This window comes from Doryrhamphus excisus, linkage group LG5 (genome assembly GCF_037039965.1).
Source record: "Doryrhamphus excisus strain RoL-2023G ecotype Guam linkage group LG5, RoL_Dexc_Guam_v1.1, whole genome shotgun sequence".
Lineage (NCBI taxonomy): Eukaryota > Metazoa > Chordata > Actinopteri > Syngnathiformes > Syngnathidae > Doryrhamphus > Doryrhamphus excisus.
This window is the reverse complement of record NC_136361.1, coordinates 12,747,591-13,011,705: the sequence shown is the minus strand read 5'-3', so window position 1 is coordinate 13,011,705 and position 264,115 is coordinate 12,747,591. Positions and strand designations below refer to the sequence as shown.

The window sequence follows — 264,115 nt, the reverse complement described above, 5'->3', positions numbered from 1 at the left end:
CCCCGCCTCTCGTCCGAAGACAGCTGGGATAGGCTCCAGCACCCCCCACAACCCTCGTGAGGGAAAAGCGGTAGAAAATAAATGAATGAATCCAATTAAATAATACTGGTAATGATGCATTTTGGAAAGTTGCACATTTGTATGTTGCACAAACATCTATATAAAATCAAAGTAAAATGCAAAGTATGAAACTCTGGACTAGTACAGTTAGTGATATTATTAACTGGCCTCATTCAGCACACTCGCCTGCAGGATTTGGACATGGCTCTTCCTCAGGTCCTGGTCACGTGACCCACGTCTCTCTTTGAGTCATTTTGAGTCAGCGTGTCAGACACACGGACATGTGGAAAGTCCGTCCTCCTCTGGACGTGAGGAGGGACTTTCCATCTCTCGCACATCCAAAAAGAGGACATGAGGACAGTGAAGCGTGCTCAGCATTTTGTGTCCGAGAATTCCAGAATTAGGATGCAGATCAGGAGTGACAGTCTTTGACTTGATGGAAAGTGTCTGCAGACATCTTCATGTCTCCCCGAGATGAGCTGGAAAACATGTTTGATGTCAAGCGGCGTAAAACGTCTTCCTCACATTAGAACAACACAGACACTCTTTGTCTCGCACGATGCCGCCCGTCAGTCTTCATTGCTCGGGATGAAGACGAGTCAGGGCGACTAAAACGTCCAAAGTCTCATGATGGAAGGAGGGATCACGCACTGTGAGTGGAAACAGGCCTGCCGCAAACAAACCGCCATTGTTCCCAAAATAAAAGACAACAACACTGAGGTTTTGTTTCCTCCCGGGACAAAAGTCCCAGCGTGGACGCCGCTATCCAAGCTAATTTCTTTCGGATGTTTCTTTGTCTCGCCGTTTTCTCTTTGATCATCCGTTCATTCAAGTCTTCTGCAACATGTCCACCATGTGCTCCAGCCAAACTGGCGCGTTCTTTCAAGGGGGTGTGGCCATGTGCATCACTGTCTTGGTTATAATAAAGCTCACTTTTGATTGACATTGTCGGAGCTTCCAATACTGTAAATATAATGAGGGATGTTTCTAATATTTGGCAGTGAATGAAAGGAAGCAGAATATTAGAAACAGCTCTCTGTGTGATGCAGCATACTCATGGCAGTCATGGCATCTGTCTGGGTGGTCCCGCAGTCTCCTCTTGTCCCTCCATTGGTGTGAGGTGGCTACTGAAGGCGGGGAGTGAGTGTGTATTGGGGGTTCCCTCTGTTCCCAACCCTCTAACTTCCTGCTGGGTTGTTCCGGGCCTGTGAAGATCATAACGTGCCCACACATCAGTGCCCAGAAGACTCACACACACACACACACACACACACATGCAGGCGCAGAGTGGCGAGCTCGCCATCAAGACGCGTCCCACCACTTCCTGTCCCCCATCACATCTACTTCTGCTGTCTGGCAGCCATTGACATCAATGGTGGCGTTCAAAGTAACAGAGGGTGTGTGTGTTTGGTGGGAGAAAGTGGAAGCAGTGGCGGCACCTTGGCGTCTAGCGTTGCAATGATGTCTACTTCCTTTCCGATGCTGTCTACTTCCTCGACTTCTAAAACGTTTCAAAACATGACAGAGGTGGTGAGACGCTAATTTGCTACAAATACACTACATTCCTTCTGTATTGTTTACAACAACGTATGCAAAATGCGGCATGAGGGCTGCAGATTTCATTAGCCAACGTCTCGTTAACAAACTTAAAAATAACAGCAAAATGGGAAAATCAGCTGTAATCAAAATATTAAGAAAAAAAATTCCTTATCAGGAAAATAAAAGTTGTAATTTTACAAGAATAATGTTGTAACATTATGATGAAAATTAAGGTCATTTTAGTAGCACACAATTGAAAGTTGGGAAAATATGGTGGGGGACAAGTTATATAAATTTATAATTGAGGATGTTGGATAATTATTGGATAATTTATTGATTCATTCAGCATGAAGAGAAGATTTAAAAAAGACAAAGTAAGAATACAGTACATGACGTCCCTTTGCCTCATGAAGAAACTAGACAACCTTTATGAGAGCCAAGCTAACTAAGGCTAAACGACTTCCGCCACTTGTCGTGTCGTGTTCCAACCTGACTCTCCTCCATTCCACATGCATCTTGGGAAAGTTCCTAGACAAATGGTCTCGTCTGCATCAATACGACTTGATTTAAGTCTGAAAATGACTCAAATGATTCATGCTAACCAAGCATACGTTGTTAATCTGCGGTGATTATTTCATAACACCACCCCCCACACACACACACCGTTGTTTTCCCACAGATTAGCCAATGTTAACGTGGTAAAGTGAGTCATCAGAAGGGATTAAGACATTAGCGATTGAGTCATAAAGTGAGGATTAATAAAGCAACATGATTGTAGCATGTACTGTGTACTGTAGCTCTTTTACAAACAACAAAACGCTGTGTGTCAACAGGTCTGCTTGCGTTTTGTCTTTTCATCATCTACAGTCATAACATCATTAACAGTCATAACAAATTCAAGAAGGGAAGAAGGGAATAAAAAAACTGGCAACTCCATTGAGGAACTACAATTGCCCTTTAAAAAGTTCTATTGTGATCATTTGCCGTATGTTTACACGGATAATGATGAATTTGGGACAACATTACACTGTCAAAAAGCACTAATACACAAAATATAGTGTGGTTAGCATGTAGGCCACACAGTCAGGAGGTCGAGAAAACCTGAGTTCGATTCTTCAATTGGGCATCTCTGTGTGGGGTTTGCATGTTCTCCCTGTGCATGCATTTTTTATTTTATTTTATTTTATTGATAAATTATTTTCATTCATTCATTCAGTTTCTACCGCTTTTTCCTCACGAGGGTCGCGGGGGGTGCTGGAGCCTATCCCAGCTGTCTTCAGGCGAGAGGCGGGGTACACCCTGGACTGGTCGCCAGCCAATCACAGGGCACATATAGACAAACAACCATTCACACTCACATTCATACCTATGGACAATTTGGAGTCACCAATTAACCTAGCATGTTTTTGGAATGTGGGAGGAAACCGGAGTACCCGGAGAAAACCCACGCATGCACGGGGAGAACATGCAAACTCCACACAGAGACGGCCGAGGGCGAGAACCGAACCCCGGTCTCCTAGCTGTGAGGTCTGCGCGCTAACCACTAGACCGCCGTGCCGCCATAAATCATTTTTATTTTTATTTTTATTTTTATTTTTATTTTTATTTTTATTTTTATTTTTATTTTTATTTTCATTTTCATTTTCATTTTTATTTTCATTTTCATTTTCATTTTCATTTTCATTTTCATTTTCATTTTCATTTTCATTTTCATTTTCATTTTCATTTTCATTTTCATTTTCATTTTTGCCATTACTGCACTGTTTTTACTTTTTGACATTTTATTAGGCATGTGTGTTTTGTGTTTTATTGGCTGCTGTGCAGCACTGTGGACAGTTGACTGTTGGAGATGTGCTATATAAAGAAGTTTGACCTTGACCTTGATAGATCTCAATTCATCTCAGTTACGGGCCTTTCCACGCAGAGCCATGTTAGTTAGATTATTTTTTCTCCATAAATAATGAAATGTTCCATTTAAAAACTGCATCTTGTGTTCAGTTGTGTCACTGACTAATATATTTTTTGATGATCTCAAACATTTAAGTGTGCTAAACATGCAAAAAAAAAAAAAAGAAATCAGGAAGGTGCCTGCTCACAACCAATTTAATCACTGGAACGCCAACGGTATGCAAAGTGGCTGCAAGTGTAAACAAGGCTATATAAAATTGTGGAGATGTTTGACAAGCATTAAGACAATGTTTGCTAAATTAATCCTATATGGAAGAGTAATTATTATTACTTTCTTACACAATATCACCTTGGAGTACTTGTTTCAAGTAGCTGAGTCTGCATCTTTTGAGGTGAAGTACAAACATTTTGAGTTTTGGTCTGGAAATTTTTAGCTAGATGCTCACTGTCGTCAAAATCGAACGGAAGTGTAACAGTTACAGCTGACTGCGATAACTAGACCTCAAATTCCCTCATTTCACTGCCACTACATGTTCTTATACTGCTAGTACTGTTTACATGGATCAAATCTACCCTCCCGTAGTGTACACAGTATACTTATTTACATAGTATTTGTTTGACATATTAACTAGTGTTGATAGCGTTGCCTCATGAGTGTTTTGTTTAAAATGGAGGCCTGTGTTTGGTTTTAAAAACAACAACAACAACGTTGGAGACTGGCGTGACTCACCAGCGTCTTCAACAACACACTTCTGCTTTTGGCCTGTGAGAGAAATTGTCCAAAATACGACTCAGGTTATTTGAGTTTGTCTTTGTGACGATAACGTCACTCCAAGAACTTCCTTCTTTTTCGCACGCAAAAGACGGCTACTGACCCACTTCCTGCGAATGCTGACGGGTTTTTCGTAAGTTTGGGTCTGTGTCAATGGTGTGAAAAGAAAAAAAAACGACACACACACACACACACACACACACATATCTTTGCTGTGTCTTCACTGGGTTGCGACACAATGTTGGCAAAACAACGTTTCACTCTTCACGGTTTGTCAATCACTTCCCGTCATTAAAGCTTCAAATTCTTCACTTTTCACAGGAATTGTCTCGCATAATCAATGACTCATTTCTCTTTTTTTCACACGCTTTTGCAGTCCTGCTAATCAGCCTGCTTTTTGTTTCTTCTTCTGCAAATAACTTTGTAGTGGTGGTGGGCCACACTAATAATAATAATAATAATTTAATAATATACATTTTATTTGTATAGCGCTTTTCAAAATACTCAAAGACACTCTACAGAAGAGTGAAGTTGAATAAAGCAAGTAAACAGAATATAAGACACACCAAAATACAATATTCATTGGTTAATACACAGTTAAAACATGAGTAAAAGCGGGGCTACAATAAATATGACAAAAAAATTATGAAATTATTCATCTCATCACACTAATATCAATCCATCATGGATATTATCAATAACATAGTCCGATCCATCCACGTCTACTGCCTACACTGCCTTCCAACCAAAGATGTTCTTTTAGATTTGGAGGACATATGCTGTACATATATTTACATGCAGTGATGTGAAACAGTGAATTTCTATTGTTTTTGCATGTCTGACACACAAAATGAAAAACAAAACAAAATGAAGAATTTGGAGTGGCCTAGTCAAAGTCCTGACCAGAATCCTATTGAGACGCTGTGGCATGATTTTAAGAAGGCGGTTCTTGCTGGACAACCCTCCAATGTGGATGAATGACAACAATTCTGCAAAGATGAGTGGGCCAAAATGAAATCAAAGCGCCGTAAGAGACTCATTGCAAGTCATCGCATTGCAGTTGTTGCTGCTAAACCACTTATTAGGTTTAGGGGGCACTCACTTTTTTACTTTTTGTCTCCCTTAATAATAATAAGTTTCATTTAAAATTGCATTTTGTGTTCAGTTGTGTTGTCACTGTTCTAGTAAAGTTTTAGTTAAAGGGGACCTATTATGCCTTTCCCCCTTTTTTGACTTGTAAATGTGGTTAAAATGTTGTATTCTCGTGTTAAAATGTCAAGGTTTCAGATAATGAGGGCTGCACATTTGGAAGTGAGCCCTGAAAGAAGCTTGGGATGGCTCAAAACACTCGGTTTTACAGTTTTTTTTTCTACTAATGTCAATGCAATCCAGACGTCCTTATATGGGCTGCAGTTTGCCTGCATCAAGTAAATGCGGACCTTTGTATCCGGAAGTCCTTGGGAGCGCTGAAGAGTGTGACCAATCACAACAAGTGTGTGTACCTACAGCAGGACGTCTATGAAAACACTGCAGAAAGAGGTGAGGAATCTGGAAGATCTAGAAAGCTTTATGTGTGGGTTATTGTGTGTGGCTGCTCTATAGGAGTCCACAAATCAATACATTCATTCATTCATTCATTCATTTTCTACCGCTTATCCTCACGAGGGTCGTGGGGGTGCTGGAGCCTATCCCAGCTGTCTTTGGCCGAGAGGCAGGGTACACCCTGGACCGGTGGCCAGCCAATCACAGGGCACATATAGACAAACAACCATTCACACTCACATTCATACCTATGGACAATTTGGAGTCACCAATTAACCTAGCATGTTTTTGGAATGTGGGAGGAAACCAGAGTCCCCAGAGAAAACTCAGGCGGGCACAGGGAGAACATACAAACTCCACACAGAGATGGCCGAGGGTGGAATTGAACTCGGGTCTCCAAGCTGTGAGGTCTGCGCGCTAACCACTCGAACGCCATGCAGCCCCAACTCAATACAAGGGGAGGAAAAATGAGCTTAATGGGTCCCCTTTAAGAGTCATGTTGTAGCTTATTTTGTTTTTGAATTGATTCATGTAGACAAGGTTTGATGTCCAAATTGGCCCAAAGGTAATAAAAAAAGCAATTTAGCGCCCAATGAACTTTGTCTCCCTTTCCTCTCATGTTGTTCACCCAGCAGAAGTGAAAGTGTGTTGAAAGTGAATGTTTTCGCTAATTCAGTCAGACACACGGGAAGTCCACAGAGACAGCGGCCTGGTCGGAGGAAGTCCTGCACGCTTGTGTGTGTGTGTGTGTGTGCGTGTGTGTGGTCCGGGTAGTGTTCTAGTGACTTTATGGGCTACTGGTGCTGATTAGCAGCAGCCCACTTTGAACCGAGACCCCATAGCACGCCGCGACTTCATGACGGGAGCTGGAATATAATTGACACTTGTTATGTTTGACATTATGAAAAATGAACAATTTGTACTTCCCTTGTAACGCATCAACACGAGCAAAGTACTACAGTGGGAAAGACAATCAAGTACATTTAATAGGTTGTTTTGAAGACTGTTTTTCATGGCATATGTTGGTATAAGCCAAGTGTGTTAGCGTTGTATCAACATTAAAGATGCTAAATTACTGTTTAGGTTGTACATTGTTCATATTTGATGTCATCTATTTATTCTCCACATTTATTATTTATTATTTATTATTTATTATTATACGGGAGCCAGGCAACAACATTTCGTTGGCAATTTCACTGCTGTGTTATTGTGCAATGACAATAAAGAAAGTCTATCTATCTATCTATCTATCTATCTATCCATCCATCCATCCATCCATCCATCCATCCATCCATCCATCCATCCATCCATCCAGTCATCCATCCATCCATCCATCCATCCATCCATCTATCTATCTATCTATCTATCTATCTATCTATCTATCTATCTATCTATCTATCTATCTATCTATCTATCTATCTATCTATCTATCTATCTATCTATCTATCTATCTATCTATCTATCTATCTATCTATCTATCTATCTATCTATCCACCTATCTATCCATCTATCTATCCATCCATCTATCCATCCATCCATCCATCCATCCATCCATCCATCCATCTATCTATCTATCTATCTATCTATCTATCTATCCATCCATCCATCCATCCATCCATCCATCCATCCATCCATCCATCCAGTCATCCATCCATCCATCCATCCATCCATCCATCCATCCATCTATCTATCTATCTATCTATCTATCTATCTATCCACCTATCTATCCATCTATCTATCCATCCATCTATCCATCCATCCATCCATCCATCCATCCATCCATCTATCTATCCATCTATCTATCTATCTATCTATCTATCTATCTATCTATCTATCTATCTATCTATCCATCCATCCATCCATCCATCCATCCATCCATCCATCCATCCATCCATCCATCCATCCATCCATCTATCCATCTATCCATCTATCCATCTATCCACCTATCCACCTATCCACCTATCCACCTATCCACCTATCCATCTATCCATCCATCCATCCATCCATCCATCAAGACATGTAGGTCAAACTTTGTATTATAGCTGACAAAACAAATTAGTAATATGCAGACGGCCATTACAAAATCATTGGACACCCCAAATGTAAGTCCTGTTGGACAACACAAACACAAACATACACTGTGAGGTCTAATAGTGATAAGTTGGTCATCAATGTTGTGTAATATTTCACACAGGGAGCAACAAGTTGAGCACAATGGAAGCTATTATTAAAGTGATGTCCATCCATCCATTTTCTATACCACTTATCCTCATTAGGATCGTGGGGGTGCTGGAGCCTATCCCAGCCGACTTTGGGTGAGAGGCGAGGTACACCCTGGACTGGTTGCCAGCCAATCATAGAGCACATATAGACAAACAACCGATTTGGAGTCGGCAATTGAACTAACATGTATATTTTTTGGATGTGCAAACATGCAAACTGATGTAAACAAGGTAACTTATGTAACTTATGTAACTTATGTAAATGTAAAGTGGCAAATGATGTACTGTAAATGTTGTAAATGATGCCTGCTGATGGAATACATTTGTCTTCAGCGCACTTTCTATGAGGGAAACATGCAAAGCTTCAAAGTATTTTTTTTTAAAGCTGCAGCTATTCATAACTTTTTTACGGCCTTGACCGTCACATGTGTGCTGGACTTTTTTGCTCCAATTATCCCACTTCCTCCTCCTCCTCCTCTTCCTCCTCCTGCTCCTGTTGCCGCCAGTCTGACGTTGAGTGGCTGTGAGATGATGCATTTATTGCTACCCCAAATGTCACACTTTGTTTTGCTGGACACACACACACACATACGCACACATTTGTTTAGCACTGTGCTTGTTGTTTCCATTGACAACATGACTTACCCTCTGTGTGTATGCATGTGAGTGTGTGTTTACATGTGTGTGTGTGAGTGCGCGTGCGCATGGGTGGGCGTGGGTGTGTGTGTGTGAGAAAGACATTTGGGGTCCCATGTGATGTGGTCAGCATATCCGGTAAAATGTGGAGGCGGAGGAATGGGAGGGCGTGTAGCCGGAAGTCAGAGGTCCTTTTCTCTTTCATTTACACACACACACACACACACAGTCTTTAGAACATTTTTGTAAGGGTCATATATATATCTGGTAGAACTTTCTCGTCCGTGAAAGTCTATGTTGGTGAAAATATGAGTTGTCATCATGACACAATATAATAAATAATAATGTAAATAATATAAATAATAATAATCAAATAATAATAATAATCTATGCCACTTTGCGGTACGGCGGTTTAGTGGTTAGCGCGCAGACCTCACAGCTAGGAGACCTGGGTTCAATTCCAGCCTCGGCCATCTCTGTGTGGAGTTTGCATGTTCTCCCCGTGCATGCGTGGGTTTTCTCCGGGTACTCCGGTTTCCTCCCACATTCCAAAAACATGCTAGGTTAATTGGCGACTCCAAATTGTCCATAGGTATGAATGTGAGTGTGAATGGTTGTTTGTCTATATGTGCCCTGTGATTGGCTGGCGACCAGTCCAGGGTGTACCCCGCCTCTCGCCCGAAGACAGCTGGGATAGGCTCCTGCACCCCCGCGACCCTCGTGAGGAAAAGCGGTAGAAAATGAATGAATGAATGAATGAATCTATGCCACTTATCCCCACTAGTGTCATGGGGATATGCTGACTTCCCAAGAGAGGCGAAGTCACCACTCAATGGTAGGGCACATATGGGCAAGCAACCATTCACACTCACATTCATACCTATGGACAATTTGAAGTTGCCAGTTAACCTAACATGCATGATGCTCAAGCAGTGATTCAAACCCAGGCCAACCACTCCCCACCGTGAGAGAATAGTAATGATAAACATTACTAAGTCAGATCTCTCACCATTTGTGGTCATCAAACAGCCGCTCTGATTATATCTAAAATGATTTTTTTCCCACTCCTTAGTTACCATGGCGACGTGTTTTGCAGCATCTGTCACTTTATCTCACCAGGAAACACACAACTTCTCCTTTTGGGATGGTTCAGACTGACTGACCTATTCGGTGGGAAAGCACCCAGCACCCCCATGTACCACTGACGTACCTTCTTCATTATGATGCAGTCAGCACACACACACAAACACACACACACACACACTCCTTTGCAGTCACACATGTGCAGTGGTCTTTGTTTACATGACTTATATGCATCATATCAAGAAATAAAATGCAAATATGTCCTCTGTTTTAATTCAACTTTATTTAAATGACGTTTGTACAAAACTTCATTTGAATCTAGTAAGCTATGAAAGGCATAAGTCCCACTGGGACGTGTTGGTGTTGGGTGCGCATGATGAAGCTCACCTATATATGTATGTGTGTGTGACATCAAAGTGTAACATGCCTCAGTCTTCACTCAGCTGAAAGTTGATTTCACATGAGATACAAGTCAGTGTCATGACAACGAAACCTTTTAATGGGAGTGTGTGTGTGTGTGTCTTTAGTTCCTTAGGTTACCTGCACCCTTTCATCTGTGACCCAGAGAGGCATCAGTATCATGACCGTCGTCATGGTAACAGACATAGAAGATGACAGAGGAGTGTCTATGAAGATCTTGATGTAGGTCAGGGGCGTCCGATATGCGACCAATGGCTTTTATTATTGGCCCAGAGCACTTGCTAAAAATATGTATTTAAAAAGACAACTAAACAATATTAAGCAGCACCAGCAGGGTTTTATGTTGCCGATGCCGATCCCGATCATCCATGAGTGAAATCGGCCAATACCAATAACAATACCGATCACATATCCATCCATCCATTAGTTTTCTATGCTAGTTTCTATTCTTATCCTCGCTAGGGTTGCGGGGGTATGCTGGAGCCCATCCCAGCTTGGGCGAGACGCGGGGTCCACCCTGGAGTCGCCAATTAAAATAACATGCATGTTTTTAGAGGAAACCGGAGTACCTGGCGAAAACACATGCATGCACATGAAGAACATGCAAACTCAGAAAGCGGAGAATCGAACCCTGGCTCTTCCCAATCTCATGACTGTGTAGCCAACATGCCAAGGTTTTTTCTTGTAGGAGCTACTTTTACTAAATGAAAATTGTCAGGAGATACTTTATTTATTTTCCAAGCCAAACAGCCAATGCCAAACATAGCTGATACGGTATGCTTGTTTTACCAGATCATTAGCAAAATGCTGGCATCCACAACTCATGTTTTGTATTTCATAATCCATCCATCCATTTTCTATACCGCTTATCCTCACTAGGGTGGCGGGGGGTATGTATGGAGCCTATCCCAGCTGTCTTTGGGCGACACCCTGGACTGGTCTTCAGTCCATTTATTTATTTATCCACACAATCACCCGTCATGGTCCAAACGATCTGTACGAGCTCATTGGACAGTCAAACTGGTGCCGAGACTGTGACACAGCCCCTCACACAACGAAAATTTGTCCTTCACTAAAAGTGCTATTTAATGTCTGCATCCTCCCAAATCCGTACCAAGGCGGTACTCATGTCAAGATTTTGCCCACGCTTGCAAGTATAGCGGGATGAGACCAGGGCTTTATAACCACTGCCTGACGAGTGATCACATCATGAGCCTCGAAAATTCAACACATTCTTTACCATCAATATGAAACCATATCAATGATGACAAGAAGTCTGTCTGTGTTGTGACTGTCCCAGGATGCCTCGTGTGTGTGGTGACCTGCTTGTCGTGCTGCTGGTGAAGGTGTCGCTTCACTGAGTTGAGCCGACAAGTCTGTGACGGTGAGCCGGAACAAGAGCAAACCCCACCATCAAATATTCACATTTGACACCTGCAACTGGGAAACTCAACGCCTTCGCCCTCCTTTGCTCATCTTCCCCCCCACACATTTGCACCACAAGACACAAACTTTTTTACTTTGCCTTTCTGAAACCTTTCACATACAAAGCGTAATGGCTAGTTACACAGGTGGTGTAGAGAAACCTCGGTATTTTTAGCACTTAAAGGGGACCTATAGCATTTCAGTATGTGGAATCAAACTATGGAATGGATTGAATAAGACCCTCAAACAATGCACAACGATGAGCCAATTCAAGAAACAATACAAGCAGTTGATGATGTTGAATACAAGGATGATGTGCTATACATATCACTATATTGACCATAGTTACGATGGTACCCATTATGTCATTGTATTGTTATATCACCTCATACTTTGGTACATGACAAAAAATAAAAATAAATAAATAAATTAATTAATTAATTAAAAAAACCAAAAAAAACGTAAACTATATTATGAAAGCAGGAAGTGAAAAAATGTAACAGTTACTGATTGTAAAAGTACCAGATGGAGGGGTAGGATTTAATAAGCTTTGCTTCTTCCTACTCCTTTTGGACATGTGGAACTGTGAACTGATTATGGGATGCACTCAATTGTAATCTGATGCATGTTCAAATGAAATGAAAACATTACCTTTACCATATTATGCACATTTTTTGACCATTTGTATTAAGTTGTGGACTTCTATAGAGCAGATACACAATAACCCGTACAGAAAATGTTCTAGACCTTTCAGAATCTGCACCTATTCAGCTGTATTTCCTTGGATTTGTGCTTCCCGCCAAAAAGGTCTGTTTTAATTTATTCCACCCACAGTCCGTCTCCAAGCATGCTCAGTCCGCTGTGGTTGGTCACACACCCGAATGACTTCACATCTGTGAGTACTGTGATTTCCCCACCTCCGTGGATGCACATTAATGCATCTTTCCTAGCGAGAGCGCACTGCTTATGGCTTCAGCAACATTCATTCATTCATTCATTTTCTACCGCTTTTTCCTTACGAGGGTTGCGGGGGTGCTGGAGCCTACCCCAGCTGTCTTTGGGCGAGAGGCGGGGTACACCCTGGACTGGTCGCCAGCCAATCACAGGGCACATATAGACAAACAACCATTCACACTCACATTCAAACCTATGGACAATTTGGAGTCGCCAATTAACCTAGCATGTTTTTGGAATGTGGGAGGAAACTGGAGTACCCGGAGAAAACCCACGCATGCACGGGGAGAACATGCAAACTCCACACAGAGATGGCCGAGGGTGGAATTGAACCCTAGTCTCCTGCTTCAGCAACAGTTTAGCGGATATTTCACATTCATGTTCACAAAAACAGTCCCATGAGAAATGTGTGAGACAGATACAAATATATTTCTTTTGCTGGAAATCACTGACTCTAATAACGTCTGCCCTCGTAAACAGAGAAGTATTTGGGAAGGGCGGGGGATAGCAGAGCATGGGGTTGGGCAAAGAGCGTATCTTGCCTACAGCCACGCCCATAAGGAAGGGTGCTCCTCTGTGACATCATAAAAGAACAGTTTTGCAACGCCCTCTGAAACAGAGCATTTTGAGCCATCCAAACTTCTTTCAGGGCTCACTTCCAAATTTGCAAACCTCATTATCTGAAACTTTGGCATCGTTTAACACGGGAAAACAACATTTAATTACATTTATAGGTCAGAAAAGTGGAAAAAGCATTATAGGTCTCCATTAATGTAATGCTGAAGTGTTGGACTTTAATTTGGGGTTTTTTTTTACAAGAATTTTAATGGGGTCAGGGCAGAACATCTTAACACTTACCCAGCATCCAATTGGATGCCTGATAATAGTGCTCACAGACATAGATTTGCATGGTATGTGTGCAATGGCATGATATGCTGTGATGTAGTGTACATTTCATTCTTTGATGACATCATCTGTCTCTTTAAATGACTCGTTTGTTTGATTTAATATTCTATAAATGTTTCCGCTGTCTTCACCTTCGGTCCATTTCCTAAATTGGTGAGAAACCAGCGAGCGTATCTCGTTACAGTGCTTCCTCTATTGTCCGTCTTGTCTTCTTCTTCTTTGCAGCAGCAGCTGCTGGCATCTCGTCAGCGCCGCAGGACAATGCGGCCGGCTTCATGTTGCTGTGTGTGTGTGTGTGTCTGTGTGTTACTGTATTTGACCTGCTGACACTGTGAATGTTGGCCACGCTGCTCTGTGCTTATTCAGCCTGCTGCTTCAGGCTGTGTGTGGGATTACAAAGCGTGTGTGTGTGTATGTGTGTGTGTTGTCTAGGCCTCAGACACACACCTTATGATAACACAACAGAGGTTATTTTAACACAAGGGTGTGTGTTTCAGCTCCCTGAGCAGATGAGTCCAGGTGGAACAGCAAGACGAGGAGACGGCCGAGTGTGTGTGTGTTTAGACAGCAGCGTATACCTTTAACATCTCCACAATGTCAGGAATGCCGAGCTGGCCGTGTGATCCCAGCACAGTTGTCTGCCATAAGGAGAAGAGAGCGCCCGTCTGAAGATTTACACTCCGGCCCTTTAAGGCCCTTGCCACGCTGCGCCACTTTCAGGGCCCGTTGTCGCTGCCACATTTGGCTTTTGACGCTGCACTTTTACAGGAGGTACAGCAACATGCTCTAAATCAGGGGTCTCAAACTCAATTTACCTGGGGGCCACTGGAGGTAGGTCTGGGCAAGGCTGGGCCGCATAAGGTTTTTCAAAAAAACCCAAAAAACGCATTTATTAAAAACAGAAAAATATACAAACTTTTTCAGTGCTTTGGTTCCGATTTTCTACAATAAAAGCTCTGATAAAACATTCCACTGCTCTCACATATCTTACTTTTTATTTTTCTGCACAAAATAAGATGAAAAATAAATAAACAAATCAAGAATAAAGAAAATCAATCAATCAGTAATAAATAAATATAATAATTATAATAAAACGGCAAATAATAAAAACTTAAGAAACCACATATAGTTGGTGGGTAGACAAATTATTTTATTAACAAAGCATTATTAGAGCTCTGTAGACATGACAAAACACGACTATAGTCACATTTATATATTTTTTATTTACAACATATTGCGCAACTGCAGGGTCTTGAGACACATGCTCACTTGCAAACTAGAGAGCTAGCGACCTAAACGGTAGCCTTCAAGTTATTTCCTTTAAACTTAAATAGCCAAAAACTTACCACTTCCACACGGATAGGGAGGATAACTATTAACAGTTATTTAACCTTTAACATGAACATTAATCAAACGTAATAATTTTTTCTGGGTACATGATACCATACAGCATCCATATCAAACTTGCGCGGGCCGCACTAACATTAAACTTTCATATCAAGGCGGGGGCCTCAAACTAGTGTCCTGCGGGCCACATTTGGCCCGTGGGCCGCGTGTTTGAAACCCCTGCTCTAAATGTTTATCATTCATACTAAGATTAATTTTCCAGCATACCCCCGCGACCCTAGTGAAGATAAGCCGTATAGAAAATGGATGGATGGATGGATATTTTGTAGTTAAATCCTTGAAAACCTGTCTATGACCTTCTAGATATGTTTTTTTAAACATTATCAGAGCCCTCAAAACATTAAATAACACCTGTACAGAAATATATACACCTGTACAAGATAGTAGACAAAACTAAAGTAAATAAACCATTTAAGACATAAATAAATCAAATGCTCATGTACTGTATGTTATTATGAATGTGTTCTCGAGGGAACCTGAAAAATAGGCGGACAGGAAATCATTGGGGATCCAGAATTGAGTTTCAGCTTTGCGTGGGTAAATGTTACCTGTGTTTTTTTAGGGATGCTGTGCCTGCTGTGAGATCATTCAAACCTGCAAAAAACCTGCTTCTCTGTCAATCAGGTCTGATCCTGACCAGTGTAGAATACTACATTTCATCAACTTGACCACTGTTATGGTTGAAAATACTTAATTGGGTCAAAAATACTTAGCATTTGCTTAAATATGCACATTTTTACTAATCATCGGCCATTCCTGCACACATTCGGGCCAATAAAGCAGACTGTGTCAGGATAAGAGCGTCATGTGACCCTCAGTGTTGCTGTCGGCCCACCCTGACGGTGACAGCAGGACCCTTTTGTGGCCAAGTGTCGCTTTGGTGCTGTCTCATTACTGCGTGTGTAAGAGTGTTTTTCCTGCAGCAACTGTCGCTACAAAAGGGTGGCGTGTCACATGATCACACGGCGACCTTCAAACATTTCAGCTGAATGCATAGATTGAAAAATAAGTCTTGCATGACGATGGGGAATGAAAGCGGCGAGCACAGAGGAAGAGCCAATCCGTGCAAGCTGTCAATCAGTGTGTTTGGACAGACGCTTCATGCAGGCCCACCCAGCCAGTTAAGACGCACATAAAAAGTTTGGCTAGAGTGGCTGTTTAGAAGTTCTTTCAAAGTGCATGTATGAGAAAGTGAAAGACACTCACCGCTGCTTTTTGGGAAATTACGCTATGCAAATATTTATAATGTCATGAGAATATAATCTAAATATTAAGAAAAAAATGTAGTATTCTCACGTGTAACACAAAAAATGAAACTTTTATTATAACTTTTATATAAATATTATATTTATTATATTTTATTATATTATAAAGAAAAATAATGTCATTTTAGTAGTATAAATTTGAAATATGAAAAAGTCATTATATAATCAGAAGCAAAACTAAACCACTAATATTTTTTTGAAAAAGTTATAATGTTATGAGAATGAAGTCAAAATATTATGGAAATAAAGTCATCATTATGAGAAGAAAATTGACAAGTGGAAATATTTGGAAAATACAATAATAACAATGGGTGTATATGTTTGTATATGTGCCCTGTGATTGGCTGGCGACCAGTCCAGGGTGTACCCCACTTCTAGCCCGAAGACAGCTGGGATAGGCTCCAGCACCCCCTGTGACCCTCGTGAGTAAAAAGCGGTAGAAAATGAATGAATGAATGAATGAGAATATAATCTAAATATTAAGAAATGCAATGCCAGTACCATGGTGCTATTTAGTGTGCGGCCTGTAGGGGGAGAAGTGAACGTGTTAATGATGACGATGATGCTCCTGCTGTGTACAGTCCAACATGGCATGCTAATGGTCTACAATAGTAACATGCATTGAATAAACACAATACACACAATAGTAATATTGTGTAGTAATATGGATAATGATAAGAATAGTGCTTTCTCCAACAGAAGCCTCCATGCTTGTGTGTGTGTGTCAGTGCAGATTTACTGCAGGTTCAACCTTGAGAAGGCTGACGTTTGAGAGCAGGTGTGTGTGTGTGTGTGTGTGTGTGTCAGGTTAAGAGTTCAGTGTGTGTTTACCTCGGAGGGGAAAGTTAGCTTGTCACGCTGTCATCAAGCGAGAAAGTGTCAGAGGACAAAAGTCAAAAAATGTTGCCTTCTCGACCATGTTTAGCATCCAGATTAGGTTCCAGTTGCTACCAGGAGAATGCGTTAGCAGCTAGCAGCTAATCTAAGTGTTATAAGTGTTATGCTAGTTCCATACAAGCTTGTATTATATCTTAGTACATTTTACATAAGGCCATGGCTTGACCACACGGTTGTCGTGGCCGAGTGGTTAAGGCGATGGACTAGAAATCCATTGGGGTTTCCCCGCGCAGGTTCGAATCCTGCCGACAACGAGCTTATTCTATTTGTTGGTAAAAAAAAGTATTCCTTTAGTACACACTTCCTGTTTGCTTGGCGTACACACTTATCACTGCACCAAAGAGGCCGTGTTTGTGTATGTACGTATGTTTGTGTCTGTGTGTACTAACAGCTTCCACTACTTGTAATCTGATTACTTTAATCTGATTACATGAGTCAATGGGTTCCACCCAAGTTGGCAGACAGGCAGGGTGACCTCCATGAAATGAATGGCGACACACACGCGAATGGGTACGCAACCACGCGTCTTTATTTTCATTATTTGCTGATTTACTTTTCACTGTTGGTGACTCCAAATTGTCCATAGGGATGAATGTGAGTGTGAATGGTTGTTTGTCTATGTGTGCCCTGTGATTGGCTGGCGACCAGTTCAGGGTGTACCCCGCCTCTCGCCCGAAAACAGGGAATGTCTTTTCTGACCGTGAAGCTGGATAATAATTGTGCACACGTTGCCCCCCCCCCATTACACAAATAGGGGATACAATGGTGGAAATACGTATTTGATTCCCCAAGTCTTATGAGTGCATAAGTGTGTTCACACTGAGAAGTATGTCAGTTCCCAGTACACTTAAAATGAGTGTGCCGTAATGAACACTTGCCACTCTCAACAGTCACCATCTTGGCTACGTAGCTAAAAAGGTAGAAGATGGTGGGATAATGCAATCCTTTCTGTACACTAGTGTACTTGAAGTACACATGGGCGTGTACTGATGCAAGTATTCATTTGGAGACACAGCATCAGTGTGTTTATGAGTGTGTGTCTAAACTCCGTTTACATGTTAACAGCTCTTTAATAAGAGGCTGAATGGGGGAGGGGCATGGGGCGGGAGGGGGGTGTCATCTTAAAATGTCCTGTCCCACCCAAGGGGAGGGGTTGGGGGTGTATTATTTATGGTAGTGTACAGGTTGAGCACTTAAAAGAGGTCTGAGTCAGACTGGAGGCTCCAGAGGAGGAAGTAATCTATTACATGTCATCATCTACTGAGTCATTACTCTTTAGTACTCTTAAAATACTTTTATCCTTACATTTAAGATCACCTAACATGACTTTTAATGTCATGTTTGGCTCAAATGAGAGTGAAGACTATTTCGTTGTAACTCAGTGTTAGTACACAAGCGATCTAACTCAGTTTGCAAATGTGTCAGATCAACTTTATTCCACCCTGGACGCAGCATCCCTGTAACCATGCCAACGTATGCCCCAATAATCTCCCCAGAATATCACAACAAACATCACCTGCAAACATCTGCTCTCTCTCTCTCTCTCTCACACACACACACACACACACACACACACACGTGCAGGTCCATAGGGCCACCAGGTAACACACACACATACACACTCAGTCGGTCCTGCTGGGCGGTGTAGACACAACCCCGCTGTGTCACTGGGGTGTAACAATGGTGGTCAGCAGGGAGCACACGGCGCTAATCCATGTTAGCATAACAATGCTGCAGTGACACACCTCAGCCTTGAGCACACACACACACACACACACACACACACACATACTTTAACGCTATAATTGGTCATAGAAACAATGAACTTCCGCACGGTAATGTCCCCCCCCCCTCCTCATTCACTGTCATGTTTAGACAAACCTAACCCCCCCATCAATCCATGTCCAAACACAAGGTGTGTGTGTGTGTGTGTGTTAATAAGAAGGATGGAAGTATTCAGGAGGGACAGGTGTGACCTCACTTGGCCTCTTTTAAGGTCTAATGGAGTCTTCTCTTGGACCGCGTCAAAGGTGTAGGGGTTGTTAGGGGGTTACCTATTTCATGTTACTTTCTAGGGGGCGGAATCTTCTGGACCGTTCTTTACCTGGGTCTTTGCTCAGGTTTTTTGGTTCTGTTCCTGGTCTTTTCTTGGATCTGGTCTTTGTGTGTTTCTTGTTTATGTTCCTGGTATGGTTCTTGATTTTGTTCCTGGTATGGTTCTTGATATTGTTCTTTTTCTTTTTTTTATTCTGGTCCTGTTATATTTCTTTCTTGTGTTCCTGGTCTTTTCTTGGTTCTGGTCCCGGTATGTTTCTTGATTCAGTTCCTGATCGTTTCTTGGTGCTGGTGGTGGTATGTTTCTTGGTTCTGTTTGCGGTATGTTCCTTGGTTCTGGTCCTGGTATGTTTCTTGATTCTGTTTCTGATCATTTTTTGGTTCTGGTTCTGGTTTTTACTTAGTTTTTTACTCGGTGCTTGAATTATTTTCTCAGTTTGAGGACGTGTTTCTGGTCTTGGTGTGTTTCTAGGGTTTGGTTGTATGTCTCTTGGTTCTGTTCCTTGTATTTTCTTGGTTCTTGTCCTGGTATGCTTCTTAGTTCTGTTCCTGGTATGTTTCTTGGTTCTGGTTTTTGTATGTTACCTGAGTCTGTTCCTGATCTTTCCTTGATTTCGGTCCTGGTATGTTTCTTGGTTCTGTTTGCGGTATGTTCCTTGGTTCTGGTCCTGGTATGTTTCTTTATTCTCTTCCTGATCATTTTTTGATTCTGGTGCTGGTATGTTACCTGGTTCTGTTCTGTTTTTTGGTTGTGGTCTTTGTATGTTTCTTGATTTGACACCTCCCCTTCATTCAGTGGGTCCATTATTGCAGCAAATACAGTAAACAAGATGAAAGAGCACGACACCACCTGCCGCTATGGATTTATACCTGTGTTGCAAGTCCAAAGATCTCAGCCCAACACAACCATCCTTCACCCAACATCAGTGTGTGTTTTCTTGATCTGCCTCCTGTTTATGAGCACATACAGCAGCAATCAAAAGTTTAGGGACACTTCTCATGCTATTGAATGGGAAGAATTGTGCAAGCGTTTGACTGCTATGTGTTGATGACTTGGTCTTATTGGGGCGTCTCTGTAGGAAATAAAGTTAAAAGAAACTTTGACAAAGGTGCAGATAAGATCTCTATTGCTGCCAGGGACACACACACACACACACACTTAAGAGGCCTTTCCATCCGTGCCAGATTAATTAACAGAGAACAATGACGAGGCTAACACCTGAGGCCAAATATACTACAAACCTTAACTCTCTCTCTCACACACACACCTTCACACACACACACACACTTACAAACACACACACACACAGAAGGGTGTGAGTTCAAAGTGCCGCCCCAGGCCGCTGATGGAGGGAAGAGGGGGGAGTTAGCAAAAGAGTGAATGAATGAATGAATGAATGAAAGGAAGGTAACATACCTGCGGGGTTCAGAACAGGTGACCTTTAATGGAGCCTTTCCCTTTCACACACACATACACACACATGCACACACACACACTCATAAACAGCATCCAAAGGAATGTTTTCTTCTTTTTTTTCCTGCTGAAAGGTTTGAAAGTTTCGCTTGAGCAAGTGCGTTAGTCAGCGCACATGACTTTTGACCTCTCCTCTGCTTGGTTCTTGTTCTTCAGAAACATAAGACAGACGAGGACGGTTTTGGATCGCTGCTGAAAAGTGAAACTTTTCAAAGAATCTGACTGTTGTCATCATATCTTCACTCTTCACTCCACGAGGACATTGTCTGTGTCTCCAATGGATTACTTGCATCAGTACAGTTCAATGCCTATGCTGTGTACACTGCATACTTAGTTGTTGAGTGTAGTGCTTCCCCTAATCCAACACTGCCAATGTACACTTACTGGAAATGATGTTTACGTTATTCCCTTCCTTTACTCTTTTACTTAAATCATTTAAGTTAGTCCCTCCCCTTTTGTTAAATAGCCAAGATGGAGACTATTGAGGGTGGAAAGTGTTCATCACTGCACACTCACCAGTTTGAGTGTTTTAAGCGTGACCACACTTATGCACTCAAGAGACTAAGTGTGAGAAAACAAGTGCACCAATTAAGGCACAACCTGTGTACTTAGTTCCTGAGTGTGTGAATTTCTACAGTGTAGTGCTGTCCCAAATCCATTACTGTCATTGTGCACTTACCAAAAATGGGTAAGCGGACACAGTGCACTAATTAAGACACATCAACCATGGACCCCCAAGATGTGAAAATGCGTATTCTATGATTTTCACAAGGTTTGCATCATCAATAAATGCTGCGTGGGACAAGAGACAACGTCTCTCCTCACCTTCCACTCTGATGGACTCTGTGATCTCCTCCAGGGGTTGGAGGAGGGATGCAGGTGACTCGGGGGAGTCTCAGCTCTTCCCTGGGGCGCTGACAGCTGTGAACCTCCCCAGGTCATCACTAAGCTAAGCTAGCCTCAGAGGTTATGCTCCTTTTGAACAAAAGTCTATGAAATCTTATTTTTTCATCTTGTAGGCTAACCGTGTATTTGGAGCATATTGGAGTATATTGGAACAATGATTGGTCTCACATTATCTTGGAAAGGAGAAAGAATTGAATTTTATTATAATATATATCAATACAACATAATACATTATAACAAAGTGTAAATATTATACATGTACATATGTATAGTTTGTCTATTTATTTGCAGAAGGACCAAACTATGTCACATTTACCTCTATTTCTGTGATCGTGCCATTTGGGACAGTTAAGGGGGGCAGGTGGTAGTGCTGGGGGGCACGCACACACACGCACCCACACACACACACACAAACCTATCCATTGTGCAACAACAACAAAGCAAAGAAGGAGTAAAAAGACTTCTATTTACCTGGACCACGTCTCCGTAAAGAATGAGGGATCAGCACCATATTTCTTTTTTTTTTTGACCCCCTTTTTACAGCCCCCACACTCCTTCTCACTCACCCTCACCCCTGATGGTCACATTGTCGGGGAGGACAAAGGCCAGGAGGGAGCGGGGAAGGTAAAGAAGTCATGCTGGTGAAGACTCACCTGATAAGAACATGAATGATCCCATTGATGGAGGATGACTTCCTCCATGTTTAAACCACTCTTCTTCTTACCAATTCTTACTTTTAGACGTTTTATTTACATCCACTTCATCAGGTGCACCATCTAATAAGGTATTATCATTGCTGACAGCTTTTGGGGGGGTCTCAGGACATAAGTTGATCAATAAATGACAATGATGAGATGGTATATAAGCATTCATGTATTGACATCAGTATTTACTCACCAATATGTGCCCTGAAATCTTTCAAATATTGTAAGCTATAACCCATCCATTCAGTTCCTATGCTGCTTATCCTCATTAGGGCATGCTGGAGCCTATTCCAGCTGACTTCAGGGGAGAGCATTGCTGGATGGCATCCTGGATTGCTCACCAGCCAATCACAGGGCACATATAGACAAACAACCATTCACACTCACATTCATACCTATGGACAATTTGGAGTCATCAATTAACCTAGCATGTTTTTGGAATGTGGGCGGAAACCCGGAGTACCCGGAGAAAAGCCAGGGGGAGAACCATGCGACCATGCGGCCATAAGTTAGAACACTTGTCATAAATAGCAGCATGTCTGTCTTTGCTCTTTATGACGCAACGCTTCACCTGACACGCTGAACCTTGTCACTTGCGTCACCTGAGCAGCAAAAAGTAATGAATGAATGAATGAATGAGAGGTTGGACTCCTTAGTTGTCCCTCAGACTTGTTGGACTATATGCGTCCAACTTTGTGTTCCCGCTGAACAAAATGGACACACATAAGAAGCAGACTAAGTGAAAGTTCGTCTAGCTTGCAAATGCTTCCTGTCACTGTCCCGATACTTTTGATTCCACCCCCTCCCGTACAGTGATTGTGTGAGTGGTGGTAGTAAAGATGTGACAGCAGCCAATGAATGCAACAAAAAGGGAAAAAAGGGCAGGACACAGGTTAGGAATGTATACGGCTAGCAGTAGGTTCTGGTGAATTATCCTCAATTAACACTTTGTTTACTTTAGCTGGGAGGCTGCCCAGTGAAGCGACTCAATCCAGGCCGTCAGGTTACCCGGGTCTTTGTCATGGAGAAGGGGGGGAGGCCGCAAACGCCGACCCAAATGACTGTCAGGAATGTCACCTGGAACAATGGCGTGATTCTACGCCACAGCGGCATCCATCATCATTAGAAGTCGGCCGCCAGAGTGGGATGCTCAACGATTTTCTGGGGGAGGTGGGGGGGCATCTGACTGATATTAGTCGATAAACGATTACGGCATCTCACGTTTGTTAAACTTGATTTCTTCCTGTGAAAATGCAAGTTGATTGGACACTCCATACATGTTTTCATCAGAAAAGTTAAGTAAGATTAGACAGAAATATGAATATTCTGTCATTTCAAGGCATCTTTAACACCATAATGTATGCTTTGTTTATTCTACAGGTGGGCCTCCATGACGTTTGTCATAAATAAATAAAAAAGGTACTTTGATCTGTAAACACGAGAGCCACTTGTTCTCCCGTGTATGCGTGGGTTTTCTCCGGGTACTCCGGTTTCCTCCCACATTCCAAAAACATGCTAGGTTAATTGGTGACTCCAAATTGTCCATAGGTATGAATGTGAGTGTGAATGGTTGTTTGTCTATATGTACCCTGTGATTGGCTGGCGACCAGTCCAAGGTGTACCCTGCCTCTCCCCCAAAGACAGCTGGGATAGGCTCCAGCATACCCCCACAACCCTAATGAGGATAAGCGGCATAGAAAACAAATTGGATGGAATAAAACTCAATTTACGTCATAGTTTTGGAAATGACCAGTTTGTTATCCAGTAAGTCCTCATTTATTGTAATTAACCCAACCAGTTTTAAAAGTTCAACCCCTTTGTTTTTCAAGGCACGCTAAATAATGTTTTGGTGGCCAAGGCGGACTGTGGGCACTCTAGGTCACTCAAACTGTGTGTGTGAACGTGTGTGTGTCCGTGTGCATGCATAAATATTTCTGTGCAATGCGTAACCTTCTGCATGTTACACTCCTCCATGCTGCCATGAGTGTGTTTTTACATGAAAATGGCTTAAAACTGCTCTAACAGTGACATCCCTAAGCGTGCACTGTCCTCTCACACAAAAAACATACAAGAATGAATTCATATAGGATAAATATGGACATATATATATATATATATATAGACATGAAATAGCACCTCCATAGTTTTGTTTACACTCATATTACACAATATAGTAGACATACTCTAATAAGAGAAAAATAAGCCCTTTAAGACATACTGTAAAATAAGACTTGTACTTGTATATGCTGCTATAAAGATAAATGGATTACTGTGCCTTCTGTGAGGTAACTCATCAAGTCATTACTGGCACCTAGTGACCAGTGTGGAGTACTTCATATCATCATATCCTGAATGCGTCTTCTTAATGTCTGATACTGTATTTGTATTCCAGTATATTTAGCCATGCTATGCTTGAAAGTGCTTAATTTAGGCAGAAATACATATAACATGCTTCAATATACTTATATTTGACTAATAATAGAACATATTCAACAATGAAACACCATGATTTAGCAATTAATATAGCGTGAAATGCAAAGCATGAAGTGGTTAGGGAATCCTGTATTACATTTTTATTCTACATACACCTTTTTATACAGCATTAAAGCAGGTGTAAGACCTACAAGTGTGTGTAGATGTATGGCAGGTGTCACGGTTGAAAATTCCACTCCAGTAATGAGACAAAACAGATTGATTTGCATGTCAAACCCGTTGGAATTCAGGTCAAAGTCACCCAGGAAAAAAGTACATTTTCTGTCTCGGTACTTTTACGGATCTTTAGTGAGCTGTACGCAAACTCTGTCCTTTCCATGCAAATCCTCAGCTTTGAAAAACTCGGGCATTTGCATCATTTGGGAAAATCCAGAGCAGTTATTCTGATGCGTACTTTTAAGAAGCGGTGCCAGCACATTAAAGTGAGGAAAGCGTCGCCATCGTCATTTTCATAACAGCTCCTTTAGCATGATTTGAATTCTGGATTTGAAAACATGCAAAAAACAATCAGCAACGAGGAACTTCATTAAATTGTGACAAAGCAACATAATTTTTCCACATAATGGAAACGCAGGCAACTGTATTTCAACTGTTTGCTAACATAGCCGCTGTCCGTAAATAGCTAACATTAGCATTAATGAGCTAGAGAACAATGGGAGTTGATGGGCCACTGTTAGCATATGCTAAGGAGACATCATTAGCGCTTCATTGACGGCTCGTTTGCCTTCAAAGATATTTGATGTGTCACTTAAAGATGTTTTTGATAAACCTGCCAGTCTAATCAAGTCAGCCTCATGTCAGCTCAAATGAGCTCAAAAGTTGAAAGGACGTGTCAATGTTTGGTTAGTGAAAAAAGCTAACATTGGTGGAATGCTAATGAATTAGCCTATGCACATAGTTAGTACTTTGCCACATGGATGTAGTGTAGCAGTGGCAGGGCAACTAGAGGCGGAGCTAGACACAATGCAATGTTCTGATTGGCAGACAGAGCACAGTCACTTCCTGAATGAAAACAAGAAGAAATACATTCTCGCATTGTTAGCATGTGACATTGTGTCCATCACTGTGCTATTTCTGTAGCGCGGTGACCTGGCCGTAGCCTTTTTAGCCTCTAAACTAGACCTTTTAAAGATGAAAATGTCCAATATTATTGTTTACGTCATTCAACCATTTACCCCAGAGAGCTGAATGGCGGGGATAAGTATTTAGTGTACACACAGACGGACAGAGTGCGTCTCCAGACTTTGAGGAGATTATACTTTGGGGGACTTTTGTGTGTGTGGGGGAGACGTTGATCAAGCTAATTCCTGTCCATTAATCCAAGGGAGCGTCTGACTGGAGCAGGATTACCAAGAACCAGGACACTCCTCCTTGATTGGGCCCCAACCTGCTCAAACATTTTGATTCAAAGTCAACCGACAGAGGAGTCGGACCGCAGCCCAAAATCTGCCCGGTGCAGCCCATTAGTGTCAACACACCAAGGATGTTGAACGTACGTAAGACGGCGGGATACGCCCACAATCCTTTGGAGCAAATCTCTTGCAGCGACAACATGCTGCATGGGAGATTCCACCTTGTTTACTTTGTTCGGTTTATTTATCTGACTTGAGCCGTTCTTGCTGCTTTTATCCTCCAATTCTTACTACAATTTACACACAAAACTATGTCACAACATCAGGAGTGGGTAAATCTTGGGCTAAAACAATTAAATAACGATAAATATAATAATAATTACGATAAATTGGGAAGTTTTACCTCAATAACAATAAATACACAATAAATCCCTGACTGCTTTCAATTAAACATAATCCACGTAATGGGACGCACCTATTTCCGCCTATAAAGCCTATAAAAAATTAAAATTAAAATTAAAATTAAAATTAAAATTAAAATTAAAATTAAAATTAAAATTAAAATTAAAATTAAAATTAAAATTAAAATTAAAATTAAAATTAAAATTAAAATTAAAATTAAAATTAAAATTAAAATTAAAATTAAAATAAATCTCCCTGCCATCAGCACTACCAGTATTTCGGTTGTGTGGCAACATTTGCATAATAAATTTAAACAGCACGACAACTGCTACTTCACACAGCTTCAGTTACAGTGTCTCATCGAGCTGTAAAATGTTTTTGCCGCGTTTTATAACATGATTGAGTCCCAAACTGGTCACTTCATGCACAAAAATTGATCGATTGATTGTTCCATCTGTTTCAACACACTTTAGCGAGTGTGAAGTCATTGATTGACGGGTCAATGATTCACCTGATTAACACGCTGGCGTGCACTCTAAAGTGCTAAACACTGCTAATGCACGGTGAGAGTTACACACGGCCATTTTTACTTTCCTAAACGTGTAAAATGCCTCATTTTCCTGGCAAATACATAATTATCGTTTGTATTCAAAGTAAAGTGAGTATTTTACTAACAATTTGACTTCTGAATAGTTGTTTCAGCTTATAAAAATGTTTTATTTGTGATACTTGCTGCTGTAATTAACAGGCTGTTGGTTTCTGGGTGGCTGTTTCTGCACACAAAATATCTTTTTGTGGAGAATGTGACCAAGTGTTTCTTAATGACCATTAAGGAATGTATACACACATACAACTCATGTAAACACACACACACACAAACACACACAGAGTGGCGTGCTCAGTGGCACCCCACCTTACCCCCTGCGAGGTGGCTGCAGGCCAGATTTGAAAGGGATTTGTTTGACCTGAGGAGGTGTTGGCAGGAGGCCCGTGTGTGTGTGTGTGTGTGTGCGTGTGTGAGACAGTAAAACATATGTCGCTCTGAGGGAGGGTCTCGGTGGCTAATTTAGCTGTATAGCAGCATTGCACAGTGGCGCTCACTGGTCGGGACGGTCCCCACCCTGCGAGTCCTCCAACCTGCTGCTTTACAGCTGGCCAGAGGCACGGCGCCAATATGGAGAGGAGGAGGACCCCCGAGGAGGCACGTAAATTCTCCCTGCTAGGCGGAAAGGACGGCAGGAGGCGTCACTCCTCAGCCTGTCTGTCTGCCTGCGTGGCTGGCATTCCTGCTGCCTTCTTCTTCTGCTTCTTTCACAGAAAATGTTACGCTTCTCACATACTGACAGGAAGGAGGTGGCGGGGCAATGGGGGGGGGGTGTCATGGCCTCCACTTTAAAGCAATATTAGCATGATGTAATTAAAACACATGAAGCAGCTTGACATCTAATGTCATCTTCTATTCTATCTTGTTCATGGTGACTGACAGGTGAGTTGGGGCATACCTCAGCTGTACACCGTGGACTGGACACACATATACACACACACACACAAACACACACACACATGGTCCTAGAATTGCTGACCTAAGTTTCCATCTTCAAAGTCAAAGTGTATTATGGCTATGGTTATGGTTTCATATATTTCAAACATGCATACAGTTGACATTGAATGCTTCACGCCACAATACACATTTCCACATGTCTGAAAAGGAGTAGGAAGAAGCAGAACCTATTTAATCCTACCCCCTCTTTGTATAACATCAATTGCTAACACATAACGTTCACTTCCTGTATTCATCATGCACAAATTCACTATTTACATTATTCTTCCATACAATCACAACAGTTATTATAGTCATTATTTTATTTACGTTTTTTTAACATACACAAAAATAAAACTTTGTTTTTCCCCTGTTATTGTCCGGATCCAATTCCAGGTCTTCCCACCCTGCAGTCTTTCTTGTTGTGCTGTGAGTGACATTGAATGTATTTATTCCAGTACTTTTGTTGAGAAGGCTGTTGCAATGACGATAATGTGGTGTCCTCCATTTTCCTTGTTGTCATGGTAATATGATGTATAGTATATATTGGGGAGGTTTTCTCCGGGTACTCTGGCTTTCTCCAACATTCCAAGAACATGTATGTTAATTGGTTAAGTGGCAGGTTAATTGGTGACTCCAAATTGTCCATAGGTATGAATGTGAGTGTGAATGGTTGTTTGTCTATATGTGCCCTGTGATTGGCTGGCAACCAGTCCAAGGTGTACCCCGCCTCTCACCCAAAGATAGCTGGGATAGGCTAGGAAGATGCATTGTCAGAATGTCCTAGAGCTTTATTTGTATTGACTTCATGAGAACCATAGGTCCCCAAAAGGAACGCCTGATCATAGCTTTAGAAAAACCTGTGAAAAATACTCATTATAGGACATGTAGTATCTGAGCATAGAAAGGCTACCCGAGCATTGGACGTCTACCCAAATATAGGATGTATACCCAAGTGTAGGATGTCTACCTGGGTGCCCATCATCTAACTGAGGATAGGACATCTACCAGAGTATAGGAAGTCTACCTGACCATAAGATGTCTACCTGAGCATAGGAAATCTACCCACACATCTACACACGTCTACCTGAGCACACATTGTCTCCCCGAGTATAAGACGTCTACCTGAGCATTGGATGTCCAAAAAAACATAAGACATTTACCTGGGAATAGGAATTGGACATCTACCCGAGCACACGCATGTACCTGCACATAGGATGTCTAATGAGCTCTGACTCACGTTGTCAAACGACAGATGTGGGGGGGGGGGTATACAGGGGCTTTCCCGTCAGTTTAACAGATCAAAGAGCGGGGCACAAAGTGGGCGTGGCCATGTGGCTCCACCAAGTTGCCGCGAGAGACAGTCCCTGAGGAGATGTCGCCGGCGGGAAAGACTGCCATCGACTCATTAATGACGGCCTTGCTGGCCAGGTAATGATCACCTGGACCCCCTCCGCCAACGCCATTCCTCATCTTCCTCGTCATTTTTTTCTTTGTGTCTCCTTCCTGTTCATGCATTCTTTGTTTTCACTGGAAAGTCACGACCGCTTCCTTCCATGATGACCATCACATTGTGCTGTTTATCTTCTGGAACATTCCCTACAACACTACATTTCAATCATTCTATTGTATGTGTGTGTGTGTGTGTGTGATTTGTAATAGAGTTGCCACCTATACAAGGTCACACACACACGTAAAACAACCTGACAACCTGTTAGCATGTACAAGGATGACTGATTGTGTGAGTGTGTGTGTGTGTGTGTTGAGTCTTGATTAGGCTTGTGATCATTCCACAAAGTCAGCTGAGCCCAGCCATAAATCTCTCACACACACACACACACACACACACACACACACTGATTAGTCTCATCCGACGTTTACTAATCAAGACTAAATAAAGAGCTGTGTGTGTGTGTGTGTGTGTGTCCATCATCACTCCTCTGGGAAATCTGAGCAAACCTCCTCTCTCTCTCTCTACTGTCTTCATTCCTTGCTCACTTTCAGCTCTGGACTTTCTCTCCGTCACTCCTCATCCTTTTTACCTCTCTCTCTTCCTCCTCTCATTTCCTCACTTCCTGTTTCACTTTTTTCATCTCTGTTGGTTTTTGTCTTATTCTTTGCTGCTACCGCTTCTTATTCCGAAGGCGGATGGAAATAATCTGTTCCAGGGTCAAACTGTTGCCACCATGAAAGCTTTATGAAGTGCACAGGCAATGTTTTAAGTCACATTTTAAATGTTGTGCAAGTGTAAAAAGAAGCGAAGCAGCGAATAGCATAAAATGCTAAAAAAGTGAATAATAAAATACGAGTCCCCGTTTTTGAACGTAACTTCTTGCCAATATTCTTCTTCTTCTTTAGGCTGATGGTTCAATGCCTCTTCTGGTAAAAGTCAAAGTGTCCTTGAGCAGCACGCCATCAAAGTGTGTATCGTGTTGGATAAAAGTGCTGTGTAATTTAGCAAGAAGGAAAAATTATGTGTGTGTGTGTGTGTGTGTGTGTGGGTATGTGTAGCTGGTTAGCCTTGGCAGGTTTCATTAGCGGTCCAAGGCCAGCAGGCCCAGGATGAATTAGGAGGCTGGGGGCCACAAATTTATCCTGGACAAGGCCTTCTCTGATTAAACCTGCCGGACACACACACACACACACACACAAGCGCACACACACACCCATTGGTAGTGCAGTCTTTGTGAGGACAGTAAGAAGACAGGAAGTGACTTCATCACAGAGAAAAGATAACAACATGTGACTGAAAGTGATCCCAAATCTTCTTGCAAGACCAACTTGCAGCCTTAAGCAGACTTTTCTTAAAGGAAAAGTCAGCTTTTTTATTTTGCCCATCATTCACAATCCTTATGTGACATGAACACATATGTCCTTCTCTTGTCGGTGCGTTTTAAAGATATAAAAACAGATAAAAAGAGCCAGCTCCTTACTGCACGTTTGTCCTATAAAGTCATCTGAAGAGGTGACGTTTGATCGAACTACCTTACTGTTGTACAGCATATTGGTATGGATTGGTATATAGCCAAAACACACCAGCTAGCTACCAGCCAGCGAGCGACCAGCTTCACCACACAGTCACCACAACGCCTCAGACACTAAAGCGAAGGTTATATATTCAGGTTTAAGCATTGATTATCGATAATAAGATAAGATAAGATATGCCTTTATTCGTCCCTCAGTGAGGAAATTTGTATTGCACAGCAGCAAGACTACAGAATCAGTTAAGCAGTACAAAATACACAATATAAAAAATAAACAATATAAACAACCCAAGTATTAACAAATCAACAATTTTACCCAGAATTAGTATATGTAATACAGTTTGCAAGATAATATGAAATGAGATGAAATATATGGGCTGCACGGCGGTCGAGTGGTTAGCGCGCAGACCTCACAGCTAGGAGACCAGGGTTCGATCCCACTCTCGGCCATCTCTGTGTGGAGTTTGCATGTTCTCCCCGTGCATGCGTGGATTTTCTCCGGGTACTCCGGTTTCCTCCCACATTCCAAAAACATGCTAGGTTAATTGGTGACTCCAAATTGTCCATAGGTATGAATGTGAGTGTGAATGGTTGTTTGTCTATATGTGCCCTGTGATTGGCTGGCCACCAGTCCAGGGTGTACCCCCCCTCTCGCCCGAAGACAGCTGGGATAGGCTCCAGCACCCCCCACGACCCTTGTGAGGATAAGCGGTAGAAAATGAATGAATGAAATATATGATCAGTCTATACACTATGAGATCTTGCTAGTGAGTTAATATGAGGCATTATAGAAATACTTCACTTAGAACTTCATATATTGCACTTAGAGCCTTAATATTGCACGTAATGATTAAATGACCGTGATTGGCTGGCGAGCAGTCCAGTGTGTACCCGCCTCTCGCCCAAAGACAGCTGGGATAGGCTCCAGGATGCCCGCGACCCTAGTTAGGCTGAGCGGTATACAAAATGGATGGATGGATGAATAAATGAAAAAAGCACATATGTCACTTCAAAAAATATTTAGAAATTGTTTGCTCCCTTCTGATTTCTTATTTTCTTGTGCATGTTTGCCACACTTAAATGTTTCAGATCATCTACTCATTTACATATTATTCAGTGACAACACAACTCAACACAAAATGCAACACAAAAACATTTTATTTTTAAGGAGAAAAAAAATCAAAAGTGATCTCCCCCTTGTTAAACTTAACTTATCACACTTGGGTTCAATATCTTTAGCCACAACCCAGGCCTGATTACTTCCACACCTGTTTTCAATCAAGAAATGACTTAAATAGGACCTAAAGATCATCCAAAGCTAGACATCATTCTGAGAACTAAATACATTTTGTAACAAATAAGATACTAGATAGCAAGAGAAATCGATGAGGTGTTGGGACTCCAACAAACCGCCATCGAGAGCCATTACTTACAAATGTCAAAAACATGGAACAGGTAATCAGGAAGAAGATGAACACTATTCCTGGTGTATACAGGAAGAAAGTTTACTCTGTGCATTGGTTTCCAAATCTTGGTGAGTTTGTTCCATCAAAACAACGGCATGAACGGAGTGAACCCAGTCTCTTTGTCATACAGTCTCTTTGTCTCAGTGGGTGGAGCAGCATACATGCACAGTGCGAAAAAGTGTAATATAGAGGAAATTAGATTAGTAGAGTGATTTATTAGCATATTTTTTATTTTTTATTTTTCATTGCACTTTTCTTAAAAGTAATGCAAAAGTAATGTCCTGTATATCGTCTCGTGAAGTGCGTCTGTGTCCAGTGACACAAGGTAATATGTGTGTAAAGCTGACTATAGGGGTGTTAGTTTGGGGTGTTTGTATTTTAAAATGTTAAAAACCGTATTTAGTTGGTTGTAAACAGGTTTTCTATGCTGTATTTACAAAAATATTCCACTTATACTAGTTTTACTAAGGCCTTTTCTTAGCCTTTTTTTAAAATATATATGTATACGTTTTGTTGTGTTTTATTGCTTCATTGTAGGTTTTATGCTTTCTTTGTAGCACTTTGAGATTTCTGTAATGTAAAGTGCAATATAAATAAAATTTATTATTATTATTATTATTATTATTATTATTATTATTATTATTATTATTATTATTATTATTATTATTATTATTATTATTATTATTATTATTATTATTATAAGGAATCCTACTGAGTGGAAATTAAGTCTGGAACCAATAACCCATGATAAATGAGGGATGACTGTAGTATCAAATTGTAAATTGAATGAAATAAGCTTTATAAAAAGCTGTTGTGCTTACTGTAGTTACTTGCTAAAAACATTTGAGTTCTATAATCTATTGTAATATTGTCAAAGTATATGATCGGCCAAAAATGGGTCATCACTGAAATGACTGAATAAAGACTAAAATAAAACATGTCGCAACTTGTTTTACTGCATTTGAACGACACTTGACGGTCAAGAGGGTTCATGAAGTTCGTCTTCTGATCCCCTCTGAGCCTTTGATCCCCCCCCCCCCCCTATCCGCTAAGACGCCTTGTCACACAAAGCATCTTCAGAGTAACCTCTGACCTGTTCACAGATTATTACTAATATTCTTTTCCTTTGGGAAGTTCGTTCTTTCCCTTTCCCCCCTTCATCCATGTTACATGAAGCATCCCACCTTGTCTCAGGAGGTCTTCTAGGAGCCCCCTCCCATGCTCTTCCTCCCCCATCTCTAAAATGTTGTCACTGATCATAAGTTTGTGGACAGCAACCCCACTCTGCAACAACTCCATGGTGTTGTGTTCTGTTTCCATAGGTGTGCCGGTTATAAACGAGGTCAAAGGTCATCATCTAGGATCCGCCCACCCAGTGTAATCTAGCATGGGGGTGGGGGGGTGGTTTGCAGGGTGGCTGAGGTCACTTTGATATTAACCTCCTAAGAACTGCCAACCTAAAGCTTGCAAGGTCATCTTTATGCACACACACACACAAACACACACGCAGACTCAACGGTGTCATCACACCTAAGCACTGCTTTCCATGCGAGCCCCCTGGTTAAGAAGCTAATGGGGGTCTGGCAGGTGACAGCGAACTCCCTGGCCTCCCCCACCAGTAGGTCCTCCTCCTCACACATTGTTATGTAAGAGCTGGACCTCAAGAAGTTTCTGCAAGGAACTCTTGTGGCTTTTAGCTCAAGGGGAGATGCACAATGATGAAGCTCAGCCAATCAGTGAAGACCGCTCATCTTTGTTGCCGTGCCTCAGTACACTTCAATAAGTACACTGTGTACTTTTTGACAGTGTAGTGCAATCTCACATCATCGCACACTTAGTGGAAATGATCTTCTTTTTCATACTTTCCAATGCTGCTCCTCAGCGGCCATTATTTTCTAGTTACTTCCTCCCCTTCCACGATGTAGCCAGGATGGTGACTATTGAGGCTAGTAAGCGTCCATCACGGCACATTTAACCTCTTGAGTATAGAGCATTTTTCCATACTTCCATCATAAGAGTAAAAGCCCAATTATGCTCATTTATTGTAATAATTATGGGGCTTATTCATTCATTCATTTTCTACCGCTTTTTCCTCACCGCTTTTTCGCGGTGGTGCTGGAGCCTATCCCAGCTGTCTTCGGGTGAGAGGCGGGGTACACCCTGGACTGGTCGCCAGCCAATCACAGGGCACATATAGACAAACAACCATTCACACTCACATTCATAACTATGGACAATTTGGAGTCGCCAATTAACCTAGCATGTTTTTGGAATGTGGGAGGAAACCGGAGTACCCGGAGAAAACCCACGCATGCACGGGGAGAACATGCAAACTCCACACAGAGATGGCCGAGGGTGGAATCGAACCCTGGTCCTCCTAGCTGTGAGGTCTACGTGCTAACCACTCGTCCTCCGTGCCGCCCCTTATGGAGCTTATATGAGGAATAATAACATCAAATAGATAAATCTGATAACTTCCATGTCACAAAAAAGCTTTCTCCTTTTATTAACTACTTTATGTTTTGTCTTGATAGTTTCCTTACTAAAGAACACAAGAAGGTTTTGCGCATCCATCTTCTGCACTTTCACAGTGTGTGTGTGGGGGTGGGGGTTGGGGGTGTCCTCTTTTTTCAGTTTGAAGCCACTTCAAGTCAGGTGGAGTGACTCGTACACTGGGTGATTTATCCTGCTGTGTTTCCTCCAATGGCTCATTGTCATAAATCACATGTCAGTGTGTTTGTAGCCGGGAGGACGTTAACAAGAGGCCTCAGTCCAAACACACGGCCCATATAAACCTTGAAAACGCTCCATCCATCAGACGCTCGCATATTTTTGCCGTAGAGACGCCGAGGAAATGTTTTGTCATCTGCAGAGCGTCGTTGAAAGCAAGCGTGCGTTTGAAGTGCGTTTATGTCTTCCACTTTCTCAAGTCGGACCACATGCGGCGCCGGGGAAAGGATGGCGGGCGAGGTGGGGGTATTGAAGGCGGCGCACAAGTCCTGAGGGGTAAAAGTTCACATGTGGCGGGGTGAGGGCGCGGGCGTCACTTCCATGGAAGCGGCCACTTAGACCATCCTTCCTGTGTTGTCGTCCTCAAGGCGACTGACTAACGGATGTTTTTCCCACGATGCTGCGCTTCCAGATAGCATCTACTGTCTGCCCCGCCCCCACCCGTGTTTACCAACCACTTCCTCTTTGGCCTCGGGGAGTCAGGGGTCGCACTGTTAACTGGAATTGAAGCCAAACTGGCCTTGAGTTTGAACGACTGTTTCAACTAAAAACGGAATTAAGTAGGAATAGCTCCCACTGGCAGGACCAGAACATGATATACACAAGTACAGAGGAACCTTGGTTAGCATATGTCCCAGTTAGAGTATTTTTTGGCTCCGTTTGCATTCATGTTCCTGTTAGTGTACAATATGGCGCTTGTCTTGTTGTGTTATTATTATTCTGCATTCTCGTATATTTTTATTACAAAGTATCCTATTAGCTTGCTAATACATGGAAACAGGAATTGGAAGTCAGGTATGTCGCCCATCTCATGTCCTCAGTAACTCTAGTTCTTTCCCAATGACGCCACAACCTCATACCTTTTTATAGTTTTACAGTTATGGTTTTACATGGGGAAAACAATTCAACATGCATATAACAGACGAATGAAAGGGATAAATGAATATTTAAGGCAACTTTTAACTTCATGGAAGACACAATGTGGCATGTGATCAACACAAACACCACCTTGAGGTTTTGCTTGAGTAACAAACTGTTGTATGGGACATTATAGTAATGGTAATGGTTTTATTTCATTTGAACATGCATCAGATTACAACTGAGTGCATCCCATAATCAGTTCCCAGTTCCACATGTCCAAAAGGAGTAGGAAGAAGCAAAGCTTATTAAATCCTACCCCTCCATCTGGTACTTTTACAATCAGTAACTGTTACATTTGTTCACTTCCTGCTTTCCATAATACAGTTTAAGGTTTTTTTTGTTTGTTTTTTTAATAATATACCTTGTACCCAAGTACGAGGTGATATGAGCATCCAATGACATAATGGGTACCATAGTAAGTGTCAATATAGTGATATGTATAGCACATCATGACTGGTCCAAGACTCTTCATCATTGTATTGTATTGTGGCTCATCGTTGTGCATTGTTTGAGTTCTTTACTCAATCCATTCCATTATTTATGTCACATAGATAAATGTATTCAGTTTTTGTATCATTTAGTTTTCATTTAGAACGTATTTATATGTTTTTTTCAACCTGACCACTCGCTCCCAAACACTTTTATACGTCTTCTACGTTTTTTGCGCAAGAGGCACAAAGAGGTGATGATGCAACTCCACGATAAAAAAAGATCATATCGATGCAGTTTTAAGCTGAAAAAATGGCCACAAGGTGTAAGAAGTGCATTTTATAAAAGATCGGCATGCATCTTTCCCATAGAAATACTGTACATGCTCCACACCAACCAGGAAGTAGGAAAAGGCATCTCGCCGTGTAGCTCGAAGGAGGTTACTTCGTGAATGCACGCATGCACACACACAATTCAGTTGCAAATATGAAAATTGTACATGGATATAGTGTTATATTTGTAAAAACAATGGCCATTTTCATCTAACGCAACCGACCGCAACGTGGACAAGTGGTTAGCATGTTGGCCAACAGTCAGGAGATCAAAAAACACCTGGGTTCAAATCACTTGGGGATCTCTGTGTGGAGTTTGCATGTTCTCCTCGTGGTTGCGTGGGTGTTCTCCAGGTACTCCGGTTTCCTCCCACATTCCAAAAACATGTTAAGTTAATTGGCGACTCCAAATTATCCATAGGTATGAATGTGGATATAAATGGCTGTTTGTCTATATGTGCATATCGCCTGAACTTAGCTGGGATAGGCTCTAGCATCCCCTGCAAACCCTTGTGAGGATAAACAGCAAAGAAAATATATGGATGGATGTCTTTATGCTGTAGCATTGTTGTCTAGACCTTTGGACTGAATATATGTAACGGGGTCATAATGTCATTGTAAATACTGTATATATGTTAATTTTATAATTACACAGATTTCTATGTTTAACTAACACCTGATGTGTTTATATGTCATATTAATGTGGAACGCTAAAAACGCCACTGTGTACCCCCCTACTGCTCTAATAAGTACACCTCCTGTATATAAGTTTAGGCCACTCCTTTCTACTTCCCTTTTGTTCGCGATCTCGATGTGAGAGGTAGGCGTGTGCATGGCTTCACAAATGTGTTCAGTTTAAAACTTTATTTCTCATTCTTGTCTTGTGTTGTGATCTGTGTAGGGCCACGTAATTCGGCCACATTTTGACTGGAACATATTTGTTGTACTTCCATCAGATGTGAGTAAAGTGCAGCAACTGCAGCAACCCTGTGTCTGTTGTCACTCATCAGTCACAACATAGAGAGTCAAACACCACCAGTTACATATAAATGGCTAAATTTATGTCCGAGTAATAGTTGTGCTTGAAATCCCTTTTCCAAAAAGCCTTTTTTCTCACTTTTTTTTGTTAAGAATTGATATTTTGCTGAATCTTACCGATGTTCAGGGCACGTCCAACCGGTAGAAGGCCTCGGTGAAGACCCAGGACACATTGAATGGACTATGTCTCCCAACTGACCTGGGAACGCCTCGGGATCCGCCGGTATGAGCTAGACATAGCGGCCGGGGTGAGGGACGTCTGGGCCTCCCTACTTGGGCTGCTGCCCCCGTGACCTGACCTCGTATAAGCAGTAGAAGATGGATGGATGAATACTGATGTTCTACTGCTGATTACTAAAGAACGGAAAAGGACAGATTGGTTGGGATTGAATGAACTGGTGAATTGCCACGATGGAGTATTAACGCTAATGTTTGGTTTGCCTCATTAAATGTCTACCAGCTCATTTGCAGTAACTTCTCTGTGTACCCCCTTCTTCAAATACTGCACTTCTTCTTTGGTAGCCCTTCCCCTACTGAGTCTGATGGCAGTGAACTAATGTGCGGTGTCATTAGTGTTGTGTTCATGTGTGTGTCAGTGAAATGGAGTGTTAATGAGGCTGTAATGTGCTACTAACACACACACACACACACACGGAGGTTATTGCTTACACATCATGTGTGTCATTTGGTCAGTTGTCTTGTCGGTCAGCTCAGATCTCAGACGAGCCTTCAAATAGAGAAGAATGCTACGTGCACACTCACACGCACATGCTTTCATTTCTCTAACATGATCATCTCACACACACACACACACACACACACACCTGTCTGAGCAGCAGCTGTCCTGGGAATTGATCCGGAGTGTGGCGAGGATGAGTGCCTTACACGTGTGTGCACGTGTGTGTGCACATTAGTGCGTTGATCATTTTTGCCTTTTATCGTTTGTCCACAAAGAACCAGAACGTGTGAACCAGAATAGAATAGCATACACACCAGTCACAATGCCACACACTACTTTGTGGTAATAATCACACACGTGCACACACAGTACCCCCCCCCCCCCCCCCCCCACCTTGACTTGTGTATTCAGTTGCGGTCTTTTAGTGCTTATAAAGGCAGCAAGAGGAACGCTCTCACCTTTGACCCCTGCCACAGGACAGGAATAGAGGCAGTCAGGGGTCGCACACACCCCGTCTTTTGTCTTTGTGCATGTGCGTGTGTGTGTGTGTGTGTCAGTGTGGGCCAATCAGTGTCAAAGCTAATGAATAATTAAATCATTAAGAAGAAGACTTTAGAAACCAGGGCAAATTTGTCATCGGCCCACAGCTCCTTCTGAAAAAAATAATAGCATGGGGGGGAAAAAAGAGCAAAACGCTATAATGTAAGGAGAAATAGTTGAGTTTTTTTTAGATTTTTCGGTCTAAAAACACATCTAATTCATCATAAATTGGTAATTATTCATAAATAGCTGATAATACATGTAAAATGTACCACTATTGAAAATTGTTAACCTATTGTTAGGTTTTAAGTGTTGAGATTTTGCACTTTATTCAACAGCACATGAATGCACCACGGTTCTGATTCTATCAATTTACAGTATTGGTGAGTATCTATATATATATATATTTTTTTTTTTTATACTTTTAATATGTTAAATAAGCATGTGAGGCATATTCAGGGCTTCAATGGGGATAGTGTCTCGAGTGAACAATAGCAATGGAAGAGAGAAGGGGAATAGTAATAAAACAGTCATATTTATTTCAAATGAGTGAGAATGTCGGCATCGAATTTGGAGGGGGGCGAGCAAGCCTTGTGTGGAAAAATCAACATTTTCATGGGTGTACTCACGTTTTTATGCCATTCGCTCGGCGTCCCAGGACATAGGCTGTTAGGATGATGCTGCCCGAGATGTTAGTCCGGACAAGACACTGTACTAGCAACAGGTGATCAACTTTTGTGATTGGCATATACCAATCACATGATTTTTCACGGAAATTGGCCGTAGTACTCATTCATTCATTCATTCATTTTCTACCGCTTTTTCCACACGAGGGTCGCGGGGGTGCTGGAGCCTATCCCAACTGTCTTCGGGCGAGAGGCGGGGTACACCCTGGACTGGTCGCCAGCCAATCACAGGGCAGGCCGTAGTACTGACACAAATATTCCATGAGAAGGAGAGCGAGTGTTTTGCTGTTTCCAACATATTTGTAGACTGCTTACTTCTTTTTACACTTATATGATTCATTCCATGGCATTTGAATAGACATTTTGTTTTGCTGGTTTTGATGAGAAGATGAATAATTACTAGATGGATACTCTGATGTTGCAATTTGGTGAGAGAGGTCATCGCTGTGTGTGTGTGAAAACTGATATTCACTGTGGCTGATCAAGAGAAAGGACGGATGGACAGCAGCAGCTTTCACTGCTACGTAACAGTGTGTGTGTGCGTGTGCATGTGTGTGTGTGTGTGTGTGTGGTAAAAGAGCAGCTATAAAAAGACTAGAGTTACTGAACACAAGGTAGGCTGAAAAAGAGGAGAAAGAACAACAATAGATGACACAAACATAGACACGCACACTCTGGGATGCACTTTGACCCTTTCAGCTGCCACCCTGCTTGCTTTGGGCTTCATGCCGCGCAACAGGTGAACTCGCTGTTGACCGGCCTCTTGGGATTGTTCAAAGGCCTTGAATTTCACAAACGTGCACACACACACACACACACACACACACACACACAGAGCGTCAATGAGGGTTAAAAGCATTCATACATGGAACATAAAGACACAAGGTCAGGGCCGGGTCGTTGCCCAAACTAATCACACACACACACGCATGCACACGCATGCACGCACACACCACTTCTGGCATTCCTACATGTGTGAGAGGTGTCATTAAAAAGCTCACACCTCTTTGTCACTCTCGCTGGGGCTCAACTCCATCAGCTGACACTCTTTAGAAGAAACATCTTTTTTTTATATGATTCACTGGGATGGTCACTTGACCAGCAGCTTTTCCATCTATCCATCCATCCATCCATCCATCCCTCCATCTATTGATGCATCCATCCATCCGTCTATTGATACAGCTATCAGCCATCCATCTATCCATCCATCCCTCCATCCATACATACATACCTTCATCCATACCTCCATCTATTGATGCATCCAGCCATCCGTCTATTGATACAGCTATCAGCCATCCGTCTATTGATACAGCTATCAGCCATCCGTCTATCCATCCATCCAATCATACATACCTTCATCCATACCTCCATCTATCGATACATCCATCCATTCATCTATTGATACAGCTGTCAGCCATCCGTCTATCCATCCATCCATCCATCCATCCCTCCATCCAGACATACCTTCATCCATACCTCCATCTATCGATGCATCCATCCATCTGTCTATAGATATGTACATCTATCCATCTATCATCCATCCATCCCTCCATCCATCCATCAATACATCCATCCATTTATCCATCCACCAATCTATCCATCGATACATCCATGTAGCCATCCATCCATCGTCTATCCAGTCATCCATCTATTAATAAATCTATCCATCCATCCATCCATCCATCCATACCTTCATCTATGGATACATTTATCCATTTACAGTACATTGATACATCCATCCATCCATCCATCCATATTTCCTTTTTTTCATTCATCCGTCCCTCCACCCATACCTATTGATATGCCCATCCATTGATACATCATCCATTTTTTGATACATCCATCCATCCATCCATCTATATTTCCTGTTTTTTCACTCATCCATCCTTCCACCCATACCTATTGATATGCCCATCCATTGATACATCATCCATCCATCCATTTTTTGGATACATCCATCATCCAGCTATCATACATCAATACATCCATCCATTCCATGCATCACAAAAATGTTGACTGGGAATCTTGCCAAAGCAAGCAAACTCAGACGACGCCTCGGACATGAAATTGTTATTTGAGCAAAGATGGCCGCCCTCAGAGTGGTTCTTGGCCTCTGCTCTTTAAAGTGAAGCAACACTTGGGCTTGCAAATACAACCAAGCAAAATGTGCTTGAAACATAATTACAATCAACACAGTTGTTAGGGCATCCATGTTGTTCCTGATGTAAACACATGACATCACAGCATATGTCGTCGCAGGTAGTGACGCTAGGAAACGGACATGAAGTGCTGAACAATATCGGTATATCAGATATCGGTAAGAAAGCCACTAATCTGTCTTGTGTTCATGCTTTCTTTCCTGAACATCATCTTATTAGTTTCAGTTGTGAGTTGCTGGTGTCATCCAATCAGCTTCTTGGTTTGGGTTATTGTTGTATACAGTATGGATCATACTGTATGACACTTGTTGCTGTTGTGTGGATGCTGACAATTGGCATTGTCTTTCCTGAGTTCTTCATTTGAAGAAGGAAGCTGGTTTTAGAATCTCCCCTCCTGCACCTGTGCTGTTTTTGTTTTTTGTTTTGTTTTTTTGCATTAGGGTCCATCAAAGTCCAAACGCAACATAAATACAAAACAGGAAAAAGTCTGTACGCAAACAGTCCAAAAGGGAAACGGCAACATATTTGATGCGTTTCTGAATATTTATTTGGTAAATGACTTTTTAACCACCCACAAATATGTCAGCATTGTATTAATTCCTGTGCTTTTTGTCCAAGTTGAGCGTGAGGGTGTGTGTGGCGCTTTAGTCCATAAATACAAGGAGAGTCATAAAGCTGAGTGGAACACAAAGGCAAACACACACTGGACTTTAAATATGCAGCCAGACTTTGTGTCTCCATACATGCATGCTTGTGTGTGTGCGTGTGTGAGAGGCTGTTCATTACCTGCACTAGTGGAGAAATAAGAGGGGGGGGGGTTCAGGGTGTGTCTGTGTGTGTTCCCAGTCAATCTGTGTGTTTGTGTGTTCTGTGTGTCAATTAGAATCAATTTGTCTGCTCAGCTGTTTGGAGCCCCCCTGTACCCCCCCCACACACACACCACACACACACACATAACAGACATTATTTATGTCCCAGTGTGCGCCTGGTACCTTGTTGGTTTGTTCTTACACTGCTGGTGGCTTCCTTTGTGTATGTCATTCAAAATCAATAGTAGTATTGAAATTGCATATGGGTGCTACCATTGTGTGTGTGTGTGTTTGTGTGTGACCTGCTGACTATTCAATGAAGGTGACGTGGTTCTTGACTTCATACTTTCTGTTTCACTGACTGTGTGTGTGTGTGTGTGTGTGTGTGTGTATAAACAAAACTCACATTGACCATAAACGTGTGTGTGTGTTGTCAGTGATTGACTGCTTGGGTCTCACCTGAGCTCTTAACATTGTCCCCTCAATTTGTGTGTGTGTGTTACCTGTGTGTTCCCATTGTGTGACTATTTGCACTTATCTCTGTCACATGGACTTTGGTGAGACACATCCTGTGACCGTAATGTGCGTGTGTGTGTGTGTGCATATATGTGTGTGTGTGATCCTCTGTAATTTGTCTGGACCGTGCACTGAGCCTGTAATTAACCTCCTGGTATGAACACACACACACACACACCCTCTCTCTCACTCGCCACCTTTTAACCTCCAGTGTTGCTTCACACTCTGTGTGATAAGAAGACAACAACACACAGTCATGATATGAAAATATGTCCATACTAAGTATGGACACATTATGAATTCTAATTATGCAGTGTATAATTATTTAACAAAGTTTCACAGTGTGTTGACACACCCAAACACAATTTATTGCCACATTTCTATCATGTTGCATGTCATATCCGTCCCACGCACATGCTAGATGCTAGCAAGCTAAGTGAAGTAGCAACAAGCAGAGTTTTCTTAATAAAGTTATGAATGTAGAAAAATGTTTAATAGAACAACATCACATGTTATTTATTTAAAAAATATATTTTTCAGCAGTCTTTGTTGCCTACGTTGTGTGGGATGGAATTTAAAGAGGCGTGGTGTCGGCGTGTAGCATGCTAGCACAAAAAAAAATTTTGCTGTTGTTGTAAAAATGGAGACAAAACAACTTATTTTGATTTACTTTCTGTTTTTCCCTCAGCCAACCAATGAATCCGGGTGACAAGTTAATATGATTCCCTGCAGGGACAAATGCTAATACTAATACTAATGCTAATGCTAACCAGTCAACACCTGAGGCGTGGGCGCTCCTAGGAGGTGATTTGTTCTCCTTAAGGTAAGTGTGAAGCTTTGCCACTATCTGCAGCCCATCACAGGTCAGAGGTCAGATAAGGGTTGTCGAAGTGGGGGAGGGGGGGTGATTTGATGACAAGACAGGAGGAAGAGGAAGGAAGGGAGGGAAGTAGTTTGTGTGTGCACGCTACTGGTGTTGACGGCTATCCTCAGGAAGCATTTGATAAGCCGGGCGGACGTTAGCCATTGACTGGTCGGGGGTTCGATTCTCTCCCATTGTGTGTATAACCGGGGTGGGGAGTAATGGGGAGTCATTTGAGGGCTTCCAATGCTAAAGTGCTAACTTGAAGCCATTGTGTACTTTGTCTTTATTTGACTCCCTCGCTGATTGTTTGTTCATAACACCATTAAACTTTGCTTACATGGCTTCGGGGCATGTTGAACCCCGCCCCATTTCACCCCTTCACCCTTTCACCTTGTCTCAGCTCTGCCTTGATTGATTATCTCATGAAGAAGTCTTCACTTTAGCACACTCAACAACCCCAAAGTCCAAATAATCGTGTAGATTATTTTTTGTAATGTGTAAAAAGAAGCCAAGCATTGGAAAGGGTGTCACGTGTGAAGTCAGGTGATGCTGGAGTCTTTTTGAATGGTACTCCTCTAACTGTGAAAGCACAAAGCTGGAAGAAAGTGTTGTTTGTGTCCCAAAGCACACAAATTTAATGTCTTTCAGGTCTTCAAGAACGGAACGTTCTGAAAGATCTGAACGTTCTGAAAGATCTGTCCAAAAAGAACTTCCACATGAAAAGCCTCCACAAACCACAAACTTGTTGGTGCGGACATGTGATGTCAAGTTTGCTGTCACAAGTTTCTGACGACACCACCGAGAGCGTACAAACAACTACGAGTTAGTAGGGGCATTCTCTCCGCCTCTCAGAGGACCTAAACTCTACTCTCTTCTTCCACCTCTTTGCTCTCTGTTCTGCAGCTCGCCTCTAATTAGCGGTGTGTTACACCCGTCCAACACCGGTCTGAAATGCTGTGACAAGCTTGTAAAAATGACATCAGACTCCTTGGAGACGCCACCGAATAGGCCAGCCCGCCCACCAGGACGGGCCGGGACGATGGACGGGAGGGGGGGGGGGGCGGAGCTGACGTCTTTGAAGCTAAACAAACTGAAAGTAAATGAGCCTCACATACTCTCTTGTTGTTGTAATTGTCGCGGTAGTATTCCAAAAGTTCAGGCAAATGAAAGAGAAACTCACAAGTGAGATTCCTCAAACCTGAGATGATGACATCAAAGAAAGAAATGAATAAAGACAATAATGGTGGTTAATTCTTCACAGCATATCATAGCAAACCCCAGATGTGGTGTAAACATGGAGGAGCAATGATGGCATTACATCACCGTAGCTGTTTTGACAATATCAGTATGTATGAAAGTGTGTTCATACGCAGTAAGCATCATATTACTCCTTTTGTCTCCACGCTTGTCGGAATGAACATCAATGGCTGACATATCTGTCAATAATAAACAATAGCAGTGTTAAGTCAAGAAAAGAGGAGAAGGCAAAAAGAGTTCGAGAGGAAGGCTGAAGATGGAGAGAAGTTGAGGAAAGAGGAGGAGGAGGGGTAACCTGAGGTCAGCGCTGATGTAGGAGGTTGATGTGAGGATAGCGTGATGAAGCAGCAATGGAAGTCTGTGTATATATGTGTGTGTGTGTGTGTGTGTGTGTGGCGGCCATGACTAGTCTTATGGTGGTCTGACGGGCAGCAAGGCAGACAGCTAACGAGCAAGCCGTTTTCATGTGTGAGTGTCTCCAGTTTATGTCTGATTGAGTTAAATTGTCTGTTTAATGGTATGCACTCCATCCAAGTATGCACTCCAGTATACGTTCCATTCTAGTATGCACTCCATTCCTATGTATGCTTATCCCATCCCAGCATACACACAATTCCAGTATGAACTCTGTTCCAGTATGCACTTCATCCAAGTATGCACTCCCAGTATACATTCCCATTCCTGTGTATGCTCATCCATTTCCAGTATGAACTCTGCACCCCAGTATACACTCCATACTAGTATACACTTCATCCCCATCCTAGTGTACACTCATCCAATTATTCGCTGGTAGTATTCCATTATAGTATGAACTGTCAATTCTAGTATGCACTCCATTCCAGTATACACTCCATTCCAGTATACACTCCATTCTAGTATGAACTCATCCCAGAATGCGCTCCATCCCAGTATAGCCTCCATTATCTTCCCAGTATGCACTTCACACCAGAATGCATTCTAGCCTCATCTCAGTATTCACTCCATTCTAGTATGCACTCCAACCCAGTTTACACTCAATCTTAGTATGTACTCATCCCAGTATGCACTCCACTATCAGTATACCCCCCATCACCCAGTGTGCACTCCATTCTAGTATGCAGCCCAACCCAGTTTACACTAAATCTTAGTATATACTCATCCCAGTATGCACTCCACTATCAGTATACCCTCCATCCCCCAGTGTGCACTCCATTCTGGTATGCACTCTATCCCAGCATGTACTCATCTCCAGCCCAGTATACACTCCTTTCCAGTATGCACTCCATTCTCATCCAAGTATCCACTACATCCCAGTATGAACTACATCCCAGTATGCACTCCCTCCCAGGTCCCACGCAACATTAATGTTACAGAAATAAACTACATGTTTTATTCCAATGCAACATGGAGCACGCCCAGTTGGAACGTGCACATCAACAATAGTGTGTATGAGCACGTGTGTGTGTATGTGTGTGTGTTAGTCAAGAGGAGAGGTGACCCCTGATTGGCCGGAGCATCTCAGGGGTGAGGTGAAAGGTTATCCAGAGGGTCACCACATCAACACCTTGTCCACTGGGTGTGCATTCGTGCATGTGTGTGTGTGTGCGTGATTGATCCTGCCAACTTGGTGGCCGCAGCGCAAACTCAAAAGACCGGAGTTGTGCGTGTGCGTGTTGGGGCCAGGGCCCGGGGCCTCGGGATGACATGTGATCCGTCTCCCATGACGACAAGCCGCACCATGGACCCGTCTACTTCCAGTAAATATTTATAGTGCCAGCCAGTCCTAAGTGAACAGACAGCGCTGTGTCATGCCCCCACGCATGTGTGCATGTGTGTGTGTTGCCTTGCGTGTCACTGAGAGTTTGTGCGTGTGTGTGTGTGTAGTGAAAGTGCTCTGTCTGTTTGAATGAAGTCTAAATGAATAAAATGTGTAGAGGAAGTGGCCTCCAGACTGCCTCAGCATGTTGTAAGCAGCTGTTTGCGCGTGTGTGTGTATGTGTGTGCGTGTGTGTGTGATTGTGCACATGTGTGCGTGTACATGTGTGTGTGTGTATGATTCAGCTTTCTGCTGGGCTGCATGTGTTCATGCTGTCTGTGTTTTCATCAAACTGTACATCTTTGTGTGTGTGTGTGTGTGTGTGTGTGTGTGTGTGTGTGTGTGTGTGTGTGTGTGTGTGTGTGTGTGTGTGCGTGCACTGCTATGGGGGGCATGTTGACCACTTGAGAGAAAACCACAGGCCAGACGGAGCAATGTGTCATCAGGCTGGTTGCCGTGGAGACGAGCCTCCCGCTTCAAACAGAAGACAAAAGCATCATCATGTCACATCGTATCAATGTTCTTTCATTGCTCGTAACATGGACAAAAGTATTAGGACGCCTCCAAAAAGTGAAAGGTGGAGGGAGTCTTTGAAGCTCAACCTGCTTCCACTCCTCAGGGAAGCCTTTCTACGAGATGTTGGAGGGTGTCAATTACCGGGGGGTCACTGTGGTGGTTCCTCCACAAACTCCTCCAAGCATGCCTTTATGAAAAGGGTCTTCTCCAAAGTGTTCCCACAAAGTTGGAAGCATAAACCTTCACCCTCATCCTTTCTTTTCTTCACGCTGTGTGGCTTCCACTTCCGTCGTGCCCGTGAGCCCAGTCGTCTGATCTTTACGCTAAACAGATCACACACACGCACACACACAGTGGCCCGACACGGACACACACTCCCTCACCTCATCAAAGTGCTGGAAGTGTGTGTGGGACGATGGATCGGATGGAAAGAGTTTTTGGGGGTGCGGGGGTATCGGAAGTCTTTTAGTGTGCATATGTAGGGGAGGCTGTGTGTGTATGAGACCACATGGACGTGCGCGCACATAAACACGTATATAGAATACACAGCTGGGATTTATCAGTGTTTACTCTCTCCTGTCTGATTGTACTTCAACTTTACTTCCCCACTCTCTCTGGACGCACACACCACCCAGACTGATTGAGGGACGCTTTTAACTGAAAATGTACTGTATGCCCCTGTTGGGTGTGGATGTTGGTGACTCTGTGCTCTGATTGGTTGGCATCTCAGGGCGGCCGTCCAATCAAAACAGGGCCAATGGAGGATTTAAGAGTCTTGCTATGTGATAAAAAACCAGAGTTGCCACAGTTTGATGACATCACGATTGTCTGTTTGTTGGGGCCCCATAATTTGTCTTTTGTCAGTTGGTGGAATCAAAACCAGGTTTGAACCCAGTCAGCTGGTCAAGTTCCAAAGAAATTTTGGTGAATCTATAAAAATCGACGCTTGTAAAGCTATGAGAACTTAACAAACAAATCTTGACTTTAGCATGCATGTTCAGAATCAGAATCAGAATCAGAAATGCTTTATTGCCAGGTATGATCAAACACATACTAGGAATTTGCTAGTAGCATGTGGACGTCCTCTTCGAGTGCACTCTGTAACATGCTTTGGCCCACTTGGCACCAAAACACCCCCTGTCCTATAATTACTACTGATAACAAATGCACCGCTCCTCCCACCAGTTATTAATCACCACATAAATAAACCACAAATTGATGAAAGTACACTACAAGTAAATGGGCCAAGGTTGGAATGCTGTAGAACGGTGTGAGGGCAGGCCAGCGGGGTAGTGGTGGTGGTGGGGAGGGACCGGGACCGAGGAGAGTCCTACACCTCAGGTTTCCATAGAATTCAGTGTTTGACTAAAATTATTGCCAAAAATTATTTTATTTTTACGTTTATTATTTAATGCATGGCGGCCGAGTGGTTAGCGCGCAGACCTCACAGCTAGGAGACAAGGGTTCAATTCCACCCTCGACCATCTCTGTGTGGAGTTTACATGTTCTCCCCGTGCATGTGTGGGTTTTCTTCGGGTACTCCGGTTTCCTCCCACATTCCAAAAACATGCTAGGTTAATTGGCGACTCCAAATTGTCCATAGTTATGAATGTGAGTGTGAATGGTTGTTTGTCTATATGTGCCCTGTGATTGGCTGGCGACCAGTCCAGGGTGTACCCCACCTCTCGCCCGAAGACAGCTGGGATAGGCTCCAGCACCCCCGTGACCCTCGTGAGGAAAAAGCGGTAGAAAATGAATGAATGAATGAATGGTTCAAATATTTGATTTGTTTTAACTGAAAATCTTGCGTGTTTACCATTTTGTGTGTCTGTGAGACAGAATGTTTGTTTTCTCAGTGGAAACGCAAGTCGACTGGTGGAGAGTGTCTTTGTGCTCACCGGTGTCTCACTTTATTTCTCACAAACACGCACAACACACACAAGGTGCTCCTTTGTTGCAAGATACCTGTAACCTCCTTTCCTGTCTTTTCTTGTCATTGAGCAGGTGAGTGCAGATAAAGAGGGTGTGTCAAGCCTTCAAATAATGTGTGTGTGTGTGTTTTGCCCTTTTGGGACTACAAATAAACTACAAATAAGCATCGGCCTTGGAGAGCACCTACTAGCTGCTAACCTTGTTGTATAATTTACTACACACTCACACGCACACACATACACATACACACTGGGCGTCATAAAGGAAGGAAGAATGAAGCAATCTGAAGGGAAAAAGGTGAAAGAGTAGTAAATCCATTTCACTTTTCAAGGCCAGCAGGTCACTGGGTTAGTGTTACCAAACCTTTTTGTGTGTTTGTGTGTGTGTTTCTTCCTGTGACACACACGCATTATTACACACACAGAATGTCAATGTTCTTGTTGTGAAGCTGGACTTTCACCTCCGTTGGTTGTTCCTGTTCCTGGGTAGCCCCCCTACCCCACACATCCTTCCACGCCACCCCTCCCCCCTGCTGTGTCGTGTCCCAATTATATGACAGAGTGAGCACATGTTTTAATTTGGCATTATTGTTAATAACGCTGTTATTAATCTGACTTGTGGCTGACAGCTTGGAATTAGGGGGGGCCAGCGCTGATTGTTTTTCTATTGATTTTTCTTTTAGGTGAGGCCCTGCTGCGTGTTTTGTCTGGACCAGCTTGATGCCAACGATACGTTTGAGAGGAAACGCACACATCTTCATTGTCATCAGGGCCGGTAAGAAGCTTCAGCTGTTAACGGCTTTTAAACAAGTAGCGAGGATGTGAGTGTTGCTACCAGGAATTCTTCTCTTCAGTAAGGTATTATTTGGTATTTGGGTATTATTTTTCTGCTGTGGTGACATCTTGAAGTCCAAAAGTTGACACTTGATGGGGTGCAGGTCCTGGAGGTGACTGTTGTGCTCAGCATTTTGCCGTTAAGTGGCGCCAAGGGGCATTTTACCCTCCAGGTCATTGGGGTCACTCTGATGACGAACCTGCAGGGTTGAGACCAGGGTTAGGACCCATGTTTGAACTACAGAAGAAGGTGCTCTGCCAGGAACCGGAAAAGGAACTGATTCCTTGTCATGGCACCGAGTTGTGAGGTTCTCTGAGTTTATCTACAGTTGTCTTGTCTCGTATGTTGAACAGAGAACAGAGTTATGTTGGGTCTTCTTGTTCCTTTGTCCAGGTCTCCTATTGGTCAGGATTGGTCCTTCATCCAGAATCTTGATTTCTGTCCACACACAAATGTTCCTTGTTTTCAAAGACACATCTTGACCCTCAAATGTTTTCCCAGCTACTGTAGCTTTGAAGATGTACTCTTTACCTCCATACCCTGATGGAATGATGTCCATGAAGTCCAGCTTTGTTGAGGATTGTGGTGTTTGTGTTAAAGAGCTAGAATGAGTAAGTTCTGAAGAGAACCTGGACTTTGTTGTGGGTCATTTTTAGGACATGATGACTCGTGTGTTGTGTCCACGCCATAAAATCCATTTCCCTTGTTTTGGACTGTGAAGGAGTTTAGGTCAGTCATGTGACCTTCATAGTAAAAAAAAAAAAAAAAAGCAATAACAGCAACATTTAACCCAATTTGGGTCACTTAGAAGGGTCATAACACGGGCCGGGCTGAGGACAGTGTGGTTAATCCTGGCGCCAAGTGTGGGGGTCAGCTGGCCGGGGAGGTAGGGGGGGTGTTAAGAGCACTGGTCAGTTCCTGGGTGGAGGAGCATCCAGGGCCCCCGGGGGCGTGCGCTCTGTCCGGGGGCTTTGGCGGCGGCCGGGTCAGCGCTGATGGATGAGGCCTGGGCCCATTGTGGCAGGTGCCCACCAGCCCCGACCCGTCCGGCCTAATCAGCATGGCGCTTGAACAACGGGCCCCATTTAACCTCTTAATGAGCACTCACTCAATCTGGGCACACACACACACACACACACATGCACATTCACACAGGAAGAGCTCTTAATGTGGCGGAACACAAGAAAGGTAAATAAAAGACTCATCATCATAAGTCAAATATTGTCATTGTGTTAAACCATTTCAACCACCTTTATTGATCATGCAATTCAAATCACTGCAGCTCTTACAGATTTATATATATATATATATGTATATAGTATAGTATGATGTTTATAGGGTTTACAGAAAGCAGGCAGATGCCTAAATTTGGGCACCCTTGTTGTTTTATTGATTTGAATACCTTTAACAATAATTATTAGAACACAAAATTAGTTTGCTAAGCTCATTGACCCTTGACCTACATACACAAGTGAAGCCAATCATGAGAAAGAGTATTTAAGGTGGCCAATTGCAAGTTGCATCTTCTCTGAAGAGTAGCACCATGGTAGCCTCACAACAACTGTCAAATGACCTGAAAGAAAAGGTTGTTCAACATCATGGTCGAGGAGAAGGATACAAAAAGCTCGGTCAGAGATTTCAACTGTCAGGTTCCGCAGTGAGGAACATAGCACAGTTCTAGTTGAGGCCCAGAGTGGGAGGCCAAGACAAAAATCAGATAAGCAGAGGTGAAGAACAGTCAAATTGCTTGTTTGTCAATCACTTGATGTCTTAAGATATTTCTTGTTTACTTCTTGACAGATAAAGAAGTGCAACCTCAATATTTTTGAAATCTAAATATTATTTTTAAGCAAAAATGCCTAAATCTATCTAATGTATAAACAGATGCAATTCATTAAATATTGCCAATATATGAGCTTTATGAGATTGAGATTTATGAGATCTGATCTGATATGAGATTTAGCCACTTTGCCATTGTTACTTTGGTTTTGGCAGACTTTTTGGTACTTTTGCTGGAGGGAAAAAAAATTATGTACTAAAATTTTCATTCATTCATTCAGTTATTTTCTACCGCTTTTCCTCACGAGGGTCGCGGGGGGTGCTGTAACCTATCCCATCTGTCTTTGGGCGAGAGGCGGGGTACACCCTGGACTGGTCGCCAGCCAATCACAGGGCACATATAGACAAACAACCATTCACACTCACATTCATACCTATGAACAATTTGGAGTCACCAATTAACCTAGCATGTTTTTGGAATGTGGGAGGAAACCGGAGTACCCACGCATGCACGGGGAGAACATTCAAACTCCACACAGAGATGGCCGACAGTGGAATTGAACCCTGGTCTCCTAGCTGTGAGGTCTGCGCGCTAACCACTCGTACTAAAAAAATGCTGACCAATCACAGCTGTGAAATCTGCTTCAACGTTGACATGAGATTGGAATTTTTTTTGGAGGTGCACATCAAGTTTTGTTCTGTTGTTCTATATATAGTGTGTGCATGCATGCATACTAGGTGTGTGTGTGTGTGTGTTTACTGGCAAAGTAAAGAAGCAGGTCGTCAATGATTCGTGTGCTTTGCCTTGTTTGTAAGTACTTGTGAGTATGTCCCTGTGTGCATGTGTGTGTAGGAGTGAGTAGGCACACTGTGAATTTCACTTTAATATGAAGGTGTGAACTCATTAAAGGTCTTTTGTGTACTTTAATGACCACACACTTGACCATTAGACTGTTAATATGCACGACTTGCCGAGTCAAGGAGGTAAAGCAAGGAAGGAAGGTGAGAGAGGCCGAAGTATCAAAAAGAAATGCAGTAATTAGGAGCTAAGTGAAGTACTGTAATGTTGATGATTTACAAAATAAAAGCATGCAGGTCAGCCAAATCTGCTGATAGCAACTGATGGGATCGGGTGAGCTTTCAGAGGGGAGGGGCCTCTGATGCAGGACCCTTGGGGGTGTCATCATCATCATTATCATCAGCTATGTAAGTATTAATGTAACCACACAGCCACATTTAAATACCTGGACTGATTGTAATGGAAACTTCCAGAATGGTGTGTGTGTGCGTGTGTGCGTGTGTGGTGACTCATTGCAGGTTATTTACTGGAACATGTTTACGTGCTGGGGAGGGAGTGCGGGAAGCCTCCTCTACTGTTTTGTCTGCTTTGAAGTGTTCAGAGCATCGTTGATGTGTTCTTTTTTGGATCCGAGGACATGCACGTACGCTGCGACAGTGACGTATATGCCCGTGACATGCACACAGGACTGCTGCGGGATGGTTGAGTTGCGTGCCAACGGGTATAAAGTGAACAAGTGGTGATGGACTTGGGTTCGGATAATGCCTTTACATGTTGTCAATGGACAAACATGGCGTGAATGAAGAAACATGGTGTGATGGAGAAATTTAGCGTGATAGCATTATTGGACGAACATGGCGTGAATGTATAAGCATAGTGTGATGCAACAATATGGTGTCATAGCGCGAGTGGACAACCATAGTGGGAATAGACAAACATGATTCGAATACAGAAACATGGTGTGATGAATAAATATGGTCTGATGGCATGAATGGATTAACTCAGAGTGATGGAGAAATATGATGTGATGGTATGAATGGTCCAGGTTGTACCCTGCCTCTCGCCCTTAGTCGGCTTGGATAGGCTCCAGCATACCCTTGCAACTCTTGTGAGGACAAGCGGCATAGAAAACGGATGGATGCCATGAATGGAGAAAAATGGTGTGAATGGAGAAGCATGCAATGCATGGAGAAACATTGTGTGACTGGAGAACTATGGTGTGAATGGATAAACATTGCGTGAATGGACCCACATGTTGGTGTGAATGGACAAACATTGCATTGATGGACCCACATGTTGGTGTGAATGGACAAACATGATGTGAATGGACAAACCAATGTTTTCTCAATGGAGAAAAAATTGTGTGAATGGAAAAACAAAGAAACAAAACCTTCTGTTTTCTGGGTTTTTAAAAAAATGTAAACATGATTTTAATAAAGAGAGTGTGTGTTAGCGTGCTGACAATGCTGATTAGCTTTAGACCTAATTGGGGGGGTGGGGCGGGGGGGTTCTGTCTGGTTTGGGTCTTGCTGGAGTTGACTAGGCCTTTCTGCCATCTGTTGACCCAACCAATGTGTGTGTGTTGTGTGTGTGCGTGTGTGCTCCCAGCAGGGGGGGGGATTGGCAAGATTAGTTGACTACCTTGCGCACCTCCATCACTTTTGGGAAGACTTCAACCCGGATGGTCGCCACGTGCTCGCCACCAGCGAGAGAGAGAGAGAGAAAGAGAGCGAGAGAGAGAGGGAGGGGAGATCATGGCCGCTCTAACCTGCTTAATTCTTTCTAATGGGTTCTCCATTCAGCGATTAACTTTCTTAATCCACACACTCTCACACACACACACACGCACACTCAGAGGGTCCAGCGTGCTGTGGCCTTCTGTAACACATACACACTCACGGACACACACAAAGGAAGTGGACAATAGGTGATCCTCTGCAGTGATTTGGCGAGGCATCAAATGGCCTGTGGGCTGCAATTAACATGGTTGGGACTCAGAGGATCACCCGAGGGGGGAGCTTGGGGAAGAGAGGGGGTGCAGTGGTTGGAAAAGAAAGGAGAAAGGAGACTTGAAGACGACTTTATCAGGATGAACTCGCCTGCCGCACGTTTCCTTTTTTACGAGGCTTTCTCGCTGAGCTTTATTGCTGCGATCAGACTCGACCATCAGTTTCATGTCGGAAGCTGAAACAATCAACAAAATGTTGGATCTTCCGTCTGATGTTCTCCTTGATAACAAACAGCCATGTTTTATGGCGGCCGGGGTCCACCTGTGAGGCCTGAGAAGCACGAGCTGCTAGCATAACCTTTTCATCATTACTGACATTTCAAAGAGTTCTAACCAAATCCATCACTAACCAACTAACCGTTGAAGTCGATGCTTCAAATCTGTCAAAATAAATAATATTAATATAAGTAATATGAACTAAACCACAAACAAGAGGAGGAAATAAAGCCACGTAAAGCCATGATGTCAGAAATACATCCATTTCCATACATTTTCTACCGCTTATCCTCATGAGGGTCGTGGGGGTGCTGGAGCCTATCCCAGCTGTCCTCAGGTGAGAGGCGGGGTACACCCTGGACTGGTCGCCAGCCAATCACAGGGCACATATAGACAAACAACCATTCACACTCACATTCATACCTATGGACAATTTGGAGTCACCAATTAACCTAGCATGTTTTTGGAATGTGGGAGGAAACCGGAGTACCCGGGGGAGAACATGCAAACTCAGAGATGGCCTGCGTACTAACCACTCATCCACTGTGCAGCCTTGTTTCATTTCAGTGATTTCCTAAAAGATGTTGAAATATAAAGTTAAAATATGTCAAATTATGTCCAATGATATGTTGAAATATGAACTTCATATAGCGTATGTAATGGTAATGGTTTAATTATATTTGAACATGCATCATGGTTACAATTGGGTGCATCACATAATCAATTCACAGTTCCACATGTCCAAAAGGAGTAGTATGTTGAATTATGTCAGCAAAGATGTTTCAATATGACATTAAAATATGTTAAATTATGTCAGAATACAGGCGGCACGGCGGACGAGTGGTTAGCGTGCAGACCTCACAGCTAGGAGACCAGGGTTCAATTCCACCCTCGGCCATCTCTGTGTGGAGTTTTCATGTTCTCCCCGTGCATGCATGGGTTTTCTCCGGGTACTCCGGTTTCCTGCCACATTCCAAAAACATGCTAGGTTAATTGGCGACTCCAAATTGTCCATAGGTATGAATGTGAGTGTGAATGGTTGTTTGTCTATATGTGCCCTGTGATTGGCTGGCAACCAGTCCAGCGTGTACCCCGCCTCTCGCCCAAAGACAGCTGGGATAGGCTCCAGCACCCCCATGACCCTTGTGAGGAAAAAAAGCGGTAGAAAATGAATGAATGAATGTCAGAATACATTTTGAAATATAAAAACATGTTAAAATGTGAAAAAAATCTAATATTTGTATCTTTCCTGTCATGCAGATGAATGATAATGTCCTCATGTTTTCATGTATAATCTATATCTACTGTACATTGCAGATGGATAATAATATTCTTCCTGCAAATCATCACGACAGGCTCATGTAAGGTCATTCATATCAACATAAGAAAGGTTTAATAATTTACTTATTAGTGTTGTGGTCCATGATGGTGTATTGTGTGTATCATACGGTCATTCAACAGGTCGATAAAGTCATGTGACCTTTTCCTCCACCCATCCCCTGCACTTTTATTTTAGCAGTCAACCTATTAGAATAGAAAGTTAATGCAGGAGGTGTGTGTGTGCTGGCAGGTAAATGTGTGTGTGTTTGATAGAGGGTCAGCGTTAAACTAACATAGGTCCAGGAGGTCGGTGGTCTTTTATTGTGTGTGTGTCCTGCAGGCATGCATGTCAAACAAAAAGGCACATTTCAATGTGATTGTTTGTATGGCCCCCAGCTACCTGCAGCCCCCCCACCACCACCAAGCAAACACACTACCTGACAACTAAGAACAGGGGTCTCAAACTCAATTTACTTGGGGGCCACTGGAGCTAGGGTCTGGGTGAGACTGGGCCGCATCAGGTTTTCCAAAAAAAAAAACAAAAAAACGCATTTATTAAAAACAGAAAAATGAATAAACTTTGCTTTGGTTTCGATTTTCTACAAGAAAAGCTCTGATAAAACATTCCACTGTTCTCAAATATCTTCATTTTTATTTTTCTGGCCAAAATTAGATGAAAAATAACAATCAATAATAAAGAAAATCAATCAATCAGTAATAAATAAATATAATAATAATAATAAAATGGCAAATAATAAAAACTTAAGAAACCACATATATTGGTGGGTAGACAAATCATTTTTTTCAGATTAAAATGAACAAAGCATTATTAGAGCCCTGTAGACATGACAAAACACAACTATAGTCACATTTATACTTTTTTTATTTACAACATATTGCGCAACTGCAGGGTCTTGAAACATGTTAACTCGCAAACTAGAGAGCTAGCAACCTAAACGGTAGCCTTCAAGTTATTTCCTTTAAACTTAAATAGCCAAAAACTTACCACTTCCTATTAACAGTTATTTAACCTTTAACATGAACATTAATCAAACGTAATAATTTTTTCTGGGTACATGATACCATACAGCATCCATATCAAACTTGCGCGGGCCGCACTAACATTAAACTTTCATATCAAGGCAGGGGCCTCGAACTAGTGTCTGCGTGTTTGAGACCCCTGACTAAGAGGCTATCCACACAGAAACGTTTTTAGGTCAAAACGGCAAATAATTTTCCTATTTGAGCCTCTCATCCACACGGAAACTGGATGCCCTCAAATATTAATTTTTGAAAATGGCTTCCAGAGTGGGAATAACTGAAAACAGCGGTGACGTCAGCCGCCCGTATCTGTCATGTGACCAGAACTTAGCTTTGACAACAAGCCAACATAATATCTGAACATTTCGAGCGTCATGACTCGCCGTTCTTCCGTTATTTTTTTGTCTTTTACTCCCAAAATGACTCACATGTAATTCCACTTTGTCGTAAGTCTCAACGAGCCTTGAAAAGCAGAAGCTGATCAACTTATGTGCATACATCCTTTTCTTAGTCTATTGTACGGTGGTAAAGTGTGTCATGTGGTTCCATCTGCATTGTCTGTTCACAATGCCACACATGTGTGACTTCATACTGCAATAAGTACAGTATGTGTGGTGTCTGCTCCCAAACTGCAGGGGGCAATGTATCGAAAACATGTCTCTACCACGATACCAAACTAGAGCAGAAGAGGTTTTCCATTGTTTACTTGACTTGACACTCGTGTGTCTAGGACAGCGTTTTTCAACCTTTTTTGAGCCACGGCACATCTTTTTACATTGGAAAAATCTTGTGGCACACCACTAACCAAAACTGTTCCAAAATGTCACCACGACCTCACACGTGCATCAATAAGTCTATGCAGGAACAAGGTAGGTGTTGCCACATGGATCAATGTTACATTGCTCTGCCAGTCTTTACACCACAGACACTCCACAGTAGCCACGTTTTTACATCACCACTTTTTCTCTTTCCGAATGACCTTTCCGGAAACAGTGGTATCCATAGAAAGGAATATTCCAATCTCTTGTCATGCGCCGTGAAAATCAAACAGAATAGTCAATAGGGCATGCCCAGTAAAACATAAACATCAACATCACATGATACCGGCTTCCCCGAGTTTTTCTTTCACTTGTTGGAATAACTCCGTATTGCCAGTTTTTCGTCTGTCCAGTCTTGAAATTTAGTTTGAATCAAAAACAAACTTTGCTTAGTCCAGTGCCGATTGCTGGCCTCCATTTTTAAAAGTGAAGAACGTCTGGATCTGCGTGTTACGTCATATCTGAGCATGCGCTGAAAGAACGCACCCGGGATAAATTTAAACAGGAAAAGATCAAATTCAATCTACTAATATTTTGTAATTAAACTCAGGACATGTTTTATATAGATATATATTTTTATGTATAGAAGGGTTTAGATTCTGTTTCACAGATGGCCGTAATGCACACGAAAGCTGCTTGCCAACCGTCAATAAACAACAGAAGAAGAAAAACACCACGAAGAAGAAAACAGTCTGACAACTTTCCGATTGAGCGGGTACAAGATACCTCAATCGGATTGGGGAAAGGAATATTCCATCCCTGTTCAATTCTTTCTGTTTGAGCAAATAAACCAAAGTGAATTGGAATATTTGGGTCCATGTATACTATTGACATAATGGCTATTGACATAATATTTGCAAATGATGATTAATAAATGTTAATTATAAAAAGTGATAATGGATAATTCCTCACGGCACACCTGACGGTTTCTCAAGGTACACTAGTGTGCCGCGGCACAGTGGTTGAAAATCACTGGTCTAGAAGAAGAGCAATTGTGTTGTATTTATTTTCTGTAGGGAGTGCTGCAATCCACTACTGGGACTTAAACCCTGGTAGGAGAATGTGCTTACAAAAGGCATTCTATTCTGAACATGACAAAAGCAAATAAACAACAAACGACTTGACTTAGAAGACTAGTGGTTCTTTATGCTTTGACTACTGTGCCTCAGGGTAGGCTGCCTCATGTAACCGCCAGTATTTCTGTACTTCAGCTGCAAGAATATCCTGCTCGTCTACCATTTTCTTCCGTTTGTCTCCATCCGGAGGTATAAGGCTTTTAGTCTTCTTGCTTTAAACTAGTGGTTGTCAGTTATTTTCTGTCATGCTCCTCCACCTCTCAGGGGACAAAAATGTTTTCATATATAGTCAATAGTCATATTGCATCTTCATTCATTTTCTACTGCTTATCCTCACAAGGGTCTTAGCATGTTAGCGGCAAATGGCTATGAGCTAGCATGTTATGTTTACTAGAAAGGACAAGGTCAGAGTGCTGTAAGCTACCTTTATCTCTTTTTTAGCATGTTAGCGGCAAGTGACTATGAGCTAGCATGCTATGATTATTAGCAAGGACAAGGCCAGAGTGTTGTAAGCTGTAAGCTAACTTTATGTCTTTATTAGTGTGTTAGCACCAATTGGCTAAGAGCTAGCATGCTATGTTTATTAGCAAGGACAAGGTCAGAGTGCTGTAAGCTAACTTTATGTCATTATTAGCATGTTAGCGGCAAGTGGCTAAGAGCTAGCATGCTATGTTTATTAGCAAGGACAAGGTCAGAGTGCTGTAAGCTGTAAGCTAACTTTATGTCATTATTAGCATGTTAGCGGCAAGTGGCTATGAGCTAGCATGCTATGTTTATTGGCAAGGACAAGGCCAGAGTGCTGTAAACTGTAAGCTAACTTTATGTCTTCATTAGTGTGTTAGCACCAATTGGCTATGAGCTAGCATGCTATGTTTATTAGCAAGGACAAGGCCAGAGTGGATGAAGTGGATAAATTGTGTACGTGTGAAACAAATGTGCATATGTACATGTGCGCGTGTAGCTAACTCGCTAGCATGTTGAGTTCTTTCAGGCTCTTTTCTCTGGGGTGAAGAACAGTTTGATTGTAAAGCATCAACATGTCCAACAGCTGTGGGACACATCTGTGGCGATGTGCACGTGTGGTGATATGTGTGTGTGTGTTGGGGTAGTGTCAGGCAGGAAGCAGTAGGCAGCGATTGATGTGGTCAGACCTCGTGTCACCATCCTGCCAGGAGGAGGAGGAGGTCGCCCTCCTCTTCTTCGTTTTTTTTTTTTTTTTTTTTTACTCATTGTTGTTTTCATCAAAAGTCAAAAGGATGCAAGGGCCATTTTAATATTTGTAAATCAAATCCAACATATGCTAAGAAGTTATTTCAAAGTGACAAAACTATGGGGGCCCACACAGAAATGATCCTAAACCAAAAACACACAAACCCCACAAAACACTTGATGCAAATTAATAATGTGGCAACATAAACACAAATAAATGCTGCAGGATCAAAATCCCTTCGAATGCCACAAGCACACACAAACCCAAAAAACAACTGTATGAGAGAAACGCTTCAACTTCTCAGAACAAAATGGAAGTTAGCGAGACTCGCAGGGGCGCCAGACGTGGTGGATAGCCGTCCATAAAGACTTCTTTTTTTTGCTTTTTTTGCTTTGCCCATCATTCACAATCCTTATGTCAAACATAAACACATATTTCTTTCCTTTTTCTGTGTATTCTAACATGATAAATTTTGTTAATATGAGCTAGCTCACAATGGACGTCATGGGAAAGGCCTTACAAAAACCCTCCAGAAACGTATGTATGTTTTTAGCGTATTACATTAGTGAACTAACCAGTCCAGGGTGTACCCCGCCTCTCGCCCAAAGACAGCTGGGATAGGCTCAAGCACCCTCGTGAGGAAAAGCGGTAAAAAATGAATGAATGAACATTAGTGAACTGTAGGCCACTAGGTGTCACTAGTAACACACACCAGACTGGATTGCCAAAGGATTTTATTATTTTACAATTATTTACTTCACGACAGGCACAATAGTAACATCCATCCATTTTCTACAATAGTAATCATCATCATAATAGTTTTATATGTGTCTTAAATGTCTTATTTTCTGCGATTATATCTGCTATATTTGGTAATATGAGTGTAAAGGATACTGTGGGGTACTACTTCATGTCTAGGGGCCTCTAATGATGGTAAAACTTTATTCATATTGAATTCAACTTCACAGAAAATTTGCTTATCGCGTCTGGAACCAATTATTATCCGTGAGGGATTACTGGATTGTCCAAATTGTGTTTTTCAGATTTTGAAGCTAATGAAACATCATCTCTATATAGTATTTTATATTTTATTTATATTTCATCACTTCTCTTTTCCATTTCCATGCCAATGTTCCGTGTAGCATGTTTATGTGTCATCTGCGCTGAGTGATGGGGGGGGGGGGTGCAGTACTTATTTTGGTCTGTTGAAAAGTGATGGAAAAAGCAAGGACTTTTATGAGAAAACTGCGAGAAGAATGATGAATTCATGTCTCCTTCCCTTTTCCATGAGTCTTTATGGCAAAGAACAACAACAGAGGAGATAATGATGATGTTGCAAAAAATGCAGAATGAATGAATGTGAAGTAAAAAGGTTGATGGTACTTTCATGTCCTGGCTTCATTTTCAAAAATTTGCATTATAAATAACTTATTTTACTCGTTAGCCAATCAGGTCATTGATACCGCCCACCACCTTCCTGGCACCCATGTTGCATTATCACTGTGCTGCTGCAGCATGAAATACGTAGATACTGTTGCTTTAGTACTCTAAAATGTACTAACTTTATGAACTTTTATGAAGTATTCTTACTCCAAGGGGATGCCAAGTTTCAGATAATGAGGTTTTTGCATTTGGAAGTGTGTCCTGAAATAAGTTTGGAATGGATCTGAATGTTTTTTTTCTAACATCCCATATAAGGAACCCCGGCTAGCTGTGACATCACAGTGAGCCGGGCTTCCTGGTATGGGTAAAACCAGTAGGATTTGTATGGGGTAGACTGGACTGGACTGGACTGGACTGGACTTACCTGCATGCATGCAAATTAAACGCCTTTTCCCACCACAGTCAGTGGTCTACCAGTTTTTTAAACACCTGTAGTCCTGCAAAAAAATGTGTAATGACCACATTTCTACTACCAATGTTGTATAAATCCTACATTACCACTCTTTGGGCTATATTTTCATAGCCAGCGTACTATGCAATTTTCATGAATGGTGCAGTCCGGCACAGCGGCTGTTTGTGGTTGGCTGAATTGGCAAAATAATTGTGTATTGATAGCAAACCATCCACCCATCCATTTTCCCTACCACTTACGCTCGTTTGGGTTGCGGGGGGTATGCTGGAGCCTATCCCAGCTGACTTTGGGCCAGAGTCGGAGCTGATAGCAAACTTCCTGTTTTATTTGAACATCATATGTGTCATTTAGCCCGGCGGTCGAGTGGTTAGCGTGCAGACCTCACAGCTAGGAGACCAGGGTTCAGTTCCACCCTCGGCCATCTCTGTGTGGAGTTTGCATGTTCTCCCCGTGCATGTGTGGGTTTTCTCCGGGTACTCCGGTTTCCTCCCACATTCCAAAAACATGCTAGGTTAATTGGTGACTCCAAATTGTCCATAGGTATGAATGTGAGTGTGAATGGTTGTTTGTCTATATGTGCCCTGTGATTGGCTGGTGACCAGTCCAGGGTGTACCCCGCCTCTCGCCCGAAGACAGCAGGGATAGGCTCCAGCACCCCCGCGACCCTGGTGAGAAAAAGCGGCAGAAAATGAATGAATGAATGTGTTATTTATTTCCCCACAGGACATATCTGTCTTTTCTTCTTCATATATTGTATGACATACACATACATAGATACAACGTAATGCATTTTATGTACTATATATGACATACACACATAGGCTATGGAACTCACATAATGTATTTTATTATTTTTACAAAAGCACGTGAGGATGTATTTAAAAGGGAGAAAGTGTGACATAGTGAGAGTAGACAGCACACACGCAAACACAGTACACTCAGTAACAAAGTGGAAATTAGTCAATACCACAAAAGGAGCAGACCTGCCCCCTACAGGCGGTCAGTGTGTGCGTGATTGTGTGTGTGTGTGTGTCGTGGGGCATCCTGGGACACACACACACACAAACACACACACTTTTTCAACTTCCAACTTAAGTTGTTCTTCAGTGAGGATGACTGTGTCCGTGTGTGTGTGTGTGCTGCCTCAGGTGAAAGCTGCAGCGGGTTCCGGGGGCGTGGTATGATGACAGAGGGCGTGGTTAAGTGAGGGGCGTAGCCAGTCGGCTCCACCTCCTCCGCCTTCTCTTAGTGAAGACGCGCTGATTGTGTCAGACACTTGAACACAACACAGCGACGACATCACACACACACACGCACACACGCACACACACGCCGAGTGCCGTGTGGAGTACCAGCAGGAGCGGGACAACGAGGGGGAATTGCACCTGTCCTCCCCTTAAACACACACACACAGACGGAGAGGTCCTGAGCAAGACGTCCTTATGTGTGGATGGGAGCAAAGTTACACCGTGAGTACTAAATATCACTCTTTTAATAACTTTTATGCAACTTGGGACAAAAATAAGGACTTCTGTAAAACAAAGAATTAGAAAGCTTAATAAAAAAAAGCAAACTTTAGCCATTTTAAGGTTTAAATTTGACTGTGTCATTTCTGCTTTTTCTGTTTTTTATAAAGTGCTGCAGTGGCTTTATACATTTGTAGAGACAGTTTTCATCATTTTAAAACCACATTGTCATTTTTTTAAGTGCCGGAGTGTCGTAATACATTTATTACGGGTAATTTTACACGTTTTAAAAATCATTTTTAGTCATTTTAAAAAGTTCTGCATTGGCTTTATACATTTATTCCTGAGTGTTTTACATGTTTTTTAAGCCTCATTGTCATTTCTAAAATGCTGCAGCTGCTTTATTCATTTATTAGTGATTGTTGTACATGATTTTAAAATAATTTAAAAACATTTTGTACATTTTTTGTGGTAGTTTTACATGTTTTTAAAGCCATTTTAAAGTCCTATAATACATGATACATTTGGTAGTTTTAAAGGAGCCATTTTTTAAAAACGTTCCGTTTTGTTTGATGACTACATTGGGCTTTGCTGATAAAGTGATTGAAGAATGTCTTGGCACTAAAGACAATGAATTGTGCTTAATTGCATTTTCTATCATGTTAGATTTATTATTTTTCTAGTTATTTATAATTTTAACATTTTAATATTAGAGCTATATTTTTAAAGTATATGTAGAATTGCTTTACCTTTTCTGTTAGACATTTATATTTGTTTAAATGTACCACTACGAATAATACAGTTCCTGTATTTATGTTTGTCTATTTATGACATTTTAAAATGTGTTTACAATTGTCTTGAAAGATCGGAGCAGATTTGAAATGAATTTTGACATTAAAGTGAAATTCCTAGTGGCTACATGAAACTTGTTGGCGTTGCAGCTCAGTTTCACTTTGAGTCGCCAGGCTCAAACACAACTGATTTTAATAGCAAGTAAAGCAGAGAATAAACAATAACTCACACATTTTGGTGTCTTAGCATTCAAATCGCTTGCATGTCTAACTTGCACATGGATGCAATACATTGCAATATTTCTACATTGAAATAGAAATAGATTTTGATAGATTCGAACCCACTTTATTACTGGAATGAGGAAGAGTAGAGTATTTTAAGGCGATGGAACAATAATGACAAGCTTGTAAGAGGAGGGTTGATTATTTGTCATTTAGCGTGAGGTCATCTCCTTGTGTCAGAAAGTGTTGTTTTTCAGGGGGGGGGTTATTGGTGTGTATGTGTGGGGCTGTTTTGGGTGGGATAGCGTTTGAAGTGTTGTTTGTGCTCCTGAGACCCCCCAAATGGAAAAGTTTTGGCCCTCCCTTTGTAGACCCCCCCCCCCCCATCTTCCTCCTGGTCACCAGGATGGTTTGATAGTTTGGTTCCGCTACTCTTTTATTTGCTTCTAAATGTGGCGACAAATATCATGTAAAATATATCACTTAAGGCCTTAGAATATTAAATAATAAATTTTCTTTGTCTTACATAATAATTATTACACTTCTAGAGGAACTCCAGTTAAAAGCTACTTAATAATAATTATGTACCAAGTCATTAGTTGGATGCTATCATGTCCCCCCCGTAATTGTTTCCCCGAGAGCTTCCTGCTTGTGTGTGTGTCATAATCACGCTCTTCCTCTCCATTAGTGTTGATTTTATCATCTCTTCTTCTTTGTTTCCTCTTTTCACGTCTTATCAGGCTCCGCCCACATCTCTTCTTATCTTATCTTTGGTCTCCTCTCGTGTGGCCGCGTCCATTGCTTTTCTTCTCCTTCCTAACTTTCCTTACGTCCTAAAGCCTAGGTTCTGTTTGTCATCTGTTAGTGGTCTTTGAAAAAAAAAATTTCCTCTCCTCTGTGTCTGTCAGGCGACCTCTCAAAGCTCGGCCATGTTGACCAGTGAGGGGGCGCACACCATGGAGCAGGACGACGTCCACCCCGCCGCCAAGATGGCCTCCGTCGGCAGTACCGGCTCAGACGGCGCAGAGACGGCCACGGACTCCGACGTGGACATGGACACAGACGAGGCGGACATGACTCGCTGGACAGAGGCGGAGTTTGAGGAGAAGTGCACGTACATCGTCAAGGACACCACGTGGGAAGCAGGGCCTGATGCTGATGCCGCCGCCGCCTCCGCCTCGGTCACAAGGGCCGAGGCCTCCCTGCCCAGGAATCTGATATTCAAACACACAGCCGACAACAAGGAGGTCAGACATGTGCACACACACACACACACACGGCAACATCTGTAACACACACACACACAAACGTGAGTCAGATGTGGGTCACGTCAGGAAGAGCGGATTCTCGTCTCGTCGTAAAACACACATCACAGAGTGGAATCTCTAAGTGTGTGTGTGTGTGTGAGTGTGTGTGCCCAAAGCGGGATACACACACACATAGATTTAAAAAGATGCACTACCCCATCCTGCTGACAGAGGGAGCCGTGCGGCGTATGACCTCCTGACCTTGTAGGCCATATGGTGATCACATGAACTGATCCATCCAATCCATGACTTGTTACATAAGACACTTCCTGTATTTACTCTGGAAAAGCTTTATCGTGATTTTTTCCAATAACAGACGTGGAAGAGTCCGAAAGATTCATCATCCCCTCCTCGCCAGCCTTGTGATGGGGGGGGGGGGGGGGTCAATGTGTGATCACATTGATTTGTTCATCAGGTGTTATCAAGAGGAAGTGGAGAGGCACTGACTGATAGCGGAGAGGAAGAAGTGAAAGTCTGAGTCAGATTAGTGTGAAGGTTTATTAAGCCCCCCCCCCCCCCCCCCCCACACACACACACACACACCAACTACCAGTGCTGGGTTACATGTTTGTATCAATATCCACTGAACAGCAACTAAATGTGTAACCAACAATTTTAGGCAAATTCCAACCACAAGCGCTTTAATGGCCAAATGTGGATAGTCGGTGATAGCAGGGCAGGCCCCCTTTGGGGTACATGTTGAGGTGACCGCGTGAGGCAGCAGAGGTCTATACTCAAAAATAATTCATCAAGGTTGGCATGATACTGGTGCCAGCAACTCATTCTGCCCCCACTGTCACCTCAGTACTTGAATTTAATGCTGTTTGTGTGTGTGTGTGTGTGTGTGTGTAGGTGGTGGGCGTGTGCAGCAGGGAGTACATCCCCAAAGGGACGCGCTTTGGTCCCCTGGTGGGTGAGATCTACACGGCCGACAGCGTTCCCAAAGACGCCAACCGCAAGTACTTCTGGCGGGTGAGTGTTCTTGCTTCCTTGCGAGCCTCAAAGACCTCTTCCTGTGACATCATCACCGCTGCTAAGGAAGGAAGCGGGGATCGCTGTGTCCGTGTTTGTGAAACACGCGCAGAGTGGGGGTGGAGGTGGTGTTGGTGTTGTGGCGGTGATGTCACATGACAGTTCCTGTAAGTCCACAACAGTGATGGACTGACCCACTTTGTCACTGCCAGGAAGTGTAGGTGTGTGTGTGTAAAGTGTGTAACTTTCCTTTTTCAGATCTATGCCGATGGCGACTTCCACCACTTTGTGGACGGCCTGGACGAGACGCGCTCCAATTGGATGCGCTATGTTAACCCCGCCCACTCGGCGGCAGAGCAGAACCTGGCAGCGTGTCAGAACGGCATGGAGGTCTACTTCTACACCGTCAGGCCTGTCCCCGCTGGTGCCGAGCTGCTGGTGTGGTACTGCCATGACTTCGCCCGGCGCCTGCACTACCCCCCCTCTGGGGAACTCATGATGCAGAGACTCAGTAAGTCATCCTGATTGGTTACTTCGCCTCATGTGGGCGGAGTCATTACTATGTGTCTTTTAAGTCACTAAGAGTCAATTGAGACATGGTGGCCTACAAAGCAAGGAGAGTGAATTGTGGTGGTGATGGGGGGGGGTACGTTTGAGCTCTGAAACACACATCTGTGTGTGTGTGTGTGATGAACACACACTTTCTCCATCTGTAGCATCTTTGTAGTGTTAGCACTTGAACACACCATGTGTGTGTGTGAGATTTGTCAGTTAAAAAGAACAGAAGAAGTGAAGGAGTGAGCCCCCCCGCCCCCCCATTGACTACTTGAACTTCCTGGCTAAAGGGGCGGTGCTGACAGATTGATATCTCCAAGATGGCGGTGGTGTTTGTTTAGTGGACGAGAAAAGACGAGAGGAGGAAGAGGAGGAGGAAGGCTCGCTGATAAGCTCAGTGTTTACTCACTGCCGCCTTACTCCTCACTCAAGGCCCTCTGATGCGACCCCCACCACCACTCCACACACACACACACACTCTCTCCTGGTTCAAAGTGGGCGGGGCTGTAAAAGGCTTACGGATAATAGATGGCGGCCATTTAACAACCTAAGCGAGCTGACATGTCCAAGCTTTTAGAGTTTGTGATGTTAATCCTCTCTTTCATCACACCCCTGGAGTGTGTGTATGCATGTGTGTGAGGAGGAAACACTCCACTTTGACCTCTAATCTGAAAACAATAGCTTGACAGTCTGAGCAGAAACAAAGTAAAAAAAAAAAAAACAAAAACTTTTTTTGTCGCTGGACACCTTTTTGTGTTTACGCAACATCTTCACATCACATTAAAAAATGCCAGGATCTGTGTGTGTGTGTGTGTGTGTGTGCCTCGGTCCAGTCGACCTCTCACATCTCTCGTCCATCAAAGTGTCACCTTAGTTGTGCGTCGGACTCACTAATGCACTTTTATCTCCAAACTTAAACAGCAGTCAAGACCGACATTGCTTTTAGTTTTCAATGCAAGTCAACTCCCGCTGACCTTTCACCTTCTTGTCGTTGCAGAGCAGTCGCTCCTGGAGGTCAAGCAGCAGCAGGTGAGCGCTGACGAGTGCGCGGCAGAGGTGTCGGGTCCTTCGCTGCCCACCGCCACCCCCAAGCCCCCTAAAAGGGAACACAGCGTCCTGTCCATCCTGCGCGGCAGCAACAGTGCCTCCAAGAGCGAACCTAGTCGTCCGCTGCCCACCCGCCCGCGCTGCACCTACAGCCCTGATCACCCCCTATACCCCTGCGCCCTGTACCCTCCCCTCAGGGGCCACATCAACGAGGACTTTCTCAAAGCAGGCCACCTGCCGTACCCCCGTTCCCCTGGAAACCAGTCATCAACCACACCCAGCCCGTCGGCAAGGAGCAGCCCCGAAAGCAGCCCTCAAGGGAGTCCGTCTGCTCCAGTGCCAGCTTCGTTTTACCCCACTGGACTGGGTCCCTACCCCAGCTACTCGCCGCCGTCCGCGCCCCTCTCACCTTTCTACCCCCCAACAGCACCCTATTCACGCTACCTCCTGCCCCACCACTACCCTCTGCCCGGCAGCGGCGTCCCCGCCGTAGGAAGCATCTATCCCAGGATGTACCCTCTCTACAGTAACCTCCTGCCACCCCACATGCCCCTCCTCTCATCAGATGCAGCTGGTAGGCGATTCCTGTCTGACCCTGCCCACCCGTCCTCCATCTCCGCCCACAGGGACATCCTCCTGCCGGGGCCCACCAGTGCCTTCTCGGCTGCCACCTCTCTCAAGGACAAGGCGGGCCCGCACCACCCTTATGCCGGGCACCCACACCCTTCCGGCCACACTCCCACGAATGGATCCCCCACAGCGGGCATAGCGCCGCCCAGTGAGCGGGCACCCACCAAGCCTACCTCTGCCCTACTGGGTGAAACCATTTCTGACGAGGAGGCGATGAATCTAAGCAAGGTGAAGCGGGCCGTGGGCTCGGCGGGCTACAAGGCTCTCCCGTACCCTCTGAAGAAGCACAACGGCAAGATCAAGTACGAGTGCAACATCTGCAGCAAAACATTTGGGCAGCTGTCAAACCTAAAGGTGAGGCTTTGCAAAGTTAATACTTCCGTGTTCCGCTGGTTCTGGTCCAAAGGAGTGTCACTTTGTTGACATTCTCACTTCCTGTCGTGCAGGTTCACCTCCGAGTCCACAGCGGTGAGCGACCCTTCAAATGTCAGACATGCAACAAGGGCTTCACACAACTGGCACACCTGCAGAAGCACTACCTGGTCCACACAGGCGAGAAGCCGCACGAGTGCCAGGTGAGGCTTTGGAGATGCCGGCAGGGCCGTCTTTTATGCAGCGGTCTCCAGGCAAGGAGCTGACGCCGTGTATGTTTTCCTCCCCGTCAGGTGTGTCACAAGCGCTTCAGCAGCACCAGCAACCTCAAGACTCACCTGCGCCTCCACTCGGGTGAGAAGCCCTACCACTGCAAGCTCTGCCCTGCCAAGTTCACACAGTTTGTGCACCTCAAGCTCCACAAGCGCCTGCACTCTCGCGAGCGGCCACACAAATGCCCGCAGTGCCACCGCCACTACATCCACCTGTGCAGCCTGCGCCTCCACCTCAAGGGCTACTGTTTGGCCTCGGCCAACCCCCGCCACGCGCCTCTAGATGAGGTTCAGCGAGCCAACGAGGAGATCGAGCGCTTCGACATGAGCGAGCACGCTGAGCAGCTGGAGCAACTGCAGGGTGGCGTGGAGCTGGAGGCCATGTTGGAGAAGCAGGTCCTGGGGTTGCTGTGGCGAGACGGTGAGCGTCTCAAGGCGGCACACTTCCCCGCACGCCACAAGGGCGGCGAGCTCCCCTATGAGGAGGCATCGGTCATCAAGATGCGGCCGCTCATCGTGAAACAGGAGAGCGAGGATCAGGCGTGAGGAGCTTGGACTGTGTTGCCAGGAGCAACAGCTGTAAATAACCACTTCCTGGCGTGCTGGCAGCCATCAGGATGCTTTCAGGGACTCGTTACTCAGGGTTGAACTTTGACAATCACCTGGTGTCTTCTTTTCTTTTCCAAATGTAACCTCTTAATTTATTAGCGTGACCACGTCTTCATGAGGAACACGTGGAAGCAACACCCGTGTTTATCATCTGACCCACGAAAGAGCGAGAAGAACTCCGCTTCCATGCCAGCGTTCCCAGAGTGTGACTGTGTCCTTTTCCCATGCCCACTTAATTTAAATGAGGAACAAAGGGCAGTGTATGTGTGTGTGTGTGTGTGTGTGTGTGTATCACAAAAGTTACCTCAGAGTGCATGAGTGTGTGTAAAGGGAAGGCTAAAGGCAGATCTTTCTATTTATTTGCTCTTTTGCTACTTGAAGAAGAAGAAGAAGAAGAAGAAGACCATAGCAGAGTGGAGTGCATCTGGTCAACATGTAGCACACATATTTGTTTTTTTTTTTTATTTTGATTGTACTTTTTTATTTGAAAGACACTGTCAGTGACGTGGATGAGATTCCCACTCGACACTAGAAACCAAAGTTCACTGGACTCCAAACAGCAGGAAGCAGCAGGAAGAATGTGAAGAAGGCATGAAGGAGATAGATGCTGAAGAAGGAAAGACTTTTAGTTGTTTGTCCGTAGCCCCGCCCACACAAGCACCTCTCTATGCACTGGCCCCGCCCACTTCTCCTCCACTGTGTGCAGCGTTTTTTCTCTTTTTCGGCATCTTCGACTCTTCCTTGACCAAAGTGTCTCTCTGAGCTTTAACGACCCCACCCAAATGACTGTCTCTGTTTACATTCTGGTTTACAAAGTTATTTATGTGCAAAAATGTCCAAATGTGTAAATTATGATAATTATAAATGTTCACTGCCTTTAATCTAAACCCTGTCACTGTGATGTCTTTATTACCTTTAATCCATAAGAAACCCATTAAACACGTTAAGAGTCGAATACAGCAGGATTATATATTAGGAACCATTTTGGAGTGGTTGTCATGTGACTATCCCTGGGTATGACTGCCCCAAAATGGTAGCATGTCAGGTAATCTTATTTCCATAAGCTTATCTTTTTGGTATTACAGCTCATTTTAGAGTGATTTAACGCTTGCCTTATTTGTATGTCAAATATTACAATTCAACAGTTCTTAAGTCATTGAAAACAAGCCACGGAAGCTAGCTAGCATTTAGCCTTAAAGAGGACCTATTATGCTAATTTTTCAGCCCTTTGTATCGAGTTGTGGACTCCTATAGAGCAGCTACACACAAGAACCAGCACAGAAACCTTTCTAGATCTTTCAGAATGTGCACCTGTTCCAGCTGTATTTCTTTGGATTACGTGGTTCCTGCGAAAACTGTGGGGTTTTTTTCCACACATGGCCCGCCTCCAAGGCGCACCCACTCCGCTGTGGTTGGTCACACTCCCAAGTACTCAGGAGGACTTCCATATAGCTGCCAAACCGAACTTTATAGGAGTTGTAATAATCATAAACAGCAATTTATCTTTTTAAAATGTCCGCTTTTCTCAGGAAAACAGGTTACTTCAAGGCGTCTCTCAATGGTAAGTAGCTTTAGTATTTTAGTGTTAGGCTGTCTTCAATGTCGGTAATTTCTAATGTGGTCATGGTCATGTTGTCATGTGACTATCCCTGGATATGACTTCCCCAAAATGGTAGCATGTCAGGTTATCTTATTTCCATAAGCTTATCTTCTTGGTATTACAGCTCATTTTAGAGTCATTTAACGCTTGTGGTGCCTTATTTGTGTGTTAAATATTACAATTCAACAGTTCTTACTTCATTGAAAACAAGCCACGGCAGCTAGCTAGCTAATTATGCAAATTTTTCAGCCCTTTGTATCGGGTTGTGGACTCCTGTAGAGCAGCTACACGCAATAACCAGCACAGAAAGCTTTCTAGATTTTCCAGAATGCTGATTTATCTTTTAAATTTTTTTTCAAATAACTCCATTATTAACAATAACTCCATTGCGGCCGCCAGAAGCATTCCGTAAGATTGAACATGGCTATTTTTTACAAGAACTTCCTGTATACAAGGCTAGTCTCACAAGCGCAGTTTCCGCAGCCAGCACGGACTCTGACAATAGTGCCTACTGGAGTCAGAGTGAGTGGCACTTTGCAGCAAGACGGACCGCAACAGATCCAGTGTGAGCCCGAGGTAATTGAAGATATCATACTGCATTCATTTGCTGAGGAACTTGCATGAAGTCCATCACATTTGGGTGCAAAGTGAAGTTTGGATTACACTAATCTAAAACTAAAGTAGTAGTATCCTGGTATTTACAGCCAACTGAATTTTTGGCTAAAAGGTTACGGAACGGTTTCAGATTGTATCATTGTAAATGAACCAATATTGAATTGTTCTTGAATTGTATTGGCAACCATGAATTGTGATACAAATCAAATTACCCATAAAGGTGACGCACGGGTCTCCACAAAGGCAGTTTTTCAAATCTTATTTTCTGTTATTAAAGCAGATTTTTTAGCGATGGAACCAATTCTATGCTGCTATAACAGGGTGTCAAATTTTATAATTCAACTGTTATGATGATTTTAATGAAATTATAGACAAACAATGCTTCTGGCCTTAAAATGGCAATGAAAAACCTGACATGACATATTTGTTAATATAGCAAAACTTCTACTAATACACTTTGAATGATTTTCAATTCATGTTTTGTTAATACTTTAACTTAAACTACATTTGTACGACACATCTAAATCAAACTGAAACAACTGTTGTGTCTCTGCAATGAAGTCTTATAACCATCCTCTTTCCAATCAGCAGCAAATTACATTTCATTTGAACTCAATAGAGACACACAACTCTTTCTATTTCTACATTTTCTTGTTATGATTCATTTGCACATTTTTGTGCACCATTAAAAAAGGCTCACGTCAGTTATGCTGTTTTACATAATGCAAAACACACATTTGGTCCTATTTTAGTAGTGAGCTGGGATGCAAGACAATACATTAGAATATTGAACAACGCATGCACAATAACCTTCATGTGGTTAGTAACATGTTTTGCTTGCTGACTCAACAAATTTGAAACAAACCGGCTCATCTTCTTCTTCGTCGTCTTTTTTTTTTTTTTTTTTTTTAATCACGCAGCCTGCAGGAGTCGTCAATCTTTATGTCCTTTTCCGTCCAGCTTCAAGGGAGCGGGAGGAAATGCCCGCTGGAAGCCAACTCTTTCATCCCGCACCAAAACAGGCACTCACGCTTATGATGGCGTCCTGTTAAACGACAATATTGTCTCTCCTCATGTCCACAATATCAACTTGAACATCTTCCAGACTCTTTTGGGAAGGGGGGGTTAGTCGCTAAAGGGCCTATCCTGCTCATTTCAGAGGCTTTTAAAATGGTATTGGATCTCAGTGGGGCACTATTGTAACTGTCTTTTCAGAAAATACTCCATAAATCTCATGTTCTGTACAGGCTAAAACTGCATTCTTCTCCTACACAACAATACACACTGAGTACTCTTAGGTACCCCATTTAAACAAATCCAATAGAAAACACATTAACCCCTTGTGCTGATCATGACCAGGCTGGGGTTTTAAACATGCCTGCGTCTTTGTACGTCATTGGAAAGCTTAGTTTCATTTGAATGATATATACTATTCCGGCCGAGTGGTTAGCGCACAGGCTACACAGCTACGAGACCGGAGTTCAATTCCACCCTCAACCATCTCTGTGTGGAATTTGCATGTTCTCCCCGTGCATGCGTGGGTTTTTACTCCGGTTTCCTCCCACATTCCAAAAACATGCTAGGTTAATTGGTGACTCCAAATTGTCCATAGGTATGAATGTGAGTGTGAATGGTTGTTTGTCTATATGTGCCATGATTGGCTGGCCACCAGTCCAGGGTGTACCACGCCTCTCGCCCGAAGACAGCTGGGATAGGCTCCAGCACCCCCGCGACCCTCGTGAGGAAAAACAGTAGAAAATGAATGAATGAATGAATGAATGAATGAATATACCATTCCAGGACACAAGCATAACTGTATAAACACTAAAGTCAGTAGTTCTGTCCTTGACTAAGGCTGTAATTGTATCTGATTAGTTTGATGTTGTCCATGCTTGACAGTCAGTCTTAATGATGATGCATTGACTAGCCAATGCAATTATGCAATTATTATACACCAATATGCTGGTTCACGGGTGGGTTTTTGTCATGAAAGCAAGGAATTCCTTGCAGTGTAACATTGCAGTGGGAAACCTGGACTATGCATCAACGTTATTCCTGTGTATAGTTTTGTATCTTTGGTTTTCCAACAATGACATAATGGCGAAGGAAGATGCAATGTCAGGAAGCCTTGGAGCTACGTTCACATGAACTTAGTGAAGACCAAGTGTCTCCAAATGGAACGCCGGATCCTAACAAATTTTAATAATTTTGCAAGTATTGTTGTGGTATTTGAAATTATATTAGGTAAGCACTCAAGCTATAGGCTAACCTAAAAGAAATATTATTTTTAGTGCATTTAAACTCTTATTTGTCAGTACATTTACATTTATAGTCATTCTGACTGTTGGGAATAGAAATTGAGCTTTTTATTTCGCTTTCAAAAGGGCTCTACTCCAAATAGTTGTTTACTATTGTGTACTGTGTTATAATAAGAGCGGTTTGTAATATCGTGACCGAAATGATGTGTTCCGTCATTCTGAGTGACCGATAAATGTCATAAAATGTACGTATGCTATTCGGAGACAAAAAGAAATGACTAAACATCACAACAACACTTTCCATGACAATGCTGACTTTTAGTTTTGACGCATTCAAATGAGACGATTGACAACTGGTCGTGACGTGGCTGCCAGCTGTGCACAAACAGGAAGTGATGCATGTTATTGAGAACCCCCTCGCTGCACCCCCTGTTTGACTCAGCATCTTTCGGTCTTTCCTGTCTCCTTATTACTGTGAGGGGAAACTTGTCGAGTCGCACGTTGACACAGCAGCTTCCACTCAGCGTTGTCACATCACAGCATTGTGAGGGGGAGGGCGCCGCCCACGCCCGCTGGGGGTGTGGGGGGTGGGGGGGGCATCCCAGCCTGTTTGCTAACGATTGCCTCATGGAACATTCTTCAAACCTTCAAGCTGGCATCTTTTGTGTTGCTATGATGCTCATTTTAGGACACTAGCTTGATGTGTTCTCTCTTTGTTTGCTTCTTTGTGCAGTGGCGGACATGGCGGACGCATAAACGCCAACATCAGGTATCACTAATGTTGCTGTTAGACAGTGGAACGTGCCAAACGCACAAAAAGCGATAAAAAATTTAAGGAATCCATTCCAGACACCCAAAAGTATGAACAAAAATAGATTTTACAGAAAATTATTTATAGGGTGATATGGCACTAAATACAAAATGCACGGATGGCGAGTCAGCAAAATGTAGGGTCCTTTTTTCTGGGCACTCCATATCATGGAACCATACATTACAAGGCAAATGAACTAGCTTGTTACATGTGATATGAAATGTTTGGCCAAAATTTGACATGAAAAATAATCTGGGGTGTACAATAACCAAGATTTGACTATGTTGACACTGCAGGTCAATTCTTGGAATTGTTCTCCACAAACTACCATAACCAAAATTCTTGCCCTTTTTCATCTCCTATGAGTCGCACGTGTGTCACACATCATCCGAAGTCCGACGTTCCTCCTGTACTACAAGTGCTACAGTACATACAGTAGTGTTTACATACTTCGTACTGATCCTTACTGAGGTGGTACCATGTACAGATCCCCAGATTTTACCCACATTTGCTAGTACAGCGGGTTGTGAATGGGGCTTTAGTCGCTGCCCGCAAGCCTCGAAAACTCACCCCATCCCTCAAATGCTGCACCAATTTAAAGTTTTTTTAAAGGACCACCCCAGTGAGACATTTTTTGCGGCACGTTGTGCAGGGTACATAACTAATATCTCACACAAATACAGGAAGTCACACATGCTTGTTTTGTTTTTGGCAAAGTGGGCGGGAGATGGTCACTATTGGCTGGATGCTGCAATGGGGTGGAGTTGATTGGCAGCGCTGATACCGTGCCTTGTCACTGATGTCCGATATCGATCAGTGGCCGATCGATCGGAAATGTTAAAAATATATGACAATATATTACAATCTACTAATATCATTTCTACTATGTTACACTCTTGTGCACTCTGTGTGTATGCTAGCTGCCCCGTCTCCACCCACAAAGACACAGAGACTGTATGGTTGACAATAGGGCTCACTCCGTTCCTGCTGTTGTTCTCTATGAAACAAACTCACCAAGATGCTGACACCAATGCAAAGAGTGAACGTTCTTCCACAAGGAAAACAGACACGCATGCACATGACAAGGTATTGAGAGTTTGATTTATTGTGATTAATTAATTAATTAATTCATTATTATCTTGTGACACCTCTAATTCTAAGTTCTACACCAAGCGTCAACAAAAGGAGATGACATATTGTTGTTTAAAAAAATCATTCACACACGTGTTTAGTCTTTCACAACACACGAACAGTATTTCAGAGTGACGTACCCGACCGAGTGTTTACTGTAAATACATTTGAAGGGGTCGTGAAGGTCCAGTGGTCAGGAGGAAGGATGAATCACTCCAACTCTCCCCATTAATCCCCCGCTTCCCAGGAAGCCCCTTTCCCTTCTTCACATCCCAGTGACAGGAAGTCCAGGAGTCTTTTTACAGTGACATCAGCAGGCGTCAGAAAACGCTTAAATCAAATGACGACATCTGCGACTTGGCGTCCCCTGACCAGCGACTTTGTAAATAAAACACATGAGCCAAATGAAGGAATGAATGAGCCATTTTCCATAAAGTCCACTTCCCCAGCTCACACTTTCTGAATTCCTTTCCTGCTCAGGTTACTGGAGATTTATACCGTGACGCCATCATCAGGGTTTGGTATATACTTCAGTTTTATGGTTGCGGTTGCGTTCAATTTAATCTTTTTTTCTGTTTCCGTCAACTGTGAATCACACTCTCACGCTTGTGGAGGCGCACTGCGATGCTTGGATCCCACTTCCACGCCAAACATCCCTGCACTTCTAATGTGCACTGTTGTACTGTACTGTAATGTTCCGGATGGAAAAATCTGATTACTGTATCTTTAAGAGAGTCCTGGCATTCTTCTTTCTATTTTATGTAGTTTTGAGAAAGTGAGGACCACTTTTTCCCAGTTTTAAACTAAACCTCCAAGCCTAAACTCCCTGAGGTCCTCCTAGTTTGGAATTTACAAAAAAAAAAACAACTCCAAATTGTCCATAGGTATGAATGTGAGTGTGAATGGCTGTTTGTCTATATGTGCCCTGTGATTGGCTGGCAACCAGTCCAGGGTGTACCCCGCCTCTCGCCCGAAGACAGCTGGGATAGGCTCTAGCACCCCCTGCGACCCTCGTGAGGAAAAGCGGTAGAAAATGAATGAATGAATGAATGAAAAACCTGAGAGAACTCAGAGAAGTTTGCATGTTTTTGTCTATCAGATGACATTTGATGACACAGCAAAAACTCATTCTTACTTGAACAGTACAAAAGAAAAATAATCAGGAAACTGCCATGATCCCTGGAGGCATGCAAAGGGGCGGGGCTTACAGGATGAAACCGCGGTTTTACATAAACACACACACACGTAGGGTGGAGAGAATTAAAAATACACAAGTACACTCATTAGTAATACACCAACACAGTGTCATTTCATTAGATGACAAAGCAAACTGGAAACTACCTGACAGTTCAACACATCAATGTTTTGACATGTAAAATTGTGTGGCTGCAAGTATTAGAATCATGACCAAACGGAACTAATATGCTCTGGACCAGGTGTTTCCAAAATGTGGCACTTTTTTAGTGGCCTGCCACATATTCTAAACCAGGGGTGGGCAAACTTTTTGACTCGCGGGCCGCATTGATATGACAAAATTTACGGGGGGGGAGTGGGGGGGGCAGACTATATATTTTACACGTAACAGTCCACCTGGTATTATTGTATCTGTAAAATTGTCATGCAATCTGCTATTATTATTTATTATTTTATATTTATATTTAAATATTTTAAAAATAATAAAATATTATAATAATTACAATAAAATTAAAATAATAATTATTATATTATTATTATGTAAAATATGCAAATATAACAATAATATTATATATAATTAATATAATAATTAGCATTAATATAATAATTATAATAATCATAATAGTTGTAATAATAATTACAATAATCTAATAATAATAATAATTATTATTATTATTATTATTATGTGCTTGTGTCCCTTTTTTCAGGAGCACTTTGTAAACAACAGACCATGTCAAAAAACAAAATTGATAAAACCATCAAAAGGTTGGCTCAGGCCATGATGCCAGGTTGTATGTTGAGTTTAAATGAAATATTTTGGAAAGATTGGGCGGGCCGTATTCAAACACTTGGCGGGCCGGATGTGGCCCCCGGGCCGTAGTTTGCCCACCCCTGTTCTAAACACTAAATTATATGTTCAGTTTCTTATATTAAAACACGTTTTAATTTTGGAAGGGCGGCACGGTGGTCAACTGGTTAGCGCGCAGACCTCACAGCTACGAGATGAGGGTTCAATTCCACCCTCGGCCATCTCTGTGTGGAGTTTGCATGTTCTCCCCGTGCATGCGTGGGTTTTCTCCGGGTACTCCGGTTTCCTCCCACATTCCAAAAACATGCTAGGTTAATTGGTGAATTAATCAAATTGTCCATAGGTATGAATGTGAGTGTGAATGGTTGTTTGGCTATATGTGCCCTGTGATTGGCTGGCGACCAATCCAGGGTGTACCCTGCTTCTCATCCAAAGACAGCTGGGATAGGCTCCAGCACCCCTGTGACCCTCGTGAGGAAAAAGCGGTGGAAAATGAATGAATTAATTTTGTTTTTGTTTTTTTTTACCTTAAATTGTTTACTTTGAACCTGAAAACTTAAACCTAAGAAAGAGACAAAATGAACTCATTCCAGCTAAACACAAAATAAAGAGAAATAACAATAACAACAACTGTTGCAACACAATGCTGGGTTCAATATATTGAACAACACTGAATACTTGGTACACATGGTATTCCTTTCAAACTGTAATTAAGTTGACAAAAGATGAAAAATCAACCAGTCCAGGGTGTACCCCGCCTTTTTAACCGAAGTCAGCTGGGATAGGCTCCAGCATACCCGCAAACCTCGTGAGGATATATGGCATAGAAAATGGATGGATGGAAAGATGAGGAATATCAGGTCACCAGGCCCATGCATATTTCATTTTTCACCATGTGGCCTGAGTGAAAAAACTTACATTATACTGTATTACATTAAAAAGTTACAAAAAAATAGAATAATAAAATCAATTTTTACAGAAAGTTTGTTCTGCATGCAGTTTCTTATTTTTGTGTTATCAGAGCCAGCTTAAAATGAATTTTACAAACTTCTTTGGTACTTTTTGGAGTTATATGTACTTATATGTAGCATTCTCTTGACACATGACGTTAGATTACGTAACCTTTCACACTTTATGGAGACTGGCTACTGAGCCAGCAAAACTGAGGCGACATGCCATGGCTGAGATTGCTTGAGAAAAAGGTTCTCCTCTCATTCTGTGTGGAAGTGGTAAGTTTTTGGTTTCTTTGTCCTTCTTCCCAGCTCCGTTTGAAACAGTTTAATTTTTGAATAAGTACATTGGAAAGTCTAACTAGTTAGCTCGGTATCTTGCTATGCTAGTAGCAGTCATCTGTTATGTCCCTGGAGAGATCAAGTTGTTCTGTTGAATTTGGTTTATTTGAGAATATATTGTAAGCATGACATGACTGTACATGACTGACATAACTTGACTCTTGACATAACTATGACATGCATTACATGATGCTAGGTGGTTGTACAAAGTAAAAAAAAGAGGTCAATTTAGTAGGCAATGAAAGGTAATACTCAAATATCATTGTAAAGACTATTCTTAGTCATTGTCATATTTAAATGATTGTAACGAAAGAAGACCAAAAAGACCACTGGTTATCAACCTAACCTAAAAAAACAAAGAATATTTGAGTGTAAAAGTGACTATTAGGGTGTTATTTCACAAACTGGTTTTCTATGCTTTTCTATGTTCGCAAGCTAGCTTTTTTGTTCAAAGCTAAGGACCTTAACAACAAAAATATTCAATGTATTCACATTGAATACTATGAATCCATTTTCTGTACCGCTTATCCTCACGAGGGTCGTGGGTATGCTGGAGCCTATCCCGGCTGTTTTCGGGCGAGAGGCGGGGTACACCCTGGACTGGTCGCCAGCCAATCACAGGGCACATATAGACAAACAACCATTCACACTCACATTCATACCTATGGACAATTTGGAGTCACCAATTAACCTAGCATGTTTTTGGAATGTGGGAGGAAACCGGAGTACCCGGAGAAAACCCATGCACCCAGAGGGAGAACATGCAAATGTGATGTCCTTGGTCAAGGGGTATGTTTCGGGTATAAGAGGTCACGGGTTCAAATGCCAGATGAGCGTATCTTGTGTCGTGAAGACTAAGAACAAATTGTGAAAGAGACAATGTGGCATTTAATGTACCACCAACATAACACGCCTCTAATAGAACACTACAATAAGTAACCAATGGTTTGGTTTCTGTACGTTATGGTGTTCGTTGAACCTTCTGAACCAAAACCAATGTACCAAAGTGTCAGTACAACACATAGTAGAAGGGTGGCACATGTTCCAAGGAGGAAGATGAGGATGTGGTTGAAGGTGTGTACACAGGAATGCTACATTCATGAATGGAAGTGACCACAACCAGAGATACCTACGCCCATACTTACTAATGTTTCCTGAAGGCTTCACATGACAATAACAGAGTGGAGACTTGACTTCCTGTTTGACACGACAGCCTCTCAGGAGCCGCTTCTTACCCCCCCTCACCCCCTCAGGCCATGAGCGGGACAGCGCCACGCGGTGCTTATTATTACTAGTCTGTGTGTGTGTGTGTGTGTGTGTGTGTGAAGACACTTAAAGAAGTAGATCAAAGCTTGTCGGCCCCCATCATCATCGTCATTCTCCTCCTCCTGTCATTGGTTACTTCATCTCTCTGTTCAACGCCAGCCTATTAGAGGGCGGCAGACTTAATGACATGTTTGTGTGTGTGTGTGTGTGTTTATGCTGAGTTTGTATCTGCATGCACACACATGTTAAGCATGTTCTCTACCAATAGTTAATGCTTTGTTTACCAATTCAAGTTGACACTCGGCCATATTGGCTTCCTGTATGGTCATTTTTATGACAAGAGAAGAGGGATATAGACAGGAAGTTACAGGACTAGAAAGTGTTTCACACTATTATACACACCGTACAGTGTGTGTGTGTGTGTGTGTGGCTGTAGGGTATGTTTGAGGTTTTATTGCAAAGGAGAAAGTTTTCCAGGAATGTCTGCAGTGCATCTTTGGGTTTGTCACGTTGCATGTACAGTAATGTGTTGAAGCAACATGCTAATCTGTGGATCCTCTTCATTTCTGCTGCGTTGTCTGATAAAACACCAGCGGACCCTTGAGACCCTCAGCGAGTGTGTGTGTGTGCAGTCCACTCAGATGAGTTGTGGGTCTACAGAACCGGATCGTAGCAAAACAGGACGTGTCAGCACATTCAATTGAGATTGTTGTACAAATCAACTCCAAAATAACATTGGGGGTGTTGTTGCCATGGTGACACAATATTCAGGTTTTGTGTGGAACTCGCTGCTACAAATGTACAAATGTGCGTCGGTGTAAGCATCTTACTGCTGAGCTATTTAATTGTTTAATTGATTGTTGACAAAGGCACAATTTGGCAGCAAGATTAAACATTAACAGAGCCCTCCAGACATGAACTAACACCCCTATAGTCACCTTTACACTTGTTTTACTCAAAATAGTTGTTATAAGGAGAAAATAAGACATAACAGACACACATTAGCATTGGGAGAGTTCCTTTTTTTCTGGACAGCATACTTCCTGCCGTGGCTATTGTCTCGTCAATGAATGACACCATGTTAGGATGAGGCACGGCGGACGAGTGGTTAGCGCCCAGACCTCACAGCTAGGAGACCAGGGTTCAATTCCACCCTCGGCCATCTCTTTGTGGAGTTTGCATGTTCTCCCCGTGTGTGGGTTTTCTCCGGGTACTCCGGTTTCCTCCCACATTCCAAAAACATGCTAGGTTAATTGGTGACTCCAAATTGTCCATAGGTATGAATGTGAGTGTGAATGGTTGTTTGTCTATATGTGATCTGTGATTGGCTGGCAACCAGTCCAGGGTGTAGAACTGCATAGTGACCAGGGTAGAAAACTACATATAGCGGTATCAGTACCACATGACTCCATTTTGTTGTTTTTTGTTCAACTTTGGTGTCACACGGTGTATGCAGTGACGCTCCACTTAAGCGTGCACGTGAAGGCCGCATGTGCACGAAGAGCTCATCTGCTGTCTTTGAAGCAGCCATGACTTTTCTCTCCTCTTCATCCTCCCCTCTTTTTATGTCCCTTACTGCCCCTCCCCCTCCTTCATCTTCAAGCTTAATTATCAGCTGCACCCCAAACTCATTTGTACCCCCCCGCTAATGAGACCACTAAAGTGTCCCATCAGACGAGCCCCTGGCTGCTCCAAACTCTGTGTACATAATTACAGACATCATTTATGGCCCCCTGCAGGTACGTGTACGCGTACGTGTACGTGTACGTGTACGTGTACGTGTACGTGTACGTGTACGTGTACGTGTACGTGTACGTGCAGACATCCAGCTACACATAGCTTTCTAATTTATAGTGTGTGTGCATGTGTGATGTCACATATCATGTCATCACACCGCCAAGCATGATGGGACGGCGGCTTTATGGCATTGACTCAAGCCCAGCGTCCCGCCACGGGACACAGTGTGTTTGTGTGTGTGTGTGTGTTTGTGTTTGTGCAAACGCGGCGATGATGAAGACCCATGATGAATGTCTCATGCCGCTGACACACACACTTTTATGGGCTGCCGTCTGAGCAGTGTACTGTACTCCTCACACACATCGGAATGTTGGAATGGAGGACCAGCAAGGCCTCGTTGCCTGTCTCTTTGGTTTTCATGAGGAAACAAACATCCTTGCATGGTGAAGCAGTGGTCGGTCCACTAACTTTTCATTGGGATGGCCAAGGTGAGCAATAAGTTAACACCTGAGATGTCTAGAAGTGGGGTGGCCGGAGAGTGACCAGGGAGAGTGACCACTCGCCACCCCATAGCTCCGCCATTGTTTTTGGACTGTGTGTTAGAGCAGTGATTTTCAACCACTGTGCCGTGGCACACTAGTGTACCTTGAGAAACCGTCAGGTGCGCCGTGAGGAATTATCCAATATCACTTTTTATAGTTAACATTTATTAATCATCATTTGCAAATATTATGTCAATAGCCATTATGTCAATAGTATACATGGACCCAAATATTCCAATTCACTTTGGTTTATTTGCTCAAACGGAAGGAATTGAACAGGGATTTAAATTGATCCCGGGTGCGTTCTTTCAGTGCATGCTCAGATATGACGTAACACGCAGATCCAGACGTTCTTCAGTTTTAAAAATGGAGGCCAGCAATCGGCACTGGACTAAGCAAAGTTTGTTTTTGATTCAAACTAAATTTCAAGACTGGACAGACAAAAAACTGGCAATACGGAGTTATTCCAACAAGTGTAAGAATAACTTGGGGAAGTCGGTATCACATGATGTTGATGTTTACGTTTTACTGGGCATGCCCTATTGACTATTCTGGTTGATTTTCAAGGCGCGTGTAGACAAGAGATTGGAATATTCCTTTCTATGGATACCATTGTTTCCCGAAAGGTCATTCGGAAAGAGAAAAAGTGGTGATGTAAAAACGTGGCTACTGTGGAGTGTCTGTGGTGTAAAGACTGGCAGAGCAATGTAATATTGGTCCATGTGGCAACACCTACCTTGTTCCTCCGATAGACTTATTGATGCACGTGTGAGGTCGTGGTGACATTTTGGAACATTTTTGGTTAGTGGTGTGCCACAATATTTTTACAATGTAAAAAACGTGCCGTGGCTCAAAAAAGGTTGAAAATCACTGTTAGAGGAATTATTAGCTGAGCTGTGTGCTGAGGACAAGTTGTCGATGCGTAGTTTCCGGATTCTCCTCCCATCATGGCGCCCAAACCCGTACAGGGCATGATACAGAAGTGGATGTCGATCGGCACTCCTATTTTAACTGCAAGATGCGGATTTATTGACAGCTCCTCCACAAAATAGGCAGCTCTCCCACGGAAAGTTGTGTGCTGTAGTAAAAACTGTCCATACGGAAACAGCGGTTAGCATGGATTAATGTTCTGCACCCCAGAGCTGCGTTTGTCAAAATTGCCCCCCAGCCATGGAGTGACCAAGCTGCTATTAAGCTGAGTTGTATCTGGGAAATGGGATATCAAGAATGCTCAGTTAAGACTTCAGAAACATTGGCTTGCTCTGGGCTGGCGGTGAGGATGTTGAACCAAACTGAGGGGACGTCAACTAGTCTCTCTTATGTCACATCACATGCTTCACATTACTTAAGTAAGCTTTGAAGTTGAGGACAGTGCATGGTATGCTGCATGAATGTATGTCATCAACTACTTTTTGCAATTTTGAGGAAAATAAAATAAATTCGGGCAGCATGGCGGATGAGTGGTTAGCGTGCAAACCTCATAGCTAGGAGACCAGGGTTCGATTCCACCCTTCACCCTCCGCCATCTCTGTGTGGAGTTTGCTTGTTCTCCCCGTGCATGCGTGGGTTTTCTCCGGGTACTCCGGTTTCCTCCTACATTCCAAAAACATGCTAGGTTAATTGGCGACTCCAAATTGTCCATAGGTGTGAATGTGAAAAAGCGGTAGAAAATGAATGAATAAAATCAATTCTGCTCTTATCCACCGGAATTTCCACCATCGTGCAAATTCACTCACTCAATGATTTTCTTTTCCCTGTCCGTTTTTTTTTTTTTTTTTTTAGTGTAAGTTAAAATAAAGGAAACTATAAAAGGAAGTGTGAATCATAACACATCCATTGGCCACCACAAAGTCCAGAACCCCATTGATGCTGGTTAAGTCTTTGCGCAGTGGTTCGATCAATAAAAGTAGTCAAGATCTTAAAAAAACCCAAATGCTACTGAATAGAATACACAGTGACATTGCAGAAGCTTGTGGAAACAATGCCACAGTAAACGTGTGCTGTAATCAACACTAAACGAAACATTACAGTGTGTGACCCTATTTTTGGTCAACAAAGGAGGTGATTTAAATAGCATCCAAACACGTCGCTAGGAGCTAAACTGGGAAGTTGGCGTGGTGAGCTTTGATGGCGGCGCCATGGCCACATTAATAAGAAAAGAGCGACACAAACAAGACGTTTATTCTTTTGCTTGTGACAGTGGCGCACTGGCCACAACCACAGAAAGACAAAACAAGCAGCTGAATCACAGCACGGCTGCTTGGAAGGTGAAGGGACAACAGAAACGTTGAAGTGGTCGTAAACATGGCCTGCTTGTTAGTTGTTGGCAGGCCTGGTCCAGTCCAGGATGGGCCAGTTGTGGACTGTTTGAGAGGACACACATGTAAACTCAAATATGTAATAAGGATGAGACACAGGAATGTGGTAACCAAAAGCCAGCATCAAAAGTTCTTCCTCTCTCCTCTTATAATGATGAGCTTGTCTTCCTGGAAGTGAGTCTTAGGAAGAGGAGGAGACATTCATTGATGAAGAGGAACATTCCTTCCTTCCATCTCCTTCTCCGTCTTATTGTGGTGGTCTCCTCAAAGAGTCAGTCCGACAAGTCTCTGCCAATGTCACAGCCATCGACGTCGTTTGGCGGTCAGCTGGTTAGTGGGTTGTCATGACAATAGTGAGAGAGGGCTGGCCTCAGTCGGTGGGGGCGGGGACCACGCAGATGTGCAGGAAGTTGTCCGGGTGGCTGAGATGCTCACTGAGCCACTGCAGCGGCGTATCCAGTAGCGGCTCAATGCCGTGGATCAGAACTTGGTAGCGTTTCTGCTCACCTGGATGGATCACCACACAGACAAGACAGTGTGAGTGGGTAAGGCCACATAGGTGGGAGGAGGGAAGGAAGGAAGGAAGGAAGGAAGGAAGAACAGGGAAGGAGAATTACAGTGCCTGACAAAAGTTCTTGTCACTTATCCAGGTCGTAGGAACAATAAATAATAACTCCACTTTTAAGGGCTCATTTGGAATCAGAAATAGCCGATATGAGAGGTAAACCTCAGAATTAGGCTTATTATTGAGTTTTATCACTTAACTGGGACAAAAGTATTGCCGCATACCAAAATAATGTACAGTAGAAATGTTATTCTTTGAAAGCATTGTTACACAAACCTCAGGACATGAAGTCAAGGTGCCTTGGTAAGAAGAGACTCCCAGACTACATGACCATTCCTTGGTTTCATCTTCCACTGCCTCCTCCTTCATCTAACCCCAGACATGCTCAGTTATGTCTGGTGACTGGTCGGCCAATCCTGGAGCATCTTGACATTGTTCACAAGCAGAAACTTTGATGTGGAGGAGGGCCATCCTGCTGAAGAATTTGCCCTCTCTTGTAATTTGGAAGGTAAGGAACAACAAGAATTTGGAGAGAACTAAACAATATTGTTGCATTTACCAAGGCCTACAGCTTACAGAAATGATGGACAGTGGAAGAGTGGCAGAAGATTGATTTTTTGTGATGAATGATTCATTAAACTGCATCTCAATAATCACAAAGACCAATTGGAACTCGCATGAACCCAAGATTCACCCAGAAAACAGTTTGGTGGAGAAATATCATGGCTCACGGTTACATCCAGCATGAGGGTGATCTGCAGAATGGATGGTAAGATGGCCATTACCTTCCAAACCACAAGAAAAAGATAATTCTTCAGTAGGATGGTGCTCCTTCTCATACTTCAACCTCCACATTGAAGTTCCCTATAGTGAAGAAGGTCAAAATTCTCCAGGATTGGCCAGCCCAGTCACCAGACATGAACATAACTGAGCATGTTTTGGGGTTAGATGGGGGGGGAGAAGGCTTGGAAGATGAAACCAAAGAACTTTTATGAAGTCTGGGAGTCGTGCGAGACTGCTTTCTTTGCCATTCCAGATGATTTTAATCAATTAGCTATTGGAGTCATTGCTGAGACGTATGGATGGAGTCCTCCAAGCTCATGGGAGTCATACACGATATTAATTCTTCTTACCAAGGCAACCTGACTTTATGTTGAGATGTTTTTGTAGCATGTTCGCATTTTCAAAGGAAAATCTAACTTCTACCGTACATTAATTTCATATGCGACAAGACTTTTGTCGAAGCACAATCTGACCTTTCTGCCCCAATTAAATGACTCAATAAATAATACTTCATATTGTATCATCTAGATAATCTAGAGGCTTTTGTGATTCATATAAGCTATTTCTGGATCCGAAATCACCAACTTGATAAGCTTGGATGAGGCCAAGCTACTGAACTACATACACCCATCCATCCATCCATTTTCCTCCGCTTATCCGGGTCCGGGTCGTGGGGGCAGCAGTCTTAGTAGGGAAGCCCAGACTTCCCGGTCCCCGGTACTACATACCATACTACATACACCTTTGTGCTAATGCTCACCTTGAGGACTCTGGCAAGTGTCCCCCTGAGCTTGACACTAAAAACTAGTGAATCCCTGTTAAAATATACTATTTCATTTCAATCGCTGGCCGCACGGTGAACAAGTCGAGAGATCAAGAAGGCCTGGGTTTGATTCTCCGCTTGGGCATCTCTCTGTGGAGTTTGCATGTTCTCCCCGTGCATGCGTGGGTTTCCCCAGGTACTCCGGTTTCCTCCCACATTCCATAAACATGCTAGGTTAATTGGTGACTCCAAATTGTCCATAGGTATGAATGTGTGAGGATAAGCGGCATAGAAAATAGATGGATGGATTTCAGTAGGTGGTTTTCTATAAGATTGTTTACATTCTAATACAACTTTGTACACATATTTGGCATTGACTTTTGTCTCAATTCAGTCTATGGATTCAAATATTGGGATACATTACCCCCTACCCCTCTCTGTATCACAGCAATCACTGTACATTTCTGTGCTTCTGTCTGTCTTGATGCAAAGATAAAACATTTGTGTTTTCGTGCAAACACGCTCTAAGACGTGAGATGGAGGAACACACAGGACGCCGGTGGCGAGAGATGGCAGTTGATTATTTTGGTGATTCCAGTTGCGAACTTTCAGTCTGACAGTTTCCTGTTTCACACTGTGCGTGTGTGTGTGTGTGTGTGTGTATCGGCCATTACGCCCAAGGTGACCTGGCTCAACAACTGGAAGGTCGTGACTACAAACTGGCCGTTGAGAGCACAAAACGGGACTATTGTGATTCCCGACTCTGAACATCGGAAGACTTTAGTAAGCCGTTTTTTTGGCACTATCAGTATGTTTTTGTTGGGGTGGTTGACAATCTGAATCAACACCCTCCTGATATTACGTGGTAGCGCTTGTAGTGTATGTGAACAGTGAGACATAAGTGGCCAGTTAATACTGTATGCTTCCAAGTAACTTCACATCATCTATTTGTACATCAGCCACTATTCCACAGCTCAGCCATTGGTAACGTTGTGTATCACATAGCTGACGTTCAACCCTATTGTGTTTACGTGAGGGTAAGTGAATATCACGCAGGTAATCCGATCAGATGATTAACACTGAGACCACCGCAGCACCGGTGAGAATACAAACACATGCATGCAGACACGCAGGAGTGCTGCCAACATGTGGGCGGGCTGAGTGTACTCTATGAATGAGAGATGGGGAGAATCTCCGTGGGCTGCAACCCACTCCCGCTCAGACACATCCATGCTGCATTAGCTGCTGATGCTTAAGGACTGTTACTACTCATGTTGTTTTTATTACAAACTAACAACTCCCAGTGTGCATTTGGACGAGGGGGGCGAGACATCCCGTCAGTGTGATGCTCAGCAGCAGAGGGTGGCGGGGTCATGTGGGGGCGAAGGTGTGGTGGGGGTTTTCCTCTGCTGGTTCCCACAAAAAATTAATGTGAGCTTCACATGTGAGTTTACAAGAATCGTCTGAAATGTGTCATACGTGGGCAAAAGTTGCTCAACGACACACCTGGTGAACAAGTCCGCCTTGTACGCGTGCACGCTGCTACACGACTCTTTCCTGCTGCATGCTGGGAACAGCAGACTGGGAATCCCCTTCTTTTCCTCTTCCGGCTACTGCATTGAGGATGGTTTGGGGTCAAACCCGTTTCCCCTTCAGACACAACACACGCATGCTTCTTTTTTGATGTGAGAGAGATCATGGACGTTCCCGTTTTCTGATGTTAGGGTCCGGACTGATGAACAATAGCTTCAGCAAAGCCCTGCGCCGCCACCACGCCTGGTCTTCCAACACACGACCCGCTTCCTCAAATCCAAACACGCCACCATAATCCCCCCTATCAGCGCATTCATCTGCCAGACAAGGAAGAAGCCAAGAGCAAACAGTCAAAGACACAAAAGACCACTTTCACCTTGATCAGCCAGGCAGGCCGGCAGAGACGCCGAGCCAGCGGCTTGACATGAAAGAGCCTGAAGACTACACCTGAGAGGGACCATCAAAGATGAAGAGCAGCTCTTGGATCAGACAGAGAGAGAGAGAGCGACAGAGAGAGACGCAGGAAACCAAGATGGCAGCCAGGCGCATCTCCAACAATATGAGAAGAACATCTGGATCACTTGTGCAACACCACAGAGTCAGTGAAGATTTATCAGCCATGAGCACCGCGAGAGAACCGAAAGTGAACGACGAAGACAGGTAGGCAGACAGACAGACGGGTGGGGGTGTGTGTGGGGTTGGGGGGGTTCTGTCTCCAATGAGCAGGTGAGTCTCCTGCGGGTCGTCTGTTCTGACGCTCCATTGTATCCTTATCTACTTCCCGTGTGTGTTTTGACTGCTGTTTCCTCTCATCTCTGCCTAGGCCACGCCCCCTCCTCCTCCTCCACACAGACAGTATGGCTTCATTTATCTGCTCATACTGGCAGTATTCCTGAGACACAATGCTGCTACCAGGGTGTGATAGTTTTATGTTGTCTTTTTTTTTTTCAATCTGCACACCATCTTATCTCTGATGGCTGGCACCTTGTCCTCTCCTCTACACCCCACACGGTGTTGCTGGTGACTGAGGGCGTCTACAGCGTTCACGATTGGATTGATGCTGTTGTCAGTTATAGTGGTTCAATCATCAATAAGAACAATAATGGTATGTGTGTGATACATACCCTGGCCAGGTAACGCAGCAGGGTACATCTCTTTGAGCAGGTCGCCAAGAGTGTGAGCGTTGCCTTCAGGCGAAACGGGACGGAACAGTTTCTGGATGAAGGGCCTGTCGCTCATTGTCTGCAACGGATTAAGAGCTCAGTAAATACAATGTACAGCAACAAATACTGGTGATCAATATCAAACCATTTGGATGTAAGAGTGATATGATATGGATAATTACAGTTTGATACAATGCAAACCACAAGCACAATAATAAACATATTGCATGCACGGATCACTTGGCCGGCTGCATATGAAAATGACCTAATATCCACCGAGCTTACCTACCTCCGCAAAGGTCCCAAAGCTAGCTGGAGCAAAGAGTCAGGCAGCAAGCACCCTGCTGCTAGCGCTTATGGCATTAAAACAAAGTTTGGTATCAACCTACCATCTATCCTCGTTTGATTGATATACAGGACAGCCAGTCTAACGTTAACCTAGCATACACTGACATATACTCCGGCAATGCTGCCCACTTTGATTCCACCACATTGTGCACTGCCATGTCAACAAATCTGAACTATCCCTTTCACACAGGCAATGTGTCATCAATGTAACATTGCTGATGCCAAGTGACCAGAATACGACGTATGACTTTCAGTTTCAATATTTATATTTGACCAATAATTAATACATTTTTTGAAAAATCATGATCAAGCAGAGGAGTGATGTTCGGACCGCAATGTAGCGAGGGACTACTGCATTGTACAAAAAACAATACCAATAAGAAATATCGTACTTTTATGCCAATTCATCCATTCATTTTCTGCCACTTATCCTCACGAGGATCATGGGTATACTGGAGCCTATCCCAGCTGACTTTGGTCGAGAGGCAGGGTACACCCTGGACTGGTCGCCAGCCAATCACAGGGCACATATAGACAAACAACCATTCACACTCACGTTCATACCTATGGACAATTTGGAGTCACCAATTAACCTAGCATGTTTTTGGAATGTGGGAGATGACCCGGAGTACCCGGAGAAAACCCACTGTGAGGTCTGTGCGCTAACCACTCACCGCCGTGCAGCCCCTTTTATGCCAATATTGTCCAAAATTCCCAATAAAATGTCTTTATCTCTTATCTCTCCTTCTCCATGAAGGAACTAAAGTGATGAGGCACATCTTGCACAACCATTAAATCGTAGTATCTATCCCTAAAACGTGCTTTATTGCAGTCACGGCAAATATGGTTGGGCTTGAGCTGGAGTGCACCTGTTAATCAGAAGATGACCCCACAAAATATGTGTGTGTATGGAAATGACTCATCTCACATGTGACACCAATAGCTGGAACTATAACTGGAAAGATGAACAGCAGTGTGGGGAAAAACAAAAACGAGTTGACAGGGTGCCGATGCATTGCGTGAGGATGCACGTAGCGAGAGAAGGCGTGTTCTGATAGGAAGTGAGCAATCTGTGCAGATGTGAAATGTTGGTGTGTTTTGCTCAGCGCGATCAGTCTGGAAGTCATCAGCGTGTTTGCTGGCTCGGGCAGCACGAAAAACACCACTGGCTCTTGCCTCGAGGTCGCCCGTGGCGGGAATGATTACGCAAATCACAAAAATCATCTAACGATTGTTGATTAAACTGCACATGATCAAAGTTCATCGACATTCTTCCCTTCTCCAAAGTTTCCCATCTTATGCTCCAACATGTTTCTTCACTTGACAACAAAACATAAATGAGACAGCAACACTGCTCCGATCTAAGACGGCTTTCTAACAGCGCTGCCGATATGGGCGTACTTGCTGAAAACCGTAGGATTAGGAACAAAAAATTGATATTAACGATATTAACCGATAACTCACTTTGTTGCTAAATTCGGTCGATAAAGCACTGATCTATGTATGTATAGCCTGGCACAGCACACTTCCCCTCCTCTGGCACAAGTGGATGATTTCACGCGCAATGAAGCAGCGTCATAACGACTGTATGACCTTGCAAGTTATTCATGACAATGAACACATTTCATAATAGAAATAATCCAAAAGTCAAACCCTCTGCATGCTCGCTCACCCATGACCACGTTTACATGTGTGATAAAGACGTGCCATTTCACTCATGTGGTCCCGCCTCTCGCAAGTAATGACAGCGGCCACCTTGCACAACATAAATAACAAAATAAAATAATCCAAAAAGTCACAAAAATCGTAGTAGCAGGTCATAGCACGAATGCTAAGTGTGGACACAGGACAGATGAGGAAGGAGGACTAAAACCCAAGTCCTGCCCTGCACACTGAGCCGAAGCCCCGGTGTGATGCACAGGTATACCGCAAACCAGAACTAAATTCATTGATTCATTCATTTTCTACCGCTTATCCTCACGGGGGTTGCAGGGGGTGCTGGAGCCTATCCCAGCTGTCTTCGGGCGAGAGGCGGGGTACACCCTGGACTGGTGGCCAGCCAGTCACAGGGCACATATAGACAAAAAGCCATTCACATTCACATTCATACCCGTCCAGCCTCTTCATATATAAACCAGGAATGTCAGGAGATCGACCCATTCATACCCATTCATACCTATGGACAATTAACCTAGCATGTTTTTGGAATGTGGGAGTCCTCGGAGAAAACACGCGCTTGCACAGGGACACCATGTAAACTCCACACAGAGGGTTGGATTGAACTCGGGTCTCCTAGCTGTGAGGTCTGCGCGCTAACCACTCGACCGCCGTGCAGCCACAGAACAAAATGAGTGAAAGAATTCTAATCTCATCCATTCATTTACTTTGAACCAGATAACCTGCACCGCAACTCAAATTGATTAATTATGTCACGGTCTGTTATGGAATGCTGTGTCATCATCATGGAGATTTCCAGTGGCGGCGGCCTGAGCGAGATGACCCAGCCCCGCCACGGCCTTCACACCTTGCAGCGCTGGACAAGCCGCAGCGTGTCGACACCTAAGCTGAGGTGTCAAACAGAGCCGGGGACACACAATAGGGTCTAATCATGGGGCTGTGAAAAGGAAACCTGTGTGGGGCAGGATCGAGTGACCAAGCGGTAACTACATACCGCCGAGTTGAGCGCCAAGCGGCGAGGGGAAGGTGGCGCTGGAGGTGCCAAAGTGCTGTTCAAGTTACACAGAAAGACTGACTCACTGACTCCTGGCCTTTTGGTGCGGGGTGACGGACATGCGCCAGAGCAGGGAGAGTGGGCGAAGTGACAGCGACTGGGATGCATTTTTAAAGGAGGCAACCATGAATAATGAAGCGGCCCGCCATACAAAGAAGGGGCTATTGATTCCTGAGGTGATGAAGACACTTTCTTTTGAGCTGCCTTGACACCTTAGCTGGCACGGCTGCACACAGCGACACAAGGAGGGTCGAGGTGTCATTAGCGCAGCCGCCAAAAGAGGCGGCCCGCTCTCACTCACTGAAAAGAACAGCGGAACTCAAGACAAGGCCTAATTGATGGCGAAGGGGATTCAATTCGCCTAAGTGAAGGCCAAATAATGGGGAGGGGAAACAGCTCTGTCAATCACTATTAGTTTCCACTGAACTCCGAGCCCTTCCATTTGGAAATTAAAATTCCACCCACTTTTTTTGGTTTGTGGAAGCTTTGTCTGTGACCATACCGTATACCTACTTGGCCAAGACATCATTATTATTCATGTGCTAAAATTCTCATTAGGGGCTGAACACCCATAAAGGTCACATGGGAGCAGAGGCAAGACTGGCTTTTGCTGCGCCGAACTACGGTGAGTAACACTCCCTGCCATCCATAGCCGGTGAGTTGGCACAGTCAGGAGCGCATCACGATCCGGGTGTGGGCAATGGGATGTAGGCGTGGGAGTTTGTATTTTCTCAAGGGGACACATTCTCAGCAAATGGGCGAAGGATGGGCATCGTTACTGTGATGCATGCATGGCGCATCAAGTCAGCCCGAGGCTCTGTCACCAATTATGGAGTAAAACCGCAGAATTCACTCAATCTCCTGACAGTCATGGTTTATATAAACATGAGGAGGCTGCACGGGTCATCAATTGTGAATGATTTCAGATCCCTTTGTTATTTTGCCACTAATGACAATAATAATTGGGGTTGTTGCTTTCAAAACACAGACCAATAATCCCTAGAAGTTCGGGACTAGCCTGGTTAGCCAAGCTTTACATCAACAAAACTATGAACATACCGGTCAACATTTGTAATTGAAAAGAAGGTACATTCATTCATTCATTCATTTTCCGCTTATCCTCACAAGTGTCGCGGGGGTGCTGGAGCCTATCCCAGCTGTCTTCGGTGAGAGGCGGGGTACACCCTGGACTGGTCGCCAGTCAATCACAGGGCACATATAGACAAACAACCATTCACACTCACATTCATACCTATGAACAATTTGGAGTCGCCAATTAACCTAGCATGTTTTTGGAATGTGGGAGGAAACATTTTCCAGAAAAATAAGGAAGCTTTTTAAACGGGAGGGCGACAATGGGGGGAAATAAACGGGCAAAATACGGGAGTTTCCCAGCATGGTTGACAGGTATGACCATAAAGCTTTGTGGTAAAATGTTCGCCAACTTGAGCCAATGCTAAGTTATCTTATATTTTTGCATCATTTCAGACGTCAATGCAGCTCAAAAAGTGTGTGATGCAAGTTTGTTTGCATTCAGCATCTCCAGTAAGGCTGATAATGATCGGTAACTTGAGTGAATGACTTCATTGAGCAGACATATGGAATGAATTCCAAAAATAACCTTTTTCTGCCAGACGGATTGCAAGTCTGACAGTCATGGCTGTGCTAGAAAGTCTTAATGAACCCCCCCTCCAGAGTGGCTCATCACCTGTTGCCTCTGGCATCTTCAAGAGTGTTTGGAGCATTCCCGTGTGTTGTAATTGTCTGTGTAGTCACCCCGCCCCCATCGTCCCAGCCAGCCATTACAAGATTTCTGTGAGGCAATAAACATGCATTCTTCCAAGCATGCAGCTTCCAGAGAAGGGGCTGGGGGGGTAGGGGCGAGGAGGGTGATTAAGCGCTGAGTCACAGAGCGGGAACCACAAGAGGCGTACCTGTCGAGCAACAGTGTGAGCACGCATGGCGGAGGACGAGTATGGAGAATGATGATTGGGCTCTCCGCTTCTTGAAATCACAGAGTTACAAGATCAATCATGTTCTGCCGTTGGCCGGAGCCGCGGCAAATTTTAGGCACCGACACGCTAGCACGCAAGTTGACCGTCTTCTCGTATGATTAAAGGCTCTAAACATCCATGAACTCAACCTAAGTGAAGTAAATGAACATCCATAGGAAGCTGATGTCACCTGATGGACAACAAATGATTTATCATTGGCCGAAGGGGAGACACTCACTAGCCGAAACGAAAAGTGCAGCCAACGGCCGTGAGACATCTTTGTCGCCATGAGGGGTGCAGGCCAGACGGAAATGAGCCCTCTGTTATTTGGACTCTATGTTGTCATTAATTCTGTCTGCATCAAACACAGCACGTTATTTACACTAAAGACCACAATCTGTCTTTGAAGAGCACTGAGCATGTGTTTGCTTGTGCGTGTGTGTGTGTGGGAGGCGGGGCAGGAGGGGGACAGCTCGTCTCCTCTAAAGTCATCCGTGGTGACTTCTGAGGGCCAGACAGCTTTGTTCTTGCGTTTCGGCTGTCTTTTTCCATCTATGTTCACTTTCTCCACGCTGAGCCGCTTCTTCTCATGTCGAGTCACGACACGTCCGCCAAACCAAACAGCGGATTTTCTTCCCTGCAACAAAATCCGCGCAGGCTCTGGTCGGGTTTGCATGTCAGATTCTTGATGGATTGATTGTGGTTCTGCCAGTGAGAACCGGCAGCAGTCGTATCTTCAAGGTCCTCGTGGTCAAGCCAGGTTTTTTTTTTTTCTCCAGACGTTCCACTCAAATTCTTGTCTGATTGTAAATATTTAGCAGCTCTCGGGATGAGTACCAAGCCCTCGCCAAAACAATGGAAACTTTCAAGTCACGCGCGGAGAACGCCCCCAAAGTGCGGGTCTGGCCAGCAGGTTTTATGGTCACAACAAGTGCACGTCTGAGTGGGCGAGTCCTGAATGCTTTAAAGTGCTGCATTTTACTGCTGAACACAACGTTTGGCTCCGAGTGCATTAAAAGGCTTTAAGGGAACAGAAGATGAGAAAATAAAGACAAAAGCATCATGCACTGACATGCTGTAGGATAAATCATCACAACGCATGACAAGTTGGTCCCAAACTTCCAACAACAAACCATCACATCTGTATGTCTTCATGTAGTAATGTGCCATCACTCACACTATTTGTACTTAGTGGTCCTGACACAATGAAAGTGACACCACAACATCCTCAGACAGCAGACTCAAAGCAGCCCTTGTTTTTCAAGCCATTCCTCTCCAACCCAAATGCTTTCCATATTCTCCTCCTGCTCTTGGATGTATTTGATGTGACTCTTCAGTGCCCATTTGGCATAAAAGGGATTTGTTGTTTAATGCCCAAATCTGGGAGCTGTCAACGTCCTCCTCCTCCTTCTATGCCGCCCCCCCACCTCCCCCCAGTCGTCTCAAAAGTACAAGCCTTTGCCCCCGCCGTCTGACACGCTAATCTTTTCCAGTCGTGGATCAGCTGCTTATTCATCATCCCCTCGTTATTTTTTCTTTCTCTGTGTCCTCCGAGGGGACTTTTCACCTGAGTCAGGATTAAAGTGCGGAGGCAGGAGTCCCAGTGACCTGAAGCAGCTTGTCCACTTCCGCCCCCACATCCAGTACTGAAACTGAGCGCCTCGTCCTCAACGCTTGATATCGTTTGTTTGCTTTTTACATGACGATTTGTAAAAAAAAGCCACTGACTGGATGGAAACACTGACAGACACGAGTCACAGAAATATAAAAAAACAGTGTTAAATATGTCGTGATTTCAACTAATGACAATTCCTACTGGTGTGGCAATGTGAAAGTACGTCGTGAACCTCACTCTCAGATGCTGTTAAAGAGCCACGATGGACAACGAGCTGACAGTTTGGGGTTTTAGCTATTGGCTATCGCTGCTCAACTCTCATTTGATGAGGACGCGCATTTGAGCTCAAGCAAGATGCGGGGCTGCCTGGACCGTGTAGGTCACAGTGATGACCCCAGCTAACTCAAACATCTTGGATAAATCCTGGTTTATGCTTCTGTTGTGATGCGCCATCATACACTACATTGCCCTGCTCCTCCTGCTCCAGCATAGCGTGACATGCATGTCCAAAAAAATCCAAAACTTGTGTTGCGCCGACTGACACAGTAAGGGTTGTGATTGGTCAGCTGTACCTTAGTAAACCTCACTCGAGTTAATTTATTTTATTAAAAAGCTCTTGACATTCTAATTACAATGGTAAATGCTCTTAAGCAATTAAAGTTTACTGCTTTTGATTTGATGTACAATTTTTAAAAGATGTTTCAAAAAATGTCAATATCGATTATCAACAATAATTTGTAGGACAAATATGTCCAACAAAATTTGTTATCATGACAAGCTTTGTCACCTTAAGACAAATCTGAGATGCCGATGCTTTGATTTTTCGTTACGCTGCCATCGCTGGGAAAAGTTTGAACAACCCTGTTTTAAGACACTGAAAGTCAGTAGGGGTCTTGCTCTGACATCTGACCCCAGAGGGTTCGTATGAAAACTGGAAGTGGCTACTAAAGAGTGTCAGTTCACTTGAGGTGCAACTTGAGCAAGGCATTGAACCAGAGGTTTCTAACAGTTTCTTTGCGTGTCAGATGATCTAATTGTACATGAATGTACCTGCTCATAGCAGATACATATGTTGTAACAGGAATGTTGTTTCTTCAATCAGGGTGCCATGGACATTTCCGACCTCATATCAGCATCATTCATTCATTCATTCATTCATTTTCTACCGCTTTTTCCTCACGAGGGTCGCAGGGGTGCTAGAGCCTATCCCAGCTGTCTTCGGGCGAGAGGGGTACACCCTGGACTGGTCGCCAGCCAATCACAGGGCACATATAGACAAACAACCATTCACACTCACATTCATACCTATGGACAATTTGGAGTGGCCAATTAACCTAGCATGTTTTTGGAATGTGGGAGGAAACCGGAGTACCCGGAGAAAACCCACGCATGCACGGGGAGAACATGCAAACTCCACACAGAGATGGCCGAGGGTGGAATTGAACCCTGGTCTCGTAGCTGTGAGGTTAACCACTCAACTGCCGTGCCGCCCATATCAGCATCATGTTCACTGAAACCTACTCGTGTGTTTTTAAGGTGGCGATTGTGTTTTTACGACGCGCTCAGAAACAAAGAGTCTGTGTTAGTTGGTGTCAAGGGAAGGTCACAGGCTCCTGGCTTGCACAAGCGGGTTGGGCTGACAGGTGAGGAGACGTCAGTGTTGTCGGCGCCAGGAGGAAACTGAGGGTGAATACGGGAAGTGCACCTCAAACAGCGCTCTTATCGCCTGCTGACAGTGGGTCTTGCATAAATCGCAGGGACTTAACTGCTTTGAGGTGATTTCCCCCATGAAGCAACGCGCCAACAAACAGGTTGTTACTCTGCACTGTGGCGCCATCTACAGGACGCTCTTCTATACCATTTAACCAGCGCCAATCACGAACACCAACGGGTGGAAGTGTGTCTCACCTGGTATATCCTGAATGGGATGTATCTGAATCCTCCCTCCTCAGTGGGATACTCCATCAGTTTCCGGTTCATGGCCCAGAACTGCTCAAATTTATCTGGAGTGAACACAGCGATATACATTCTGTGACACTATTGCCTGCCTGCATAGGCTCAAATGAGACAGAACAAATATAAATTAATACATCTTTAAATAATTACTTACATTTACAATTAATTAAATGACATTGGATCGAAATTCACAAATTCATGAAATAACTATACACGTTTAAACAATTACAGACATTAAATACATAAATGTATCATTAATTCATTAAAATACCAATTAATTTAATGTAAAAACATGTATAATGACTTCAATATTGAAGTGTGGAGTTTGCATGTTCTCCCCGTGCGTGTGTGGGTTTTCTCCGGGTACTCCGGTTTCCTCCCACATTCCAAAAACATGCTAGGTTAATTGGTGACTCCAAATTGTCCATAGGTATGAATGTGAGTGTGAATGGTTGTTTGTCTATATGTGCCCTGTGATTGGCTGGCGACCAGTCCAGGGTGTACCTCGCCTCTCACCCAAACACAGCTGAGATAGGCTCCAGTATACCCACGACCCTAGTGAGGATAAGCGGCATAGAAAATTGATGGATATTATATTTGAATTATATATTAAATATATAGTCACCTTTACACTCGTATTAGCCAATATATGTAGTAGATATATTAAGAGAAAATAATCCATTTAAAATATAAATAAGACTTGTGCTCGTGTGTTGCTGTAAATGTGGGATTGTGCTCGAGGAGCTGAGTGAACAAACAGGAGCGACAGAAAGTGACATGGGGGTTCAGATCGGAGTTGAGTTTTAACTTGGCGTGGGTTCCTACACTACTGCAGAAGCCCGTGTTAGGGATTATTGGGCCTGTTGTGAGGCAATTCAAACCTGCAATAAAAGACTGCTGTTCCAGTGATCAAGTCTGATGCGTGTCTGATGCTTTAATTGAATACCCCTGATTTAAACAGTTGGTAAAGCAGTAGATGTAAATGTGGTCTCACTAAAGAAAGAGGTAGAAAGCGTGAAAAATGAGACAACGTGCTACTTTTAGTCATTGGGATGGCCCCGCGGGGCTGCGACATCAACCGACACTTCATTTCACCTGACCTGAAGAAGCTCACGCCTCCAAATGTCAGCCAGGCTTTGCCTTTCAAAAGATAGTGTCACACAAACACACCCCCACCCTCCCAGCCCCTCCTCTGAGAACACCAACTTCCGGCCAATCAGTGATCCCTCTCTCCTATGAGCTGCTTTACCCGCGAGGCAGCACTAGCACACACTGCTCATACAGGAAGACCTGTATGAGCAGGTCGAGTGGAAACAGAAGGGGACGGAAGGTGGTGGGTGTTTGGGTGGGAGGGGAAGGCTTCAAAGAGGGAAATGTGTGTGCGTATGTGTTATCTCAATGTAGACAACATGTGTTAATGAGTGGATTTGTGACTATGATGGTTTGACACTTCCCCAACAGCTGCTTAGGGTCTTTTGAAATGTGAGCGTATGTAGTGTGTGTGTGTGTGTGAGAGGGAGAGAGAGTGTATTTCTCACCATTCTGCAGCCCCATCCACAGTTGCTTGTGGTCCTTCTTCTGCATGTCGTTGACGATTTGGCTTTTGTGCTTGAGTGCGTCCGCCTCCTTGATGCTGGACATAAAGTGAGCCTCGATCACAGAGCTGGATGAGCAGTGCAGCAGATCATGACCTGGAAAGTTCTAGCACACAAAACAACAGCTTTCAATGAGCATGAGTGTCATTGATGAAATGTAATTCAATCTTGTTTCACTATACATTGATTTCACTGACACAAACAGGCAAAATAAGCTGTTACCTTAAAGTGTACGGTGATGTTCCACGGCAAGACAGAGTTGGAGGCATGGAGGTCAAACAGAACTCCAATTGGATAGTGCCTGACATCAGCAAGCACAGAAATGAAGGAATGTTATATTCAAAATGGCAGAAAATCACCTGACAGGAGGGTGAAAACTAATTGACAGATTTTGCTCCAATCCGTTTTACTGAGGACTTCACTGATGACATTTGTGTGCGACTATACTGACACCTGGTGACTATTACAGGTAATTGCAGTCTATTAACCTGTCATTCCCAGAGGGTGACGCTTGGGTTACGTACAAGTTCCATGGCTAGACTCGGATTTGTACCTAAATGGACTACATTTTTTTAAAGTAGTAAATACCATAATCATCCTCACAATGTCCAGGTAGATGTTATGATATGATGTTTAGGTAGCAACAAAACAGTGTTGAGCGTAGTGTGGCTGCAGGTGAGCCGCACATAGTGTATTCTTCCCCTGTAACTAGTTCTACAGCAAGAAAATCCTCACCATTTGAGTGGCGTCCCTTCGTATTCAAACCACATCTCCTCAACATCCTCAGCCTTCATCACTTTGAGGAAGTGCTTCTTCACCTTGTCGGTGACCAACGTCAGGTAGCTCACCCTGGGTAACAGCAGCTGTGTGAGAGCAAACGTGGCGTTGTTAATCATATGGCAAAAATATGTGACATGTTAAATGAGAAAAACAAGATGTTCCAAAATGAAAAGTACATAATAAGGCTCCGCCTCCCTCTCGGTCACTTCATCCTGGTTGAGAGTAAAGCAGGTTGGTATCCTGCCGAACCAGACGTCTCTCAGCACGTCTTTGTCATCTGCCATGATGTTGCTGCTCCTCCCAGTGGCTCATAAAGACTGGACGAGTCCAAAGCACTCGAGCTTCCTGCCAAAGCTTGAAGATAACAAAGTCAGGCAGAGAGGTTACAATGGCAGATTTACGCTTGATCACAAATGTAATTTTATAACCTGAGCACAGATTAACTTGTTATCTAGCAGACACATACCAACCAGGGACAATTCAATCATTTAATAATTTAAACGACATTGTTGTACACAACCAAAACAGGAAAAAGCGGTGAACAGGTAAATATAAACGTCGTTCTTAAGATTATTTGAATGTGTTATTACAGTTACAAAACAACAAAAGTGCGTGGTGTTGACAACTGACATTAGCACAGCGACTCGGAAGCTAGCTAACATTCCAAGTGTAAACAAATTATTGTACGTACTTGGCTTTAGGTTAGGATTTTGTCATGACGAACTGATAGTTTGTTCTTGTGTAGCAATCGAGAAAAGCCTACTTTTGTCTGGGTTTTGCAGCCAGTAGTCGGGGAAAAAGGGCCGTGCTGGTCGATGTTGTCATTCTTCAGCTGACATGCCAAAGACAGCCGAAGAAGACCACTCAGCAACAGGGACCCCTGTAGGCAGCTCCCAATACTACAATACCAAAAACTATAATGGATTTGTTGGGACAATACACATTTAGCTATAAAATACATGTATATTATTTCTATTTCTTTATTTTAAATTAATTAATTAAGTATTTATTATGTCACGTATTTATCGCCATAACCCAGCGTAAATGCGTAATCAACATGCGGCGGCGCACTAAAAGGACGTCACCGTGTGGCTGTTTTGTGTTTAGCAGTGTACTTTATGTGAAAAACGTCCAAAAAATGGAAAAGAAAGTGGCAACAGACAACTTGGAAATGCGTCTTCAGGCACTGGAGACTCGCATCTATGGCGAAAGGAGAAGCAAAAGCGGAAGACCATTAAAGGTCAGGTTAAGCTTTTCAGTTTTTTGTATTTTGTTCTAAGGTGTGGCTGTGCGGAGATGCTAACTAGCCGTTAGCCTAGCAAAGCTATTGCTAGCCGTAAAGTAAACGCCCTTTTTGTGTCACAAATAATGTGACACGACAGCGACTATTTGCATTAAATATTAGATATATACACTTATATGTGTGTCTGTAATGCAACATACATGAACCGTTTACTGTTGAATACATATTTGTGCAGTGTTATATTTGATTTTAGAAAAGCTAGCGCCGTAGTGTCTTAATGTCGGGCATTAATATACAATGTACATCACGATAAATGTCTGTGATTCATTGTACAAATATGAAGTAATCCTAACAATAACATTTAAGTAGCCCCAATACTAAATTGGCTAGGACATCAATGATCCTTAGAATATTATATATGTGTAAACCACTTGCATTACAAAGGACAATTGAACACAAATAGATGAAGATTTCCAAACTTGCATGAAGGAATAGCTCAAATAGCTAAAATAGCTAAATTCCTTTAGTTCCTCACCGCTCTGTGGGCCTTTCTAACCCTTATTGGCACGAGTAATGTAATTATTACTGTGTTTTATCCTGCAGTGTGCAGACTCTTTAGCCAGAATACAGGCAGGTCTGACCAACACAGCCAACAAGCGAGAACGAGTAAAAATCCTGCACAAAAAGAGTAAGTTAGGCTGTATTTCTGCATTTATTACGTAGTGTTTACTGTCTGTAGTCAAATCTGAGATGCTAATGTTTTTTCTTGTTGGTGTTGCAGTTGAAGACCTTATGAAGTACTTGGATCCCCAGTTCACTGACCATATTGCCGTGCCTGACACCATGAAGTTGGAGTTCATCCTTGCTGGTTAGATAATTGCAAATGAATGCTTTCAATAATACATAAACCAATTTCTTTCATATTGCTGATTTGTGATGTTTTATTGTGCACACAGAGGAGGATTTCCTGTTTTCCCAGGCTGCTTTGCTGGAGCAGGCTAACAACCTGCAGCCGCTGCTGGACAGCTCCTACATCAGAGGTGAGCTTCAGGACATGTTTCTCAGACAGTGAACAATGGATTTGTTGGAATTTGGTGGCACATTCAGTCTTGATGTGCATGTTTCTGTTGTTTCCAGATGTCCCTGAGCATGCGACCAAGCTCCAGCGTCTTTCTCAGATTCACATCAAGCAGCAGGTAAGAATGGCCCTTGATGCTCTGTGTTGCTCGCTTTTTAGTTTTCTCCTGCCTAGGCCTCAACCTTTGTTTTCTTTCAGGACCAAGCTGATGCTCAGTGCCAGGAAGTGAAGAAACTTTTTGAGGAGTACAACAAAATGGTACATGAAGTCGTAAAAGTGCATATAAGTGCGTCATTAATGTGGTAATACATTTCCTTTCAACTTTTTGTTCTTATTGACAGATGTTCCTGCTGTCCAAGCAGTTCACCCAGTGGGATGAGACCCTGAGAAAGCTGGAGGAGGCAAAGGGCATCCGGCCTGTGGAGTAACGCTGGCCTGCATGCATACCTCTGATGATGAAGACAACATTAACAGCTTGTGCAGCTTTATAACTTGACAAAAACACATTTTCTCAAAAAGTCCAAGCTGATTCAGCATTGTAGATTGTAACTGAATCAGTTATGTTGGTGTGGTACAGTTGCTGCAACAAAAAAATCATCAGTCGTTTGAAGGAACTTACTCCCTTCATGTGACAGCCTGGAATTGCTGTTTTTATTTATTTGTACACATAGGAGCGTTTTGATGGTCACATGTTAGAATTACTTGTCAAGCATTCCAGCTTCTCTGCTGCAGCTCGGTCACAAGACTTTCGTCGCCTGACTTGCACAGACATCACAACTTTAGCAAACCTTTCCTTACATTTGGTCTACTGACAAGAGCTCATCAGTTTCCAGTTGTAAATGTCATACAATACGATCACTTTTAATCTAATAAATATGGTTTAATTTGACTATTCCAATGTAGCGAAAGAAAAGTAAGTCATTATCACAGATTATTTCAGCTGAATCGTCACACAAAATCAGATGGTGGTTTATGCTAAACATGTTTTTTGTGTCACTTACATGTGGCCCAAAAATATTGTATCCCCATGAAACCTCAGTGTTAAGCAGACGTGATGAGCGCTCACTTTTTATGAGTATAACATATTTAACATTTTTCTGTACATACAAATAGAACATTCACAGCATTTTAAACATTGCTGGGTAGCAGTGGTGTACAGGACAGCTAGATTTGGTATTAAATACCAAGTACGAATGAATACAGGGTCAGTATCACTAATATTAATAGATACTTTTTAAAAATTAAGGTGGATGCATCATCAATCTAAATCTGAATTAATTAATTTTTATTACTGTTTTGTGATTTGCCATTTAGATTATTCATCACAAGATCCAGAAATAATTTGGGCAGTTTATAAATAAATATAAAAATATCTTATTAGCACAATTTGCTGTGGTCTCGTTTTCAGCCTGAAAATATAGTCAAATAATGCTCCTCTGTCTTTTTGCCATCCTCCTGCTCTTTCCGTGGTATGTCTGGGCTTGCCTCCCTCCCCGCTGGCTGGCAGATAATGGTAGGGCTCCTTGGTTGCTTCTTTTGACATTGATATCAATCAATATTTATACCAACGTTGGGATCGATATTTGGATCCATCTGCCCCACCATTACTTGGTAGTTCATGGTCCAATTTAAAAGTTTTTTTAAACTTTGGACCATTGTTAACTAATTAAAAACAGTACACCTCTGATTCTACGGTGACGGCGTGACATTACAACATCTCCCCCAGAGGGGCTCATCGCGTCATCGACAGACGATCTTGGGCTGCATGGCAGCGCCATCAGGAAGTAGTCTGCCGTCAGTGTCGTCACAAGCACAGCAGGACGCGACTCCTCTTGGCCGCGGAGATTCAGCGTGCCGTCATGGACAAGACGGCCGTCGTCAAAGTGGGTGCCGCTGCCAGTGCGAGCGTTTGTGCTCTGTTCGGCGGCGTGGTTCTGGCCCAGTACATCGTCGCCAAGAAGAAGAGAGCGGGAAAGAAAACCAGAATCATTGAAATGGTGAGCGAAGCGACATCGTGCGGCAAGCTAACCGGAGACTGACAGGAAGTGTCAGTTTCGCGCCTTCAAAACAAGAGCTTGTGTTTTTGCAGCTGTGCGAAACAGACGACGGTGTTCACTTCACATCTGTGGCGATCAATATCGGTTGGCTCTAATAGTACTGAACGTGTAAAGGTGAACTTGACGCTGCCCATTAACGCTACGTGGTCGTTACTGATCTGCAGCCTGCTTTTATTTTGAAGTTCATTGCCGTGTCGTTTTACTGAAAACAGTGGGTATGCGCCGTACGCATGCGCAGATGTCCTCAAACAACAGCACCAGCAGCTGTCGTAGAGGTCACCAGCTTGCTTTTGGTTATCACAAAGCGCAGCAGGAGACATTTGACAGCCCACTGGAAGTTGCTTACTGCTGCTGTGCAGCTTTCTTCCTTCTCCCTGTCCAATAAATAGCATCAACAATATTCACCGGTCACAACATTAGGTACACCAAGAGCGCCACAAAATCTACAAAGAACTCAGCTTTTAGATGAAAAAATGACCACATCCAACGTTTGTAACGGGTTACCATGCATTTTCCATTATGCATATATGTTAGTAAGAAAAATATAAATTAAACTTAGCTGCTGGCTGTATGATTCATGTCAAAGGTATGCGGCTCCTCCTTAACACTTCTAAAGGCTTCCAACATGTAGTTTGCGGCCTTTACCCATAAAGACACATACACATTCCTGTCATCTTTTCTTTAGAGCAGACAGCCTCTCGCTGGCCTCCGCACTGTCATGTTTCTGAACAAAAGCATGTGCACAACAAACGTGTGGCCTCAAGCAGACTTCCTGTCCTGACCCTGTAGTCTGGAACAGTGTGTTCTTAAGCATCACATTGTGGGACATTGCGAGTACAACAAAATAGCTTGCTAATTTGCAGTATGCTAATTTGCAGGGGTTTTATACAATGTTTTTGTTAAAAAAACATAACAGCTCCATTTAAAGTGTTAGTACTGCCAGGATACATCACAATTAGAAGACGTAAGGACACAAATAAACTCAAAGCCACAGAAAAAAACACATGTTTTGAGCTAATTTCCACAAATAATAAGTACGTACCTTACCAGCAGGTGGCGCCCGTTGCTCCTCAGCGCATTCTTGCAAGGTCAGCAGGTGTGACTTTCTTTTTGTGTGTTTTGTGTGACAATAAACAACATATTTATTCACCATTTGGACTCTCCGGCAAGCTAATAGAAGTTTTAAACACGCTAAACTCCCCACAGTAGCCATGTTGCTTTATCAGCAACAACAGACGGCTGTCACCATGGCAACAAGAGCAGCTTCCCTTGCAGGGTCATGGTGTAACGTTCAAGGCCTTTACACTGTAGATACTGTAAGACATACTGTATCACGCCCACCCTTGAAACAGTTTCCATTCTAAACCATGTTCCACCTCTTATGTAGAACATTGAAGGTGTTAGATATTATTATTATTACTACACTTAGGTTCAGTCTAATAGACTCCCATAGGCCTTCACAAAACATATTCACCCTCCATGACACATAAGCACACAAACACAACACATTCACAATTGATTCACTGTTCTCAGTCACATTTTTAACTTTCACTTTTGAGATAAATGTAACTTTCTCTTTTGACATAAATGTAACTTTCACTTTCTAGAGGGGTGTGGCAACTTTTATATAGTGTGTACTCTCATTCTGGGCTCTTCTTTGATCTTCCTCAATGAGTCCAGCACTGTAACCAAATACACAGCGCTTACTTTTTAATACAAACTGAAAACTTTTCAACCACAAAAATTGAAAAAAAAACTGCTGTAATTTTAAAATAACATAATATTAAGAGAAAATAATGAGAGACAAGGCACAACGGTCTCATTATATGATTATATTATATGATGTCATTTTAGTCGCAATAAATTGAAATGTTAAAGAAAAACAATGGTAATGTAGCTTTAGCATTTTAGCATTAGGTTTTCTACAGCATGGGTAATCAAATGTGGTCATTACAGGTTTTTTGCAGGACTACCAGTGTTTAGAAAAACTCAGGTGGAGCCACTAATTGTGGTGGGAAGCAGCTATTAGCAACCCCGCTCCCTGTATGCACACTCTATAATGCTACACAGACAAGCGCATTTGCTCCATGACTTACACAAAATAAACACAGTTAGGACACTGATAAATTGTTACTGCTTGTTCCTCTGACTCTTCCTCACGACCATGTAATGTTGGAGAGGCGTAAAGACAGACGCAGAGCTTGGGGGAGGGCAGAGAGTGTATCTGGCCTACAGCGCACGCCCATCCAAGGAAGCGCGCCTATCTGTGACATCACACACCTCCAGTCCTCTGAAACCCAGCGTTTAGAGCCATACCAACCAAATTGACAAACCCCGTCATCTGTAATGTTGCCATGGTTTAGTAACAGTTTAGCAGATAGTCCAGCTTCGCCCATGTTCACAAAACAGTCCCATATTTTGCTTTGGCTGGTCAGGAATTTGCAACTCCAACCACTTCTGCTTGATGTTTGTCTCTTTAGGTAAGTTAAAACCTGAACAAATATTTCCTGGAAGCCATTAACGTTAGGTCCATGCTAATATGGGGAAATCTTCAACAAACAGCGAGCAGTACTCGGGAATGCGCATATAACGCTATATAATGCATATAATGCTGTTGGAAAAAACTGAGAAACTGAGCATTTAAAGCCATCCCAAACCTCTTTCATGGCTCACCTCCACATGTGCAAACATCATCTGACGCTTTGACATCGTTTAACACAAGAATACTACATTGTAACAACATACATATATAGGTCAGAAAAGTGGAAAAAGCATATTAGGTCCCCAGAATTTGTGACACCAATGCAATCCAGACTTCTTTATATGGAATGCATATTGCCTGCACTCATAGACATACCCAGGAAGGGGCTCGGAAGAAGGAAGTCAGAGGAATCACTGCAGAAGAGGCGCACGCATATCAAGAAAGTTTTCTGTGCGGGCTATCGTGTGTAGCTGCTCTATAGGAGTCTACAAGTGGAAAATGTATAATAGGTTCTAGAAAGTTGGTTCTCGGTGGAAAATGTTTGGACACCTCTGGGTTAGAGAGAAGGAATGTCCTTTACAAAGTCCTCTACACTGACATTGCATGCTAAGATTAGCTAACAGCGGTCTGCATCCATCAGAGTTGTCGTTTGAAGGTCACTGATGTCATCGCGTCACACAAAGGCTAATCATCACTGTTGGTCAATATGTTGACTTTTTTTGCTCGTTATCATGTAACGCAATTAAACTTTGTGCAGCCTTAAAAATGTGTACAATGCTCAAAGTTATTAATCTTGTCTTGTCTGACATCTTCTCAGGTGTATGTGGGTCAGGTGTGACCTTACGGAGAGCTTGTGATTGGCACACAATGATCCAGTTAGCATGATAATGTATGTGCTTATCTTGAAGCTATACATTCAGATAAGCAATAATTAAACCAGCTGCCGTTATGTTCATGTGTATTACACTATTTTAAACCCCCAAGTTGGCTACTTAAGTAGTGTTTATTGTAAACAGCTGTTGTGGAACAGCCAAGCGTCGTCGTCAGAACTAAACAAAAACAGGCTGATGCAATATAGAACATGATGGTGTTATTACAGCATATAACGTGAGAACTTTGACCTACTTATTCACAGTCGGGACATGTTAAACATTCGACAGGAGGCTTTGGAAAGTGCTCTGGTTACATTGGCAAACTATGCGCTCCACGGATATCTTTCTCCGCGTAACTTGACCTGGGGACAACATGTGGCGATTAAGACGCCGCTTGGCAACTTTTAACGCAAACATGTTTGATCCAAATGCCAAAAGACTATCTCAATTGGTGCTCTTTCTTGCGTCCACTTAGTCTTTTGAGTGCATTACATATTCAGTAGTACCGTGATACTTGGGTTTTTGTTATGAATTTGTTTGAAAAGGTTCAACGGAAACAAAATTACAAAAATCGAGGCAACTTTTCATACAGGGAATAATGTCAAAGACAGCCAAAAATAGAACATAACATTTTATAGTGATTTACTGTGATCGGCTGGCGACCAGTCCAGGGTGCACGCCGCCTCTCACCCAAAGACAGCTGGGATAGGCTCCAGCACACCCGCCACCCTTGTGAGGATAATGCGGTACAAAATGATTGAATGAATTTTATAGAGAATAATTAAAGTTCAAACTGAACAGGATGGGACTTATTCTTGATGCGCTGTCAAAATTCACACACAGGAACTAAATATGCAGTGCACACAGTATACTGACAGAAGTGTACTGACAGACGTAGTATTCCATTTAAGACCCACAGATAGTGAGTGACCTTTAAACCAACCTACATGAAGTCGCAGTATCAATAGTATTCTTGCAGTGTCGTGGAACAGGGCTTTTCACTGGTAAATACTATTAATTCCAATTCCTGACCGTGAGCGATCACACACGAGAACATCGTTAGGCTTAGACTGTGGCAAAGTGTTGCCTAGTTGTATAAGCCTCTGTGGCTTATACAGTGGTGCGGCTAATTTATGGCTAAATTGCAATCTTGTGACATCTCCTTTACTTCTGAACTACTACTAATTGTAGTGTGCACTGTACACTATGCACTGTACACTATATATATATATATATATATATATATATATATATATATATATATATATATAGTGTTGGTACGTTGCTGTGTGATGAGTTTAGTGTTCTTTGCAAGATGACAATGTGAGTCACACAATTATGTTGAGTCATGACCTCCTGCAGTTGACAAGCTCGTGATTGGCTCCTGTCAAATAAAGAGCTGCCTGGTCCTCACCAACTTGCGCGTGCCATAATATGTCTTTTTTTATGACATGGACATGTGGGACTTATATACAGTTCAGAAAGGTTTCCTGTTGCCATGTATCAACAAGCTAGCAGGATGCTAACAAGGACATTTTGTGATAAAAAAAAAAAATACATACATACATTGAGAACGCAGTTTGGATTCACACCGGGTATTTATTAACAACTTTACGTGCTGTATTGTTTTGTGTCATAAGTCGTTATTAAACCACTTCCACAAACACTGGAGTGATCACAATCTGTTTGCATAAGACCAGTTTAACCAGCTTTAAAATGAGAACCTGCTCGACCTGACGTGTGGATGTGTGTGTGTGTGTGTTTATGCTCTTGTAATGTACGTATGGTATATGTTTGTATTGTGTCCTGTGCGTATAGCAGCAGCCTGGTTCAGTTTCTTCTCATTATGAAGTTAATGCATCAGCAGTGTGTGTGTGTGTGTGTGTGTGTGTGTGTGTGTGTGTGTGTGTTTGTGTGTGTGTGTGTGTTTGCGCCACATTATAATGCCACTAAACATTTTGAACCTTGACCCCCGGTGACCTTTCATGCCTGTGCAAGTCATTTATCACAGGGTGTGTGTGTGAAATGTGTGTTCAGCAGCAATGTCCACCCCCTCACTCTTTATGGCTTTCTTTTAAAAAGTTGAAAGGTCATATGATAACCACAGTAGACTACAGATGTCACTTTTCCTCCCAACAACCGCTCTTCTATTTATAATTCACTACGTGTGTGTTTTTGTTGATACAAGTCAGCTGAAAGTGTCAAGCCAGTTCCTCTCCGGCGGGGGAGGGGTCTCAAGCCATGCCCCTCCTGTTGCCGTTATATAAACGCTCGTTTGCCACCCATTCGTTTTTCACTTTTCTTTTTCGCTGAGACGACAGAGCTGAGGTGAGTGTGTTTGTTTATATTTGTGTTGCAATGTGAGCTTGGTTGTGCATGAAGAATAAGTGGCTTTGAAAGTAAACTCATCCATGTACATAAATGACCTGGAAGCATTATGTGTAGTGTTTATTTAGGAGTGTCACATTTGTGCAGAATCTGAAGGAAATGCAATGCTTGGAGCTGATTGCATAAGAGTAGGGGGGGGGCCAGGAGGAGCATTTTCAAGAGGGTGGTTCTCTACTGTGTGTGTGTGTGTGTTGTTCTATCTTTCTTACTTTTCAGTCATCATATCCACTCATCTCATTTTTTGTCCTGTTAGGTATCACAGAAGCAAAACATAGAACCATCCTGTATAGATCCATAGGGTTAATGAGCTACTAATTAGCATTTCATTCATGAGTGCCTCAAGCACCTGAAGGCTTCTGCACGGTTTAGAGCAGGGGTCTCAAACTCAATTTACCTGGGGGCCACTGGAGCTCGTGTCTGGGCGAGGCTGGGCCGCATCAGGCCCCCCCCCCCCTCCCCCAAAAAACCCGCATTTATTAAAAACAGAAAAATTAATAAACTTTGCTATGGTTCCGATTTTCTACAAGAAAAGCTCTGATAAAACATTCCACTGTTCTCAAATATCTTACTTTTTATTTTTCTACACAAAATAAGATCAAGAATAAAGAAAATCAATCAGTAATAAATAAATATAATAACAATAAAACGGTAAATAATTAAATTAAGAAACCACATATCGTTGGTGGGTAGACAAATTATTTTTTTCAGATTAAAATGAACAAAGCATTATTAGAGCCCTGTAGACATGACAAAACACGACTATAGTCACATTTATACTGTTTTTATTTACAACATATTGCGCAACTGCAGGGTCTTGAGACACATGCTAACTCGCAAACTAGAGAGCTAGCGACCTAAACGGTAGCCTCCAAGTTATTTCCTTTAAACTTAAAAAGCCGAAAACGTACCACTTCCATACGGATAGGGAGGATAACTATTAACAGTTATTTAACCTTTAACATGAACATTAATCAAACGTAATCATTTTTTCTGGGTACATGATACCATACAGCATCCATATCAAACTTGCGCGGGCCGCGCTAACATTAAACTTTCATATCAAGGCCTCAAACTAGTGTTTGAGACCCCTTGTTTAGAGTATATGAAATGCACTTATAATCAAGACAGGACATGTTCTCACACATACCTCTTCATCATGCTCCTCCTCTTCTTCCTCACATGAATATGAATCTGAAACTTATTGACACCCAACCAGTCCGGATGCAAACAAATATCGCTTTGCCACCTTGTTTTGTTCTTTGCCATGATACATTTTTTTAAAAAAGTGTCTATCTTCACTCTGCCTCTTCCAGATGCCCCAGTTTGAGAAGAAGACGGTGCACATGAGAGACCCTGAGAGGGTGGAGCAGATCATCTGTGGCCTCATCAAAGGAGGAGCATCCAAACTTCAGGTGCGTTCAATGCTGCCGCCCAGTGGCCTTGAGGTGGAAGTGCACGAGGCGTGTGCTCTTTATTGACGTGTGTCAGAATAATACAGAAACTGCATTCGTTTTGACAGGCTTATTCGCATGAGTAGAATTTTTATAGTATGTATAATCTATATGTATAATTATTCATTCATTCATTTTCTACCGCTTATCCTCACGAGAGTTGCCAGGGGTACTGGAGCCTATCCCAGCTGTCTTCGGGTGAGAGGCAGGCTACACCCTGGACTGGTCACCAGCCAATCACAGGGCACATATAGACAAACAACCATTCACACTCACATTCATACCTATGGACAATTTGGAGTCGTCAATTAACCTAGCATGTTTTTGGAATGTGGGAGGAAACCGGAGTACCCGGAGAAAACCCACGCATGCACGGGGAGAACATGCAAACTCGGGTCTCCTGGCTGTGAGGCCTGCGTGCTAACCACTCGTCTGCCGTGCAGCTGTAAGGAAATATGTGGGAAGTAAATGTTAAAATACAACATTTGGTTTTTGGTACATAAAAATGGCACCAAGAATGGAAAGTTTTCAGGTTTATATAGACAAAAGATTTTGGTAATGATATTGAGCAACGTCACATGTTAACACTTGCACAATTGTCTGGAAAGAAGTAGGAAGAATCAGAGTTTAGGATGCATGAAATGTATAAAAAATATGTTTTCATGTACACCCGGCTATCAATCACAGGGCGGTTGTATGTATAATTATATTGAACCAATCTCTTAAGTCTTATTGTGTTAGCATCATTAGCTCATCACGTCCACATGTCTATTCATGTATTATTCATTTCATTTTCCAGATCATCACCGACTTTGACATGACGTTAAGCAAGTTTGCCGTCAATGGCAAGCGTTGCCCATCGTGCCACAGTGAGTAATTTCGACCACCGTCTCAGCGCAATGTTTGATGCCATTTAAAGAAAGTCACGTGTATGTGTACGCCTCCCACGCAGACATCATCGACAACTGCAGTCTGGTGTCGGAAGAGTGTCGAGAGAAGCTGCTGCAGCTCAAGAACAAATACTACCCCATCGAGATCGACCCTCATCTCACCATGGAGGAGAAGTACCCCTTCATGGTGGAATGGTGAGCAGCTGCTTTGCACACCTCTGCTTCACAATACAATACAATACAATACAATACACTGCAGTGTGTGTGTGTGTGTACGTGCAGGTATTTCAAGTCACACACACTTCTGGTGGAGCAGAGGCTAGAGAAGGACAAACTCTCACAAGTGGTGCGAGATTCTGACGCTGCACTCAGGTACTCATCAAACTGGCCATCATAAATGCTTTATTAACCACTTAACATTCTAGGGTTTTTCTTCAGTTTATATATTTTAATATATTTGTTTCAGAAACATGTAAAACAAGTTTTACATGACGAGCTGGAATACACAATGGGACCATAGATTGGGTCCTTACCTAACCCCATTTCAAATCGGACAATATACTACAAAAAAGGAGTATTTGACACAGGTTTTTCTAAAGTAAAGATCAGATATTTGGAACACACAAGTAGGGCTGGGCGAAACTTATATCCTGATATATTTAGCACCCCCACGACCCTCGTGAGGAAAGAGCGGCAGAAAATGAATGAATGAATGAATGAATGAATGAATGAAGTAGGGCTGGGCGATGTGGACCAAAACTCATATCCCGATATATTTAGGTAGAATATCAATATACAATACCAGGGTTTGGTTCCACCCTCGGCCATCTCTGTGTGGAGTTTGCATGTTCTCCCTGTGCGTGCATGGGTTTTCTCCGGGTACTCCGGTTTCCTCCCACATTCCCAAAGCCTGCTGGGTTGATTGTTGACTCCAAATTGTCCATAGGTATGAATGTGAGTGTGAATGGTTGTGTGTCTATATGTGCCCTGTGATTGGCTGGCGACAAATCCAGTGTGTAACCCGCCTCTCGTCCGAAGACAGCTGGGATAGGCTCCAGCACCCCCGCGACCCTCGTGAGGAAAAAGCGGTAGAAAATGAATGAATGAATGAATCAATATACAATGTATATCCTGAAATCCTGAAAGTGTGTGGTTACAATTGTATCCTGGAATGTGGTATATCTGTCCAATCTCTGAAAAGACCAGGCTTTCCAATGACGTCCTCATAAAAACTGTGACAGCGGATAGTTGAAACAGTTGGGTGTTAACTGTACAGGCAATGTTTTAAAGGGGACCTATTATGCGTTTGCCAACTTTTCTAACCTAGAAATGTTACAATGTTGAATTCTCGTGTTAAACAATGCCAACATTTCAGATAATGAGGTTTGTGAATTTGGAATTGAACACTGAAAGAAGTTTGGAATGGCTCTGAACGCTCGGCTTCAGAGGGTTTTGAAGTATGAACACCAGCTCATACTTACCTTATATGGGCGTGCCCAGGTACAAGCAGTTGAAGCTGTTAGATGTACAAGCAGGACCAATCACAGCGGAGTAGGGTGGACTCAATTAAAACGGACCGTTTTGGAAATCCAAGGAAATATAGCTGGAATAGGTGCGGATTCTGGAAGGTCTAGAAAGCTTTCTGTGCTGGTTATTGTTTGTAGCTGCTTGATTGAAGGCCACAACTCAATACAAAGGGACGGAAATTAGCACAATATGTCCCCTTTAAGTGTCATGCACTTGTAAAAAGAAGTTATCCACTGACTAGTGAGTACTATTGCAACAACACAAAGGTCTAAACCCATTCACTTATGAGTGGACAACAGTCACCGTAGTCTGGTCTTGAGTCCTGTGGACGCACGCAACGTGACCTTGTGCCCCGCCTGCTTCCAGGGAAGGCTTTGAGCAGTTCTTTGACCGCCTGCACCAGCACAACGTCCCTGTGTTCATCTTCTCCGCCGGCCTTGGCGACGTCCTGGAGGAGATCATCCGCCAGGCGGGGGTCTACCACCCCAACATCAAGGTGGTGTCCAACTTCATGGACTTTGATGACAATGTGAGTTTTCCTTTCTCTTGCAATTATCATCTAAATGTTTGATATTGGAGGGAAACGAAGGAACAGAGGTAGTAGTAGCTTTGTCATCATCACAGGGCGTCCTGCGGGGCTTCAAAGGCGAACTCATCCACGTGTACAACAAACACGATGGCGCCCTGAGGAACACCGAGTACTTCAAGCAGCTGAGGGACAACTGCAACATCATCCTGATGGGCGACTCACTGGGCGACCTCAGCATGGCTGACGGGGTGCCCAACGTGGAGAACATCCTCAAGGTTGGCTTCCTCAACGACAAGGTAAGCAACCAATCAGAAAGCTGAACCGCTTATTGGTCACCTCTGACCTGACAGTGTGCGGCTGTGTCACCCGGCAGGTGGAGGAGCGGCTAGACAAATATTTGGACTCTTATGACATCGTCCTAGTGAAGGACGAGACTCTGGAAGTGCCCAACGCCATCCTCCAGAAGGTTCTATAACTTCATCTCCTGTCCAGCGACCACCACTCCACTCCAGCACTGTCCACTACTAATACCCTTGTACATGTCACCAATGAACAATTTTAAACGTGCACCCGTCTTTCTGTAACTTGGGTCTCACTTGACCAGTTTGTAGTTTCCGTGGTGACGCTCTCACGCCATCTTCATCATGTTGCACACCAGTGTCACGTTTGTTTCCTGGATTTATTTTCCACTATGGAGGTCTTTCCTACCATAAGGCATATAGTACCTGCAGGGGGTGCTGGTGTGGCTCTGGCGGACCGGAAAACTGGAATCTGCATGTGTTCAGCAGACATCTGTTTGAACTTTGAACAAAGGCAATACAAAAGGACCTTTTTAAAAACAATGAAACTCAGCTTAAATATGAATGAAAGTGTAATGCAGGAATTCAGCTTCATTTTTCATTGTATTTGAGATAATGAAAATCTGATTTGAAGTAATGCACTTTAAATTAGATGAGAATATGAGAGCTCGCTGTTAAAATTAGTGGACATATTCTCATGTTTTAGTGGATGTATGAAAAAAAAAGCCATGTTTACTTATAGTTAAAGCCCACGTTGCTTATTTGATTTAACGCTCAGAAGAAGACGCACTTTATTCTACAGCTCAAACATTCATCTTTCAGCTTGTTGGTGACTCATAAATGTGTTTGAGTCAAAGAAGTCAGAAGTCAAAGCTATACTGAAAAAAACCAAAGTTAATGTAAGACCTTCATTCTCTTGTAAAGTGAAGTGTTTTGGTACAGTTGTCATATTTCCACATGGCCATTATTATTCTTGTGTTTTATATGTGCTGCTATCACCTGCATGTTGCCTTTTATCAATTTCATGTGGAAGGAAAGGAGAGGAGCTCTATTTGAAACAAGGAAAAATGTCATACATAACCTTATGTGGAAATATTTCCTAAAGTAGATTCATGTGTTGTATTTTTATAAGCAGATTAAATTTCTTTTTTTCCCCTGTGATGGTGTGAAAATGAAATTAAAACATTTTGTGAGGTCACAAAGTACGTAAGACTGGATGCAAATAGCTTTTTTGAGTTGACTGGCACAGTCATTAACGTAAAATTGTCCTCAGCAAATACTGTGTTATAACATCTATATTTCACTGCTGTTTTGTAATTAGTTTTATATTTTTTGATACTTTTCAACTTTAAAGTCGTTGCAATACAGTAAATGGCCTGTAGCCGGCGGTAAAACGCCACAACTATTATATTTAGGAGTTGGAGAGGATTCCACAGTCGACGTGGCATGGATTTGAAAAGTAGATCCTTGGAGAGAAAATGCGGCTCGTTGGTCTAGGGGTATGATTCTCGCTTAGGGTGCGAGAGGTCCCGGGTTCAAATCCCGGACGAGCCCATCTTTTTGCGTTTGCAATCCAAATATCACAAAATGAAATGTGAAATAACAGTATAATTGAATGTACTGCTTCAAAATAACATCTGTGAATACACATTATATAGTGTGGTGAAGGCAAACAATTTCAATACCTTTTGTGCATTATAGTTAATTTGCTAATGCATTATTTGTGTGAATGTAAAACTGTGTGTGTGGGGGGGGGGGTATCCACCACGGCCATTCATTTTCTACCGCTTGTCCTTACGAGGATAAAGTACACGAAATTAGAGTAGTTAATGAGGAATGAACCTACCTCTTTAGTTCATTATTTCCTCAGTATTTCCTCAGTAACCACTCTACTCATCAGTTCTCCATCAGTTCTTCAGTAGTACTCTAAATATATGTGTCTCAGTCATTTGTTTCTTATTAGTTCTTAATTAGTTATTCAGTAACTATTGTTTTTTTGTGTAGTTATTGTAAAGCGAGACTTAAAAATATAATTAAATCCTCAGCTACTTGTATAGTTGCGTGACTGTGGGGCGGGCCATGAAAAAAACACTCAATTTCCCACCATGCATCTCTTCCCCGGTCATGCGCACAGCAACTCACTTCCCAGTTGAGCGTCAGTGCCATGACAACAGGACGATGGCTTCAAGAAAGCGACAAATGTGATTTTTGCCAAAACAACGAGAAACAGACCCACGCAATTCTAAGAGTTGTTTGTGTACTAGAAGGTAAGAACAACATCTACCCTGCTCTGTGGCAGGCAGGTAACTTGCGGAGCGAGCTAATTTGCTTGCTGTGCTTAAGTTAAATCAGTCCGCTGCTCGTTAGCATCGAGCTAACTCACCTGTGACTGCGCCTTGATGTGTGCGTGACTTCACACTCACACTTTATCGTATTAGTGACCAAGCGCGCTCTAACACGCAGGTGTACTACTGCATACTACTACAAAAGCAATTTACTTACTACTATCGACCTGCCAGTCCGCACAGACTGAAAATGTCACAATTCAGCGAGTGTCCAAGCAATAATATTTACATAAATTCCTTCTTATGTTGTTTGGTTGAATTACTGTGGGACAAAACATTTAATCTGCGTGCGTATCTTTGTACGTTTAACGGAAAAATATTTACATGCGTACAGAACTTAAAAAGTGAATGTATTTATGAAGATATAATGTCCTGTCTGGAGAATGTTTCATTTCATGGTTTCTGGTGCCTTTTCCTGAGGCCTGCAGACATTTTGTGGATTAGCTGCCTGTTCCACCTGCTCACTAAGGAGGACGAAAAGCTGCTTGCATCCAGCCTCAACCACCTCTTCTCAGCCTTAGAGCCTGTGGGGGTCACATGACTGGCTTGCTGGTCCTCCATTGGCTGCAGGTGTCAGCGTGGCATTGGGAGCCTAAGCACCTACTGGAAGTGACTCAGTTTCAGTGACTGCTTGTAATCCTTTGCTGGACTTTGTGACTGACTTCTTCTGTAGACCACCTCCCATGTCAGATATCTAACTCTTTCCTGCTTTTGTCTTCTTCTCTGTCCAATCAGACGTGCCATGTCTCTGTTCAAGGCGCGTGACTGGTGGTCGGCAGCTCTCGGCGAGGGGGAAGAGTTTGACCAGGGATGCATCTGTGTGGGAGATGTTGACAACAGCGGCACTGGACATGGTCCGTGTGTCTCTGTTTTTGAACTGAACACCTTTTGTCACAAAATCAACAAAAACACAGAGTCTGCTTCATGACTGATTTGTTTTCGTCCTCTGCAGACAAGGTGGTGGTAGGCAGCTACATGGGCATGCTGCGGATCTTCTCCCCTCATGCCAGCAAGCTCAGCGAGGGGGGCCAAGGCTCAGCTGAGGCCCAGCTGCTAGAGGTCCATCTTCAGAATGCCATCATCCAGGTGGAACTGGGGAAGTTTGTCTCGTGAGTAGACACAGAGGACACTCTGAAGGCTTTGTTTGCCTTGCCTTCAAACATTCATGTTTTTTTTTCCAATTTCAATGTTTATTTATTTTGTCAACATTCTTAATAAAGTAAACCACAGGTCTCAAACTCACTGACATGGGCAAGCGATAGCCAACATTGACCTCACAGTGCGTTTATCACACAGTGACTTGCTCATTCAGTACATGTATAGGGTTAGGATAGTTCCTGTTTATAATCCTCCTTCAGCAGGAGTAGTCACCCTGTGCATTTGTGTGTGTTAAAGGGACACTATGCATCCAGCATTGACATAACACACACATGCACACAAGTTATATTTGGTGTCACCGAATGATTATTTGACCATACATACAAGTTACAATGGAATACGGCACATAGTTCCATTCACAGTCCAAAAGGAGTAGGACGAAGCACAGCTTATTTAATGCTACCCCCCATCCTAGATCTGTTGCTGTACATTTATTCACTTCCTGTATTTCACATGTGACATTTATTTAATACATACAAAGGTGATAAGGTAATGTAACAATATGGTCATGTAATTATTCCAATTTTTCACAATCAAAACAAATGTAAATATATATATATATATACTATGTGTGTGTGTGTGTATGTATGTATGTATGTATATATATATATATATATATATATATATGTATACGTATATAGGCATGTATATATGTATATAATAAATATATATGTATATATAATATAGTGTAATAATGTACAGTGTAATAAACAAATAAGGCTCCAGCATACCTGCGACCCTAGTCAAGTCAAGTTTATTTATATAGTTTATTTATTTGTTTATTAATTAATTAATTCACTAACTCATTTATTTATTTAGTTCACAGTGTATTTATATACCTGATTTGTTTACTCTGGCGCCAACCAGTTCCAATGTGTCTGTTTTTTAGATTTTGTTTGTTTGTTTTTTCCAGCTGGAAATGGGGAAGTTAGTTTTGTGAGTAGAGTCTAAAGTCTGTGGTTGTCTCCCCTTTAAACATTCAGGGTATTTTTTCGTGCAGAAAGCAAGATGTCTCTTTATTTTAAAGGCTTCTTATTCCAAAATTCCCAAAGAAGGAGTGATTTGTAGATGTGATAGAGTTTGGCCTTCCTTATCAAGGAGCTAACTACAGTTGGCATCATAATCTCCCTTTAACTCAAATTAGCTTTAGCCTGGTGTCTCTCTCACAAGCGCAGAGTTTGGCTTTGTTGTCCTCTTACAGAAAACGGATTAGACTCTTTAGTGGTGTGCTCGCCTCTAAATCTGAACCACGATCCAAACCGCAGATCCCCTTGACATGATCGAGTAAAGATAAAAATAGTTATCTCAATTTAACGAACCTAGTCATTAAAACTGTAGATGCAGTACACAACAGTATTGGACTACACCTCTCAATACCCCTTTCTGTTCTCTAGCTCCATAAAAGCATGCTTGGAGGAGTTTGATGTGGAAGAACTGGAACTCCACATTTTCTTCACCTTTCCCGTATAGTATCCTGTCTTGCACTAAAAAAGACATCAGGGCCATGTTACACTGAGTGAGGGTTTATAGAGTTTGTATCCTGTAGGCGGCACTGCCTGTCTGTAGTGTCAGCGTCACTGTGCAGTCTGGAAAAAAGCTCTCTAGGTCTGCCTCCATCCCACACCATCACGTTGGGAGCAAAATGGTGTTTGGTTAGCCTGCGGTTTCCAGCACAGAATTCCTCCGAGGCCGGCGGGCATTTCAGAGGCGAGCCCGGCTAGAGCCGCATGTTATAAATAATGTTGGGCAGAGCGAGGTGGGCAGCCGCTGGAAGATTTGACTTTCAACGCCGAGTAGCACCATTTTCCAAGGATGAAAGAACACTTGTGGGATCCAGTTTCCTCCTTTCTCGTTGTTCCTTTCCCAGCACCGGCAAGCAATGTCAGGAAGTTCCAAACCGCTTCACGTGTTCTCACAGGGGAAACATCGACAGATTTCTTGTCTGTGGCTGCATGTGGTGGCTGCAGCTGGTACAGCATCATCAGACATTGAAAATCAACAGTGATCTAGTGCTGACTTTATCACCCTGACAGTTGAAGATCAGTTGGGGGGGGTGTTGAAATTACAGTCAGAACCCCTGTCTTTTTTGTACAGTATTGCACGTAACAAACTCCGCAAACAAAAACTTTGCTGAGTCACTGTTTGTGTATTTTTCATTGAATGTGACTACTAAATAACCCGCCATGGGGCCAAAGAAAAATGGCAAGTGCCAGAGCTTTTATGAAGGTGAGAAATTCAATCTCCACATCGGAAATGAGTTCTATTCATTTGTCACTTATATTTATTTCCCATTGTTTTCTGCATGTGAAGCAATAATTCTTCATATATTTGCCTGTAATTGGATCTACATTATTTCCTATGGGTAATTGGATCTACATTATTTCCTATGGGAGTCACTGCCTCATTTTTTGTACGTTTTGGTTTTTGTTATTGTTCCAACTTTTTCCTCATAGTAAATCATCTACAGTACATCCAAAAATGTGAACAAAAATGCATTTTATTGGTACTAATTATAGTTTACATACAGAAAACATTGCAGTACCATATGTACTAATAGTGACAACTTTGACAGTCCGTTATGCACAATCAATAGTGTTGTTTATTATTTGAACAATAGAAAAGGTAGTGGACACGGAATGTAACTCCTAAGCAATGCCAAGGCTCAAAATCAATAGTGTTCTTAATTAAAGGAACAACAATTAGTTAAATAATATCACTAGAGCAATAGGGCATGTAGAGAGCAGTGACTCCTCAGCGGCTTCAAGGCTAAAAAATAATCCTGTTCTCGCTCTGACATCCAACTCTGTATTAAGAATAATAATAATGATGATGATGATGTTGTGTGTTCAGGTGTTCAGATCTTCTTCACTTGGCTGTCCTTCACCCCAGGAAGCTGTCAGTCTTCTCTGTTTTAGGTAACCTTTAACTGTCCTCACCATGCCACTTCTCGTTTGAACTGAGTGGCGTCCGTGTTGGTATATTTTGACATGTCGTGCCGTATGTGTCTATGCGTGTGTGTGTGTGCGTGTTCAGGAACGGCAGGGAACGTGGAACACGGTGATCAGTACCAGGTCAAACTGGTTTACGAACACAACCTGCAGAGGACCGCCTGCAACATGACCTATGGTGCCTTCGGAGGAGTCACAGGTACCGCCCGCACTCATTCCCACACACACACACACACACACACTTGAATGATGCTGCTTGTGGAAAAACCAAGTCGGGGACAGCCCTGGACTCCAGAATCCAAGAATAACACACACACACAACGGGAACCCCCTTTAAAGCAGAGAAAAATGGTCATTCCAAATAAAGGCTGCTTTGTTGAAATGTGTGTGTGTGTGTGTGTGCAGAAAAGTCCAGACTGTCTGTGGCCTGGCATGATGGACCCCTTCATTCACTCCCTGTTTACATTTTGTGTGTGTGCATGTGTGTGTGTGAGTGTGTGAGAGAGAGAGTGATATAAAGTCCATCCATCCATTCATTTTCTATGCTGCTTATCCTCACAACGGTCGCGGGTATGCTGGAGCCTATCCCAGCTATCTTTAGGCGACAGGCGGTGTACACCCTGGACTGGTCGCCAGTCAATCGCAGGGCAAGAGATATAAAGTGTGCACTTTCTTTGTGTAATACACTGAGGTCCAGGACCTGGGAGTGTAATTGTATCCACCACTAGAGGGCGCACCATTCCACTGAATGGCCATCTTTAGTCTCTCCCTTTCGCAGCTTTGAATGAATGGGATGTTGTTTGCTTTAGGGGACTTACCCTTCTTCTTCCCACTCCTACTGTGAGGTCAAAGGTTAGCTCTGCACAGCCACTTAGAGGACCTTTGTCTCACACAAGGACACTTTCTGCTGGTTCTTTAACTTGACCTTAAAGCCAAACCACATCACAGCGTCCTTCACACACTGCAAGCTATTATTAAAGTGCGTTATTAGCTTTTATTCACGTGTAATAAGTCAGCTTATTGCCTTGGACGCGAAACATTCAATAACTGCAGCATAAGGCGGCCTTTAGGTAATAAACCAAAATAGCACAGAGTGAAGTGGCCATTTATACTGATACATTATGTGCACTATAAAGAGACCTTGCGTCCAAACAGGAGCCTCTCTTTATTTCCTTGGTTTTTTTTTTTTTACATTTTAACACCTTGCCATTAATGTTATGGTTTGTGTTCATTCTTCAGTATAGTTTTAAGGAACATACACACCTAGTTCTGTTTGTCAGGAGGACCTCTCATCAGAATGAGGACTTTCTCCCCATGACCTTTTGACTCAAGACTAAGATGCGTGTGTTTGTGTGTGCGCGCTTTACAATTAGTGGACCTTTAATAGCATATTTCAAATACTTGCCTGTTAGTGCACTGTTAGTAAGGTACTGACTTTAAAAGTTCCACTGCACTCATGCACGCTATAGGTGTGTGTGTTTTTAACATTAATATTGGTCTGCATCCTTCACATTAGTGTTTTTGCACATCTCAGTAGGGTGTGAGTGTGATGCTAATATGTTCATTCATTCATTTCTACCGCTTTTTCCTCACGAGGATCGCGGGGGGTGCTGGAGCCTATCCCAGCTGTCTTTGGGCGAGAGGCCTAGTTAACATTTTGGAATGTGGGAGGAAACCGGAGCACCCGGAGGAAACCGGAGTACCCGGAGAAAACCCACGCATGCACGGGGAGAACTCCACACAGAGATGGCCGAGGGTGGAATTGAACCCTGGTCTCCTCGCTGTGAGGTCTCCGCGCTAACCACTCGTCCACCATGCCGCCCATGCTAATATGTTCATCAAATCTGAGACATACATGACACATACGTGAGTACCTGAACTGCCGACTCGATGTCGGCAGTCTAGAACAAAGTGACTCTAATGACTCTTCAATGGCAAACACACACAAACACATAGTCTGTATATATTTAGGGTGTGTCTGCTGTTTACAACCTTGTCCTTCATTGTGCTAATGGCCACCTTGAAACACGCTCATCATTCATTAACACGTGTTTACATAGAGGTGATGTGTATGAGTGTGTGGCTTTTCTCCTTAAATCTGTGCTGATAGATGCCTTGTGTGTGTGTGTTACTGTAGTGTGCTGCCGGTGGCTGTCTCCCTGACCTCTACTTGACGGCAGTGAGAGGTTTAATAGCGCATTGAGGCCTAATTATAGTCCCCCGGTCACATCGCTGCTTTATGGTGGAGTTGTGTGTGTGTGTGCGTGCACACCAGGGTGTTAATAGAGATATCAGACTGAGCCAGAATGAGAAACACACCTCGCTGCTGCAATAGAAGCAGCATGTTTGAGCGTGAGGTTTTTATTGTTTGTTTATATACAAGAGAAAGTAAGTCCAGTCAAAATATGCAAATGTTCCAGTTTCCCATCCATGCTGTTGTTGAGCTTAGATGATATCAGCATCTACCTCCTCCATTAGGTCACCACTCGCTGTGCATCCAGTCAATGGACGGTATGCTGATGTTCTTCGAGCAGGACAGCTACTCCTTTGGAAGGTTCCTTCCGGGCTTCCTGCTTCCCGGCCCGCTGGCCTACAATTCCAGGACGGACAGCTTCCTGACTGTGTCCTCTGCTCGCCAGCTGGAGAGCTACAAGTAGGTTACACTGGGATATTCCATGAAGCAAGAGTGAATTAATGCTGAGCTGCACGTGCTCTGAGATGTAAGTGTTACAAAAACGTGGTGAAAATAACATAAAAATATGTGAGTGGAACAGAAAATGTGACAAACCACAGACATGTGATGATTCCTTTGCAGGCTGAGCTTGCATGCATACACACACACATGCAGATGCAGGAGGCAGGCGTTCAAGAACATTTGTGTTGCTGTTTGAAAGTGTTTGTGGTGAACAAGGTGCGAGTTGTCCCATGTGTGAACAGTGTTCTGGCAGTGTGGCATTTGTGTTGGCGTGATCAGTGCCTATGTAAAGTTTAAGCAAACATTCTTATGCACGTGCAAGAGCATCTCACTGGAAACGCAACACACAATTAACATCTCCCACCCACACATACGCGCAGAGAATTGCTATCTTTGTAAAGTAAGCACTCATTGTGCATGTGTACAATGTATGCAATTATCGCAATAATATACTGTACATTTTTAGCTCTTTCCTCGGCTATCCAAAGCAAACAAATCCTATCAGTCGGCAAGGCCCCTCGCTCAACATCTGGGTTCTCCGAGTTGATGCTGAGCTGTGCTCCTCTCAGATCCACTTGGGTGTTACGCATAATGTTAAACACCCCCGACATCCACGGTAATAGAGGGGACACCCTGGGACGGTTTGAAACGTGTGGGTTGGGTCCCTGGTGAGGTGTCAGTTGACCTTGTGAATATCTCAGCTTAGTAAGCTGATGCAGAATGTGTTGGATGGAGCCCCTCACAGATGTAGAGGAATAAAAATAAATAGTAAAAGGCGTGAAACTAAGAGAAGACGACTATACGGCCAGAATACGTTCTGGCTCAAATCTGTTTGGATTTCAAAATGTTTTTGTCCCAAAGAAACAACGGAAATAGAAAGCCTTGGTTTTTGAATGCTCTAGTTTTTGTATGATTCAAGTTCCTAAGGAATTAAATTTTGCCTCAGTTTTCACACAAAACTGTACTGTATTTTTCAGTGGTACTGAGTGCCCACATAAAGCATCCTATGCGTTGATCGCTCACTGTACGTGCATTTTTGTTAGGAGGTGCAGCTACTAAATAACCCGCCACGGGGCCAAAGAAAGTTGTGAGCGCCATCAATTTGATAAAGAAAGTGAGAAACACAATTGAACTCATGACAGACGACAAAGATAGCATCCCCTCCCGCCTCTCTACTTCTTGCTCACCTCAGTACCTCAGGTACCACTGTCATGTGTTCCAGTCTCAAACTGTGGCCATTATAAACCTTAACTGTACAGCTAATGTCACATTTTAACATTTTCAACAGTCTCACAAGTGTAAAAAGAAGTAAACCTCGAAGTGATGTACGTGGTTATGAATGTACCTTTGAGGTGAATCTTTTCACATGCAGACAAAATTCAGTTCAGCTTCCTTCCTTTTATTATTGTCGACTTGTTGTCAATTTGGCCATATTGTACTGAGCAGCCAGGAGTACTCTTTCCTACATGACAATCGTTTTCAGTGATGGCTTCCACGGTTCACCAGCGCTTGTCAGGTCGGGTCACTTGTGTTTAGGGAGGCCACCTTCTTGCCAAGCAGCCGTGACTGCCAACCTCTCCCTGGAACATTCCACACGCCTAAGAAGCCAAAATCAACGCGGCCCTGATCGGTTGACCCGTTTTTAAACAGCTGCTTGTATGAGGCTTCGCTCTGTTGCGTTTGACGTGAGAAGATCCAGACAGTCCGCACTCGGGCTCATCAGGGTAATAAGACACTATCCTGTGGTCTTGGAGTCGTGGTTAAACATGTTCGATTACATCTCATTAGTGACACGACCAAGTTTATTATGAATTGTTGTCACGTCGGCAGGAGTGTTTGTGGCTTTAACATGCGCTCGCCTCTTTCCGCATCTCAGGTATGAGACCTTGGCCGTGGCCACGGAGGCAGAACGTCGTCAGGATGCCGATCTTTCCCTCAAGGGTGGAGGCAAGAGGCTGAGTGTAAGTCCCGTCCTGCCCTCATTTGAACTCTGCGCTGACATGACTCCAGTATGACAGCTGCAATGTCAACTTGATGTCACTTGTTCCTGCACATGTGTGATGGTTGAGTGGAGGCCATTAATGCTCATTAACACCAGCAAGCCCAATTTGCAACAAACTCATTAATGCAAATTGTACAGCTCTGGCATGATCTTAGTTGTATTTGGCGTGGAGGCAGCACCTCGCTCCTTGCATCAATGGAAAGCCTCAGGCAGGGAGGGAGAGCTACAGGTAACCATGATCATGATAGACATCCACGGACGGTGTTTTTTTAATGCAATAGACATAATAATAAACATATTGTTGAGTATTATTGTTTTGTAAAGGCAGGCTAGTTCACCACCTAATGTTGTGGCTGACGAGTGTATCCTGCTTGCAACTTAACGCTCTAGAATGTGTTAATGTGTTTTGGTTCCTCATTTTAATTCAAAACTGAGTCCGATTTTTCCTTCAAAGTGCTTCAAATTTCAACATGTCACATTAGATTTTGTCACAGTTTTAAAGTATTTACACCGACTTCCTAAAGAGCAGAGTGTGAATTATTTCCTTTATGAGTAAGCCGTGTGCGTTTTTTTTTCATCTGTGTGTTTCCTCCACAGCCTGACTGGACGATGGTCCTGGGTGAACTCGCCCTCGACATCTCCGTGCCCTCCTTCTCCCACTCCTCCTTCTCCATATTCGTCCTGGGCGAACGCAACCTCTACTGCTTTCGAGACAACGGGCAGATCCGCTTCATGAAGAAGCTGGAGTTCAACCCCAGCTGCTTCCTTCCCTACGCCTCATGTGAGTGTGATCATGTGATCATCAATTGGATTTGTGCATCAATGGCAGTTTTGGTACATTTTGAAAATAATAAAGAAAGATAAGCATGGGGTATTATGAGAATGGAAGTGGTAAAATGATAATGTTGGTGTGTGTTTTGTTTTGCTGTGGTAGCAACACACACTCTGTCATTTGGACCCCTGCTGACCGCCACCCCCGCCATATTTGAACTCCTCAGCACTGTGATTGAGGCGTGTTTGCTTTGCGTGTGGCCGTCACCTCACATCTCACTTGGTGGTAGCCGCACCGTTGGTGGGATGGGCTGGATGTGCAGCTAGAGTATTTATAGCTCATCTTTCTAGCCATGAACCACAGGAGAACGTGTATATGTAACTTTAGATGTATTTATGCATGTTAAATGTTTTGTGGGATGTAGTGTGATGTCATCTTTGCACTCATTTTCTGTGCACGTGTAAAAATACAAGTCTTCTCATTTGTTCCGATGCAAAGTTTTACAAAGGAAGGGAAGTTCTGCTTGTCATAAAGTGGATATTAAACACAATTTGGGTGGCACAAGCGAACCGTGCACAAAGAACATTAATGCTGAAGGTTTCCCCATTTGAAATGTTACAGAGAATGATCTTACAGGGCAATAAGCCATTGTCGTTATTGTAGTTTTTTTTTGTAATTTTTTTTAACCAAAAGCCACACTTACACAAAATGACCTTCATGTGTAATATCAGTGACTTTCCCCTTCCCCTAAAGAAAATAAAAAACAGTTTTATGATCCTCATCATCATAACACGACACACTTGGCAGTCCCATAGCACTAATACGTATTTTGTTTCTGCTTAGTGACGGATGGCACCACCAACCTGCTGCTAGGCAACCACACCAACATGCTGCTGGTTTACCAGGATGTCACCCTCAAGTGGGCTGCCCAGCTCGCCTTCGTGCCCGTGGCACTGCGCGTTGCCAACTTCCCGTGAGTGCAACACGTGTCGTGATGTGCACAGGGTGCATTGAGGAAAAAAGAACAGACAAGCGTGTGTGGGTCAAAGATGGGCGGACCCACTTCATCGTCCTGGCATATGGGCTCAGTCCTTTTCTCTTGTCTGTTTGCTCACGTTCAACATCAACATTAGTGGGTGTGAGCATCCCAACGTGGGCACAGAGTGTGTGTGTGTGTGTGTGCAAAGCGAGAGTCTTTGTTTTTAGTGTGAGAGTGTGTTTCCGTCACAGTCGGCCACGTGTGTGAGTGTGTTTCCGCAGCAGTTAAAGTGAACGTTTAATGCCCGTGACTCCCTCCTGTGCAGGTGTGGAGCCTCAACCTGGACTCCCTCCCACCCTCCTGTGTGTGTGTGTGTGTGTGTGTGTGTGTGTGTTAGCGCCTCATTGGCCTGGCCTGGAAGTACAACACATCTGCAACCAGTTAGCACACACTCACACTGTTTAAACACATTATTGCATCACTCAGCATTTCCTGCTTCTCTCGTTTCCCATTTGTTCTGTCAGAAATCTTTACCGAAGTTTTGACGTATAGTCCATAAAAATTAGGAAGTAATATGGTCCCACTGAAATCCAATGCCAGTGCTGTGACAGTCTGGTTTCTGTAGCTAATGATGTTTTTGTATAATTGCTGCGTTGTCAGGGATCTGAGGGGCGCCCTGGTCAGCCTGAGTTGGGACGGTCACCTCCTGTGCTCCTATATGGGCACGGACCCCTCCTTTTTCTCCACCCCCAAAGTGGACTCCAGAGAGGTGGACTACGAGCAGGTGGATGCTGAGATGAAGAGGCTGCACAAGTTCATCCGAGAGGCCAGCAGGACCCAGGGTAGGAGACGAGTGCTGCCTCTAAAACTATTAATTGTGTACCTAATGAAGTGACTTGTGACATTTACAGACATCCTGCATAAAGATGAAAGTGAGGAGGACCTGACAGTGACGGCATCCGTGTCACCCAGCATGGACAGCCCATCGGTGCACACACACACACGTCCTCCCACATGCAGACATAAACACTAATTTGTTTTGTCCCGTTGTACAGGTAGCACTGATTCAAGACATTGGCGGTTTTCCTGTCCCCTCAGTGAGGGTAAAGGTGAGGTCTTGTCACACAACAGTGGTCCTCTCTGGTCACTTTGCGGATTGATCCAATTTGTTCATCTTCCCCCTCCTCCTCCTTTTTCTGCTGCTCGTGTCCAGGTGAAGGTGAAGGCCAACAGTGTGTTTGCCTCATCCAAGCTGACCATCACAGTTCAGCCTCCACTTGCTGTCACTCAGGACCAGTTTGTTCTTGAACCTTTGGGTCAGTCTTTGCATGCATGAGTGTGTTTGTTTTCAGTAACACCCCTGTCCTATACGGTCATGGCAAATTGTACAGTTTTGTGATCCTTGGGGTGCACATGCTTTCACTCTTGTATGTGCAAGTGTGCTTCAGTCAAAACATTGAAATTGCTTCAAGCAGCTGCAATTATAGGAGCGCCTCCATCCTTCCCCAGGCCCTTCCTCACGTTAACACCACACCTCTGTCCAGCACCTTCTTCATCACACACCACCTTGGCACATGCACATTACACTACGCTCATAAGTTGACCGAATGTGGTACGCCAGCACAGAGCAGATGGTAATATCTGAAGAAAAATCTCAGTTTGTGTCCTTCCTCCACACATTGTCGGCAAGCGTCATCCATCAGAGAAGCGGCGTTGCGACGCTCGTACAGATCTTATGTTCATGACTTCAAGATGCTCCGCAGCTGCAGTACTCTGAACTCATTCGGAGCTCCCAGCCAAACAGATCACTGCTGCCTGCTGATTTACGACGTGTCCGTGCAGCAATGCGAGACGTTTGTGTGCACCTGCTAATAATGCAAACACGATGCACAGTCTGCGCCGCCTTGAAATTCTGTCACGTTGTCTCTTTCAGTGATACATTTGCACTTCATATTCATTATTTTAACATGTGTGTGTATACAACATATGTTTAGCATTTATTATTTTTAACTTTACGGGCCAGTGCGTCATATTCCAACCTCTACCATGCTATTACGTTGCATGCTATATAGGATCAACTTTGGAGTCAGTATAAATAGATTTGCGTCTGTCGTGATGTTTTTATGCAACATTTCCATTGACATCTGGAAGGGAATGTCGGCCTCCATGAGTTCTTGTTCTGTCTTGCTGCTTTAGTTTTTGTGACAGACAAATAAAAGCCACTCAAATATTTACAGCTGCTGAGCATGGAAGAAAACCTTCCCAGTAGCAATGACACACTGAGATTTGTTGTTGTTAGTGGCTACCGGCTAATTAGCCTAGCGCTCCAGGGACAACTGAAACTGGCACCAACTGCGCCCACACTGCTACTGTTATGTCTGTTTGTCTCCCACGTGCGTTTACATGCTCGTGCAGTCGTACCGTTTAAGGACTTCAATTAGTCAAGTGTGTTATTTTCATCTGTATTGTCACATTTAAATTGTTCTACATGAAACGAAGGACACTTAAATGTGTATGTGTGCGCGTGTGCACGCATGCTGTGGTTAGAGGGAGGAGGAGAGGTAGCACCTTCTGACTTTTATTGTTATTTCACTTTTTATTCGTCTCAGATGGCGACTCAATTCCCAGCTCAGCACACACTGCCTCCTTTGTTTTCACTCTCCCGCGCTCACTTTGTGTCCCTGTCTTTCCCCTCTTTACAGCCACTCATGATTCCCTTGCTAGCACCGAATATCGCTACTTCTTCTCCGCCTCAACATCCGTCTATCCATTTTTCTTTGTCTTCTCCTTGTTCACACCCTGCACCTCTCACCCTGTTCATCCATCAAAGTAGAAGTTGCCACTATGTGCTTTGATATTTTTTTATACTGACAATTATTAGTAAAAAAAACATGCATATCTAAGCAATTTTTATGATTTTCAAAAATAAATTATAGCTACAAAACTGGCTAAATGAAGTCAAATACGTTGTGATAATGTGTAGTATTCTACACTAGTCACTAGTTGTTAGTTGTTTGGTGAGACACACAAGCACCAGCCTTGATCGCTGGAACAACAGGCTTTATAGCATGTTTGAATGATTTCACAACAGGCACAATAATCCTTGACAGAAGCTAATGTTGTGGCTACTCACAACCCCTGAGTCACTTCCTGTCCACCCCAAACACAGCTCCCTTAGCACTGGAACAGATTTACACCAACACACACAAGCCCAACTCCTATTTGTGTCTTAAATGGCTTATTTACTCTTGTTATTTGTACCATATTGAGTAATAATGTATGAGTGCAAAGGTGACTATGGGGGTGTTATTTCATATCTAGAGGGGTTTAATTATATTATCAAATTGCTGGCACTTGCAACTTTATTTGGCCCATGGCGGGTTCTTTAGTCGTCACTTCGTAAAAAATGCACAGACGGTGAGTCAGCAATACATCACGTACTATTTTTGGGCACTCCATTCCCTGGACTGATAAAGTATAAGGCAAACAGACTACTTTGTTTTTATCGAAAACCCAGGCTTTCTTAAGCCTGTTTAACTGACATTTTAGCAGGCAGGAAGTGGCGTTGTAACTCAGGTTCATAGTTTAAATAGCTGCTTGTTGGTTCAGCTCTTGAGACGCATAGAGAGTGTTTGAGTTGACTGGTCAGTGCAAGGACTTGACATCGTGTTCAGACCCCTAGGGTCAAAGTTCAGTGTTCAACAGCACACTGATGGTGACCTCAGATTGTTACATACGCAAATGTGTTGGGTTTATTTTCACACACAATAATTCCAACTTCATCAAATTTCCACTGAGTAGATTCTCATCGCCACTCCAAACAGCCAGTAGTTCGTTTTAGCTGAACTTTCACACACTTAAGGTCCAACCCTTAGGGAACACACACACTTTCCTGCCTCAGCTCAACATTTTAGCAGGCACATTGACTGTTAATGCGGATGCTCTTCTCAGCTAAGGATTTGCCGAAATATCTGATGTGTGCTTCTCAAGTGCTCATGACATTAGAAACAAAAGGTAGGAATGTGGCGATGAAGAGGGTGCGTCTGTGACGATCATGTGACAAAAGGTTAGACAAACAGAGTCAAAGACGAGAGGTCACAAGTCAGAGGAGCGACACGGTTGCCACCTTTGTGGCGTTTGTTTTTACTGGCCTGTGGTGTTAATGTCTTAATGGGCCTGAGAGCGGTCCGAGCAACCCGGGCTGGACCTCCAGGTCATACAGACTGCCACCTGACCTGGCCAGATGTGCTCCAGTGTAGGCTGGTAAGTGGAGCAAACAGAGATGGTGGAGAGGGGGCGAGGTGGGATTACTCTGTGTCTCTTTTAGCCTCGTTTGTTGCTCTTAATGGGCCTGGGAACACTTAAAGCACTTAAACCCGCCCAACACATTTGACCTGCAGGGCGTAGAGGTTAAAAGCCTGCCGCTGAAAGGCGGAATGCCAGGGAAGGAGCCAGGAGGTCAATGCAGACCAAAGGAGGAAGGTGGGAGAGCGAGGGACAGAGTCGAACGGAGGCAACATTAGCACAGGCATCGTGTCTTGTTACTTCACATCATCTCTGACACCAAAATGCGTGTGTGTTCAGTTCACTGGTAGTCTGTGCAAGCAGATACAGTATACATTGCCCACCAAATTTATTGAAACAGTGAGGCCAAATCCTTTATTTTAGCTGGAGATTGAAAACAGTTGGGTTAGAGGGCAACGTTTCCCATTTTATTTCCAGGTATTTACATCTGAATCTAATGCACAGCTTATTTTGGGGGACAAAAATTAGTTGAAAAATGGCCAAAAATGGTGGCCTTTGTGTGATTTTGAATGTCGAAAAGCAAATATGCAGGGATCCATTGTACTTATAGATATAAGGGCAAATACAGACACAGACATGGCTGTTGATAAGGTGGTCCAAAATATGTTCACATATTCCCAAAAAAGTCCACTTAACTCAGGTTAAGTAGAAACAGAGCAGCAATGTCACTAAGGGATCGTAACTTCCTGATTTGTTTTTTCACCACAGATGGTTTGCTTTTATTTATTATTTGCACATGCACAAGAAGGATACACACACACACACAAAATTTGTGGTATTCATTTTGCCTTAAAACACTCGGGCTCTAACCTCAAAAATGTTAACTTTTTTTTTTTTGTGAAGATTTATTGAATGTGTTATATGGATGTTGGCTAATATTGACTTTAATGATGTCCTCTAAAGAGCATTGCAGAGAAGGAGAAAGGAGATTTCGAAGGAGTTAAATTTAAACAGAGTTGCCGTGGCGGTGGAGTAAGGATCTCTGAGTGTCAGCTTATCAATACTTTTTGTCGTTTATCTTTTCCTGGTAAATGCGAGGGTGATGAGGTCATTTCAGCCTCACACACAAAGCATTTCACTGACAACCATAAAGAGATGCTGAAGCAAATGCTGAAATTCTCAAGCAACTGGAGCCTGGAGGCAGCTGTATCAATCACTGTAGAACATTTAAAAGTGTACAGCAGAAGAGAAAATATTGAAAGTTACTATTTGTAGATGTTCCACATTAACATGATTATGTTGCTTCTCTTTCCTCAGGCGTCGGCTCATCCACAGCTGTGGAGTTTTCCGCTTTCCTCAACGGCCGCTACCCCCCCGCCGACCTGAATGGAGACATCGCTGTGTCGTACAGCTCGCCTACAGGTAAAAAAACAAAGCAAAACAAAACAGTTTTTGTCTTTGCCTGCTAGTGATTGAAAGGCAAACCTTAATTCTAATGAGATAATCAGCGTAACAGAGAAAGGGCTGCGTCAATGTGGGAGTGATTACACACAGCCTTTGTAGAATAAAACAATTCAAGTTTCCAACTGAAATGTTTTTTTAGATGGCAAGTATCTCTATGAATCACACCACACATGACCAACACATGAAGTAGTATGTGCGTTTACTTGTTCACCTTTGATGGAAACTGTCCATTTCTGTAAAAAGTCCAGTGACACGCTAGCTAGCTCAACATCAACACATGGGGCATATTTTTACTCAACATTTCATTTGCATGACCTCAGGGATGTTGGACTTCAGAGGTCCTGCTGTATCTTGTTTTGGGCAATAGATGACGTCATGGTCTAATTTGCATAACTGGACGTGTGTGTACACGGGTAAAAATTGCTACTTACTGCTTGCACTTCTCTGCTTACTGCTTACTTACTGCTTGCACTCTTCCACATGACCAAACATGACCAAGTAACATTGAAAAGGCGTAGGGCTTCAGCAACTTTGTCGGCTAGTCCAGCTGCATACTGGCCCATGTTCACAAAAAAGTCCAGTGTGAAATGCCGTTGACAGATTGAAATGCATTTCTTTCGCTGGTGGGGACTCCGGAACTCCAACCACTTGTGCCTGATGGTGGCGTCTTTAGGAATTGTAAACAAATGTGGCTTTCCCTTTTGAGGCATTGCTAGCAAATAAACATCGGGGCAAGGCTTGGAGGAGGGCGCGGGAAGCAGAGCTTGGGGGAGGCCAGAGAGTTTTTATATATATATATATATATATATATAAGAAAGCCTGTCCCTCTGTGACATCACAAAGGGGCAGTTTTACCACGCCTTCTGAAACCGAGTGTTTTGAGCCATCGCAAACTTCTTTCAGGGCTCACTTCCAAATGCGATAACCTGAAACATGAGTTTAAATCTGAAACTTTGGCATTGTTTAACACGAGAATACAACATTCTAACTACATTTATGGGTCAGAAATGTGGAAAGTGTGCACAATTTTTTAAAGCTCATGTACACGTCATTGTACATCTAATATATCACTATATCGATAAACACATCTGTGTGTGGCTGTATGTTGTGTAAAGGTCCCACACAGACATCTTAAAGGGGAACTGCACTTTTTTGGAATTTTGCCCATCATTCACAATCCTTATGTAAACATGAACACATATTTATTTCCCTTTTCTGTGCATTCTAGCGCGAGGAAACGTTAATATGAGCTAGCTAGCAACAGGCATTATGGGAAATACCTATTTTTTTCACAAAAAACCCTAAAAAAACACCAACATAGTCCATTTACATAACTGATTTGTATATTAACCAAGCTACAGCGATATTATTACTGTAGCAGCTTGCATGAAAACTATTTCTATATGGCGGATATGTCGCTAATTGCTAGTCTCAGCGTCATGTTAATGCATGATCACAGCACAAACCATGCAATGTTGTTAGATGTTTTTTTCAAGAGGGCTTCATAAGGGCTTCACACAACAGGTGTGTCCCAATGACAGCATTGTAAGCTAGCTCATATGCACAGAAAAGAGAAAGGAATATGTGTTCATGATTCACATAAGAATTGCAAATGGTGGGCAAAATTCCCTTTTAAGAGCTGACAGTGGGTTGACAGCCAGGGGGTTTTGCTCACTGGCTAGGGGTGCTTCCTCTTACTCTAAATTGGTGCGGATGTGTAGACGCTGGCCCCAGCACAGTTGCATATGAGGTGTGTTAAGAAGCAACGTCATCTACTTGCATGGAGTTGTAATAGCAAATCTTTCTGTGGCAGTCCAAATGCAATTGTGGTGGGCCATGGCAAATAAATGAATGTATAGCAACACTGCTCCACAGTAATACAAAGCAGCTATGAGAAGCTTCACTGTTACTGCGTTAGCTTATCGGACCCATCACATGGCAACCTGTATTCCACAAGCAGCTGCAACTGGAGCACTAAGTTAACATCAGTGCCTTTGGGTTGCCCTTACAAGCTTTCTCTTTCCAGGCAGCCGCACTGGAAGATATGACTTTCCACTCTGAACCAACAGAACCAGTCTTTATTTAAAATGTCACAGACTTCATTATTTCTCCGAAGACTGATCTCGACCTCATTTAAAATGTTTATGAAAAAAAAACAGTTAGTGTGGCTTATTGTTTCCTTTGGACTGTATGTTGGCAGGAATGTTCTGCTGGAACACTTTCCTCTGCCCTAAATTCATTTTGTGTCTGGATATTTTTTTTTCACCACGCTTTATTGTGATGCTAAAGATAGAACCTCAAATAGTTTGGAGGGCTTTGTGGCGTTTTGGGTCTTGCTGATCTCACAGGACATGCAGAGGGTAAAAAAAACAAACAAAAAAAACGGCATTCAAACATGATGTTTCTTCATTCTTCACTACTAGAAGTACTAGAAGTACGTGTTCTTGTCAACAAAACACAGCCATGAACACACAACAAAGCAAAGAAGTATTGACAACGTATTCACAACAATAACACAATGTTACAATAATATAGCCCAGCCATAACAGGTATGTTGTTTGACTGGCAGTGATTGACACTGACAAATATATACAATGGTAATGGATTCATTGTATTTGAACATGCATACAAGACAAGTCAGCAACGATCATTGTTTAGCTAGCCCTGTCTGGAAAATTCTATTTGACTGTTTTAAAAATATTCTCCTTCAAAGTTGGATTTGTTTGATTATTCAAATAGGTATTTACTTACTGAAACTGACTGATCGGCTACTAGACAAGTGTCAGCGATATCATAAAGTCATGTGGATTTTCCCCGGGTTCACACTGAATATGCAGCGGCTCAGTTGCAGTTGCAGGAACTAACTGGGACTAATTTCCCAGCTGGTAGAATAAAAGAACCGAGGTGGACTTTCATCCTATAAAAGGGCCGGTCTGAATGGCACGCTTTTCCACAATCCAACATCTTATAGTGTTATAAACTTTTGTTTATGCCCATCCACGTCAGTGCTTGTGCTTATCTATGTCCCAGTCAAGGAAAGATAGTCAAGACATCTGATGGTCGCAACACTATCTGGTAATACACATTCTGTCCAAAACTTCCCTTTATTTGAGACACAGTATCAAAATTGTCATCGAAATGCGCCAAAATACCGAAGCATCTACTGAAACTGGTTTCACAAAATTGTAAAAAAACAAAAATAAAACTTAATGGTTAAAAACATTCAAGCTCACATCTAACACCGAAACATGCCTTTTTGCTTTTCTTTTTTATTAACAAGCTTTTGGTGAGCACCTAATCATCATACCGATTTATTTTTATCACAAGATGACCTTAAACACGATCGTATTCCCTTCTGGTCGTCATCATGTTCTTATCACAGAGAGTAGTGTGTGTAGTGTAGTGAGTAGTGTGTGTGTGTGTGTCTGTTCGTCTCTATTAATGCATCGTCCTCTAAATGCTATGCCAGCATGACAGGAATGCATCACTTTGACTCCCACCCAGGGGTGATGATTGCACCTTTAACCCACCAAAACACACACACACACACACACACACACACACACACACACACTCATACGTCTTAAAGCCGCACAAAGGCTCTGACATTCTGACATGTAAGACCACTGTTGACTTCTTAAGCTCATCAAAAGAACCGCATCAGTGGCTGTGGTCGTTCAGGGCTAGAAAGAATTTCATTAGAGGCTTTGTGACTTAAGAAACGACAATGGCGGAAGACTTCAGTCAATCGGACCACCACGCTGACTCTTACAAAACTTTGTGCAATACATCTACAATGTCAAATATTGAATATTGGGGGGGGGGGGCAATGTCATGAGAACATTGGGAGTTTTGACTCTCTGCTTGGAGTCTTCACTCACTTATATTGCTGTTTGTGACGTGCATGTAACTTATCCATGGCAATCCATACTGTCTAACATTTCCTGAAATGTTTGCTATTCAACCGTATTGTGAGGTTACATTTCTTTTGCACTTAGCAAGCGACACGGTGAAAATGCATCGTTTTGCACTGTTTAATATTTACCCTGCTGATCAAGCACCTGAATAAGCATTGACTGTCGGAACAAAAGTTTTGCTAAACCTCTCCACTGGAACTGTGGCATTCGGTTTAGAAACTATGGCTTTTGTGCCTTCATTTATATCCACGTCTGCTTGCTAACTGATAGCACTCTGTAGCTCCCGCCTCCTGTACTGAGACAAAGATACTTAATCGATGAAAAGATGCTCACTCTGTGCTGTGTTCATTTCATATAGAGCCAATGTGTCAGACAGATACAGAGTGAACCCTCTTGTCATTCAGCTTGTGTACAACAGAGACTAGCAGATGGAACAGACAATTATATATAATTTTATTATAGAGAAGCAAAGCGAGTGACACGGAAGAACGAGTGAGACGTAAAGGGAAAGAATATAGAAATGAGTGATTGATATGTATCTTTACCTTTGGCTGAAGATCCCTCTTGTCATTGCTCGCAACAACTTAAACAGGCAAAAACTGTGGTATTTCTAACAGTATGTTATTTTTTTAAATAAAATAATGGCCCGCATTTCCAAAATTGATATCACTTTACATAAAATATTATGCTGTTCTTTACATTTTCTTAAGGGGACCTATTATTATTTTTCTGACCTATAAATGTTGTTCTCTTTTTACAAAACGCCAGCGCGTCAGATAATGAGGTTTGCGCATTTGGAAGTGAGATCTGAAAGCAGTTTTGGATGGCTAGGCACGCTGAGTTTTCTTTTTTTTTTAAACATCAAGTTCCGCTGATGTCAACACAACCCAACAGAAGCTGTGTGTGCATACAGCGAGCAGAGGGAGTGTGACCAATCACTGCGGAGTGGGCTCGGCGGTGGTGTAACACAGACCTTTTGGGCGGGAGGGAGGAAACGCAAGGAAACGCTACAGGAAGAGGTGCAGAGCTTTTTGTGTGTGTTATTGTGTGTAGCTCCTCTATAGAAGTCCACAACTCAATACACAGGCGAAAATGAGTATACGAGTATAACAGGCCTCCTGTGTTTTTGAGTCGGATCTTAACCCATGTATCTCGATGTGCATCGAATCATCTACCACAAAGAGATGTACATCGCTAGTCTTTAGCATAGATTTCCAACTTCTCACTTGTTTTTTATGCAACAAAGACTCACACAGACGTCCACAGCCAGACAGAAACTGAAGAACTTCACTCTCCTCAGTTGGTCGAATTTCCTCACAGATATTTTAGAACAGGAAAGACTGATTGAGCACTGGCTGGTGTCCAGGCTAAAGAGCGGCGACCATGTTTTCTTCTGAGGTCTTTTCACTCTGCGTCACGGCTGATTCACGCTGACCATCCACGTTCCTTCACTTGTCATTCTTGGGCGAATTGAAGGTAATCCAAATCTGGATGCCCGTGGCTAGATAATGGCGATTAGTAACTCTTTCAATGCATATCAGCCATAAAATAATTGATTTTTGAATTCCTGACAAGGCCTTCTGCCTTCCGTGTCCTGTTTTTTTTTTTTTTTTTTTACGGATAATGCCTAATATATATTGAACAAACAAACATGCAGCGTTTCAGTAAAAGGCGGAATTATGTCACAAGAGCGCCGGCGATGGCGGCAGGAAGTAAAGGCTGTGGCGTGCACTTAACTTTCATCAGCTTTAATGAGACGTGAACCTGCTGACTCAGCACCTCACAGTTGTTCTTTTTTTTTTTTTTTTTCACGGATTGCCATCTGCTTCTCATCGGCCCCCGCAGGAAATCCTAAGTGAGCACTCAAATCAGAGCGTAATCCGCCAGACGTCTGAGGGAGGCTCGGGCTTCGCGGCCACATTCGGACGTACTAGGGGATCTTTGGAGGCCCGCCCCTTCCGTTGGGGTCACATTTAGTTTAGACCACCGCAGGCCGTCAAGCACAAGATGCGTAAATGACCATGGTTTGACCATGTCAAAGGTCAAACCAGCTCACTTGTCTGTCACTTTAAATTTTCAGTCATTGGCTAGCAGCAAAGGACCATGTTGATTTTTTTAAAAAAGACATTTTTTTTCTTCTTTTTCTTTCTCTTTTTTATTTTCTTTTTTACTTTCTATTTATGAAGTTGAAATATTTGGAAAATGTCAAAAAATATATATTGTATATGAAATATAGAGTATATGATGTTTAAGTATATTTTAAAAATAAGAAAGTTGCATTCTTTTATTTCATCACAACATGGCCTCCATTGGGTTTGTGATGATGCTTTGGGAGTTGTTTTGCTGCTTTTCTGATTCCCATCATGGCCTGTGTGTGTGTGTGTGTGAGATGCTACCAACACATCATGTCTATACTGGTTTCAAGGGGAATCCACCAGACTCATCCGCTTGATGTTCATTATGAAAAAATAAAAAAATAAATAAATAAAAAAGACATCTGACCCAAGGTTTTGTAGATAGTTTATTTATGTCAATCCAGGTCTTATTACATCTGTCCTCACATAGGAATGATCAAACATTATTTAATATGTGTTCTGGATATTTGCCATCAAAGATGCTGCTGATGGCAGCGGTGTCGCCCACGCATGAGTGTGGAACATCCTCCAGGTTTTCTCACTCTCTCATCGTTATCACGGCGTATCGTATCTCGGCGTGCTATCGCACTGGAGGTGCATTTTGGTCATGTGTACTTGACAGTGCGCAGAGCGTGGGAAGAAGGCGAACAAAGCTCAGTCAGAATCAGTGGAACATCTGCTTCTCCTGTCTTCTAACATCTTTTCCTCTTTTCTCCCTGCAGAATTTAACCCCAAAGGTACGTGCATGCTCACGTGGGTTGGCTAGACTAGAGCCTGTAGAATCGCACACATGCGCACACGCATTCAAACTTTGTACAGAGATACACACACACCTACGCACACTGTACTGTATAAACAGGAAGAAACTGCAGCCTACCGTTTATGTTTCTGTAATGTGATCCCCACCAGGAGTACGCACGCACGCACACACACATACATGTACGCTTGTGCACACATCGCTTTGCTTTATGAATAAAAATATCAAGTTTTCAATCTTCATCCATGATTTCTTTTGCCACACACACACACACACACACACATAGAGTAGTCAGTAGTGTTCCCAGTCGTCAGCCAGTGTTTGCTTTTGTTGTCTGGGTCCGTGTGCTTTGATGCAAAATAGGATGTACTGTGATCTATAGTGGGCTGAGAGGCCCAGTAGAGGTGCTCGCTCTCACACACACACACACATGCACTCACACACCGTGCATACTGGTGTACTGTATCGCTGCAAATCAAGTGCACATGCTTTTATTCTGCACAGAGTTGTTTTGGAAAGTATCAGCAGAAGCGACCACACACACTTGGATTGTTTGAATACCGTGATGAGCACTGCTAGCAGGGGTTCAAGGCTTGGAGGTTTGATGACACCAGCATGACTCCTCACCATGTAGTAACACACAGGTTGAAGATGTCCTCTATATGCAGTTTTTTATCATGAGTTCCTTCCAAAAAGTCCAACAGAAACCGAAACGTATGGAAACAGGAATAATACATTTCAGAATGAATAATTGAGCGGACAAGTGGAGTTGTATTGAAAACTTCAGCAGCAGGTACAATCATTTTTACACACACTGGCCTCTTCCTGAATCATATAGTCTTTCTTGCCTTCTTTGTTGTTTCATGGGTTGTAATGCAGCCATAATAAAAAAATATAAAAACTGTGGGATTTCCCCAAATCAACATTTTAGAAGTGAAAACCCCACCAGAAAAAGCACAAGACAGCTCCACTCATCACTCATCTCCATGGCTGTGCTGGATGCTTTTTCATAGTCCAGATCGCCCCTCTCCTCAGTAAACATCCAATCACTGTTAGTATGCAAACGAGCCAACAGGCAACGCAGTTGGTTGTTAAAATCTGGATGTAGGATGGATTTCAACTCTTCGGTTTTCCTCAGGGAAGATGAGGAGGAGATAGGTTTTCCTATTTGGCGATGTAGAGCAGGAATGCTGGTGGAAGGCGCGGCGCTGGGCAGGTACGCCGCTCCCGCGCCTTGTCTATGAAAATGAGTCACCAACATACGGAATGCTTTGTTCAGCCATATGATAACCAAGACGGTGTAGGAAAACCAAGACATACAGGATTTTTGGCAATCATTTTTGTTAAAATCCTACAAAAAAACGGTGCTGTACGAAAACTGAGGTGTCCAAGACTATAGTGGATGTCAGGTTCTCAGTCCAAATAGCAAGACTGCTTTTGGCTTCCATGACAGCTAGTAAATGTTTGACATATATGGATTTATGTCATTGCTGTCTTGTACACTGATGTGTGTACTTCCTAATCAAAAACATATGACTGCAGTTAATAACACAAATACAGACAATCATTTCACAACCATTATTGTCCCCTTGGGACACATTCCACCTCTAGGAAGTCTTTGCAGTGCCTTCGCTTTTTTGGGAAGACTTTCTATAAGATGTTGGATTGTGTCCATTTATGAGTTCAGAGGTCACTGATGTTGGATCTGTTCTTGGTCCTCCACATCAAACTCCTCCAATCATGCCTTCATGGAGCTGAACAGAAACAGAAAAGAGTCTTCCCTAAAGTTTTCCCACAAAATCGGAAACCTACAATTGTCCAAAATGTCTTCTTAAGATGAAGAATGAAGATTTATTCATTCATTTTCTAGGCCTTATTCGGCTCACAGTGTATGCTGACTTTGGGCAAGAGACGGAGTACACCCTGGACTGGTCGTCAGCCCATCGCAGATCACATATACAGTAGACTAAAAACCATTCACCCTCACATTCATACCTATGGACAAGTTAGAGTCGCCAATTAACCTAGCATGTTTTTGGAATGTGGGAGGACACCAGATTATCCACAGAAAACCCTTTCTCCACTCATGGGGAGAACATGCAAACTCCACACAGAGATCCAAACCCACATCTTCCACCTGTGTGGATAACCACTTGGCCACAGTGCAGCACACTTTTGAGCCCATAGAGCATCGTCATTTTCTTTCCCACAGTGTCTTCTCTACTTTAAATGGCTCTGCTTTTTGTCTTTTCCTCCACCCGAGATCAAGTTCCCAGTTTTACGCTGTAGGACTCTCCTTCACCCTAACGCAACCTCCCAAAAACACTTGTCACAGGAAACCCAAAGACTCTTTGCTTTGGCTCGTAGCTGGAGCCTTCATGCTGAGGGCACCTGCTGGTGGAGGGCCTGGAGGGGTAGAATGTTGAGAAAACATCCAAATGCATGAGACAGTAGCTGAGAGGGATAATTGTGGCGCTCTTTCTTCATCGCTCCAGTTTGGCTTGGCTGCGCCTCGTCTCCCTCACTTTGTTCATTCAAGCCCAATTGAATTATTCACATCATCGCATGATAATTGTGCGCCCGCACTGAAAGACTTCACAGTAGTTGCAGGCAATTACTGCTATTGGCAATAACCTGGAACATTCCGTGTTTAAACACCCACATGGCAGCTGTCATTTCTCATAGGATTCTCTTTTATTTCCACTGCTTGTTCTGCTGCCTGTGTTATTGCAGCGAAGTGTAGATTTCTGCCAAGCTCAGCAGTGTTTCACAACAATGTTAGACTTGGCCTCCGCTTGCCGCTCCCCCTTCAAATGACTTCCCTTTTGGATCGCATCACGCTGTTGATGTTGGGTCTCTCGTTGTCAAAGTGTACTGTGACTGTCGTCTGCATACTCCACTGTCTTCACAAATGGCGGTTGTGTGCATGGGAAGCCCGACATGTGATACTGTGTTCACAACAACAAGCTGACATCCCTAAAATGATAAAGTGCTGACATTGAAATCCCATATACGTGCTACCAAGTTCACATGGTCATTTCAAACACCTTAAAATATGATACATTAAGATGCACATTCCACTTAAACAGCTGATATATAATTATCATAAAACACAGTTAAACACTTTCTAAGGCTCAACTAGAGACTGAGCCGGCACATTCAACATCTTAGTAGGTAGCATTGTCCCCACCTATGAGAATATGAATAGATGACCCAACGGTTGAGAATCACTGTTCTAGAGTGTCCCACCTCAACGTGTCCCCAAGACTAAGCACATGAAAAGTCACTTTATAATTTTATTTTATTGTATTTTGTTCCAGGTGTCCCTCATGTTCTTCAGTCCAGGTTCACGCTTCCTCTTGCACTCGTCTGTACTGCGTCCTCTCCCAACAAAACCAGCAACTTTAAGATCACCGTGGACACCAACCAACCCCCAGTGGACCCAAGCACCATCTTTCCTGGTACAACACACACACACCCATCTATCATTTTCTATGCCGCTTATCCTAACTAGGGTTGCAGGTATGCTGGAGCCTATCCCAGCTGTGTTTGGGCGAGAGGCGGGTTACACCCTGGACTGGTGGCCAGCCAATCACAGGGCACATATAGACAAACAACCATTCACACTCACATTCATACCTATGGACAATTTGGAGTCACCAATTAACCTAGCATGTTTTTGGAATGTGGGAGGAAACCCACAAAAACCCAGAACATGCTAACTCCACACAGAGATGCCCAAACGGAGATTCAAACCAAAGTCTTACGGATCTTCTGACTGTGTGGTGACAGGCTAACCACTCGTCCACCGTGCGGGCCCCAACACACACACACACCAATGATGGGAATAAACATCAGGGGTGTCCAAACTTTCACTGAGGATTGCATACTGAAAAAAAAGAAAAGGTTAACACCACTTAATATGCTAATAAGTTATCTATATTTAAATACTATACTTAAATAATACTGTATATATTTTAGTTTTTTTAGTCATTCTACATATTTTTAGAATTTGCCTGTGGACCCATAAGAATGAGCATTTATAAGAATGCGATAAATGGCTCCCGGGCCACATATTTATATTTGGACACACCTAATGTACACTGTCCATGTATGCATATTGTCTTTAGATATATACTGTAGGTAAAATCTTTGTTTCCAGTAATCTGATTATCTACTGTAATCAGCTGCTGTGGCGACTAAACATTATGTGTGTGTGTGTGTGCGCACGTCCTCTTAGCAGTGTGACAGTATTTTGTTGCCTTTGTTGGCGTCGTGCATCGTGACAGGCTGTCCTATCAGTGGCATCACTCTGTCGTGTTTCTTTGTATGTCTGCAGAATTTGCAGCAAAGTCGGAAGATAACGATGGAAACAGTTTGGCTTTCCACTTCCTGTCGGGCGGCAATGTAACCGTGTTGGCCTCTAAGACCTCCCGTGAGTCTGTTTTGCCCTCCTTGTAATTATATTCTTTTATTATTAAAAGCATACAGGAATGTATAGTAGTGATTGTTATATGTGTATTTGGGTGTCAGAGCGTTACCGCATTCAGAGCAACACCTTTGAGGACATGTGGTTGGTGGTGAAGGAGCTGGTCCACAGAGTCGACCTTCATTTCTCCAAATTAGGAGTTAATGACTTCAAGAAAAGTGTCGCTGGACCACTTCCCCTGCAGGAGTACTTCCTGTCTGTGGACCACCACTTCCAGGTAGACATGATCATCTATTCACATGATATTCATAAATAAACTGTCTACTATATACTTTCTTGTATTGTGTGTTTGTGTTAGCTTCGCGTCAGCGCTCAGAAGTACCAGGACCTCCTGTCCGAGCGCGCCGTCCAGTTCAGAGCCATCCAGCGCCGCCTGCTGACTCGATTTAAAGACAAAACCCCGGCACCCCTGCAGAACTTGGACACATTGCTGGATGCCACTTACAGCCAGGTTAACAACACAAACACAGAAACACACACCATTAGTGGGCTTTAGTTGACTGTTACTGTGGAAAATACTGATTGCTGAAGCACAGCAACAACAACAATGATAAATGGAACTGAACTTTTGTGACTAACGTTGGATACTAATGTTTAGAAATATTGAAATTGCCTCTGCATCCTTTTTAGTGGAAAATGTTGGGGTCCGTGGTGAGCTGTAGCTCAAAATGCAATGACTGAATACAGTGTGCAATGACTGAATACAGTGTGCAATCACATAAACATTCAAACATGTCAGTAAACTCAAGGCTGCGCCACCGTACTTACTCATCCTGCTCCCTGCAACCTGTCAGTCGCTGAAATGTATTCGTCTTGTTCCCTTTCAGGAACTCACACACACACACACATTTATAGTGTTGATGTGTTAGTGTAGATTTACAGCGTGAGAGTTGTAGTTTGATGATTTATGGACATCCTGTTTCAGGGTGATTAGCTGTGAGCACACAACCAGTCTCTCTCCCTCACACACACACACACACACACACACACACTTGCAGGCAGGCGTGAAATCTCATAACTTTGAACAGATACAACTTGTAATTGCCCATGTGGCGGCATTCTTTCTCAACGTATATTACAGTGTGTGCGTGTGTCCCTGGGTCCCACTATGCATGCATGTGGTGCAAACTAACATAGTGACAGCTTTCATTGATTACTTTCACAGGCCGTCTGCTGCGTCACACGTTCTGTCTCTCGGTCCAGGTCTTCCCGCCATCCATACTGCCGCTGGTATGCGGGAAGGTCACTCTATACGCGGTGTAATGTATACACGACCGCTATAATGGAGGCTATCGACAGCTAGTTGGCAGATTGATGCACTGTATGGGTCCCATTAATAATTCATATCAGCATCAAGCCCACGTCAGCACTTTGAACGTACTTCATGGCTGTGCATCACGCTGGCGAGACTTTGATAAAAACATCTCAGTGTATGTTTCTTGGGAGGCATACACTTATAGGTCATTCCATTAGGCACACAAGCTAATGATATCTGGTGTGATTTGACTCGGTGAACTTGTGTCCGTGTTCACCTGGTGAATCAGCAGCATCTTGCCAGCAATCCTGCTGTTGCAAAGGAATGTGCGGCCAATCGGGAATGCTAGAGAAGCAGGCACCTCTTTCAGCTGCATGTTGTGCATCAATCTTGGCTGATGGCTTCAAGGAGGAGAAAGGAGTTCTCCTCGTTAGCGGTGTGTCTGGACATGCTGAGACCAGCATTTGTCAATACGTTGCATAAGATAAGAGGAGCGGCAGCCCAGTGAGAGCCGTGTCTGGCCACAGGGGGCAGAGAGGCCATCACATCGCTACTGTTGACGCTGCCGCTGCAGCTCTATATTTTATTCATGAATTCCTGTGAGCTCGCAGACCTCCTCACAGGCCTCCTCACAGGCCTCCTCACAGGCCTCCTCACAGGCCTCCTCAGACTGTGTGGGTGTCTGACGGCTGTAGTGGCCACATTCCAAAAAATACCTGATGCTTGAAGCCTCCAGGTCAGTGATGGATGAGTCTCAGAATCAAGTGGGACCTGTGAGGGATTGTTTGTTGTGTGTGGACAAGACAAGCCAGCCACTTTGCTGGCTGCTTTGAGCGCACCCCACCCCCCCATCCCACTGCCTGCCTGCTTTCATCCGCCCTCCTTTTTAACATAATTCATCACTAGCGACCAGAGGTTAGTGTGATCCGGACTCGCAAACCTCTCAAATTCAGGGGGAAACCCACGACTGTCACTCTCAGGACTGAATTCCAGGAGTTGTGGAACAGAGAGATCAGAAACCAAGTGGGTCACAGGGAAGGGCGGTAGCTTTTTCACTTTCCATAAATATTTTCCCCGGCGCTGTTTCCTCTGGAGGTGAAACATCCGCCGATTTGTTAGTGTTAGCGTGAGCGGCGGGACTCCCCATCTGGGAGGCGGTGCAGGGGCTCGGGAGTCGGGCCGGGCCGGGACAAGCCGAGCTGAGCCTCCCTGTAATTACAAGTTCAAACGGCCGAGGAGGGCGGCTAGCTGACTGACGGGGTGACTGACAGGCCGTCCAGGGGCCTTGCGGGGCCCCTAATGGAGGCTTCTGGTGGACAGCCGCTTGATTTATCGGGCCCCAAATGGGCTTCTAAACATGGCTAAACACAGATCCCACTGTGGAGCGGGACCACCGCCATTAACAGCCGGGCCTCTTATTCCCTGCGTGTGCGTGAGCGCGTGCATGTGTGTATATATATAGAAGTGTGCTCATGTTACATTTGGACTTTTTTCCTTGGGTATTAACCTGATTTCTGCGATTGAAGTCCATTTTATTTCCTGTGTGCACGTCACACTCCATCTCACCGTGTTTGCTTTAGTGGACTGGAGAGTTCTGCATGTGCTCCACACATTTACGGACCCGGCCGACATGTGGTGCAGGTTATGAGATCTGGACAGGGTTTAACTAAGACGGGCCGCTCGGTCCTGCCTGGCCCGTTCTCTTTCACTGCTGTCTCAAGTCAGCTTGGGGGCATCTTTATGGTTCTTGTTCAGAAAGTTTGGACAGAACATGAGACTCTGTTGGTCAGTTTAGGTGCAGATAATGCCACTATTGGTGTGAAAAAGTCTAAGTGGGCATGTGGCTGATGGAGTTTGGAAAAACAGGAGATCATCCGGACATTGCAGGAATGCACAAAGCTTTGTTGATGCTTCTACCTAGCCAGAAAGTTCAACTTCTTCTCTCCATCCTCTCTTAGTGTGTGTCTGTGTGTGTGCATGGCAACCTCTTAGGTCAGATTAAAGGACCTTTGGGAGCCGAGAAACTTCCTCTCGCGCCCTCAATCATCTGCTGACCTCCTCCAGGAGATGTTTCACCTCAGGAACACACACATTTACACTCCTTAGTGCTCACACACACACATGTACACAAACTCAATGGAGTACAGACCAGTGTCGGTGGTCTCGTTTGTTTTGCCTCAGAGGGTCCGTTTATGTGACTGACTGTCTTATCAATGAAAGACTGTCTTTCATTCAGTTTGGTGTGTGTGTGTGTGTGTGTGTGTGTTGGGGCCTCTGATGGTCGGACCACTTTGTCTTGAGTCCCGGTTGAGATGTTGGTCCACATTGACAGATCCTAGAAGGTGACCCCTTAAAGGGGAACTGCACTTTTTTGGAATTTTGAACATCATTCCCAATCCTTATGTGAAACATGAACACATATATCTTTCCCTTTTCTGTGCCCTTTTCTGACACGAGAAAACAAGTTAATATCAGCTAGCTTACACTGCTACCATTGGGACACACCTCTAAAAAGCCTTCTAAAAAAAATCTCCAATAACGTTGCATGGTTTGATATACATGCTGTGATCATGCATTAACACGTACACTGATAACAAAATAACAGCTGTATTTTGATCATTTAAAACACTACTGAAACTTTTTTCTTGCCGTATTATACACTTATGATGTCTGCTCTTTTTGGAATGGCTGTGTCTTCCAGCACAAGTTGCGTGCTCCAGTCTGCAGGTAAAAAAAAAGCTGACGGCAAACGAGCATGTTGAGTCTTTGTAGCGACAAAAATAGTTTTTGATGCTAGCTGCTACAATAATAATATTGCTTTAGCTTGGATAATATAGTTATGTCAGGTGTGTAAATGGGAAACTGTTGGTGTTTTTTTTTGTGAGGGCTTTAGTGTCAAAATAGGTATTTCCCATGTTGGTCATTGCTAGCTAGATTATATGACTTGTTTTCTTGTGTTAGAATGCACAGAAAAGGGAAAGAAATATGTGTTCATGTTTCACATGAGGATTGTGAATGATGGGCAAAATTTCCCAAAAAGTACACTTTTCCTTTAAGGATTTTGTTGTATTTTTGTCTAGAAGTCTTTTATTAGGCTAAGGTCAGTAAGTTCTGGTTTTGTATTCAAACTGGGTCGCTGGCTTCTCCTGGTTTGTCTGTGACTCTCATTTCTCAGAGTGCCCTCGGGCTTGATGGGCTCTCATTCTTTGATGTTAGTATTCTTCGCTGGATGTGAAAACGGTTCTAGATTCATTAAACAGTGCAGGGGTTTAACACAAAATCAGTCCCAGCGGGTCTGGTCCACATTTCAGACCGGACCCACTTGAGAAAGAAATACCAGAGACGGTTGTGATCCACTTGACAATGAAATTGAAGGGAGAGTGGGATGAAACATCTCCATAGATGTGGATCAGCTGCAGGAGACTTTAATAATACCACCATGTGGATGTGGTCGGAGGCGGGAGGAACGGGGTTGAGGTTTTGAGAGATGAAAAGCGTCAAAAAGACGAGACAGACAAATAAAAAGTATAAAACACTGGGTGTCGCTGATTGTTCCGACACATGGAAATACAAAAGAAACCAGAAAACATGGCTGTGCAATTTAGCACTATACTGTAAAAACAAAAAGAGAGAATAGGGCAAAAAGTGGACTATATCGTGGTTGGCAATTTACTGGATACTTTGAAGAGTGTGTTAAGGGGAAATACTGCACCTGCTGAATTAAAGGCAGCAATCTAATCTAAAATGAATACACAAAACAATTCCCAGTTGATTTTTAAGTAACTATGTTGAGGGGTGTTGTATGATATGACATGTGGATGACAATATAAGAACTTGATCCGCTTTTGACTGTTTTGAGTCAGTATGGGATCCCTCAGCTCCAGAACTCAAATGGGAATCATAATTGATCAGAAAAACGTAAAGTAAATATTGCAATGGTTTGCCATTTCAATATTTCCTCTCAAAAATGATTTTTTTGTCTGCTTGTTTCGGGTGTTTTGGCTGGGATATAAAGTCATTTGGAAAACAGCTTGTAATACTGAACGCAGTACCTTTTGAGAAAAATACAGTCAGCAAAGCTGACACATTATTATTGTTGTTTATTGCCGTTTTTTCATGAATCACCAACACAACATATATATATGAAATAATTATAATATATATAAATAATCACAGAATAAAGTCTCAAGGATCACTTACACACATACAGTGCATCCGGAAAGTATTCACAGCGCTTCACTTTTTCTACATTTTGTCATGTTACAGCCTCATTCCAAACTGAATTAAATTAATCTCTTACCTCAAAATTCTACACAAAATACTCCATTATGACAATGTGAAAAAAGGTTTTTTTGACATGTTTTGAATTTATTAAAAATAGAAAACAAAAAATCACATTTACATAAGTATTCACAGCCTTTGCCATGAAGCTCAAAATTGAGCTCAGGTGCATCTTTTTTCCACTGATCATCCTTGAGATCTTTCTACAGCTTAATTGGAGTCCACCTGCAGTAAATTCAGTTGATTGGACATGATTTGGAAATATAATAACTGTCTATATAAGGTTCCACAGTTGACTGTGCATGTCAGAGCACAAACACCAAGCATGAAGTCAAAAGAACTGTCTGTAGACCTGCGAGACAGGATTGTCTTGAGGCACAAATCTGGGGAAGGATACAGAAACATTTCTGCTGCTTTGAAGGTCCCAATGAGCACAGTGGCCTCCATTATTCGTAAATGGAAGACGTTTGGAACCACCAGGACTCTTCCTAGAGCTGGCCGGCCTTCTAAACTGAGCGATCGGGGAAGAAGGGCCTTAGTCAGGGAGGTGACCAAGGCCCCGATGGTCACTCTGTCAGAGCTCCAGCGTTCCTCTGTGGAGAGAGGAGAGCCTTCCAGAAGGACAACCATCTCTGCAGCAATCCACCAATCAGGCCTGTATGGTAGAGTGGCCAGACGAAAGCCACTCCTTAGTAAAAGGAACATGGCAGCCCGTCTGGAATTTGCCAAAAAGCACCTGAATGACTCTCAGACCATGAGAAACAAAATTCTCTGGTCTGATGAGAGAAAGATTGAACTCTTTGGTGTGAATGCCAGGCGCCATGTTTGGAGGAAACCAGGCACTGCTCATCACCAGGCCAATACCATCCCTACAGTGAAGCATGGTGGTGGCAGCATCATGCTGTGGGGATGTTTTTCAGCAGCAGGAACTGGCAGACTAGTCAGGATAGAAGGAAAATGAATGCAGCAATATATAGAGATATCCTGGATGAAAACCTGCTCCAGAGCGCTCTTGACCTCAGTAGACTGGTCATGTACCTTGACCGTATAGACAGTAGATATTAGCACACAGCCAAGATCTCAAAAGATTTGCTTCAGAACCACTCCGTGAATGTCCTGGAGTGGTCCAGCCAGAGTCCAGACTTGAATCCGATCGAACATCTCTGGAGAGATCTGAAAATGGCTGTGCACAGACGTCTCCCATCCAACCTGCTGGAGCTTGAGACTTATTGCAGAATAAGAAGAATGGGCAAAACTGCCTAAAGATAGGTGTGCTAAACTTGTGGGATCATATTCAAAAAAACTTGAGGCTGTAATTGCTGCCAAAGGTGGATCAACAAAGTATTAAGCAAAGGCTGTGAATACTTATGTAAATGTGATTTTTTTGTTTTCTATTTTTAATAAATTCAGAAAAAGTCAAAAAAAAACTTTTTCACATTGTCATAATGGAGTATTTTGTGTAGAATTTTGAGGTAAGAGATTAATTTAATACAGTTTGGAATGAGGCTGTAACATGACAAAATGTGGAAAAAGTGAAGCGCTGTGAATACTTTCCGGATGCACTGTACACATATAGCTGAATAACAAACAATACATATAGCAACTTCTGATCAAGATGTGAGTGGTTAGCGCACAGGCCTCACAGCTAGGAGACACAAGTTCAATTCCACCCATCTCTGTGTGGAGTTTGCATGTTCTCCCCGTGCATTCGTGGGTTTTCTCCGGGTACTCCGGTTTCCTCCCACATTCCAAAAACATGCTAGGTTAATTGGCGACTCCAAATTGTCCATAGGTATGAATGTGAGTGTGAATGGTTGTTTGTCTATATGTGCCCTGTGATTGGCTGGCGACCAGTCCAGGGTGTACCCCGCCTCTCGCCGGAGACAGCTGGGATAGGCTCCAGCACCCCCGCAACCCTTGTGAGAAAATGACTGAATGAAATTACAGCTTTAAGCCCAGCATTAAGATCCACCCGTTACCTGTTAGATCACACCCACTTCCAGGTTAGGACCTGCCCACTTCCGAGTTCGGATCATCAGGATAATTTAGATGGGTGAAGAGATACAGAACTCAAATAAACACTGAACAATCTCCTCGTGACCTAAACAGGTTGAAGTGGCAATACATTACATTTGTCCAAGAAATTGTATGCCATTAAACAGTTAACTTTTTTCCTACATCGCTAGCTGCTACAAGTGAACTGATACCTTTTGTTATACGTAGATACAGGCACCTATAGAGTTAGTATATCCATAATCAAAATGGATCAAAACCAATCAAATCCCCTGCTCTAGAGGGACCAAAACAATATGAACCAAACAGTTGGGAGTTTGTTCCGTAACTTATCAGAAAAGAGGCAAATGTTGATCACAGTTTTTCATCAATTTTTGCATAGGAATTAGTTGTCAATTATTTGGATAATTGTGTCATTTTTGCGGCTCTGATGACACACATCTATTTACTGAGTCTGGTAAAAGTCTGAAATTTTGAAATGTCAAATCTGTGTGAACCCTCATTGAGGTATAGTGATGATAAAAATTCATTTTGATGTTTGGAAAAAAAGGACACAAAAACCTGAGTATCATGGTTTCATAACTGTACTTGCATCATATAAAGTGATTTGCAGTTAGTGTGGGAAAATTTGTGTGAACACCCTCTGGGGCCAAATGATATCATAATGATGATAAAAATGATGTATTAATATCTAAAAATAATTAGTTGTCCAGTCGTCACGACTGTTATCACTTGACATTGTGTATTTTGGTGAGTTTATGGTTTTGTTTACCACTGTTTTTCATGATTGAACAGTTTTAGGTACACCTTGACTTTTCCTTTTTGGTATCGTTGTCAGGTTCAGGTCAGCAGGTTCAGAGACTGTCTTATAAACCATCCTGTTGACTTTTAGGTGAGTCAAGGGCACAAAAAAAAGACAAACATCTTCTCATTAAAATGTCTTTAATATCCCAAAGAGAAGTTGTCAGTGGGGGGGTAGAAATATTAGCAAGCCTTTTAGACTTGCCAATAAACGAACCAAACATTTCCCGCCGTGGTCGTTGGTCGTTCAGTGGAGATTTAATAAGTTCTCCATGTTGGAAGCTCTCATGCCATCAGCAGATCAGAGTTGCTCACGTCTTCCTGCTGCTTTAATTAAAACGACTTGACATGCCATCTCCAGTGGACAGTGACCTGGGGAACCGGCGCTCCAGACCCGCCCCTCCGCTCGCCGCCATGAGCTTAAAAAAAAAACACTCAGCAGGAGCTTGTGGCTATCCTCACAAAACGTGGATGGCAGCCATGTTGATGAAAAAGATTGTAATGAAACGGTCAAGTCATGAATCTTATGCATTTTGAATATTTGATTCAAGATGGCCGCAGGAACTGTGGTGAAGGGCTGGTGGGAGGAGATTGACTACAGAGCTTACATGGTTCAAGACAACGATCAGCGTTGATGTTTCGTCTCCTCATTTGTTTCCTCTGCAGCAGACGAGGCTCATGGCTCCTCTGAAAAAGGAGCTCTTTTTGTTCTCCTGCTTGACCCCTTCTTTCCTCTTCTCCTTCCTTTCCCTCTCCTTCCTCTTCTCTTTGTCTCTCCTCTGCACCTCCTCCCACTCAGCCTTCAGTTTCCTCTCCCTCTCCTTCCTCTTCTCCTCCTCCTTCTTCTCCCTCTCCTTCCACTCGGCTTTCAGTTTCTCCTGCTCCTTCCATTCTTTGTTTGTCTTCTCCCTCTCTTTCCGGTACTCCTCCGCACCCCCACTTTCCCACCAGTCTCGCCTCTCTCTGTCCTTCATCTCCTCCTCCTTGTCTTTCCTCCTTTGCTCCTCCTCCTTCCTCAATTTCCACTCAGCTTTGAGTTTCTCCCTCTCTCTCCTCTTCTCCTCCTCCTTTTTTTCCCTCTCCCTCCACTCTGCCCGCATTTTCCTCTCCCTATCTCTCCTCCTCTCCTCCTCCTTCTTCTCCCACTCTGCCCAGCCCTCCTGTAATTTCCTGTCTTTCTCCTTCCTCTTCTCCTCCTCCTTTCTTTCCCTGTCCTTCCACTCCCCCATCAATTTCATTCCCCTCTCTTTCCACTCCTCCTCAAGTTTGGCCTCCTTTTCTTTCCTCCCATCTCTTTTCTCCGTCTTCCTGTCCTCCTCCATTTGACTTTTTTTCTCCTCCTGCTTCTTGACCTCCTTCCCTATAATCACATCCTTCTCCTTTTGGATAAAATCCTTCTCTTTGTTGTTCTTCTCCTCTTTGTCCTCCTTCTGATCGCTGTGTGCTTCCTCTTCGCTCCCTTTTTCCTCCTGCATGGTTGCCTCCTTCCCACCCTCTTTCTCCTCTTCCCTCTCCCTCTGGTTGATGTCCACCTCCTCACTGATGTATGCTGTCTTCTCCTCCTCCTCGTTCACCTCCTCCTTTTGTCCATTTTCCACATTGACATTTACTTGGTCCTTCCTTGGCTGCCACTCCCACTCCCTCTTCTCCTCCATCTTCTCATCTGCTTTGTCATTCCCTTGCTTCTTCTCTCTCTCCATCTTCTGTTCTGCCTTGTCCTTCTCTTGCTCCCTCTGCATCTCAATCTTGTTTTTCTTTTGCTTCTTCTCCCTTTCCATATTCTCCTCCTCGTCTTCATTTTGTTGCTTTTCATTCCACTCCTCCTTGACATTCTCTTGCTCCTTCTCCCTTTCCATCTTCTCCCCCCGGTCACTATGCTCATTCTTCTTCTCATCCTTCTCCACCATCACCCTCTCTTTCTCCTTTGTTTTCTCCTCCCTTTGGCCATTCACCTGGTTCTTGTTGTCATACTCCACCTCCTCCACCTCTTTTTCCTCCATGGAATAACTAAATCTGCCCTCTTTGCTTTTCTTGTCCTCGTCCCTCTCATTGTCCTTCTTTTGGTCAGTCCCTGACTCCTCATTCCTATATTTTTCCTTCTCACCCCCCTCCTTGTTAATCTTCTTCTCCATCACCTCCTGGTCCTCCGCGGATATGACAAAGCACTCCTAAAAGGAGGTGACATATTGTGTTCTAAGAATACAGCTAATTGTTATTCATGAACTAATCAATCATGTCTTGTGTACGCACCAGATGTTGGCTCTTCTTCCGGCCGGCCTTGTCGTACAGCGGCTCCTTCCCTCGGAGCAGCTCCTCTTTCTCACGTCTCCAGCGAGCCTCCTTGTGGACCATCTGTGTGGCCAGTTGGTCTTTGGTGGCTCTGACGTGGTCCAGTTCTCGGTTGGTCTTGCACAGCTCCACCTTGACGTGGTCTAGCTCCACGTTGACGGTGCGCAGCTCCACTTTGAACTTGTCCAGCTCCACGGTGCTCTTGCGCAATTCTGCCTGCGTCTTCTCATTGGCTTTCATGGTGTTGGACAGCTCAGACTTTTCAATCAACATCTTTCTGTAATTGCCCTCCAGAAACTTTAAGTAGGAGGTGATGTTGTCCTCCATTATAGGCTTGCTACTCCTCAGGGAGGTGACTGCTGAGTGGCATCTACTGTCTGTTCTATTAGTGAAGATGGCGTCTGCGTAGGTTGAAGGCCTGACATCATGGTATTTGTTTTGTGATGAGGACGCTTGCTCTGCTACATCATCCGATGCCTCAGATGTTTTTCCATGATGTCATTACAAAGGGGCACACATCCTCATCTTTGTGATGAGGACGTGTCCTAGAAACACAAAGTCTCGTTCTTCTGGGAAGATGTTCTACAGTGCTCAGTGCTACAGTGCAGAGAAAAGATGAGGTCCTTCCCCAAAGTGTTCCTCAATGTTGGAAGCGCACTGTTCTCCTAATGTCTTGCTAAGATTACAGACTGTGGAAACTTCTCGCTCGTTTTTTACCCTTTGTATTGAGTTGTGGACTCCTATAGAGCAACTACCCATGATAACCCGCACAGAAAGCTTTCTTGATCTTCCAGATTCAGCACTGCTTTCTTCAGCATTTCCATGGATTTCCTGCTTCCAACCCACGGCCCACGTCCAGGCACACCCACTCAGCTGTGATTGGTCACACTCCCAAGCCCTCCCGAGGACTTCCAGATACGTAGAGCAGCGTTTACTGAGTGCAGGCAATCTGTAAGCCATATAAGAACGTCTGGATGGCATTGACATCAGTAGAACTCCATCCATCCATTTTATTTACCGCTCATCCTCTCTTGTGTTTCGGGTTTATGCTGGAGCCTATCCCAGCTAACTTCATGCACACTTTGGACTGGTCACCAGCCAGTCACATGGCACATATAGACAAACAATCATTCAGTACCCTGAGAAAACCACGCACACACGGGGAGAACATGCAAACTACACACAGAGATGGCCAAGCGGAGATTCGAACCCAGATCATACCGATCTCCTGACTGTGTGGCCAACATGCTAGCTACTAGTCAACAATGCGGCCATAAGTAGAACTCAATGTTAGAAAAAACTCTGTAAAAGAGAGCGTGCAGATCCATTCAAAACGTTTTTAAGGGCTCACTTCCAAATGCACAAAACTCATTATCTGATGCTTTGCTTAACATGGGAATACAACATTGGAAAAACATTTCTAGATCAAAAAATAGGAAAGCATAATAGGTCCCCTTCAACTCATTGATTACGAAGTGTGTCAGGATACTCAACTCTCCAGTCCACTGTAAGTCCTGATAATATTTACTTAGCTGAGATTCACTCAGTTATGGCCGATTTGCAGCATACATTACTTCTCTTGACACTCTAATCAGTGTGTGTGTGTGTGTGTGTGTGTGTGTGTGTGTGTGTGTGTGTGGTAGCCCGGTGACGCCAAGCTGAGAATATTTATCTTGTTGCTGTAAATTCCCAGAGTTTTTTTCTCCACTCTGTCTCACTCACTTGCCTCCTTCTCTTCCTCCTTCTGTGCTTCAATGAGACCATTGAGTAAAAAGCAAACATGCAGGGTGGTGTGTGTGTGTGTGTGTGTGTGTAAATGTTAAACCATATTGGCTCTTATGTGTGCATGGTATTGGTATGATTGCTGAGTGTTTAGCTGTTGTCATTTTGTTGGTCTCATGTTTACATGAGTCGGGTTAGTATCTTTGATTTGGTCTTGCGTTCAAGTTCATTGACTTTGGGTTGTGCTTTTTCTCCATTTTTCTCCCTCCAAACTTCTCACATTTAAACAGGTATGACTACCAACCATGCGTGTGTCTGTGCTGCTGTCTCTTCTCTGGACTGCGTCAAGTGTGAGAGCCACGGACTTGGGGACACTTTGTGTGTGTACATGTAGTTATACATGAGTGCAGACCTTCTCCAGCAGCATTCGAGCTTCATTTTCTGTTGAAATGAAGCAGTTCAAACATTATTTTAGGTCACAGGCTTGTTAGTTGCTGTGGTAACAAGAGGTAAAAACTGCGCGTGTATGGAAAGGATGATGACAGAAGGAGAGAAGCTAGGCGCTAAAAGGGTCATTATTTTGTAGTACCACTTCCTTCCATAGAAGGAGACAAGGATTCGAGTGATTACAATGTGCTATGTACATTGTGACAAAAACGTCATATCTGGTCACATATAATATCCATGAATGAATATGCTTTTTTGCGTGAGAGGCAAAAGGAGGTGATGATACACAATAGAAGAGATCATGTTTAGTGCAGTTTTAAAACATGAAACACACCACAAGGATGCAGAAGTGCATTTATAAGTGCTTGGCATGCGCCTTTCCCCATACATACATACATTCTGCACAGGAACCAGGAAGTGAAAAGGCAGTAGCACGCAGGAGGTTACGGATTGAGTAGCCAGTGGTACATTTAAACATTTACACTGTATATATGTCCCACAAGGCATAATAAAGGCATATCTTATCATAACTTAGACATGCCTAACACTTGACTGGCAAAAAATAGGCCGACCAGATGTAGGCACGTTCTGCACATGCGTGCTTAGCATATGTCTACATAGAAAAGTTAGCCACGCCTCTCTGGCAAAATGCACCCCCCCTGGAGTGGAGTGTGAAATTGTGAATCACCAGCTTATTTTCTCCAGCAGCCAGTTGCATCTTTAACATTCTTCATACATAATAATACATAATATACAAGCTAGTCTCTTCCACACGGCTCAAGTGTTTGTCCTCAACGTGTGTACTATTGTACCAACAACCTGCTTGCATTCACGTACGTGGTCCACGTACACACGCTTGATACGCGTGCAGCCTGGGAGGTTAGTGTGAACTTTTAATGACAGGCTTGTGTGTGTGTGTGTGCATGTGTGTAATGAATAGAGGGAAAGGTTCTGTATGATTATAGGCCTCCTTTTAGAACCAGAGAGACTAAATACGGCTTCAGACTAAACACCACATACACACACACAGATATTGGCAGCATCAAGCACATTTAAAGATGAAATAAAACAAAATATTGGTACTGGTGTGCAAAAGTGTGTATTGTTATATCATTATCGTTATATCAGACATACAGTAGTCAGAAATACTGACACCTATTCTCATTCAGTAACATGGACAAAAGTGTCTAAACTTTTGACTGGTGCGCTACCTTATAAAATCTTTCACTGCAGTGCAACCTCTTAGGTCAAACGCAGTCCGTCCATCCAGGATGTTTGTTGCTATGATCTTGTTTCCAAATAAAATCATGGAATTTGAAATAATCTGTTTCAGGGTTAGGCAGCACAGTCAGGAGATCGGGAAGACCTGGGTTCGATTCTCCACTTGGGCATCTCTGTGTGGAGTTTGCATGTTCATTTCTCCCTGTGCATGCGTGGGTTTTCTCCGGGTACTCCAGTTTCCTCCCACATTCCAAAAACATGCTAGGTTAATTGGTGACTCCAAACTGTCCATAGGTATGAATGTGAGTGTGAATGGTTGTTTGTCTATATGTGCCCTGTGATTGGCTGGCCACCAGTCCAGTGTGTACCCCGCCTCAGCTGGGATAGGCTCCAGCATACTCCTGGATGGATGGATGGATGTTTCAGGGTCAACTGTGGACATAATGAAACCTGTATGAAACCTGTATGAGAACATTTATCGTCTTAATTGTCGTACAAGTCAAAAACGAAGGGAAGCCGCTTCAACTTTTTAACAAGTGAGTTGGCGTATGGTGACGCTGGGGTCTTGCTTTAAATGTGAGTCCGCTTCTCACGCTCTCAGCTTTAAGACCCATGTACTTTATCCTTGATGTATGTTGTGTGATTTTATAATTTTATAGTTTTAATGCACATGAGTTCATATGTGGCACAACTTTTGCTAAAGACACACACGCACGCACAGGCACACACTCCGCAGCTGCTGCAGTGAAACAGACCCTTGGGTTTAGTCACATCACATTCTGTTAACATACTCTCACCAGTGTGTGTCTGTGTGCGCTCACTCTGTCTCTTTGGGACCTTGCAAGTGCGTGTGTGTTCTGATTTAAGGGCGTTTGCTGTGGGGTGAGTGTGTGCTGTCAGTGTATGTGTTTGAACTCTGACCCCATCCACACTTCCAGCTGTAGCCAACCTCTTTATGAGGTGTGTGTGTGTCTGTGTGTGTGAGAGAGAGATTTTCTGCATGCCGTTGACCTGCTCTGACCCCCCCATGCGTGGTGCAACATCCATCCAGATGTTTCCACAAGTTCTGGTGGAGTTTCATTGCACAAAATGTGATAGAATGCGAAGCATTTAAAGAATTCAGACTTTCTTTATACGCATTAATTAATTAATTTCAATTAATTAATTGATTGATTGATTATTTTGTCATTCATGAACTGGTTTGGAATTATATGAAGGAATACCCCACACTCTTTCACTCTCCTTTTTCACATATGCATGAAGAAACAGTTTGGACTTTAGTGGACGCAGCCAGTACTGCAACCCCCCCTCACAGATGGACTGACCAAACCCACTCATTATTAGTCTGGGTGGGCCAGGCATTTGTGTGTGTGTGTGTGTTCAAATGTGTCTGAGGTAATCTGTGAACCTGTGGAGGTCAGCCCCCCACAGCCTGGGGCTACCGGCACCCAGGGAGCCTGGCTGGGTGTTAATCCCAGGTTGGGTGTCACTGCGGTGGGTCATGGTCTGTAATTTAGTCCCCTGCTCGGTTAGGGGCCTCTGGGCCCGTAGGACCACCCAGCACACTGTAGTGCGTGTGTGTTATGTGTAATGTATGTGATACTTGTAGATGTATCCTTCATCCCTGGACTTACACTTACAAAGCCTCCAGTTTGGTAAGATGTTGTGTAACTTTTTGGTTGTAGGTTGCTACCTGCAGAGCCATTTGGGCCATTAGGCAATATAGGTAGATGCCGTGGCTTTGAGGGTCCACCAACTAAATTTGGAAAAATTATACCATCCGTATATTAATATAAAACTAGTAATTACGATTAGCTCACAATGATTTTAATGCAAAGCAATGCCATTCCCTGCCATGTTTAGCATGTAGGCCACACAGTCGGGCGATCGAGGAGACTTCGAAGGTTTGATTCTCTGCTTGGGCATATCTGTGTGAAATTTTCAAGTTCTCCCCGTGCATGCGTGGGTTTTCTCCGGGTACTCCGGTTTCCTCCCACATTCCAAAAACATGCTAGGTTAATTGGCGACTCCAAATTGTCCATAGGTATGAATGTGAGTGTGAATGGTTGTTTGTCTGTATGTGCCCTGCCATTGGTTGGCGGCCTAAGTCAGCTGGGATAGGCTCCATCATACCCATGACCCTAGTTAGGATAAGCGGCATAGAAAATGGATGGATGGCAATGCCATTCCATTCCATGTTCTTCCACTTATTTGGGTACGGGTCACAGGGGCACCAGCCTAGGGGAAGTCCAGACTTTCCGGTCCCCGACCACCTCTTACAGTTCCACCGGGAAGATCCCAAGGTGTTCCCAGGCCAGCTGTGATCTCTCCAATATGTCCTCCGTTTGCCCTGGGGCCTTCTGTTGTAACTCCTTTTTGAAAAACCGCAATAGAGGGAGTGATGTTTGAGCAGCCATGTAGCAAGGGACGACTGTATAGTTTTTGCATAGTGTAAATGTAGCTTTTATACAGATTTAATGTGTGCAAACTGTGTTTTTTTATTGTTTGATAGTGATTGTTGTATTTTTTTGATTACAATTATAATTTATTCCCTTTTTTACAAAATGTATTTTTTTGTGGGAGTTCAGATTTTTTTGTATTTATGTTATTTATTTATGGTTAATTAATAGGGTAGTTTTAATTAAATTTGGCTAGGGCCAGCTCTGGCTACTTGTGTCACATTATTTGGAAGAAAGAAGGAATAAGAGATTAGTACTCCTTACCTGTTGTGTTTCTCTTCAACCACTGACACAAGTCTAATCTGACTGGTAGAATAAAGCCTGTTTAAGATGCATATGATTACAGCGCTTGTTCCAAGAGACATGTTGACTGGAAATGGAGGAGGGATGAGGTGGGACCGTATGAGGAATGATGGGCTGATGAAGAAGTGATGGAGAGAGATTGATGGAGGAGGGCGGGGTCTGGAACACACGACCTTTCATCCCAGAGTGAAGCTCTTTGTTAGTGACCGTGTGAACACGCGTGTCAAAATAGAAAAACGACCCCCTCCCTAGCTCTTCAGACTCTCCATCCCAATGAAAACATTGAAGTCGCCTCTATGACGCAGTGAGACAGCTCATCAATCACACCCCTGTGTTTTAGCTCATATGTTCAAGCAGCCCTGACAGCAGCCACGGTCGTGTGAACAAAAGGAGACTTTGAATTGATCCACTCTGTGGAAAACCATTGGTGCTGGGAACTGCATCATTTCTTTTCGGGAAGAATGAGAAATTCATTGGAATGGTTAAAATTCAGAATTGTTGTTGTTCTTCGTGCGGCACCTTGTAGTTGCTCCAGAGTGGGTGGCGCTAATTCATGAATCAAAATATTAAATATGTAGTAAGCTTCATCTGCTGGTGGATCTTTTTCAACGTGCGGGAAGAACAGGCCCGTAGCTGCCCAGGGGATTGACTTTTGGTGGACCTTGACCTTGACCTTTCAGGGGCAGCACCATAGGTCAATGTTCACCGCATGGACTCATACATCACGTTAAAGCTCCTGACCAGCACTTTCTTTGTCTGTCACTCAAACACGACATATCAAATGACAAAAGCGGACACCAACGGGCCGCCTTACTAGTTGGTAGCGTTCACTGCATGCGAGAAGCATCGTCCGTCATGAAACAACTTCCTGCTCCATTATTCTTCTGAACCGTTCGTGTTGCTAGATCCTGTCATCCGATCCTCCACTCGGTCTCCACGTCGACGCTCCAATGAGGCTTTCATCAACATCACTTTCCAGCTTTTTTGTTTTTAACGGTTTCTGCCTTCATATCTGCAGCTTTCTTCTCTCCTTTCACCCCCCGCCATCCTTGCTGTGATGCTATCAGAAGGCCTGTAGACAGGCTGCTGTTATCACTATTGTGAGTGTGTGTGTGCTTGTTTTGAGCACAGACAATAGTGGTTACTGTCTGGCGGCCTATCACACGATGATCACTTCATCACACTGTCTCCACGTCTGACCACTGTTTACATCCCAGCATCTCTCTTCCTCATTTTCTATTTGTGTGTGTGCGTGTGGGCATGCACATGATTGCTGTGTACCTCTACGGGTCACAACATTAGGTACAGTCATACTAGGAGAATTTTGGGTGATGCAGTGTAGTTGTACATGCACAAAGGTAAATTATTACATGCATACGTATGTGAACATTACAGCTGTCATACTGGTGTACCTAATGAAGCGAACAGTGAGTGTGATCCTGTGATGTAATAACACAGCATATATGCTGAAATGGTGCAGGTATTTCCATCCAGGAAGTTCCTTGTTGTGACATTTGCAAGGGCCCCTAAGCAGCTGCTTTCTATCACTGCTTTACATCATCTTCATTACTGAGGACCTGAAAGCACATTTAGTGTAGTTGTAAGGAAACTGTGTGATCTTCTGCATGTGTGTGTGTGTGTGTTTTGGTAATTCTATCTCAGGAAATGAATTCTGTAATTCCAGCCGTTGTTAACGTGAGATGCTAATTTGTTCTTAGATTAAGAGAAGGAAACCTTGTGTCCACACACATGCACTTCAGAGGACACAACATCGACGTTCATTAAAATATACATCCCAGACTGAAATGAACCAGGACTCCAGCACGTTGTCTTTACCAGACACTGCATTTCATTTTAATGAGGTCCCAAACCTGCACTTTAATCACTTTGATCTTGTATGCTGATATCATAGAGTGCTGAGCGTGTTCTGTAGGCCAAGTACAAAAAATGTGTAATGACCACATTAGAAATTACCGATATTGTAGACAACCTAACACTAAAATACTAAAGCTACTTACCATTGAGAGACGCCTTGAAGTAACCTATTTTCCTGAGAAACTTCAGACTGTCCAGTCATATGGCTATATGTTTAAAGCGGACGTTTTTAAAAGATAAATCGCTGTTTATTACAACTCCTATAAAGTTCGGTTTGGCAGCTATCTGGAAGTCCTCCTGAGCACTTGGGAGTGTGACCAACCACAGCGGAGTGGGTGCGCCTGGAGGCGGGCCATGGGTGGGAAAACAAACCCACAGTTTTCGCAGGAACCACGAAATCCAAAGAAATACAGCTGGAACAGGTGCACATTCTGAAAGATCTAGAAAGGTTTCTGTGCTGGTTATTGTGTGTAGCTGCTCTATAGGAGTACACAACTCGATACAAAGTGCTGAAGAATTAGCATAACATTCCAGTTGCAGTGTTGTACTCTTATTATGATGCCATATAATTAATGAAAACATTGTTTTTAAAAAATGTTGTCAATAATATTGACTATTGACAATAATTTGTTGGAAAGTTATAGTTCAGCAAAATTTGTTATTGTAACAGGCCTAGAGTAAAGTCATAATATTACCTTTACAAGGATGATTGTCACTGCTTCCTCATTGGAAAACGTGTCGGTGGGATTGCACCTTGAATTGTCTTCAAAGTATTCCATCCCTTGTGCTAGGAGACTGTTCTCCCTGTGCATGCCTGGGTTTTCTCCAGGTACTCCAGAGAAAAACATGCATGCTAGGTCCAAATTGTGTGAATGTTTGTTTGTCTATATGCGCCCTGTGATTGGCTGGCGACCAGTCCAGGGTGTACCCCGCCTCTTGCCCGAGGACAGCTGGGATAGGCACCAGCATGCCCGCGACACTCGTGAGGATAAGCAGTATAGATGGATATAAATTGATGGTATTCCATCCCAATCACACCATCCCATCATAAACGGTGATGATTGTGCACTGCTTCCTCCTCCCGAGATGGCGGCTGGTGATTAATGAATAAACTAAAAAAAATGGCGACCAGGTCGACCCTATACAGGACCCTCGTCACTGCTACAACCCTAAACAAAACCAAAAAACAGGGCAGGTTGTCACACCAGGCCAAATAAGAATTTAAACATAACGGAAGAAAAAACCCAGGCTGCTGCTCAGCGTCACGCCAGCAGCCAGCAAGAAGCAGCTGAGTGACCCAGGAGCATGACGAGAAGGTGGAGAGTGTATTGAGCCTGCAGCAGACGAAGGCAGCTTAAGCAGAGCAGGGAGCAGAGAGAGAACAAGCACACCTGCACACATTTATATGGTCCAGGGAGGGCTGGGCCAATCAGCTGCTTCCTGCAAATAAATACAAACCCAAAAAGATCAAACGCAGGATTCAAACATAACACATGTGCAAATGTAGCTTTGTCACTGTATTGTCTTATCCATGTGCACACAGTGTGTGTGGAGCTATATGTGTGTGTATGTGTGTGTGTGTGTGCAAGCCTGTGCACTACTCCATGCTAAGTCAGCGGTCAGTGTGTGAATGTGTGTCCATGCAAAATGTGTCTTTGTGTTCGCTCAGCTGGCATCAATCAGTGTACGCATGGAAGCGAGCCGCTGCCAACAATGGAGCCCTTCACTGGACCGGGAGCTTTTTATCAATACACACACACCACACACACTTCTCAGGGCGCCAGGGGAGGGTTGTCCGGCAGTGTGTGTGTGCGTGCGTGGTAGTGAGGTTGAATGAAATTATACTCTACGTGGTCAAAATTGTACAATTGAATGAATTTCGGTACTCACGTCAAGCAGGTTGTGGCTTCTCTGTGCTGACTTCAGGACCACCGAGACCACTTCCACCTCGTGAGAAGAGCATGATGGACCACTGAGTCCACATTCACCTCATGAGAAGTGCTTGATGGACCACTGTGTCCACTCTCACATTATGAAAAAGGCATGACGGAGTCCTGAGTATTGACGGCACACAGTCCTTAAATCTGTGTTCACTCTTGTCACCTTTGGTTGAAACTGTCTGGTGTCAGGGCGGCACGGCGGACTAGTGGTTAGCGCGCAGACCTCACAGCTAAGAGACCAGGGTTCAATTCTACCCTCGGCCATCTCTGTGTGGAGTTTGCATGTGCTCCCCGTGCATGCGTGGGTTTTCTCCGGGTACTCCGGTTCCCTCCCACATTCCAAAAACATGCAGGTTAATTGGCGACTCCAAATTGTCCATAGGTATGAATGTGAGTGTGAATGGTTGTTTGTCTATATGTGCCCTGTGATTGGCTGGCGACCAGTCCGGGGTGTACCCCGCCTCTCGCCCGAAGACAGCTGGGATAGGCTCCAGCACCCCCCACGACCCTCGTGAGGAAAAAGCGGTAGAAAATGAATGAATGTCTGGTGTCATTGTTCTGCCAGACATGGTTGGATGGTCAAGAATGAACACTACGATCAGAATCCCGTCAAGTGGTCTTGGTCCATACGTTCAGTCATAAGGTGCATGTGACTACAGGTTTTTTCTTCATGCCGGATGTTTGTGTCCAAACATTCTCCCTGTCTCATATGCTTTGGTTGACTTCATAGTCTTCCACTCGGGTGTTCTTGCCCAAATTACATGAATCCATCTGTCAAACGTTCAATGCAGTCCATTAGTCCAGGATCTGCTTTCACCTTTTCCTTTTCTCTCCGTCCTTCATCCCTCCCCTCCGGGCTTGTCCCCTCTTGCCATCCTTATCACTCTCGCTCTGTCATCGCTCCTTCACGCTGCTCCGCTCTTCTCTACTCTTCTCTTGTGGCAGTGACGGAGGGATGGAGGGCTGACCCCACAGCTTAGGGTCGAAGTTCACCTGATCCCACCACTTCACTCATGAATTCACTTGCTCTCCTGTCAGACGCCGCCAAGCCATGTACTTAAGTAAAAGCTGCCAGGTCTTCAGTTCCGCTTGTGCTGCTTTTTTATGTTTAATTCTGCATTTCAAAGCGAGTATTGGGTTTCTGTTTGCTCGTCTTCAAGGTCACTGGAAGGACACGTGATTTAAGTGCCAGTCGTGATGTTTAGCTGAACGCTATGCACCGTCTTTTTTTTTTTCCTTTTGTAAGTATAAGCACGTCCATCAGATAAGACAGTGGAAACTCTCAAGTAGACGTAAAGAGATCAGAGTCACAACACTGCAAACACAAGGAAGGCTCGCTCTTCCTGCTTATGGAAGGATGTGTCACGTCTCAAATGGATTAGTTCCCTCAGTACACTTCAATAAGTACACTGTGTACTTTGTTTCTGCGTGTGTAAATTTTGTTCATTGCTGTCACTTACTTGAAATGACGATTGCAATATTTACCCCCTTCTTACGTGGGCGTGCTGCATTTTACTGTATTCAGTGTGCACACTTCGTGCTCACAAAACAGAAGTGTAAATATGGATATGTGTGGCTGCACAGTGGACAAGTGGTTAGCATGCTGGTTAGCCACAAAGTCAGGAGATGGGGAAGACCTCCTATGACATTTGGAATGACTCTAATTTAAATGTGTCAATAAAGAAATGACAACATTATACAATTTAGCTTGTGGTGTTACAAAGTAGTCACACTTTATATTTAGAACTCCAGTCGGCTTACGTTCTGTACCTGGCACCCTTATAGCCTCAAATTCCCCTACCTCCTCCTGTAGGTCAGGAAGTGGTTGTCCGTAGTCTGCCTTCTTTTTCAGCTTTTGACCACTAAGTCCACATGTTTACACGGGACGTCTTGGAGTTATCTTCAACCATGAAGCTACTTAAGTTTCCATCCTAAACTCTACCCTCGAAGGAAGATGAGCAACAAGATGCAAAAGTATTGAGACAGCCAAGGGCTGTGAAAAGTTAAAGGGGGCCAATTATGCTCATTTTTCTGCCTTTTGTGTTGAGCTGTGGACTCCTGTAGAGCAGCTACACATGTTAACCAGCACAGAAAGCGTTCTAGTTCTTCCAGAATCTGCACCTATTCCAACTGTAGTTCCTGCTTCCCGCGAAAACAGTCTGTTTTAATGTAGTCCACCCACGGCCCACCTCCACGTTCGGCCACTCTGCTGTTCTTGGTCACACTGCCAAGTCCATGGAAAGAGTTCCGGTTTGGAGTTGATAAAATGTATAAGAGTTAGGTTATATACAATGTTTGGTTTTCTACAGCATCTGTAACGTGTAATGTGTTTTGCGGGTCTACCTGTATGTAAAACACTCAGGTAGAGCCACTAATTGTGGTGGGAAAAAGGCTATTGGCAACCCTGCTTCCTCTATGCTATACAGGCAAATGCTTTTGCTCCATGACTTACATAAAATAAACACAGTTAGGACACTGATAAATCGTTTCAGCAAGTTTGTCGGCTAGTCCAGCTGCATAGTGGCCCATGTACACAAAACAGTCCAATGTGAAATGCCGTTGACAGATTTAAAATAGCAGAGCTTGGGGGAGGGCAGAGAGTTTATATATAAGGAAGTCCGCCTGTCTGTGACATCCCAAAGTGGCAGTTTCACCACGCCTTTTGAAACCGACCATTTTGAGCCATCCTAAACTATTTTCAGGGCTCACTTCCAAATGCGCAAACCTCATTATCTGAAACTTTGGCATCGTTTAACACTAGAATACAACATTCTAACTACATTTATGGGTCAGAAAAGTGGAAAAAGCACCATAGGTCCCCTTTAAGAGAATATGGACTCTCTACAGCTTTGATGGATTCTAATTTTCTGTAAGCACTTATCCAGGATTGTGTAGTGGAGGTTGTTCTGTTCTGGGCTGCCCCACAGAAGTGACTCTTCATTCTTGCCTTTCTCTTTAGGTGATGGCGCTAGCCGAGGCTGCCGATGAGAACCGCTTGCTCCTGGAGGAGGCCTTCGTCCGCCTGAGTAGTGCCACCCACCTGCTGGTGTTGCTGCTGTCTTTGTGGCAGGGCCTGACCCCTGACCAGACCGCCATCTTGGAGGCCACACTGCTCCCGCTGCTGAAGGACACACCGCAGCTGGTACACACAAACACACACACACAAATGCACAGGAGGCCATTATCCACCTGCAGCATGCTTGGTAAACACATACATTAAGTACATCTGGTCCCAGGGGTGCATTCACACACACACACACACACACACACACTCAACACGCTCATGTCAGCTGTGCACTAACTGTGTACTTGTTTATGATTGAAGCATTAACACACACACACATGGTCAAGGTCGTGCATCCGATATGTGTGTGTGAGACGACAGAGCTCCTCAATTTGCTGCAGTGAGGCTGTGAAAGATTTGCATCCCCACAGAGACTGTGTGTGTGTGTGTGTGTGTGTTTGTGTGTTAGTTTTTCCATTGCTCTGATCAGTTCTCTGAACCTCTCATTACCACTTTGACTATTTTCAGCCCTCTATGACAATACACACACTCGCTTACGCAGTGGCTATAGAAAGTCAACACACGCCAGTAAAAAAAAAAGCTTTGATGTATAGTGAAAGGTTCAGAGTCCCTTTATGGAGACTGCCAGTCCAGACATGCCCCATCACACTCCGCCTCTTGACCTTGGACCTCCTGCAGCCACACCGGTGAGGTCGTTCCAGGTCGGCGCGAGCGGTCTTTCAATATCTAAGTACGGATGGATGGAGGTGGAAGAGCAGTGAAAGTAATCACGTCCCAGCAAACATACGAGGTCGTCCTCCCACTGCCAAAATCAACACAGAAAGAAGTGAAAAGGTATTAAATGTGATCCAGCTGAGGTCAAAAAGAAAAACAAATGTTTAAACATTCCAGAAATGTACAGCTGCAAGGAGCTTTTTGTTCTCTGCTAAACTTGATGTAGACCAGAGACAGACAGCACAGTGCTGGTATTATTACACTCCCAATGATTTATCTCAACTTAAGTCCAGAGAGGAGATCACTTTGGCTCTGTGGCTTGCAAGGAGGGACAGACATTTTTCCAGAGCAACACGACTCCCAGATTGGATGTGAGGAAGTGATTGTGAGGATGATGTATCCTCAGGAGACTCACTCTACATCCTTCTCGCCTCAAATGACTTTCCCAGACAAGGATGTCAGAACTGCCGTCTGGACCGTTATTCTCCTCTCTTCTTTGGGAGCGCTCCAAAGGTGGTGCGCCGTCGGCCAGGACTGTTGTAAATCCCCGAAGAGAATCCTTCATCCTTCCTAAAAAGCATGTTTTAACCTGAAGAGAAGCTTCTAGAACAAGAGAAGCAGAACCTGTGGGATTCAACAGTAGTGTGACAACCTTAGTCTCTGTCAAGAACCTCTCAGAGGAGCTTCCTAGTTATGAAGGTTGACCTGTTGAGGTTCTTTACATAGTCCATACTTAAAACTACATGGTCACTTTTTTTCCCCATCTTCTGCATTACTTATATTTTTTTGTTAAATGTGACATCTGGAAACTCTAAATATTTGAATATTTGCATGTTAAAAGATACATCTCTCTCACTACTTCTTCTATAATGCAGCGTATTCTTCTTCTTACTGGGGAAGTCTCTGTCATCAGCTCATCTTCTCTTGTTCTTTTATCTCAGTGTCAGTGTCTGTGTGTCATGGTCATTCCAGGCTTAATTACCTGCCATTAGGACTCATTAGGGGCCTACCAGCATGGCAGCAGGCAAGGGGGAGGGATGCAGACTGTCAACACACTCACCCGTTCAAGATGGACTTGGGTTCAGTTGATGTATTGTGTGTGTGTGTGTGTGTGTGTGTGTGTTATCGTCTTAATAAATCCATCAAATGTCCTCCTTGTCTACCCCCCTCCTCCCCCAGGGCTGGGAGGAGAGCTGCGACGCCGCCGTCTCTCACCTCCTGAGGACGTGTCTGTCCCGTAGCCCAAAAGACCAGGCCACGTCTCTGGCCCAGACGGGGGGTCCCGTGCTAGGTCTGCCCCGTGACACATCCCGCCTGAAGAAGCACATCACGCTTCTGTGCGAGCGAATCGGCAAAGGAGGACGTCTGACACTCGCCTCCGAGGCCAACGTCCAGGTGCCGGCACAGGTCCAAAACCTGGCTGCCCCCGGTGAGTCCTGCAGATTTATTTATTTTTTTACAAGGACTCAATAACACAAACCAAAACAATACACTGCTTCCACCTGTAATTTATCACCTATATAACCTGTTTAGGGTGACGGGGGAGCTGGAGCCTATCCCAGTCAGACCACATCTTAGACTGGTCACCCCTCCACCCCTCCACCCCTACAGTCACATTCCAGTCATATGTGAAACACTACATGACACACATTAGTACGACACTGCCATTCTTCATGATGGTTGATTGAGCCATGTTGACGTTTCTCCACTTTCTGAGCATTTTATGAATTTCACATCACTTCTGCCATCAGGAGAGTTTGCCTCAGACTTGGTAGACATTATGGCGGGTATAGTTAGAAAGTTCATGGAAAAGAGCAAAAGTGACATTATCCTTTTTGTGTATCAATGTGAGTACATATTCTTCCGCCGCGCGCACATAACTTGTTCTCTTTTTCTTTTTGTCAGCATTACTAAATAATGGGAGTGTGTCGTGACCACGAAACGCCGTAACACGAAAACTGCCTGAATATTTTTCTTTTGTTTTAATGTCATGGTGGTATTAGCAACTCTATTTTGAATACACTGATTGCCATGTAAACCTGAATATTCTTATTATTTGTGTATGTAAGCATGTAAAGCAGGGGTCTCAAACTCAATTTACCTGGGGGCCACTGGAGCTAGGGTCTGGGCGAGGCTGGGCCGCACCAGGTTTTCAAAAAAAAAAACACATTTATTGAAAACAGAAAAATGAATAAACTTTGCTTTGGTTCCGATTTTCTACAAGAAAAGCTCTGATAAAACATTCCACTGTTCTCAAATATCTTCATTTTTATTTTTCTACACAAAATAAGATCAAGAATAAAGAAAATCAATCAATCAGTAATAAATAAATATAATAATAAAACGGCAAATAATTAAATTAAGAAACCACATATAGTTGGTGGGTAGACACATTATTTTTTTCAGATTAAAATGAACAAAGCACTATTAGAGCCCTGTAGACATGACAAAACACGATTATAGTCACATTTATACTCTTTTTATTTACAACATATTGCGCAACTGCAGGGTCTTGACACACATGCTAACTCGCAAACTAGAGAGCTAGCGACCTAAACGGTAGCCTCTAAGTTCTTTCCTTTAAACTTAAATAACCAAAAACTTACCACTTCCACACGGATCGGGAGGATAACCATTAACAGTTATTTAACCTTTAACATGAACATTAATCAAACGTAATATTTTTTTCTGGGTACATGATACAATACAGCATCCGTATCAAACTTGCGCGGGCCACACTAACATTAAACTTTCATATCAAGGCGGGGGCCTCAAACTAGTGTCCTACGGGCCACATTTGGCCCGCGGGCCGCGTGTTTGAGACCCCTGATGTAAAGCATCTTAAAGACATTATGAACCTTATTCAAAATATTCTGTGCACGGGAACGTGGTCATTCACTCGCTCTTTTCAAACTTTCCTTCGGTCTTTACTCTCTAACACGCTCACTTGTGCATATTATGTGTGTGTGTGAGTGTGTGTGTTTAAGAGTCAACATGTGTGTGTGCGTTTACATTTGTGTTTCCTTGTCAGCCTGTGCGCCTCTGCTTCGCCGCCAGTGGTTACACACACACATATAAACAGGCGTTGTAAACAGTGATTTATTTGCAGTCTCAGTTGTTGCTTTTTCACCCACCCATAAATGTACACACTCGTTTATGTTTCCAACAACACAGATGACAACCCTTTGCATCACACACACGCATGCGAGGATACCACACAAAAAGCCTCTCTTGATTACTTAGGAGTTGTGGAGTCCTGTAGAGCAGCTACACACGATAACCAGCACAGAAAGCTTTATAGTTCTTCCAGAATGTGCACCTATTCAGCTGTATTTCTTTGGATTTTGTGCTTCCGCAAAAAAGGTCTGTTTTAATGTATTACACCCACAGCCTGCCTGCAGGCATGCCCACTGTGCTGTGGTTGGTCTCACTCCCGTCTTACAGTTTATGTCGCTAGATGCTTTTTAACATTGGGCTTTCTACAGCATTGGTAATGTGTAATGTGTTTTGCGGGACTGCCAGTGTTTAAAAAAAACTCAGAGGGAGCCACTAATTGTGGTGGGAAAAGGCTATTAGCAACCCCACTCCCTGTATGCACACTCTATAATGCTACACAGACAAGTGCTTTTGCTCCATGACTTACACAAAATAAACACTGTTAGGACACTGATGAATTGTTAGTTGATGCTTGCTCTTCTGACTCTTCTGATATGACCAAGTAACGTTGGAAAGTCATCGGGCATCAGCAAGTTTGGAGGCTAGTTCAGCCGAGAAAACGTGAAGTCATAAAGTATTAACAATCATAATGCAGTGGACAATTATCGCAGTTATTTGGTTCCATACCTGACTGCTGTGAGTTAATTTCCACTGAAACAAATCCAATATTAATTGATGGATTATTTTTGGCTGCACGGTGGTCGAGTGGTTAGCATGGAGGCCGCACAGTCAAGAGATCGGGAAAATATGAGTTTGATTCTCTGTTGTGTGGAATTGCATGTTCTCTTTTTTCACTCTGTCATATCAGATATGCCATGGCTGACTCCATGCAGTGTTAAGGTAATGTAATGTAAGGTAATGTCTCATCAGTGAAATATTACACAGAGTGACCAGAACACTTCATATGACTTAATAATAATTACTTACTTACTTATGACTTAATAATTACTTAATTCAGCCTTTTCCACTTTTCTGACCTGTAAATGTTGTTACAATGTTGTATTATCGCGTTAAACAATGCCAAAGTTCTACTGAAGTCAATGAGATGCGGACTTCCTTATATAGGCTGCAGATCGCCCGCATCCAGTTAACGCGGACCTACATATGCGGAAATCTTCAGGAGTGTGACCAACCACAGCGGAGTTGGCATACCTCGAGGAGGGCTGGGAGTAGAGTAGATTAAACAGACCGTTTGGGTCAGAAGCAGGAAGTCCATGCAAACACTGCAGAGAGAAGTGAATCTGGAAGCTCTAGAAATCTTTCTATGCGGGTTATCATTTGTAGCTGCTCTATCGAAGTCCACAACTCAGTACAATGTGCCGAAAATAAGCATGATGGGTACATAGCTCAGCTGTATGACACTTTATGGGATAAAGTGAACAATATGGAGGCAATTGACGAGACAATAGTAACTATCAAGATCCATGGACGACCCTCTTTGACAGAATTTTATGGTGCTGGAAAGTAAAAAAAAAAGTTAAACAAAAAAAACATTTACTTTTTATTTGTTGTATATTTTGGGGAAATTATGCAACCTTCTCATTTTACTTTTTAATGGCGTCACCGACATTTGTTGATGCTAACAACCCAATTCAAAGCGGCACATAGGTCTACATACATTATGTGTGTGTATTGCACTTATTTTCACAGTACAGTGCTGGTAGCTGTGGTTTGAGGCCTGTGTCTATTTTAGACTTAAAGAGAGGGGACGCGATGGGCTCACTGTGCGCATGTGTGTGTGCATGCACACACACATGCACTATGTATCGTATGAGTGTGTGTGAGTAGGCACGGTACATATGTAGTGTAAGTGTGCTCCAGCTGTCTTTGTTCTGTCTCTGCGGCGCTCCTAAATTGAAGAGTCGTCCTCCACAGTTCTAAAAATACGACAAGCTCATCTATTTAGGAGCCAATCAATAATTAACTGAAGCTCCTCCTCTTCCAGGAAATGTATATTTTTTGTTGGTGGTGTCCTCCTGTTTCTTTTTTAAACCATTCAAGGAGTAACAAGTAAATATCAAAACATTGAACTGTTGAGTTGTGGACTGCTACAGAGCAGCTACACATGATAACCAGAACACAAAGCTTTATAGTTCTTCCAGAATCTGTACCTATTCCAGCTGTATTTCCATGGATTTGTGATTCCCGCCAAAACAGTTTCATTTTTATTTATTACACCCTGTGATAGGTCAGACGCCCAAAGTGTTTCCTAACTACGAAAAAAAGCCACTTTCTAATATGGTGGGTATAGGAGTTTTAATATATTAATACAGTCTATGAAGAGCTAATTGAAAAGTGTTTACTGGCAGCTCATGAGCTACTGGCTGGAGACCCCCGACTTACTGTGTATGAACTCAGAGTGGTAACGTAGCACCACTGGTGTAGTGGAGCTCAGGAGAAGCCGAACATGTAGCAACCTCGTCTGCCCGAGGAAGAGCGGTCATTGTGGGACAAACTTTGTCAGAGCCGCCGTTGGTGTTGTGGCGCTCAGGAGAAGTCGAACTTGTGGGCAGTGTGTGAAGTGGACGCACAGCGTGTCCAAAATGAATACACCTTTCCCAGCGAGAGTGCACTGCTTCTGGCTCCAGCAACAGTTTGGTGAATATTTAATATTCATGTTCACAAAAACAAATGCTGCTAACAAATGATAATATTTACAGTACAGTAATACAATAACTTTTGCCCGAGTTTGTTTCTCTGGTAAACAGACAGTATCAGAGCTTGGGGCAGGGTGGAGGAAGCAGAGCTTGGGGGAGGGCAGAGAGTTTATATATAAGGAAGTCCACCCCTCTGTGACATCAAAAAAGGGGCAGTTTTACCATGCATTTTGAAACCGAGTCTTTTGATCCATCCCAAATTTTTGTCAGGGCTCACTTCCAAATGCACAAACGGCATTATTGAACACGCAAACACAACATTCTAACTACATTAATAGGTCAGAAAAGTGGAAAAAGCATAATAGGTCTCTTTTAAGGACACTAAATGAAACAGGGAAACAATATTGACTTACTACTAAAAGTAAGTGTGTGTGTGTGTGTGTGTGTGTGTGGGTGTGTGCATGTGTGTGTGCAGGTGTCAGACACTTGCTTTATGAGGCAATCACACTTCCTGAGTTTTGATGTGTGCTTTCAAACTGACTTTTTCCTGGGTGTGAGTGTGTGTATCCAGTGTACTGTGTGTGTGTGTGTGTCTGTCCAAGTTGTATACATGCAGCAAGGATGGAAATAGTGTGCAGGCCGCAGCCAAATTGCTGCTAGCCGCCGCGCAGTGTCACCCTCATCTCCAAGCCGCAGCCCGGAATAAAACAGGAATGTGCTGATGAAAACCAAAACACACTTGTTTATTTCTGGACGCTGTGAGCTTCTCCATCCACAAGTGGCCCGACGTGCGCCCTAAAACTGTCGCTCAGTGACCCAAACTATCACATGCACGCTCAAGCACTCTTCCATCTGTTGTTGACGCACCCAAACCATATTTTTTGTGTGTTTGATTTATAATGCAATCAAGCGCCCACAATGTCTGACATTGTTCCAAAGAATCACTTCGAGATGGGATCAAAAAAAATATGAAATTACAGGCACCAACAGTTCTTGAATGGTGATGTTCTACATTACAACCTTCATTTGTAGCAACACAGTTCTTAACCCTTTTATTAAATATCAGCGTATCCTACCAAACTGCAATTTTGTGTGCCGGGGTTGGGTTGTGGTGGAAGCGATATCCCTTATTTTCCTTTATTTCCAGGAAAATTTTAAATGCAAATGTTGACACGTACAGGGAGGAGGATGTAATTTGCATAAATGGTCATATTGGTTTTGCAAAAAGTGAGTAAAAAAAATGAAAAGCAGTCCACTGTCAACACTATGTGTGGTGGGGATGGCGTTTGGGAGATTCCACGATGGTCTCTTCTATCTGTGTGGCTGAGGTTGCCGAGGTGGTCAAAAGAACTCTGGTTGAAGTCCCTTATGAGTTCCTGGATGGGTTCCTTAAGGCCCTGGATGCTGGGGGCATGTCTTGGTTGACACGACTCTGCAGCATCACATGGATATCGGGGGCAGATTGGGCGTGGAGTGGTGGTCCACATGTCCAAGAGGGGGGAACAGAGTGTGTGTTCCAACTATTGTGGGATCGCACTTGTCAGCCTTCCTGCTCAGGTCTTTTCAGAGGTTCTGGAGAGGAGGATCCGCCGGATAGGCTCATGGGAATCTTCCTCCGTGTGGTGGAGATGACTTCACAGAAGGCATCCACTGTCTTAAAGTCCATTTTTGTAAACTTCCCTTGCCACCCATCCTCAAATGTTCTTTGTTGGATATAGATCAGGGGAACACGCAGGATGGTCCAAAAAAGAGAGGTTATTCCTCAATGAAGTCCTTTGTCAGGCAGGCATTGTGAAGTGCAGCCTTGTCCTGTTGAAAAAGCCAGTCATTACCGCACAGACGAGGGCCTTCTCTCTCAGATACCGCCTGATGGTTATCGGACTGCACTCGGCACCAGTAACAACCTTCATTTGGTCCGAGGATTGTGCTGTGTGTTGATGGATAGCTAATCAGACCCTACGGCCCAGGGCTGGTCACTTTTTTGGGGGTCTACCACTTGACTTTTTTGTTCCATGACCATGATGCTGAGTGTACACCTTCATCATCAACGGCATGCTATGAGAGGCCTTGCTTATGCACTTCAACAATCCCACTCTGTGGGAGCTGTGGTCTTCAACTTTTGATCAGCTGATGAACAGCCTATTTCACTTTAAAACTTGTTGGCAATAAATTGGTGACTCAAAAAATATCTCACTCACATTTATTCTTTTTGCATTTTGAAACTTTACTTAGAACCTCCTTAAGATCCAGTACCAAATGGATGTTCTTGCCATTTTTCAGCTGGTCTTGAATTTTTATCAGGATTGTATGTACATTTAAATATAAAGTCAAGAATAGAAGACCTTTTGTGGTCATTTATCGTCCCTTTGTGTTGAGCTGTAGATTCCTATAGAGCAGCTACACACAATAACCTGCACAGAAAACTTTCTAGAGCTTCTTAATTTCTTCCACTTATGACCCACCTCGGAGCACGGCCACTCCACTGTGATTCGTCACACACCCAAACGCTCCCAAGTACTTCTGGACTACTGCCGTACCCCACTTTCTAGCGGGTGAGCGCAGGCGGGTTCTCCTAGCCAACACTGTGGTTCCCCCACCTCTGTGGATGCACCGCGGCATAGTGTGTCCGACATTAATGCACCTTTCCCGGCAAGAGTATGCTGCTTTTGGCTTCAGATATTTCGCATTCATGTCCACAAAAACAGTCCCATGTGAAACGCCGTTGAGGCAGAGTGACAGAGGAAATTATTTTTCTCTTGCTGGGAATCACCAACTCCAACCACTTCTGCCTGATGTTGCCTCGTAGAAAGATTTCCGAGGAGCCATAGCTAACAACCATGAACAGAGCAAAGCAGAGCTGTGTGGAGGGCAGTCTTGAAGCGTATCTGGCCTACAGTGCATGCCCATATAAGGAAGCTTGACTCTCTGTGATGCCACAAACAACTAGTGTGAGAAAAAGCTGTCTGAAACCGAGTGTCATCCCAAACTTTTTTCCGGGCTCACTTCCAGATGTGCAAACCTCATTATCTGAAACTTTGGCATCGATTAACACGAGAACATTTTAACAACATTTTAACAACATTTACAGGTCAGAAAAGTGGAAAAAGCATAATTGGTCCCTTTTAATGAAAATCTTACTTCAACACGACCTTTTTAAAGTTGAATAAGAAGATTTATGAACTTTATTTTTATGATCAAAGTGGAAGCTTTAAGTTGACCTTCTCAGTAAAGTACAAAGTTTTATAAGATCATTAAAAAACAGACCGACTCTGTATTCTGTCTTCTTCCATTCTCCTGCCTCTCTTCCTGTGTGTATTTGTGTGTGTATGTGTGTGAGAACGGCCCTTTCCTTACCTTAATGTTGATGTAAGACTGAGGTCAACACACTCCTACACTACATTACATACCACACACACATACACACACACACCTACACACTCCTACCAAAATGTTAAGACAGCTCTTTGGGAAAAAAAAAGTGAAAAAGTCTCGCCTTAGAAAAACACCTGCCCAATTAAGAGAGAGGCATATCCCATTTCAAACAACTGTGTATGTCGTGTGTGTATGCCGTGTGTGTATGTGTGTGCGTAAGAGGAGCCACATGCTGTGCTCTCACTAAACAGAACAAGAGTGGCTTTAGAAAGGCCAGGATAAATATTAGAGTGGCTTTAGGATAATCTTCACTCACACAGTGGGGGGAGATACACACACACATTCTCAGACAACTTAAGGTCGACGTGATAGCACGCACACACACACACACACACACACACACACACACACACACATGCAGTGACACAGTGGACACAAAGGCAACATGTGTGCGGTGGATGTTAAAGCAAAGCACCATGAAACTGGGAATGATCCTCAGGGAGGAGAGGAAATGAGAAGCGAGGGAGGCAGGAACCAGAGGAGGAGGAATGGGTGTGACAAGAGGATGAGGAAGGAGAAGAGGAGCAGACGGGGAGAAAAAGCATGCGGGGAGGAGGAATAAGCCATGGGGGGGTTAGAAGGAGACAGGGAGGTGGGACAGACGAGAGACAAGGCGTCCAATTCATCGACCTCAGGAGCTCCATAAATCCCTGACTGATCCCTGGATACTAGAGGGGATTTGGTCTCAAACATACACACACACACACCCATGCACACACTTGTTATTCAATGCCTCTCCTCTTCTATGATCAATCATCCCATTATTATTATAAAACAGAGAAAACATGGACAATCTTGCTTGTTTTATGCTTTTGTAAAAGACAAACAGCAGAACTGTTGTGTAGGTGTAGATGCAATCTTCAATTAGCTTCAAACAACACATAACAACATGCAAATGTCTTGTCATCCTCAAGTAAGGCACTGTACTTGAAGGTTTAAGTGATTCCAGCCCAAATTGAAGGAGCGAGCGAGGCCTTCAGGCGTGCATACAGCTTGGATAATGGATAAACCAGGGATACCTCAACTTTTTCACTGTGGAGTGCACACAGAAAAAGTAAAGGATGCGGGTGGGACATCTTGTAGCATCTTGCACATTAAGTTTGCTCAAAGTAATACAAAATGCCGTTAAATGCTAAGTTATCTGGAAGAAAAACAATTAGTGTAATGGCCCCCGGGTCATTTGACACTTCTGCTATAAATGATACAAATCTGCATTGTACACAAAATAACAAAATACAGTAGTACCTTGGTTTTCATTCTTAATTAATTACCAAATGTCAGAAGAAAACCAAAACTTGTTTTTCCCATACGAAAGACACCCAAACACCCAAAAATATCAACAGCAACCAAAAAATATGGACAACAATGATAGTTTTGCATGCAGAAAACATTGCAACTTGCACATCTTTGCTTGAGATTTGAGATTAACATGCGACTTGCAAAACACTGACGAAAACTGGAGTAAAATTTTAATCAAAAACCAAATCACACAAAAACTGGGACGTTGTAAAACAGAGTGACTGTGACTGTGCTAATAAATGTGTGAAAACATGTCATTTTTAACATGCTAATAATCCTCCCTACGTGTCTTGTTCCTCAGGTGGAGTTGAGACAATTTCCGAGCTGGCAGGTGATGGGGAAGAGGCGGATGTGCCTCAGGACACCACCAAGTTCATCAAGAAGAAACAACCCTCCAAGAAAGTCAAGAAAGGTAGGAAGGAGCCCCTTGCTTTTTATTCCTGCTATCTCCCCTCCGCTTCCTCCTCCTCTATCTTCATGGTGATGATTGACAGTTTTCCTTAAAGCGGCAGACATGAATGACATAAAACGCACACCACTGCTTTGCTTCATAACTCATAGTTTGTCACCCCCGTCTGTTGTTTTGTCTGTCACACTGTACTAAAAAGCTTCCTTCCTCCTCGTCAGTCTTTAAAAGTACATGAAATGTACCTTCAACATTCACCTAATTAATGTAATCTACTTGCTTTATACACACAGGTGGAGACAATTAAACTTACAGTCCTTCTGGCTTTAGGAAAGAAATTCACCTCATTCTTCTTCTGTATGAAACGTACGAGTTTGTTTATGCTATGAAGAGCTCAAACACTATTTTCTATCATTTCATTTCTATCATTCTACCAGGCCCCGCCCACACATCTTACACTAACCGCATATACGTAGACCCAAATATTACAATATACATGGACCCAATATACATGGATCCAATTGCTTTCGGAAAGAATTTAATCTTTATATACACCTCATTCCGAAAGAAAAGTGCCAATCCCAATGAATGTATAATCGGATTCACAGGGGGTGGAATATTCCTTTCCCCAATCTGATTGAGGTATCTTGTACCCGCTCAACCCGAAAGTTGTCAGGGTGCGCTTTTTTTCGTCTTCTGTTGTTTATTGGCGGTTGGCAAGCAGCTTTCGTGTGCATTACTGCCATCTGTGAAACAGAATCTAAACCCTTCTATACGCCATTCACAAGTCCAGTTTTATTAAAAAAGAAAATATATATCTATATAAAGCATATCCCGAGTAATTATAAAATATTAGCAAGATTGAATTTTATCTTTTCCTGTTTAAATTTATCCCGAGTGCGTTCTTTCAGCGCGTGCTCAGATATGACGTAACATGCAGTTCGAGACGCTCTTCAGTTTTAAAAATGGAGGCGAGCAATCGGCACTGGACTGCTGCAGAAAGTTTGTTTGTGATCCAAACTAAATTTCAAGGCTGGACGGATGAAAAATTCGCACAAGTGAAAGAAAAACTCGATGAAGCCGGTATCACGTGATGTTGATGTTTACGTTTTACTGGGCATGCCCTATTGACTATTCTGCTTGATTATAGCATGTAGACAGGAGATTGGAATATTAATTTCCATGAATACCATTGTTTTCCGAAAGGTCAATTGCAAAGATTCCACTTGGAAAGAGAACTCCTCATGCAAACATGGCTACTGATGTATGAAGGAAGAAAATGACTTTTGAATGACTTGAAAGGCATCAAAAGGTGTCTGATTGGCTTCCCTACACATTACCCTAAAGACACACATGAAAGGGAAAGGTCTCCCTTCTTTCCTGGTGAGACGTTTCAGCTCCTCCTCCCCCGCAGCCCACCTGGGATCATAGACACCATCACAACACACACAAATGCTTTAGTGCTCTGTTTGAACTCTGACCTTACTTTGCTACAAAAATGTTCAGGTGCACGTAGAAACCAGTGCTCTCATTGAACAGCACAGCCTTGTTTTAGTCAGACTGTTTGCTAATTGCTTATAGCATGTGTATTCATGCTTTCTGCTAATTGCTAATAGCACCTGGCCTCATCCTCAGCTCTGAAGACACTGTAGCACATTCACACCAGCCACAAATATGCTCTGTTAGCACAGGGTCATGTTTATTCAGCACGGGCCGCCCCTGCATCACCATTAGATGTTAGTTGTCATCCATTCTGATTCCATTTGTGTATTATCATGACTGAACCTTTTCGGGAAAACTCATTAAGACCATGGTCATTGATCTTATGTCAGATTATGATCAAGGCTGGGATAGGTCGTGTCTGAGAAACAGCACCACTCAGGACCAACGTGGAGGAAGATTTATGAAAAAAATTCTGCTTCAACACACAAAACACACTCACATTGCCCAGCATGATTTCCCGTCCTGGGCAGCATCCTCCTGGGCCATGGCCAGAACTTTTGACCCATAGACTCTTTGACAGTGTGCTTGCGCGCGCGCGCGTGTGTGTGTGTGTGTGTGCATGTCTGTGTACGTACCTTTACAAGGTTGAGGTTTAGCGTCCTTGCAGATGTGACAGTCAAATAGTTTGACCCATGAATGTTGCATGTGTGTGGTATGTGTAAATGTGCACTTGTGAATGTATGGCCAGTGTGTACATAAATACAAAGTAGATAGAGACACGATGGAAATGCTGCCTGAAAGCTGCTGACTGTTAGCAGACTTCATATTTGGTGAAGCTAAGCCAAGTCCTTATAAATTGTATCAATACCCACACCAACCTGCTTGTACTGATTTTGTCATCACTATTGAGCATTTTAACTACTTATAACAGTATTTCCCACGTATTTGTTTTTTTTAATCTGCCAGAAAATAAGAAGAAGATGTAGCATAAGGGTGTTGGTAGATTTATCACTTTGTAGCTATAGAGACTCTTGACATAAAAGCTTTTCTTTACAGCAGCAAGTGCTACTGTAGGTTCCGCTCTCATTTGAAAATATTGACAATATTGCTGGTGTCCAAAATGTGGCCCGGGGGCCATTAATGGAAACTTTTTATTTTGTTTAATGGGTATGCTGGAGTCTATCTCAGTTGTCTTCGGGTGAGAGGCGGGGTACACCCTTGGACTAGTCGTCACCAAATCACTGGACACATATAGACAAACAACCATTCACACTCACATTCATACCTACGAACAATTTGGAGTCGCCAATTAACCTAGCATGTTTTTGGAATGTGGGAGGAAACCGGAGTACCTGGAGAAAACCTACGGGAAGAACATGCAAACTCCCCACAGAGATTGTAGTCCAAGTAGAGATTCCAACCCAGGTCGATCTTGTGACTGTGTGGCCTACAAGCTAACCACTCCTCCACCGTGCAGCCTCTTTTGTTTTATTTTGTCTTTATTACACATTACAAAAATATGATTATGATATGATTGGCTGGCAACCAGTCCAGGGTGTACCCCACCTCTCACCCAAAGTCAACTGGGATAGACTCCAGCATACCCGCGACCCTAATGAGGATAAGCGGCATGGATGAATGGATAGAAGTCATAATATTTTAAGAAAAAAGATCATAAATTAAACACTAAAATATGTATTTTTTCCTTTATTATCATGTTAAAAGATGTCAAAGAAGTTTGGGATGGCTCAGGTTTCAGAGATTTTTTTCTAACACAAGCTCACTGTGACATCACAGTGAGCTGGATTTCCTTATATGGCCGTGCTCATGTACAAGCCGTAGGCCTGCCGTCCTCCCCACTCTGCTCGATCAATCCCAGTGGAGTGGGCGTGCCAGGAGGCATTCCGTGGGTGGAATAAATTAAAACAGACCATTTTGGAAATCCAAGGAAATACAGCTGAACTCGCCGCAGATTCTGGAAGATTTAGAAAGCTTTCTGAGTGGGTTATCATGTGCTCCACAGGAGTCCACAACTCAATACAAAAGGGCCGAAAATAAGCACAATAGTTCCCCATAAATTTTTCAGTATGCGTCTCTTGGTAGAAAAAGTTGGTTCAGCTACCCCCGCAACCGCCCACCGCCGCAAATAGTTTGCAGTCCTGTGGGAAACACTGAATAGTCCGAAAAAAATACAAATGTGCACCCACTTTGGCTATTTGCTCTTTTAGCGAGTCAGCAGTAAATGTCTCGCCTCACCATCGAGTAGAGGCTTGGTTCTTGTAATCTTGGGGGGTAAAATGTTTAAATTCTATGTTCTCAGGTTTAGTTGCATGTTGGAGCGCCACAAGAGTTTGTATTTTTGCCTCTTCAGGGGCTTCCGTGGCATTTAAATTGGTACGGTGTGTTCACTAAATTACAGCTGCTTTTCAAGCAGGCGTACCAACTCAAACATGTCCAGTGCGTGTTCTCAAAATAACGTCGTCACGTATGCCACTTGCCCTCCTGGGTGTCCTGAGCCTTGCAAACCCAAATGCACCCGACATCCCACGAGGTGTGTCTCCCGGGTGAAATTTCAAAATCAGCATTATATCAGCCAGTGGAAACTTTACAATGTTCATGTTTTTTGTGTGCATGCTGTTAACGTCCCTTGGTGACGCTGTCAATCTGGCCACTCGTACTTATACTGCATAAAAGAAGGATTCGTTTTAAGGGCCCGTACACATAGACAGTCCTGATCATTTTTTTAACACTGCATTGCATATGGAATCTACAGTGCAAAATGTAAATTCTTGCAATTTTCCAATTGCTCTTAAAATTTTGATCAGGAGTGTATTATGTCAGGGGTCTCAAACTCACTTTACCTGGGGGCCAGTGGAGCTAGGGTCTGGGCAAGGCTGGGCCGCATCAGGTTTTCTAAAAAAAAAAACGGATTTATTAAAAACAGAAAAATATACAAACTTTTTCAGTGCTTTGGTTCCGATTTTCTACAATAAAAGCTCTGATAAAACATTCCACTGTTCTCAAATATCTTACTTTTTATTTTTCTGCACAAATTAAGATGAAAAATAAATAAACAAATCAAGAATAAAGAAAATCAATCAATCAGTAATAAATAAATATAATAATAATAATAATAATAATAAAACGGCAAATAATAAAAACTTAAGAAACCACATATAGTTGGTGGGTAGACAAATTATTTTTTTCAGATTAAAATGAACAAAGCATTATTAGAGCCCTGTAGACATGACAAAACACGACTATAGTCACATTTATACTTTTTTTATTTACAACATATTGCGCAACTGCAGGGTCTTGAGACACATGCTAACTCGCAAACTGGAGAGCTAGCGACCGAAACGGGAGCCTTCAAGTTATTTCCTTTAAACTTAAATAGCCAAAAAACGTACCACTTCCACACGGATAGGGAGGATAACGATTAACAGTTATTTAACCTTTAACATGAACATTAATCAAACGTAAACATTTTTTCTGGGTACATGATACCATACAGCATCCATATCAAACTTGCGCAGGCCGCACTAACTTTCATATCAAGGCGGGGGCCTCAAACATTTGGCCCGCAGGTCGCGTGTTTGAGACCCCTGCATGACTGGAATTACAACTGTAAACAGTGTGGCTAATCAATAATTAATTGTTGATGAGTACCTATACGTAGTATTATAGTATAGTTTAAATGTGTTTATTGTGTTTTAGGCATATTTAGGGCTTAAACCTGGATTGTGTTGTGTGTTAACAATGGCAATTGTGCATCGAAACATTGTCAGTAACAAGTCAAGACAAACGCTCACGTACCAGACACTGGTCTGACTTCCTGTCAGCTTTTAATGTGGCAACTTGTCAACAACATTTTTGAGTAGCAACATTTGCCGTGGCAGCGTCACACTAAAGCTGGCCAATGTGAACTCCATCGCCTGCGTCTCTGCAGCTATTTGTTGATATAGCGCTGATGGGATGCTCAGCGCTTTAATGCGCATGTAATGTTCCGCTAATGTCGCTGCAGCCGCATTATCTGATTGCCTATTTTTGGCCACATCAAACGCCAGTGGCGATTACATAAACATGTTCCATTTGTTGCCTGGTCGGGTACCAGGGGGTCTAATTAGCATGAATGGAAAGTTCAGTGTTTCTAAGACCGACAACAGCCGCCAAGGCCTGACTCTGACCTTGCTCTTAATCTGCTTTGTAAACGTTGACTTAATGTGTGTTTGTTGGCAGCCACACACCATAACCACATCCAAACCCTGAGAAAAATACACATTTAAACTAATTTAGGATAATGTTAATGAAGTTCACACCGCCACTGGTCTTTTTAAAGCGAGATGTAGCCCTGAAACACATGAAAGCACACTTGTAGTGCTAGCCTGACAACCAGAATCGCACTGGCTCTCACTGTGGTTTGCTGGAGTCCCAAAGCTTTATAAATGTCTTTATAACCTTTTCCAGATTGATAGAGCTCAATTAATCTCACTTATTTTTTTGATGACCTGAAGGATGTGTAGGAAGTGTAAACATGCAAAAAAACACACTTTTTCACACCACTGTAGCTTGTCAGCTTCCTTTCGTCATGACTGAATAATATCAATTAAAGAGAGAAGAGCGGAGTCTAAGATAATGATTACACAACGGTCACTTTTATTGCAAATGTTAAGCAAGCAGCAAGCTTGGACTGGGAGGAGTGAGTTATGTGTCAAAAATACCATCACCATCATCACTGCCAAATATCACCATTCAATGAGCCACATGACTTTTCCCACATGGTATCCCCTCGTGCAGAGTGCATTGAATAGTTGAACGATGCACAGTGACACCATCTACAGCAAGATCATGTTGTAGGTCTTTGGAGCTGGTCTGTGGGTTGAGTTTGACTGTTGTCACCATCCTTCACCTCTGCTTATCTCAGATTTTTCTTGACCTGCCTCTCTGGGCCTATAGAACTAGAACTAGAACTGTATCTGTGGTGTTCCATTTCCTCACTACAGTGGAACCTGACAGCTGAAATTGCTTTTTGTATCCTTCCCCTAGACCATGATGTTGAGCAATCTTTGCTTTCAGGTCATTTGACAGTTGTTTTGAGGCTACCATGGTGCTACTCTTCAGAGAAGATGCAACTTGCAATTGGCCACCTTAAATACTCTTTCTCATGATTGGCTTCACTTGTGTATGTAGGTCAATGAGCTTACAAATATTTTATTCTACTAATTAGTATTAAAGGTATTCAAATCAATAAAACAACAAGGGTGCCCAAATTTATGCACCTGCCTACTTTTGTTTATATAATAATTGCACACTTTCTGTAAATCCTATGAACTTAATTTCACTTCTCACCTATCGCTGTGTTTGTCTGCTATATGATATATTTAACTGAAATCCTGATACTAACAACCAGTGATTTATAAAGGAAAATCTTGAAAATGACCAGGGGTGCCCAAACTTTTTCATACCATTGTATCTCCTGTGGTGGAATGAACACATATGTGTTGTGAACAATCCAATACTGATGTCAACAAGTATCACATTTTTTGCTGATATTAGGCCGATAATTATCGGACATCCCTAATGTACACGTCAATGTACATATCTTATTATGTGTTATAATAATTATTATAATAATTGTATTAATCATTTCTGCACATTATTTGTTGGTAAAAAATATGAAGGTTTTTTTTTGTTTTTTTTGGCTGACAAAAAGTGCATGACAGCTGGAGAGTGTGTGTGTTTTTATGTGATTTATTTTCTTTTACATTTGACTGGGAAAAATTTGTTTTTTTATGCTTGTGTTCATATGGACAATTATGCACCCAGATGTTTTCTACCTTCAGTTACTTGAAGCCAACATAAAGTTTAAAGTAGTGACTTGTATTTAAAGTGCAGGACCATGGAATAACTGTTAATGAAATCAGTTTGTCGTCACAACAATGTTTTGATCCTGTTGGTGTGTTGATGTTTCCTGTCAGTCAAGGTGGAGACATAAGGGCAGGGAGGGAAGGACATGGGAAAAGATTCAGAGCGCAAGGGTTCCTGCTCTGATGACAAAGTAGACAGCCTTAGTGAGTGTGTGTACGAGTGCATGTGTGTGTGTGTTTATGATGGGGTCACGTCACATGTGGTGAGGAGGCCGTGTTTGGCGCTACTGTCCGTTCAGCTTCTGGCTCCTCGGGGAACCTTCCAGAAGGAATGAGCTCTCTTCCTTTGGGAGGTCAATGTAGGAAGTTTAACTTCCAGCGTGAAGGAAGTCACCTTCTCACTTACGCTGCTGCTTTTTACATTACGCTTAGCCACTAATCCGACATCTGTCACCTTCAATCATAAAGTGCAGCAATCCATTATAGTCCTTAAAATAAAAAATAAAATAAAAATAAGTAGGGCTGGCAAATGACTAAAAATTTTCAAATTTTAATCAGATTAATCACTTTAAAAAAAGAATCACAATTAATCACCATTCTCAACGTCCAAATGAACTGAATATGTCGGGCTAAAAGACACCACACGAGTCTGTTTAATAGTAGCGGAACATTTGAATGAGAAATGAGGGGTTGCATTCAAAGACATCATGTAAATTAAAGTAAATTTACTTATTTTCAGTGTATTTTCCAGCATACTTACATGTAAAAAATTGTACATCCAAATAATTAGTTACAGAGTGATATCCACTTCATGTTTTTCTTTATCTTCCTGTTTCTTGTCATACACACACACACACATTGTAAAGCCGTTTGTACGATGTTTGAAGTGTCCCTGAATGCGTCTACCGTTCTTGTCATGGGTATGAGGAAGTGTCTCAAAGCAAATATTGTACTTTCAAGGACCGCCGAACAAATTGTCTATTTATATTATATATTATATTTATATTGTCTATTTATATATTTTAACCAACTGATGGAGAATCAGATGGTGGTATTTTTTATATATTTTAATAAAATAAATTAAAGAACTTTTTTTTTATACACAAAATTTAGCAGGGCGGTGAATGTGCAGGGATCCACTGTGAAGCTATACATGCAGTAGAAGTGGATTTTTCTTCTTCATAAAGCCTCCCTTTGTCTGCTTATTTCTCTGGACACCCCCCAAGAAAAGTCTCTTTTTTTAACAAGGGGTCTTTAATTTGCCAAGGAGGAAATCCCACAGCTTGTGCTGTATTTGGCCATTCACACACACTTTAAATGATCATTAATTATGATTGATTATTCCACTGTGTCATGGAGCTTGTGATTGGCTGATCCAGGCTAAAAAACCTATTCTAACCCCCCCCCCACCCCCACTCCCCCAAAAAATGTCCATATAACACATTCCGTGCACAACTTCAGATAACAATAATCATGTTTACAATGTTGAAAGCATTTTAAATATTTTACATCAATTCGCAAATCAGCTTCTGAAAAGATGCATTCATCAGCTCGGCATGTGCACGCGTGTGCGTGTGGTTGTGTGTGTGTGTGTGAGAGAGAGAGCAATAGAGAGAGAGTCGGCACACACCAGGGAAAGTTTATCAAAGGAGACGTGTCAATTAGCTGGGGGGTACAGAAGGCAGAGCCAGGGGTCAGAGGTCAAGCTGGGGGGTATTCGTCAGCTGTCACTAACTATAAAAACTTACTGTGTTCCCGTGTGTGTGTGTTGTGATGGAGAGTGGCTCGCTGTGGGTCATCAGTCACTGAACACACACACAGTCCATGTGTGTGTCCTGCTTGACAAATGTGTATTTTCCCCACTTATGTAAACAGGAATTATTCACTTTGACTTTCACGTTTTATTTACTGCTTGAATTATTGTAACTCCTCAAATCCAAACACTGTGTCCACAGAATCATTCCATGATGGGTGTGTTGAAGTTTTGTAAGTGTGTTTGAAACCCCCAAATCAGTCTGGATCGTTTAGAAAAACAATGGCATCAGCAGAATAAGTATATATAGTGTTACATACAGTGCAGTCTATTACATAACAGTCTCCCAGTGTAAACTTCCTTCCATTCATCTGATAGACGCGATTAAAATGAGATGTTTAATAGTTTTGGAGCAGCACTTCCAGCTACTGGAGCCAAAGTAGCAGAGCTTGACTGTGATTAAATGTGTAAAATGAAATCAGCATGTGCTGCCGTGTAAACATGTCTACTGAAGTGGATGTCACACACCTCAGCTGCGTGCACGGATACTTTGTTCCAGAAGGAGTTTGAGGGGGTAGAGACGCTCGGGGGCACCAGCAGATATCAGGATAAGATGCAGCAGCGTGAGAGAAAGAAAGAAATCTAGAGTTTAATCTGATCAAGACTGTCATTGCGCACTTACACATTCACAATATTCTCACAATAACTCTCCTTTTTGATGAATGAATGAATCGCAACTACTCTATGGAGCATAACTTCCAACGTTGGCTTTGATGGTGTGGATGGTGCAAAGCTGGATAAGGACATTGCAGTATGTAAGAACACCAGATATTATGCTGGTTTCCGACCCTTTGTATTGAGTTATTGACTTCTATAGAGCAGCCACACACAATAACTTTTGCCGAATCTGCACCTATTCCAGTTGTATTTCCTTTGGTTTGTGCTTCCTGCTAAATCAGAATCAGAAAAGGGTTTATTGCCAGGTATGATCAAACACATACTAGGAATTTGTTTTGGTATAGTAGGTGCAGACACATCTATTAAAAAAGAATGAAAAATACAAAATATACAGAATAACAGTATAAATATATGTACACAGTCTGTTTTTTGTTTGTTATTCCGGAAGTGCAGTCTGATTGTTTTTCCTAAAAGTCCAAACTGGGCGTTAATGTAACGCATATAGTGAAAGTGTCAAAGTGGCAGGATGAGGCAGAGGTGGGGTGTGAAGAGTGTCAGGTGGGGTTCCGGGCCTTGTTGATGAGGCTGACAGCAGACGGGAAGAAACTGTTCTTGTGGCGTGAGGTTTTGGTCCTGATGGACCGCAGCCTCCTGCCAGAGGGGAGCGTCTGTTCTGATTTATTCCTGCCATGGCCCGTCTCCAGGTATGCCTTCTCTGCTGTGATTGGTCACATGCCTAAAGTGCTTCCTAACTATGAACCATATAAGGAAGTCCAGCCCTCTGTGACATCACAAAAGGGCAGTTTTACCACGCCTTTTGAAATCGAGCGTTTTGAGCCATCCCAAACTTCTTTCAAGGCTCACATCCACAATACGCAAACCTCATTATCAGACACTGTGGAATCATTTAACACGAGAATACAACATTCTGACTATATTTGTAGGAGTTTTGACTTCTGTACAGCCGGCCCCGGTTGGCATCATACTTTCAGCTGCCATCAAGTTGAGTCTCCATTATACGTGACCCTGAGATTCCCATCCCTGGTTTTCTCCGCAACATCCAGGTACTGACAGTGCACTGTATTTTGTTGCACTTCTCAGTGTGACCATAAGTGATAATAAGTGAATTCCACAACACTAACCTAAAAAATCTGTTATTTTGATGGGTTTGGGGGAAACAGGGAAGAAAAATGAAATACTTCTACAGGTTGCCCACGCTGCCACAGTTTTGAAAAGCTGTGGTCTACAGTAGATGAACATGTGTCTAGTTTTTGATGACTTCACCAATACTTTTTTGTATTCACAATCTTTTTTTTTCAAGACGTTTATGAGGAAAACAAACGGGCCGCTAAGTCCCTGTCAGACTGAGCTCACACTTCACACGCAGACTTTGTAGAAGTTGTGGAAACGAGCGTTTCCTCTGAAACTTTTCTCTAGCAAAGCGAGAAGTGATCAGTGTCAGTCTACTCTCTGTATTGGCACCCGCTCAAAACAAAGAACAAAGTACACATCACAGGCCGCAGACATGAGCTTTATGGCTTTCCGACTCAGCTGCCGTGCACCCATCGCTTCTCTCTCCTCCCTAGACGTGTGTGTGTGTGTGTGTGTGTGTGTGATCACAGAGGACATGATTAGTTCCCTTCATTAGGTTAAAGACCGGGCCTTGCTCCATGGCAAATATTGGACCATGGAAATGAGACATTTATACACACACACACACAAACACACATGCACACACACTTTGAGAAGACACACCTCAAACACTCATCTAATGCTGGACAGAACATTCCACATTTATTCAGAAAATGGTTGTCGACAAATACAGACTCATACACACACACACACACACTAATGACCTGCCCCACACACACATTCATGTGGAGTTGAAACCACACAAATGCATGCCAAAGCAAATGGTCAAAGGTTTCGAGTTAGAACGAATGTTGCCGTGGCTTTAATTATTTCCAGCGACTAATGAGACGTGATCAGTTCCAGACGGCCACTCGATCTCGCTAAAGCGCATCGGCGGTTCCGTCCGCAAACACTGCAACCACCTTGTGCCGCCGAGTCATTAGCAGCTGTCATCACGGCGCCATGAAGCAGCAGCTTGTGCTGGTGTTATTAGTACTATTGCTAGCTGCTACCGCTCCTGTGATTTCTGACTCTCAAGTGTGAATATTTATATTTTATTTCCTTAGTCATATGAACCTGTTTGGTTCATATGATTTCTTCATCTTCTTCTTTCTCTTTGGGCTTTTCCCTTCAGGGGTCGCCACAGCAAATCAATTGCCTCCATCCAAACCTGTCTCTCTCACAGAAACTACCCTCATGTCCTCCTTCACTACATCCATAAACCTCCTTTTTCATCTTCTTCTTCTCCTCCTACCTTGCAGCTCTAAACCCAGCATCCTTCTACCAATATATTCACTATCTCTCTGACGTTATCTCCAAGGCCTCTAAAATGTAATGTCCCTCTGATGTACTCGTTCCTGATCCTATCCATCCTGGTCACTCCCAATGAGGACCACAGTATGATCATCTCTGCTACCTCCAGTTAATCGAGGTAATCAAAAAATTAATCAATATTTATTTGTCCAAAAAATTAATCCAAAACTAATTTGGCATTTCATTTATCGTTTATTTATGTTAAAATGTAAATATTTTGTGATTTCTGATTTGATATGATTAATTGAAACAACAAGCTTTAAGTTAACCAACTAAATTGTTAATTGCAGCCCTCGTCTTTTACCTAGATTTGAAGAAGAGTTGCTTTTTTGAAAAAGGGTATCTGAAAGTGTTATAATTTGCTAAATATAGTTGCAAAATTGTTAAGTTGGCAACACTGATCCCTCCTGCTACATCGTCTTATTCTCTGGTGGACCATTTGCGTCATTATGTGTTTATGAATGAGGGCTAACAAGTCGCTCCCAATCTAATTGTGGCGCCCCAAATTTAGTTGTGGCGGGCAGGAAACACTGCTCATATTGGTGGTTGTCAGCCTCCCTTTTTACTGCTGGCAGTATCCTGTATTGTCAGTATAATCAAAGTTGATGTTTAAATCAAATCTTCCGAGCAAAGCATTCATCCTTCAACTGTTTGTCTCTGTGTTTTGGGAAGAAGTCCTATATCCAAGCAATGATTACACACTAAGAAAACACACAATTGTGTGTATATTTTAGAGATACAACATGGTCACATTCTGGCGGTCGCACACTGTAAGCTGGTCCCGGCAAGAATGTGCAAATGCATACTCATGCCCCCTCATTTACATGTGCTTACGTTAGAACACAACCGCACACGCCGCACACAAAAATGTGCACCGACTCACTTTCTTGCCAGCCACACACAATATGTGCTGAGCTGGTCGGTCGCTCAGGAAGCGGGTTTAACGCAGACAAAGACTGCCAAGGCCCCGGCAGGAAGTTACTGCTGAGGTGGATGCCAAAAGTGACCTCTGCAGCGCACCACACAAAGATAGTGTCAAGCTAATATGTGCGCTTCAGCTCATCTCGGTCACCGCAGGACGAGGTCAAAATGTTGGTAACGGCTGAAGTGTCACACAAGCACAATAATAAACATATTGGTACATGACGTTTAAAAGAGAACATTGTTATTATTATCAGTCTGGAAAGAATTGGTTGTCCAAACTTTGTGATGATTGCATCCATAAAAATAAAATAAGACAGGGCCCACTTTCATACACGGTGCACATTAAAGATGCTAAAACCAATCTAATGTAGCTCAATAAATGCTAAGCTATCTCAACAAAACATCTACATTTTAGCTTTGTGTTAAAGTTCACAAAGCAAATGAGCATCCATCCATCCATTATCCTCACTAGGGTCACGGGGGTGCTGGAGCCTATCCCAGTTGTCTTTGGGTGAGAGGCGGGGTATATCCTGGACTGGTCGCCAGCCAATCACAGGGCACATATAGACAAACAACCATTCACACTCACATTCATACCTATGGACAATTTGGAGTCGCCAATTAACCTAGCATGTTTTTGGAATGTGGGAGGAAACCGGAGTATCCAGAGAAAACCCACGCACTCACAAGGAGAACATGCAAACTCCACACAGGAATCAAACCCAGGTCTCCTAGCTGTGTGGCCTGCTCGCTAAACAATGATCCACCATGCAGCCTGCAAATGAGTGTAATAGCTACAACAGGGGTCTCAAACACGCGGCCTGCTCGCCAAATGTGGCCCACAGGACACTAGTTTGAGGCCCCCGCCTTGATATGAAAGTTTAATGTTAGTGCGGCCCACGCAAGTTTGATATGGATGCTGTATGGTATCATGTACCCAGAAAAAATTATTATGTTTGATTAATGTTCATGTTAAAGGTTAAATAACTGTTAATAGTTATCCTCCCTATCCGTGTGGAAGTGGTAAGTTTTTGGCTTTTTTAAGTTTAAAGGAAATAATTTGGAGGCTACCGTTTAGGTCGCTAGATCTCTAGTTTGTGAGTTAGCATGTGTCTCAAGACCCTGCAGTTGCGCAATATGTTGTAAATAAAAACAGTATAAATGTGACTATAGTCGTGTTTTGTTTTATTATTATTAATATTATATTTATTTATTACTGATTGATTGATTTTCTTTATTCTTGATTTGTTTATTTATTTTTCATCTTATTTTGTGCAGAAAAATAAAAATTAAGATATTTGAGAACAGTGGAATTTTTTATCAGAGTTTTTATTGTAGAAAATCGGAACCAAAGCACTGAAAAAGTTTGTATATTTTTCTGTTTTTAATAAATGCGTTTTTTTGGGGGGGGGGGGGGGGGGGGCGGTTGAAAACCTGATGTGGCCCAGTCTCACCCAGGCCCTAGCTCCAGTGGCCCCCAAGTAAATTGAGTTTGAGACCCCTGATCTACAATATTAACCCAGGCCACCCTTTGGACACCTCCCCACATATAAAGAAGTGTGTGCAGGGTGTGTGTTTTCCTGTGGACGTCTATGTATTCAAGAAACAGTTTATCCGGTGAAACTGGTCTGAGAACACATCGTCGCGTGTCGCTAGTTGTGAGAAGATTTACGACTGTCGTGAATCATCGCTAATCACACGTGTGTATGGCCACCATAGAGCGTGTGGTCATCCATGACACGCTTGTGTCCACCACCTCTGCTCTGATGTACAGAACTATTTAGGGATTATGTATAATTAGTCTAGTAGTTTCAAAGTTTACCGATTAGATTTTTATGTAAATGTTACATGTTTTGACTGGTAACTTGTGTGTGCACCCCTGCAATGTCCATAAATATATTATAGTAGGACGTATATCTTTGGGACTTGGTCATTTTAAAAGTTGCTTTCAGGCTGAAAAAGTGTGAGCACTCCTGGGCTAAAATGTTAATAACGGGGTATATTCCAGTCTATCTGAATCAGATCTTAATCAGAGCTCAGGGCTGACTGCATGTGCATGAATAAGGACTTTGGGGAACGGAGGGAACTGGAGACCTCGTAAAGAGCCGCCCCCTCCCCACATGCAGAAACCATGCTGTGCATACGGGCTAGCGATACGTGGGGGGCCCAGTTTTGCACAAAGGATGCGCATTGCAGACGTGAGGCATCGAGTAGAAACGAGTAATCTGAGAATTAAATTAAATGGCAGAATTCACCTACTCATCTGTCAGTCTCTGGTGGTGTAATGGTACAGCTGCCGCCTCACAATGCAGAGGGTGAGGGTTTAATTGCAGACTCACACCTTTTTTCTCTGCTTCTGTTAATTTGTTATTTTGCACTAAAAATATTCTTAATAATAATATAGTATTACACTCTGGTTTCGGCGGCACGGCGGTCGAGTGGTTAGCGCGCAGACCTCACAGCTAGAAGACCAGGGTTCAATTGCACCCTTGGCCATCTCTGTGTGGTGTTTGCATGTTCTCCCCGTGCATGCGTGGGTTTTCTCCGGGTACTCCGGTTTCCTCCCACATTCCAAAAACATGCTAGGTTAATTGGTGACTCCAAATTGTACCATAGGTATGAATGTGAGTGTGAATGGTTGTTTGTCTATATGTGCTTGTGACCAGTCCAGGGTGTACCTCGCCTCTCGCCCGAAGACAGCTGGGATAGGCTCCAGCACCCCCCGCGACCCTCGTGAGGAAAAAGTGGTAGAAAATGAATGAATGAATGAATGAACACTCCGGTTTCCTCCCACATTCCAAGGAACGTGCAGGTTAATGGTGACAGTAAATTGTCCATGGGTATGAATGTGAGCGTGTATGATTGTTTATCTATATGAGCCCTGCGATTGGCCAGTCCCCGCCACTCACCCAAAGTCAGCTGGAATAGGCTCCAGCATACCCCAACGAACCTCACAAGGATAAGTGGCTGGAATGAATGCATGCAGTATTACTCTCAAACACCAAACCATATCATCCAAGAAGATGCTTTTAAAATGTTTATAAATAACGCCACACTAAAAAAAAACAACAATGGCCATCGGGAATGATTGATATGTTGGAATATGAAGTTGTTTACTGTCGTGTGGCTTCCAAGATGTTTCCTGATGGGGCAGAGCAGACGTTGTTTGCTTTTCGGGACACACAGATGCCATGTTGGTTCTTGCTGTTGTGGAAGTGGTGCAGACAGTTTTTTTTCAAATGACTGAGTGGAGATAGCTGAGCTATAATTACGCCGCGTATGCGGTTCTTTGTCAAATCACCCAACTCCACATTCCTACTAAGTGTATTTTTACGGCTGCACCGCACAAGCGCATTTTAATGCTGCAAGGGCTTTGTCGCATTTTAGTGCAGGATGCTCTCTGTCCAACACGTTGATCTCAGGGCAAACACACACATTCCTGCATCATCTTCATTTTTTAAGTATTGTCATGGTATTTGGACATTGTTATGAGATATTCATATAAATGCTGTATGTGTGTGTGTGTATCGACAGATAGTAATTAACTGGGAAGATCCCATTGGGACCAGTAACTCCATCTCCATCAATCACATTGCAACCACTGGAATGTCTACAGGGAACTGGCATGCGAACACTTTGCTTGCTCAGGAAAGTGAAGTGAGCTCAGGTTGTGTTGGATTGTGTAACAACGCAACCAAACATCATCACAGCCGTATTCATTCATTCATTCATTTTCTACCGCTTTTTCCTCACGAGAGTCGCGGGAGCCTATCCCAGCTGTCTATGGGCGAGAGGCAGGGTACACCCTGGACTGGTCGCCAGCCAATCACAGGGCACATATAGACAAACAACCATTCACACTCACATTCATACCTATGGACAATTTGGAGTCGCTAATTAACCTAGCATGTTTTTGGAATGTAGGAGGAAACCGGAGTACCCGGAGAAAACCCACGCATGCACGGGGAGAACATGCAAACCCCACACAGAGATGGCCGAGGGTGGAATTGAACCCTGGTCCCCTAGCTGTGAGGTCTGCGCGCTAACCACTAGACCGCCGTGCCGCCCCACAGCCGTATTACTGCAGTTAAATAGAGAAACTACATAAGACCATCTCTAGGTGAACAGGAATGAAAACCGTGTTGTTTTAGGGCCTGGACTTGAGGCTCAAGTCGGACTTTGAGTTTGTGAATATTTACAGTACAGTTCTTCTTCTAGTGGATTCTCCCCGATTCTTGTAGTATGGTAAGGTGAGGACAGGGACAAAGTGTCCCTGTGGCGTCTGGCGTTCTTACCAGGCATACGCAGGTGATGCAGGGGTTGTCAGTGATGTTTGGGATGTGCAGGACCTCACCTTCGTTCTCACAGCTGGCCTCTGTACCTGGAAACACATGACCTCATCACATGACGCAGTCCTGTAAACCGTACAGTCATCAAAAAAAGTCATTTAAAAAAATCCTTCACGCCTCATTGACTGTCCTTGCAGTGTTCACAGGAGCCGGGGCTGTCTAAAGTGCAGCCCGGGGGCCAGTTCCAGCCCATAGCTTGATTTTTATTGGCCCAAATGCCTCATGAAACATTATGATGGTTATGAATGATTAGGGCTACATTGAAAAGGCAAAAAGTTACATGTAGTGAATGTTTAAATTACGCTCTATCACTCTCATTAAAATAAATATGTTTATTAAAATTCATATGTTATATATATTAATTTTAATAAACATTCATTCATTCATTCATTCATTTTCTACCGCTTTTCCTCACGAGGGTCGCGGGGGTGCTGAAGCCTATCCCAGCTGTCATAGGGCGAGAGGCGAGGTACACCCTGGACTGGTTGCCAGCCAATCACAGGGCACATATAGACCATTCACACTCACATTCATACTTATGGACAATTTGGAGTCGCCAATTAACCTAGCATGTTTTTGGAATGTAGGAGGAAACAGGAGTACCCGGAGAAAACCCACGCATGCACGGGGAGAACATGCAAACCCCACACAGAGATGGCCGAGGGTGGAATTGAACCCTGGTCCCCTAGCTGTGAGGTCTGCGCGCTAACCACTAGACCGCCGTGCCGCCCCACAGCCGTATTACTGCAGTTAAATAGAGAAACTACATAAGACCATCTCTAGGTGAACAGGAATGAAAACCGTGTTGTTTTAGGGCCTGGACTTGAGGCTCAAGTCGGACTTTGAGTTTGTGAATATTTACAGTACAGTTCTTCTTCTAGTGGATTCTCCCCGATTCTTGTAGTATGGTAAGGTGAGGACAGGGACAAAGTGTCCCTGTGGCGTCTGCGCCCGTTCTGAATCGACTTGAACTTATTTATGGACTGACGGCATATCCTTTTAGTGTTGGAATACACTACATGTACTGATCACAGTCCACATATAGAACATTGCTTGCATTGTGCGTGTGTGCGTGGATATGAAGGGGTTAAAGCAGGAAAGTGCTGGAGCCAGAGACATTGACCCAGACATGAACTGCCTATGAGAACATGGCTACGCACACACACACACACAGCAAAAAACAGTGGCATCACGATTTGCCATTTATGTCTAATAATAATAAGTATATCAAATAAGTAACATTCACATGCTGGAAAAACGTGTTCTTGCTGTTATTTTAATAAGCTTATTTTTGACTTAATGACACAAACTAATGTTGAGAAATAAAAATGCAAAAAGTCTCACAGTGGGACCCAAACTACTTACTGGCATTTTGCCGATCAGATAGGGACTCATCGCCGCTTTAGCAGCACATTGGCCGTGAACGCGCTGCAATGGAGCGTATTTATCAGCAGCCATTAGCATGCTGTCTGTGTGTGTGTGTGTGTGTGTTGTCCATACACCGAGGTGGTAACGACTTATACACACTGACGCTGGTCCAAGAGTACAACATTTAAGCATCATTAAGTACTAAACAACATCAATTTAGTTGGCTAAAAGTAAATTACAGCCTGTGTTATTCAGACAGCATGATTTTGTACGGCGCTGCCAAAAGGCGAAGAGTTTACTTTGAAAACGTCAGCAAAAACATCAAGTCTACTCCCCCCTACCCTTCTCAATCACAGACCTAAGCTAATTCAAATGTCAATAAATCGGAAAACACACTAATTTCAGGCAATTTAGCCACATGAAAGCGTTGAAGGTTGTTTCTTGTTAAAGCCATCATTGGAACTTAAAGAGAGTTGCACTGTAAATACTAGGGAAAAAATCACATTTTTTGTAATTACTTAAAATTAGGGATGCGCAATATTTTTTTTTCAAGCCAATAATGGTTTAAATTTTTTTCATTTAACTGTAATTTTGTAACACCTGGAGGTAAGAGCGGCTCAAACAAAAATGGATTTGACCAACTCTACCTGCAGATTTGTCCTTGACATTACTATTAACAAAACATTTTAGAAAATAGCAACAGCAAACCATGGCTCCAACAGGTTCACTAGCTGACAAAACCGGTTGTTCGGCGACATAATTTCCATGATGAAATCACAATCGCTCTTTTCAAATGTTGTGGCAATAGGAACAAGCCCTGGGCATCGTAGCGATGCTGGAGTTTCAGGTGGCTTTGATGTGTTGGAGCTCGATGTTTTCTTCTCTCATCATGGAATGTGTGTGACGAAATCACACAGAAAAGGTGCGCTTGATTTGCTCACGCTAACCCACTTACAGTATAGTATGGGTAATCTCGCCTCAATGGAGCTTTTTATCGGTTATTGGGTTTATCTGTGTGATGTCATAAATCCTCATATCGGCCTGATAAATTACCTTTGCACCCCAGCAAAAAATGACCCCAAACACACCTCCAAGATGACCAAATAAATAGTCACACTAGGCCCAATTTGGACATTTTCACCTCAGGGTGCATTCACTTTTGTTGGCAGAGGTTTACATATTAATGCTTGTGTGCATTCTCATCTAAACAACCCCTTCCTTGTCCATACTCACACACCTTTTCTTTGCCGTTTATCCATATTTACCAACTCTCTCCATCGCCATCTTCATCACCACTCCTTCTCTCAATCCTCTGTCCCCATGGCAAGGTTTAACAAATAGTGTTGAACCTTTCGTGTCCACAACATCAAACTGTTATGTGTCATTATTACTGTTTCATCCAAGTGTCTGCTTCCACCTGCACCTCCTCTTCTCCCTTACAGTTGCTGAGTGTTACACATATTTGAGGTGTGTGCTGACTCCTCGGACTGTAATTGACATGATTAAAGCGCAGAGGAGGCTGTGGTTCCCATTTCCACTGAAAAACCGTAGCGTTACACTTGCTGAGAGCATTAGCAGTCAGGTGGAGACACACTCCTGAGAGTTACAAACATGCCAAATCACGGCGTGAGCACACTCGATATGAAACAGACACAGGGCGCGCCAAGCTGAGGTCATATCTGGTACTTACACTTCTTCTCTCAGTCGCTCAATAACTACACATACACACACATGTGAACACGTGTCTGCAGAGAGCTGTAAAGTGGGAGATGAATGTGTCGGCAAGGCGAGAAGAGACAGCTGATAAGCGAACATGTTGGTGAGGTCATCCCTTTCTGAGCTCATTTTTAGCGTATTTCACTTCAAGCTCTTGGCCCGTGCAGCTGTGTTTGCGCACGTGTGTGTGTGTGTTTGTGTGTGTCATCAACTTTTGCCGTAAAAACCGATGCTTCAGTCATTGAGAATGAAGGACAGTCCAGCAAAAGTTGCACGAAAATGCTTGTTGAAAATGGATTTTGGACATGGATTTTGTAAACCTTCACAAATGCAACCCAACAGCTCTGCCACTGCACACGCCCGAGGTTCAAAGCAGGGTTCACTGAATGAGAGTCGAATGAGCTCACCGAGCTAAAAGCCTGAGATATCAACGCGATATCCAGAGCAACTATTAAGACGCCAGGGAGTGAGATTTTACAGATGTGATTTTGCACAGCTGCACCAGCAGGCATCCGGTACCACAAACACAATGTTGACAATAGGGGTGCGCCGATCAGGTTTTTAGGCCCTGAGTCGGCCGATATCTATCACATAAATTAAGTGCAAATTTTTGTATTTATTATTGGCTATATCAGGGGTCACCAGCATTTTTTCTTGTAAGAGCTACTTTTACAAAATGAAACTAGTCATGTTTGTAACACTTATTTTCATAGCTTATTTCAACCCAAACAAAGCAAATATACTTGTTTTACCCAAGCGTTAACAAAATGCTGGTATCCATAAGTCATATTTTGGATTTCACAATGCATTTTCTTGTAGTCTTCCTCTCTTGGAAATTATCAATTACTAACGTGATCGGGGGGTGCTGTCTGGTGCCCCAAATGTCACAGGGTGCAAAATTTGTATCAATGTCACAGAGACAGGAAGTCCCTCACAGCAGACCTGCTAGTTTTGGCCTTGTGAGAAGAAAGTGGGTCGCTGTTGGCTGGTTGCTGAAGTGGTTGTGAAGATGAACGGCATTAGCCATAGTGCAAGCCCGGCTAGCTCAGTCGGTAGAGCATGAGACTCTTAATCTCAGGGTCGTGGGTTTGAGCCCCACGTTGGGCGCTGGACTTTTGGGGTAAACAGCAACTTTAGAGTAATTAATATCTTTTGAATAATTAGTATCTGCCTTCCGTGGAGCCCAAACACAGTAGTGCGCTATAGGAGAGTGCGTGCAGATGTCCTTAAAGACGCTTTATTTTCATATAGTATCATGTGTGTTTTGTGCAATGTAAGTTGCATTGAGACTGCAGAGTGTGAGGAACTAGAAGAACTAAAACGCCATGGTGATCGGACCCCATCATGTCCTGTCATGAACTTCTTCCAAAAAACAAACACGAAGGTTCTGGCCCACTTGCAGGAAGGAAGGAAGTGTAACAGTGAAGAGAACAGGAAATAATCTGTCTGAAAGAGTGAGAAAACACACACACGGTCGTCTTCGCCAAGCGTGTGAACGCCGTGCTGGAGCAGGCGCCGCATGAAGGAGTCCTGCGAGAAATGAAGCACGAATCCGCCTGCTTCTTGTGTGTTGTTTGAGCAGCTGCTTTCTATTCTGGCAAAACACCTAACTCCAAGAACATCCATTTTCATTCGCATTATCTTATTACAAATAATACTATTAATGATGAATGTGTGATGTACAAATTTAGAGACAAGTACATTAAGGTGTAATTATCATCAAATAACTTTTTATTATTATTACTAACTATGTACATTAACGTCCCGGTCTCTATTTTCATGGCGCAGCGCAAGGTGGCGCAGGGCAAGGTGGCGCAGCGCAAGGTGGTGCAGCACAAGGTGGCGCAGGGCAAGTGGGTGGAGCAAGGCAAGTTGGCGCAGCGCAAGGTGGTGGCGCAGAGCAAGGTGGCGCAGGGCAAGTTGGTGCAGGGCAAGGTGGCGCAGCGCAAGGTGGGACAGCGCAAGTTGGCGCAGCGCAAGGTGGCGCAGCGCAAGGTGGCGCAGCGCAAGGTGGTGCAGCACAAGGTGGCGCAGGGCAAGGTGGTGCAGGGCAAGTTGGCGCAGTGCAAGTTGGCGCAGCGCAAGGTGGCGCAGGGCAAGTTGGCGCAGGGCAAGGTGGCGCAGCGCAAGGTGGCGCAGGGCAAGTTGGCGCAGGGCAAGGTGGCGCAGGGCAAGTCGGCGCAGCGCAAGTCGGTGCAGCGCAAGTTGGCACAGCGCTAGGTGGCGCAGGGCAAGGTGGCGCAGCGCAAGGTGGCAAAGCGCAAGGTGGCGCAGGGCAAGTTGGCGCAGCGCACAGTGGCACAAGGCAAGGTGGCGCAGCGCACGGTGGCACAAGGCAAGGTGGCGCAGCGCAAGATAGCGCAGCATGGCGTACCCCATGCAGTGGTAGTTGCCCACCTGGGAATGACATTTCCTCATTACAAGAACGCGAGATACATTCAGTAACTCTTGTAACTCTTAATTCAGATGTACAATTTGCTACATTTAAGTGTGCTGGAAAATACACTGAAAGCAAGTATGTTTACCTTTAACTACAAGTCGTCTTTGAAAGGAACCCCTCATTGTTCATAATAACATAATAAAGTGTGATTCAAATGTTCTACTACTATTAAAGATACTAATGTTAGACAAGTAGATTTGTAGACTTGTGTGGTACCTCTTAGCTTGATTGACACATTCAGTTATATACAAATATATATAATCCTGTCCTATCATTTATCTTTCTGTTCAATAAATGCAGAAAAACAAGAAACGTAGTTACCCTAAATATAATATGTAAATCAGTGTAGTATTGTGCCGTGTTACATTATGTTCTATTTAAATCTTATTTTTATTTAGACTTCCGATAAAAGTAAAGTGCTCAAAGGTTGTTTCAAATAAACGTTAAAGACAAAAGGGGAAAAGTCCATCAATTGATGTGTGTTTTTGGACCTTCGGGGCGACATGTGAAGAAAACGTACACATATTTTTTACAAGTAACAATGTAATCTGATAGCATGACAAGACTTTTAACCATTTATTGTTTACCAGAAGAAAAACCCTAAAAGCAGCATGTTAAACACAATAGCTAACATGTTACAGATGTGTGTGTGTGGTCACAGGGCGGCGAGTCTGTTAGATTTATGGCATGTGGGATAAAACAGTTGTATGTTAGATAAATAAGTAATGCAGTGTGTATGTGTCTCGCCCACTCTCTCTCTCTGCAGGACACACTGCTCTCTTTGTTTCGTTCAGCCCTAGCAAACACACACACACACACACACACATACTTCATTGGATTTTCATTCTAGCTGTCGTAGCTCCTTTGAAATAGAGTGGGTATTAATTGTGCCGTTTGGCCCACACGCGTACCCACTGACTTAAGCGGCAGCATCCTTTCACACGAGCCCTGGACAAACAAACTTAAAGCAGCAGCTCATAAATAAGCGGCGCTGCCAAGGTGTGAATACTCCAGTGTATTTTGTGCCTGGCCAACATGTTCTTGTGTTCTGGCCTGCGACGTCTTACCAGGATTAGCCTGGAATGTACACACTTCCTCTCGCCGTCTACCGATCCTCCGCCTCAGGAGCATGCTTTTAATGACATGTCATTTGAAGAATGACATGTCAATGACATGAAGAATGAACCTTTTTCTGTTTGTGATAATGAACATGGCTGATTGGCATCAAACTTGATCTCCTTGCATTTAGTCGCTCGTGAAAAAACTATAATGTAATGCATCTCTACTTCCCTTTCCTAGTCCTGTGCCAAAAGCTGAAATGAAGTATAAACAGTAGTACCGGAATCTAAAGAGGTCAAAATAAGTTCATTCAAATGTACGCTGTGACTCATTTGGTGCACGTCTATACTTAGACTACAAAGAAGCTGGCAGATATTCATTCATTAATTCATTCATTTTCTACCACTTTTCCTCACAAGGGTCGCGGGGGTGCTGGAGCCTATCCCAGCTGTCTTCGGGCGAGAGGCGGGGTACACCCTGGACTGGTCACCAGCCAATCACAGGGCACATATAGACAAACAACCATTCACACTCACATTCATACCTATGGACAATTTGGAGTCACCAATTAACCTAGTATGTTTTTGGAATGTGGGAGGAAACCGGAGTACCCGGAGAAAACCCACGCATGCACAGGGAGAACATGCAAACTCCACACAGAGATGGCCGAGGGTGGAATTGAACCCTGGTCTCCTAGCTGTGAGGTGTGCTGGCAGATATTTTATGGGGAAATCCAAATGTTGGTGATAATGGAATAAGAATAAGCTGTTAGTTTAAGCTGTTTATTTTACTTACAGTTCAGGTTGGAACAGTAGATGGTGCATTCAATCGTAGCTGGCATTAAACATTCAAAAACTGGGATTTCTTATTAATAGTTACAGTATTTTAATAACATAACATTTACTGTACTGTACTGTATTAACAGCACTACACTGTCAAAGTTCACATACTCTGGAACTAAGTATACATTGTACACAGTGTACTTATGGTCATCCCAACAATGCTCGCTCCAAGAAGGCTTTTCAAAAATGAATGAATGAATAAATGGTTGCTGTTTTGTGATTGGCTATGGTCTATTATTAGTCAAACAATATGTATATTTAAGATGAGAATATTTTATATATTGTTGTCCTAAATTAAGTATTCTCATGCATAATAATGGCTAAATGAACTAAAATACAATATAAGGTAAAGACGTTGATGAAATGTTCTATTCTAAACTGGTTAGTAATAACACACAGGCTGGACTTGATCACTGGATGAAGAAGGTTTTATTGAAGGCTGTGGCTATAATTCATTTGAAGCTCTTGAATTTTGAATTGCTTTTTGCAACACACACAAGCATTAATTTTATTTATGCCTTGACATATTTTCTCTGATTATGTCTACTATATTGGGTAATACGGGTGTAATAATGACTATAGGGGTGTTATTTCATGTTTAGAGGACTCTAATAATAGTAAAAACTGCATTTACAATGCCATAAACAGGTTTTCATCCTCTAACAAGAATACATATTTGATTTCTAAATAAGGAATTCACTTATGAAGGTTGGGTCCGGAACCATTTAATCGTGATAAACGAGGGATAGATATATGTTTTACATGGAGAAAACAATGTGAATTGATTCAAAATCACGAATGGACCAAACCTCTTTTTGATGTGTATTTCCCATACATCATGGTGAGATAGAATTCACTAGTGTTTCTCATCTTCTTTAGCAAATTGCCAGAAAATGCAGAGTTTGTTTAGCAGTTGCACGCAATAAAAAATGCAGTAACAGTGAATCAGCAATGTGTATACTTTGCTTGAGCACTCTATTTCGCTGAACGATACATTCATCCATTTTCTATACCGCTTATCCTCACAAGGGTTGCGGACATGCTGGAGCCTGCAGGGTACACCCCGGACTGGTCGCCAGCCAAACACAGGGCACATATAGACAAACAACCAGTACAGAGCAAATGACTAGCAATACTATACGAAATCTGAGACACAATTTGGGTGAAAATGCATGCCATGCTTTAGTAATGCAACGTAGTAGATGAAGTCAACAAAGGTGTTGTTTTCTAAAACTTCAAAGTAGAATTTCAATTTCCACTGAAACCTCCAACCATGCAAAAAACTTATTTTGAGCTGTGATGGTTGCAAAGTATGCAGTGTGTGTCTCATAATTCACTGCAGCAAATGTAAAAGTCAGTCTGCCTCTAATCATCTGCAGCATGATAATTACCAGCATCCCAAGTACATTTATCACCAAGCAGACTTCATTTCCAGCATTAGCAAAATTACACTGACTTCCTTTCCAGTCAGAGGCCCATCCAAGCGAGTCCTTGTCAGCCTCGATATGCAATAAAGACAGCATTCAGCAAAGACTCGCTGATCCCTCACACACCAGAGGAAATGCCTTCACATTCATTATCTGCGTTTTTATGCCTCTTATTTATCCATGTGATATTTTGCTGAAAACCCGTCTTCCCTCTCAGCGGCAGCAACAATCCACCCTCATAGGCCAGGTCCTTGCAAAGACAGATGTATTCTCAATGCACATTTTTCCCCAAATATCTCCATCCCCATAAAAGCACATTCACCGGCTGTCATGTTCATTTTGTACAATCAGAAGCCAGAAAAAGCTACCACAATTGACTTGCTTGTGCATTATAATGCATCTGTTCAGAAATATTGTTATATATTAGGTCTGTACTGACATTTACAATGTATAATGACATGACAAGGGCCATCCTACCCACCCACAGTCCACTGTGGGAATCCTCTGTGCTCATTTTCTTTGGTAATGGTAATGGTAATGGTTTTATTTCATGTGAACATGCATCAGAATACAATTGAGTGCATCACATGATCAGTTCCCAGTTCCACATGTCCAAAAGGAGTAGGAAGAAGCAAATCTTATTAAATCCTACCCCTCCATCTGGTACTTTTACAATCAGTAACTGTTACATTTGTTCACTTCCTGCTTTCCATAATACAGTTTAAGGTTTTGTTTGTTTTTTTTTAATTTTTTAAATTTTGTAATTTTTTGTCCCGTACCGAAGTACGAGGTGATATGACTATCCAATGACATAATGGGTACCATAGTAAGTGTCAATATAGTGATATATATAACACATCATGACTCTTCATCCTTGTATTTAGCAAACATCAACTGCTTGTATTGTTTCTTGAATTGGCTCATCGTTGTGCATTGTTTGAGTTCTTTACTCAATCCATTCCATAGTTTGATTCCACATACTGAAATGCTATGGCTTTTTAACGTAGTCCTATCATATAAGTGTTTCAAATGTAGTTCTTCTCTGAGATCATATTTCTCCTCTCTTGTAGAGAAGTATTGGATGACATTTTTAGCTAATTGGTTATTTTTAGCCTTATGAATTATTTTAGCTGTTTGAAGATGAACTATATCAGTGAGTTTAAGTATTTGTGATTTTAGAAATAAGGAGTTAGTATGTTCTCTGTAGGCGGCATTATGAATTATCCTTACTGACCTTTTTTGCAGTACATTTAGCGAGTGAAGATTGCTTTTATAGTTATTACCCCATATTTCCACACAATAAGTAAGATATGGTAGAACCACAGAGCAATAAAGAGTGTGAAGTGATTTCTGATTGAGAACAAATTTAGCTTTGTTCAATATTGAAATATTTCTGGCCACCTTATGTTGTATATTTGGAATATGAGGCTTCCAGCTCATATTTTCATCTATTATGATCCCCAGAAATTTATTTTCGTTCACCCTTTCAATGTCCACACCGTCTATTTGTATTTGTTGGCACGTGTCCTTTCTACTGTTACCAAACAGCATTATTTTAGTTTTACTTAGGTTCAAGGACAATCTATTATCATCAAACCATCTTTTTAGTGTGACCATTTCTTCTCTGACCTTTCTAATGATTTCGTCTGTACTGCCTCCAAAACAAAAAGCAGTGGTATCATCCGCAAATAATACCAGCTTTAAGTCTTTTGTAACTTTGGAGATATCATTGATGTACAAGTTGAACGGTTTTGGCCCCAGTATTGACCCCTGGGGAACGCCGCACGTAATATATGAACTTGCAGATGTGTATTCTCCTAGCTTTACGTATTGCTTCCTGTCAGCTAAGTAGCTTTTGACCCAGTTCAGAACTAACCCTCTTATTCAGTACCTTTCTAATTTTATTATTTGGATGTCATGATTGATTGTATCAAAGGCTTTTGTCAGATCCATGAATACTGCGGCTGCACACTTCCTATGATTTATAGCGTTAGTGATTTCCTCTGTAATTTTAATCAGTGGCATGGAGGTCGAAATGTTAGCTCTTTTGTTAAATAAGGTTTAAACACATTAGAAATGTTGCACATTTCTTATGACACATGACAAAAAGCATCATGTTTGCCTGTGGATTAAATGACATAACACACTTGAAAATATGCCTTGTTAAAATACTATAAATGTGTGTGTGTGTGTGTGTGTGTGTGAGAGAGAGAGAGAGAGCTTGCGTGTGTGTATGTGGTCCTACACTGTATAAGCAGAGTTTTTCTCCCATGACCACCTCTTCTACCTGGAGACTTCTCTGTCTCGGACCCCTCTGTGCGTCTGTGTTTGTGTCTTTCTGCCTGGGCTTCTCTTTCCCAATCGGACCATGTCAGTGTCTTGACGGGACTTTCCTCAAAAACTACATCATTTCACCCCCCTTCGTCTTCATTGTTATTCCGCCAGCAGCAATAGACACTTTCACACTGAGTGTAGGAGTGTGCTTTTACTTGTTTGACATGATTGTGTCAACCCTATCCCTTCATTGTGTGTCGTTTCTATACAACACAAGAGCAGTGTGACATAAAGACCTTTATTGTTGTTCTGGTGCATTACATAGGAATGGACTATTATACCTCTGCTATCAAAAAGCCATCAACGTCTTGTTCAAAGCAGAGGGTCTCAGGCTTGATGGGTTGTGTGTCCGGAAGTTCATGTTTAATGAGATTGTTTACCTGTAACCACAGCGTGTGTGTATGTTTAGATGTAACACTGGAATGGAATATTTTCCCTCTGCTGTCAACCAGCAGAAAGAAAATATCCCATTCCTAATGGTGTTACATTTAAATACACATACACACCATGGTAAATGATAAACAATGTCATTAAACACACCACATTGTGTGTGTGTTTAAATGTAGCATTGGAATGGAATATTTTCCCTCTGCTGTCAACCAGCAGAAAGAAAATATCCCATTCCTAACGGTGTTACATTTAAATACACACACACACCATGGTAACCAATAAACAATGTCATAAAACGTGGACTTTTTGGCACACAACCCATTAAGCCGGAGACCCACACACACTGATTGTACTGTGTGTGGTGTAGTATTCGTATCACACACGTATACGCACATGACTGTCCATCCATCACTTCTGCCATGAATACGCCCTTTAGAGTCACTATGAGGGCAACAGCAGAGGAACAGTTCCTGCTACCAGTTAGCTAGTGTGATAGTCAACATGTTACATGACACTATATCAGTCAAAGGTCTCCTGGTGTTGGAGCTGTTGGAGTTCTTTAACCCCAAACTCCTCCAAGTATGTCGTGATGGATCTTGCTTTGTGCACTGGTAACAGAAAGACTCTAGACAGCCCAACCTCTCATTGATTCATTGATTCATTCATAAGAGCTGTGCCCATGCAGTGTACTTCCTTATGGGGTCTTATGAACGTGTGTTTGCTCTCGCATTCTTGGATGCATACTTGAAGTAAATCTCTTTACATGCAGGTGAATGCATGCTCCCAGACGGCTGTGTGAGCTGTTTTCATTGAAGTGTGTGCATGTGTGTGTGTGTGTGTGTGTGTGGAATGCAGAATGCCAACAGATGTTTGATTTACGACTTAAACACTGTCAAGCTTCAGGAGTGCTGAGGAGATAAATTGTGTAGCCTTTTTGAGATCTCATTTAACACACACACACCTTGCTTCATGAATTAACTTTAAATGTTTAAACACTGTCAGTGGTGTTTTAGTCAAGGTTGAAACGTGCATAGCATGTCTGTGTGTGTGGTTGCAGTCACACCTGTGATACAAATACAAATACAAATACAAATGGCGTGATGAGCATGTCTGAGAGTCAGATTGTAAAATCTTGATTTAACCTTTTTAACCTTCCTATCAGCTTCTCGAACTGCCTCATGTTTCGGTGACGTCATGGAAACTAGTTACCTTCTGCTGTAACAAAGCAGGCCCGGCTAGCTCAGTCGGTAGAGCATGAGACTCTTAATCTCAGGGTCGTGGGTTCGAAGATTTTGGGGGTGAACAGCAACTTTAGAGTAATTCATATATCTTGAATAATTAGTATCTGACTTCCGTGGAGTCCAAACACAGTGCGCTATAGGAGAGTGCGTGCAGATGTCCTTAAAGATGCTTTATTTTCATATGGTATCATGTGTGTTTTCATTTGTATGCATGTTTGTTCGGTAGATTATTTCTTCATCTTCAATTTTGTATTGGATTTACATATATTGAGTGTTCATTGCTGGAGCTGGGGAAGAAGATATAAAGATATATGGAAGATTCATTATTTGAATACCCTGTGATTGGCTGGCGAACAGTCCAGGGCAGGGGGGGGCAAACTTTTTGACTCGCGGGCCGCATTGATATGACAAAATTTACGGGGGGGGGGGGCAGACTATATATTTTACACGTAACAGATACAATAACAGTATCATTGTATCTGTAAAATTGTCATGCAATCTGCTATTATTATTTATTATTTTATATTTATATTTAAATATTTTAAAAATAATAAAATATTATAATAATTACAATAAAATTAAAATAATAATTATTATATTATTATTATGTAAAATATGCAAATATAACAATAATATCATATATAATTAATATAATAATTAGCATTAATATAATAATTAGCATTAATGTAATAATAATAATAATAATAATAATAATAATAATTATTATTATTATTATTATTATTATTATTATTATTATTATTATTATTATTATTATAAATATTATTATTATTATTATGTGCTTGTGTCCCTTTTTTCAGGAGCACTTTGTAAACAACAGACCATGTCAAAAAACGAAATTGATAAAACCATCAAAAGGTTGGCTCAGGCCATGATGCCAGGTTGTATGTTGAGTTTAAATGAAATACTTTGGAAAGATTGGGCGGGCCGTATTCAAACACTTGGCGGGCCGGATGTGGCCCCCGGGCCGTAGTTTGCCCACCCCTGGTCCAGGGTGTACCCCGCCTCTCGCCCGAAGACAGCTGGGATAGGCTCCAGCACACCCACGACCCTTGCGAGGATAAGCGTAGAAGCGCAGCTTTTTCTCATAGTCACAGTGAGGACTTTCTTTCAAAGGTTAGAATGAGTTCCAGATAAAACAATTAATACATGTTGTGACATAATCTCACCAACTTTATCACCTTTTAATGTTGTCTCTGTATATTATATATATGTGTGTGTATGTCTGTGTGTGTGTGTACACAGTGTGACTGCCTTGGCAGGCTGATTTCTGGACCTTTGGCAACACTTGACGTGTGAGCGAGTAAAGAGAGAGAAAAGTCTGTGAGTGAGTCCACTGTGCATGTTTACTGCCACCACTGTGTGCGTGTGTGTGTCTAGCCTGTCTCTATGGCAACATGCACGCCATCACCACAATGTTGTAACCAAAATTGAAGTGAAAGTAAGAAAGGGTGAAGGTGCTGCAAGTCAGTATAGTCGGGACTGTAGCGACTTTGTGTTGCATGAATATTGACATGTATACATTGCGTTTGTATGGATATGGATTTAGTCTTTAATAAGTAGTTTGCGCAGTATATCATAAGGAATGTGTAGAAATGAAATGGAATCTTTAAGAAAGATGCGCCCAACGTGGGGCTCGAACCCACGACCCTGAGATTAAGAGTCTCATGCTCTACCGACTGAGCTAGCCGGGCCTTCTCCAACCAGGTCAGGATTACCACCAGCTCATCACCCCCTCCTGAATTATTAATACTGTACAAAAAGGCATAAGAATACTATTTATCACATACTACAGTATTAATTGGCCCTGTACCCTAGAAAGCGCCCATGAATGATACGGGAAAAGGCCGAAATGATACTGTGTCAAAGCCCAGGGCAGTGATACTGATAAAATATAGAGTTTAACCATGTCCAGTATCAGCCCCCGTAGCTGTCCACTCAGAGCGCGCTGCTCTGGTATCGTGCCTGTGAAACAACCAATCAGAGAACAGCGCACAAGCCTGAACACACAGCGTTTGTTTTGCTGCCGTCTGTGCTAAATATTTTTGCAATTATTGTGTTTACACTGTTTAGATATAATACATGTAATAAAATGAACATTTTCTGGAAACAAAATGGTATTTTCATTAAATAGTACATGATAATAAGCTCATGATTAAATAGTATGTGATAATAAGATCATGGCATGGTTTGTCTGGTTTGCCAGGGCCTATAAGTATCATTCATTCATTTTCTACCGCTTTTCCTCACGAGGGTCACGGGGGGTGCTGGAGCCTATCCCAGCTGTCTTCGGGCGAGAGGCGGGGTACACCCTGGACTGGTTGCCAGCCAATCACAGGGCACACCTATAAGTATCAATGCACACTAACTTTAGCATGTCCAGCTAAAGAGCATGACTCTGATTTTTTTCCGATTACATTTTAGACAGGATTCGTTTAATTTACAGTTGCTGACTTTAACATAATACATTGTGTGTGTCTGAGTGTGTGTGCTGCCACGCATTGCAGGGTATTATTTGTCTTTCTTTCTGCAACGTTGTGTGTGTGTGTGTGTGTGTGTGTGTGTGTGTGTGTGTGTGTGTGTGTGTGTGTGTGTGTGTGTGTGTGCATGCGCACATTTTTATAGTCTGATATAATATATCAACATTGTATGTACAGCTGCAAATGTGTGTGTGTGCGCGCGCGGTCGTTTAACCAATGTTGTAAACGTCCTCTCTGATGTGGCCGACTTTATTTAGACAGCGCTCAGAGCACACGAGGAAGCTGAACGAGGCGCGTGTGTGTCTCTGCACGTGTGTGTGTGTGTGTGTGCCTCACCAGATGCAAAACTTTATGCCATTCCATAACAATCAAAAATATTGGCACACCCCACTGTATATTTGTATTTGTCTGTATATTATGTGCATGTGTGCATGTGCATCCGTGCGTGCGTGCGTGCGTGTGTGTGTGCACACGCATTGCTGGTAGGGCGTTGCTGGCCAGAGTGAAAATATCCCGGACGACCACGGGAATGAAGCCGCCCACTAAACCACACCCATCGAGCGATGAAGCTGTGGTCTTAGTGTCGCTCTCTTTGTGTGTCTGCTTTCAGACATTAAAATTACACTGCGATGTGTTACGATGTATATGGCTTATTCATACAAATAACTTCTAAAAGGAACCTTTGACTGAACCATTTTTATTGGAAAATACCAATCATGTCTTCCAAATAGATGAATTAATGAAGCTATGGGTGATGCCTGCTGTTATGTGACGTAACAGCCTGTATTGTGGAAGTGAACTTCATGTTCCACACTGTGTGTACATTATCTACCCAAAACTATACCGCCCAACGTGGGGCTCGAACCCACGACCCTGAGATTAAGAGTCTCATGCTCTACCGACTGAGCTAGCCGGGCATGTAAAAGAATTCCACCACCCGTCACCACACTGATTCCAAAGTGTCAAAATCTGTGGATTCCCTGAGTGGGTTGACTGGTTTCATTTCATGCTGTGTTTGAGATAAAACACCATTCTAAAAATAAACACGCCGCTCATGCTTGTTTTTATTTTTGACTTATGTTTGACGTTTGGCACTACGTTCCCACACTGCTGCTACACACAAGTTCCTTTCAGACCTCACTACAATGTTGTGTCCTGTTCACATCAACATTCAACACATCAACACATCAATAGACATTGTCTGGAATACACACACTACAACACGGATGCCATCAGCCCACATCCACACACACACACACACAAGCATGGAGTAGATCGCACAACTCGGCGAGTGCAGGCTCGAGCGTAGTAGCTGCGGGCAACCTGTGCGGCCGCCTCTATTTTGACGACGGCTGCGTGCAGATGAATACAGTGCTGCTAACAGGCCCGACCATGTGGAACATGCGGGCTTTGAAGCCGCCCCTGATAGCGCCGTGCTCCTTATCTAACATCCATATCGACACACTGACTTTTGTTGCTGTGGTTTGCCTTTTTGTTCTGGGACGAACAAACAAACGGCAGCCACAAACACAATGTCCAATATTCTGTTCACATGTGATTTCAGTCACAATTTTAATTGCCGCCTAGTGGACACAGGAAGTGATCCACTTTCATTAAGATGTTTTAGCCGTCTCGCAAGTGGAATACAGGCGCCAGTACACTTCAGTAAGTATCAGAGGTGTGGACTCGAGTCACAATTTTGACGACATTGAACTCAACTTGACAATATTGTCCAAGACCAATGACTTGAGACTTAACTCAGACTTTAGCCTGATGACTTGAAAATATTTGAGATTTTTAGTGAATATGTTGAGTAAAACGTGTCTCCATTCATGACCGTCATTATGTAATTTCCAACAAGACAACATATGAATATGCCTCATTCACTCCATTTATTCATATCCAGTCAGGTTTAAGAACAAACAAGGAGGGTGTGGATTACTTTTCTCTGCACTGACTAAATTCTAAATGCTGTGTCAGCACTTTTTTCCCACGACTAAGTCTTGTCACACTGGGCTCATTTCATTCACCATTCAAAATGTCTTGACTTGAGTCTTGATTTGGACTTGCATAATTGTCTTAAAACTTACTTACTTACTTACTTACTTAAAACTTGACTTGAGATTAAAGACTTATTTGAGACTTCCAAAACATCTCTGATATGTATTCCATTACTGTCATTTTACACTTAACGAGAGGTAACAATCACAAATATTTACCTTCTTCTTGTCTCCTTTGTGATGGTGACGCCCTTTGCTGTACAATCATTAAGAATTAATTTTGACCTTTTATGGCATACGTGTACCCCCTGCTTTAAATGAGGCAGAGATTATGCTTTTTTTGTTTGGTAGTCCTTCCCCTTCCACTATGTAGCGAAGATGCTGATTATTGAGGGTAGTAGGTGTGCATTTTTAGTCTTTTGAGTACTGGCAGTGCACTGCATTTTACCATACTTCTCAGCGTGAACTCACTTATTCACTCAAAACAATATACTAAGTGTAAGTACTCAAGTGTGCCACTAGACACAGCAATAGGTTACTAACTAAAAGTAAAGTAGTTTCAGCAGAACTGAAAGTTCTCCATGGAGACCAAAATGACTTTAATGAACCGCAGCAGCTTTTATTGCCAGCCACAATGACTAATACATCAACGCAAAAATATAAGTATACTTTGTTATAATATCATATGCGGCTCAAGGACCTCTCAGTCTTTATTCCTTGTTAGTGAAAATGAAACACCTCCTTTGGTCGTTTGTGGGAAGCAAATTATAATAAATAAATTCCCTGGAGGAGCGTAGCACAGAGCACAAGGAACTACACTACCCGAGAATTCCTGACAAGCCGATCTCATCCAGACGGACTCACATGGGATCAGACTGTGGTAGTCCCGACAAAAACTACCAGATGCATCCTGGTAGCGGCGGCCCCACGTGAGAACAGCTTAGCATCGCAGACAGACCTCCACTTTGTTAATGACGACGCCTTTGACCCGACCCCTCTGGACGCCCACCCCTCCACAGAGAATCTTCCATCTTGTTTTACAACGTCAATGTTTGTCCACATTTGTGAGCGCTCCCTTGAGGGCACCACTTTCTCACACTCTTACTCGTGCTTGATCGACACACAGGTGCTCGGAAAGTTTTCCCAGCTCCGGACATTTTGTTTTTACAGTAGTTTTATGCTTCATGCGGTATGATTAACTTCCAATCAGAAGTCATACTTCCATCACAGCTCCAACTCTGTTTACAAACGGTCTACAGCAGGGGTCTCAAACTCAACTTACCTGGGGGCCAGTGGAGCTAGGGTCTGGGCAAGGCTGGGCCGCATCAGGTTTTCCAAAAAAAAAATGCATTTATTAAAAACAGAAAAATATACAAACTTTTTCAGTGCTTTGGTTCCGATTTTCTACAATAAAAGCTCTGATAAAACATTCCACTGTTCTCAAATATCTTAATTTTTATTTTTCTGCACAGAATAAGATGAAAAATAAATAAACAAATCAAGAATAAAGAAAATCAATCAATCAGTGATAAATTAATATAATAATAATAAAAGGACAAATAATAAAAAACGTAAGAAACCACATATACAGTAAAGTCTCATTTAATTACTCGTAAAATTACTACTTATTACGATACTATTTTCATTTCCCGGCAAATTTCTAGTCTTTTATGATATAATTAGTTCCGTTAGTACGATACCCGGTTATTATGATAATCCGGTTACTACGATGCCCTTTTCATCTCCCGCCAGCCAATTTGGTCTGCTTATATCGATACAAAAGCAGCTTAAATCAATCTTTGCTTAAGGATTTCAATACCAAAAAAGAACACGGCGAACGGCTGCTTCCAGTCAACTTTATTTTTCACACTTCCACCACCAGAGCGCAGCACACACACCGATTCCCGCACTTCCTGGTTCACAGGTCATGCTCAACCCGCCCCACATAGCTGGCCAAACACATGCCTGCAACAGAAGAACCAACGGACATAGCATACACACCTATTCCAACGAAGACACAAGCGTGTCTATACATGTATTTAATTGTGTTGTATTCAGATATCTTTTTATTGCTTGCAATAATCACTGTTTTTCATATGTACATGCTGGCGTTCGTGGTTCTGTTGCAGGCATGTGTTTGGCCAGCTATGTGGGGCGGGTTGAGCATGACCTGTGAACCAGGAAGTGCGGGAATCGGTGTGTGTGCTGTGCTCTGGTGGTGGAAGTGTGAAAAATAAAGTTGACTGGAAGCAGCCGTTCGCCGTGTTCTTTTTTGGTATTGAAATCTTTAAGCAAAGATTGATTTAAGCTGCTCGACATTGTTCTATAGTATAGAGGGGTGGGCAAACTACGGCCCGGGGGCCACATCCGGCCCGCCAAGTGTTTGAATACGGCCCACCCAATCTTTCCAAAGTATTTCATTTAAACTCAACATACAACCTGGCATCATGGCCTGAGCCAACCTTTTGATGGTTTTATCAATTTCGTTTTTCGACATGGTCTGTTGTTACAAAGTGCTCCTGAAAAAAGGGACACAAGCACATAATAATAATAATAATAATTATTATTATTATTATTATTATTATTATTATTAGATTATTAGATTATTCGATTATTATAATTATTATTAGAACTATTATGATTATTATAATTATTATATTAATGCTAATTATGATATTAATTATATCTAATATTATTGTTATATTTGCATATTTTACATAATAATAATATAATAATTATTATTTTAATTTTATTGTAATTATTATAATATTTTATTATTTGTAAAATATTTAAATATAATATAAAATAATAAATAATAATAGCAGATTGCATGACAATTTTACAGATACAATAATACAAGGTGGACTGTTACGTGTAAAATATATAGTCTGCCCCCCCCCCCCCCCCCGTAAATTTTGTCATATCAATGCGGCCCGCGAGTCAAAAAGTTTGCCCACCCCTGTTCTATACTATAGAACAATGTCGAGTGCATTATTGCCCACTTTTAATGCAGTTCGGCGCAGGATCGGATATATGGATAGTCCGGTTATATCGGTATTTTTTCCGACTCCCGAGAATATCAATATAACAAGACTTTACTGTAGTTGGTGGGTAGACAAATTATTTTTTTCAGATTAAAATGAACAAAGCATTATTAGAGCCCTGCAGACATGACAAAACACGACTATAGTCACATTTATACTCTTTTTATTTACAACATATTGCACAACTGCAGGGTCTTGAGACACATGCTAACTCACAAACTAGAGAGCTAGCGACCGAAACGGTAGCCTTCAAGTTATTTCCTTTAAACTTAAATAGCCAAAAACTTACCACTTCCACACGGATAGGGAGGATAACTATTAACAGTTATTTAACCTTTAACATGAACATTAATCAAACGTAATAATTTTTTCTGGGTACATGATACTATACAGCATCTATATCAAACTTGCGTGGGCCGCACTAACATGAAACTTTCATATCAAGGCGGGGGCCTCAAACTAGTGTCCTGCGGGCCGCATTTGGCCCACGGGCCGCGTGTTTGAGACCCCTGGTCTACAGTGAGCACCCCCTAACAGGAGGGAAAGGATTCTCTGTTTTTTAACAACTCCAAGAGTGTCCTTAATAAAGAGCAGCAGCAGGACATTAGACTGACGGGTGATTTCCTGGGCACCGTTCCTAACTTTGGTCTTTGGACCATAAGATGAACAGGATTGAGGAGACACCAGGCTGTCTTTGCGCCTCATGGAGATAAGAAGAGCGTCTCATTGTATGCAGACAAACTGTCCTGTCATCTTATCACACAGACAATCCAATCCGGTGTTAGTGCTGTGTGTGTGTGTGTGTGTGGTGGGGGGTTGTTTCAGCATGTGTCTTTGACAGGGGTCGTGGTGAGGGGGAGCGGGTCCTTCATTTAAGTGGCAGTCCTTTGTGATGCAACAGGTGCTGTTGTCGCTCAATTTGTCTGCATGCTAAAGACAAATTGCAGTGTGTGCGTCTGTGTGTGTGTGTGTGTCAGTTAACAAAGCAAACGTCTCCTAATCCCAGCTGAGTGGCACTGCGACGGCCCGTCTCAGGCCCGACAAGTGGCTCGTTAGCATTCCCAGCGCCTGCCTTAGTGGGTCACACGCAGTTGACGGCATATATAAAAGAGTGGCAGTTTATGCTTCTGCGTAGTCACCACACAGCTTGTTTCAGTTGGAAAAATTCCAGGTGCCTCAATGCAGGTGCTACAGATTGTATTTCAGAAGAAAAAAATGGTTACATTTATTCTATAATCACACAATAAATGAAAATGAACTTGACAATTTTGCCGGCTTCCATATATTGCCACGTGCATGCATGTCTGTTTTCCTTGTCTCTCGCCTCAAAAACAGGCAGGAAGAGCATTTAGTCTGCACATTGGTTTAGCACTTAGACGCTTCATAGAACAACAGCATTCCATAGAACAACAGAGTAAGACCGCTTGTCAGTCATATGGTCATACACACACACACAGGAGCAACACAAGGTAATGTAGTCAAAATTAGGAGGAAAAAAATGATTGCAAATTCAAGTATTTCAACCCCAGCCATTTTTCAAAAGACATCCCTCTCTGTATCGGCCGTTTGTGACCATTTTGACAGATTTTCAAATCATCATCAATCGTCTCATAGGGATATATAAACATGGTACATACCAAAAGAAAGATTATACTCTCATCTATCATCGGGAAAAAAACGTTTTTCTTTCTCAGTTCTTCAGTAATCAGCAGTAGAACATTTGCTATTCAGCAAAGTATCAGTTTTCAACAAAAAAGAAAGGAAAAACAGCTTTTTGTGAAAAGATATATTTCAAGCATAGCTTTCACTTTGACACAAATTTATCCATACACAGTATATTTAACCCAAATATCCAAACAACAATGCCACAACATAAACAACACAAAAATTGTTGTTTTCATAGAAAAATACCAAATTATTTACAAATATCACACCATGAGCTATTTACAATGTTCACATGTGGAACTGAACTGTGTGTGTGCACGCATTTGCAGGCGTGTCCTTTACCTTCAATGTGTAACCGACATAGCTCCATGCTTTTTGACTTCTTGCTGTGAAGTGCTTTAATACATGGGAAAAGATGCATGCAGAGGTCTTATAAAATGCACTAAAATGCAACATTTTTACATCTTAAAACGGCACCAAACAGCAATTGTACAACTTTACAGACTGAAAGACAACATTCAAGGAAATATGGCATCATTATGACGATGTATCTCATGTCAGCCTCTGGAGTGAATACAATACTGACTATCGGGCAGACAATAGAGTGGCTGCTAGCAATTGGGGCTTTTTGTCCGGAGGCCCAGCTAGCTCAGTCAGTAGCGCTTGAACCTCTTAATCTCAGGGTTGAAGCCCCATTTAGGTGGTTGTCCTTTTAGGAAGGTCTGCAGCTATGTTATAACATGTTGTATATGTACGCTATTATAGCAATCCAAAAATTCCAGTTACTTGCTGATATATGTATAATCTTGTCACCTTTGTGTTCCTACATGATTATTTAATGCTGATATATTTCATGTGCTTTCTTTTTTTCTCTCAGAAAAGGACTCCAAAGAAAAAGTGTCAAAGGAGCCGTCGGAGGGTGCTGTGAAAGAAGACATGGGCGATGCTGAGGAAACCACCAAGGAGGCGAAGAAGAAGGAGGCCTCCAAGGAGAAGAAGGAGGTGAAGAAAGAATCGTCATCGTCCTCCTCGTCCAAGGAGAAGAAAGAGGTATCAAAGGAAAAGAAGGAGGCTAGTAAGGAAGCCGGCAAGGAGTCAGGAGACAAGAAGGTGTCTAAGAAGACGTCAGTAAAAGCCAAGGAGAAGAAGAAGGATCCTGAGGCTGGAGATGGCTGATATTGGAGCATAATAACTCACTTTTTTCTAAAAGCACATTTAATTCATCTAGCAACTACACACATACACACACAGGGTTGTTTGTGATCAACAATGAAGTCAGCTCTTCTATAATCCCAGACGCCCAAACCGCTACGACCCACCCCGCGCTATGGATCTGACATCAGGCACCACCCACTTGCCCCATCGTGTGGACCAGGCCTGCCCCGCTAAGAATAAGGCACCCGCTGTGTACACACGCCCGCTGGGCTGGATGCTGGATGTTGGATGCTGGGTCAAGCCAGGCCACATCCTGCAACACACACCACCGCCCCACCCCCCTTCGACCCCTCCCGGATGTTCAAATGTGTAAAAATTGTTTAGCAAGTTAGCTTGTGGTTTAGCTCACTGTGGACACTAGAAATGGGATGCTGAGTAAGCAATAAGTTCTGTACAGTGGAAAGCAAGCAGCTCCACATTTTGCATTTTGCTTCATTTTTTCCCTTCTTTTCAAATGCAAACGTTAACAGGTATGAAGTCATCCTCAATCAAGAATCAATTGTCGGGTGCTTGATCTCCATGGCAACGTGGCGATGAATAATGTTTGTCAGATAGCATGTTGTTAGCACTCTAGCTCTCTTTAGCTGATGTTGCTAAACTTAGCGGTGTCTGCTTGTTTAGCTTCAGCTAAGAACAGAAAACTTGTCGTAACTTGGTCTTTGTTGTTAAGATTGTGGGCAGAGTCACCCATACCCGTCAATCCTCCCGAAACTCGGGTACTTTGCCCTTCTTTCTCATCACCCTCCCATTTTTTCTGGTACTGATGACGTAGCACAACTTTGTGTCCAACACTCAGGCAACATCGGTGTGACACGGTAATGTCAGGCATTCAAAACAACAGCACGCCATGGTTGCATCATAGTTTACAGTCTGAACTGTGGTACCTAAATGTCCTTGATTTTTGGAAAATTAGAAAATGTCCCTTATTTTCAAATGCGGATGTTGACAGGTATGAAATCAATGAGAATTATTTGTTCGGTGCTTGATCTCTATGGCAACGTGGCTATAAATCATGGCTGCCAGCTTGCGTTTTGTTATACTATAGCTCTCTTTAGCTGATGTTGCTAAATACAAAGACAGTACATTTAGCCAACATTACCGCAAATATGAAACACCGTCATCGCATTGTCCTGTCAGGCTGTCATTGCTGTGATTGCCGTGTGGCTGCAGTCACAGGAGGACGTTTGCCATCGTTGCAGTGCCACTTTCCCACAAGACTCGCAGTAGTTCTGGACTTTAATGTCACTGTGACAAAGAGAAACGGGTCAAAACAGGTGCGAACACGTCCCGGAAGTGCTCCACTGTGATACAAGAACTTTGTAACATGGAAAATGTTTTCTACGGCCTCTTGCCGCTAGTCAGGAAGCAGAGAGACGACTCAAGCAAATGTACCGTTTAGTAATTAAAGTATGAAAAGAAGCAAACATGTTCTTGGTCTTGCAATTTGAGAGGGAATGCTGCGGAACCAGACTGAAGAACATGTGGAACCCAAGCAGGAGATCAACAAGGGTTATCAAAGCTAACAAGATCATTTTAATTTCTGTTTACTGTTTAATGACGTGGTGGCACGGCAGTCGAGTGGTTAGCGCGCAGACCTCACAGCTAGGATACCAGGGTTCAATTCCACCCTCGGCCATCTCTGTGTGGAGTTTGCATGTTCTCCCCGTGCATGCGTGGGTTTTCTCCGGGTACTCCAGTTTCCTCCCCCATTCCAAAAACATGCTAGGTTAATTGGCCACTCCAAATTGTACATAGGTATGAATGTGAGTGTGAAGGGTTGTTTGTCTATATGTGCCCTGTGATTGGCTGGCGACAGTCCAGGGTGTACCCCGCCTCTCGCCCAAAGACAGCTGGGATAGGCCCCAGCACCAAAGCGGTAGAAAATGAATGAATGCTGCGGAACCAGACTGAAGAACATGTGGACCCAAGCAGGAGATCAACAAAGGTTATCAAAGCTAACAAGATCATTTTAATGTCTGTTTACTGTTTAATGACCTGTATGTGTGTGTGTGTGTGTGTAGGTTGCAGAACTGCAGGTATGAAGCTACAACTAAACTCACAATGTGCAGGTAACACACACACACAAAGAGAAGATAAATCCTTCCTTCCTCATTGCAAAAGCTCTCCGCCTGGCAGCTCAGTGGCGTTTGCAATGCGAAAGATGAACGTTGAGCTGTAAAAAGTCGGCAGGATGAAGGCTGATGTATACCAGACGTCTGGAGGAGACGCACAAACATTCCTTTACATCCTGAAATATTGGCCCTGATAGTCAGACCTCTGGAATATGTGCACTTTATGTTCTTACAAGGGTGTAAAATATGAGTACTGCTGCCCTCTTTGGCTTCTTTGGCTCTATCCAACAAGTGCCTAATCGTGACAGTTCAGGATGTAAATCATACGTGCACTAAACCTGATATGTACTGTTGCATCATACTATCATATATATTGTCTGAAATATGTCATCATTTGATTGACACAATTTGACTTTAATATCTTCAAACATCCCTTCTTGTCCCTCATGGGACTTATAAAGTATGTCCGTCTTTCTAGGCGAAGCCATGTAATACCATCTGGTTCCACAGGAGGCAGTACTCCCAACAAGAAAAGATTTCCCTAGTACTTTCACATAAACTTGTTCATTCATTCATTCATTCATTTTCTACCGCTTTTTCCTCACGAGGGTCGTGGGGGGTGCTGGAGCCTATCCCACCTGTCTTTGGGCGAGAGGCGGGGTACACCCTGGACTGGTCGCCAACCAATCACAGGGCACATATAGACAAACAACCATTCACACTCACATTCATACCTATGGACAATTTGGAGTTGCCAATTAACCTAGCATGTTTTTGGAATGTGGGAGGAAACCGGAGTACCCGGAGAAACATAAACTTGTCCAAAAAATAAAATTAAAAAATAAAATTGTTCAAATGGAACCACTTGGTTAAAAAGAGTTAAAACTAAATTGTTTGAGAAAAAAACAATAATGACATACTATAAAAGCAGACATGACCACTATTACATTGAATTTAACATAAACTCCATGCAAGATGATGATGATGATGCTAACGTAATTAGCATTGACCTGAAAGAATGCATTTCCTGTTCATGTTTAATTTATTCTTTCATATCTTCAGCTTTATTTTATTGTCCCATGTGTAAGCTTGGGTCTTTGTAGTACAAGAAACAGCCAGCAGGGGCTATTAGGTGTGATAAATTTAGTTTCTTCTGTTGGAGATACAGGTTTAGTCCAAAGAGACGAGAACCTCGTGTGGGTCAGACAGCTGGCTCTAAAACACCCCCACCCACAAAAACCCACCCCAAACCCCCACCACACACAAACACACACACACATATACAGTCTTTGAGGGCTAGACCTGTCGGCTACAGGGGGCTTTAACCTCGGGGCCGAGCCGGGTTGGGCCCCTCCTCTTGTCTGTCTGCTGGTCCTCGTCGTCATGTTCATCGTCATCCTAAATGTCACTCGTCACTTTCTCCTATGCTTTGTTTACATTGGAGGAAGTCACAATTTCAGGTTGTTATTTTTTGTTTTTTTGTTTTTACAAGCCACAATTTGTAATATCTGCTAGCGTTTCACTTTTGTCTGCTTGTATTTAGCTTCATCTTGTAGCCTTTAGCGTTCAGCTGCTAGAATTTATCTTATCTGCTCGCATTTAGCTTTTATGTGCTTTTATTCAGCTTGTATGCGCTAGTACTATTTTTGACACTATCGGAGAATTTATTATCTGCTAGAATTTAGCGTTTACCTGCTAGTATTTAGATTTTAACAGTTAGTATGTACCTTTTATCTGCTATCATTTAGCTGTCATCTGTTTGGTTTAAGCTTTTATCCACTTCTTTTTTTCACTAGCTTTTACCTGTTACCTGCATGCCTTCAGCATTTATTTACTAGCATTTAGCTTTTATCTGCTAACTTTTAGTTTCTATCTGCTAATACGTAGCTTTTGTCTGCTAGTATGTAGTTTTTATTCACTAACATTTATCTTTTATCTGTTTATATTTAGCTTTATCTGCTAGCATTTAGATTTGACCTGCTTTCAACTTGTATCCACTAGTAGTTAGCTTTTAAGCGCTACCATTTAGCTACTATCCGCTAGAATATATTAATTATGTGCTAGTATTGAGCTTTTATCTGTCAGTATTTAGATTTTTATGACTTAGTGTGTACCTTTTATCTGCTAGCATTTAGCTTTTATCTGCTAACTTTTCGTTCACTAGCTTTTAGCTCTTATCTGCTGGCATTTACCATTTATTTACTAGCATTTAGCTTTTATCTGCTAACTTTTAGTTTTTATCTGATAGCATTTATTTGCTACGATAGCTTTTATCAGCTAGTATTTAGCTTTTATTCACTAACACTTATCTTTTTTCGCTTATATTTAGCTTTATCTGCCAGAATTTACATTTTACCTGCTATAATTTAGTTTGTATTTGCTTTTTAAAAATCTGTCAGCATGTAAATTTTATCTGCTCTTTAGCTTATATGTGCTAGCATTTAGCACTTATCTGCTAGCATTCAGCATTTATTTACTACCATTTAATTTTTATCTGCTAACTTGTAGCTTTTATCTGCTAGCATTTAGCATTTATCTGCTTGTAGCTTTTATCTGCTAGCATTGGTCTTTGCTCTGCAAGCATTTTACTTTTATCCACTAGTGGTTAGTTGGGCCATCTGCTAACAGTTGCCGGATTTTGGAGGATGATTTGTGTCACAAAGTGATGACTTAGCGGCAAACAACAAGTGGAGTTTGGGATGTGTGTGTGCGTGTGTGTGTGTGTGCGTGTGTGTGTGTGTGTGTGTGTGTAGGAAACCCCACCGCCCCCATTTCACTCTGTTGCCCTCTAGTGGTCAATACACCCGAAACCTGACACCCCCCTCCACACACAGAGTATGTGATTATACTTATACACATACACATGTCATCCCTGGCATCATTAATTCATGCTTTGACCTTGTCAGATGTCCTCGATGACCTTTAACCCTGTCCACACTCCTTAAGTTGTAAACGTAAGTTCTAAACGTATTTTAGTACAGCATCCCCAAGGCCAAATACTCCTCCTAAACATGACTGAATTTTGTGAAACAAGTTAAAATGCATTTCTTTATCCAGATTCTCACCACAACAACATTTCCTTTATTTATTTTCTCTTTTTGTGTGTTGAAAAACAAATGTGCTAAATTGCAGTTGCTGATTTTATACAAATCAGTGATGATTTGCATAAAATGTAAGTCCGAGTCAAGATCAATGAAAATGTTCCAATTAAAAATGACAATGACAATGACTTTCTGTGCTGTCAGTGTCCTCCTATATGTTGTTGAAGATGTTGAAGATGACATGAGAGCTGAGGAAGGTTCCAGGAGGAGGTGTGTGGATGCAGGAGGAGGTTCTGGCGGAGAGGAGGCTGGACCTTGTGTGAGCTCCACGAGGAGGAGGAGGAGGAGGAGGAGGATGAAGGTGTGTTCGTTGCAGAGAGAGAGAGTCGTCAGACATTCAGCATCAATGAAGCTGAGAGGACTTTCTCCTGGAACTTCTCTGGACTCTTTTCTGTGTGGACTCTAAAGGATTCTAACTAGACTCCCGTCTTCTTCCAGGGGTTCTGCTGCAGTTCTTTGGTTATTTTGTTTTTTGTTTTTTGTTTTTTTTTGGTTGTCGTCATGCTGGCTGCTTCCAGTCATTGGTGCGTCAGTCCAAAGACTGCCTCGTCTCCGCGTTGCTTGTCGGTACCAGCCGGACCCACCGTGGACGTGTTCTTCGCCCAGTGTGTGGAATAAAGCGCAGTGTTATTCCCGAGGTTCGCTGGTGGTTTGGTTGCGGTGGTTCTGAGGATGTCGCTCGGCCGTTTGGACCTGATCTCCACCTGCAGGCTCGTCCTTTGCTCGCTGCTGCTGCTCCAGGCGGTCCGGCCCGCCGCACCGCTCATCACAGGTGAGCTTGAATGGATCAGAACCACAGCGTGGACGCACACGGCGTGCGTAAAAGCGCTCCAGGCGCGCCCATGGTGCTGGTTGTGATTCTCCCACTCAAACGTTCTTCCTTTTGAACTTTATGAATGAAAAGCTTGTGAGGACTTTTATCAGATGTTCCCTCACACTCAAGCTTGTCATTAAACTTCTTTTAACTCGCAGTGTGCGGGAGCGTGCGCGTGCTCGCCGTCACGTGTTTGCCCTACAGGCGGCATTGACATGACAAAACAATACAAACAATTTCACATAAATAGTGAACAATACATTGTTTTTTTAATAGTCTTGGCTGATTGAGAATATTCTCAGCCGGAGGCGTGGAGGCAGACCTCCACAGGCCAGACCAGAGATCTTGAACGTCCTTCCTCCTGGCTTCTGGCTTCTCCTGAGATGGAGGCTGCCATGAAAGCAACTCCAGATGGGTCAGCATCTCTGAGGCCAGGAGGTCACGGGAGGCCTGCTGAGGGGGAGCTACTCCATGTTGGTCCACCTGATCTCATCAAACCCTCCGGGCCCTTTATTTGGACTTGAAAAGATTATTTTTAGCCGCAGGACACTCGGTTATATTTGACTATAACACGATGACCTTCACGCGTCTCTTTTAGTATCATGACAAGCATGGAATTAAACAGTCCTTGTTTTTCAACGTCTAATCATCAATTCTTTTATGTTCAAAATGTTCAGAATTCTTCAGAAAACTCCACACCGGAACTTAAGTTGTAAGAAATGTTTTAACGTGCCGAACGTAATCTAAAAAAAGACATTAAATAATTTATTGTGTAGAACCTCATTTTAAAAAGACAAAATCATTTTAAAGTGTTGAATGTCATTTAAAAAAGACACAAAAGAAATTTAAAATATACAAACTCTAATAAAAAAATGTGCAAAACAATGTCATATGTAGAATCTCTTTAAAATAACTGAAAGTGGAGAATCTCATCTAAAAAAATGTTTTAGTTTGTCAACTTTTTGTGGTCAACAAATGGGATGATAGAAAAAGTTAAAGGAGGAAAATGTCTTCTATTTTGGATTGAAGACACAAATACAATAAATGTATGTTATTTAAAAGTTCATCTAATGTTATTAATAACACCACATATACCAGCCATCACCAATAATTTATTATTAATGGTCTTAAATGATCATTGACACAATTGTGGCATAACATTTTTCAAACTTTTTGTACTGTATTTTTACTGTCAAGAATAGTTTGGTCACCTGATTTATCAACATTAGGACCAGCTTTCAGTTTGATAGACTGTATGTACCTAATGAAGTGTCCACACACAACATGCAATAGAGGGTCCAAATAATGAGTGAGTTTTTAGCCAAAGTGGGAATGTGTCCTCAGAGACCCCCTCGAGCCCCTCCAGTGCTGCCACTTGAATTAGGCTTGAAGGTCGTAAAGTTTACGGCGGAGTCGGCAGTTATTCTGCTTGGTGCATGGAGGCCAACATGGACCTCTCCGAAGGCTACCGTCACACTGATCGTGGTTTGGGCTGTGATGACTGGTCTGACTGGCGTGATTACACGGATGACGTCGTGCATGATGTCATGGATCGGCCTGCGGGGTCATATAAGACAGGGTCAAAAGTCAGAGCGGTCATTGTGCTGATTGAGCAAAGGTGCAACACGTTCAAATGTGATCATTTATTGTTCCGCATCAGGAGACAGGACGTAGTCCGAGGGGTGGTGACCCTGCTGTGACCTCTAGTTTTGGATAATGGACGTTAAGACGTAGGACCTTTCCATTCTGGAACATTTTAGACATGTTGACGTGTGCGTCTGAAGCCATAAAGCTTTGTGGTTCCTGCCTTTGCTTCAGGTTACACTTTAAATGTTACGACATTAACATGAAGATTTAGTGAGGAGCTTCAGCAGACCCATGGCCGTGCTGTGGAATGTTCCTGGTCTTTTGCATTGTTTCATATCGGAAGAATCCTGAAGTTTACTTGTTTACGGGGGGCACAAAAACACTTTTTTAACATTTGCTAGCAGGAAATGATTGGAATTAAGTCTAGCAAAGTTATGAAGATGCCTTCAGGAAAAAAAACAAGACATACAAATCACTTGATGTCTATAAGTCATTTCATTGCTGCGTCCTGGCAAGATTAGCCAGCCTAAGGCAACACGCAATAATCATGCTGTCTAATCAGCATCTTCATATGCCACACCTGTGAGGTGGGTGCTATGAATTATGAATGCTCACTAATGCAAATATAGACTGGTTTATGAACAATATGAGAGATGGTCCTTTTGTATACATAGAAGGTCTTTGAGTTCAGCTTGGGAAAAATGGAAGCAAAAACTAGTGTTGTGGTTTTATTTTTGTTTATTTTTGTATACATATATATATATATATAAATAATGTATGTATATATATATATATATATATACAAAAATAAACAAAAATAAAACCACAACACTTGTTATATATATACACATACATATATATATCACAGCTAGGAGACCAGGGTTCAATTCCACCCATGGCCATCTCTGTGTGGAGTTTGCATGTTCTCCCCGTGCATGCGTAGGTTTTCTCCGGGTACTCCGGTTTCCTCCCACATTCCAAAAACATGCTAGGTTAATTGGCGACTCCAAATTGTCCATAAGTATGAATGTGAGTGTGAATGGTCTATATGTGCCCTGTGATTGGCTGGCAACCAGTCCAGGGTGTACCTCGCCTCTCGCCCTATGACAGCTGGGATAGGCTTCAGCACCCCCGCGACCCTCGTGAGGAAAAGCGGTAGAAAATGAATGAATGAATGAATGTTTATTAAAATTAATATATATAACATATGAATTTTAATAAACATATTTATTTTAATGAGAGTGATAGAGCGTAATTTAAACATTCACTACATGTAACTTTTTGCCTTTTCAATGTAGCCCTAATCATTCATAACCATCATAATGTTTCATGAGGCATTTGGGCCAATAAAAATCAAGCTATGGGCTGGAACTGGCCCCCGGGCTGCACTTTAGACAGCCCCGGCTCCTGTGAACACTGCAAGGACAGTCAATGAGGCGTGAAGGATTTTTTTAAATGACTTTTTTTGATTACTGTACGGTTTACAGGACTGCGTCATGTGATGAGGTCATGTGTTTCCAGGTACAGAGGCCAGCTGTGAGAACGAAGGTGAGGTCCTGCACATCCCAAACATCACTGACAACCCCTGCATCACCTGCGTATGCCTGGTAAGAACCATCACCACCGCAACGTGTCATGGCCGCCTCCTGCATGCTGGTAGCGATGTTTGCTGAGCTGCTGGTTGTTTCTTATCAGGCGGGACTTTGTCTCATGGAGCTTTTTTGCTGGAGTTTCTTGATTATTTGAGCAAACATGGCCGTCTGCTTGCCGAGTGTCAGGGTGAGAGGCGCGGTGTAGGGTGGTTTGACAAGGTGACCTTGAGGCAGCCCAGTGTGAGCGCTGCTTGTTTGCTGTCTTAAAAACCGTAGAGGAAAACGCTGTCCTGGAACATGTGCTCTTTGACCCCTGACCCTAGCAAACCCCCTCCCCGCCACCATGAGGAAGACATCACATGAGCGAGGTAGATAAATGTCAGTGAGCTCCTTCACTAATTATATTCCTGTAACCCAATCTCAACATTTCTGCTACTGAAGAGGCTTGGTTGTCATGGTGAGGCCAACATTCTACTCATTCTTATCAGGCAGACATCAGTTTACCCCCCCCCCCCCCAAAAAAGCCTCTCATGCTGGCTGTCAGTCATCAGCGGCCAATGACTGACCTTTCATCTCCACTTTAACCTCCCCATACCGACTCTACTTACGCTAGGAAGCAAACTTTCCCCCCCGGGGGCGACATGCATAAACAAAAAGTGAAGCATGCTGGGACTATTTTATGTTACCATTTATCTGTGTAGCTCGTCATCCAGATCATGGCAAAGGCTTCTTTGGTTATATAGGGGGCGGCATAGCTCAGGTGGTAGCTCGACCTTACGTCCTCCATCATGTCGAAGTATTCTTGGGCAAGATACTGATGCTGCGTCATCAGTAAGTAAATGTTCTAACAGCCTCAAAGTGCTTTGAGTGCCTTGGAGGTGGAAAGGCCCTATACAAGTGAAAGATCATTTAATGTGTGGAGTTTATGTTCCTGGGTGGTGTGGTCACTGTGGCAACATAGGGTAGCTTTATCCCAGGGGTCTCAAACTCAATTTACCTAGGGGCCACTGGAGCTAGGGTCTGGGCAAGGCTGGGCTGCATCAGGTTTTAAAAAAAACGCATTTATTAAAAACAGAAAAATATACAAACTTTTTCAGTGTTTTGGTTCCGATTTTCTACAATAAAAGCTCTGATAAAACATTCCACTGTTCTCAAATATCTTACTTTTTATTTTTCTGCACAAAATAAGATGAAAAATATAACAAATCAAGAATAAAGAAAATCAATCAATCAGTGATAAATAAATATAATAATAATAATAAAACGGCAAATAATAAAAACTTAAGAAACCACATATAGTTGGTGGGTAGACAAATTATTTTTTTCAGATTAAAATGAACAAAGCATTATTAGAGCCCTGTAGACATGACAAAACACGACTATAGTCACATTTATACTCTTTTTATTTACAACATATTGTGCAACTGCAGGGTCTTGAGACACATGCTAACTCGCAAACTAGAGAGCTAGCGACCTAAACGGTAGCCTTCAAATTATTTCCCTTAAACTTAAATAGCCAAAAACTTACCACTTCCACACAGATTCGGGGGATAACTATTAAGTTATTTAACCTTTAACATGAACATTAATCAAATGTAATAATTTTTTCTGGGTACATGATACCATACAGCATCCATATCAAACTTGCGCAGGCCGCACTAACATTAAACTTTCATATCAAGGCGGGGGCCTCAAACTAGTGTCCTGCGGGCCACATTTGGACCACGGGCCGCGTGTTTGAGACCCCTGCTTTATCCGTGAAAATTGAATTGAGGCAACTTTTTTGTTGTCTGTGAAAGGAGACAATCTTTGGCATCTCACATCCAAAGATTGTCTCATTCCACAGCATCTCAGATAAACAAATATAGGGAATGTCACACACATGCTTTGTAGTATAATGAATTGAAAAACAATACAATTACTATACAATACATACATTACGTAAAAACAAAAAACATATGTGTTTAAACCATCCTACGTACATCCTATGTTAGTTTTGTGTGACAGGTCATAAAGCAAATAGTTATTGTTGTGATGAGAGTTTTATTTTGTGTTTAAAATAAAATAAAATGAGCTCCAGGCTGTAATGGACCCCAGGCTGGACTTTGGATGTACCTGCTGTAAAGTATTGTGACACAGCTTTTAATCAATGAAACAATCAATAAGAGGTTGGACTATTCTTTCATGATTCATTCTTCAACTTAGCGTTCTTCATCTTGTATACTTCCAACTTTGTGGGAACTTTGATGTGGAAGAGTTAGAACTCCTCAAGAATGAAAGCAGTTTTAGCTGCAAAGACTCCACAAATTCTTCACTTTTCACTTCCAGGAGGTGTCCCAATACTTTTGTCCACAGCCTACATAAACATCGACACGGTGACATCACTTCCTGTGTTCAAATCAAGTAAAAACAATTTGCTTAAAAAAGTTGCTGAGCGTTCAAGTACTTCCACATCTGTCAGCCCCTCCCCCAAAGACATGCAGAGAGTCTCCTGTCGCCAGCCGGTCTGATATGTTTAAGGGGGGGGGGGGGGGTGGTGTCACTCGTACAGAGCCGGGAGGGGTCCAGACAGGCTGCTAATGGTTGGCACACACACATAGAGGGTCCATTGTGTATGGTCATGGATGGAGCTGGCAGACTGACTGACAAGCAGGTCAGCTTGGCGATTGGTTATCTGCTGCACCTCTTCATCACGTCCTCTGTGTGTCCATCCATCGTCTGTGTTTGTCTTCCTCCACTGGGACACTACACACTTCCTTTCCACCTCACAACCATCACCTTCGACACAATTCTTTTTCACTTTAACATTGCCTCCCTGTCTTCAATCTACTGTTTAACATTTCTCCATATTGGCACTCCTCCCTTGTAAACGTCACTCAAACCGACATGGATCTGGAGGCAAAGGTCACTTCCTGTCAGTGTCGGAACACAAACAGAAGTGGATCAATGCAGGAGGCGCTGACCTCCACTGATAAGACCCAACTTTTTGCAGTCACATGACACCGCGCTCACCCCAGAAATGAAACACGGCCATACAGTGCATCCGGAAAGTATTCACAGCGCTTCACTTTTTCTACATTTTGTCATGTTACAGCCTCATTCCAAACTGAATTAAATTAATCTCTTACCTCAAAATTCTACACAAAATACTCCATTATGACAATGTGAAAAAGTTTTTTTTTTTGACTTTTTTTTTTAATTTATTAAAAATAGAAAACAAAAAAATCACATTTACATAAGTATTCACAGCCTTTGCCATGAAGCTCAAAATTGAGCTCAGGTGCATCTTTTTTCCACTGATCATCCTTGAGATCTTTCTACAGCTTAATTGGAGTCCACCGGCAGTAAATTCAGTTGATTGGACATGATTTGGAAATATAATAACTGTCTATATAAGGTCCCACAGTTGACTGTGCATGTCAGAGCACAAACACAGAAGGACAGAGCCTTCCAGAAGGACAACCATCTCTGCAGCAATCCACCAATCAGGCCTGTATGGTAGAGTGGCCAGACGAAAGCCATCAGACCAGAGAATTTTGTTTCTCATGGTCTGAGAGTCATTCAGGTGCTTTTTGGCAAATTCCAGACGGGCTGCCATGTTCCTTTTACTAAGGAGTGGCTTTCGTCTGGCCACTCTACCATACAGGCCTGATTGGTGGATTGCTGCAGAGATGGTTGTCCTTCTGGAAGGCTCTCCTCTCTCCACAGAGGAACGCTGGAGCTCTGACAGAGTGACCATCGGGGCCTTGGTCACCTCCCTGACTAAGGCCCTTCTTCCCCGATCGCTCAGTTTAGAAGGCCGGCCAGCTCTAGGAAGAGTCCTGGTGGTTCCAAACGTCTTCCATTTACCAATAATGGAGGCCACTGTGCTCATTGGGACCTTCAAAGCAGCAGAAATGTTTCTGTATCCTTCCCCAGATTTGTGCCTCAAGACAATCCTGTCTCGCAGGTCTACAGACAGTTCTTTTGACTTCATGCTTGGTGTTTGTGCTCTGACATGCACAGTCAACTGTGGGACCTTATATAGACAGTTATTATATTTCCAAATCATGTCCAATCAACTGAATTTACTGCAGGTGGACTCCAATTAAGCTGTAGAAAGATCTCAAGGATGATCAGTGGAAAAAAGATGCACCTGAGCTCAATTTTGAGCTTCATGGCAAAGGCTGTGAATACTTATGTAAATGTGATTTTTTTGTTTTCTATTTTTAATAAATTCAAAACATGTCAAAAAAACCTTTTTTCACATTGTCATAATGGAGTATTTTGTGTAGAATTTTGAGGTAAGAGATTAATTTAATTCAGTTTGGAATGAGGCTGTAACATGACAAAATGTAGAAAAAGTGAAGCGCTGTGAATACTTTCCGGATGCACTGTAGGACATACTAATGTGATCCAAGGTCAAACTGTGGCCATCGAAAAAGATTTATTAAGCGTACAAGTCATGTTTATTATCAAGTGTCATACAAGTGTAAAAAGAAGTGACGCGGTGGTAATACCGTCCTGCCTCGTTTATCACAGTTAAGTTGTTCCAGACCTGGCTATGATGAGTGAATTGCCGCGAAGTAGTATTCAAGAATTTATTAATATTATTTATTTCATGTATTATTTATTATTTCATATGTAAAGCATCATCTTATGACCTTCCAAATGCATTTTTAACCATTTTTAGAGCCCTACAGACATGAAATAACAGCCCTAGAGTCAACTTTACACTTTTTTTTCATTCATTCATTCATTCATTCAGGGTACTCTAGTAGACCACTCTACTGGAGATTAATGCGCTTCAACAGGCACTTATTAACAATTAATTCACACAGAATTTGCTGTGGGTCACTCTCTACTTTGCTGCTAGCAATCAGTCACTTCCCATAATGTCTTATTAATGTTTAATTATGAATTAATTCATTTTTTAAAAACCTTGAGAGAGTGAGGCTAAGATGTTCAAACTTTATTTTTAAGTCATATTTTAACAGTCCTAAGTGTCATGCAAGTGTAAGAATAAGTGAAGCAAACTTGATAGTATCAAATGTTAACTTTGTTTTTAACAAATGCTAGCATAAGATGATGCTGGAGCCTTACTGCTTTATAACCAAACTTCATGTAACATCCATTCATTTTCTGCCGCTTATCCTCACGAGGGTCGCGGGCATGCTGGAGCCTATCCCAGCTGTCCCCCGGGCAAGAGGCGGCGTACACCCTGGACTGGTGGCCAGCCAATCACAGGGCACATATTGACAAACAACCATTCACACTCACATTCATACCTATGGACAATTTGGAGTCAGCAATTAACCGATCCCCCGCGGGTGGGATCGAACCGTGTCCCCTAACTGTGTGGCCTGCACGCTAACCACTCGATGCCGTGTAGCCACACATATTTTTTAAAAATATTTTTCTTCTTCCTTTCTCACATTCTTCTTCATCTCTTTAGAAGTATATTTTCCTGCATATTTAGTTTGATTATGTGTGTTACCACCAGTAAGCAGCAGGGGGCGATGCTTCAGCCTCAGCCCAAGGAAAACTCACACACATAAGTCACTGTTGGGGAATTTGTTCCCACCTCCCCCAGAAAGAAGCTACTACTGAGGGGTGGGGGTGGAGGGGGGTGGTCACGACCTGTTTGTTTAGGAGGTGAAAGGTCAACAGGGTGGGGGGTAAATTGGGAGATTGGCCACGAGGCCTTCTTATTGACGGATACCATCACCATGACGACAACATGATGCTGTGATGCTGGGTTTGGAGGTAGAGAACGTGATGAGTAGAAAAGAAAGAAGAATGGCCACTTTTGCCTCCTAGTGGCAGAACGGCAGCATTGTCTCATAAATAGATATTTCTTTGTTTTTGTACAATTGTACTCATAAACAATTGACATTTATATGACTGGGTCATTTAAGCAGCATTGTCATGTGACCTTTAGTCATTTCAGTCATGGCAGCGTTGTAATCTGATTACATTTAGGAGTTAAACATATTGACTTTTACGTTTTAGATTTGTATGCAACATTTATGCTGCCCCATAAAATATAATAGAATATAGCAAGTATCATTTTGTGAGAGGCGGGGGTCAGCGGGTGGTGGGGGGGCTGTTTGGCGGCAGACGTACATCCAGAGGAGCAGCCTCCGTGTCGCGGTATGTCGAGTGTTTATAAGGCCTTGTGACCCGTCACGACCTCTGACCCTGAGACAAGGATATGGGGGACGTTGGACTTTGCGCTAATGGACAGCGAAGGACATGACCTTGGACAATCTTTAACCACAACACTTCTGTTTGGTTCAAGTGTCCTTCTTCTGCGTCCTCCGCCATGACATCATGTGTCCTCGCCGCGGTTGTGATTCTAAATAAAACCGCCCTCCTTTCGGGTGTGCTGCTAGGATCCACCAAACAAACCTTCAGCGTCTGTGGAAGAAAGTGCACACCATCCACGTGCATGATATTTCACAATAAAGGTTTTTTTAATGGTGTATGTAGCGGAGAGGCTTCTCGGGTTGTGAGATCGTCTCCCAGGATGCACTAGTTTGGAGCGGTCAAAGGTATAGGGGGTGTGTTCAAATCAAAGAACACGGAAGGTTGTCCTCTTTTGGTGATTTTATTTAGGTTATGATGTGGTACTGATGAGACATACATACAAAGACAAATACACAATAAATGATAAGTAACGTAATGTAACTCATATTACACAAGTATAATGATGAGCTAAAGGCACGCTACACACAGAAATTCAACAAAGAAACCAAGCAAACATGACACTCACTAGAATAACCGTTAGTCATAGTTAGCTTAAATACTGATATTAGCACCGATGAAAAGGGAGACTAACTTTGTGAAAAGGGTGCCCAAACTACTCCACAGCTCCCACAATAAGCAAAAAAAACTCAACTTTGTGCATTCACGCAGAGCATCAACCTGGTGATATGATGTATGAGGCGCAATAAGGCTCAGAGATCTATATATTGTTCAACCGAAAAAACGTCCCGCACTGTGGTGCGTTTACTGACCGCTGAACACCGTAGGACAAACGACACTCTAAGCCGAACATACAATGCAATGTAAATTATGGGCTTTCTAACAGTCACAATGTTTCTGAAATTAATATCAATGCGTTTTCTGTATACTAAGTAACAGAATGTAATCTTGAATACTGCCTGAGAACTAACACTGCACTCTAAGCTGAACATACAATGCAATGTAAATTATGGGTTTTCTGACAGTGTAACACCACAGATTAGACATAAAATAGTTAGACGTAAATATACCAGCATATCCCACCAGCATACGTTGATTTTTGATGGCAGCATACTTCAATTTTGAGTAATTGAAGACACTTTTTAGCATTAGCAAGTGAAATAAATGTAAATAGGCTAGTGAGTCCTGAGCGTGCTAACGATGGTGACTCATGGAGTCTTTCACGGTGGCCCAGCATGACCTCATGATGAGAATAATAAAGTCACCTCGTGTCTTTGTCCTCCTGTGGCTCATCTCACCAGTGAATGATCTTTTCAACAGGACTTTTATAACCTTCTCCTCTCTTTCCTCTCCCTTTCTCCTGGCAGGAGGGCAAGGCCGACTGCAAGCAGGAAAAATGTCCGCCCGTGTCAGAAGATTGTGCTCTGGTGGTCAAACAAACCGGAGCGTGCTGCGAGAGGTGCAAAGGTAAACACGCTAACTACACAAACATATATTTTGTGAATATATTTATTTTGTGATATATTTTTGTGCTCACACGGTCACACGTTCTGGCATAAAACGCATCCATGCTAACAGCGCTAACGAAGAATGACAATTTGAACATCTGACACCGTGGGCCACCTGAAGAGCTGAACAGGAAGTGTTCAAATATGACTTCCTGCCCTCCTGACAAAAGCCATGTGGTTTCCATACCAGCAATATTATGAACACACACCTCGCACTTCTTCACTTTACGAGGCGGCACCTCATTTGGGGGCCGCGACAGTCGCCTTGTCACCGTGGCAACCGTGGGCGCTTTCTATTGTTGGCTCGGACTTGAATACGTTTAGGGTCGCTGTGCTCTAAATAACTCGCACATGACTGAGACTTCCACTTGAGACACAATGGAGTCAAAGAGAACTACTGGTCTCAGTAAAACACTCATCTTGTTCAATTCAGCTTCGCAATATAAAAGCGTTGAGCGCCTGACTTGCAGTTCTCTTTCAAAACACTAGGGGCAGTGTTTCCCAGTGAGTGAGCAGCATCACTTCTCAGTAACTAGTTATTTATTTTCCTGTGTAATAATAGTAGTGTACAATGGTGTCCTGTGCATTGTTGGAGCTGGGGAGCTTTTAATGTACACTCCTCAATTGGTGCTATCACTATTTTTGTTTTGGCTGACTCTTTGGAGATTTCACGGAAGAAGTGAAACAGGAAATGATGATATGTTTCTTGAGATCAATTATGTCTCGTATGTATATTCAGCTGATACACCATGGCCTTTAAGTGCCCCCAAAGTGGAACTCAAGAGGGGAGATATCTGGGGCTCTGATCTGAAACATAAACAATATACATCATACACTTATAGCCCACACATTTTCCAAAATATGTGAATTAATGGATCATGCTGTTTCATGGTTGAACACGGCTTATTACTATTTTTAAATATGCATTTTTCAGCAATTTTTTGCGATTTTTCAAGAATAAAGATCCCTAAATGAACTAAAATACAAATAGAAGGAAATCAGAAGACGCATCAATGATATGTTATTATATGTAGTATATTATACTGGCCTCTATATAGCCTGGCATGTTTTGCTGCTTCAAGACCTGGAATACTTGCTGTGAGTAATGGAACCATGAATGCTGCAGTCTACCAAAAAAAACCCTGAAGGAGAATGTCTGGCCATCTGTTTGTGACCTCAAGCTGAAACCAACTTGGGTTCTGCAGGAGGACAATGATCCAAAACACACCAGCGAGTCCACCTCTGAATGGTTGAAGAAAAACAAAATGAAGACTTTGTAGTGGCCTGGTCAAAGTCCTGACCTGAATCCTATTGAGATGCTGTGGCATGACCTTAAAAAGGCGATTCATGCTGGAAAACCCTCCAATGTGGCCGAATTACAACAATTCTGCAAAAACTTCAGTAACTTGTGGCAAACACTTCGTATGAAAACATAGTTGTTTATCAGATTACATTTTTTGACCAATTTATTCAGAAATTTGTGTTGTCTTTATGATGATTATCAAATAAAATGTTTTCAATGCATCAAATTCACTTTTCACCCCCTCAAAAAAAATACCCTGACGCCACAAGGCCACACAGGAAGTGTCCGCGTGGTCACATCACTCAGCATTCATGTATGAAGCGCGTATATGAAGCTGATCCGAGGCCCTATGGGACTTCTACTTTCCGAATGTGCTCACTTGTCTTCAAGATGCCTGGCGGGCTCTTCAGCGCTGACACAGGATCAGTTTGGACCAAGCAAAGCAGATCAATGATTGTCATTAGGTTTCAGGCATTGATCCCAGTCCATTTACTGTCAGTGGTGTGAAATGAATAGGCTATTAATTTAGTGCGGGATGGACGAGCTGGCGGGGTTGGGGTTACGTTCATGTGTGTGTACAGTATGTACTGTGAGGAACCAGAACTTACTGGAACTTTGTGAGGACAAAGTTCACTTATAACCCTTGTGACTTACATTGTGAGGATATTTGAAAGTGAATACAATATGGACTTGCCTAATGTGAGGGAGTCATCTCAGTGTTCTTCATTCTCCAGTCTGATTCACTAACATGTTCTCCTTTGACTTCTTAGGTTGCATGCTGGATGGACGAGCCTACAACAGCTCTGTGTCCTGGACCAGTGCCACCAAGCCCTGTGTGACACGACGCTGCCAGGTAATCATAATAATTAGGGATGATTATCGGTATCTATAATTATCAGCCCGATATCAGCATAAAATGCAGTATCAGTACTGGATGTTTTCTCGATCATGAAAGCCGATACTAAAAGATGCTGTATAAAGCACATATGTGTTCATTCCCCCACAGGAGATATGTTATTTTACATGTATCGGTATTGGCTGATATTGTTATCGAAATCGAAATGTGGACAAAATATCAGCTTATTGATTTTCAGCAAAAGTGCAATATCCCTAATAATAATAATAACTCATTCATTCATTCATTTTCTACCGCTTATCCTCACGAGGGTCGCAGGGGTGCTGGAGCCTATCACAGCTGTCTTTGTGCGAGAGGCCTTGTACACCCTGGACTGGTCGCCAGCCAATCACAGGGCACATATAGACAAACAACCATTCACACTCACATTCATACCTATGGACAATTTGGACAATGGAGTCGCCAATTAACTTAACTTAGCATCTAACATGAAATGTTGTTTCCTGGTTGTGACAGGAAGGTGTCATCACGGAAGCAGAGGTGCAGTGTGTGGTCCACTGCAAGAACCCAAAGATCCATCCGAAGAAGTGCTGCCCTACCTGCCCTGGTAAACGTCGCTCACTCTCAACTCACAGCTCTGTCTCCTGTCACACATTTTTACACTTTGAAATCCTCACTTTGTCCCGAAGACTCAAGCTCAGTCAAACGGTTTTCATGTTTTAGGTTGTATCTTCGAGGGTCGTCTGTTCAAAGAGAAGGAAGAGTTCAGTCCAGAAGGCAAACCATGCATCAAGTGTACCTGCACTGTGAGTTTTATTCATCCTGTTCTCTTCTCACGTGTGCTTCATCTAAGCCTTTTAGAGAACATGACACTATTGGCACTAATACGTTTCACAATTGTTGCAGGGGGGACGGACTCTCTGCAAGAGGGAGGCGTGTCCTGTCCTTTCCTGCCCCGCCCACCTCAGCCACACCCCTCCAGGACAGTGCTGTCCCAAATGTCTTGGTAATCAGTCTTGAGTATCATTGAGTTTGGAGAACAATGATGTCATGTCAGGAGAGCCATTAAGAGAGAGGCAAGTTCTCTCTCAGCCTCTAATCCTCCTCCTCCTCGTCCATCAGGTCAAAGGAAGGTGTTTGACTTATCTCAGGGAAGTTGTCTCTTCCACAGCGAGGTCTTTGAGAACGGCACATCCTTCCTCCATGACAACTGCACCACATGCACATGCAAGGTACTTTGAAGCCGTGAGACAAGACAAAAGTGAACATGCGGAATGATTGCATCAGTGTGATTGTGTCCTCTTTATGTCCAGGACTCCACTGTGGTGTGCAGGAGGCGGTGCTCGCGGCCGGGCAGTTGCCGTGGAGACCACTGCTGTGAGGAGTGCTTGTCCTATGTGAAGATGGAGGAGGTGAAGTACTGCAGAGTCCGCAACAAAATCTACAGGGTGAGAAATCATGGACTCATGCATGGAGGGATTTGGGGGACTATTTAGTCATTTTGGGGGTCCATGGCAAACCCAGTCATTGGGGCTGTCTTCCTGAATCCATCTGCACATGCGCAGTAACACAGAAATGATCGTCAGTCGAAACGATCATGCAAGGTTACACGTTTTGATGAACGTGAATTAAGACAAAAACAGTAATATTTGCTTGAAATTGAAGAAAAAAAGGAATATTCCCCTGGAAATCTTGGGGCCCTTGGCCCTTGACCCCTAGGAGGGATGGACGGATGCATAGAGGGGTGGATGAATAGCTGAAGGCTGTCTGGGTGGATGATATATAAATGATAATAGAATGATGGATGGATGATGACAATAGGGCTGGATGGGTGAATGGATGGATGGAGACATGCGGCATGGATAATGGATGGATAATGGATGGATGGACGGAAGGATTAATGCAATGAGTTTTTGCTGTCACCCAACAGGAAGGAGACATGTGGTCGTCAGTCAACTGCACGTTGTGTGCATGCGTGAACGGAATCGTGGAGTGTCGGCCCAAACAGTGTGTACCCATCACAAGCTGCCCCTCGGTGAGTGACACCCCCCCCGGCCAATCACCAGTCTCATACATCAACATAACAGCCTAGTAGCGAGACAAGCCTTTGGAGTTTTTCTTTGTAGTAAAACTCGTTCATCTACAAAACAAAGTTGTAGATTGACTTGACTTCATTGACTTACACTTCCCACATTTCACTTGACTCATTATAGCCTGCAATTATTTGCAAATTTACCAAGAAGAAGTTATATTTTTTATGAGGTGTTGTCATCCATTATGTTTGAAAACACACAATCGTTGTGACCACAGAGGTCCTTAGAGCCCGTCTGATGGCACCTTAAACATCACCATCTGCAGTGGTCAGCAAGCGAGAGGATGTTTTGGAGCCAGCATGTCTCCTCACGGCCTTTTGTGTGTTTGAGTGACAGCAAAGAAGAGTCTCCCTCTATTTAGACAAGAAGACTGCTGCTGTCACCAGGCTTCAAAGGCAGATAGACGTTTTTGCGGCCAGGCTAACACACTAGCATCATGTCTGAATGGGATGACAGATGTGTGTGTGTGTGTGAGAGAGACAGCATCAATGAAGGGCTTCCCTCATGCAACAAAACAAAGTGTGAGGAAATCCTCTGATCTTCTCGCACACACCCATGCATGCTCCTGTTACACTGCGGTCCACCAGTGGAAGTGGGTGTGTCACTGATGTGTCTCCCATGTGTAGTTAGCTTTGTTGGCTTCAATACTCAAGTTAGATCTTTGTCACAGACATATCATCAGTGTTTTAAAAACGTTGTCCAATGAGCGCTGAGTGCTGAAAAATCAAAGGCCATTTTTATATATATATTTTTTTTTTTTTTTTTTTATGTTTTAAACCACATTTGTTTACAATTCCTAAAGACGCCACCATCAGGCACAAGTGGTTGGGGTTCCTGATTCCCTACAGGCAAAAGAAAACCATTTTAATCTGTCAACGGCATTTCATACTGGACTGTTTCGTGAACATGGGCCAGTATGCAGCTGGACTAGCCGGCAATTCATCAGTGTCCTTACTGTGTTTATTTTGTGTTAAGTCATGAAGCAAAAGCGCTTGTCTGTGTAGCATTATAGAGTGTGCATACAGGAAGCGGGGTTGCTAATAGCCTTTTCCCACCACAATTAGTGGCCCCATTAGACATTACCCATGCTGTACACTAAGCACTAAAATGCTAAAGCTACTTACCATCGAGAGACGTCTTGAAGTAACCAAGTTTCTTAAGAAACTTTGGACTGACCAGTCTCTACTTCCAGATCGGATTCGGGATCCAACACATATGGCTGTATGTTAAAGGCTGACTTTTTAAAAAGATAAATCCTATACAGTTTATCAACTGCTATAAACAGCTATCAGCACTATCATCACTTGGGAGTGTGACCAACCCACAGCGGAGTGGGTGTGCCTGGAGGCAGGAAGGCAGGAAGCACGAAATCCAAAGAATTACAGCTAGAATCGGTGCACATTCCGGAATATCAAGAAAGCTTTCTGTGCGGGTTATTGTGTGTAGCTGCTCTATAGGAGTCCAAAACTCAATACAAAGGGCTGAAAAATGAGCATAACAGATCCCCTTTAAGACATTGCTGTTGTGTGTTTCCTCTGAAGTTCTTTACTGTTGTTCCCCTTCCTGTCATGTGACTATTTCCACTCTGTACGGCTCCACCTTGCAGAACAAGATCCTGAACCGAACCGGCTGCTGCCCAGTCTGCACTGAAAGTGAGTAAGTTCACTTCCTCTTCCTGTTTTACCAGCTGGATGTGGTTCCGTTCATGACGCCATCTTTATTTGTCTTGACTCCGCCCCCTCCTGCAGAGCCGGGAGTGTGTACGGTGTTTGGCGACCCGCACTACAACACCTTCGATGGCAGAACTTTTAATTTTCAAGGAACATGTCAGTACGTGTTGACTCAGGACTGTGGCGGAGTCCCATCAGCAAGCCCTGGAAGCAACACCCTCAACAACCCCGACCCCAGCTTCACGGTACCCCCTCATGATGATGATGATGATGATGATGATGCTCAGAAGTGTTTTAGCATCTTCAAATGTACCAAAGTTCTGGCTCTGATTCTCCTCCTAGGTGTTGGTGAAAAACGACGCCCGGCGTACTCGTTCCTTCTCTTGGACTCAGTCAGTGGAGGTGAGGCTGGGGACTCTGGTCCTCGGCCTTCATCAGCACCTGACAGTCCGCAGGAACGGCACCCGCATCGCGCTCCCCTACCACGGGCCAGGGGTGCACATCGACCTAGATGGTTACCTCCTCAAACTCACCACCATCGCAGGTCACCTCTATCACGTCACGTGTTTAACGGCGGCCAGAAGCTGAAAGAAAATCTGATGATGATGATGCGTTGCCCCTGCAGGTCTGGAGATCACATGGGACGGAGACAGTTTCGTGGAGGTGGTGGCCGCCCCCCACCTCCGCAGCCGCCTCTGTGGCCTGTGTGGCAACTATAACGGCCACAAACGTGACGACACCATGGGAGGAGACGGACACTTCAAGTTTGACGTGGACGAGTTTGCCGAGTCATGGCGAGTGGAGGGAAACGACATGTGTGCCCAGCCCCCGCCGCATCGCCGGCCCACGTCCTTCCTGTGCCCTGGCAGCGTCAAAGTCAAGTTCCGAGCTCACCGGGAATGCCAGAAGATCAAGTCATGGGAGTTCCAGAAGTGTCACCGCGTGGTCGACTTCGGCCCGTTCTACAGGTGAGGACGCATTGATGACTAGACTTTACACACCTTCAGGATTATGTGCTGCATTGGCAGAGATGTTGTATTCTGAAGGTCAGTGAAGGTACCGTATCGTACCGTATGCATGACGTAATGTGACGTAATGGCGTGTGATTGGCGGTATAGTCCACTGGAAACACATGCTCCAGTTTTTGACATAAATGACTTCTTTGCAGATCGTGTGTGACGGACATGTGCGAATGCCCCGTCCATAAGAACTGCTACTGCGAGTCTTTCATCGCCTACAGCCGAGCCTGCGAGCGAGAGGGCGTATCTGTACTCTGGAGGCCTGATGCCGCCTGCATGGGTGAGTTCAGACCACAATAACCGAGTCCTCCTTGTTTATGCTTGTCGCTATGTAATCCCAGCATCGTCATACGCCATTCAAACTTTTGCATACGTGGAGTTATCTGCTGAAACGCACACTCATCAACTGTGCTTAGATGCTATGACATAAAACGTAATTGAAACGTATTTTCCACCAACTCAGACAAACGTTTACATTGTATAATATGGAACAATCATGAACCCTCTTACATGCTAAATGAGTACCTGTCAATCAAAACCAAGCCTTATTGGTTGTCATTATAGTGTGTAATGGTTAATAAATTCAAAAGACCTTCCAGAGAGTCAGGACCACTGTGTGTGACATTGTCTTTTTGTGTCACAGCCACGCAGTGTAAACACGGCGCCGTGTACGACACCTGTGGGCCGGGCTGCACCAAAACCTGTGACAACTGGAACGAGATTGGGCCGTGCCACAAGCCCTGCGTGGCCGGCTGCCACTGTCCCGCTAACCTGGTGCTCTTCCAAGGACGCTGCATCAAACCCATTGCCTGCCCCGGGCGGTGACCTTAGTGACCCTGGTGGGAAGGCGGGGCTTGTGCGCTTGCTTTGGGGGCTAAACTACCCTAAAGAAAGCATCTTGAACTGTGTACAGAGGAGATACAGCACAGTACTCAGGGCCCATGTGTTTTGGCGAGGAATCCTGTTTAAAAAAAAAAAAAAAACACTCAGGAGAAGACTGTGGAGCGTTGTGGTCTACAACGTCTGAGAATATTCAAGAGCACCGTCACGGACCTTCAGGGAACATTTGGACTCTTTGTGAGCCAACGTGGCGGCTTTGAGTGCCTCATCCGAAGCTGGGCGTAGTCAAAGCTCACGGAACTGGAACGCACGGAACCGGACCAGACATCATGGTTTCATACTGTAAGCTAGCCAGATTTATAAGAGCTTTTATACGTAGAAGTATTGTTCTGATTATGATGTGTTGATACTGTTAATTTATATAGCAAACGTGGTAGCACGAGCCAGATGGTGGACATAATAAATGATCTAAAGGGAAACAAAGCTATTTATGTATTTGTCGTGTACTTTTGTGTTACTGTTTGAAGAGAAATGCCCAAATGTGACTCTGTTGTTGTTGCAGCTGAAAAGTACTGTAGTCTTGTTGTGCCAGCAAGAAAACCGAAGGTGTTCATTTAAACCAAATGACTTATTTAAGACCGCCAATATAATCTTTTATCCGAGTTGATTGTGACTCCTGTCGTTACTTTGCCACTGCTGCACTGATATTGGAATGTAAATCATTTTTGGAACCAAGAGAAGAGGGCTTGTAATTTATCCACCATAATACACTACACTCTATCAGTGCTCTTTCCATGCCGCTTATCCTCTCTAGCGTCGCGAGTATGCTGGAGCCTATCCCAGCTGACTTCGGGAGAGAGGTGGGGTGCACCCTGCACTGGTGCACCAGAGATATATGGGGAAAAATCAATTACGTTGTAAATTCTCAAATATTATGTGAAGTATGTTGCTGCTGTAAAATTAAGATTAAGATATGCCTTTATTCGTCCCTCAGTGGGGAAATTTGTAATGGATAGAGGGATGGTGTAGATCAGTGATTCTTAACCAAACTTGGGCCTCAAGCGTCACCAAAGGGCCGCAAAAAACTTTATGCTACTGTATGTTATCCATGAGACGCTCAGTTACAGTGCAGCTTCCGACCAGATGGTGGCGGTAATGTGTCAGTCAGTTTGTTTAACAAGCTCACAGAAGATCCGAAGAAGACATTCAACTACACCTAGCAAAGGAGACGTTTTTAAAACCAAAAAAATGAAGACAAAAGTGGTGTCAGTCCCTGCCAAAAGACTACATTTTACGTAAGTACAATCCTGACTTCATTAAGTACGGCTTTGTAAATGGAGGAAGAAAGGCAGAGCCGCGAGCCCAGTGTGTGGAGTAGTATATTATCACTACCTTTTTGTTTATTCATTGCCTGACTTAAACCTTTACATTTTGCTACATTTGTTCCATGAATAATTAGCAAAAGTTAAGATAGGTTTAATAAAAATCTTTGTGAATATCACATTTTATGTCATGTTATTATTCATTCAACTTTATTCAGGTTCAGGTGCCAGCTTGTTAAACTGAGTGGATTTGATTTATTATTGAGAACAAATTGAGATCAATTAAATCTATAAAGTGTTAATATTTAATGGGCCCCGGGCCACTTTGTACTGAAAAAAATCGGGCCTCAACGTCAAAAAGGCTAAGAACCCCAGGTGTAGATTACATATGCCGAATGCTAGCAAAAAATGCTTGTATGCCAATGTTAGCATGCTAATACCTAGCATGATAGCACAATGGACCTGGAAGGCTAAATGCCCCTAACTAGTTGCTAATACCTAGCATGATAGCACAATGTACCGGGAAGGCTAAATGTCCCTAACTAGTGCTCTGACCATTTTTTTGTTTGGTTTGTTTGGTTATATGCACAAATGCCCAAAATTGTCCTATCTTGCAATGTTAAAAGAATGTTTTAATAAAATTCCTGCATCCACATTCAATTTCTTCCATAACCAATTTCCGACAATTGCTGAGAATTTCATCCAAATCCATTTTGAACTGGTCAAGTTATTTTGAACACAAACAGATAAACACAGGCAAAAACATAACCTCCTTGCTGTGCTTGCCGAAGGTAAAAAAATTGTCATTTTTCCAGACATAGTAAATACTGACCGTTTTAATCTTTTGACATGCCAAGTTTCCACATTTCAAGTTTTTTAGCAGTGACCTTTATGAAGATTCACAATCAAACTCATGTCAAACATTGTCAACGTTATTTTCAATGCTTTTTATTCACATTTGTACAAACACATTTAACAAGCATTGTTTTGTTTACCACAGGACTACAATCTATTTGTGGCGGTGGTGAGTGTGGGGGTAATTGTCTATAACACATTTGTGATTGTAATGACCTCTGTATGCCAGGAATAACCCTCACCATTTTGAAAGCCTCTTTCACTACATTTGTCCCTAGTAAAATGGTAACATTGATCCCTCCCACCACATCATCTACACTGGCAAACCAGGTGTTAGAGGAGTTCCACACAGTCCCATTATAATGTGTTCAACCGGTAGCACCAATCTACTTGTGGCAGGTCAGGGAAATACTGACCTTCATTTATGCTGACCTTAAATGGAACACTGCGAGGTGACTGCAGATTAAATAAAATACTGAAAAGAACCATACAACTAATAAGAGTGGGAACGAGAGATGTGAATGTATTTGACTAAAAACACTATTATGGTGTCTTCAACCAACCCAGACTTAACAAAACGTAAACTAATGTAAACAGAATTAAAGGGTACTGTAACGTTGGTTACCAGCTTACTTTGTCAAGTCCCATTCTCGGCTTTGTGCTCAGTGCACGTTCAGATAAAATGGGAGAGTTTGCTGTCATATTAACGTCCGTGCAATAATGAACCGATCCCAGTCAAAATCAACAAGCATTTGTCGTCACCAATAAAGCGAGGGAGGGCAACAACTCTTCAGTTTTTAATGTCTAGATTGCTTTCATATTTTTATTCATGTCAATAATAGAATGTGTTTTATTGAAAGCGAGGCCGAGTGTACGCAGGCTATAAACATGCAAATCTACTGTCTCTGTACAATTATTTTTTTTCACAATGCCCTATACGTAAAACACAGATCTGTTTATTCGTGGAAATATCAAAGTGAAACTATGAGGTGGCAGTATCGACTTTGTGGCTATTTCTTCACGACAACTTTTTCCTACTTTTTATTGTAGTCGATGCCTCTGAATGCTTACTCCTCCAGCAAATATAGTAATAAAAAAGACTGCAGTTACATATAAATCAGCTAACTTTGGCCTAATTCATATTTCATACTGAATTTTATTCCTGACTCAGCTCAAAAAGAGAGCATATATAATGTATTCCCTCAGCTAAAAATCTATTTTGTTTATAGACGGATGCTATATGTCCCCTTGGGGACTCTATAGGTTCTCAATCAATGGAATTAGTTAAAACAGTGAAACTGTTGCACGTTCATTACCCATTTTAAGCTGAACGCCTGGACGTAACCTGGTGGGGCCCAGGTTATGAGTTTAGCCCAAGTTACCATGGTGATATAGCTGCTTTGAAAGAGAGCAACCTTCCGGGTTAGACTACTCCGGCTTTACACTCAACACAGTTCGCTAACCCACCACACTCGCTTCACAGAATACGCCCTTCGCAGAATACTGTGTGGTTAACATTATTTTCTCTTTTGAGGCTTTGTTAAAAGTACGACAAGGTTATGGAAATGTATCCGTGATCCTCGCTTCTAGAGGAGATGAGAAGGAGGAGGGGTCAAGGGTCGTCTCTTCAGAGAAAAGTAGAGAAAATAAAACACTTCCCTCTAAATATATACAATCTTCCAGCTTCTCCACTCGAAACTTCTTTATACAAAATAAAATGTTTATCATAAAAATACACTCTGGCCGCATCCACTAACACGAAACGTCAAAGCGACCTCAGCGGGGGATGTACGGTAGGGGGCGGAGCCACAGAAGGGATGGTACATCTCAGTCGTCATCACTGTCGCTGCCCGACTCGCTGAGCTGAAGGTCACTTCCTGTTGGTGGGAAACAATGATTGTTAATGGGATGAAAATCACATTTATTAGATTATTATACGTTTATTAGAATTTTTTTTTGATCTGTCAAGAACTTTTCATGAACTTGTTTCTTCAAGCAAGACAAAGAGTATTATATTGACAATACAGGAACTCACTGAGCGTGTTCATGAGCTGGTTGTTGCCAGGCGGCTGCCGCTCAAGGCCGCCGCCTCCATTGGTGAGGGCGTGGCAGTTGGGTGAGGCGGGACCGTCATGCTCGCCGTCACTGCTGTCGTCGCCATTGGCCGAGTCGGACGAGCTGCTTCCACTGCTGCTGCTCATCTGCTCGATGACATCGACTTCCGCTCGAAGCTCTGCCAGCAGGACAGATCATGACTCAGCGCTCTTGCCTCATCCCAAGACACCGTGCGTGTCACATGACCCTCACCTCTCTTGATGTCATCAAGCTGCGGCTCTGGGGAGGGGTTGTCCTTGGAGGGAGACGGTGACGTCTTCACGGCGACGCCAGGCTTCGTGGGGGCCCGAAACTGAGGGCCGGGCTGGTTGGTGCGGACCGCCTGCTGCTCGATGCGAGCCTGAATCTTGCTGCTGCCCTCCGCTCTAAAAACACACACATAGGAACATGTTTGCTGCCCCCAAGTGGATAAACACAGTCATTACAACCTTGCAGCATATTGATCTAGCCAAGGATTTCTTTTAAGAAATGACAATTAAAATACAGCAAACATGTTTTCTTCCTTTCAATCACTCAGTTGTGTGTTGTGATGTACTTACCTGGTTTTCTTCACCTGGATGCTGCTGCTCAGCTTCTCCAGGACAAACCCTCCAGTGTCATGGTTAATGATGAGCACACAGTCCTTCTGGTACTGTCGCTTGTTCCCTTTGAACACTGTCATTGGAGGCGTGGAACCCTTGAGCAACAGAACAACAGCTTGTTCATTAATGTTCAGTCTTGGCATCCCGGATTTGAGAATCTGCACATTTTCATGCCGTTTTCAAAATATGCATGCACAATTGTGTACCCTTGTGATCCTAAAGCATCCACATTTCAATACATTTGATTGGAAAATGAAACTACTACTACCGGAATGTGTGGCAGTGTGATGGTGACTTCATCTCCTTTGCCAACATGTAGCTCTCCTTCACAGCTTGTGTCGATGGAAGCTGGCTTGAAATCATCTAAAGAGACATAAATACAACACAAATATAAGAAAAAAATACATAAAAAGTGACAACCAGAATAACCAGAAGAGCTGTCAGTAAGATACAATATTTAATAGGAGTGTCACAAGACAATATATGAGGTTGAAAACTACAATAAAAAGACAATATTTTACACACTACTGCACTGTGTGTATGTATATGGTAGTAGCCCCGCCTGCACCCACTGAAACATAACCTGTGTGACTGACAAAAGGGCTCACTCTGTTCATGCTGTTGTTTTCTAGACCAAATGTGCCAAGGTGCTGAAAGCAATGCAGCATGAACCCTCTTCCTGTCTGTTTGGAAGTGAGAGACGAGGAAAAAACACATGCACAAGGAAATATATTGAGGCCAAATTCTCGAGTTCATTTTCATTAATTGTGTGATTAATTTATTATCGTCCCAGGCCTAGTGCCCAATATTGTCACGTTTAAATCTCGCGATATCGTGTGACATCCCTAATATTTAACATTGTAAAATGAATACCTCTCTGACAATGTCAATCAAACGTCAACCTTATCATCATTGTAAAGATCGATCCTGTCATGATAGAACGTCAAGGCTGACAAGACGAATATTTGTGGTTATGCGTAGTTACGTTTAAAAAGATAGGAAGGTGATAATGTAGTTGCCTTACATCTAATAGTGTGGAAGGAGGATTTGGGCCTCTTCTCGAAGCTTTCTCCCAGCTTCAAAACATGCTCCTCTTTGTCCAGCAACGGGTTGGTACTTCCATTCATGTCTTCTTGTTTCTGTTTATCAGAGAACATTCACGCTGACATCATAGACTGCATTGAAACAAACAATATCATTAAATCGGCGAGATTGTTTTGATAACAAGCCAGGGATTAAAAAGTTAGCCTGCTAGCTATCTGTTAGCAAAACATCCCGTTCGTCACTAAGCCGCGCCTCTTCCGCCTTTGCTCCGTCCGTCACACACTTTGATGTCTTTAATTAAACAATTAAAATAATTACACATACATATACCTATACCTATTCACACACATTGTATTTCACGCAGAAATATATCGACATATAGTTTTAAGGCTATATTAGTAAACAGAAGTACACGGACATGTTTCAGTAAGGGACAAGATGGCTGCCAAGAGTTTGTTAGTTATGGTTTAATTCAATTTGTGCTTATTAATGCTAGTGCGGGGCGTATTTCGCCTCGGGGAAAAATAAACTTTTTTGCCAAAGTCGTTCTCGAATTAATATCAGAGGAAACCGAACCAACACGGATCACACTGGCTGCTTGTAGTCACTAGGGGTCAGTAGAGTTGTGATACAACAATGGGAACAACCCGTAGACCGGCTAAAAAGCCCCCCAAAATATATAATTAACGTTTTTGATTAAATGTATAATCTAGTATAAAGTATTTACACACATGCATACAATTACATACTTACAATGTTGTTCAACTTCGTGTCACTGTCCAACGCGGCCTATTTTTATTTCATTTGAACTGCTGTTGTAAGTAGTCTGTGGATAAATCATGTGAGCTTCCCAGGTTTTTCAAATTGAAAGGTAAACATCATAACGTGTGGTTTAGAGACGTCTTAAACGTCGGTCGTGGCGTCATGTTGCGTGTGCCACAACCACGTCGTTGTCCGAGGACACAATAAACAAATGTGTTCGACACGTCACGGCTTAGAAGGATTTGAATAAAAGCCAATAGTAGTTTTTGCTTTCCTTTACTTATTTTGCACTATTTTGACTTTATTTTTCGTAAAAGGAAATCATTGTATTATTTTTTTCATACTGTGATATTGCCATCATATTGTGCTCGAAAATGAGTTTGTGGACAGACAAATACAGTATTTTTGTTAGCCTAAAATATTTGTCCAGTGTCTTATTTCATGATTATAATGATGACAAATTGAAGGCCAAATCACAAACTCATTTGGCGGTGCTGGTCCTGTGTTTAAACCAGTAACTCATGTCACTTAATGATTGTGATGAATATGATACCTTAATAACATACAAGCATACATTGTATTTGTGTTCTATTAACAATAATAACGTTTTTTTAGTTTCCCCTCATCCATCCATACGTTTTCTATGCTGCTTATCCTCACTAGGATCGCGGGAATGCAGGAGCCTATCCCAGCTGTCTTCGGGCGAGAGGCGGGGTACACCCTGGACAGGTCACTAGCCAATCACAGGGCACATATAGACAAACCATTCACACTCACATTCATACCTATGGACAATTTGGAGTCACCAATTAAGCTAGCATGTTTTTGGAATGCAACATGCTAACCACTCCTCCACCATGCGACCATCGGCCGGCCGGAACCTTGCAACAACGAGTAGGTTCTACACGGTCACGTTGAGTTGATGGACAAAATGGAGATCACAGGCGGGAGTGCTCATTTTAGTTTTGTTGATATATTTTTGCTATAATTTTCGTTTTTTGTAGCTATGTGCTCAAAAGCAATTTAACTGCGCGTTTTAATATACGACATCAAATCACTTGATATAGGATATCACTTGGTACGGACGGCAAACTGGTATAATTTAATGCAGTATGTCTGAAACCTTTACTCCTGGCAAAGACCAACTTTGTAATGAAGACGACAGCGTGAAAGAGGACGCCTGTCCATATGTCCTCCAACAAAATGATAGTGCCTCTACAGGACATTTCACTCAGGAGGACAACCTCTCCGGTGAGCAGACTTTGGTGTCCTCATTCAAACAGATGAAACTGGAGCGAGAAGCCCAGAAAAACTGGGACTTGTTTTACAAAAGGAACGCAACACATTTCTTCAAAGACAGACACTGGACCAGCAGAGAGTTTGAGGAGCTCAGGGCGTGCAGAGAGGTGAGGGAAATAACACTCAACACTTCTAATGTTGGACTTTAGACAGTCTCTCTGGCTGTCAGGTCAAGTTAAGCAAAATAAGATGACTGATATTTACAAAAAGTGAGTACACCTCTCACATTTTTTAATGGGGCAACGCTGCAGAAATAAAACACTGATACAATGGAATCAGTGCACAGCTTGGACAGCAGTGTAAAGTTCATTCATTTATTCATTCATTTTCTACCGCTTTTTCCTCAAGAGGGTCGCGGGGGGTCTGGAGCCTATCCCAGTTACTGTCCCTTAATGTGTAAACTGCTAGCAACAAAAGTGGTGTCATGCAACTCAATAGTGTTACAAGGTATACAGCTTGGACTGAACAGTGTAGAAAAGCATAATGAAGTGAACATATTCTCTGATGATTGATTAGAATAATGTTGAGCCCAGAATCTTCCTGTCGCGTCTTATTGTAAATAAATAAGAAATAAAAATGTCCACTTTTGTTTCCTTCCGTCCTATCAGTCCAAGTCCCAGAGGCTGGTTCTGCTTGAGGCTGGCTGCGGTGTGGGGAATTGCATCTTCCCTCTACTGGAGGACGAGGGCAACGTCTTCGTTTACGCTTGCGACTTTTCACCGAGAGCTGTGGACTTTGTCAAAGTGAGAGAAGGGGCCCGCAGCTGGGCCCGCTGCTTGTTGAGAAGAGTGATTTACTTAAAGTTTGTAAAAGTACTTTTAACTTTGCTTCTGACTTGCTTCTGTGTGACTCAATTTTGCCACAACACATCATTTATTCTGTGGCAGACCATGTGTGTATGAGGTTCCATTATTATATGTATATATATATATACACCACTAAATCTATTTAATAAATAAATGGATGCATAGGAAACATTGATGTTTATGCAAGAGTAAAGCTAAAAACACTAACAAGGCTCTGGTTTGTGTTGTTAGAAAAATCCTCTTTGCAGTCCTGACCGCTGCACGGTCTTCCAGTGTGACCTCACCCAGGATGACCTGCGGGACACCGTTCCTGAGGGAAGTGTGGACATAGTCACGCTCATCTTCGTGCTGTCGGCGATCCATCCTGCCAAGATGACGCTGGCCTTGCGCAACATCAGCACAGTGAGTGCTCAACAATGTGCGTGCTGAGCACGTGCTGAGCACTTCCTGAGCAGAGCGTCACTTCCTTATTGTTTTGACAAAGGTGCTGAAACCTGGCGGTATGGTTCTCTTCCGAGACTACGGTCTGCACGATCACGCCATGCTGAGGTTCAAAGCAAGCAGCAAACTGTCAGAGAACTTCTACGTGCGCCAGGATGGAACCAGATCATACTTCTTCTCGAAAGGTGTGTAAATACCTTGTGATTTAAAGTTTTTCATGTTTTACATTAAAAGATTCCAGAGGCTTCCCATCTATGTGCGTCTGTGCTCACAGACGTTTTGGCGGCGCTCTTCTCCGAAGCAGGCCTCGAGTGTGAGACCAACGAGTACATTCTGAGAGAAACGGTCAACAAAAAGGAGGGACTTTGCGTCCCCAGAATTTTCCTGCAGAGCAAGTTCATCAAACCAGGCCTCCACCAGAACTCCTGACTGCATCTGACAAGTGTGTAATAATGCAGAGATGCTGCAAACGTTCCAGAAGTGAGTGAATGAAATACAGAAAAAGGGGACATTTGCTATCATAGCCACACAATTGTTGACTGCTAATTATATTTAATTGTAGTCAATGTTATGCAATGGTTATGGTAGCCACATGTCCACACCATTCAAATGATTTGTAAACATTTCAGTTAGAAGCCACAATCAGAAAATGTAGTGGATCTCGGCAAAATTGTGATTTGACAGTCACAGCTCAGCCTTTTTTGATAAAAAGATATTTGAAACATTTTTATTCATAAAATAAGCAATATTTTTTGGCATATATGTACTACTGTTTAAAAGCCAATCATTTTTACATGTTTATGTCTTTATGCTTCACTGATAACGTTTTTTCCGGCAAATCTTGTGATTAACGCACCATAATTTTGTGCTGTGACTTGAGATGGAAACGTTTGTTTGGCTACGGAAGCACTCATTAGTCAGGATGTCCTATCTGATATTGATATCGGATAACGGGCCCATATCAGCAAAAAAAATTTGGTATACAAGTGAATCAGCCTGCATCTAAAATCGTAGTTACTGGAACTCTGATAAAAAAAAAAAAAAGTTCATTCCAGATTCTGCCCAATCACATCTACCAAATAGCGGCTTGTTTTCCCCCAACCTGTCCGATCTCCAGAGGTGATGCAAACTGTCTCTAGGACACCCAGCAATGCATTTTAGACTTTTAAATAAAATTAGAATTGTGTGAGGCATATTTAGACCATGGATTATTTTGCAAGTAAACAATGGCAATTGAAGAGAGAAGGGAATTGAATCTAATCTAATACATTTTTATGGTATTTGCTGGTGATCCAGGGTCATAACCATTGCAACATGCAGGGATCTATTGTAATAAATATATATTTTTTTATTTATTTGTTTTTTATTGAACCCAAAACTCTCGTTACAATGTCTAACTTGTTTTGAAGTAAATTTGAGGAATAGTTCTTCCTTCCTCCTTGATGTATATTCATTGCAAAATTATAATTTAATATTGGATTTTGTGGTCTTAGTGCAATTTTGATATTTAATTTTGATGTATGCATTATATATGCTTGCGGTCGTGTTACGCCTCTTCAGAATGCCTTAATAAATTCCTCTAAAATGCACTCTGCACATGTAATTACGTGTGTTCGTGTTTAAAAAGATCCCATACTTGGAGTTGATTTGACCACATAGGACCCAAATGTGGGTCCAAGGTTGAGACCATTTAAGATCCCCTGCTCTAAAATATCTGTTCCAATGGGTGTTATGACTGAGGGTGGCCACCTTGGGGCGTTTGTCGGGTGATATTTTGAACATCGAAAGCAGACGACGCTATGCTTTTACAAAATGAATACAAAACAGCATAGGAGTTGCCAAGTCTGCTTTATTTTCTAAACAATCTAAATAAAATCTAAATATCTAAATAAAAATCTAGACCACTGAAAATACAAGTTAATACTTAGTTACCGATTACATTGCGTTTCATAAACATTAGTCAACTTGTAAAGATGCAAACTTGTAACCATGGCTGTGTGTGGGTACAGTGCATCCGGAAAGTATTCACAGCGCTTCACTTTTTCTACATTTTGTCATGTTACAGCCTCATTCCAAACTGAATTAAATTAATCTCTTACCTCAAAATTCTACACAAAATACTCCATTATGACAATGTGAAAAAGTTTTTTTTTTTAATTTATTAAAAATAGAAAACAAAAAAATCACATTTACATAAGTATTCACAGCCTTTGCCATGAAGCTCAAAATTGAGCTCAGGTGCATCTTTTTTCCACTGATCATCCTTGAGATCTTTCTACAGCTTAATTGGAGTCCACCTGCAGTAAATTCAGTTGATTGGACATGATTTGGAAATATAATAACTGTCTATATAAGGTCCCACAGTTGACTGTGCATGTCAGAGCACAAACACCAAGCATGAAGTCAAAAGAACTGTCTGTAGACCTGCGAGACAGGATTGTCTTGAGGCACAAATCTGGGGAAGGATACAGAAAAATTTCTGCTGCTTTGAAGGTCCCAATGAGCACAGTGGCCTGCATTATTCGTAAATGGAAGACGTTTGAACCACCAGGACTCTTCCTAGAGCTGGCCGGCCTTCTAAACTGAGCGATCGGGGAAGAAGGGCCTTAGTCAGGGAGGTGACCAAGGCCCCGATGGTCACTCTGTCAGAGCTCCAGCGTTCCTCTGTGGAGAGAGGAGAGCCTTCCAGAAGGACAACCATCTCTGCAGCAATCCACCAATCAGGCCTGTATGGTAGAGTGGCCAGACGAAAGCCACTCCTTAGTAAAAGGAACATGGCAGCCCGTCTGGAATTTGCCAAAAAGCACCTGAATGACTCTCAGACCATGAGAAACAAAATTCTCTGGTCTGATGAGACAAAGATTGAACTCTTTGGTGTGAATGCCAGGCGCCATGTTTGGAGGAAACCAGGCACTGCTCATCACCAGGCCAATACCATCCCTACAGTGAAGCATGGTGGTGGCAGCATCATGCTGTGGGGATGTTTTTCAGCAGCAGGAACTGGCAGACTAGTCAGGATAGAAGGAAAATGAATGAAGCAATATATAGAGATATCCTGGATGAAAATATTGCTGCATTCATTTTTCCTTCTATCCTGACTAGTCGAATAATAGAGGCCACTGTGCTCATTGGGACCTTCAAAGCAGCAGAAATGTTTCTGTATCCTTCCCCAGATTTGTGCCTCAAGACAATCCTGTCTCGCAGGTCTACAGACAGTTCTTTTGACTTCATGCTTGGTGTTTGTGCTCTGACATGCACAGTCAACTGTGGGACCTTATATAGACAGTTATTATATTTCCAAATCATATCCAATCAACTGAATTTACTGCAGTGGACTCCAATTAAGCTGTAGAAAGATCTCAAGGATGATCAGTGGAAAAAAGATGCACCTGAGCTCAATTTTGAGCTTCATGGCAAAGGCTGTGAATACTTATGTAAATGTGATTTTTTTGTTTTCTATTTTTAATAAATTAAAAAAAAACTTTTTCACATTGTCATAATGGAGTATTTTGTGTAGAATTTTGAGGTAAGAGATTAATTTAATTCAGTTTGGAATGAGGCTGTAACATGACAAAATGTAGAAAAAGTGAAGCGCTGTGAATACTTTCCGGATGCACTGTATGTGTGAGAGAGACATGATTTATACTTGATGATTTATACTTGCAGACAGGAAGTCAAAAACATGCCAAATGGTCATGTGAGCATTTCGTCATGGAGGTTTCTCCCACTGTTACACAATGCCACTCGGGTATATACGCAACATGACACAACAAGCAAACACCTTCCAGGTAGTGTATGTTAGATCTCACCAGTTCCTGTTGTAGAGATGTTTGATACTGGTTATCCCACATACCAATATTGTCCAGTGCTACATTATAGATACCGATATGACCAATACCAATCTTGGTCGCAGCGCTTTCCTCAAACAGATAATGTGCAGCGACTGCACTTCCTGCGGCGGATGAGAAGAGCCTCCCTCTCCCCTCCTATCCTTACCACCTTCTACAGAGGGACCATCGAGAGCCTGCTGACCAACTGCATCTCCGTCTGGTCTGGGAGCTGCAAAGCCTCGGACTGGACGTTACTGCAGAGAGTGGTGAGGACAGCGGAGAAGATCATCGGGACCCCGCTCCCCCCCATTATGGACATAGCAAACAGCCGGTGTGTATCTAGAGCCCATCGGATCTGCTCTGACCCCACACACCCCCAGCATGGACTGTTCTCTCGCCTGGCATCGGGGAGAAGGCTCTGCAGCATCCGCTGTAGGACGACTAGGTTCAGAGACAGCTACTTCCCCCTGGCCATCAGACTGCTCAATGCCAAATAAGCCCCTCTACCTTTACTTACATTATTATTATTTATTTAAATTATTTGGGCAATTTACTGTTCACGCTGCACTTTCATTTATATTTATATATATATTTTATATATTTATATTTCATATTCATATCTATTTATTCTCCACATTATTATTATTATTATTTATTATTATCTTCTTTTGTGTCTGTTATTATATGGGAGCCAGGCAACGACATTTCGTTGGCAATTTCACTACTGTGTTTTTGTGCAATGACAATAAAGGGAGTCTATCTATGTCTATGTCTATGTGAAAAGACCACATTATGCGGTACAAGGCTGTCAAAAGTGACGTGTTAATGGCGGTAATTAATTTAAGTCATTAGTTACGTTACATGCACATCACAGAGCCACAATATCATCCCTGCAGAGTCTGCCACTCTTTAATAACTTCTTTCTGACCTCAAAACATGAACACTATATTACACTACTATTCCAACACTATATATGTCTTTAGTCCTCGGATTAACACTTCCGTGTTGTCATTAGACGACAGCGGGGGGCACTTCTATGTGGGACACAGGTCCAAATAAGAACAAAGAATGGAACTCTGGACTAATACAATTAGTGAAATTGTAAACTGGGAATATATGGGTAGTTTTATTTTGTATTTGGTTTGCTTCTGCAGACATACTGTGCTAGCAAGCTACTGTATGTTGCTCTGTGGAGCGTGGTGCATACGTCAGCAGAAAAACAAGTACAGATATGACCTGATATAGAATTTTTATATATTATATTGGTATTGTCGGACATACCTAGCTGGCTGTTCTCTCAAGTTGTCCTTGTTCAATGGGCTTGCGGCATCTTCATTACTACAACCTCACCATCGTCTATCCCGAGAAAAAACTCAGATGCATCACATGTCAATAAGAAAGAAGACGGCGAGATGGGAGTTGACTGTTTTGAAGGTAAAAGATGACCTTTTTATTTTGTTTGCATGGTTGTGACCCACTATTTATTTATCTTAGTATCTGATCTAAGGGGTTTCCCAAGGCTCGATACCTGAACCTCTAGTTTTTATCTTGATATGACTTTTTTTCGTGAGGTAGGGCTTATCTAGCTAACACCCAGTCAAGTGAGACCTAGAAATACAAGGTGCAAGTTTTGAACCTTAGAGTTGTGAGCTAGCACGTCCAAATACAGGCCAATGTGGACCAAGGTGGCTAAAAAGTATTAAGAAATACAAATCCTATTTTGTTTCAACAAGGTCTCGAAGACCTGACTTCATTTTGGCCGAGATGAACCCAGCGGAAGTTTGACATCACGCTAGGTGGCGACACTTCCCGTGGGCTTTCCTGTCGCTGGACACAGTAACACATCCTGTTTTTCCACAACCTTCTGCTAGCACACTGGGCCAGGGTGGGGTCCTGCAGGACCTTCAAGGCCTCAAATGAAAGTGCTGATGACATCCGCTACATGTAAGTGATATAAGATGGTGACAATCAAGAAAAAGAATTCAGTTGATTGGGTCAGTGGAGCGTGAACGACGAGAGCATTAGTTTCCACTTAAAGTGATAATCAAAGAAATGCATAGATAAAAGCATAAATCTAATTTTTTCCGCTCTGATTAGCTTGTAGAACAGACAAGTCAAGTTGCTCCACATTGATATCATCAACAAAAGCGACATAAACATGCTCTATGTAGGCATGTAATCAAATCCTAGAAAATTAAGTCCTAGAAAGGGACAATGTGTGTGTGTCATTCAGACAATTTCAATAAAACTAATTTGCTAACTGGATTACTTTTAGTTCCTCAAAGGCCAACAAATCAAGAACTTATTGAATTAGACGAGCTGGGAAATCCAGTGGAAAGTCAATGTATGTATGCTATTGGAATAAAACATCCTTAGTTTGTTATGTTGCTGACAAAGTAAATGAGTGTAGTTCTAATAATAATATAATATATAGTATCTCATTTTAGGTTTACGTTATGCAGAGGGCCACTAAAAACATGCTGTGGGCCTGGAATGGCACCTGAGCCGCACTTTACATCATAATAAATACGTGATCATTGGTGGATTTGTGGATGTACTGCTAGGATGCTAGGTTCGATTCCCCGCTCTGGCATCTCTGTGTGGAATTTCCATGTTCTCCCTGTGCGTGCGTGGGTTTCCTCCCACATTCCAAAAATATGCTAGGTTAATTGGCGACTCCAAATTGTCCATAGTTATGAATGTGAGTGTGAATGGTTGTTTGTCTATATGTGCCCTGTGATTGGCTGGCGACCAGTCCAGGGTGTACCCCGCCTCTCGCCCGAAGACAGCTGGGATAGGCTTTTAGGCTTTTCGTGAGGAAAAAGCGGTAGAAAATGAATGAATGAATGAATGGTGGATTTGTGGATGGACTGCTAGGATGCTAGGTTCGATTCCCCGCTCTGGCATCTCTGTGTGGAGTTTCCATGTTCTGCCCGTGCATGCGTGGGTTTTCTCCGGGTACTCCGGTTTCCTCCCACATTCCAAAAACATGCTAGGTTAATTGGTGACTCCAAATTGTCCATAGGTATGAATGTGAGTGTGAATGGTTGTTTGTCTATATGTGCCCTGTGATTGGCTGGTGACCAGTCCAGAGTCAAGGACCAAAGTCAGCTGGGATAGGCTCCAGCATGCCCGCGACCCTGGTGAGGATAAGCGGTATAGAAAATGAATGGATGGATGGTACATTTGCCATGAGTGCGACCCCGTACCACATATGCGGAGGGCCTCCATCTTGTTTGTGACAAATAAAAAACAAAAAAGAAAGGAAGAGATTAAAACATAGTTGTTTTGCTTTTCTTTTTTTCCACTTTTTGTTTTTCCACAGCATCCATAAAAATGTCATGCATATGCCGTACGTTATGGCCAATTATGGAAATTTGATGATGCCATCATCAAATAGCTCATGCAGACCACCGCCACAAATAGTTTGCAGTCCTGTGGGAAACAATGCCGTGCCCTACATTCATATTCATGACATGACAAGTGTGCAG

General features: G+C 42.9%; 9 protein-coding genes and 5 non-coding genes across 18 annotated transcripts; 9 read left to right on the top strand and 5 right to left on the bottom strand.

Moving 5' to 3' along the window:
- The first annotated feature begins 17,208 nt into the window (after window positions 1-17,208).
- On the top strand, window positions 17,209-17,290 carry trnas-aga (transfer RNA serine (anticodon AGA)). The gene has a single exon. It is a non-coding gene; the product is annotated as a tRNA-Ser (tRNA).
- A 46,558-nt stretch (window positions 17,291-63,848) lies between these two features.
- prdm1a (PR domain containing 1a, with ZNF domain) lies at window positions 63,849-71,719 on the top strand. Its single transcript, XM_058053297.2, has 7 exons — window positions 63,849-64,041; window positions 65,960-66,298; window positions 67,211-67,330; window positions 67,589-67,841; window positions 68,883-69,916; window positions 70,009-70,137; window positions 70,228-71,719. The coding sequence occupies exons 1-7, from the start codon at window positions 64,015-64,017 to the stop codon at window positions 70,750-70,752; spliced, it is 2,427 nt and encodes an 808-aa protein (XP_057909280.2). The 5' UTR covers window positions 63,849-64,014; the 3' UTR covers window positions 70,753-71,719.
- Window positions 71,720-86,232: 14,513 nt separating this feature from the next.
- Window positions 86,233-103,113, bottom strand: atg5 (ATG5 autophagy related 5 homolog (S. cerevisiae)). 2 transcript variants are annotated; one of them, XM_058053341.2, is made up of 8 exons: window positions 102,977-103,113; window positions 102,390-102,567; window positions 102,169-102,296; window positions 101,656-101,734; window positions 101,377-101,539; window positions 99,791-99,885; window positions 91,156-91,273; window positions 86,233-86,894 (listed from the first exon to the last, which is right to left on the bottom strand). In XM_058053341.2, exons 2-8 carry the CDS (start codon window positions 102,495-102,497, stop codon window positions 86,758-86,760), a joined length of 828 nt encoding a protein of 275 aa, XP_057909324.2. In that variant the 5' UTR covers window positions 102,498-102,567; window positions 102,977-103,113; the 3' UTR covers window positions 86,233-86,757. The 2 variants fall into 2 exon arrangements, with proteins under 2 accessions (XP_057909324.2, XP_057909323.2); XM_058053340.2 differs by having other exon boundaries at window positions 102,905-103,072.
- A 171-nt stretch (window positions 103,114-103,284) lies between these two features.
- Window positions 103,285-105,896, top strand: dctn3 (dynactin 3 (p22)). Its single transcript, XM_058053342.2, has 7 exons — window positions 103,285-103,453; window positions 104,060-104,144; window positions 104,238-104,324; window positions 104,413-104,496; window positions 104,594-104,652; window positions 104,733-104,792; window positions 104,876-105,896. Exons 1-7 carry the CDS (start codon window positions 103,352-103,354, stop codon window positions 104,960-104,962), a joined length of 564 nt encoding a protein of 187 aa, XP_057909325.2. The 5' UTR covers window positions 103,285-103,351; the 3' UTR covers window positions 104,963-105,896.
- A 397-nt stretch (window positions 105,897-106,293) lies between these two features.
- nt5c3a (5'-nucleotidase, cytosolic IIIA) lies at window positions 106,294-118,231 on the top strand. 2 transcript variants are annotated; one of them, XM_058053338.2, is made up of 8 exons: window positions 106,294-106,531; window positions 113,647-113,745; window positions 114,584-114,653; window positions 114,737-114,869; window positions 114,957-115,046; window positions 116,568-116,730; window positions 116,826-117,026; window positions 117,104-118,231. In XM_058053338.2, exons 1-8 carry the CDS (start codon window positions 106,394-106,396, stop codon window positions 117,203-117,205), a joined length of 996 nt encoding a protein of 331 aa, XP_057909321.1. In that variant the 5' UTR covers window positions 106,294-106,393; the 3' UTR covers window positions 117,206-118,231. The 2 variants fall into 2 exon arrangements, with proteins under 2 accessions (XP_057909321.1, XP_057909322.1); XM_058053339.2 differs by lacking the exon at window positions 106,294-106,531 and adding an exon at window positions 112,147-112,273.
- Window positions 118,232-118,511: 280 nt separating this feature from the next.
- On the top strand, window positions 118,512-118,583 carry trnap-agg (transfer RNA proline (anticodon AGG)). The gene has a single exon. It is a non-coding gene; the product is annotated as a tRNA-Pro (tRNA).
- Window positions 118,584-119,166: 583 nt separating this feature from the next.
- bbs9 (Bardet-Biedl syndrome 9) lies at window positions 119,167-224,472 on the top strand. 2 transcript variants are annotated; one of them, XM_058053030.2, is made up of 23 exons: window positions 119,167-119,296; window positions 120,110-120,228; window positions 120,327-120,483; window positions 123,383-123,447; window positions 123,566-123,679; window positions 125,959-126,133; window positions 128,052-128,136; window positions 128,775-128,958; window positions 129,793-129,922; window positions 130,589-130,770; window positions 130,840-130,916; window positions 130,984-131,037; window positions 131,142-131,244; window positions 135,491-135,595; window positions 142,412-142,426; window positions 145,767-145,907; window positions 146,786-146,881; window positions 146,980-147,152; window positions 147,234-147,386; window positions 170,501-170,683; window positions 172,460-172,709; window positions 182,126-182,236; window positions 222,591-224,472. In XM_058053030.2, exons 2-23 carry the CDS (start codon window positions 120,117-120,119, stop codon window positions 222,887-222,889), a joined length of 2,964 nt encoding a protein of 987 aa, XP_057909013.2. In that variant the 5' UTR covers window positions 119,167-119,296; window positions 120,110-120,116; the 3' UTR covers window positions 222,890-224,472. The 2 variants fall into 2 exon arrangements, with proteins under 2 accessions (XP_057909013.2, XP_057909014.2); XM_058053031.2 differs by lacking the exon at window positions 142,412-142,426.
- Window positions 155,814-157,921, bottom strand: LOC144898479 (uncharacterized). The gene is made up of 2 exons (XM_078790486.1): window positions 157,536-157,921; window positions 155,814-157,453 (listed from the first exon to the last, which is right to left on the bottom strand). Exons 1-2 carry the CDS (start codon window positions 157,899-157,901, stop codon window positions 155,933-155,935), a joined length of 1,887 nt encoding a protein of 628 aa, XP_078646612.1. The 5' UTR covers window positions 157,902-157,921; the 3' UTR covers window positions 155,814-155,932.
- Window positions 203,808-203,880, top strand: trnak-cuu (transfer RNA lysine (anticodon CUU)). Its single transcript has one exon. It is a non-coding gene; the product is annotated as a tRNA-Lys (tRNA).
- On the bottom strand, window positions 214,146-214,218 carry trnak-cuu (transfer RNA lysine (anticodon CUU)). Its single transcript has one exon. It is a non-coding gene; the product is annotated as a tRNA-Lys (tRNA).
- trnak-cuu (transfer RNA lysine (anticodon CUU)) lies at window positions 215,849-215,921 on the bottom strand. The gene has a single exon. It is a non-coding gene; the product is annotated as a tRNA-Lys (tRNA).
- A 3,912-nt stretch (window positions 224,473-228,384) lies between the features above and the next one.
- Window positions 228,385-248,226, top strand: bmper (BMP binding endothelial regulator). Its single transcript, XM_058053975.2, has 16 exons — window positions 228,385-228,873; window positions 232,024-232,109; window positions 239,648-239,747; window positions 241,862-241,944; window positions 242,464-242,554; window positions 242,671-242,753; window positions 242,854-242,953; window positions 243,070-243,179; window positions 243,261-243,395; window positions 243,878-243,982; window positions 245,647-245,692; window positions 245,789-245,955; window positions 246,053-246,254; window positions 246,336-246,678; window positions 246,879-247,009; window positions 247,373-248,226. The coding sequence occupies exons 1-16, from the start codon at window positions 228,774-228,776 to the stop codon at window positions 247,552-247,554; spliced, it is 2,064 nt and encodes a 687-aa protein (XP_057909958.2). The 5' UTR covers window positions 228,385-228,773; the 3' UTR covers window positions 247,555-248,226.
- Window positions 248,227-249,761: 1,535 nt separating this feature from the next.
- Window positions 249,762-253,901, bottom strand: eaf1 (ELL associated factor 1). The gene is made up of 6 exons (XM_058053091.2): window positions 253,467-253,901; window positions 252,711-252,805; window positions 252,401-252,537; window positions 252,054-252,226; window positions 251,782-251,979; window positions 249,762-251,623 (listed from the first exon to the last, which is right to left on the bottom strand). Exons 1-6 carry the CDS (start codon window positions 253,597-253,599, stop codon window positions 251,574-251,576), a joined length of 786 nt encoding a protein of 261 aa, XP_057909074.2. The 5' UTR covers window positions 253,600-253,901; the 3' UTR covers window positions 249,762-251,573.
- Window positions 253,902-255,106: 1,205 nt separating this feature from the next.
- On the top strand, window positions 255,107-261,119 carry mettl6 (methyltransferase 6, methylcytidine). Of its 2 annotated transcripts, XR_013627347.1 has the most exons (6): window positions 255,107-255,654; window positions 256,156-256,290; window positions 256,585-256,755; window positions 256,838-256,979; window positions 257,069-257,274; window positions 260,803-261,119. XR_013627347.1 is itself a non-coding variant. In XM_058053088.2 (5 exons), the coding sequence occupies exons 1-5, from the start codon at window positions 255,361-255,363 to the stop codon at window positions 257,221-257,223; spliced, it is 897 nt and encodes a 298-aa protein (XP_057909071.2). In that variant the 5' UTR covers window positions 255,107-255,360; the 3' UTR covers window positions 257,224-258,346. The 2 variants fall into 2 exon arrangements, 1 of the variants encoding a protein (XP_057909071.2); XM_058053088.2 differs by lacking the exon at window positions 260,803-261,119 and having other exon boundaries at window positions 257,069-258,346.
- The last annotated feature ends 2,996 nt before the right edge of the window (window positions 261,120-264,115 follow it).

Bases quoted from the DNA above. Each gene is read 5' to 3' on its own strand.
- prdm1a (XM_058053297.2), top strand. From the start codon at position 64,015: ATGTGTGGATGGGAGCAAAGTTACACC. The intron at 67,331-67,588 runs GTGAGTGTTCTT...TTCCTTTTTCAG, and splicing joins ACCGCAAGTACTTCTGGCGG to ATCTATGCCGATGGCGACTT. The intron at 70,138-70,227 runs GTGAGGCTTTGG...CCTCCCCGTCAG, and splicing joins AGAAGCCGCACGAGTGCCAG to GTGTGTCACAAGCGCTTCAG.
- atg5 (XM_058053341.2), bottom strand. From the start codon at position 102,497: ATGGCAGATGACAAAGACGTGCTGAGAGACGTCTGGTTCGGCAGGATA. The intron at 102,297-102,389 runs GTACTTTTCATT...GCTCTCACACAG, and splicing joins GGGAGGCGGAGCCTTATTAT to CTGCTGTTACCCAGGGTGAG. The intron at 86,895-91,155 runs GTATGTATCACA...TGATCCATCCAG, and splicing joins TGCTGCGTTACCTGGCCAGG to GTGAGCAGAAACGCTACCAA.
- dctn3 (XM_058053342.2), top strand. From the start codon at position 103,352: ATGGAAAAGAAAGTGGCAACAGACAACTTGGAAATGCGTCTTCAGGCA. The intron at 104,653-104,732 runs GTAAGAATGGCC...GTTTTCTTTCAG, and splicing joins AGATTCACATCAAGCAGCAG to GACCAAGCTGATGCTCAGTG. The intron at 104,793-104,875 runs GTACATGAAGTC...TCTTATTGACAG, and splicing joins TTGAGGAGTACAACAAAATG to ATGTTCCTGCTGTCCAAGCA.
- nt5c3a (XM_058053338.2), top strand. From the start codon at position 106,394: ATGGACAAGACGGCCGTCGTCAAAGTGGGTGCCGCTGCCAGTGCGAGC. The intron at 106,532-113,646 runs GTGAGCGAAGCG...TGCCTCTTCCAG, and splicing joins AAACCAGAATCATTGAAATG to ATGCCCCAGTTTGAGAAGAA. The intron at 114,870-114,956 runs GTGAGCAGCTGC...GTGTACGTGCAG, and splicing joins TACCCCTTCATGGTGGAATG to GTATTTCAAGTCACACACAC.
- bbs9 (XM_058053030.2), top strand. From the start codon at position 120,117: ATGTCTCTGTTCAAGGCGCGTGACTGGTGGTCGGCAGCTCTCGGCGAG. The intron at 128,959-129,792 runs GTGAGTGTGATC...GTTTCTGCTTAG, and splicing joins CTTCCTTCCCTACGCCTCAT to TGACGGATGGCACCACCAAC. The intron at 182,237-222,590 runs GTAGGAAGGAGC...TTTTTCTCTCAG, and splicing joins CTCCAAGAAAGTCAAGAAAG to AAAAGGACTCCAAAGAAAAA.
- LOC144898479 (XM_078790486.1), bottom strand. From the start codon at position 157,901: ATGGAGGACAACATCACCTCCTACTTAAAGTTTCTGGAGGGCAATTAC. The intron at 157,454-157,535 runs GTGCGTACACAA...ACCTCCTTTTAG, and splicing joins GGAAGAAGAGCCAACATCTG to GAGTGCTTTGTCATATCCGC.
- bmper (XM_058053975.2), top strand. From the start codon at position 228,774: ATGTCGCTCGGCCGTTTGGACCTGATCTCCACCTGCAGGCTCGTCCTT. The intron at 242,754-242,853 runs GTGAGTTTTATT...CAATTGTTGCAG, and splicing joins GCATCAAGTGTACCTGCACT to GGGGGACGGACTCTCTGCAA. The intron at 243,396-243,877 runs GTGAGAAATCAT...GTCACCCAACAG, and splicing joins TCCGCAACAAAATCTACAGG to GAAGGAGACATGTGGTCGTC.
- eaf1 (XM_058053091.2), bottom strand. From the start codon at position 253,599: ATGTTCTCTGATAAACAGAAACAAGAAGACATGAATGGAAGTACCAAC. The intron at 252,538-252,710 runs GTAGTAGTAGTT...CTGTTGCTCAAG, and splicing joins TCACACTGCCACACATTCCG to GGTTCCACGCCTCCAATGAC. The intron at 251,980-252,053 runs GTGAGGGTCATG...TCCTGCTGGCAG, and splicing joins GCTTGATGACATCAAGAGAG to AGCTTCGAGCGGAAGTCGAT.
- mettl6 (XM_058053088.2), top strand. From the start codon at position 255,361: ATGTCTGAAACCTTTACTCCTGGCAAAGACCAACTTTGTAATGAAGAC. The intron at 255,655-256,155 runs GTGAGGGAAATA...CCGTCCTATCAG, and splicing joins AGCTCAGGGCGTGCAGAGAG to TCCAAGTCCCAGAGGCTGGT. The intron at 256,980-257,068 runs GTGTGTAAATAC...CTGTGCTCACAG, and splicing joins ATCATACTTCTTCTCGAAAG to ACGTTTTGGCGGCGCTCTTC.